This window comes from Narcine bancroftii, chromosome 3, assembly GCF_036971445.1.
Source record: "Narcine bancroftii isolate sNarBan1 chromosome 3, sNarBan1.hap1, whole genome shotgun sequence".
Taxonomy (NCBI): Eukaryota; Metazoa; Chordata; class Chondrichthyes; order Torpediniformes; family Narcinidae; genus Narcine; species Narcine bancroftii.
In genome coordinates, this window is record NC_091471.1 from 190,358,825 (window position 1) to 190,647,182 (window position 288,358).

General features: G+C 40.4%; 2 protein-coding genes and 1 long non-coding RNA gene across 7 annotated transcripts; 2 read left to right on the forward strand and 1 right to left on the reverse strand.

Moving 5' to 3' along the window:
* The first annotated feature begins 28,958 nt into the window (after window positions 1–28,958).
* On the forward strand, window positions 28,959–91,961 carry LOC138757958 (uncharacterized). 2 transcript variants are annotated; one of them, XM_069926146.1, is made up of 11 exons: window positions 28,959–29,536; window positions 32,643–32,729; window positions 34,838–35,071; window positions 44,731–44,753; window positions 47,742–47,896; window positions 61,485–61,588; window positions 62,816–62,899; window positions 74,100–77,646; window positions 79,615–79,755; window positions 86,770–86,852; window positions 88,592–91,961. In XM_069926146.1, the coding sequence occupies exons 1-10, from the start codon at window positions 29,057–29,059 to the stop codon at window positions 86,829–86,831; spliced, it is 4,917 nt and encodes a 1,638-aa protein (XP_069782247.1). In that variant the 5' UTR covers window positions 28,959–29,056; the 3' UTR covers window positions 86,832–86,852; window positions 88,592–91,961. The 2 variants fall into 2 exon arrangements, with proteins under 2 accessions (XP_069782247.1, XP_069782249.1); XM_069926148.1 differs by lacking the exon at window positions 62,816–62,899.
* Window positions 91,962–95,767: 3,806 nt separating this feature from the next.
* LOC138757959 (probable ATP-dependent RNA helicase DDX60) lies at window positions 95,768–167,833 on the reverse strand. Its single transcript, XM_069926149.1, has 37 exons — window positions 167,526–167,833; window positions 167,342–167,411; window positions 164,203–164,392; window positions 157,582–157,935; window positions 156,398–156,508; window positions 156,094–156,228; window positions 147,988–148,143; window positions 147,166–147,307; window positions 146,468–146,626; window positions 145,051–145,153; window positions 144,649–144,764; window positions 144,246–144,439; window positions 141,437–141,692; window positions 139,596–139,765; window positions 137,932–138,090; window positions 136,917–137,066; window positions 136,070–136,189; window positions 132,779–132,874; window positions 131,615–131,730; window positions 129,243–129,373; window positions 127,509–127,618; window positions 122,354–122,458; window positions 122,145–122,273; window positions 120,745–120,872; window positions 118,434–118,592; window positions 114,183–114,321; window positions 111,631–111,783; window positions 110,505–110,609; window positions 110,118–110,318; window positions 108,955–109,059; window positions 105,012–105,165; window positions 101,528–101,652; window positions 99,482–99,629; window positions 98,004–98,158; window positions 96,814–96,965; window positions 96,655–96,717; window positions 95,768–96,030 (listed from the first exon to the last, which is right to left on the reverse strand). Exons 1-37 carry the CDS (start codon window positions 167,740–167,742, stop codon window positions 95,925–95,927), a joined length of 5,382 nt encoding a protein of 1,793 aa, XP_069782250.1. The 5' UTR covers window positions 167,743–167,833; the 3' UTR covers window positions 95,768–95,924.
* Window positions 167,185–199,092, forward strand: LOC138757960 (uncharacterized). 4 transcript variants are annotated; one of them, XR_011354009.1, is made up of 6 exons: window positions 167,185–173,585; window positions 183,883–183,981; window positions 184,956–185,075; window positions 190,017–190,203; window positions 191,984–192,056; window positions 196,386–199,092. It is a non-coding gene; the product is annotated as an uncharacterized lncRNA (long non-coding RNA). The 4 variants fall into 4 exon arrangements; XR_011354010.1 differs by lacking the exon at window positions 190,017–190,203 and adding an exon at window positions 190,277–190,372; XR_011354008.1 differs by lacking the exon at window positions 190,017–190,203.
* The last annotated feature ends 89,266 nt before the right edge of the window (window positions 199,093–288,358 follow it).

Below are 288,358 nucleotides of genomic sequence, written 5' to 3' on the forward strand. Positions count from 1 at the left end.
CAAGCCTGGGAACCGTGAGCCACACCGGTATGGTTGTTCCCAATTCGGATTTACTCGGGAAGGAGCACATCCTTTCATGGGGGGTGGCATTGGTCACAGTGCATAGGAGGGAGCGGATGGAGAATTGGGCACTAGTGAGGATGTCCTGCCAGTGAGAGGTGGGGGAACCTTTGGATCAGAGGGCAAGCATAACCACTTTCCAGATGGTGGCATTCTCTCTTTTGACCTATCCATTACCACGTGCGTTATAGCTGGTGGTCCTGCTTGAAGCAGGTACTCCAGAAGGTACTGCCGCAGCTCCACGCTCATAAATGAGGACCTCCTGTCACTATGGATATAACTGGGGTACCTGAAGATGGCGAAGATACTGTGTAGGGCCTCTATAACTGAGGAGGTGGTCATGTCCGAGCAGGGCACAGCGAATGGGAAGCGGGAGATGTAGGTATTACGGTTGGTCAATGGTAGGGGCCCCTTAAAGTCCACGCTGAGATGGTCAAAGGGGCGGGTGGCCTTGATGACGTAGGTGTCTCCGGACAGAAGAAGTGGGGCTTACACTCAGCGCACACCGGGCAGGCTCGAGTCATGGAGCAAATCTTCTCGACCGTGTAGGGCAGGTTGCGAGCTTTGACAAAGTGAGTGAACCTAGTGACCTCTGGATGACAGAGCTCCTCGTGGAGTCTCTGCAGCCTGTCCAGTTGTATGTTGGTGGAAGTCCCCCTGGAGAGCGCATCTGGCGGGTCGTTGAGTTTACCTGGCCGATACAGGATGTCATAATTAAAGGTGGAGAGTTCAATTCTCCACCTGGCGATTTTGTCATTCTTGATCTTACCTCGCTGGGTATTGCTAAACATGAAGGAGACTCCGCGTTGGCCGGTCAGCAGTGTAAAGTGCCTGCTAGTGAGGTAGTGTCTCCAACGACGTACTACTTCGACTATGGCCTGGGCCTCCTTCTCGACAGAGGAGCGTCGGCTCTCCGGACCCTGGAGGGTTCTGGAGAAGAAGGCTTCAGGCTGGCCAGCCTGGTTCAAAGTGGCTGCCAGTGCAAAGTCGGATGCATCACTCTCGATGGCATGCAGCGTTGCACCGGTGATGTCCGATTTGATGCAGTCAAAAGCCGCTCTGGCTTCGATTGACAGGGGGAAGGAGGTGGTCTTGATGAGTGGCTATGCCCTGTCGGCATAGTGTGGAACCCATTGGACATAGTAGGAGAAAAAGCCCAGGCAGCGTCTGAGTGCCTTCTGGATGTGGGGAGGTGGTGGGGGGGGGGGGGGGTTGGGCAAGTCCATGAGGGCACGCATGCGGTCAGGGTCTGGCATGACCACCCCTTTCTCCACCATGCAACCTAGCATTGTGAGCCGAGTGGTCCAGAAGACACACTTGTCAAAATTGTAGGTCAAGTTCAGCCGAATTGCAGTCTGAAAAAATTTTTCAAGGTTGGCATCATGATCCTCCGTGTCATGGCTGCAGATGGTGACATTGTCCAGGTACGGGAAAGTAGCAGTCAGCCCATTCTGGTCCACCATCCGGTCCATTTCCCGCTGGAAGACCGCGACACCATTTGTGACCCCAAAGGGTACCCTGAGGAATTGATAGAGCTGCCTATTCGCTTTGAAGGCCGTAAAAGGTCGATCTTCTCTGCAGATTTGGAGTTGGTGATTGGCCGTACGTAAGTCAATGGTGGAGAATATTTGGTATTGGGTGATCTGATTCACCACATCCGTGATCCGTGGAAGGGGGTACGCATCCAGAAGCATGAAGTGGTTGATTCTCTGGCTGTCGTCAACCACCATCTGCAGTTTCTCCCTGTTTTTAACAACCAGCACCTGGACCCTCCAGGGACTTGAGCTAGGTTTGATAATGCCCTCATCCAGCAGTCTGCACACCTCGCTTGTGATATATTTCCTGTCTTCACAACTATATTGCTGGCTTTTGGTGGCCACAGGCTTGCAGCCAGGGGTGAGATTTGTAAAGAGCGCAGGCGGAGCAACTCAGAGGGTGGAGAGGCTACAGGTGAGGCCCCGGGTCACGGGAGCAGGTGGCTCGGGCTCCCACTGGCAAGGAGGCTTCTGAGGTGGAGTGGTTACAGACAGAGAGTGGAGTGTGAGGCCCCCCAAAGTGCAGGGAAACGGTTTGGATCTGGCAGTACAGGGTCACACAGTTGGGGAAGGACTAATAGTTTTAAGTCTGTGAACATGATGCCCTGGACTTTCAGGGTTGCTACGCAATACCCTTTTACCCCAATCAAGTGCGACCTGGTTGCCAATTAAATCCTCTGTGCAGTGGGGAGAATAGCCAGTTCGCAACAGTGGGCCAGGTCTGGGCGGATAAAACTGTCAGTTGACCCAGAGTCAAATAAGCATAGGTATAGTGTCCATGCACTTTAATCAGTTCCATTGCTTTTGTGAGGGGATGGGAGCAGTCTTGGTCTAGGGTTACTGATGTAGTGACTTGTAATGGGGACAGTGGAGTCCTGCGTGATGACACCACGCAACGTGTGTGTGATGATGTCACAGAAACAGTCGGGCCTGAACAGTCAACATCAAGGAGTTGGTGTTGCTGCTTGCAGCCTGCTGGGGGTGTCGGCCAGCCAACGGTAAGTGCTGGGGGTTGCTGCTTGCTGTCGGCGGTGGGGCGGTCAGTCGGGCGGTCGTCGGCAGTGGGTACGGGTTGGTAGCATCAGTCACGGTGGCATGTCTCCAGCTGGCAGCATCATTGGGTACTGGGTCGCTAGCATTGGTCGCAGCGGCGGGTACCTGGTCGGCTGTCTCAGTGGTGGGAGATCCCTGGTCAGCAGCGGCAGCGATGAGCTCAGCGGTGATGGTGGCGGCAGGCTCAGTGGTAGCAGCGGCGGCGGGTTCAGCGGTGATGGCAGTGGTGGATCCCTGGTCGGCAGCGACCATTGAGGTTGGGGCTGAGGGCTGGGGCCTGGTCGGACGTTGCTGACTAAGGGAGGGTGAACATCATTGTGACGAGGGTGGGTTGTACCTTACACGCTCGGCATCTGCCCCGTGACGTCAGGCAGTGCTGCGCATTGGAGCTCTCGCTCTCATTGGACGAGAGCTCTGAGGAAGTGTTTGAATGGGAGAGTGGCGGTTGGGCTTCACACGAGGCATTGTGTTTAACGGTGGCCATTTTGGAGTGACAGACTACAGCAAAGTGGCCATTTTGAAGGCACTTCTGGAACCTGGCTTTTCTCGCCGGGCACTGGGACCTGCTGTGCTTGTCCCTCCCGCAGAAATAACACTTCGGGGTCGCATCGAGGTGCGTAGCAGCAGCCGACAGGCCGTCAGTGTGCCAGGGGCTAGTAGGGTAGAGGGAGGTCATCTTACTCACATCAGAATGTGGGGTCCAGCCCCGAGAATACACATCCATACTCCATTGTCTCTGCAATACAGATCACGTCCTCTAGGTTTTCTCCCCCGTCCTCTAGCAGGCGCTGCCTCACCTCATTCAATCGGACCCCGGCCACATAGACATCCTGAATGAGATCGTCTGTGGTCTCCGCAGCAGTTTTGTCTGTGCAGGTACAGTCCCTGCCCGTTGCCCTTAGTGCTTGAAAATAAGCTCTACAGGACTCATCCAGCTGTTGTCTCCTTGTTACAAGTTTGACCGAACATAGACCCTGTTCACTGGTCGCTCGTAGAGCCCTTTCAGCACCTTCATGGCTGCAGCATAAGTGGTCGTGTCCTGGATGCTCTGGTAGACTCTCGGGGACACCATAGTCATCAATATTAGTAGTCAATGGCTGTCCTCTATCGCGGCAGGGTCAGAGAGCTGTAAGTATGTATCAAAGCACCTCACCCAGTGCTTAAAGTCATTTGAGGCTGTAGCTGACTGTGGGTCGATGTCAAGGCATTCCAGCCATAGCATATGCTCCATCCTTCAAAACCTAATAAAATTGTAGAGCGCGTCAAAAGAATCAAAGACTTGTTGAGCCAAACCAATTAACTAGAAGACTGGGGCATATCACATGTAGGTCGACCAGTCCAGAATGACCTGGCCTGGTTAGGAGCAACCCTTTAAGACCTGCCAGTAGGCGTGGCTATGCTCTCAGCCAATCACAGTCATCCTACGCTACAATCTGTACATATACACATTGGTGATAGAATCTGTACTATCACACCATCCCCTTGTCTTGTAACCATATCTGCTTGTTTAAGACTCTGAAGTGAAAACGTCTCACCATCAGATGTTGTATATTTAAATGAAATAACCTCCTCATTCTTCTAAACTCAAGAGAATACTGGCCCAGACTCTTCAGCTTCTCTTGACAGAACAACTCTCTCAACCCACCTGGTGAATCTCCTCGGGACTGCTTCCAATACTAACATGACCTTGCTTTTAGATAAGGAAAACAAAACTGTGCAGAGCAATGATGGGTGATGAGCAAATAAATTTCTCTACCCACAATCATTAAAACACGTAAGACAATAAATTATTTAATGCCCCTTTGTTTGATTTTAAAGCAATATGACATCCTGTGCTTTTTTTTAAATGCCACTGCTGAATCAGAGACATATTGGAGGCCCTTACCTGGAGCCAGCACATTCAGGTAACTGTTTAAAAGGCACATCAACTATATCACTTCCACTTTCTAAGTCTGAGGAGATTTAGAATGTTGTATACCCTACTAAGCTTTTAGGTGTACTGATTAGCTACATCACAGACTAGTGGGAAACTCAAAGGCCCAACAATGCAGTCATCTGCAGAAATTGGCAGACCTAGCTCAGCCCTTCTCGAGCACTGAACTTCCATCCATTGAAAATATCTATGTGAAATGCTGCCACAAGAGGGCAGTCAACATCATAAAGGACACCCAACAACCTGGACACAAACTCTTCTTGCTGCTCCCTTCAGGCACAAGGAACAGAAGTCGATATATTCAAGAACACAACATTTTCCAACAACTATCTGGATCTTCCACCCCCCCTCCCCCCACCCCCTGTACTCCAGGACCATCAAAAGATCTGTCTGAACCATTTTCTTGCACTGGGCATTGTCTTGGATAAACTTATACCTCTCATTTTGTTCGTTTTTAGATTGGTCACAGTGATTGAACTACTGAAAGTAAATAGACACACACACCGAGAGCAGTTCAGATTATACAAATGTTTATTACAAATTCAAAAGCTGATTTCACACTACAATATGCAAGCCCTTCCCAACTATACTTATCAATGCTTGGACTGGTCCCAACTGCCGAAGCGAGGCAACGACTGCACACTTGTAGTAGGTTGTCAGAGCGCCGGTAGCAGCTTCTCCACCTCCCCTGACCGGGACATTGGCTAGACTCCAGAAGTTCTTCTTCTTGCTGAGAGATGTTGCCACCTCTCGGAGTCTCAAACTACAGCAGCGGGACCATGGCTTATATTACCCAAAAACTGCTTACCCAAGCACCTATTCCCAGCACAGCAAGAAAGATAAGCAAGCAAGCTAGCATGCTAGGCTAATTAACGAATAACATAATTTTCAGCTTATCATTTTGAATACAATGGTTTATTTTGCATCAAGGCTAGGCCTCTGACAGTCTGTGACCAAAACAAACAGGAAGATTAAATGTTCTCGGTACACAGATGTCCTTTCTTCAGATAACAGCATCTCTGGCCCCTCGGTGGAATTTTGCTTATATCTGCTGATTCTAAAACACAAGCAGGTTCTCAGCCTTGCAGAATCCAGAGCTGCAAGTTTTAAAAAAAAACAGGTTAGAATCTTCCATTACATTCCACCCCTTGGTCACAGGCTGTCAGACACGAGACTTGACAAACGTAAGAGTGTAAAAAGAGCGTAAAAGAGTACAATAATCACAAAAACAAGTAATAATGTGAGCAACCAATGGAGAATAGTGTGGCCCAACACCCCAAATGTACCAGCTAACCATAAAAAAGGATTCCAACCAAGGCTCAAACTATCCTTGTTGGCCACAATACCCAGACACTGGAGCTCACGAACAGATTTTGAAACATGCTGAACAATAACATATTTATATAAGCTGTATTTATATAAGCTGCACTTGAGGCGGGTGACTGAGGACTTCCTTGATGTAATGCACCAGACCGTGTCTCCCACGGACAACTCCCTTGGAACGTCCTCGTTATTACAAATCCAATTGTTGGCACCAAAGCAGCTGTTAAGCCAGATCACCTGGAGCGTAAAACGGAGAACCTGGAACAAAGAAGCCTGACACGTCACTCACGATTACGTAAGCGTTCAGTGTTTAAACAGACTAAATCATCCTGTCCCTCAATAGCTACCCACCGAGTGTTACCCTGGGCAGGTGTCACTATTTCTTCTTTTACAGGAGGGCCACTACCTGGTGGTGCCACCCATACCTTTTGTCCGGCATTCTCTAGTTCAGGAGTGGGGGGCAATGATTGTTTTTCCTCTGGACTAGGCTGTAGTTCAGAAGCGTGAAGAAGTCGGTGGAAAGGTGTACCTCCTTTTAAAGCACCAGGATTCAAGTTGTCGACTGCCTGCTGCAGCACATGATACCACCCCTTCAGGGTTCCCAGTGGTGTTAACAAACGAATTTGTTCCTTGGATAATACTAGCTTGGTCAGCCGTCTTGGTGGGAAAGGCAAAAATCAGGCCCGAAAAGGTGTCAACCATTACTAGGACGCAACGTTTACCCATACAATCTGGCATAGGGCCTATGTAATCAATTTGCCAAACCGCAGCTGGGTGAGCACCCAGTTTTATTCGGCCATGCGGACCAGGAGGAACGACACGGGACTTCACAAGTTGACATTCTGGGCATGTACGCACGACCATTCGGACATCATCCTGATGGATGGGTAAAGCATGTGTTCGGGCCCACATAGCTGATCCCTTCTCCCCCAAATGACCACTCTGTTCATGTGCCCATCGAGCCAGGGGGACGGTATCAGCACGGCTGATGGTGGCAAGCTGATCTGCTACTGCATTATGTTGTGCCAAGTTAGTCGCCACATTAGTATGGGCATCAACGTGATACACAGTTATCTCACGGTGGTGGGAAGCATCTCACAACAGCTGCCACAGCTCTTTGCCCCACACTGGGCGGTCATGTATCATCCAGTCATTCTTTTGCCAATCAGGCATCCATACTACAAGTCCATTAGCCACAGCCCAGGAATCAGTAAACAGGCGAAGAGAGTGATCATGGGGATCTAGTGGTAAAGTGACTGCCTTCAACTCAGCATACTGACTGGAGCCACCATCCCCCTCCTCTGATAAGTGAGTTCCTGACTTGGGATGGTAAGCCACTGCGTTCCACTTTTGCTTTCCTTGCACCCACTGGCTGCTACCATCAGTAAACCAGGCATCCTCTTGTTTTGCTGGAGTGAGCAAACCATATGGTTTACCCCACTGAACTGGTGAAGGGGGTAAAGGAAGGGGCAAGGCAGGTTCAACATCCTCATGACGAGACGGAAGATCAGCCACCTGTTCATGTATGCGGTCCACCCCTTCAGGCCCTCTGGTCGCACGACTCTGAATATACCACTTCCATTTAACAATAGAAGACTGCTGAGCCTGCCTGATCTTTAGATTAGCATCATTAGCCAGGACCCAATTCATTATTGGAAGTGCAGGTCATAATTGAACATCTGCATTGCCTGTCATTCTTTCAGTCTCCAGCAGGGCCCAGTAACAGGCTAGTAACTGTTGTTCAAAAGAGAATAACGAGTGGCAGCCTCGGGCATGGTACATGACCAGAATCCCAGCGGGACTCGGCGACCCTCTCGTTTCTGCCAGAGGCTCCAGCAGGCCACATCATCAGTAACGGAGACCTGTAGTTCGTAGGGTGTATCTGGGATGCGGGGAGCAATGGGCAGGGCCTGAAGAATAGCCTGCTTGGCGGACTGGAACGCCCTTTCCTGATCGTCACCCCATAAAAAGTCTGTTTTCTTTCGGGTAACCTTATACAGAGGACGTAAAAGCAATGCCAAGTGTAGTATATGGCGTCGCCAGTATCCCAATAACCCCAGGAAACGCTGGGTCTCTTTTTTGTTAGTAGGAGTGGCCAAGTCTGCAATTTTATTGCGAACTTTATCGGGAACCACTTGTTCTCCAGCATGCCACTGAATTCCAAGGAAAATAACTGTCTGGGACGGGCCCTGTACCTTGGCGGGGTTAATGTCCCACCCTCTTTGCATCAGGGTATCTTGGACACTCTCCAAACCTTCCTGTACCATCTCTTCTGTGGCCCCTTGGATCATCACATCATCAATATAATGGTGAATTGAGAGGGAAGGCGATACTGGCACCGTCTCCAGGTCACGGGCAATTAGGCTGTGGCAAATAGTGGGAGAGTGTACATAACCCCGAGGGAGGCGGGTGAAGGTATACTGGCGCCCCTTCCAGGTAAAGGCGAACTGATCCTGTGAGTCCTCACCTATAAGAATACTGAAGAAGGCGTTAGCGAGATCAATGACAGCATACCATGTTCCCGAGTTCCCAGTAGCAATGTTTTCAATAAGGGTGACAATGTCCGGAACTGCCGAAGCAAGTGGTGGGGCATGTTTGTTCAAAAAACGATAATCAACTGTCATTCTCCAGGAGCCGTCCGGCTTCTGGACCGGCCAAACAGGGCTATTAAAGGGCGACGTTGCGGGGCTCACTACCCCTTCTTCTTGCAAAACATCAGTGATGGCACTAATCTCTTCTTGCCCTCCAGGGAAGCGATATTGTGGAATGCACACTGGTTTCATGGCGGGGGTGGCACCATCACAAGATCCCACTTAGCCTGACCCACTATTAGTTTTTTTGTAATAGTCCGAATTCCAAATGCAAATCCCCCTTGGCTAGTATTAAGGGCCGTACTGGCCAACATATTAATACCCAGGATACACTCGTCAGTAGCAGCCACCAGGGCATGTAACCAGATAGGGGAAGGGCTATCACCCACCGTGGCATGGACTTTTATTTCCTTTGCCAGGGTGACTGCCCCTCCCAACCCCTCTATTCGAAAGGTCGGTCCAGTCCAGAGGTCGGGGTTACCCGGAATCATCGAGTGCTCCGCACCGGTATCGACCAAGGCCAAATATTGGCAGTCATTACCCCCACCCCAATGCATTGTTAATGGTATGTAGGGCCGTGGGTCCCCGTGTATCCGTTGTATCTCAATGGTGTAGACACGGGAGCCCTGCCCACACCTTCATGCTTTAGTAGGGTTCGGGGGCTTCCAGGCCCACATGCCACAATTATCCATAAGAGCCTTGTTAACCATTTGTTGTATCTCATCACGGGTAACTGGAGCAGGAGAAGCCAGCTCGATAGAAGCAGCAGGGGGAGCAGAGGGCACAGCTGGGCCAGGAGGACTCAGCAGCTGGGGATCATGTTCCCCTGCTTTTCTCTTATCAAGGGCATAAAGGACTGCAGTAGGTTTCCCATCAATATCACTTTTAGGTACGCCTAACTTTAACAAGGTTGGAAAAAGGTCCTTCCTTGTCGGTCCGTTATTAGCAGCAGACCCTCTCCTTTCATCCTGCTTGTCTGATGTAACCTGGGTTGTACGTGAGTGGATTTTACCTCCCAACTCTAATTCTCTAAGCCCAGATAAGGCCTGCACCGCCTTAGACACAGGGTGCCCAATTAGTGGACTAGTTACGGACAGAACCAGTCCCCGTGTGGTGGGTTGGGCGGAACGAACCAATCGGGTATGCATTCCAGCCGTGAATATCTCTTCATCAGGCTGTGTACCCACAGCCTCAAACGCCCTGCATACAAGGCAGAGGCCAGGGCCTGTTGACGAATTACTGCTATATCCTCCTCTGGGGTTCTCCAATTGTTCTGCAAATGTAAATCCCAATCTACTGGTAATGGGTATACTCGTAGCAGGGCGTCCCCTAGAGTAGTAAGTAAGTAATCCATCCCTCTCCCTCTACCCTGGAGCTCAGCAGTGACCCTGAAATCAGTAGATAATGTTCCTAATCCCAACAATTCCTCAGGGGTTAAAAATACATTACCCTTTCCTTGTTCCCAGACACGCAGGAGCCAGGCTGCCAGAGTTTCTCCCACCTTTTGCCTAAATCGATCTCCAATGGCAGCCAGCTCTTTTACAGAGAAATCACGCATCATTGACTGTTTCCGACCCCTGTTCCCACTTGGGCCCACAGGGACCTCCACCCAGTCTAGGGGAGGAGGTCGAGGCCATCCCGTAGAGGGAGTAGGCCATAGAGCATAAGCAGGGGTTTGGGTATTTTCCCCTGAGTCCACTTGGGAGACCAGGGTATCTATCCCTTCCATCTCTACCCTTACATCATCCCCCCTTCTGTCTGTTTGGGAAGTCTGCTGCCTTATAGGGTGGGCATGAACAGCAGGTGGAGAGGGTAGTATGTTAGACATATGCTGAGGAGTATCTGCATTATTACCATTGTCATAATTCCAGATATTCCCATCCCAATCCTCAATTACATCAGGATCGTCACCATTCATTATCATGGCACAAATATGATATGGATCGGGTTCTACTCCTTGCCTTTTCTTATCTGCACAGAGCTGCTGCCGGAGTTTAATATTACGGCAGATTGTTTGGACATGCTTATCTTCCCATTCTTTGGCTCTGTCCTGACTGGTGCGAACAATCTCACTCATCATGGAACAGCATTGTTGCATGGCTTCCAACTCCTCCTCTAATTGCTTTCTCTTGCGCTGAGATTCTATTTCTCTTTGAAGTGATTCTGCTTCACGCTGAACGGAGTGGCATAAGGCTGTGGCCAGCAACCAAAAACCATTCGTCAGCGTCCCCTTTTTATCAGGAAATTTTCTTTCTTGAAGGAGAGTGGCAAGCCGCTCTCCCAGAGGTGCACTTGATGAATCTAACTTCTCATCCCAACAAATGGGTGGTCCCAACAAAGACAGGGTATTGGCCAACATGCCAAACCCATCGTCTTTGGAAGTCCATCCAGGAATCAAGAACTGCTCAGGGCTCACCTCTTTTTTTCGGCGAAACATCTTGAGACCAACCCTGCTCGCTGCGCCAATTATCTTGGGTAAACTTATACCTCTCATTTTGTTTGTTTTAGATTGGTAGTTTGAGCTACCGAAAGAAAATAGACACACACACCGAGAGCAGTTCAGATTATACAAATGTTTATTACAAATTCAAAAGCTGATTTCACACTACAATATGCAAGCCCTTCCCAACTATACTTATCAACGCTTGGACTGGCCCCAACTGCCGAAGCGAGGCAACGACTGCACACTTGTAGTTGGTTGTCAGGGCGCCGGTAGCAGCTTCTCCACCTCCCCTGACCGGGACGTTGGCTGGACTCCAGAAGTTCTTCTTCTTGCTGTGCTGGGAATAGGTGCTTGGTTAGTAGTTTTTGGGTAATATAAGTCATGGTCCCGCTGCTGAAGTTTGAGATTCTCCAAGAGGTGGCAACATCTCTCAGCAAGAAGAAGAACTTCTGGAGTCCAGCCAATGTCCCGGTCAGGGGAGGTGGAAAAGCTGCTACCGGCGCCCTGACAACCAACTACAAGTGTGCAGTTGTTGCCTCGCTTCGGCAGTTGGGACCAGTCCAAGCGTTGATAAGTATAGTTGGGAAGGGCTTGCATATTGTAGTGTGAAATCAGCTTTTGAATTTGTAATAAACATTTGTATAAACTGAACTGCTCACGGTGTGTGTGTCTATTTTCTTTCGGTAGCTCAAACACAGTGACCAATCTAAAACGAACAAAATGAGAGGTATAAGTTTACCCAAGACAGGGGCACAGTTAGTGTAGTGTTTAAGCAATGCCAGCAACCCGGGTTGGAATCCAGTGCTGTCTGTAAGGAGTGTGTACATTCTCGCTGTGTCTTCATGAGTTTCATCCGGGTGTTCTGGTTTCCTCCAATCACCTCCCCCTCCAAAAATGTACACAGTTTGTGGGTTAATTGGTGTATTTGGGTGGCACAGGCATGGAGCCTCCATGCCAAGGCAGTCATGAAGAAGGCTCACCAGCGGCTGTACTTTGTGAGGAGTTTAAGGAGATTCAGTACGTCATCCAAAAACTCTCGAAAATTTCTACAGGTGTACCACGAAGAGTATTCTGGCTCGTTGCATCACTGTCTGGTGCAGAGTCACCAATGCTCAGGACAAGAGAAGCACCACAATGTTGTTAACGTGGCCTGCAACATCACAGGCACCAATACTCCTCACTCCATCAAGAACATCCACAAGAGGTGGGGTCTTAAGAAAGCAACTGAAGGGGATTCTCTCTTTGTATCGTAGAATCCTGGAGAAATTCAGCAAAGAAGCAGAACCTTCAAACCACCATGACCCTTCCGACATAAGAATTCATCTAACTCTTGTTCTGTAGTCAACTTTTGTCTTGGCTATTCATGCTTGTCTAGATATTTACTGAATATTGTAGAGAATATCTACAAGGCCTTCATCACCTCTTCACCCAATGCATTCCAGATTCCAACCACACTCTCTTTCTCGAATTCCCTCTCAACATTTTCTACCTGACCCTAACTCTATGCTCTTATAGACATCTCTGCAATGGGAAAAAAAAATTTTAACCGTCTACCCTATCATGTGTTTACCTCTACCCCCACCTGACTTCTCTCCTCCAGTGAAAACTATCCTTGCTAACCTGTCTCTCATAACTGAAATTATTTGTCGTAGGAAACCATAAGACCAGAAGGAACAGGATTAGGCCATTCAGCCCTCTGAGTCTGCTCTGCTACTCAAAATATGGGTGATGTGTTTTTCTTTCCAATCCCATTCTCCTGCCTTCTCCTCATAACCTTTGATGCCCTTACGAATTGAGAACCTATTGACCTCTACTTTAAATCTACCTTCGCAGCCCCTCTGTAGCAATGAATTGCACAGATTCACAACCCTCTGGCTAAAAAAAAAGCTAATCTCTGTTCTAAAGGGAAGACCTTTTTATTCTGAGACTGTGCCATCTGGTTTTAAACTCTCTCACTACTGGTAATATTTTCTCCACATCAACTCTATCTAGCCCTTTCAATTTTCAGAATGTTTCAATGAGACCCACCCCTCCCCCCCACCCAGTGAGTATAGGCTCAGAGCCTTCAAATGCTCCTCATATGTTAACCCTCTCATCCTGGGATCATCCTTATAAACCTCTGGACCCTCTGCAATGCCAAAGTATCCCTCCTTAGATAAGAGAACCAAAGCTGCTTGCAATAATCCAAATCACAAATGTGCTGGAGAAACTCAGCAGATCACACAGCATCTATAGGAAGTATATGGGTAACCAACATTTTGGGCCTGAGCACTTCATCAAGATAGGAGCAAAAAACAGACAGGCACCTGAATAGAAAGGTGGGGGGAGGGGGGGGGGAGGAGAGTCAAGTAAGGAATAAGGAATAAGGAATAAGCAAACGCTAAGCCTAAGAGTACACAACTGACGACTTTTCTATTTAAATTCATTCAGCAATAATCCAAATGTCTGACCAACAGCTGGCAAGGTATTAGCATTACAACTTAGCCTTTATAGTCTAGTCCTCTTGAAATAAATGCTCACATTGCATTTATCTTCCTTACTACTTACTCAACCTACAAGTTAACCTGTAGTGAATCCTACGGCAGAACTCTTGAGTTTGTTTGGACTTCCACTTTCTGAATTCTCTCCCCATTTAGAAAATAGTACATATCTTTATTCCTTCTCCCACAATGCATGAATGTAGACTTTGCTATGCTGTATTCCATCTGCCACTTCCTTGTCCATTCTCCAAACCGATCCCTCTGCAGACTCGCTAATTCCTCAACCATACCTGCCCATGGTAGAGTCTTGGGTTATAAAGTGAATTGGGATAAAAGTGAAATAATGCCATTGGCATCTGGTGACTATACTCAATGTCAACAAAATACAAAATTTAAATGGCCTGAAGAAGGAATAAAATATTTAGGTGTCCAGATTGATAGTCAATTAGATACTCTTTAAGAATTAAGAAAATTGAAGCAGATTCAAAAAGGTGAATTGATTTACCAATTACGTTAATAATTGTATTAAGTGAATTGTATTAAATAAATATCTTTCCAAGGGTTCAATATTTGTTTCAATCATTACCTATTGATGTACCTAAGAAATTTTTTAAAGACTTAAATAAAATTGTAAGGAGGTTTTTACAGAAAGCTAAGATGCCAAGGATTTCTATGGAAATATTAACTTGGAGGTATGAATCGGGTAGTCTACAACTTCCTCACTTTGAATATTATCATAAAGCAGCACAATTATGATTTCTCTCTTTTTTTTTGAGGAAGGGGATAAAGTAGCATGGGTTAATGATGAAATGAATAAGATAGGTGAACAACAGTCTGAAGTGATATATAAATGGAATGAGGTGTTATTGACTGGAGAAGTAGATGCACCAATATTGAGACATTTAATAAGAGTGTGGTATACAGTTCATAGACTGATGGGAATGCAGGGATATGGATTAGCAAATATGCCATTGGTACAAAATAGACTGATGCTTTTTATGTTGAATATTAAGAATTTTATTGCTAAAGGAATAAATATCATTAAAGATTGTTATCAAGGTAGATGTTTAATGATGTTTGACCAATTTAAAATTACTTATGGGATACAAAATAAAACAATATTTGGATATTACCAATTAAAGGCTTTTTACAGGAAAATTTGCCTTCATTATATCTATTACCACAAGAAGAAATTGAGACTATCATAACAAATCTTAACTTTAAACAATTTATGTCAGTTATGTATCTTTTACCTTTAAGAGGAGTTAAATAAAAGATTTTTATAAATCTAAACAAAGGGGGGAAGGTGATTTAGGTATGGTTATAACTGATAAAAACTGGGTCCAGATATGTTATGATAGTATGAAAAATATGTTAGATTATAGAATGGTACAATATAATTTTTTGCATCAGTTATATATTATGCCACAAAGGCTTAATAAATTGAAATTAAACTTGTCAGACAAATGTTTCTAATCTAAGTAAGATACCGGTACTTTTATTCATTCTACATGGATATGTAAAAAATTGAATTCCTTCTGGACTAATTTGATTGACTTTTTACAACAGGTAATAGGGACTCCACTTCCACAGGACACTATGCTATTTTTGTTAGGAGGTATATCAAAGAATAATCGGGGGTCCAATTTGGATTGGTCTCAGAAGGAGTTCTTAAAGATTGCATTGGGAGTTATGATAAAATGTATAGCAGTTCCATGGAAAATGGAAACAGATCTACTATTAGAATGCCGGCACAATGAAATTCAGAGTTGTATACCTTTGGAAAAAATTACTTGTAATCCAAGGAATAAATATGAAGATTGTTTGAAAATTTGGTTCCCATATATGCAGAAGATTGGTGTGGTTACTTTGTAATGTTATATAAAGATTATTTGTTAAATTTGAGATAATTTGTCACTCCTGAGCCTCAACCTATGATGACATATGTTTTTATTATATTTGTTTTTATTTTATTTTTATATTTTTTAAAAATTGTATATATTATATTCTTATTGTTAGATTGTTATTAATATATTATATAGTTGTATAATGATCCTCTAACAGCATCACCTAGAGCTCCTAGAACGCTTCCATCAGCGCTGTCTCTGCTCCATCCTCAACATTCATTGGAATGACTTCATCACCAACATCGAAGTACTCGAGCTGGCAGAGTCCTCAATCATCGAATCCATGCTGCTGAAGACCCAACTGCGCTGGCTGAGTCATGTCTCCAGAATGGAGGACCATCGCCTTCCCAAGATTGTGTTATATGGCGAGCTCTCTACTGGCCACCGAGACAGAGGTGCACCAAAGAAGAGGTACAAGGACAGCCTAAAGAAATCTCTTGGTGCCTGCCACATTGACCACCGCCAATGGGCTGATATCGCCTCAAACCATGCATCTTGGCGCCTCACAGTTCGGCGGGCAGCAACCTCATTTGAAGAAGACCGCAGAGCCCACCTCACTGACAAAAGACAAAGGAGGGAAAACCCAACACCCAACCCCAACCCACCAATTTTCCCTTGCAACCGCTGCAACCGTGCCTGCCTGTCCCGCATCGGACTTGTCAGTCACCAATGAGCCTGCAGCAGACTTGGACATACCCCTCCATAAATCTTCATCCGCAAAGCCAAGCCAAAGAAAAGAAAGAATAAAGAGTTGTATAATGATATCCAATATTATTGTTAAGCTAGTCTAGTTCTTCTCCTTTCTTTTCTTTCCTTAGGGGGTTCGTGGGATGGAGTGGGGGCGGGGGGGAGAGAAATGAATAAAGCATGTATCTTTTTTTGATTAGATTAAGTTTTGACAATGTATGTAATTTGAATACATGTCAATAAAATAAAAATTGAGAAATAAAACAACCCCTGCCCTTCCACCTATCTTCAGATCTGGCAACTTGGCTGCAAAGCCATCATTCAGTCATCGAAATCATTTACATAGGAGCATGAACCTTGGGTTTCCAGAGCAGTGGGGACCAAAAGCTCCTGGGTAGGAGCAGGAACCTCAAGCTCCTTGCAAGAGAGGGGCCTCAGTGGGGAGGTGTCAGTGATTGGTGGTGGCCAGCAATTTTTTGGTGAGATTTAAACATTATTTTAACACTTTAAAAGCCTCCCCTTGTTGTTTGTTGAATTTTAAACACTGTTACAGGTGATTTTTGTTCCTACTGCTTTTTTAAAAACAACCAGTTCTCAGAAAAAAATATTTACGTGACATAGGCCCAGTCCCGACCATTTTGGATAATTGGAGTTGGTATGAGAGAAGAACGGAGGAAACCAAAACTTGACTGCTTCACAGGTGTTTGTTACTGCGTGCTGAATAACTAGACGAGTTGGCAGATGAGGTGAACCAAACAACTTTACTGTACATAATCAAAGAGAAAGCCAGCCCCTAGCATGGTGTCTGCTCCCTGCTAGTACTCAATTCAACTAATGCACCCTCGCACATGCACAGTGCTCTATGGGGAGTATGGTGGCTGCAAAGTGATTGCATTGGGTGCAGAGCAACCGATGGCAGCAACTGTCTACATCCCCTTTCTTGAGCAACCCTCCCCCCCACATACCACAGTACAAGCCAATTTTAACATTTTAAATATTGCATAGGTTATAGTCGAATATCATACATCCAACCACATTCAGTCCCAGTATTTCAGATTGGGTTTACAGATATGCTCAGTGCATATCCTGTTACAGCCCTCTGTGGGTGTAGAGGCTTGAGGTGCCTCATCCAGAGGGTGTGTATTGTCCATTGCTTCAAGGATACTGGTCATTGTCTCATTAGTGGTTGCTGGGGGCCCCCACTGATCTCGGAGTCACGTTCCAAGTTCAGGAACACAGTCTCATCTTGGTTGGTTTGAGATGGGAGTGGCTCCCTTACTGGGGGGATGTGTCATCTGTTTCTTCTATACACTCTCCCTTCTGAATGCACCAGAATGCACCAGGTATGATGTGGGTTCCTAGCAGCTCCTTTCAACTATGCCCATGCAGATGTAGCCCTGTGGAGTATGCACTCTTATGACCAATGGCTCGAGCGATCGGCTTGTTCTGTCATAACATTTCTTTTGTGCCAGCCTTCTGTTCAGTAGCTGGCCCTTGAATTCTTGTGGGTTTCTTGATTGATGCCCCAGGAGCCTCCTTGCCACTGGGAGAGTCGTTCTGGTCTGTCTTGACATCAACCGTTGCCCCCGCCATCTGTGCGGCAACCCATGAAACATCGATTAATGCAGGGAAGAAACCCAGTGGCTATTATTACACTCCCCATTCCAAAAAAGAGAAATAGTTATGAATTCCTCAATGAAAGGGAAGGCAGAATTACCCTCGGATTGCCAATTTGGCCGTCGGTGTTCAAAAAAAACAACACCTGCTGAAATATATAAAAGAATCATTTATCAAGATATCAGAATATCTATTTTCGGACTTCAAAAGCAAGAGTGAAATTGTTCAGAAAATCAGAGATATGCCACTCTCTGCAAAGACTGCCAAGGACTGGTCCATAAAAATGGCAGCAAATATCACCAGTCAACTAATTAGGGACATTAATTCAGCTCCAGCGTACCGAATCGCCTGTGATGAATCAAAAGAAGTAAGTGATATTCAGCAAATAGCGCTATTATGCAGATATGTGAACTTGGCTGGGCAACAGGAAGAAATCATTGAGTTGATACCACTTAAAGGCCAAACATGGGGCGAGGACATCTGTGAAGCTGTGTCAGATTGTTTAAAGACCAAAGAAACAAAAACCACCCACTTGGTGTCAGTGGCTACTGATGGGGCTCCAAGTATGACAGGAGCACAGAAGGGGTTTGTGACTTTACTTCAGAAGTCACTAGATAGAAAACTGCTCATGTTTCACTGCATTCTGCATCAAGAGCCATTGTCCGCTCAAACGTTTCTTCTGGAATGCACAGAAGTGATGAATCTTGTTATACAGATAGTGAACAAAATAATGGCAAAAGGTTTAAACCACCGACAGTTCCGTTCATTATTGGAAGAAGTTCATAGCACATACTCTGATCTCCTGCTGCACACAAAGTCCGGTGGCTGTCCAAAGGGGAGGTGCTGAAGCGGTTTGCTGTGTGTCTGGGGCTTATAAAAACTTTCCTGGAAAGCAAAGGTCTCACCTTTCTGGAGCTAAAACAGTCAGAGTGGCTGGAAAAGCTGCACTTCATGGTGGATATGACAGTGCACCTTAACATGCTGAACAAAAGTCTTCAGGGGAAAGGAGGCACAGCCCTGCAGATGCTGGAGGAGGTTTTGGTGTTTGAGCACAAGATGACAGTTTTGCTAGAAATATACAGAGAGGTACGCTGTCTCACTTCCCCTCTTTGAGAGAGTTCAAAGAAGCACACAATCAGATCAATTACGAGCATTTACAGCGTGCAATCATTGCAATGCAAACTGCGTTTGGGGAAAGATTGTGAGTTCAGAGAAGAAAATCACTTTGTCCTTCCCTGTCACTCCCCTAAACATCGATTCATCCCTGTTGAATATGACTGCATTTACAGATGCAAGTCAACCCGATCTTGAGATTGATCTGGCCAATATGGCTTGCTCAGAAGCACAAATGGAGTGAAATTGAAAACCTCCCTAAACCAGACAAATTTGTGTTTGAAACATGGAATTCAATTCCCGACACTTAAGTGAACATGAACAAATATGCATTCGGAGTCCTGTCGATCTTTGGATCCACATACTTATGCGAGCAGGTTTTCTCCAGCGTGAACTACATAAAAAGCAAACATCGCTCGCGAGGACAGTATGCAATCCTGCGTGAAGATCAAAGTGACATCTTACAGCCCTGATATTGATCAGCTGTGCAGTGAGGTTCAGGAGCAGAAGTCACATTAACCAGTGAAAGAAATCATTTAATGAGTTATTATTTTGCAAATATATATTTTTATATTGGACCCTGAACTGATGTAGTTATGTTTTATATTTAGGTTGGCAGTTGACTGCTGTAGCTATGTGACTGAGGAAATCAATGGATGATGGCAACCTTCAGAATAAAATACAAACTGACATTTTTTTGTTGCTATTTTTAATCAAAGGGAATATTTCTTTTTTAAACCATCCATTATTTGTGGATCTATTTGTTTATTTATTTATTTTAAACAGGCCCACGTTGTGTATTTTATTTGAAACTTTTACGTCCCAGTGTCTTTTCTTTTAAAAAGTTCAAAAGAATTTGTTGTTTTCTTTGTTGCAAACAGAAATAAAACATCAATTGTTTTCTGTTTTTAGTTCCTTTATTTCATAAATGTAACAAATTATAGTCCTTATATACATATTATAACTGTAATGAAACTATATATGCGGTGGGGGGCGTGGCAAGATGGCGTAGAAAGAAGATGTGCAGTTCCACCTCTCCCCGGTTAAACTAATTAATGCCCACATTTAAAAGTTGTGAAAGTGGTTAAAAAGTTTTTACAGGTGTCTGAACAGTGGAGAATCAAAATGACTACAAATGTGAAGAAATCCAAGACACAGTTACAGAAGAAATGACCTTATAAAAATGTGGAAGAACTGAGGCCTACTTACCAAGCTGAAGCCATGGAGTCATCTGCAGGAGCCTCCAAAACTCAACGTATTCCAGGCCGGCTGAGTATAACTTCGGCGCCAACCTTGCAATCACAAGATGGCGCTGGCATTGTTTTGGGCTCGGCCGACTCTGATTCACGCGCCTGTGAAGCCGTGCATGCAGGTGGTTCAGCCGAGCGAGGACAATTGTGTGGCCGGCGACGTTCCCAGGCATGCACGGTGCATCATGTGTCCGGGAGCTTTTAGATAAAGTGTGGGCTGCAGGGGGGACCCGGATATCAGCCCGCTGTTGATGGGGATGCAGACCCACAGCCGCATTGGACGAGTGGCAAGCGCAACTGAAGCAGAAGGAAGTCCTGCCTTGGTGGAATCAAGACAGGAGGAATTTACTTTGGAGGCTGTAGTTAAGGAAGGTAGGCCTCAAGAGGGAGTGGATTCTGTATTTACTATTCTGGAAGGAATTGTTCATCAGATGGAAAATATGTCAGTACAGATGTCTACACAGTTAAATCAAAGATTTATGGAAAAGAAAATTAAAATGAATAATATTTGTGATGAAATGTCTTCTGTGAAGAATGATATGAATGTGGTTAAAAGTGATGTTAATAGATGTTTAAAGGCGGTGGATACTGTACAGGATAATTTTTAAAAATTGAAGAGGCTTTTTATGACTGTAAAGATCAAGTGGAATGAAATAGAGAAAAAAATTGAAAAAGTGGAGGACTCTTTCAAAGGTTGGGAGATCCAGAAGAAGGAACTGTTGAAGAAGATTGATTCTTTGGAAAATCAAGGTCGGAGGAATAATGTGAAAAATAGTAGGTCTTCCAGAAGATATTGACAGTTCAGAGCCAGTGAAATTTTTCAAGAAGTGTATTCCTCATGTACTGGGAAGTGAATTTTTTCCGGATGATCTGAAATTGGACCAGGCACATAGAACGTTGAGGAAGAAGCCCTTTCTGGGCCAACCACCACGTGCAGTTTTGATTCACTGCTTGAGATACCAGGATAGAGAAATGAAATTGCGGATTGCAGTTCAAAAGGCTCGATAAAATCAGACTCCAATGATGGTTCAGGGCAATAGAGTGCTTTTTTTAATGCTAATTTGAGTCAAGAAATTATTAAGAGGCTTAGAGAATTTAATTCAGCTAAAGAAGCACTGTGGAGAAAGGGTTATAAATTTGCTTTTCATTATCCTGCTGTATTGAAAGTTTTTTATGGAAATTTTCAGTCTCAATTTTTTGAGAATGATCATGATGCATTAATTTTTGCAAATTCATTGCCAGATTTATGAGGAAGTGGACAATCACCATTATCGTTACCTAAAAGGAGGGTAAATAGGAATGGGAAGAATGTAAAGAAGGTTTATTTGACACAGAGTCTTCTTGACATTGAAGATCCAGAATGTATTTAATTAAGTGCTTTGGAATAGTTTAGACTCAGGGGGTGGGGGGGGGTGGTGGGGGGTGATGGATGGCACTGAAGCTTTTGATAGTCACCTGCCACTAGTGGGTTTTACCGCACCCAGATTTTTGGGGAGTTACTACACTATTGTAGATTGTGAGTGAAAACTTTTTTTAGTTGGGGTTTCCTTTTATATATAAGGGGAGGGGAGGGGGAAAGATTGTTTTATATAAGCAAGGGAAGGAGTATTCTGTAATAGTGTGAAGATTGTATTGTTAGGGTAAAGAAATGTCTAATCTGAATTTTGCAACTTTTAATGTACAGGGATTGAATAATCCAATTAAGCGTAAACATGTATTGGCTTATATTAAAAAAATGAAAATTGATATTGTCCTTTTACAGGAAACATATTTGACTGAAAAAGAACATTTAAAATTGAAGAGAGAATGGGTTGGATATGTGATTGCTTCTTCTTTTAATTCTAAGGCAAGGGGTGTAGCGATTCTGATTCATTAAAAAAACTATCATTTGAGTTGGAATCATTGATGAAGATTGCTGGTTAGGTTTTGATGGTGAATTGTAAAATTTTTGCAGAACCATGGACATTGTTGAATATTTATGCACCTAATGTGGATGATGATCGATTTATATCGGAGGCTTTTTTAACATTAAATCAGGCCCATGAAAATATTTTGATTGGAGGAGATTTTGATTGTGTTTTGGATCCATTACTGGATAGAACTCAGAAAAGTATAAGGAAATCAAAGATGGTAATACAAATGGGATCTTTGATGAAAGATTTGAATTTAGTTGAAATTTGGAGGAGAATAAATCTGACAGAAAAGGACTTTTCTTTTTATTCATCGAGACAGTATTCATTTTCTAGAATAGATTTGTTCTTACTTTCGGCACATTTGCAGGCTTGAGTAGTGTAGGCTGAATATATCCGATTATTCTATGTTGTTTATTTCTTGTGTATATTCTGAAGTTTGCAATCAATTTACCGGTGGAGATTTAATGTAATATTATTGAAGAAACCAGAGTTTATTACTTTTGTTAAGGAACAGATTGCTTTATTTTTGGCTGAAAATGCTAATTCAGTTAGTAGTAATTTTGTAATGTGGGATGATTTAAAAGGATATTTGTGTGGTCAAATTATTAGTTATTCTACGAAAGTAAAAAAAGTATCTGGTGGAAGGTTTGGCATTGGAGAAACAAATTACTGAGATGGAAAAGGAATTTCAGAAGAAGGTTACAGAAGATAAGAAAGCAGCATTAACTAAGTTGAAATTACGTTCTAATACTTTACAAATATCAGTATGAGCGATTAATTCAAAGATCTAAGCAATGCTATTATGAGTTGGGTGAGAGGGCTCATAAGGTATTAGCTTGGCAATTAAAAATGGAACAAGTATCAAGAACTATTAATGCTGTTAAAATTAATTCAATAGTTACCTATAAACTTCAGGAAATCAATGGCCAATTTTATTCATTTTATCAGAAATTGTATACTTCTGAGAGAAAGCAGGATGGTGGTTCTATTGAATTCTTTTTATCTAAGTTACATTTACCAGTTTTGGGAGAGGAAGAAGTAAAAGAATTGGAAGCTCCGTTTACAGATTTTGAGATTAAAGAAGCTATACAGGAGATGCCAAATGGAAGTCGCCAGGTGATGATGGATTTTCAGTGGAATTTTAGAAAGTGTTTTATGAAGATTTATCTTCTATATTTATGGACGTGTTGAAAAAAATAACTGAAGATCAGTCATTACCGGAATCTTGTTCAAGTGCGATAATTACAGTGATTCCAAAGAAAGATAGAGATCCATTGAATGTAGCTTTGTATCGACTAATTTCTTTATTAAATGTGGATTATAAAATAGTGGCTAAAGTATTGGCAAATAGACTTGCTAATTATTTACTTCAGTTGGTACATACAGATCAAACAGGTTTTATTAAGAATAGATGTGTGTCTGATAATATTCTTAGATTGATAACGTTGATCAATGCATCGAGACAGCATCCCAACCAACCAATAATGGTTGCGCTTGATGCAGAAAAAGCATTTGATAGAGTTGAATGGAATTTTTTATTTAAAGTGATGGAGAAGTTTTAATTTTGGCCCTTTTGTTTACTGATTGAGTTAAGGCATTGTATAAAAATTCGATTGCTAGGGTGGTGATGAATGGTCAAACTTCTTGGCCATTTAAATTATCGCGATCAACTCGTCAAGGTTGTCCATTGTCATCAGTCTTGTTTACATTGGTCATTGAACCATTAGCTCAGGCAATTCGACAGAATTACAAGGTTAAAGGGATAAGAATTGCAGATGATGAATATAAGATTAATTTATTTCCTGATGATGTATTGATTTATTTGACTCATCCAGAACATTCTAATGAAATATTTACAAGAATGTTTAGTTCAATTTGGGGAGTTATCTGGGCATAAGGTGAATTGGGATGAGTAAAATATTGCCAATTTTGGAAGGGGATTATAAAGAGTGTAAAAATAATATAAAATTAAGATGGTCTGATAAAATTAAATATTTAGGGGTAACTGTGAATGCAAATTATCAATCTTTGTACAAGTTAAATTATGAACTGTAGGGGGAGCCCCACATGAACAAGAGAATCGCGCGCAGCCACAGCAGTATAGCAAGCACATTACCAGAGCGCATCGCCACCAACGATGTCCCAGTCCTCCAGTTACAAGCCAGGTACCAGCAATTAGGAAAAGTGCTTTTTATGGCACCCGACACCCAAGGCTGGAAAGTGACATCACCACCGCATCCCAGAAGGCTCAGCGTGAAACGTGCAGAGGGAACTATAAAAGCTGTGGTTAAGCACAATAAAGGTACTGATTCCTGACTATACTGTCTCCAGTGACAATTATTGCCACTTGCATAAAGTAGTGCCGTCAGATAGGCCACTACATAATTTGGTGACCCCGACGGGCCTCAGCTATACTGAGTCCCACATGTCTGACATGGAAGAGCAACCGACGACTTCGAAGGTGGAGGTCAACGCAGCCTTGCTGGCTGCAGCACCGGTGGTGATTAATGCAGTAGCAGTTTGCCTGCCTCCATTCTGGTTGGATCAGCCACGTAGCTGGCTGCAGTTGGCCGAAGCGCAATTTGTGCTTCGGATCGTTACATCTGAGGACACAAGATATTGGCACGTTGTGAGTGCATTAGACACTATGACCGCAGCAAGGGTGAATTCATTCATCAATAACCTGCCAGTGGACCAGAAGTTCACTAAATTCCGGAAGTTTTTGCTGGAAACATTTGAGCTTTCTTGTCATGAACGAGCTTTAAGGATTTTGAGTACGTTTATGCTGGGAGACCGTAGTCCATCCTAGACGCAGGCCATACAGATTTCTTTCTTTTTGAGGCACTGTTTTTAAATCAAAATTACCGGTGCATGTGGTGGCGGGAGTGGCGCACATGAGTTTGCAAAGCCTCATTTGGTAGCAAGAGAGACTGAGCAACTTTATGGCCTTCCACAGGCTAACAGAATGCAGATGCAGCCCATCTTTGTGGCTGAGTTGTCAGAGCCCCCCCCCCCCCCCAAAATGCCAAGACCACCGGCATGTTTGGCAGTACATCGACCACATCCTGATCAAGGAAACAAAAGTTCCGGATACTGTCTTTATCATCGCCGATGGGGTAGCTCTGCCTATAGATGTAAAAGTCCTTGCACTTACCCAGGTCCACCCCCATGTCAGGGAAACAGACCTGCCAACCACCGTTAGTGGCCTCAGCGGTTGGCACAGAACATGACATGATTTCAGGGGTGAATTACTTGATAGATACGTGAGCGGAGTTCAGTATTTTACCCCCGACACAGTTTGAGATGCCACAAGGTGCACATACTCCACCGCTTTCAACAGTTAATGGTACCACAATTCCTACTTTTGGAATGAGGAAGGTCACGATACATACGGGTTCAGCGGTATTCTACTGGAAGTGCATGGTGGCCTCAGTAGGTTTTCCCATTACGTGCGGAATTTTTGAGAGCATGGTCTCATGGTTGATATACATGAATAAACACTGCTAACTTCCAAAGTTTGCCATTTAAAATAATGCGTCGTTCTTTCCAATTGGTAAGAGTTCAAGCGATTCAGCAGAATGCATATGCCTCCATACTTAAAGAGTTCCCAGGACTGTTGACAACTAATTTTCAGGATAATAAGCCACAGCATGGTGTATATCATTATTATTGATACAACTGGTCCACCTGTTTATGCTAGGGCTCGTAGGCTTCCAAAAGACAAGCAAGAGCAGAATTCGCAGTAATGGAGGAATTAGGGGTGGTATGCAGGTCCAAAAGTCCATGGGCTTCACCCCAGGCAGTTGAATGATACAACCATCCCCGACCGCTATCCAATCCCTCATATTCAGGATTTCTCAGCACGGCTGGCTAATACTACTATATTTTCCAAAGTAGATTTAGTAAAGGGATACTATCAGATTCCAGTTCACCCTGAGGATGTTCCAAAGACGGCTATAATAAACTCCCTTTGGTCTCTTTGAATTTATTCGAATACCATTTGGATTGAAGAACGCAGCCCAGAAGTTTCAAAGATTGATGGGCGTGGTCATTAGGGACTTAGAAGGAACCTTCATATATTTAGAAGCCCCGATGAGGAATCGCATAAATGACACCTCCGCTCCTGTTCACTAGATTACAGGATTTTGGCCTTTCAGTCAACTGAATACCAATACAGTATAGCTGCAATTGATTTTCTTGGCCACAGGATTTCTTGTACTGGAACTATACCATTGCAGGACAAAGTGATTGCCACACACAATTTTCCTCGGCCTCTTACTCGGAAGGATTTACAACAATTCATAGGAATGGTTACCTTTTACCATTGTTTCATTAGAGGAGGGGCAGCCTTGATGCGCCCACTGTTTGACCTATTAAATAGGAAAAGATCAAATATATTGCATTAGGATGAGAAAGCTGACATGACTTTCGAAAGAACCAAGGATTCTTTGGCATCTGCAGCAAGTCTTGCCCACCCAGATCACGAAGCACCCCTCTCGCTAACTACAGACGTATCCAACCGTGCAATTGGTGCAGTGTTGCAACAACACGTAAAAGGACAATGGGTGCCACTTGCATTTTATAGCAGATATCTTCGACCTACAGAGATGTGATATAGCACATTCGACTGAGAATTACTGTCATTGTATTTGGCAGTGAGCCATTTCAGATACATGCTGGAGGGTTGAGTGCTTATGGCCTTTACTGATCATAAACCCCTCATGCAGGCGATGAGTATGATATCTGACCTGTGGTCTGCGAGGCAGCAATGCCATTTGTCATTCATCTCTGAGTTCACTGCTGACATTTGGTATGTTGCCAGTTTTTTCAATCCAGTGGCAGATGCCCTATCAAGACCAACTGTCTCTGCAGTCCAAGGTGGAATAGACACGGCACAGTTGGAGGAAGACCAGCAGCGAGATGAGGAGGTACAAGCCTACAAAACCGCCGTTACAAGTCTCCGGGTTGAGGAAAACACAACTGAGGCAAGCAGTCCCACACGCCTTTAGAACATTTCCACAGGATATCCTAGACCCATTCTACTGGTTAGCTGGCACAGGAAGATCTTTGATGATATACATAATCTTTTGCATCCTTCCATTAGATCTTCCGTTAAACTAGTGTCAAATCATTATGTGTGGCACGGTCTAAAGAGAGATGTCACCCTGTGGGCCAAAACTTCTACGGACACACCTGAAAGATTCTCCATGGTGGATGCAAAATTTCAGCACGTCCACGTGGATGTATTTGGACCTTTGCTGGTCTGTCAGGGGATGAGATATTTATTTACTGTTGTTGACTGTTTTAGTCGCTGGCCGAAAGCAATCCCTATGCAGGCAGCAGACACAGAGACGTGAGCACGGACCTTTATTTTTAATTGGGTTGCATGATTTGGTGTACCTAGTCACATCACTTCAGATGGAGGTACGCAGTTTACTTCTCACCTGTGGACACAGATTTTAAACTTCCGTGGAAGTAAATTACACCACAGAACCGCCTATCATCTTCAGTCAAATGGACTTGTGGAACGGTTCCATAGGCATTTAAAGTTGGCACTTAAGGCGAGACTGCAGGGGCCGAACTGGATGGACGAATTACCGTGGGTGCTATTGGGAATATGTACAGCACAAAAGAAAGGACTGCCAGTTTCAACTGCTGAGATGATCTATGGAACTCCACTATCCATTCCAGGTGACATACATTTCGGTAGTGACATAAATCAGACAGCTGACTTGGATATTTTACGTCTTGTGAGAGATAGCAATAGGGCAAAACAACCCTATCCCATGTTTTTTCATGGGAGCTCCAAACATCAGGTGCCACTCGACCTACTGACTATGGAATTCGTGATGGTTCGGAAAGGTCAGAAAGGCTCAGCATTTCAATGCCCGTATGAGGGGCCCTTTAGGGTAATCAGGCGAGAAGGTGTAGTATTTACAATGGACGAAGGGGGCCAAGAGTATATGTTCACAATTGAACTGAAACTGGCACACACTGACCTTTCAAGACCGACCTCCTCACCACTGAAACGTCCCAGAAGATGCCCCAGGCTAAACTACCAGCAGGAACCTGCATCTGGCAGCCACAATTCTGGGGGGGGGGGGGGGGTTAAGGGGGGTGTAGCGGGAGCCCCATGCGAACAATAGAATCACACGCAGCCACAGCAGTATAGCAAGCACATTACCAGAGCGCATAGCCTCCAACGATGTCCCAGTCCTCCAGTTACAAGCCAGGTACCAGCAATTAGGAAAAGCGCCCATGCTTTTTATGGCACCCGACACCAGAGGTTAGAAAGTGACACCACCACATCCCAGAAGGCTCAGCGTGAAACCACTCTAAAAGCTGTGGTTAAGCACAATAAAGGTACCGATTCCTGACTCTACTGTCTCCAGTGTCAATTATTGCCACTTGCGTAAGGTCGTGCCATCAGATAGGCCACTACAGTACCTTGATTGAAAAAGGTTGGCGTAGCAGTTAGCGCAATGCCTTTACAGCGCCAGCAATTGGGAACGGGGTTAGAATCCCGCTCCATCTGAAAAGAGTTGGTACCTTCTCCCCTGCCTGCACGTGGATTTTCCCCTGGGACTCCACCTTCCTCCCACCGTTCAAAACATACTGGGGGTGTTGGTGAAATTGGGCGGCATGAGCTCGTGGGCTGAAATGGCCTGTAACCGTGCTGTTTGTCTAAATTTTAAAAAAAAATTAAATCCTTCCAATATTGAGGGCTGAGAGTGAGGGGAAGCCCCCAACCTACCAACAGTGGGGGAGAAAGTGCTACAAGGGTGGTAACGGGGTATGGAGGGAACAAATATAATAATGGACATTGATGAGAGAGTATCGATGTGGCCGACACTATGAATGTAAAAACGGTTGTCACGTTTTGTAACTAATCTACTGTGTATAGATAGAAAAGAGACGTCTCTTTATCTTTGCCATCTAACTGCCTGACCTGCTGAGTTGGTCCAAACGCCTCATGGGCAGACGGTGTGCATTTCAGGCGGACTTTGTGACGTGGTGAGTGACAGGTGGGGCACTTAGGCGGGACTTCCGCCTAGCGGCCGGCGTTTCCGTTTTCCTTTCTTGGAAAGGGCGTTTGTTGGCCGGCGGGGAGGGGCGTAAACCCTGGACCGGTTCTTATTTAACCCTCTGAAATGGAGGCCAGTCTGACCTGCGCCGTGTGTTTGTCGATGTTTGACAACCCGACCACTCTGCCGGTGTGCTCGCACAATTTCTGCAAGAAGTGCATCCTGGAGTGCGTCACCAAAGCCTTCTGCCCGGGCACCGGCGGCGGCAACGTCTGGCGGAACAGCCAGCTCGAGTGCCCCCTGTGCAGAAAGACCAACGTCATCGCCGAGGGCGCCGTCAACCTGCCCGGCAACACCACGCTGGCCGAGGTGGTGAAGCTGTACAGGTCGCAGAGCGCGGCCGGCGGCCAGCGGGAGCCCGCGGAGGGCCTGGGCGCGGGCGAGCCGGGCGGAGGGCGCGCCCTCTGCCTCTGCCACTCGCCCAGGAGCCTGCAGCTCTTCTGCAGGGTCTGCGGGCAGGCGGCGTGCGGCCGCTGCGTGTCCGAGCACCACCGCGGCGTCTTTCACTCCGTCAACCTGGTGGACGCCATGTATCAGGAGGAAAAGGTATCCGCTTCACGGCGGGAACTGAAAGGCACTTGTGTGGTCAGGCCTGCAAACTTTACAGCTTCCCCTGTCCCTTTTGAGTATCCCGATTTTAAATGGGTGCCCATTGCCTTATCTGCTCAGCCGCCTTCCATTTCTACAGGCGCTTTCAGGGGGCCACAATACACCGATGGAAAGCCGCCCATTATCCCCCAGTGCTGCTCTTGGGTGGCCACCTGAAAGTGGAGAACCCGGCCAGGAGGAGCACTGACCTAACCCTCCTCCTGTTGGTATATTCTCCGCCTCTGAGAATGCCCTGCTGCACCTGAAAGCAGCAGTGGGACTACGGCCACAGTCCATAGGAGCCAGCATTCGCTCGGACGCGGCTCTCCTTCATCTGGCACGTTCAGGTGACAGACAGGCGTCTTCTCCATGGCCACCTGAACGTCCCAGCCGCACTCCCCCGGCCGGGTCTGCCGGCGCCTTATCTGAGTCCGAGCACCTGAAAGTGGCTCTTGTATCCATCCCCTTATCTGACTGGGCAGCAATTTTGTCTTGCTTTGTATTGTAGACTCCTGAAGCTTACGGGGACAATGGTCAATTAACGGTGCTTTAAAGGTGGCTTTTCCCTGATAATCGGGAGTTGTGGTTGAACCAATTGAAATGCTTAATATTTTAAGATGTATTTTCACTGTTCATTTCTTTGAAGCAGAAGTCTGGAAAGCAAGGAGAGATATTAAGTCTACACTAGTTTGGGAAAAATATATCCAGTGAAACTCCATCTTCCTGCAGGAATTCAAATACACGCAATTTCTGTCTGAAAGGGACGAGAGAATTTCTTTACCACACTTCTAGGTCTCGACTGATTTCTTGGAAAATATATTTTTGTCATTATTTTACAATTTTAAAAAAATATAGGCTATTTGGAACCCTATTGCCCAATAGTCACAAAAATGCCTATTAATCATTACTCTCTTTTGAATTAATGTGCCCATTTTGCCCCTCATTGGTTGCCTTAGACTTTTTGACCATACTGTATTGTTTGCCTAGTCAGAAAACTTACAGATTGCAACAAAAGCATAGTTCTCTTTATTAATTCAGTTTATTCAGATACAACCTTCCTTAAGCTTATTATGGGTGTTGTCAGGAAACACTTTATTGCCAAAAGGTAGTACATATCTGAGGGGCACAGAGGCATTGAAAATTTCAAAGTCGATCGATTGAAATAAATACCGAAAAAGATGGGAACATCCAGCAGGTCAAGCAGCACGTTTGTGGAATGTTAACTTTTCATGCCAATGTTTTAAGATTTTTCTCTCCAAATTAGCAGAATACTTAGTGAAAGTAATCTTTTTATTTTCAATATCTGCAATTTTAAAAAATATAGTTGATAGATTTTTGTTGTCTAAGGGTGTTAAGGAAAATACAATTCATCAGTCTGCATCAGCCATGATCTTGAAATAAGTTGGTCTGCTTAATCCATATTCAGACCATTAGCTTGTGATTTACTTTGATAGAGATTTGAACAATAGTTGAGATAGTCCAGCAAGTCTGTGGTCCTGATTTGTGTTAGTGAATGAAAGCAAAATGTTGCAGATAAGGCCACACTGTTTAATGCTAATTGCCATATTTCAGGAGGGATGTGGAAGCTATGGGGAGGGTTGAGAGGCGATTAACCAAGATAATGCCTGGTTTGGAGAATGTCTTGCGGTGCAAGGTTAAAAGATGGGGCTTTTCTCTTTGGAGTGAAGAAGGATGAGAGATGACTTATTGCATGCAAACACCAGAGGACATCTGTACAAGGATAAAGGAGGAAAGTTTGGGGGAGACCAGAGTTTTTATATAAAAAAAAAACTCAGTAATGCATTGCCAGGGGTGGTGGTGGAGGCTGGAACAATAGGGACATGAAAAAGATTCGTAGGCACAAGTATTCAAGAAAAATAGAGGGTTATGAGTGTAAGGTAGAGAAGGTTTAGGTTGTTGAGTAGGTTTCTATCCATTGGCACAACATCCTTGGCTGAAGGGTCTGTATAGTATTGTACTATGTTCTGTTTTAACCAACTAATTTATATTAGAAAATCATTAGATATTTAAAAAATTAGGAGTTTTTTTTGGATTCTTTATTGTTGATACTTCCTCAGGATATTGATGTAAATAATTTAGGGATGATTTATACATTTAAACCGAATCCAAAAATTGTCGAGGGGTAATTCCATATAAGATTAAAAAGTTATGGGAGCAAGATCTTCAGCTTTCATTTTCAGATATTATATGGGATTTTATTTTAAAATTAGTAATTTTTTTATGTCCGTCGCTCAATTTTTATTAATTCAGCCTACTTTTATGGGTAAAAGTAATTCATCGAGCCTACTTTTCTAAAGTTCATTTGGCTAAATTTTAATCCAACGTTACGCAAGGTGCATGACTGAAGAAGGTACTTTGTTACACATGTTCTAGTCTTGTACTTTTTTTGAGACGATGTCTTTTGTATCTTTAATCCTTAACATAAATTTAGCCAAATCTCTTAATTGCCCTATTTGGATTAACTAAAATAACTTGAATTTAACAGCCTCTCAACCCCATGCAACCTCCTTTGCTTCCCTTAAAAGATGCAGTTCCTCCTACTCGCACTCAGTGGCTATCTGATATGATAGCATGTCTAACTTTGGAAAAAATCAAATGCTCTTCTAATGTAATGGATTTGAATTGTTTTAATTGAAGGGGTCCTTTTATCAACTATTTTTTAATTTATATTTAGATATTATTTTGTGATTTTTAGTCTTCTCTAAATGGTAGTAAATTATATGCAATGACCAACAACTTTGGAAGGGAAGGGAGTAGATTTTGTAGAATAGTAATTGTTTTTCTTTTTAAATTGGCCATTTATATTTGTTTAAGTGTGTAGTGCCCTTTTTTTGTCTTTTGGTCTTAAAGTATTTGTTTATATATAATGGTTGTTATTTTACATATAATTACTACACCTGTATATTCCTTTTTTTATGCTTATTCTGTTTAATGGCTTTTAGTTTATTATTATTGAAAACTTAATTAATGTATTGAAAAAGAAAATCATTAGATGTGTTAACATATTTTTGGGATGGATGTTTCTGACCATTTTTTTTCTTAGCTTGATTACCTCAACAACTTGAGGGAACTACGACAGCTGAACGAAAGACTGAAGGTTGAAGTTGCCGATGTCCCTTTGGATGTTGAGGTGAGAATTGTTAGACAAATTAAATGTTCTGTCCGTGTTTCTTTGTCAAAGTAGTTAATTTCTGCCACTTAAAAAAAATAAAATAAAATTCTGCATTACTTGTTTCTGTGTAACTGGCACTTTCAGTAATTAAGTTCAGTAACTAGCTCATAAGGAATAAAGTTACATTCTTCCTAATACAAATTACATATATCTGAAAAAAATGTTCTTGTAAGATGATGGGAAATGGTGATAGCCGCCACATACAATTAATATGATGTATCCAAGTTTGTATTTTTTAACTTCTGAATATACATCTACAACCAGATGAAGCAGTGTTTCTCTGGACCATAGTGCACACACAATACACATCACATAATAATCACATCTATACATAAAGATTTCATTTAAAATAAATACATATAAATATTTTAAGATCATTTACTTCTCGCCCTGCAGGAAGAAACTAATTCCCAGTCTGGCGGTTCAGATTTTGAATCTCCTCTGCCCCCTCCTTGATGGCAGTAGTTCAAGGATACTATGTGATGGATAGAAAGCGTCCTCTAATTTTTTTGAGCCCGATTTACCCAATGATATTGTTAATGTTGTCAATAGAGGATAGGGAGACCCAAGTGATTTACTCGAAAGTTTTGATGATCCTCTATTGACCTCTGGTATTATGCTTTGGAGCTACCAAGCCACACAATGTTGCAGCCAGACGGGACACTCTCAATTGTGCTGTAAAATGTTGTCAAGATGACGGCCTTGTTCTCCTCAGCCTCTTTGGGAAGTGTCGGTGTTACTGCACCTTCCTAACTAATGAATAGGTGTTGTGGGTCCAGCATAGGTTGTTGTTCTCACACCATTTTATGAGCCTCCCAACCTCCTCTCTGGTCTTTTAGATACACCATATGTGTATAGCTCATCAAAATGTGAGTTGTTGTCTTCCAATGTTTGTTGGGGATTTAGAGATAGTAAATGGAGAAACTAAATATGGATAAATAGATACCAAGTTTCAGCAAAACTAAACTATTGGAAATTTCTTTTTCTGAATTTTTCTTTTCCTTGTATGTTGTTCAAGTTGATTGCCACATTATACTTTGTACACAGAGAAGGGATCATCGCATGAGCAATCCAGAGGGTTGAGTTTGACATGCGCAGAATAGTACAAAGTAGAAGAGCAAGGGCACATTGGAGTGATAATGTTATAGTGAAAAGATCAATTGACACACAGCGTAGGAACATTGTTGTGATATTCATTCAGAAGCCTGATTGATGGGCTGTAAGGAAGAAAGTCTTTGAGCATTTTGGTGCATAATATGACTCTTGAATCTTCTTCCCAATAGACATGGGGAAAAGAGAATGTGAATGGGGTAAAAATGGTCCTTCAGTATGTTGTATGCCTTTCCAAAGCAACAGGGAGTGCAGATAGGGTTAATGGGAGGAAGGAACGTTTACATTCCCTACCCGCAGCTTCTTCCGAACTTCGGCAGAGCAACTCCCATACCACTGTGAAGCGTCCAGCTGTGATGCTTTTGATAGTGTATCCGTTAACGTTACTTAAAGATGGGTGGGGGGGTGGCAAATATGCCGAATGTACTTTACTTTCTAAGGAAGTAGAGGCATTGTTGTGTTTTCTTAACCATTGAATCAATGTGGTTGGTCCAGGTCAGATCACTAGAAATGTTTACTCCTAATGTCTTGAAGCTATATGTGGGGAGTGAGTTCTGCTCACCAATCCATCCCCATGCCTCCCCCCATCCCCCCCAAAAGTTATTGGATCAGTTTCTTTTTTCTTAAAGACATTGTGGTAGTTATCTTGACACCAAGCCACTAGACTGTCAATCTCCTTGTTGAATTGCATTTCATTATTTCTTCATGTCCTGCCTACAAGTGTGGTATTGTCACCAAACTTAAAGAATTGGCTACGTAGTTGTGGAAGTCAAGAGAGTACAGTGGAAAGGACATGTTAATGATGAATACCTCGTATTTACCAAATCTAACTTGTTTAAAATTTTTGAAGCCTATTTGTTTTTGATGTTCCTCATCAGGCTTCATTACAGTATATTAACATTATGATCCATTGTTGGGAAGAATTGCTGACTTGCTAATTCACATTGTTCATCTAGCTCATTCTGGAGTACGAGAAAGAAGTTGTTAAGAGCAAGTTTGATGAAATTTCAGAGAAATTAGATCTGAAAAGAAAGCAGTTAATAGAAAAGATTGAAAAACAGATAGAGTGCAAGAGAACTGAACGTAACGCTTGCTTGGCAAGAAAACAAACGCAAAAGGATACAGTCAAGAAGTACCTGGAGGAGTGTGAAAAATTGGTGAATGAATGCAATCCTGTAAATTTTCTCAAGGTAAGACTTTTTAAAATTCCAACTTGGAGATTGCTGGCAAGGACAACATTTAATGACTTTTTATCATTATCCTTTCTGGTACAATTGAAATTGTTACTTAGCCATTGAGTTAAAACAAATGATGAGTGTGAAATTTATAATTCCAATTTGCATAAAAGCATCTTTGAATGCATTTGCAGTGTTATGTATGCCAGTTGAAAGACTTTAGAGGGAGAAGGCAATGCACTAAAAAGGAATGTGCTATACACAAATGCAAGGTATCCAAATTTGAAAACTATACGAAAATAGCTGAAGGCTATGTTGTGACCTCCCAGTGGCTAACCATTTTAATTCCACACACCATTCCTGCAGCAAAATGTCTATGCATGACCTCTTGCACTGCCAAACCGAGGCTTCCCGCAAATTGGAGGAACAACACCTTCTATTCTCTGAGCTTTCTCCATGGTATTACATCAATTTTTGTTTAAACCCTTTCACCTATCACTTTCCTATTAAAGCTAACCTCTCCCCATCACTTCTTTGTTTTTTCTCTCTTCTACCCTCCCACCTGTATTGACCTATGATGTCTTACCTGTTGCCCTCTGCTCCTTCCTCCTCTTCTCCCACACACCTTTTTATTCAGACACCTGTCTGTTTTTGCTTATCCCTGATGATTGACCTTGGCATAAAACGGTGGTTAACCTTTGCTTCCAATGAATGGTGTGTGACCTGCTGCGTTTCTCAGCATATTTGTGTATTGCATTCAACCCAGCATCTCCAGACTTTCTTGTTTAACAACAATGTGATAAGAATTTGGGTAAAACTTGGATTTATTTTTGCCACATTTCTGTTGTGAAGGTAGTTAAAGATTGTAATATGCAAGATAGTGGCCATTTGGAATTCTTCCCTCAAAAACTTGAGTTTAGGAATAGAAAAAAAAATTAAAACTTCATTGTTTTTGTGTGTCAAAGTTTGAAGGTTCTAGAATTACAGAATACAGGGCAGCAAGATTAACGTAGCAGTTAGCGTCATGCTATTACAACGCCAGCGACCTGGTTTGAATCAGGCAGTCTGTAAGGAGTTTGTACATTCTCCCAATGTGAGTTTCTTTCCACCTTTCAAAAACGAATGGGTAACTGATGTATTTGTAGCAGCACAGGCTCGGGCTGGATGGACCTGTTACTGTGCTGTATGTCTAAATTTTTAATTTAAGTGGGATAGGCATTTTGAGGCATGATGCAGTTGAGTCATGACCAAAATTTGCATAATGGCCTTTGTTTATACTTTGTTTCTTCACCTTCCTAACTAATGAATAGGTGTTGTGGGTCCAGCATAGGTTGTCCTTGGGTGCAGGACTGTAAAATTGAGTTTGTTTCTCTGAACCAGACATGGGAATCTGAAGGCAAGATTCTTTTAATTATTGATTATTTTCTAAATCAATCAGATTGAATTGGAAGAATCAAGTAATTAAGTTAAAGCCTTTGCTGCTTTTAAATTAACATTATTCCATATAAATATATATTCAAATCATTGCAAATTTTGGTTTCAGCTGCATTTGTCTCATTTACTCCTCTGATTAACTGCTAATCTTGTAATAAGACAGGACAATTTAGAAAATGTAAGGTATATTGTGTTATTTAAGAGAATATCATGTATTCGCCTGTTCAGATCAGAGCTTGTTGTCACCTCTGAATGATTCTATTAATAAGCTATGCAGAATGGATGCCAATTAAATTGTTAACTTTAAAATCAAGAGAAACAAGTTCTGTTGCAAAGCAGTTAGTAAGGCAGAGAGTGCAGACGTTGCTGGGTATCACCAAAGTTAAACCACAACAAATGTTCCTACCTCTCTCAGATTTTCTGGTTAAATGCCTTTCAAAATAGGTTAAGACTTGTGCTCTAAAAGATTGGGCTCTGAAGGCTGTTGTGGAACAGAGAGACCTAGGGCATGTCACCTGAAAGTGAAGACGCAGGTAGACGTGTGGTGAAGAAGGCATTTGCCCTGCTTTTTCCTTGATGGTGCATTAAGTGCAAGAGTTGGATTATTATGTAATAGCTGTACAAGATAGTGAGACCACAGTTAAAAGATTGTGTGGCTCTGGCTGACCACTTGTGGGGAAATGTGTCATTAAGGTGGAAAGATGAACACAGATGTTGGAGGATTCAGTTAGGAGAATCTGAGTAGGCTAGGATTTTTGTCCTGGGAGCCTAGGAGGCTAAGGTGTGACCTTGCAGAAGTCTATAAAATCAAAGCGGCATAGAAAATTATAGTCTTTTCCTCAGGATAGAAGAGCCTAAAACTAAAGTATGAGGTGAGAGGGGGAAAGATATCAAAGGGACCTGAGGAGCACATTTTTCATATGTTGGTAGTATGTGAAATGTGATGCAAAGGAAGTGGTAGAGGTCAGTGCAATTGCAGCATTCAAAAGACATGTAGACAGCTATGTTGATTATGGTTTGGAGGGATAGGAGCCAAACACAAACAGGACTATCTTGGGCAGACAGATCAGTCAGTGTGGACAAATTGGGCTGTAAAAATGACTCAAAAAGTTGGATAATATTCTTTTAAGGTAATTTAAAAAATCATGAGGTTATGGCCAGAGGTTTGTCTGATAGGACTGCTAAGAATGTGTTCCTCTGCTGTTTTGTTCAATTAAGTGTTCAATTTGTTACTGCAGTTTAGAAGCTGACCCATGCGAAGCTTGTTAATAGGAAAACAGAAGGAGAGGTGGGAATAGAATAGGTTGTAGTGAGGTGTGGTGTGATTTTAGGAAGTGGACATGCTCATGTTTGTGCCAAGTATTTTGCTTGAGAAGTTTTCTCACTGTGTTGGCTAAATTTTTACACAGTTCAGTGTTTTGGGCGGCATGGTTAGCGCAACATTGTTACAGCACCAGAGATTGGGACTGGCGTCCAAATCCCACGCTGTCTGTAAGGAGTTTGTATGTTCTCCCGGTGTCTGTGTGGATTTACGCTGAGGGCTCCGGTGTCCTCCTACCCTTCAATACATACTGGGGGTTGTAGGTCAGTTGGGTGTAATTCGATGGCACTGGCTTGTGGACCAAACTAACCTAAATGTCCATATGTCAAAATATAAAATTTAAATTTAACATTAAAAAAAAATTAATTTTAAGATTTAAATGTGTGTTCACTTTTTCAAGTTGAGTTTTAAGCAAATAGTGAAGGGTGAATAGAAAATACTTCAGTTCAGTAAATTGCACACATTGTCCCTGCCCATAACAGAATAATAGGGATGGAATAATAATATTTTGAGAAATCTTTTTGAAGAGAAGCTTTTTTTTAAAAAAAAAAAGTAGAGTATTATTTCAGTGCATATTTTATTGCAAAAAATAACAATCTGCTTGAAAAACTAGAGGATCAAGCACATCACTGGGAGAAAAGGAATTGTCAATACTTTTGATCAGAACCTTTTATCAAGACTAAAAGTGCAGAGGATAGAGAGCCAGTACAATGAAGACAGATTGTGATAGGAAAAGCTCAGAAGGATATGAACCAAATGCAGGTAAATGCGACTAGCTCAGAATGCCAACTTGGTCTGTATGGAAGTGTTGGGCTGAAGGGCTTGTTCTATGCTGTATACCTTTAATTCTATGAAAGGATGATAAGGGTTGGACAGGGTTCAGTAGGAAATGGTGAATTAAGGATAGATAAGAGATGACAGATAGGTGGGGAGAGTAAGTGGTAAATTGGGGCATTGAGGTGGTTGATTGGCAGGTGCAGACAAAGAGGGAGAGGGAAGAGAAACAGTACTAGGCCCTTTCAAATTACCTTGTAAAATAGGGTTAACCAAGCAATTTACTCAGCTGAAGACCCAGGTACAGGGGTATTTGAAAGGACTGAAACAAATCCCAGAGCTATCTCGGAGGTAGTCAGGGAACCCAATAAAATTTACCAGGGTGTCCACCTGTGCTGATTTGAAAGGAAATGTCACACCTGGTTACTCAGTTGATGTCAGCACTTGCCTGACTGGCTTAATGCAGGATACTGTTGTGGTGCTCCCTTGATGTGCTGCTGCCGCCAACTGACGTGAGGTGCTACCACGATTGGGGGTGGGGAAGATGTGCCACAGTCACAAATGGGGGATGGTTTGCTGTGTGGCATGCTGCTCTGGTTCGTGCCTGTCTTCCTTCCCCATAATCCCCCATGCTGCTGGAGGTTCCAGCACTCCCGCATTTTGCTGTTGAAGTGATTCGGAGCAGCACGTCGTGGCAGCAACCACTCCTTCTGATCACAGCAGCACCCACCCCTAGCGACGTGCACATATTTGGGGGAGGGGGGTTTAGGAGAACTTCAAACAGGGGATTCCCTGTGGTGGTGCCTGTGCTGCATGGCACATCACTCACCATATCATTGCAGGGATGGGATTCCCCTTAAATCATGGGTTCGCAGGAGGCACACACTATCCAGTAATCTCACCTAGGTTCTAGGAGGCCTACTTGGATGCTTAGATTTGAAAGTACCTGACGGTGTCAGGAATTGGAAAATTAGTAAGGCTAGAACCAGCTAGATGGAAGGTGATAAGTGGAAACTAGGGCAATCAGTGCTGGAATCTATTGAGCAAGAAAGATAATAATGGTGATTAAACTCAAAACTATTAGGGGAGAAGTGAAGGACAGTTTGGATCAAATCGGTCCTGTTGGTATAATGGCAAGATGGGTAGATAGGGTTGGGATTGGAATGGGAAGGAGAATGAGCAGGATGGCTGAATGGGGGACTGGGAAAGAGGAACAAAGTGGAAGGGGCTGGGTGGAAAGGGGAAGAATAGAAGTAGATTGGAAGAAGAGAGAGGGGACTCACTGAACCTAGAAAGTTCAATGTGTCTCCAGTATAGACAACACTTTCCAAGTTCCAATATTTTCCAATTTCAAAACATATCTTCCAGGAAACATGAGTGTCAATATTCCAAATTACTATCTTTTTAATCCAATAAATCAAAGTTTGTAGTTGCAGATGTAAGTAGCTTTAATTCATTGATAAAATATATAAACATTTTGCATAACTTCGTATTGAGATTTTCGTAATGATGAATAAACAAAGCATACTCTCTAATAACATAACAATATTTCACTTTAAATGGATATATGCCAAAATTAAGATTATTAAAGCAAATAAAGACAAAATTGAGATGAATTCAAAGAAAAGTATCTCAAGCTTGCATTTCTTCCAAAATTCTTCGAAGTATGAGATGCAAACTCTCCGTACTCCTGAATGTTATGTCATGTGGCATAATCACTATGGTAATGCTACAAACAACAATTTATTAAATGGATAGGCATAAAATTAACAAAGATCAAAAATACTAAGTTTTACCCTTTACATCCAGTATACTGTACATATATTTGGTTGTTCAAATTCAGAACTGGCTATGATTGGATATTATATCAATAATTTATATTCAAAATTTGCAGGATTTTTGAGTTGTCAAATTTTGAGTTTCTTTTTCTCCTAAACAAATGCAACATGCGCATATCACAATCTTTTGATTTGTAAATGTAGAAACCATGGAACACTACAGCACAGAAATAAGGCCTTCTGTCAAGTATCAATGATCTGCACTGAATCTTAACCTTCCAAACCCCTCTCTTTCATGTACCAACCAATTTTTTTTCTTAAAATGTGTTCTTTATCATTTCTTTAGGGTATAGTATTCTAATGCTTAGATTTGCATTGTGAAAATGACCACAGCAATGAAATGCTGAACCATTAGATTGCTGTTTCCAGAGAAGATGTTGGGTTCAGTTAGGAAATTGAATTGAATATGATTTCTTTATTCTGTAATAGATTTAAAATCTATTTTGACAACATTGCATTTTAACATTGTAAAGTTCAGTTAAATAGCACTTGCAAAACAACAAATTTTGTGACACATGTTCATGAAAATAAACCTGATTCTGACTTAAATCAAAAATGGAATTAATTTGTATTTATTAATTTTGCTCTGGCTATTATGAGTTGAACATTTTGAATCCTCCCAATGATTCTGAGAATATTTACATAACACAGTTGTAAGAAGTAAAATACAAAAATAGCAAAATTGTTAAGAAAAGTTTTTGTTCCTTGCCCTACCTCTGCTTGAGGAATGGGTGTGTTGGGGTTGATCTTTCAATTCCTGTTCCTCAAAACACAGAATAGTTTGATGATTGTGAGCAGAAGAAGAAATGCGGTTGTATTGTTTATTTTTCTGCCCTTAATAATTTTTTTTTGTTTTGCCTGTGTATCTCTACTCCCTATCTACCAATAGTCAATTCTGCAGATGTTGGATATATGAAATTTTTTTTAAAAACTGAAAATGCTGGGAACTGGCAACAGATCAGGCAGTGTCTGTGGATAAAGAAACGGACTTACCAATTTAGAACAGAAGCTCTGAGTGAGAAAACAAAGTGGATAGTGAATACGGAGAATGGATTTCTTCTTTCTTTGGCTAGGCTTCGCGGACGAAGATTTATGGAGGGGTAATGTCCACGTCAGCTGCAGGCTCGTTTGTGGCTGACAAGTCCGATGCGGGACAGGCAGACACGGTTGCAGCAGTTGCAAGGGAAAATTGGTTGGTTGGGGTTGGGTGTTGGGTTTTTCCTCCTTTGTCTTTTGTCAGTGAGGTGGGCTCTGCGGTCTTCTTCAAAGGAGGTTGCTGCCCGCCGAACTGTGAGGCGCCAAGATGCACGGTTTGAGGCGAGATCAGCCCACTGGCGGTGGTCAATGTGGCAGGCATCAAGAGCTTTCTTTAGGCAGTCCTTGTACCTTTTCTTTGGTGCACCTCTGTCTCGGTGGCCAGTGGAGAGCTCGCCATATAACACGATCTTGGGAAGGCGATGGTCCTCCATTCTGGAGACGTGCCCTACCCAGCGCAGTTTGATCTTCAGCAGTGTGGATTCGATGCTGTCGGCCTCTGCCATCTCGAGTACTTCGATGTTGGAGATGAAGTCGCTCCAATGAATGTTGAGGATGGAGCGGAGACAACGCTGGTGGAAGCGTTCTAGGAGCCATAGGTGATGCCAGTAAAGGACCCATGATTCGGAGCCGAACAGGAGTGTGGGTATGACAACGGCTCTGTATACGCTAATCTTTGTAAGGTTTTTCAGTTGGTTGTTTTTCCAGACTCTTGTGTAGTCTTCCAAAGGCGCTATTTGCCTTGGCGAGTCTGTTGTCTATCTCGTTGTCGATCCTTGCATCCGATGAAATGGTGTAGCCGAGCTAGGTAAACTGGTTGACCGTTTTGAGTTTTGTGTGCCCGATGGAGATGTGGGGGGGCTGGTAGTCATGGTGGGGAGCTGGCTGATGGAGGACCTCAGTTTTCTTCAGGCTGACTTCCTGGCCAAACATTTTGGCAGTTTCCGCAAAACAGGACGTCAACCGCTGAAGAGCTGGCTCTGATTGGGCAACTAAAGCGGCATCGTCTGCAAAGAGTAGTTCATGGACGAGTTGCTCTTGTGTCTTGGTGTGAGATTGCAGGCGCCTCAGATTGAAGAGACTGCCATCCATGCGGTACTGGATGTAAACAGCGTCTTCATTGTTGAGGTCTTTCATGGCTTGCTTCAGCATCATGCTGAAGAAGATTGAAAAGAGGGTTGGTGCGAGAATGCAGCCTTGCTTCACGCCATTGTTAATGGAGAGAGCTCACTGCTGTATCTGACCTGACCTTGTTGGTTTTCGTGCAGTTGAATAACCATGTTGATGAACTTTGGGGGGCATCCGAGGCGCTCGAGTATTTGCCAAAGCCCTTTCCTGCTCACGGTGTCGAAGGCTTTGGTGAGGTCAACAAAGGTGATGTAGAGTCCTTTGTTTTGGTCTATGCACAGAGAATGGATAGTGCCACAGTAATGGCTTGGATGGATAGCAACAATGTCTCTGTGGTGATGATAGCTGATGTGATGATGCACTGTTCATCTGGCTGTCTGGGTGATGAATTAATTAGAAGGGACATTTGGAAAAGTGAAGAAATCCAGGTTGTTGCAATGCATACAACTAAAAACAAAAGGAGAATACTGGAAATGCCCCACAAATAGGCATTGTCTGTGCAGAGAGAACAACTGAGTCAATATTACAGATGAGTAACCTTGCAGCAGAACTGTCCATTTCTGATAGAAAAATAAAATTGCTTGAAACTACTGAATTGCTTATCATCCCAAGTCTGCAACTTCCCCATACAGGAATTGTGCTATTCCTCAAACTTGTATTGGCATCATTGGTACCGTCAAGTCAGAAAGGGAATGGATGGCAAATTGAAGCTCAAGAATGTCTCTGAACTGAACAGGGTTGCAGTATTGTGAAGTGAGACTGCTAGGCTGATTTAATTTTAACCTAATTTAGTGATGCCACGCGGTAAAAGACCCTTCCAGCCCACAAGCCCTCAATGCCAAAATAAATATAATTAATCTATCAACTCTGTCGGTCTTTTGAATGTGGGAAGAGTTCAAAGTTCATGGGGAAAACCTACACAGACTTGAGGAGAACGTACAAACTCCTTGCAGATCCAGGTTGCTAGTGTAATAGTGTTGCACTAACAGCTTATGCCAGTTGTGCTGACTGAGTTCAGTAGTTGCCTTGAAAACAGAAAAGAATACTTTTTTGAGGAGGGTGTTAAAGATATGGGAATGGGCATACTGGATCGTGCTTTGAAAGTGCCAATGCAAACTGAATAGACTGGTCATGTGTTTTGGAGTTCTGTGGTTGGATTCAGTAAGTGTGCCATCGATTAGAAACACTGATGCCAAGGAACACCAGCAAACAAAAATATACAGATAGGTTGTTTTTAAGGCATGTCTTTAAAGAATAAATAGTGGTGGAGAGATTGAAATATTTGAGGAAATGATTTCTCAAGGATAGGATCAACGTGGCTGAAAGCATAGTTTGCTAAATCTGGGTTATGAAGGAATATATGCTTTGGGATCAGAATTACAGGAAGGAGAGGTTTGGCAAGAGTTGTGTTGGAAGATGCTTACCAACCATAAAAGGATAGTTAAAAGGATTCAAACACAATGATAAATTCAAATTTGAAGCATTAGGGTGCCCAGATACTAATTCAGATCAGCAACGAGGATTTAATAATGAATGGAGCAGTACAGAGTGAATCGACTGGCTTGGATGTTAAAACTTAAGGCTGGAGAATGAAAGACTGACCAGAACACCAAATGAATAAAGACATGAACGATGGTGTCATGTGTTGAGCAAATCTGGAGACAAAGATAGGCTTTCTAAGATAAAAAGGTGTAGGCTTAGAATGCATAGTTTGGAGACAATAGAGATATGATGGCTACAAAAAAAGCTTAATATGGTGGCCAGAGAAGGCAATGTAGACACATTTCTGATTAAGGTTGAAGACAACGGCTTATCAATATTTTAATGAGGAAGATGTCTTGTATTTTTAACCACTGATATCTCAAGAATAATTAAAGTTAATGCAATTTATTTAAAAAAAGGTATTTTGTTAATTTCTGTGTCCTGCTCTCCTGACTAATTTTGTACTAGATGACCCAAAATTACAGGTCTTTAGCTGATTGAGGCATGCTCTGTTCCAAACTGGAGTATTCCCTACGCATGTTTGAATAAAATCTAGCTCTTAATATGTGGAAGGTTTTGATTTTTTTTATAACGAGGGTATTAGGTGAATGAGTATTTCACCTGTATATCAATTCCTAATGCAGTGTTTCTTTAAATTTCAGGTGGCTTGTGATTTAAATGAAAGGTAACTTTAAAAAAAAATACACTGGTTTGTTGCAAGATTCTTTCTTGTATTAATTACCATTTTTAGTTCCTTTCAATATTAAGTGCATTCTTATCTGGAAAAAATGCATATTCTGGAAATCTGAAATGGGAACAGGAAATGCTGTCTCACCCATGTTTTTTCCAGCATCTGTTGAAAGAGAAGCAGTCAATATTTCAGGCTTGTAACCTTTTGTCAGCACTCAGGATGTTTCTGACCTAAAATATGGCTGAATTTGCAAAGATGCTTGAGTTTTCCAGCATTTTCTGATTTTGTTCCACTTCATATCAATAATGCTACAGTCATATATACTGGGAAAATGTTCTTTATTAATTCTGGCTTATGTGTTTGCCTTACCACTGGTTGGGGTTTGTTATGGGCCCAGAGTGCCCCAAAATCCAACAGCAGTAGAAATTCACCAAGACAAATGGTTACTGAAACAAAAGTTGCTTTTAATTTATCTTTAAACATTAAAACAGGATCAAACTCAAACTTACCCTATTAACTTACCCTAACTTAACCCCTTCTAATTCTAAGCGCACTTGTATGTAATGTGTGTATAAGTTCAGAAATGTTCTTTGATTCACAGTCCAATCTCACTTCTCACTCCTCCAAGTTCACTGGTTGTAGGCATTTCTTATACTGTGCACAGAATTTAATATTTATGAAGTTCACCAGCCTTTGGTGCGTGAAAGGTAAATGGTTACCGCTCAGGAAGGTTCTTATCGGTTTTCAGAGAGATATTTGTTGCTCATTCGACAGAAACTGATTCCTTCTGATCAGCCACTTCAGTGTCTTGTCAAAGAAACTTGCCCCATCAGGGTTTTCAAGATGATAACCTCTTTCTTTCAGATCACCAAAGAGTTCATTTTCTGTTTCCCTTATTTCAAGTGAAACATTATACAGCCAGCCATCTCCTCTTGTTTGGACTACAAGGGGTTCAAAATGGGGTTTTTCCACAAGTTTGCCAGCTTGTCCTGTTCCAGTCTCAGCTGCTGCTGCTGAACTCTAGAACTAGATTCTCTCTCTCTCTCTCTCTCTCTCTCTCTCTCTCTCTCTCTCTCTCTCTCCCTCTCTACACAAGCCTTGGCCTACTCAACGTAGCCATGCCATGCATGAGGTCTTTCACACTTCAGATGTTATGATGCCAGATCTCATGTTGTATGTCTATATAAAGCCTGACAGCACATCCATAAATACTTATACTCTTCTCTGGCTGACAACTTCGGGTGTGGTTTCATTTTTTCTTCAACATGATGGTGTATGAACATAAATTAGGAGTAGCAGTAGCCCACCTATCTATTTGTGCCTTTTCTTTAGATTGTCAAGATCATAGTGAATTGCTTGCTACCTTATCTCTACTTTCCAAGTCTATAAGCTATTTACCCTAACATTCAGAAATCTCTGTTGATCACTGTTTGGAATGAGCACAATGTTTGACGCATCCCTCTGAGACAGAGGTTTCCAAAGATTCACTATTCTTTTAATAAAGAAATCATAAAATTAGGAGATGAGAACTGGGTTCCAATTGCAGTCTTACCAAGGCTCCACTCAAATCCTTTCATAAGACCTCTTGCCTTCCTAAATGCTTGTTCTATCTGCATGCATGGATTAAGGTCCCTCTAAACTGCAGCAATTCCAAATATCTCACTTTATTAAAAAAAAATTATGTTATATACTGTACTGTCATTTCTCACCCATGCATTTGGCTTGTATATAGATCCCCTTGAAACCTTTCAAGGAGATCTTTATCCTCCTTGCTCATAACCCCATCTAGATTTGCATCCTTATCAATCTTGGAAATGTGGTATTCGGTTTCTATTGCAAAATGATTGTGTGGATTATGAATAGCTGGGACCTAAGTATTGATCTCCATGTTATCCCACTGTTCACAACTTACCAAACTGAGGAGAGATTCTCTCTATCTCTGCCACCTGCCTGTTTAAAACATATTGAACCATGTCAGTATATTACTGTCATTTCTATGTGCTGTATCTTCTTGGACCAACCTACTAAGTGGGATATTGTCAGAACTTTATAACCATGGATGGAGCGGTAACAGGCCATGTTGGCCTTTCGAGTCCACACCGGTTCACTGATTTTGTGCGCCCTCTTCAGGCATTGGTCCCGGTAGATCTTCATTCAATAATGATGGGAAAATTCAATGCAGGTGGAATCTTATTGAAATTGAAAGCAAGATTGTTGTCCTGGCACTACACAACCAGATTCTTGATCTCCATCCTGCTTTCTAACTCATGGTCATCAACTTGGATCTCCGAAAATCTTATCAACTAAAACTTTATAAACATTAAGCAGTCTCAATGGATTCTTTAAAAAAAGTCTAAATGCCATATCCACTGGTTCTCTCTTCTTCATTTTGTTAGTCATTTCCTAAACAAATTACATAGATTAGTGAAATGAAACTTCCCTTTCATGAATTCAAGCTAAATCTGATGTTTCAGAATCATATGATGTCTGATTGTGATTCTTTATGGAGGGTGGGTGCTTTATACATCAAATTATAAACTAACCAATAGTGGACTTGGAAAAAAATGTGAATAGAAAATGTTGACTTGTTACTTCCTATAAAAAAATGTATGTAAATTGTTACTTTTTATAATTAATTCTCTATTAAGTTCTCAATAGAGACAAACCATCTTTTTAAAGGAAAGCATCATCTACCTAATTGATGACCATTGGGCACCACTCAAATTTTTAATATGTTTTTGCACTGGATGCATGAAGGATTACAAACTGCCATATTTTTGTGGGGTTCTCAAACCTTTCATTTTCAGAAATCAGATGAATATTGCAGACTGTGCAAATTTTATAATAACATCTGATTTGTAAAATTCAACTAGGATTGACTAGACTAGAGATCCAAAAGGTGGCAGTTTGTAATCCATTGTATGATTGATTAAAGTTATAGTTTCCCTATTATTAACTGTTCTTGTGTTTTTTCCTTCAAAGAGTGAGGAGCAACCTTGCAATCATCCACCTTGCATTGAAAAGCCATAATGAATCTGGTTGTCTGCAGCCCAGTGAGTTTCACATAAAACCTGTTCTGGATAGCATCTCTGCCCTTCAACTGACCAAAGGTGCAGCAAGACCTCATTGTTCCTTGGGTAAGAAATGTATTTCTTTTGTTTAGATTTTAAAACATCATTTTTTTTAAATCTCTGAAATGTAGCTGCTATTTGTCCAAAGGGGAAAAATAAATTTACCTGGGAGACAGCATTCATCTAAAAAGCCACGCTAAATTATTAGGACTGCCTCTTGGTCATTATTAAACACAATTACAAATTAAAACACATATTTTAATTGTATGCGGCAACTGCAAATAGATAACACTCCATTTTTTTTAAAAACGTAGCAATTAACAAAGTTTCTGTTGGCCACGTGCAGCTTGACAGATGGTGTTGGAAACCACCTAACTCCCACTGCTGATTGTGACTTGTCTCAACTTGCATCCATGTCAATGAACAAGACGGTATGAGGGAAGGGGAGAAATTAGGGTGTGGATTGGAGAGGAGGGGTCAGAGGCAGAAGAGTATGCTAATATTTGTGGTATACTTTCCTTTATTTTCATATCTTTTGGCCTATAACATTGCTTTGTACCTTCTCGTTAATCTTCCTTACCTTTTAATCACTATTGATACTGTGTAAAGTTACAGAAATTTAGCATTGTATTTCAGTTAATTTGATAAGTTCTGACCTATTCATCTGAATTGTTACTTGAGATGGCAATCTATTTTGTAAATCACCCTGGTAGATTCAGAAACAACTGCATGAACATTCTAGCAATGGGCCATACAGAAATGGCATTATGGAACTACAAGGCATTTGTGTCCGAAGACTCAACTCTGCTTCACAATAATGATTTACATTGGTCAGTACGATGCTGAATTACTTACAAAATTAAAGCCAGTCATTCAAAATACCTATATTTATGTCAGATTGTGAGGTCATTAATTCCAGTTGAGAGAATTGCAATGCTTGATTTTGTGCTCGAAGCGATGGATGCACTTTCCAGTAAACAAAAAGAGTATCGGTATTGTTTCCTTTGGATTGACTGATTGATGATACTGTCACCTGGACAGCAATGATGCATACCTCATGATGCGATTTAGAATTCAACACCATTATCTCCTCAAAGCAAACTCCAAAGGAGAGGAGTCACATGATGAAGTAGTGGCCAGTAAGGTAAAACCAGCCTCTCCAGAAAAAAAGTCAAGAAAAGACAAAGTTCAGCAAGTATAAAATATAAGAAATAAAAGATAAAGTTGCAGAGAAGAGAAAGAAGATAGCACCCAAGAAGGAAAAAGAAAAAACAACGGGGGGAAAAAGAAGAAAAGACACCAGTAAAGAAAGAAGGCCTCATCTGCACGAAGGAACAGGGAGCCATGGTGGCGAAGAACGTCTGTTCTCCGAGGTTGGTGTCGGCCCTGCGGAGTCGCGACCAGTGGACTGCAGAAATGGCTCTCAGATTGTGCAGTTGCGCACTTTTGTTTGGCTAAGGTCAAAGAAAACACCAATGGGAGGGGGGCTCAGTCGAGGAGCGGGCAACCACGGCGCGACCAGCTGAGGGATGCCTGACACCAGGGCTCTCAGCTGGAAGATGAGGAAGGCGGCGGGAGAGGGAGTGAAGTACCAGGTGAGAAAGTAAGTTGATGGAGTGAATGGCAAGAGGACCAACAGCAAGAAGTGGCCTGACAAAGTGAGACAAGCAACTCATCAGGAAAATCAGAAGAGACACCGATACAAAGAAGAGAAGAAGACCAAGATTTTCACAGAGAAATAGAAGGTAAAACAGATAGACAGAATATAGATAAAGCTTTTTTTTTGAAGAACAAATGAGAGCATTAAAAGAATGGTTGTCATTAGAATTTCATTCAATTAAAAGAAAAATGAAAAGAACAAGATAAAATGCAAAGATTAGAACTAGTCATGACAGAAATAGGGAAAAGAGTAGAAAATGTGGAAGAATGAGAAATGGCAGTAGAAATGAAAGTAAACTACTTAAGAAGAAAATTGGAAGAAAGTGACAAAAAAAATTAGCGACATAAGAGTTGTTAGCTCAGAAAATTGATATGTTGGTAAATTATAGTAGGCGAAACAACATAAAAATAGTGGGCCTGAAGAAAGATGAAGAAGGCACAGATATGAAGAAATTTATAAAAGAATGGATCCCGAAGATCCTGGGAATGACAGAAATGCAGAAAGAAATGGAAATAGAAAGGGCACACAGAGCACTAGCTCCGAAGCCACAGATACATCAAAAACCAAGATCCATCTTAGTAAAATTTTTGAGATATGCAACAAAAGAAAATATACTGGAGCGGACAAGGAATAAAATTAGAGAAGATAATAAACCATTGGAATACAAGGGTCAAAAAATATTTTTTTTTACCCAAACATAAGTTTTGAACTCTTAAAGAAGAGGAAGGAGTTTAATACAGCAAAATTGATCCTATGAAAAAAAAGTGATAAATTCATGTTAAGACATCCAGCTGTGCTTAAAATATTTATCCCCGGGGAGCAAAATGGACTGTTCTCAGATGCGGAGGAAGCACAAGAATTTGCAGAATGTTTGCAGGACAGAAGAAGAGATGAAGAGATGTAATGAGACTGAAGAATGGTGATAAAGTATTTATAAAGATGTAAAAACAATGTATATATAAAGAACTAAAGAAGGAAAAGAGAAGGGAAGGAAGTAAGGGGAAAAAAGGGAGAGCTTTGTTATGTGTTTTTATTTTTTTAAAAAGTATTTTCTGGGGGGGTTGGGGGGAGAGAATAACCGTCACTGCAAAATCTGTTGACGCTTGCAAACAGGATCGCAATCCAAATGGAAAGGGGAGTTGTGGTTGCCTGGCAAGGGATAAGGGGCAACTCAAAGTGGGGGGGAGGCATTTGGGGTTAAGGTAATATTGGATGTGGGAGTTGTTGGAGTATTATGTTTTAAATGTGTTGTCATACATTGAGTTTAAAAAGGAAAAACCGAGATGAAAATGGGGAAAAGGGGGATGGTGGTGGTGGTGAGGAAGTGGAAATGAGGTGTAAACAAGATATGAGATGGCCACTTTGAACTATATGACTATAAACATTAATGGAATACATAACCAAATTAAAAGGAAGAGGTTATTAAATTTACTGAAAAAAGAAAAAAATAGATATAGCATTTGTGCAGGGAATGCATCTAACTGAAGTGAACATAACAAATTAAAGAGAGACTGGGTAGGACACAGTGGCAGCATCATAAAATTCAAAAGCGAGAGGTGTAGCTATATTAATTAATAAAAATGTACCAATCAAAATAGAGGAGGAAATAATAGATCCAGCAGAGAGGTATGTAATGATAAAGTATCAGATATATTCAGAATTTTGGAATTTGCTCAATATATATGCACCTAATGAGGAGGATCAAAAGTTTATGCAGGATATTTTTTTGAAGATTGTAGACACACAAGGAAATATATTGATAAGAGGGGATTTTAACCTTAATTTGGATCCAATGTTGGATAAAACTGGACAAAAGACAAGCAAAAAGAATAAAGTGGGCAAATTTATGGTTAAATCAGTGCAGGAAATGAAACATGGATATATGGAGGAGGCAGCACCCAAGAGAGAAGGAATATTCATACTATTCGAGTAGGCATAAAACATACTCAAGGATTGATATGTTTTTGTTGTTGGCCCATATTCAAGGGAGAGTTAGGAAAACTGAATATAAAGCTAGATTACAATCTGATCATTCACCCCTGTTATTAGCAATACAACTGGAGGACATCCCACCAAGAACCTATAGATGGAGGTTAAACTCCATGCTACTTAAAAGGCAGGAATTTAGAGAGTTTATTGAATGCCAAATTAAAGCATATTTTGAAATAAACGCTGAATCAGTGAAAGACAAATTTATATTATGGGACACACTTGAAAGCCTTCATTAGAGGGCAGATAATAAGTTATGTAACTAAGATGAAAAAGGACTACAATCGGGAAATAGAACAGTTGAAAAGGGAGATAGTAAGTACAGAAAAGGAAATAGTAAAAAGGGATGATACAACGAAAAGGAGAGAATTTGCGGACAAAAAAATAAAATTCGAAACATTACAAACGTATGAGGTGGAGAAGAACAAAATGAAAATAAACCAAAAGTATTACGAACTAGGTGAAAAAACATAAAATATTAGCCTGGCAACTTAAAACAGAACAAGCTAAAAGAACTGTATTGGCATCAAGGAAAAAGGACAAAAACAAATTACATATAACCCAATTAATGAGAACTGCAAGGAATTTTATGAACAATTATACCAAACTGAGAACAAGGGGAAAGATGATAAAATAGAAGAGTTTTTAGCTAAAATTGAACTGGTGAAATTGCAAGAAGAGAAACAAAACTAACTGAAAAAACCATTTGACATAGAGGAAGTACAGGATATATTAAAAAAGCTGCTAAACAATAAAACGGCAGGAGAGGATGGATTCCCAAAAGAATTCTATAAAACATTTAGAGTTATTAATTTCTCCTCTCCTGGAAGTAATGAACGAGATAGAAGCAACACAAAACTTGCCAGATTCATGTAAGACAGCAATAATTACAGTAATACCAAAGACGGGGAAGGATCCATTAACACCAGCATCATATAGACCAATATCTCTACTTAACTCAGATTATAAGATAAAAGTGAAATTATTAGCATACAGATTGGCCGATTGTGTACCAAAAATAGTAAAACAAGATCAAACTGGATTTAATAAGAAAGACGAACAGCAGATAATGTCTGTAAACTTATTAATCAAATTCATGCAGTTCAAGGAAATAAGAAGCCAACAGTGGCTGTTGCTTTAGATGCAGAAAAAGCCTTTGACAGAGTAGAATGGAACTATTTATTTAAAGTAATAGAGGTTCAATCTACCAGAAAAATATATTAATTGGATTAAAGCATTATATAATGGATAGTTGGTGAAGGTAACAGTAAATGGATATGAATCGAGCCAATTTAAATTAAGTAAGTCAATTAGACAGGGATGTCCATTATCCCCCTTATTGTTCACCTTAGCAATAGAACCATTGACAGAACTGATAAGAACATAAAATAAAATAAAAGGGATAAAAATAAAGGAGGAGGAGTATAAAATCGGCTTATTTGCAGATGACATCATAGTATACCTAACAGAACCAGAAATATCAATAAAAGAATTACATAAGAAATTGAAGGAGTATGGAGAAATATCGGGGTACAAGATCAACGCAAATAACAGTGAAGTGATGCCAATGAATAACGTGGATTATACCGAATTTAAGAGATTCACCATTTAAATGGCAAAAACACAAGCAATCCGATACCTAGGAATCAGGTTAGATAATAATTTAGTTTGTACAGGTGGCTTAAGTTATCAGCCACTCATAAAGAAATTGCAGGAAGACTTAGAACATTGGAAAGAATTACCGCTAACATTGATAGGGAGAGTAAATTGCATTAAAATGAATGTCTTCCCAAGGATACAATACTTATTTCAATCGTTGCCAATTCCCTTAACAGAGAAATTCTTTAATGAACTAAAGAGAATAATAAGGAAATTCTTGTGGAAAGGGGAGGGAAACCGAAGGTAGCGTTAGATAAATTAACAGAGGTATAACTAAGGTGGTTTACAGTTACTAAACTTTAAAAATGATTATAGAGCTGCACAATTAAGGTATTTATCAGATTTTTACCAGACAAGGGAAAAACCAGATTGGACTAAGATAGAATTAGATAAAATAGGGGAGAAGGTACTGGAACTTGTGCTTTATAAGTGGGATGAAAAGCTGGTGCAATATTAAGCTCACCAGTATTGCATCATTTACAATATATGGAAGAAGATCCATTTAGAAAGGAAAAAAAAAACGAATGACCAAATACCAAAATTGTTATTGACACAAAACGCACTAATCCCTTTTACAATAGATAACCAATAACCTTTCCTTTGGAAAATGGGAGAGGAAAGGAATCAAAAGAATAGAAAATTGTTTTTGGGAAATAATTTATTAACATTTGAACAGTTGATGTACAAATATGGAATAACTCATGGTACAATATTTGCATATCATCAACTGAAAGCTTATTTAAAGGATTGAAGACATTGTTTTATGGTTTTATTGTATATGTTGAATTTTTATTGGTTTTGGAGGGGGTGGGAAGGAGGAATAGAGGGTAGGGGGGGAAAAAAGGGAGAAAATGTCACTGTGTATATTTCATGAGAAACATTTGTATATATTAACCAAAATTTTTCACAGTGTGAAAAATAAAAAAAAAATTATTTAAAAAAAAAAGAGCAAACTCTAAAACCTGGGCCTCAGTACCATGCTGCAACTGGATCTGGATTTCCTTACCCTCATACCCCAGTTAGTGCAGGTTGTCAAGAACATCTCTACACACTCTACCAATACTGGAAGACCATATGCTTGAGTTTTTATCCGTTGCCCTTTTACACCTATGACTGTGGCTCAGTACAACAACAGCACCATATACGTATTTGCTGACAATACCCATAGTGGGCTGTATAAAAAGGCTTGATGAATCAGTATACAGGAGGGAAATTTAAAACTTGGCTGAATGATGCACCAGCAACAACCTCACACTCAATGTCACCAAGGAGCTGATTGTAGACGGGAAGGGAAAACCAGTGATGTATGATCCTGTGGTCATTTTGGGATGAGAGGTGGAGAGGGTGAGCAATTTTAAACTTCTGGGGTCACTATCTATGATGGGACCTTTCCTGGACCCATCATATTAATGCCATTGTGGGAAAAAAAATGTTCAGTAGTGCCTCTACTTCCTCAGAGGTTTGTGGAGGTTTGGTATGACATTGGAAATCTTGGCAAACCTCTACAGATGTGTTGTGGAAAGTGTGCTGGGGTGCTTTGGTATTGGGACATCAATATCTCTGAATGGAGGGCTCTGCAAAAGGTAGTGGAAACAGTTTGGTGCATCACAGACAAAACTCTCCCCACCATTGAGAATATCTACATTGGAAGCAGCAATGACCATGGATCCATGCTGACCAGAATATGCTCTGCTAATCAGGAAGGAAGTACAGGTGCCACAGGATTCATAACTCCCAATTCAGGAATAGTTGCTACCCTTCAACATTAGACTCCCAAACTTGCTCAGACTCATTTAAGGATGCTTAATTTTCTCATTTAATATTTCTGTATTTTTACAGTTTACATTTCTTTTGTTATTGCATATTGCATATGTTTCTTTGCTCTTGTGTACAGTTTACAGCAATTAAAGTTCTGTCTGGTCCACAGGAAAAAGAATCTCAGGGTTGTTTGTGATATCATGCATGTAATCAGCCTGCAGGCCTGACTTTGTATCCACTTTCGTTGCTGGTGGAAGTTATGTCACCAGCTAATACAAAGGGTTCTTCCTGCGCGCGGGATTTCTCTCCTCGATGAAGGATGTCCCGCGCCATCTTGCGAGCTGACCTCTGATGTGCGACAGCCATTTTGGGAGCTGGTTTGCATGCATAATGAGTGGGCTGCCATATGACCCCGCCCCCATCCAGAACTAGCAATGTCCCTCCCAAAACCCAAAGTCTGGATCGGACTCTCTTTCAGTAGTCTGCCCCTGCACTGCGGTGCCTGGACTTCTACCAGCTGGGCCAAGTCTACATAGGCTGGTTTAAGTTGGTCTATCATGAAGAACTCCTTCCCCCACCCATGTCCAAAATGAACATGGACCTGTTGTTCTTAACCACCTTAAACGGCCCCTTGTACAGTCTCTGCGAAGGTACCTGATGAGCACCCCCCCACCCCTTCTTACAAAAACAAACGTACATTTTTGCCGGTGTTTGGGCACAGAAGTCCAGGTCCGTTTGTGCTGTGACATCAGCGTAGGGGCAGGATACCGAGCCTCTTGTGTAGTCTGTCCAGGACCACTGCAAGTTCTTCCTCTTGTCCCCGTGGGGCTGGGATGAACTCACTGGTGACAGCTAGGGATGCTCCATAAGCCAACTCTGCTGACGAGGTGTCCAGATCTTCCTTGGGTGCTGTGCAGATTCAGGCGAGCCACAAGCACTGTCTTTTAGGTGCCTGTGAAAACTCTTCAGTCCCGTTTGACTGCAGGTGGTATGCAGTCATGTGATTATAGCTATGTTCCCCAAAGGCTGGCTAGAGCTGACCACAGGCTGGATGTGAATTGAGCACCTCTGTCAGAGGTTTTGTGGCCAGTAGTCTGAAACATGCCACTCGGGTTGTGATCAGTGCTTAGGTGCAGCAGTTGGTGAGTGGGGCTGTCTCCGGCCATTTTGTAACGAGGAGGTACCAAGCTCCTTGCGACACTGGCATGGACCCCAAGTTATCTACATGGATGTGGTTGAACTTTCGGTGAGTGAGTGCAAACTGCGATGGTGGGGTTCTGGTGTGCAGCTGTACCTTGGCTGCTTAGCACTGCATGCACATTTTTGCCCTCCCGCTGACTTGTTTCCTGAGCCTGTGCTGCACGAACCTATTGGCGACCATCTGTACAGTTGTCCTGATAGATGGGTGCGTCATCTGTGTATGGAGTCGAAAACTTGCAGTCTCCATGCTGCCAGGATGATGGGGCAAGCATGACTGGTAGTGATGTTACACAAGAGGGTCTTCCCGCTGGTGTCTACAGGTATGTCTTGAGTTGTAAACCGAGACTGCAGTCCTGTAGCTGGGCATTTCATAGTCTGTCTGCTGCGCTTCTGCCAGTACTGCAAAGTCTACTCCCGGGACATGGCCTGGAAGCAGCTAGCCCTGCCCGACATCAGAGCAAACAAGGGGCACGTGATATGGGCCGCTGAGGGGATGAAGCAGTGATAGAAATTCACCATGCCGATGAACTCTCGCAGGCCCTTGACTGTGTTGGGCCTGACAAATTGTCGGATGGTATCTATTTTAGCAGGCAGTGACGTCATGCCGTCTTTGATAATCATTATTGAGAACAATCTGGCATTTGGCCAGGCTGATCGTGAGGCAGAACTTGCTCAAGCGGGTGTAGAGTCTGTAGAGGTGGGATAAATGTTCCTGGCGACTGCTGCTAGCTATCAGGATATCCAGATAGATGAATGCAAGGTCCAGGTCGTGGCCCACTACATCCATTAGCTGCTGGAATATCTGGGCCATTTTTCAAGCCGAACAAACCAAATGGGGTGATGTTGGCTGTCTTGGGGATGTCAGGTGTGTGTGGCACAGGGTAGCAGCTTGGAGTTGTTGCCTCGTTCAGCCGGCGGTAGTCTCTGCATGGTCTCCAGCCCCCAGCTGCCTTAGGCACCATGTGCAGGAGGGAGGCCCATGGGCTATCGGATCACTGTATGATCCCTAATTCCTCCATCGTCTCGTACTACTCCTTCGCTACTTCGGAGATTGTCCATGGGGAGTCTCCGTGCTCTGGTGGGGAGTGGTGGTCCCTGTGTCATTATGTGATGTGCACTCCATGCTTGACGAGAACTGTGGGGCCAGCACCGATGGGAATTCTGCAAGAATCCTAGTGAATTCATCCTCTGAGAGTGTGATGGAGTCCAGGTGTGGGGCTGGTAACCTGGCTTCACCCGAGGAGAATGTCTGGAACGTCTTGGCATGAATGAGTCTTTTTCCCTGTAGATCGACCAGCAGGCTGTTGTTAAGAGCTCAGAGGACCCCAAAACCCAGCAGCAATAGATATTCACCAAGACAAATGGTTACTTAAATAAAAATTGTTTTTAATTATCTTTAAACATAAAAACAGAATCAAACTTTAACTTATTACTATTAACTAACCTAACTTAACCCTCTAAATGCACGTGTATATAATGTGTATGTGTTCGAATTACAGTCCATTCTCATTTTTTATTCCTCCAAGTTCACTGTTTGGAGGCAATTCTTATACTGTGCACAGAATTTAACATTTATGAAGTTCACCAGGCTTTGGTGCTTGAAAAGTAAATGGTTAGCACTCAGGAAGGTTCTTGTCAGTTTTCAGAGAGAGATTTGTTGTTCCTGGGCACAAGCAGATCCCTTTAATCAGTCATGTCAGTGACTTGCTGAAGAAACTTGCCCCTTTCGTGTTCTCCAGATAATAACCTCAATCTCTTCCTTTCAGTTCACCACAGAATTCATTTTTGTTTCCCTTATTTCAAGTGAAACATTAGGCAGTCAGTCCTCTCCTCTTGTATGACCAGGCTGAACTAATTATATACACACACGCACACCATGCATGCACTACGCACACACCACTCCCCCACCCCCCCCCCCCCCACCCCCGCTGTGGCTCCAAACTTTCATCTGTTGCATTTAAAAATTCTTGGGCGTTTCCCATGGTTTTTGCAATAGCCCCCAGGAGCAGCCCTGTCTGGCTTGAGCAGAGCTCCAATATTTTAAATGAGATGTGTTTTGAAGTTTTTGTATGTGACCCATACTTTAAAAAAAAAGCTGCCCCAATCTATCTCCCAAAAACATATCTATATTAAATATAAATAGAACAAAATATGTCACACTATGCATTCACAGAAAGTCTGCCCCCAGGAGCAATTGGGCCACGGTGGCCAGTGTGAAGTTCTCATGAATTTGCTGTTGCCAAACTGCAGTAGGGCTGTGCAGGTGCCATAGGTCCTTGTTATGCTGCTGTTTTTGGCCCTCAAAGTGGGTCTGGTCTTTCTGCAGTGGATGTCATGCCCCTTCGGGGCCAGGATGTTGATCTCTTCTCTTGTGTCGACCAGAAAGTGGTGTTTATCCCAGACATACAGGACACTGTCCTGGTGGCCAGCTGCCTTAGCCATTAGCAGTAGCTGGCCACAGCGTTTCCCAAGAATTTGCAGGGTAGGTGACAACAGTGGGCTTCTGAGCCCCATCACTGGTGGTACAAACACCACTGTTCGCTTGGCTGTGAGTGCTCTGTTGCTGGGCCCAACTTGGCCTGTTGTTGCATATAGAGCCTCGTAATTTGCCCAGTGGCTGTTGTGCTCTCCTTGGCTCCTCGCAGCACATTTGTCCGAGCTGCCACCTTCCAGGGGTCGCTGAAATCAGCTTTATCCAGTATTGGGTATATGTCCTCGGGTAGCTGTTTCAAGAACGCAGGATGGGACTTGTGTACTTCAGCCAGGGTCACTATCTCGTTCATCAGTGCTGACGGGGGTCTGTTCCCCAACAGTCCAAGTGGAGTAGACATGCACCTCGCTCGTGCTGTGAGAGGCTGAAGGTTCTATGAGCAGCTCTTTAAATGCTGCATATTTGCCCTCTTCCAGAGGTGATTGTATAAAGTCTGCGGCTCGGCTTGTCTCCTGGTCAAGGGAGCTTAACACATAATAGTAGCGTGTCAAGTTTAAGATTATTTGTTAGAATTGAAATTGGCCTTCAGTTTGGTTGAACCACACCTGTGGCTGTGATGTCCAGAAGGTCGGTAGTTTCAATGCGACTGCGTGTATGGATGAGTCAGTCATTGTTGGTCCAAATAATGTCTGGACCGTTGGGTCACCAATTGTAGCAATGTTCTACACAAAGTGCTAAAATAATGATAATGTGTGTTTAGAGTTGTACTCAAGTATACTTTATTTGGGCCTGGAGGCCTGACTTTATGCACACTTTTGTTTCTGCCATTGCCAGCAGAAATAACATCACCGCCAAATATAAAAAGTTCTTCCTGCACGCGGGCTTTCTCTCCACGACTTAGGAACTGGCCTCTTTGCCAATGTGCGACTGCCGTTTTGGGAGCTGGTTCGTGTGTATAGTAAGTGGGCCGCCACAAGAAGTTGATATTGATGCCTGGTTGGAAACTACTACTATGGAATAATAGGTGTTGTTCCTCCAGTTTGAATTGCATCAACGTGTCAGTACACGAGGCCGTGGACAGACGTAACACTATGCCAATGAGATGTAGAACTGAAGTGGCTGGCCACTGGGAGATCTTTGCTGTTACAGTAGAAAGAAGGAAAGTGGTGAATGGTGGAACTTTTCTTTCTTCCCCCTCCCCCATTCCAAAATCTGTGACAAGTTCCCTGAAGAAGAGGAAATCTTATCAGGAGCACTGGATGCATTAAATGACCCCTACAAATTCACAGGTGAAGTGTTGCTTCTCCTGGAAAGACTCTTTGGGACCTGAATGATGGTGAGTGAGGAGGTAAAGGTCCAAATGTAGTACTTCTTGCAATTACAGGGTTAGGCACCAGGTAGGAGATTGGTGGAAATGGATAAGTGAATGAGGGAGTCATGGAAGAAGCAATCTCTGGCAGAGGAGAGGGAGATGTGTCTTGTGGTGGTTGGGATTTGAAAATAGAGGTGAATGGTATACTGGATATGGAAATTGGAGGAACAATACCTCGTGTTCTGTTTCAACAGTCTCCAATCTGAAGGCATAAATATAGACCTCCAATTTCCATTAACTCCTTCCCCACATCTCTTTACCTCATTCTTTCCCTTCCTCCTTCTCCTCGTCCTCTTCACCTCCTTCAGAGAGCTATCTTTCTTAACCCTTTGCCCTCTCCCACTGCATCTCTTGACTCCTGCCTCCTCATAGCCTTCCCACCATTATCCACCTATCACCTGTGAACACGAGCTCTTCTCCACCCCACCACCCTCCTCACCTTGTAATTGAGGTGTCTTCCTGATTTCTGGACCGTTGGGTCACCAATTGTAGCAATGTTCTACACAAAGTGCTAAAATAATGATAATGTGTGTTTAGAGTTGTACTCAAGTATACTTTATTTGGGCCTGATGAAGGGCTCAGATCCAGAAAGCAAAAGGCAGTTCTTTGGATGCTGTGTGACTTACTGAGTTTCTCCAACACTTTTGTGTACTGAACTAGACCCCAGAATCCTTGTATTTAAGTATCTTTGAGTGGATCTGTTGTCTTGCTTTAGAACATGTTAGAAAAGTCAGGTTACTTTTGTGCAGAGCTGAATATTCACTGCATCAAATGATAAGCATATAGTGAATAAGGCTTGCAACATAGATCATTGAGCCCATCCAGTGCATGCCAATGTGGAGCAATCCCATCCATCTGTCACCTGCCAACCTGTACTCCTTTCCACCCACCCTACCCCCCAAACCACCTTTTTTGGGTGTCTGCCATTTCTTGCTATTCTGGGTGGAGGGTTTTGGCCTACAATGTTAACCGTCTATTGTCTTCTCTGGATTATGCGTGACCTGCTAAGATGCTCCAGCAATTTGTGTGTTGCTCTCGTTTTCCAGCATTTGCAGAACCTCTTGTTTACCTCTATTTTGCTGCTTAACTCTCTTGTTGAAATTCATTTTCCTAGATTTTTTTTTCCAGTTAATTGTTCTCTCTCACTTGCCAACTTCATCCCGATTCTTCTGCCTTCTACGCAAACTCGGGATAATTCGCAGTCATCAGTTAACCTACTGAATATTAGATTACATCTGTGGGATGTGGAAGGGAGGTAGATCACAGGGAGCAGACACAAGCAGAGAGAACAGGAAAACAATGAGGATAGAAGGTAGATTGCTAGAGCTGTGAGGCAGTAGCACCATTTACTGTTTCATTCTGCCACCCTTGATCATAAAAACTGTAAAATGAATGCATTATTACATTTCCAAGCAGGGTTTATGGCCTGTGAGCCTTGAGAGTACAGTGTCCAGTAATAATTCTTACAGCAGTGCAATCAGGGTACAGCAACCATGAAAGTAAGCTGTTGTCAAACGGCATGAATTATATGGATTGACTTAGAATTGTGCATGTTACTTTTTTTATATCCAAACCCTGCCCACAGATATTGGCAACACCACAAATAAGATCGTCACAGAGGGTTACCGATTTAAAACTCCTTTGAAAATGTGGAACAAACCAGAGGATTTTAAAGAAGCAAAATTTTCTGTAAGTTAGCTTCAACCATTTCGTACATTCTTAAAAGTGCATAACCAAGAGTGCCTATTTATTTAATTATTTAAATACAGTGAAACCCCTGTTAACTGGAATTTAAGCAACTGGCAGGCTCAAACAACTGGCCAAAAAAAAAATCATGGGATTATATGGTAAAATCCCCATTATACAGAAACTCAAACCACCAGGAAAAATGTCAAGGATATAAGTAAATAAATCTATTTTAAAATAATTGAAGTTTTAAATGTTTAAAATTGTAAATGTTCTCCTAAGCAATGTACAAACCCTTGGTGAAAATGGCAGCAAACATTCAACCAGCGGAACACTTCATTTATGTCCCGCCCCGCCCAGCTGTTTGAAATTCAGTTGCCCAGAATGAAGAGCTACAGCTCACTGTTGGGGAAACTCTGTGTCTCCCTATCCTTCCCTAGTAAGATTATTTATTTTTATTAGTATATTATGAAGTATGTTGGTAAGGCTTTATCTGTAAACTTATGGGAAGGGGGGCAGATTAATTATGGTGGCGGCATGGATAGCGTAACGTCTAGAGCTAGACTGTTAAAACGCTCGTGAATGGGTTTTGAATTTAAAGGAAGGCGCGACAGCCTGACTGACACTTGCGTGAATGTGTGTCGGGTTGCGTCAAGGGCCTGTCTGGGACACCTACGTGGAGGTTAGTCGGGTTATCAATCTGAGGGGAGGGGCTTAATTATGACAGCGGCACAGTTAGCACAGTGCTGTTATAGTGCCAGTGACCAGGGTTAGAACATAAAATTTTTAAATTATGGGAATTAGCTGATTAAAGTGAACTTTACATAATCAAACCCAATGTCAGAATTTTTACAAATTACATTTTGCACTGTCTTTTGTTTTTTTTTCAATGGTGTATTCTTAATGCAGGTGTCTTAGGCACTAGAAGAATGAGTCTCAATTTGCATATCTGACACCTGCGATCCCTGTATGTGCCAGATAATGCCACATGTAGGTAAAAATAATTTAAGTTTAAAATTAGCTCCTCTCGCCATTAGTTCACCAATCATGCAACATGCAATCTTGAGCAACTGGAAAATTCACTCATTCTACATCTACCAATCCCCATAGGAGCTGGATACAGGGATTAGAAATAGTAATTAGAAATAGTTTTCAAATGTGAGAAATAATTTTATAGGTTAACATTGAAATTTTCTTTTAACTTTTTTTTTTAAAAATAACATCTTTCAGCCAGAAATAGACATTGATAATCTTAATGGCCAACAAGACCGCCATTGGTGTATTACTTCGAAAAATCAAGGTGTGAGTCTGGAGGTAAGTTCATATGGTTTGAATCTTATGGAAGCATTTTCTCTGCTAGTCACCTGACAGCAACAGTTCTTGCATGTAACCGTTGACCTATACAATCCGTAGCCTTACATTTTCTACATTTTATCTGGCTCAGAAGTTGAAGTTGCTAATTAAGAGTTTGATAGTAAAAAGAAGGCTTAGTTTTTGTATTATTTCTACTGGCTTAAAATTGTATCTGAATATCTTAGAAATCTTTTGAATTCTTAGTTTGAATTTGTCATCAACTCTGTTGACATTATCATAATTAGTTATATGTAGGTATAATCTAGGTAAGTTCATGTCTAGCAGCTTAAAGATTTTAAGAGTTAGTATGCCTCCAGCCTTGCTTCTTATTTTTGTAGTTTCCTTGACTACAATCTTTTAGGAACTCTACCAATTCTTGTTTATTGGTGTCAAAAATGCTGATGTTATGAGAACATGGTTAACTAAACAGAGAAGGATATGTAAAATTTCAGAAGTGCATAGATAAGTTACCAGATGCACAGTGGTCAACTGATAATTTAACATGTTAAAATTTGAGGAGATGGATTTGGAAAAACAAGGATTTAAAGGTAAAAGTTCCATTATTGTCACATACACAGTACAACTCCACTTATCCAAAATGGTCAAGACTGGACTGATGTGACCTGTTTTTTTTTAGGGAACTGGTCATTTTTAAAAACAGCCCAGTAGCAATAGCAAATCACTTTTAGTAGTGCTCAAACAACAAACAACAGGGAAGGGTTTTTAAGCATTAAAATAATGTTTAATTCTCACCAAAAAAAAATAGTGGGTGCTGCCTATCACCCAAGATGAACCCAACATGGCCACCGATCATTGAGATAAACCCAACTGCCCCCGCCGATCCGTGACAAGAACCCACCGCTGCCTCTGATCCCAGGGATGGCTTTCTGGCCTGGTGGAAGGCTCAATGATGAGACCATGGGCTTCTGTCTCCCTGGACACTAGAGCTCCCGATGCCAGAGTCCCAACTCTGAAACCTACTGCACAAGCACACCAATGAAGTCGGCCGAGGGAAGGAGTCAGCTTCGGTGTTCAGTGTGCCAGGGAGGGAGGGAATGCTACAGAGCCCAAGGTCTTGCTCCTGCCTGGGAGGCCGCTCTCCTTGATTACACCAGGGCAAGGGATTCTTCCGACCACTTGTGGTTGGGAGACAGACAGTGGCATGCAGTTTGAGAGGGAGAGTTGGAAAGAAAAGTCAAGGCAAAGAAGAAATAGAAAAAGAGAGGGGAGGGAGTTAGCTGAAATGAGGACAATCGTTATTCTAATTTCATGTCTTTTTCAATCTTATTATTATTATAATTTATAAACACATACAGTTCAAAGAGATATTAAAAAAATACATAGTAAGTAATGAATTAATACAGAGATATTAAACAATAATATTACAGAATAAAAATATATCATAAAAAAAAATTTTTGATCAGTTTAGGGTGTGAACTATCTCTAAAAAAAGATATAATTAATAACAATATATGAAAAAAGAGAAAAAAAAAACCCCAAAAAAGAAGAAAAAACAAATCTGAATTAAAAAAAACTTTAAAAAAAACAAAAAAAAAACCTACAGATATAGCTAAACCACGCCGATCACTCCGATCTCATCTTACAGCCCTCTAATTTCATGTCGAGTGAATTTATTTTCAACCTTTGAGGTCACTTCAGCTCTAAAAAAAAAATTTGGATAATAGATGTACTGTACGTGAAAGTCTAACTGTTTTCTACTGTGGGGCGTGGCAAGATGGCATAAGACTCAGACGTGCCTTCCAGCCCTCTCCTGACTCTATCTTATTGTTTTGTCTAGAAATGCCCGTTAAAATTCTTTAAAAGTTTAGATAACTTCAGTGCTGTTAATTTAACTTATGATGGTATAATTGGTGGAAAAGAGCAAAAAAAAACGACAACAGATCATCAAACAACTACATTTTCCAAAAGTTCAAGTTTTGGAGCCTACCTACAGGAAAGACACCGAGACTCAGCCTGAAATGGATCCCAGGAGAGAAGTACAGCTTTTGGATGTAGAGATCAATGTTACATCGGTAGAGCCCTCTAAAGAGGGCGCCAAACAGCCTTTAGAACAAAGAGTTACTCAGGTTCGCACATGTGCAGTAGCATCTGACGGCAATGTTATGAATGAACCACTTGTAGTAACATCAGTTGAAGTACCGGCTGGGGAAAGGCATTTGTCAACTGTAGCGGTGGCACTGCAAACTGCACCTCTTGAGATAAAAGAACCTATGCAACTTGATGTACTGGGAGAAATTAATACATTATGGACTGGGGAAAATCCCAGCCAGCATCCTCCACACACAGCTATACTACAAGGAAGGCAAGCAGAATGAAGGAAGCAACAGAAGACCCTTTGTTATGCAGAAGAAGCAGGAATCTGTTGAGCCAGAATCTCTTCCAATTGAAAAGATTCTTGTGAATCTTGAATCTAAATTATCTTATACAATGCAGGGATTATCTAAGATTATGACTGAACTTGGTACTAGGTTCAATACTCTGATGGAAATAAATTCTCAACAGATGGCTGAGTTTGGAGCTTTTAAGCTTGAAGTGAGAGATAAATTTAATTCGTGTGAAGAAGATATAGATGAAATACGAGATCAAGTTTCAGATATGACCAAAATGGTCGAAGATTTACAAACTCAAAATAAAAATTTGGTGGAAAAGATTGATTATTTGGAAAACCAATCCAGACGGAACAATATAAAGATTATTGGTTTGCCAGAAGGAATGGAGGGACCAGACCCAAGAAAATTTTTTACTGAATGGATTCCACAGGTGCTGGGTCAAGAACATTTCCCGGAAGGTATAATACTGGAACGTGCTCACAGAGCCTTGCGTAGAAGATCTATTTCAGGTCAAAGTCCAAGACCTGTTTTGGTTCGTTGCTTGAATTATTACGACAGAGAAATAATTTTACGAGTGGCTATTAGAAATGCACAACAGAGAAAATCACCCTTGATGATTCAAAATAATCGAGTTTTCTTCTATGCGGATTTGAGTCAAGAAGTTATGTTCCAACTACGGGAATTCAACTCTGCTAAAGAGTTGTTGTGGAAGAAAGGTTATAAGGCAACCTTTAGATATCCAGCTGTTTTGAAGGTTTTTCAATATGGTTACCAACCAAAGTTCTTTGATTCTCCAAAGGAAGCTATAGCATTTGCTCAAGAGCCGCCAATTACTCAGTTTCAACAGAGACGTAGTCCGCCGCGATCTCTAAGGAGACAAGAGATGGAAGAAAAGAGCCGTGCTCCAAGAAGGAATGGAGACTCGGCAGTTGGAGTTGATTAAAAGAAGAGTTGTTCTTTTTTTTCTAATGTTTAAAAAATAAAGGAATATTAAATAATGATGATGTTAGTTTAAGATGAAGTGAGAGTTGGGGGAGAGAACTGGATAGGCACTATTTCCTGAAAGTCATCTGCTACGTGTGAGTTATCTCACACCCATTTTTTTTGGGAGTTACCGCATTGCACGGTTTAGACAAGAGGGGGTATTTTTAACCTCTTACCTGTTTTTTTGTATTATTAGATTAAAGAGTGAAGGTTTTTTTGTGTTTATATATAAAAAGCATAAGAAAGTATTTGATTGTTTAAAAAAACTAAAAATTGATGTGGTTTTTTTTTGTAAAGTTTATTCAGTAGATAAGGAATATTTGAAATTTAAATGTGAATGGGATGGATAAGTTTTTTTTAATATTTTTTCTTTAACTTTAAGGTGAAAGGAGTGGTAATTCTGGTGTATATTATTTTGCTATTTTAGTTATAGAACGAAGGGAATAATGGTGAAAGTTATAAATTGAATTGTACAATTCTTAATGAGGCTTGAATTTTGTTTGGGGTTTATGCTCCATTTGTTGAAGATATAGATTTTGTTGTAGATGTGTTTTATTATTTGGATATCTGAATTTTAACGTAATGATTGGGGATATTTAAATGTGGTATTAGAGCTTTTATTGGATAATTATTCAAGAGTAAAAGGGAAAAATGGTGGAAGAGTACTAAAATTGAATTGTACAATGCTTAATGAGGTTTAAATTTTGTTTTAAGATGGTGGTTTATGTGACTAATATGATGATAGATGTGAAGTTAGTTGATATTTGGTGAAGGTTTATCTCTATAGAGTTTTTTTCCTCTTTTTCCTCATGCTACAATTTTTTTTAAAGAATTGATTATTGTTTAAGAATTTTTGATAGACAATGTTACTAACTTTACTAATTTTTATATTAAGTTTGAGTTAAATGTTTCATCTTAACTCTGTTTGTTAAATATATGCATTTAAGTTTGATTTAAATATGTTTTTTAAGTCTGATATCTTAGTATTAATTACTTCTCTTGTTAGTATTTTAATCGGTTATGTTTTTGTTTTTTTTGTAAGTGGGTTTTTTTTCTCACATATTATTAACTTTATTAATTCTTCACTCTTTATTTGGGGGGGAAGGGGGAGTTGGACTAATTTGAGTTGGGTTATTAATGTGTAATAATTATTGGGGAGGGTATAGTTTATTTAGATTACTGATATTGTATTGTAATTTTATTATTTTATTCTTAATTTTTTTTTAATGTAATCCTATATGTTATTCATGTTATAAAATCTTAAATAAAGTTTAAAAAAAAACTTTTTTCTACTGTAAGGAAGACAAAGAGTCACCACTTTGTCCAGTGCCCCTCACAGAAATGAGGCCCCAGTGAGGAATAAACTCGCGATCCCTGGTTTTCAAGACCAGTGCTCTAACCACTGAGCTATCAGAGATACTTTTAAGATAAATATCAATATCAATAATTATTTGAACATTTGCCTGTTAACCAATTTGGAACATGAAATAAAGTACCAATGAACCAGATAAATTTGAATGTATTGTCACGAAGTCATTATGGGTACAGCGAGGTTATAACTCTCGATTGTAGCCCTATGGCTGTATCTCGAATCCGCAGGAGAAGAAAGACACACACACCAATAGAGCATATTCGACACTGAGTTTATTCAGTAGCAGCTTTGCCTTTTATAGTCAGTTTGGCCTCGTCATCACCAGGGTATGGCTTGAGCAGGCCGGCTGCCGATTGTTTACCTCAGATGCCCGGGTCCTGATTAGGCCCCCTGCAATCCACTGGCAGTGATTGGTCAGTTTCACCGCTCTGCCGGCGGCCTATGAAAATAGGCATTTCAGCCCGCACGATATTTTGCCGATCACCGTGTTCGACGGCCATTTCCTGTGTCGGGCTGAGGTGCAGCCCAGAACTGGTGATCACGACACTGTTTTTAGGAGGCCGACCCCCTTCATCGTGGGGATCTGGTGAATGATGGGCTAGTCAAAGTCCAAGTTGGCCGGTTTCAACTGGTCATGTGTGAAAGTCTCTTCCCTGCTGCCAATGTCCAAAACACAGATGGAGCCGTTGTGTCTGAGGACACAGTATGGCCCCTCGTAAGGCCGCTGTAGAGGTGGCCAGTGAGGCCTGCGCTGAACAAACACTTACTTAGGACCTAAGTGCAGGGTTGGCCGTGGGATCTAAGTTTAGCAGGGGCTAGGGTGTATAGGCACATGTGTAGTTGGGACAATGTGGTCGCCAGGGGTTTCCCTAAATCCTCGGGGGTCGTCAAGAATTTGCCCGGTATAACCAGAGGTGCACCATAGATTAACTCCGCAGAGGATTGGGTGTGGATGCCTAACAGAACCCAATGGAGTTTGTCAGACCAGTTAGATCTGGTAAGCCATGCAATTAAGTATGCCTTAAGGTGTCTGTGGAAACTCTTCAACCTGTTGGCCTATGGATGATAGTCTGTGGTGTGGTAGAGCTGTGTCCCCAGGGTGTGAGCCTCCCTGTCCGATGCAAAGTGTTCGGGTACTCTGAAAAGTGCTAGCCAAGCGTTGAGTAAAGTCCGTGCACATACTTTTGTGGAAGACTCTGGCCATCTGGTCGACCATTGTGAGAAGGTAACGTGTTCCTCTGGATATGGGTAGGGGTCCCACAATGTCAATGTGCACATGGCTGAAGTGGCGACGTGCTGGCTTGAATGTCTATGGTGGATCTTTGATAAGAGTCTGGATTTTGGATGAATGGCACTGAATACAAGTCCTGGCCCACAGGGCGACCTCTTTGCAGAGGCCATGCCTGGCATACCTGTTCACCACCATTTTGACTTTAGTCCAGATGGTGGGGTGAGCCAAGTTGTGGACCAAATCAAAAACCCGCCTCTTCCATGCAGAGCAGCGTGCAATTGCTGGGGGCAATCTTGATGTGGTCCAGTTGTAAGCTGGTGAGCACTGTCTGGTACTCCAGAATGTCAGGGTCTGCTTGCTGTGCATCAGCCAAGGCTGCGTAGTCGATGCCAGGGGAGGTGTCATGCACTGCCAAGATAGCTGGACGGGATAGGGCATCAGCCACCACATTGGATTTTCCGGCTATGTGTTCAATGTCAGTTGTAAATTCGGAAACGTTGGACAGGTGCTGCTGTTGCCTGGCTAACCACAGATCTGGCACTTTATTGAAGGTGAAGGTAAGGGGTTTGTGGTCTGTATAAATGTTGAACTTCGAATTGCCAGGTATAAGGCTAACAGTTCTCTATCAAAGGCCCTGTACTTGAGCTCTGGTGGCCTGAGGTATTTATGAAAAAGGCCAGTGGTTGCCATTGTCCATTTACCAGTTGCTCAAATACACCTGAACGCTATGCTGGAGGCGTCTATCGTGAGGGTGATTGGGGTGTCTCTCCATGGGTGCATGAGGGTGGCAATGGCTAGGGCATTTTTGGTGGTCTGTTCCCTCCTGAGTTCATGATATGCTTTTACTAGGTCCTGCCATGCGTGGAAAGGATCTCATGATGTGGGGCCTGCATAAGTAAGTGTTTGTTCGGTGCGGGGCTCACTGGCCACCTCTATAGCGGCCTTACGAGGGGCCATACTGTGTCCTCAGACACAACGGCTCCACCTGTGTTTTGGACATTGGCAGCAGGGAAGGGACTTTCACACATGACCAGTTGAAACCAGCCAACTTGGACTTTGACCAGCCCATCATTCACCCGATCCCCACAACGAAGGGGGTCGGCCTCCTAAAAACAGTGCCCTGATCACCAGTTCTGGGGGAGGGAGGGTTGTGCAGATAAAAGTTGACCATTTCTACAAACTGTCCCTTCACAACCGATGGCATGGGGAAAGAGCATATTGCATCCACCTTAGTGGGTAACGATCTTGCTCCATGTTGGTCGATACAATGGCCCAAGAAGTCAATAGTTTCTTGGTCAAATTGGCACTTGGCCGGGTTGATGGTTAGGCTGAAATCACTCAGCCTGGAGAATAATTGTTTACAGTGGGTGGCATGCTTGTGGGTGTGGCTGGTAATTAAAATGTCGTTAAGGTAGACAAAGGAAAAAGGCAGATACAGGCCCACACTGCATCCATCAGCCTCTGGATAGTCTAAGCTGTGTTTTTTAACCCAAAGGGCATGCGGAGAAATTCAAACAATCCAAAGGGGAATTATGATGGCAGTTTTTGGGATGTCTTTGGGGTGTACCAGGATCTGGTGATAACCCTGATGAGGTCCACCTTTGAGAATATCCATGCCCCTTGCAGGTTAGCAGTGAAGTCTTGGATATGGGGTAAAGGATATCTGTCCAGTATGGTGGCCTTGTTGAGGTGTGGTAGTCTCCGCACGGCCTCTAACCACCTGCCGCCTTGGGACCATGTGGAGAGGGGAGGCCCAAGGACCACCAGAGTGCCACACAGTGCCAAGTTCCTCCATCCTTTTGAATTTGTCCTTGGCTATGTTGAGTTTTTCAGAGGGGAGATGCCGTGCCCTGGCATAGAAGGGAGGGCCATCTGTAACGATTTGGTGTGAGGCGTGGTGATGGAGGGGAATTCTGCTATGACCTGAGCGAATTCATTGTCGGCAGTACTCACCGAGTGCAAGTAGGGGCTGGTGAGTTCATTGCCCTTGAGCGAGAGTGACTGAAGTGTCCAGGAGTCCATCAGCCGGTGCCCCTTGATATCCAACAGCAGTGAATTGGCCTGCAGGAAATCTGCACCCAGTAATGGTTGTTGCACAGCTGTCACCGTAATCTTCCAAATGAATTGTCTGTCCCCAAAGCAAAGGGAAATGGTGTGGGTGCCAAATGTTTGGATGTTGGAGCCATTTGCTGCTCAGAGCTCCTTGCCCACTTTGCTGCAGCAGGCCTCCGGGCTGGTAATGGGAATGTTGCTGTATTGTGCTCCAGTGTCCACCAAGAAATGCTGGCCCAACAGGGAATTTTGAATACGTAATAGGCTATGCAGTTGGCTGGTTGTCACAGCCATTAATGTCAGCAAGCCTGGACGTTTCCTGGAATGAGCAAGGGGAGTAGCATTGACGGGTCTTGGAACCCCACCGTCAGTTATAGAAACAGTACTGCTCACCGGTGGGGCATGACGGTTGGTGGTCGTCCTGGCCAGGTGCTGATGATGTGGTGCTGTCACTTGCTCAAGCGAAGCGTAAGCATCCCTCTGCCGCCCATAGCAGGTCTGCTCGGGCAGCCACCTTCCTGGGGCAATCAAAATCTTCCTCTGCGATAGCAGCCGAATGTTCTCGGGCACCGTCTTTAGGAAGATATGCTGGAACAGCAGACAAAAGGTGTGGGCATAGTTGAGAGCCAACATGTCACTCATGAGGGCGGAAGGGGCCCTGTACCCCAAACCATCGATATGCAGCAATCGGGCAGCATGTGTGCTTTGAGAGCCCGAAAATGCAGGTTAACAGCTCTTTCATGACCACATACCTTGTTCCAGAGGCTGCTGGAGGAAGTTGATGGCATGGAATCCCGATTGAGGGCACTGACCACGTGATAGTAGCACGTGTCATCAGTGGAGATCTGTCGAATGGCGAACTACAACTGCTTGCTGGATCCACACTCGTGGTTGTGACATCCAGAAGCTGGGCAGTTTCAGTGCTACAGTGTTGATTGCAGGTTACTCTTTTATCTTCCAGTCCAAAGCACCGGTTATAACCCTAAGGCTGTAGCTCGAATCCGCAGGAGAAGGAAGACACATGCACCAGTTGAGTGTATTTGACACTTGAGTTTATTCAGTGGCAGCTTTGTTTTTTTATAGACAGCTCAGCTGCGTCACTCTGCGATCCTCCGGCGATGATTGGCCAGTTTCACTGCTCTGCTGGTGTCCTATGGAAACAGGTGTTTCAGTCACTGCGTTTGACGGCCATTAACTGTGTCAGCCCGAGGCGTGGGCCACAGGTTGCTACATTACGATATTTGGAATTGGCTGTAGCAAGAGGACTCTTATTATTTTCCCTAACCAGGAATAAGAATGAAAACTTCAGATTATTGTGGTCCCTGATGATTTGAATATATGGAAAAATATTAGTGAGGTAGAGATGGTTGGTAGTAAATGTGGCTCTTTTCCAGTGTTAACTTATGGCTCAGTGCTATTTTGCAGAACTACTTTCAACATTAGAATGATGTGGGTGGATTTCATGATGAGAATAGATTATGAAAGACATTAAATATAATCAACTCCTGAGTTTCTCTCATTTGTGCTTTTAAGTGGTAAAGTCCAAGCAATTAATAATTAATGTAGGGCAGCCACAAAGCAAAAATAAGCATATCTGCATTACATATCTACCAGACAAACAGACCAAAAATTTTGTGTGTTGCATGGCAGCAAGAGTCAAATGCAGAGTCTTCTGAAAGTGTACTCCAGCTATTTGGACCACGAGTTTCACAGAACTATGAACTATGGTATTTAACTGTGGTTTCAACTCGCTCCAGATGAAGTGAAAATGAAAGTCTGCTCCTTTACTGCAATAACCAACACGTGAGACAAGTGACAGAGCTCTACTCCTCAACCTTAGGCTCTTGCTTGCCTGTTGAGTTCCCTTTCACATCATTTTTGTTGAAAGTAGGATTGGGTGATCACAGTGCATTCTGGATTGGCTAAAAACCTCTGAGATTAGGTGTTAAATTGTGAAAGCGGAGAAGTTTAGGGGGAACATATGGAGATATTTTTCACACAGAATGGTGGGAGCATAGAATGGGCTGCTAGCTGAAATGGTGAATGGAGGTTTAATTTTAACAATTAAGAAAAGTTTGGACAGGTACATAGATTGGGGAGGTGGGGGGGGAGTGGGTGGTGTAATGGAGGAATATGGAATGGGTGCAGGTCAGTGGAACAAGGCAGAATAATAGTTGGACACAGATTGGAAAAACCTGTTTTCTGTGCTGTAATGTTCTATGGTTTAAATTAATTGTGTATTTTCTATTCAGTTTCATTGTAAAAGCTCACTGTGTCCACCTTATCAAATGAACTTTCACGTTCTGACTACCTGCACAAAGTGTGGCATCTGATTCTTTTGCTACTCGCCTTAAAGCTGTGTTTTTCAATTTCAACAATTAAGCTATTAGGAACAATTTATTCTAACAAAATTGCCTTCTAAAAGCTATTTTTGCTTTTTCTGATCTAACAATAAAGTGATTGGATAAAACTTCCTCCATCCCCCAAAAAATTCCATTTAAAAAGTACTCTTTCTCAAAGGACTTTTGGGTGTTCACATCTTTTTCAACCCAGTTTCACAACTGAACCTAACCATTTGAGCATTGCCACACAATTCCAAGACTAGGATCTGATTAGTCAGCAAGCTTTTTAACAGCATCATCTACAAACCAAGAAGAGTCTGACCTGAAGGAAGTCTTAAGCCTCAATTTTGTCCATCTCATTCTGCCCACCTTGTCCAAGCCTTAATCTCTCGCTCTCCATTGGGCTCTGCCTCCTTGTTACTACCTGCCCTAATCTCTCATTCCCTAAATATTGGGAAGTGTCCTCGTGTTGCAGCACAACATTCTGTCCTTGGACAATTTACCTGTTCTTGCTAATATGTTATGGGAGATTATATTTATTGGGATAAAGTGATGTAAATGCTAATCATTTTTTTAATCCTAAAGTTTATCCCAGTAAGCATGAACATAATTATGTAAAACTTCAGCAGCTTTGCTGCTGTAACATCACAAAGAAAGGTAGCCAAATCAGCTATGTCATAAGAAATGTAGGTTCTCATGTACAATAAAACTGTGCAGACTCGGGTATGGGTGGGTGCGAGTGGCAACGTGGCATAAGCATTTGTCCTTGTACATTTCTGAATTATTTTACTCAAGTTGCACATTACTTTTTTTTCTATTTTATTGCTAGGAATTGAGATACAAATACTATCAGTCCTATAGAAAAGATTGGAAGTGCTTTATGAATGAAGAATGTTCTGGAGATGTAAATAGTGCTGACCCTTCAGTATCTTCTGGTACTTCAGCCATATTGGAAAAAGCTGATGGAATAAAGCAGCATCCTATCAAGCTGTTTGATTTTGGCCGTGCCAGTAAATTGAATAAGAAATGGCATGGTAAACATTTGAGCAATTTGAAGCTGCAATTGTCTTATAATTCAAGAACTATTAACAGTAATCCATCAATTTCAAATATTGATATTTTGTCATCCAGTAAGTTTTCAAACTTGCCGAATAGAAAAGATGCATCTCTGCACCCTGATTCAGCAGCTGCTATCACGAAGCCATCTGTTTCAAACTCGGAGAAATTATCTAACATTTCAAATCTGTCTCCTGAACAAAAGAAGCGAGAAGATATTCCTGTTCCATCTGCATTGGTTGAATCTGAAACCATCTCCAGCAGTTTGAGTAAAACTCTGCCACCAACAGGTGAAACAGTATCTTGTCCAGCCACTTCTACCTCTGCAATTGGAAAGGTTGCTGAGAGGAACTTTGCCACCAAAGTAGTAAATGAGCAACCCACGTCAACAGCTTCTATAGCCGTTTTCGAGAAACATCATGGAATAGAGCAGCATCCTATCAGCAGATTTGATTTTGGTCATTTCAGTAAAAAAAAGAAAAAGAAATGCTATTACAAAGGTAATTTGGAGCCAAAGTTGTCTTGTGATTCGGGAATCATTCCCAGGACACCACCAATTTCAAATATAGAAGTTTCATCATCCAGAAATTTTTCAAAGTTGCCTAATATGGAAGATGCATCTCTGACCCACGATTCAGCAGCCACTATCACTAGGCCATCTGTTTCAAACTCTGAGAGATTAATTAACTTTTCAAATCTGTGTCCTGAGGGTGTTTCTGTTCCCTCTGTATTGGTTGAACCTGAAACCATCTCCAGCATTTCAAGTACTGTTAAAATGCTGCCAACAACAAGTGGAACAATGTCTTTTCCAGCCACTTCAACCTCATGTAAAGCAGTACCAGTTTCAGACAAAACAGATGAAGACAAAATGGCTCCCTTCAGTTTTGCTGGTTCCATGCTAACTAAATGTTCTGAATTACCACATGCACCAGGTACTTCTAGGAATTCTAAATTTAATTCAGGACCAGTTCGCACCACAATCACTTCTGATGTTTCAAACTTGTCTGCCTTATTCAGTCGCTCTGCAATTGGAAAGACTGACAAGAGGAACTTGGCCACTAAAGTGGGAAATGAACAAGCTGTGTTAACATCAAGTTTCATGCTTGACAAGCCAACTGAATGTTCTTTCAGAAGTAGTAGTGCAAGTTTGACTGGTGTATTTCACAATAAAGTCATCTGTGATTCATCTGGTAAAAATGTACACCATGACAATGGGCAAACAAGCACCATTTCATCAGCGACTTACAGTGGCAAAGACCAATCATTTGGGACAGAATCTGCTTTTTCCTTTTTAAAAACTACCGAAGAATATTCACTAAAACACTCATCAAAATCATTTATTAGTTTGAATTCTGTGGGACCTTCAGGTGATCAAAGTAAGATGATACCAGTCAGTTCTGCAACTGAAAGATCAGAATCTTTATTCACTAGCTTTCCTAACACACAATTTTCAGCCAAATCTACTGAATCTTCAAGTAACCAAAAAAGTTCATGTAGCAATGGCTTGGTTCTTTCAAATAGTGATACATATAAACTCTTAACACTTGCCCAGTCCAATAGTGATGTTCCAAATTTGAACATTAAACCAGTTTTGCCTCTTGATGAGTCCTCAGTTTTTAAATTGAAAAATCTACATACTGTCACACCTACTTCATCTTTGTTTACTTTCTCCTCCACTCCGTGTGCAGATGTCTTTAAGCAAGCGCGAAGCATAAAGCCGCCAAATCATTCTAATAGCTCATCAGAAGTGTCATGGAGCAAACTGGGGAAAAGCTCAACTAGTTCTATTCCTGAGGCTTTCACAGTCTGTTTTGGTCAACAACTTTCAGCTGGTGGTCAGCAGCAAAGAATTGTTAAACCATTAGGTTTCACCAAAGTGAAGAAAGACCTTGAGGTACCGATAGTTGCTGAACCACCTAAACATAACTATATACATTTGTCTGGCTCTAAGGATGAAAATTTGCTACTAGCAGTTAGAGAACAGCAAAGAATTGATGAAATATCAACCAAACTCATTTTTGAAAAAAATGCTTTACAAACTGAAAAGTGGTTAGATTGTAAATCTGTAGAATTCCATGAAACAAAACCAACTAACTCCTTATGTGTTGACTTCAGCAAAGAACTTTCTTTCCCACCCAGTCAACAGCAAACCAGTGTGGCACCCCTGGGTGTTGTAGTTGAAACCAGGAAATTAAAGGAGACTGCAACATTTGAAGTACCCATAAGTATGCAACAACCTCAAAATGATAATGAATCAGATTCTGTTTTGCAATCCAGTAAGATGAGAACTTCACTTGAAAATTCTTCAGAGAAGAATTCCAAAAATCTTGAAATAAATGGAAAAATACCACCTGTGTTCAGTGATCAAATCAATGATGTACAAGAGATACGCTTTTCTGAAAATCCAGGACACAATCCAGTGCACCAGAACCCTACAAGTTCCAGTGATTTTTGTCCTCCAGAACATGAAAGCAAATCAAGTGATAAAGTAGGCCTGACATTTCAATCAGTGAGAAAGATTATTTTAGAGCCACAAAATCTTTCATCACACAGGAAAGATTTTGCATTGGTTCCACAAAGTATTGCATCGAAAAACAATAGTTTAGGGGAAGCTAACAATGTTACCACCAAGGCAGAAATTGTCCAGATAACTGCAACTGATTGCCCACTTGCCACTGTTTCTGCAGGCTTTTGCCCTATTTTTACTTTTGGTGCTGGTCATTGTTTCCAGTTCAAAATGGGAGTGAATGGCCATGCAGTTGCATCAGGAGAAAATGAAGAAAAAAAGGGTGATTGTAAAATCAGACCCAAACCAATGTACCCATTCCCTCCTCCAGCTGATAGCCCACCCACGGCAATAAATGCAGAAGACACTCTTTTCTCTAACCAAGCCAAGTTTTATTACTTTGAGTGGTCATCCCTGCAGTGGAAGGAACGAGCATTTGGAGAAATTAGAATTTTACAACATAGAGTAACGAAGCTACCACGATTGGTTGTGTGGAACACTGCTAATAAATGTTGTGCCAATCATTGGATCACAAGTGACCTCGAGCTGAAACAAATAAAAAACAACATTCACAACTGGGCTTGGAGTGCACTGGATTATTCAGAAAACAAGCAAACCTATTTACAGTTCGCTGTACACTTTAAGATGAAAGAAACTGCTGAGATGTTCAAGAAGGTCTTTGAAAAAGTACAAAGTACAATTGAGGTGTCTGAATCAACAGAAAACAACTTGTGTTCAGTGGAAAATGTGTGTGATCAAAATGCTTCATTTGATGTGGCATCTGATTTGAAAGAGGAAATAAAGACTTTGCAAGGTAAACAAATCCTGCAGAAAATTTAAATTTAGACATGCAGCAGGGCATCAGCCCTTTCCAACCCACAACCCTGTGCTGCCTTTATTTACACCCAATTGACCTACATCCCTCGTATGTATTAAAGGGTGGGAGGAAACTGGAGTGGACATGGGGAGAATGTACAAAGTCCTTCTAGGCCACGCTGGATTTGAACCCAGCTTGCTGTTGCTGTAAGGGTTTAGCGGTTACCACGATGCTAACTCTCCTAATCGTGCCACGGGAAAAGAGTTTTGCATCAGAATGTTGTTATTGAATAAAGCATATTACTGCCTGAATTGAGGCACTGTAATGACCAACTTGGGTATGTTTAATAGAGGTGCAAACATATTTACATTCTCAATATCTTATCAACCATCTTATTTGAACAAATTACATGGCTCTTGCCTTTCACATGCCTCATGGCATTTTGTGCACACAAATCTACACCTCATTTCTTTGCCAGTCACCTCTCCATTCAAGTTCTGCTTCTCGTTGTTCACAGCTTCAATTCCTTGCCCTTCCCACCCTCTCCTTATCAGGACCTGTTACCTTTCCCCACCTGGTTCCATCTTCCACAAACTTTTCTGGCTTCATAAACCCCTTTCAAATTGCAGCCCCAGGGTAGCCCTTTTGGGTCCCGGATGCAATTACTGGAGCCAAGGTGCTGAAAGCACTTTTCAAATCGCAGGGGACTAGATCCATTAAATTGCCAACCCAGCGATTTAAGGAAGATCCAGCCCCCTTGATGATGTGTTAAATAATGTGTCATGCACTCATGAGAACTATCGGCAGTCAGTCTTCCTCCCCCCCCCCACACACACACACACACACCCCAATGAGCTGTCAGTCGCCATCCCCCCAACCCCGTGGCAGCGACCTCTCTATCCCCCCTGCCCACAGCAGTGACCTCTCTTTCTCTTCCTCTCACCCTGCCGCTCAGCAGCAGCGCCGGATTAGCCATTTTCCCCTTTAAAACCACTGAACCTGGTCGCCTGGGTAAGTTTTTACTGGGTTACCTGACCACCTCTGAGGTAGGTCAGGGACCCAGTTGGTTTCTGACTGGGTTGATCCAGTTGGATCCTTTCAAATCACCATGTAAATTGCCCAGTTAACCCTATTTTACATGGCATTTTGAAGGGCCTATAGTAGTTAGTTTACTTTTCCTAACCCGTCCCACTTTCCTCTAAGGCTTCCATCTGCCTACTTATCTGGCTCCACCTATCAAATACCAGACTGCCTTACCTCTCCCCTTCTTAATACTGGTCATCTTCCCTCGACACTCTCAGTCCTAATGCAGGTTCTCGACCCAAAAAGTCAATCATCACTTTAACTTCACAGTCGTTCCATGACTTGAGTTTTTCCAGCAGATTTTTTTTGCTCTCGATTACATCTTCAATCTATGTCCATCTATTTTTTTTTTAAATAACTATATTTCAAACTTAAAAGGGACATAAGACAACAAACAGGAACTGGAGTATGCTGTCTGACCCATCAAGCCTCCTCCACCATAATGGCTGATCTGGCTGTGGAAGGGTCAACCTACCTGCCTTAATTTTCTTGCTTTGCAAAAGTCAATCTATCTGTTTAAATATATTTAATGAGACACCCTCGACTGTTTCCTTTGGCAGAGAATTCCACAGATTCATGATTCTGGGAAAAGCAGTTCCTCTGCTCTTGGTCAGTTACATTCTCCAAAAATGAAGAATAATCCAAGGTACTTGTTGGATAAACTGCAGTTTGGGAAAACTCCAAATAGATTCATGAGATTGATTTTACAGGAAAATAATTGTTTTAGAATTAATAATTGTCAATTTACAAACAAAAGATAAGCTTGCTATCCCGATGGATCTCTGTTAAGAAAATGTCCAGTTGCAGTTTATTGAAACTATATTAGAAGAAGAATTGAGCTAATGGTTTGGGATTTGTATTTCTTTTAATGCATATGAATAGATGGAGATGAAGATGTGGTCATACTGAGTGAAGTTACACCAACTCCAGAGCAGAGAGCTCTTGCCTTAAAGTTGCTCCTTCCTCCAACTTTCTTCTGTTATAAGAATAAGACAGGTTATCAGAGCAGTGATGACGAAGAAGGTATGTTTCAAATCAAACTTGCAGTGTATCTTCGTTTTAAATCTGGGCTTGCAAAAAGAATGAAGTAAATTGCTTATAGGACGGTTCACTTTTTAATATGTTATCGATTTCGTCACTCTCCTATCACTCGAGGCAAATTTCACAATTTTGAGGAAAAAAATCTGGGATCCATACACTGAATCAGAATTTAAAAAAAACCTTGGCCAACATTAATCCCAGACTCCCGCATAATTCCCTTCATCAATATGGATCATTTCTTTGACAATGCTAACAGCATGAGAATTTCCTCTGGAATGAAGAGGAGGAAAACATAAAATTTCTCTATATTTCGGAGTTATCAGAAGAAAAGGTCGGTTGTCAGTTGAAAAACAGTTACTCAGCCTAATCCTAATTTAGTATAGCTCTGTAATCCTGCTGGTCACACCCCTCTGAGTACTACTTAAATGTGAAGGTTTCTTCCTTCTATTACAATTTCAGACTGAGTTCAAATGGTTCAAAACATTTCCCCCCCCCCCCCCACCACTTAATCCCTCCAGTTATTTTAAATCTTTGGCTCCTAACATTTGATCCTTCCTGAGAGGAAATGTGGCCTAGATCTGGCTATTTAGGCCCCTGCATAACATTATTACATTTCAGTTTAATTACTCTGTTGACTTAATTGTCTGTACTTCCCGCTATCTCGGGAAAGCTGTTATGATGTTTTAAAAATAAACACACATACACCCTCATCATGCTCTCTTCTTCCCCTTTTCTGATGTTCATAAGATGCGCAAAGTTAAACACTAAATTTCCAATTCAAGGATAATTTTTCCTGCTGTTATCAGATCCTTAAATGGATCTCTCACTGACAGGAGACGTTTGTACTTTTATTTTAACTACTTTTTCTCAATGCCCTGCACGATTTGACTTGTTATAACACTACTTACATTATTGTCTTGTTTATTTCTTTTTCAATAAATTCATTTTCAATAAATGTTGAAAAATCATTTTTCAATAAATTCAATAAAGCAGTTATTTTTCCTGTAAAATTGCTTTTGTGAATCTTCTCCACACTCATGCTATGTGAGTTCATTTACCTGGGTAGCAGGCATAATGAAGCTTTTTTGCTGTATGTCAGTAAACATCACAAATATATTATTAATGGATTTTGAGCACACCTCTCTGAGTACTACTTAAATGTGAAGGTTTCTTTCTTCTTTTACAATTTCAGACTGAGTTCAAATGGCTCAAAACATTCCCCCACCCCCCCCTCCCCCAACCACTTAATCCCTCCAGTTATTTTAAATCTTTGGCTCCTAACATTTGATCCTTCCTGAGAGGAAATGTAGCCTAGTACATTAAAATGTTGCATCGCTAAAACAAGCACTAATAGCTCCTTCTCAATGGTTGAATAATTTTGTTGATGGTCATTAAACTTTTTCAAGAAGTACGAAATAGGATGTTCTACTCCATCACCATCCTTCTTCTGTAACAGTACACCACCAACCGCTTCGTCACTGGTGTCCACGGCAAAAGAGAATGGCTTTTCAAAGTTGGGGGACGCAAGTACAGGCTGATGGCATAAAATGACCTTTAACTTCAGAAATGCTTCCTGGCATGCATCTGACCAGATAATTTTTTCTTTCTTTCCAAGTAGTTTTAATGGGAATGCAATTTCTGCAAAGTTTTTGTAAAATCGACAATAGTAGCCACTCATACTTAGAAATCTCTGAAGAGCTTTCTTATTTCTGGGTATAAGGAACGCCAATACTTTAGCTCCAACCAGTGCCACTTGTCCCTGTCCACCACATAACCCAGATAAATTACAGTGGCATGTCCAAACTCACTCTTGTGTAAATTCACTGTGAAGTGTGTTTCCACCAGTCTCTGAAATAACTGCTCTAATTCAAGCATGTGTTCTTCCCATGTATCCGTACTAATTAGAAATCATTGATATAGGCTCCTGTGTGCTTCAAACCCTGAATTACTGCATTAATCATTCTCTGAATTGTGCCAGGTGCATTTTTCATCCTAAAAGGCATAACATTATACTCATACAATCCCAAAGGTGTAACAAATTCAGAAATCTCCCTGCCTTTCTCTGTATCCTTTTAAGAGATCAATCTTTGTAAAAAAAACTTGGCCTTCCCCACCTTATCTATACAATCATCTATTCTGGGAATAGGGAACACATCAGTCTTTGTCACCATGTTTACCTTTAGATAATCTATACAAAACCTAATTGAGCCATCTGGTTTAGGCACCAGAACACAGGGTGAACTCCAATTTGAACTTGATTTTCAAATGTCATTTTTGAGCATATAATCCATCTTTTGATCCAACAATCTGCCCTTTTCCTGATTAACTTGGTAAGGATGCTGCTTAATAGGCTTAGCATCACTGACCTCCACATCATGACAAGCCACAGTAGTTCTTCTTAGAACATCTGGGAATATATCCTTAAATTTCATTAGTAATGTCTTTATTTCTTCCCTTTCTGATTTAGTCAAATGCATTAACTTGGTGTCTAAGTTTTGCAAAACTATGGAATTTTCCAGCCTGGGGCTTATCTCTTTCTGTGCTCCATGACCTTCCACGAAACTTATCTCCTCCTTACATTCCTCTATAACTAGCACCTTGGTTGGAATCCTAGTCTCCTCCTCAGTCATTTTCTCAAAGTAAGGTTTAAGCATGTTCACGTGACAGATCTGTCTCTCTCTCCGAAGATCAAGCGTCTCAATAACATAGGTGACCTAGTTAATTTTTGATTTCACCTTGTATGGTCCTGAAAACAGCTCTCAAAGGGTTTGACTGCATTGGAAACAAAACCAATACTTTGTCGCCAGGTTTAATGTCCCTGATTTTTGCTTTTTGATCATACCGAATTTTCATTTTTCCCTGAGCAGTTTTTAAATTTTTCCTTGCCATCTCGCAACCCTGATGTAATCTGTTTTTAAATTTGAAAACATAATCCAACAGATTTGATTGTATATCATTATGTATCCACAATTCCTTCAACAATAATAATGGACCCCTGACTTCATGACCAAACACCCACTCAAATGGACTAAAGCCAAGAGACTCCTGAGTTTCCTCTCTAACAGCAAACAATAAAAAATGAATTCCTTCATCCCAATCCTTTTTATTTTCCACACAATAAGCCTTCATCATATTTTTCACAGTTAATTTGAACTTTTCCAAGGCCCCTTGACTTTCAGGATGATAGGCAGGTGATACAATTTGATGGGCTCCCAATCCATACACCACCTGTTGAAATATTGCAGACATAAAATTACTCCCTTGGTCAGATTGAATTTCCCTTGGTAGGCCAAAGAGTGTGGAAAAATTTTACCATAGCCTTCACAATAGTCTTTAATGTTTCGCAGGGGTATAGCCTCTGGAAACCTTGAAGCTGTTCACATGAGTTAAAAAATATATATTTCCTACTTTGGTTTTTGGCAATGGGCCAACACAATCCACTATCACTTTCGAGAAGGGCTCCCCGAAAGCAGGGATGGGTTGTAAAGGTGCCACTGGTGGTCCTTGATTAGGCTTGCCCACCAGTTGACAAGTGTGACAGGTTCTACAAAAGTTCACAACATCCTTTCTTAATTTCAGCTAACAAAGCTGTTTCCTTATCTTATCTACAGTCTTCTTCACTCCAAGATGACCTCCCAAAGGTATACTTTGAACCAACTTCAATATTTCATTTCTGTAAGTTTTAGGAATTACAACTGGCCTTATTACCGCCCAGTTTTTCACTGGCAGGTATAACTTGTGGTCTCCACTTTCTCAATATTCCATCTTGAATAAAGTAACCTACTGGCACAGTTTCAATTTCCTGGTTAAACAGAATCTTATCTCTTATCCCAGCAAGATCAGGATCATGCTGTTGTCTTGCTATTAATTCTTCTCTTGACAACAGCAAAGCTGGATCCTTGAGTTTGTCCTCAATGCTTGCCTCCATTACAGGATCATCACAGGCTCTACCTCTATCTTTTTTCTAGACATGGCTCTAGTAACGGCACACGCAGGGTAGATTTCCAAATCCTTTTCGGACTCATAAACCAATGGCTTGCTTGTGAGTTTCACCGCAGGTATGACTTTACCCTCTGCTAAATCATTTTCTAACAAAAGAGAAACTCCATCCACTGGTAATAGTGGCAAATAACACTCAAATTTTTCCTTCACCCATTTCTCTTTCTTTGACCTCACTTATAGATTTTCTTTCTACTCTACTTGGATTATCAGCTGTATTCCTTTGAAAGGTTTTCCCTGGTGTCCACTAAGACTCGTGGGTTAAAGCATATTCCTCTGTGAATTTAGCCAATTCTTGCCAAGTTTTTATATTTTTCTCTGTCAAGTACACTTGAATATCATCAAGAACACAATTTTTAATCACCTCAATCAGAATGACTTCCCTCAATAAATCAAAGTTATTTTCTACTTTCATTGCAGCACAACACCGATCAAAACACACAACCTTCCTATAAGCAAAATCCAAGTAAGATTGGGGTGCTGCTTTTTTTAAACTCATTTTGTCTATAAACCTCTGGGGCTAGTTCATAAGATCGGAGTATACCCTGCTTTACAAATTCGTAATCAGCTACTTGTTGTACTGTGAGACACGAATACACCTGTTGGGCTTTCCCTTTAAGAACAATTTGTAGCAGGATTGACCACTGGTGTGGTGGCCATTTTAAATTTACAGCTACTTTCTCAAAATGCTGAAAATACTGGTCTATTTCAGCTTCCTCAAATGGAGGAACTAACCTCACTTCTCTACTGACCAGAAACTTCTCCACCTGACCAGCACATGGGTTTTGGGCTTCTCCCTCTTGTGTTAGTGTCTGCTTCAATTTAGCTTGTTCTAGCTCATGTTTCCATTGTTTCTTCCTCTCCTCCCTTACAGCTGCATTTTCCTCCATTTCTGCCTGCCTTACTGCTTCCTGTTCGGCTTTCCTTTCTGCCTCTCTTTTTTCCTCTAACTCTAGTTTTCTCAAAGCCAACTTTACTTCCTCTGAAGTTTTCTCCTTTGGAAACTGTTCTAATGCAGCTTCTTCAAATACCCCCTTTCCTACATTGTGTTTAACAAACTTTTGAGCAATTTCCTTATTTTTCATCCCAGTTTTTACTGTAAGTTTTAACTTAACAACTATAACCATCAGTTCTGACTTAGCCATTTATAAATTAACCACTGAAGGGTTAGCTATGAACTAGTCAATATTCATGGTTGCTGGTCTTTTCTGCTGGTGATTTATACACACCGTTTATTTTTAATTTCAAGCTGGAGCTTAAAATACACTTTTAAGAAGACTGATAACTAAGGTCAAATCTATCGCCCCTAAAGCTTCTACATTGGTTTGATCCCGGACAATTTCCCCAAATTATGTTACAAGATCAAACCAGCAACCACAAAGAAGGCATATCACACAGGGGTAAAGATGAATAATTACTTTATTAACAAAAATTCACCTTCAAACTTTAATTCAAAATCTCCCCCCTTTTTATAACAATGCCCACTGGTTTCTATAACAGTGTAAAACTAATAAATTCCCCAGCCTTTATATTTCTAACCAGCCCACAGGAAAAAAAAAAGACACAAAACACAAAAGACAAAACTTCGATTTCAATCAAAGTAAAGATCATAAACAAAATTCAGTTTGTTTGGTAAACTGAAGCCAAAAGATCTTTAAGAGAGTGAGAGAGAGAGTGCACAAAATTCGAAGTGGTCTTCTTGTGTTGCTTGCAGAGAGAGGAACAATGGCTTGGTCCGGATCCTTCCGGCTGCCTTCGGAATGTTCCTCCCTTTTAAAATGCCCAACATTCTAAACTGCCTCCCAGACAGTGACTCATGTTTTGGGCCTCCTTCCACTCCACAGCACCACCCAGTGGTGGTTTGTCATCCAAGTCCAGAAATTTCTAGATCATCTTCTGCACATGCCTAGTCCGTCTCCCACTCTCTCAGCAGTCCACCTTCACTTTGGCTCTTAAAGGCAAACTGCCACTTTCCAACACAAAACCACACAACACATAGGCCAATACATAGCACAGAACTCTGTAACACTCACCTCTGAAGAATATCCTTTGTTATTGCTGAGCAGTGTCCTTTCAGCCACTGGGCAAGACCTAGGAAGAGAGTAGGTAGAAAAAGTTGTTAGACTGCTGACCCATGGAGGGAGGGCAAGCCTATGGAGGTGACTTTTCTCTGCAGCCTCCCTTTTTTTTTAACTACCTTTTTCCTTCTCTGTTTTCCAATTCTCTCCCCTATTTTCATGATGGCGGCACTCTCAACCTCCAAATGTTTTTGTGGAAGAGGTTAAGAAACTGCAAGGCATTAATCGATGGATTTCAGTCCATCAGTGCTCTTCAGGCATATTGATCAATTTATCCTGTGGTTCCATCTTGGTGGGCAATCATACAGACAAATATGAAACACTGCCCCATTGACAATCTTACCTGAACAATTACATCTTTAATGTGCACCTTTCCAAAATAAACCTTATGCTTTCCCTGAGAATGGATTTGACCAGCACTGAAATTAACTAACTTGAAACTACTTGATTTGTCTCTTTTTATAATGTTGTGCTCTGATCCACAAGCTGGTCTGTTGGCTAGGGCCAATTCAAATATGATAATCAGGCCTCTGCAGTTTCTTTGCTTTTAATGGTTGATGTTATAGATCAGCAAGTCTTAACAATTTACTCATTTTGAAAAATGTTTTTGCATCCTGTGCTTCATTCATTTCCTTCTAATCTACAATAAATGCATCATTCCCTCTTGTTGTGAAAGGAAATATTCAGACCCTTGACTGTGTCTTCCAACTCCACACACACAGGTTTGTTATTTGGTCCCTAATATGCCATTTTCTTTCCATTGTTACCCTATTAAAAATAATGCCGGGAGAAAAGCAGGATCTTGATTGCTGTAAATTTGAAATAGCTGCAAAACAAAATCACTTGTAGTTGATGCTACCTTTACTACGGATGAGCATATTTGGCATTCTCACTCGAGTAATGTTGATCTTTTCAACAGATGAGTATTTTGAGACTGCGATAAGGAAGCTTGGTGGACAGCTTTATCCTAATCAGAATTAATATTTTTAATACTGCCTTATGGTAAGTTCTAAGCTTTATTAACTGAAGCTCCTTGTTCCACTAATTCTTAGCATTATCTTTTAATTCTTTAAATGGTAGTATATCTCGGGGTGTGTTTTCTCCTCAACCTCACAATAAGCAGAGATGAGCAGAGGGACCAATCGAAGTTCTACATCATTTTTCACACCATATTTCAAGGTAACTTTGTTTCAATGGAGAATACACTTTTAAGTACTTTATTGATTGCAAAGATAATGAGAGTTAAAGCTGTGATACTCACTGAAGGAAGGATGTGGATTCTGTGGAGAGGGTGCGCAGAAGATTTTCAGGGATTTTTGGATTGATGAGCATGGTCCTTTCTCCTTGGAGTGACAGAGGATGATGGATGACTTGATGGAGGTGTACAAGATGATGATCGACTTTGTTCATGTGGATGACGTGCAGGCTGCCTTCAAGAGAGTGAATCAGGAAGGTATTTGGTCCAGATGCAGTATCCGTCCACGTATTTAAAATCTGTGCTGACCAACTTACCAATGTATTCATGGATATATTCAACATCTCACTTCTGCAGGGCATGATACCCACCTGTTTTAAATAGGCATTAATCGTATCGGTGCCTAGGAAGAGTGTGGTAACCTGCCTAAATGACTCGACCAGTGCCATTCACATCAGCAGTGATGAAGTGTTTTTAAAGGCTGGTGTTGATGCATCTCAGCTCCTGTCTGAGCTGCGACGTGGATCCATTCCGATTCATGGCAGCAGGTCTACAGCAGATGCCATCTCACTAGCTCTACACTAAAGCCCTGGAACATTTGGACAGCAAAGCTGCATACATGAGAAAACAGGAGGAAGATTGAAAACTAGACTGAATGGTACCCCAATAACAACCTCGCACTCAATGTCACCAAAACCAAGGAGCTGATTGTTGACTTCAGGAAGGGAAAACCAGATGTTTAAAATCCAGCAATCATTGGGGGAATTGGATGTGGGGAGGGTTAGTAAGTTTAAGTTCTTGGGAGTAACTCTCTTGGAGGCTCTTTCCTGGACCTAAAACAGTAATGCCATCATAGTGCCTGTACATCCTCTGGAGTTTGCAGAGGTTTAGTATGACACCGGAAACCCTTGCACATTTCTACAGATGGAAAGTGTACTGACCAGCTGCATCATGATCTGGTATGGGGACATTAATACCTCTGAGTGTAAAGCCCTGCAAAAGGTAGTGGACACAGCCCAGGACATCACAGGCAAAACCCTCCCCACCATTGAGAGCATTGGAGAAGAACAGCAATCATCAAGTATCCACACCACCCAGTGCGTGCTCTTATGTTCGCTGCTACCATCATGAAAGACTTCCCCCGCCAGGTTAAGGAACAGCTGCTACCCCTCTCCATCATACTCCTCAGTTACAAATTCAACCAGGGACTCATTTAAGGACTCTTTTGCACCTTATTGTTTATTTTTCCTCTCTATTGCATAGTCAGTTTGTTTACATTTTTTTAATTTGTGTACAGTATTTTTTGCACTAGCATTAAGAGGTAATTCAGTCTTTCCCACAGGAAAAAGAATCTCAGGGTTGTATGTGATATCATGTATGTATTCTTGCAATAAATCTGAATTGGTCCTTTGTGCTACCTGCACTGGGTCAGATAGAGCTTATTCAACCACTTTCAGTAAACAACTCAGTTTAGTCTCCAGCTCCTCCTATGTCATCACCATGCTTTCAAGTTAACTGAAGATGATGCTTATTTCTGTCTCCACAGAGTCTGCCCAAACAGTTTAGAGTTTCCAGGATTTTCAGTTTTCTCCAGTGTTCACTGAAGATGACTTGATTTTGTGTGGTATTTCATGAACGTAAGAGGGACTAGTTATAGAAGATAACAATCATGAAACTGGACGTGTCAAATTCAAGGTGAACTAACTCTGAGTTCAACTGCGGTTTCATATTTACCTTAATTCTGTATCAAAAATATATTGGTCACTGTCTTGAATATACAGTTAATCCTGTTGAATTTGATAAAGTAGATCTATTGAAACCTAATGATCATGTGTATTTGTTTGTTTACATGTCATGTATTAAAATAGAACCTGAAGGGTGCCTGTAAACCTCCAGTACAAACTCAGTTTGCTATTTGTAAATGAGTTTCATTGTTTACTTGAAAGGCAGTGAATTATTATTTTGGAGTTTGTGATGCAATGTTGGTATTCTGCACTTGGATTTATTCACTAATGTGTGCATTGGCAACTCACTTTTTAAAATATTTTTAAAAATTGGTTACACATTTTTGCATCTATGTGCAGCACCAGTTTGTGCTCTTAAATTTTCAAATAGTAAAAGGACTCACTGGCTTCAGATTAAGAACATCAAGTAAAAATAGGCATGTGGGAATGGAAGCAAATGCAAGGCAAAACTGAGTCTTTATGAAAGAGCATGAGGAGGATTTTGTTCCAAACCAGCTATTGGAATGAGATGAGAAAGCTCTGATTCCAACCTGGTCATATGTTTATGTAATTTAAGTTGCCAAATAACATTTGAGATGAGGACAGCTTCAAGGAAGATGAAGTGTATTTATTATATTTCTAGCAGCTTCCCTGATATTTAACACTCCATCCATAAACCCCTCGCCACACCTTCAAATCACTATGGAAATGGTTCTTGATATTTTTCTCAACTAAATGCAAGCCAGGCTTTCCAATCCCACTTCGACATGAAATCTTTTGGGATGAAGGATAGTGGAGTTTAAACCCTGCAACAGATAGAAAAATGAAGACTGATAAGCTCTGGGAATGAATGATGCATGTTGTCAGGCAACTATTTGTGCAATGGGACTCAAAATTGGGTAAGAATCTGCAAGGCTCGGTCAGTTCTCCAGTATTTCTGTATGAAACTAAATTCAGTCCTGTTTGGAGCAAAGAGGGTGAAAAATATTATTGAGTTAATATTCTAGATATATATTAAAAGCTTTTGTATTCAAAAAGAGTGGGATTTTAAGGACATATTAGTTCATTCCTATCAGTTTATTTTTTAATGAGGTAAATCCATTTTGAATTGCTTCTTTCTCTGCACTTTGAACCTAAAGTCTTTAAAGCTGCTTTTTCTTTTAATTAAAATTACTTTTGGTATGCGACAAGTTCAACTTTCTGTGTTACATTTTTCTTATCTAGCCTTATTTGAGGAATGTTTGAAAACAGCTACTGATTCAAGGCTCAGAACTTAAACCTGCAAGGTATAAAAGCATAAGGACCAAATGCTTGAAAATAGAATTGGTATGGATGGGTACTTCTTGTGGGATGAAGAACCTGGTTTTTTTTCTCCTCATGATTCTGACTCAGTTTCTTTTGCATTCCTTGGGTTGAAAATTAGATACTACATAATATAGAGAGAACTTAAGAGCAGAGGACCTTGGGAGAGACAGCGAATGTTATGCCACATGTTTAAAGTGATGCTTGAGAATTCTTGTGGATTTTAAGTTGTATTGTAACTCAAAGCCTTATTGGTCATTGGACCATATTATAAACTTTAAATAGGTATGTTCCTATCAAACAGCTTGTAATTTTAGCTGCAATTGTTGCTGAATTTCATTGTTTTATTTCCCCCCCTCGGGCTATGTGCAACACTCTGGTCAGAAACCTATTATGTCCGCAAATTCCTTAGTGCTGATTAGAATTAGATCAGTCATCCAGTTACTTTCCTTGAAAAACATTATGTGCATTTTTTTTAGTGCAGTTAATACACAAAATGCTGGAGCTTGGTAAATTTCTCAATGTGCCAGCATGAGATTTGTTGTCATAACATATTTATTGGTCATCCTATCTTTGTCAACACCAGCACAATATAATTTTGACTGAAATAGGAAGAAAGATTGCATTGAAATTTAATTTTACCTTTGTCTAGTATCAATGACCTGTTCATAAGAGGAGCATGTACGTCACCCGGCATCACTTTAAATAACTAATAATCTAGCGTCCACCTCTCCGATTGAGAATTCGAGAAAATATCTGTGCACTACTCTCAGAAAATATTTCTATATACTTTTCAGATTCAAAACTACTACCAGCTTTATTGAAATCTCATATATTATCATTGAATTAGGAGATCCAAAATGTTAAGAATTTGTATGAAATATATGAACTAAAAATTAATAATTGAAAATACCAGTGGGATCTGAAAACTATATTTAACAACTTGTATTTTCCACCCAGGAATGTAATCAGCAACTCAGGTTTGGTGGCATCCAAAAGTGTGGTCAGAGCTTTAAGAATGTTAAATGCCATCTTATAGGACGACCCCGGAATTTCCAACAAAAAAAAGATAACCCCAAATCTGGCACTTATCACAAAGCAAATCACAATATTTTAGTTACAAATTGTCATTTAAAGATTTAAATTTTATTTGTATATTTTAAAATAAACCATTGTCTGTTCCTGTACCAGGCCGTTTAAAGCCTGTGTACAGAGCTGACAGCTGTGGTACCAGGTGCATGGAGCCCGCAGAGGAGTGCTAGCAACTAATGGCATGCACGTGACTGCATCAGAGCCAATGGAAAGATGGCAGTGGTGTTCAGACCTTTAGACCCAGCACATAGGAAGGTGACATTTTTAAGTTTTGAGGATCGCCTTAGACAACGGCATATACGGTAGCTAGGAATTCAAGAATTTGGTCCTAATGGTGTGGTCATGGTTTGTAACAAGCCTGAAATGGACAAATTCCAATTTGGAGGGTAATAATATATTATTAATTTTTGGTAATATCAGGCAATAAGTTGTAACAAATGACAATTCCCAAACTATTTGCAATAAACAGTGGATTTTTGGACACCCGAGTAATATGATAGCTAACTTACTGTTCAAGCGATGATTAAAACATTCCAGCACATGTGGGAATCAGTATCAGAAAAGGAAATTTCAAAAATGTATGAAACATTTACATCCTACAACAAAGACCTCGCTGCTATAATCTACAAGATAATTGAGCATACATACTAAATTGCTTGCTTTTGCAGTTTTCTTTAAAATTGATGTTTCATATCTCTTGTGGAATGTAACAAAGGTTGAGGCATATGTTGGGTGTCAGCCATGTATATTTTGTCATATTTGAATTTAATACTTGATGACAATAAATATTAAAAAGAACCTGCACTTGCAATAAGTTTTTTTTTTTAATTTTAACCCTTTAGACTCTGGCCATTTTAAACCTTTCATAATATTGTATATGCTCTGGACTGGGTCCATGGGTAAACCTGAGTTAGTTCATCTGTTCAGTCACTGTTTACACATAATATCTGGCCAGTCACTGTCCTGCTTGATACCCTACATAGTCTGAGATATTCAAACAACAATTTTGAATGTTCTTATCTTCACTTCCATTACTTTTTCTGTGGAACTTGGTGAAGCATCTGTTTTTAACCCCAACCTTTACAAAGATATACTTTACCGTACAAACATTGCTATGAACCAGCTGGTGGTTGGGTATAAAACCAGTCCCAGAAAACTGGGACACGGAGTACATGCGCATGTTAGTAGTCATGCAAAACCAGTACACAGAGTCCAAAGGGTTAACTTGTACTCTGTGGGGTTTGACAAATGAAGTAGTAAGAATTTTTTTCACAATGTAGTGTACAAGAGGGCTTTGATGAAAAGTAGATGGCTTGGATGAGAGTTTATTGGCATCTATAAAAGTACAATATATAAATCCATGAAAATTCTTTCTTGTTGCAGCCAAACAGGTACGTAATTTATACTGTTGTAGTTGATGTATACAAGCATTCTGCATCAGGTAGTCAACAATGAAGACGGATGGCAGTCTCTTCAATATGAGGCACCTGCAAGCTCACACCAAGGCACAAGAGCAACTTGTCCGTGAACTACTCTTTGCAGACGATGCCACTTTAGTTGCCCATTCAGAGCCAGCTCTCCAGCGCATGACGTCCTGTTTTGTGGAAACTGCCAAAATGTTTGGCCTGGAAGTCAGCCTGAAGAAAACTGAGGTCCTCCATCAGCCAGCTCCCCACCATGACCGCCAGCCCCCCCCCCCACTTCTCCATCACCTGATGCAAGGATCGACAAAGAGATAGACAACAGACTTGCCAAGGCAAATAGCACCTTTGGAAGATTACACAAAAGAGTCTGGAAAAACAACCACCTGAAGAAACACACAAAGATCAGTGTATACAGAGCCATTGTCATACCTACGCTCCTGTTTAGCTCCGAATCATGGGTCCTCTACTGGCATCACCTACGGCTCCTAGAACACTTCCATCAGCGCTGTCTCCGCTCCATCCTCAACATTCATTGGAATGACTTCATCACCAACATCGAAGTACTCGAGCCGGCAGAGAACGCAAGCATCGAATCCATGCTACTGAAGACCCAACTGCACTGGGTGGGTCATGTCTCCAGAATGGAGGACCATGCCTTCCCAAGATTGTGTTATATGGCGAGCTCTCCACTGGCCACCGAGTCAGAAGTGCACCAAAGAAGAGGTACAAGGGCTGCTTAAAGAAATCTCTTGGTGCCTGCCACATTGACCACCGCCAGTGAGCTCCCTCTTCTCTACCTATCATCTCATGCCTTTGCCACCCCCTTCCATCTCTCTTCTCCCCCCTCCCTTTTTGTTTGGACACTGTCTTATAAGGGCTCAAGCCTGAAATGTCTATGATGTATCTTTACCTTTGCTACATAAAGGACACTTTCACCTGCTGAGCTTCTCCAGGATTTTTTTTAAACCTCAATAAGAGTGCAGAGATTTACTAGGATGGTGCCTGGACTTCAGGAACTGAGTTACAGGGAAAGGTTAAACAGGTTAGGATTTAATTCCCTGGAGCGTAGAAGAATGAGGGGGATTGACAATAAATGCAGTTAGGCTTTTTCCACTGATGGGTAGGTGAAATACAAACCAGAGGCCATTTGTTCAGAGCGAATGGAAAAGCTTAAGAGGAACTTCTTCAGTGGTGGGAATGTGGAATAAGATGCCAGATGAGGTGAATGCAGGCTCAATGTTAACATTCTAGTTCAGCACAGACTAGAAGGGCTGTTTTACTGTGCACTGGATTCCAACCTGATTCACTGAAGCTGTAATGTGCTAACTGTGCCATTCTTTAATAATAGGATTGCATTTCTGTTTCATTCAAACCATTCTTCAACTCTCTAACCCCTTCTATATATTCTTGTCCAACCTCCCCTTAAATATATACATTTTTTTTGGTCCCACCTTCTTAGCCCTTCAGGTAATAAAACTTGAACTTTTCAGTGGATTTGTTGATGATTGGTATGGTAATAGCTAAAAGAAATATTTTGTACACCATGTAGTAGAGAATTACTGTCAAAGACTCTTAAATATTAGATCATACTCAACAGAAAAGAAATTGTTCATTTCATCCCGGTCTTCATTCAAAAGAACAATTCACTTAGATGTTCCAACCAACATTTGTATCTCAACATGATTTTTGTTTGTGAACATTGAAAATAAATCACTAGGACATAATGGTCATGAGGGTTGCTGCAAAGGGGAAAATCTTCACACCCTATTTAAAATGCTTACTCAGGTAACACTGTTTAACCTGGTACTTCAACACTGCAATCTTTTTGTTTATTGGCTACAACTGCAGAGTTATTGTACTTCCTTTGCTTTATTTGCTGATCTTGAATGAACAATGGAGAAAACATTTTGGATATCTATCGAGCAGCTTTTTTATGACCAAAATGAAATCAGACCCTCAAATCATATTTAGTTTTACTCTATACTTCACACTGACAAAGCAGTATTTTAAAATGAGCGACAAAAAGGGTGCTACAATTAAGTAAAATTTTTAAAACATCTTTATTTGAGCAAAATGTTGTTTAAAAAAAGATGCTTTATTTTATTAGACTGAAGATTGTCATTGCCAGGATTCCTTGCCATTGGAATCAACTTTGACGTAACAAAATGAAACAGATGCAAAATACTTTTATGGCTTTGACCTCTTTCTCTGATAGAAATTGCTGTCAAGATTGCTTACATTTGTTCATTTAAAAAAATTGTGGAAAAAGATCTGAGCTATCTCTTGCATTTGTGCCAGTTACTGAACATAGAACAATTAAAATCCGTGTGGCTTTGAGCTGTTGTTTTAAATGAGGAAGAAAACATTAAATTGGTCAGCAAGAAGTGGGGTTCTTGCCTAATTAGATGCATGTTTGATTCTAGTTTGAGGCTGTGAACAAACGCAGCATGTGTGTTATCACTGGTGAAAACTATCCTCTTAACGAAGCTTTATGCAGTAGTGCTGTTGTCACTGTAAAACTCACTTGTAAATGTTTCAGTCGATGTACAGTATGTTTCCAGTTATCCAAACTTTTTGGCAGAAACATGATGTAACAAGTTGAAAAAAAAAAATCACCCAATGTGCTCATGTGGGGTTCTGATGCGCTGTTAGTGCCAGTTTGGTAACAACAGAGCTCAGACGCTGAATGGCTAGAATCTTGAGCCATCAGTGATGGAAGGAAGTCAGCAGGTCAGGCAGTGCCTGGCGAGATTGTCCTGGTCTCAGGCAACTCCCTCCCCTCTCTTTCCATTTACTTTTTACCCTCCAGCGTACTTGGTTCTCCGCTGTCATCAAGGAAAGCAGTCTCCAAGGCAGGAGTTGGGGATCAGCGACAGCTGATCTTCTGTTTACTGATACAAGTATTTTGTTGATGCTATTGTACTGTACTGAAAAATCCAGTTAACTAGAAAACAAATTTTTGGATCTGGGGAAACGTACTGTAATAGGTTTGTAAATGGGAATTATAATGAACATGATTGGTGCCTCTTGCCAAGTATTGTTTTAACCAGACCGTAATTGTGCCTAAATTTCAGTGCAGAGGCCACGAGTAAAGTTTTGCAGTAGAAGTTAATTTCAAACAATGTTGACCAATTTCAAATTTGTACAAAGTGCAATTAAATTTCAACGCCATACACTAAATTATATACTTTTCAGTTTTATTGTCATCACTGGGCTATAAGGTTTTTAAAATTTGCAGATATCCTACACAACTTAGTTTTGTCATGTATTTACTCCCCTATATTCAGCAGAAAGAATCCAGAGTAGGTGAACAAAGCAATTTTCAGTTCAATTGCTATTAACTCTTTATCTTCTCAAACTTTTGGAAAAATGTATCTCTTAGTTGTTCGAAAGCCAAAAGAACGATGTCATTTTTGTCATCACACATTTCCTTGAAAGATGTGCTGGAAAATATAAAAGTTTTTTTGAAAACAGTGGCATATTTTAACCCAGTATATAATGATCATCAAGAATGTGCAAGAATTGAGAACAGACTACTGGACTGACAACTATTCAGTTATCCAAAACTAGTTTTAGATTTTTTAAAAATCCGGCCTTTTTAATATGAACAAAAATGAACTGAAGCAAGGAAAATGAGAGCAATGGTGGGCCTGAATATACATGACAAAACACTGCAGATATATTTTTATTCTTAAGATATATACTTTAATTCCAAGAAATGGGGATGGTAAATATATCACAATTTAGTTGAAGCAGACTTCAATCTATTCTATAAATACAAAAATAAAATTCTAAGCATGCAAGCCTTAAAATGGCTGAAGAGGTAGAAAGTCAGGCCAACCAATTGCTATTTTAGATTTTTACAGAAAACTTTCATGGTCAGAGCACCACTGATCTGGAGTATGTCTTGGTATCATATCTACTTTCAATTTTCAATGAGTTTATAACCAAAACTTTTACAAATCATGGATTATTAGATAACATGTTAAATTTGTTAGAAAATAAATGTGATGCAACTAATAAACCACTGGCAATATATTATACAATAAAACAAAATTCTTTCATACCTGATGGAGGCAAGAGTTAGTTGGAAGTCATTGAGGACATTATAGGCTTCACCTAAATGCAACCTGAAAAGAAAAGATAATTAGTTACCGAATCAAACAATTCAGCAGACAGCTCTACTCTCATTAACATGGTAGAATTTTTACAGCAGTTTAACTTACATGTTGTCATTTAACAAAGCTTTTAAGGAACCATGTCTGTAGAAGTCCAGGACATAAGCATTCAGTGGCATTCTCCTGCCATGTTGATCATACTTTTTCAAGTTTAGCACAGGGATGTTACTTGCGCAGACTTCAATAGTACGTAAAGTGATCTGTAATAATATTGCAAGAGAATATGGTTGATCTTTATTAGACATTTGGAATCACATTAATTTGTAGGCATGAAACAAACAGCATACAAGAATCAATATTTTCTATCAATATCCAACTTGAAATAATGTCGCTACACATTACCCATGTTCAAGGCTCCCCAATATTTAATCTCCACTCAATCTCTAATTTCCTCCAGCTCTCCAAGTCTCTGAACCCATTCCCTTATTTGTCTTTCACTGTTGCCAGCTGGATTCACAATAATGTGAGCAAATTATTCAGCCCTTATCTGCTATTCATTGAGACATATCTGAACCCTAACACCCTCCACGTCATAACTCCACATCTGTTATTGGACTTGGGTTAGCAAAAAGTTAACCACAGATTTAAAATATTATTTGCAGGAGAAAGTTTTGTATTTCTATTTATGAATGAATTGTACTGCCAAAATCTTTTATTCTCCAGCTTAGAATTCATAGCAGTTCATTTTACCACCATCATTCTGATCACACCCAAAACCACACATTTTAATTCATTTGCTGACCAACAAAAATTTGATTTTAGCATTGAATTGGCTCAATGCCCAAGCACCAACACCACCATAATCCTTAAAAAAAAACTATACCAATAACCCCTCACATACATACAAGCATTTTACCTTCTCTCAATAGAACACTATAGCACAGTACAGGCCCTTGATATTGTGTTGATATTCCTACCAAAAAAAAACCCTTCTGACCTCAACTTTTAAATTAACCTTTTGTTCTAACCTCCACCGCTGACAAGGCATTCCAGGCACCCACAACTCTGGAAAAAGAACGTACCCTTGATGTCTTCCCTAAACTTTCATCCCTTCATTTGGTACAGATGACCTCTGGTGTTTGCTACTCCTGGCTTGGGAGAAAGATGCTGGCTGTCTACCTTATCTATGTCTCTCAGAAACTTGTCAATTTCTATTTCGTCAACTCTCATCCTTCAGAAATCTAGTATGATTGAGCATATGCCTATATTGTTGTAAATGTAAATAAGGTACAACTTACACTGTCCAGATCATTAATCTTGAACAGATCCAAATTGGTAATCCCAGATAAACATGCGAACGGCGACACAGCTGTTGTGGGATGATTTCCAGGCGCGGTCACCTGAGCTATGAATTTAGTGTCAGATCCCTGGGGAATCTGAACATCACCATAAGCTGGGGAGGCAAGACAACAATGCAAGACAGTGCCACTTTAGCAGATAAAATTCATGAAATAGTCAATTTTAAAAGTTGATGGTTTTGAGGTACTGATTTAAATAATGCTAGGAGAGTTAGTACATGTTTACAACACTTCCACAAACAGGACTGGAAAGCAACCAATGGACAAGTTTATGCAAATTAGAAGCCATGTCATGATCACTGACTGAAAGTGCATGAGAAAGATATTCAATTCTGCAAAGGAAATAAAGCTGCATAGTGGAAAAGCAGGACATCAAGGTGGCCCTTTCTAACAGCAGAAACGATCCTGCAAAGCACTGCAGGATAGATCCCAAATTTAAAAAAAAATACCTTAGCAACTACCAAATGTACATCTATCTCCATTTTACAAAACGAGTGATAGAGTAACAAGCTAATGCTTTTTAAAAAAAAATTGTCACCAAAATCAGTTTAACCTCCAATTAAGATTCATTCTGAACCAGACTCTCACTGATTCTGAAAGGACTCTTGCTTCTCTCTCTCCCTTTCTGTAAGGGGCATTGGGCAACACTAATGGCGAGTCTGCCTTGCAGAAGGCAATTTCATGCAATATTACATGAAATAAAATAATCTCAAATCTTGATGTTTAACAGCCATATTTCAGTGAAAAAGCTAAACACAAAATCATCCTCTGATCTCTCATTTGGTGTTTAGATACATTTTCTTTGACTATAGGTAGCTACAGTCGAGAGCTATTTGGCAACTAAATTTTCCACTAATTTTACAACTGTCCCAAGGACATAACATTGGCATTTATTAGTGTCTAGCATCTAATGTGCAAAATAAGTCAACCACATGCAAACCAGAGTAAAGGGGGTTCAAATTCCAGCAAATGTATGATTATGGTTAATATTTATAAAACCATTCTACATCATCATGTTTAAGATATTTGAATTCTTTTCCTCTGGAATACAAGTACTGTACATGACACTTCTTCAGGATACAATTAAAGGTCTAGAATTATAAATTTAAATTTAGACATCATGGTAACAGGCCCTTTCGGCTAACGAGCCTGTGCCACCCAATTAACCTACAAACCCTGGTACATTTTGAACGGTGAGAGGAAACCAGAGCCTGGTGGAAAAATTCACGCAGACACAGGGAGAAGGTAGACTCCTTACAAACAGCGTGGGATTTGAACCCTGGTGCCGATCACTGGTGCTGTCACAACAAGGCACTAGCTGCTATGCTAACCTTGCCGTCTTCACGGTACAGTAATTATACCAAATTAAATTATAGTCTTAAATACCAAAAGATTAATTGTTCAAAATGCATAGTTACATATTCTTGATAGAGGAAGATGAAATTCTTCCACCATATCAGCTTGCTTTGATGCAGAAAGAAAGAAGCATCCAAAGATATCCTGGATATTTCTGTTGTATTTCTCGACTGCTTCTGCAAATTCTTCTGGAAGATCATCCAGGAATACCTGGAACAAAAAACTGAATTTATTTCAGATACAATCCAAATCAGTGGTTTTCAAACAGCCCCCCTAAACTCATCTTTAGCAATCCCTATGCCATAGGTTGTTCTGAAATTAGTAAGGGATTGCTTAAGTTGGTATGTGAGTGGGGAAAAAAAGTTTGAAAAAAATCACTGTTTTAATCATACCTAATTGACTCATTATGTGCACAGGTTCATAACTCCAATTTTTCTCAAGCAAAATATTTCAGTAACAATTGGTCTAGAGCAGTGTTTCTCAATCTTTCCACTCACATACCACCTTAAGCAATCCCTTACTAATCACAGAGCACTTATAGCATAGGGATTGCTTAAGGTGGAATGCAAGTTTGGGGGCAATTTGAAAACCACTGAAAATGTTATATTTGCAGGTGGTAACGAAGTTTCATCTTGAGACTTCTGTACTTCAACTTAAATATCGAGTGCCATTTTGATACCAATTTTAGTAAATAGAAAATTGGAACAAAGACAGCACTTTCCTGAAAGCCAAATGACAAACACAATACTGGTATCTATTGGAGACAAGTTTACTTCAGCATTGTTTATTAGGAAATATATTGCAAGTATTTTTTTTAAAATCCCTTTAACCTTTTAAATTTTACATTTATATTTAGATATACAGCCCTCGAGCCCATGCCCCTCAATTTCACTCAATTGTCTTACTCCTCCAATAAGTTTTGAATGAATGGGGTGGGGGGGGGGGGGTGGCAAACTGGAGTACCCAGAGGAAACCCACGCACACACAGGGAGAATCCACAAACTCCTTACAGACAGCACTGGTTTCAAACCCCAGTTGCTGGTGCTGTAACAGTATTGTGCTAACTGCTACACTAACCTAGGGTTCCAACAACAGATTACTGGTTCCCTTGTGCAGCATCAACGCAGTGGCTTCCCGTGTGCTAATGGTTTTAAACCGGAAAGAGATTTTTTTTTTTCCACTGTTATTCTTGGCTTTTACACAATACTCAAATACAAAATGAAAATTTATGCTGAGAGAGAATTTTAAATATTCAGAAACAGTTACACAAATCAAACCAATATATTAAGATTGTTATGTTTTCTCAGCAGTCTCTTGCTCTGTCATGAACTACAACATTGATAGCGGTTTGTGCATCAGATTAAATGCACAAGAAACTTTTTTTAAAACCACCAAACACCTGTCCTGAATTGTAAAGCTGGCTAATGCTGACATTAGAACACCAAGTTTTGGGTAAGCCAAACTTTGTGAAATATACAGTTAAAAAAAGACTCCCCAGTCCTTCTTCAAATCTTGTACGAGCCAAAGATTTTCCTCTTTCCAAATAGTTGTACATTATCATATTGACCACATTAGACTTCTCTGGTTTATGACAGAAAAGTTTAATGATGGCTAGATTCAAAGTCTAGAGAAAGAAGTTATAAGTGCAATATATAAAGTAACAAATATTTATTTAAAAATAAAAGTAAACTTTTTGCTCAAGATAAGATTACTCGAGTCATGTTTACTACAGCAATAATAGAACAACAGGAAATGCTCTCAAAGAATCACATAGGGTGGACAGATGTGGGCTCAATTTTAACATTTAAGAAGAATTTGGACAGGTACATGAAGGGAGAGGTATGGAGGGCTATGGACTGGGTGCAGGTCAGTGAGAAAAAAATGGTTCCACACAGACTAAAAGGGCCAAAGGGGTCTGTTTCTGTGCTCTGGTGTTCCATGGTTCTAGATCACTTTCGAAGTCAGGGCAGTCAGAAACGTTGGATTCGACAGAGTCTGGAATACCACACAAAGATAATTGCTTCATGCATAGATAACACTGCATTAAAATTTAATTGTGATTAAGTAGTGAAAATATTAATTCCCCCTCAAGTCCCAAAATGTTTCACCTTTGATTGATGGAATGTGGCCCAGCCCTTTTCAGTTGAACACGAAGGAAGATATTTCCTTCCAAAGATGTTTGCTAATATCAGAAGTAAATACTCCATCACTTCATCAGAAAAGCGTGTAGCACCTGTTAAAATATGCCAGAATCAATGACAAATTAGTGCAAATTATTATTTTCACTCTCATTGCAATGCAGTACTAACCCCACCAAATTAACCACAAATTTTGGTAATAGTTTTATGAAATCATTGAACAAGTTGACACTATTCCCTTCAGATGACATGCATCAATCATTTTCAGGTACGCTTGAACTATTTACATTAATGACCCTGGTAGATGGTGGAGGGCATTTTCATCGTTTTTAAATGGGAAGCTATTCTGCAGAGTGACAACTCAAAAGTGCCAAGTTTGATCTTGCACTCCCTTAACAAGTGAAAAGTTGATCTTACAATCACATATCCTAGATGGTGTTGGTACTGAGATCCTATTATCCAGTGCAGGCATGCTCTTATGCTTTGGTTTGCAAGTTCTCCATCCAGTTGCCTTTGTGCTGTGACACAGAGCTCCCAATCCAAAGTTGTTACACTTTTTTGGACTACATTTATCCAATGTGCAAATCTAGCTTATGGGTTAGTAAAAGTAGAAAGCTTGAACCGAAAAGTTTTCTATCTATGATGCACAACTGAGAGCTTATCTGGCTCACATCTGTACTAATATCATCTGGCAAATTGCCTTGTGAATAACCCTCCCATAAGCTTAATATCCCTGAAAATATCACAGAAGCCCAAGAACACCAGAGAGAACATTCTGGCTACTGTAGGAGAAGATACAGTTGGACTGAACACATTCCTTTTCCCTTCCACAGTTTGATGGTACTCAAAAGATCTATGGGAAGTAGAATCAGAGACCACAGCTGTTCTCATGCAATCTTTTGGTTCCCAAGTCCAGATCAAGTTCCTCTTCCACCCATGGTATACTGTGTACTGTCCTAGTAGGGAATGATATGGCAAAGGGCAAGTCCCTGATGACTGCAGCGTTCATGTTTTTATCCACGTCTAAAAAATACCAATATCTAATTATTAATGATTAGAATAAAACTAATTTTCACGAGTGGCTCTAGGAAGTCTTGGATTGTCACTCTAATTCAGCCTATGAAATAATTTACTCATTGATTTGTAGTAAAAGAAAACATTCCAATATTCTTTCTGTTAAAATTACCTTTTAAACATTAGTTTCTAGTCCGATATACAAAAAACGTTTGAGAGTGGCAGAAATCTATCAGACCACAATATCGAGGTTACATTCTTGAAATGAGATGATCATTGTATATCGTTCAATTAACAATTGTTAATTTTAACTGTTAATTGTAGCACTGTTAAAAGACAGGTTGAGAGGGCCAGGTAGCATCTGGGGAGTGAGAAATTTTTCTGTCCCATGTCATGAAGGATGCTCAGCGGAAGTCGAATCATATTTGAACATAGAATTAAATTAGCTTTATTTTGGGGCACAATCATTGAACTATATACACTTATGATCACTTATACACCACTTCGCTCTCTGGTGCTTATAAAGGTAACAGAATAAATAATGATCTATATCTTATCCATTTTGTCAGTTGAATAATGTTTCAATTCAAATCAATACACCGTAGAACAATTCTACAATTTTCCACTATTTGATACTTCCAGCATTTATTGCTTTACTGTCTTCTTCACAACTATAAACCAAGCTCTTTGCGCAGAAAGCAGAATCACACAAAAATGAAAAATTTGAACACCAGCATGCTTAGGGTATAGCTCTGTCACAACCCAAGCTATCTTGAATTAGCATTCCAACACTCGAAAAAAAACTCGAAAGCTTTAATTCTGATTGCCTTTTAAAAAAAAAGTGCAGTTGGCATTACATTGCATGCATTCACATTTTAATCCACATTCCCTAATATACTCCCCCAGTTCAATATTTTTAAATTAGAGATCATAACAGATCACAGTGGGCGATTGTTTAACATCAGTTACAGATTTTGGGTAGAAGAGCAACATTAAATATTAGCTTTAGCCCAAATGTTCAGTTCAGCCAACCATCTAATTTGCATTCTTTGATATGGCTCACTACTAGCATTGGGTCTCCAATTTGAAGCACCAGCCTTTCAACAAGTGTGATTAAGACTAGCATGGCCAAAGGGAAGGTTAACCAAGGCTTATTGGTCATAAGCACATAAACAGGAGGTGAGCCCTTGCTCCATCATGTGGCATTCATTAAGATCATGGCTGTTCCAACTTTGGCTTCAATTCCCTTTTTTTTTCCCTTATTCTTCTAAACTTCTAACTGTTCTTTTGCCCAAAAATCCTCAATAGCGCAGAAGTAGCTGAACTATCAAGGAAGCATTCATCAGAGGATTTTGAACTCCAACACTGCAGATGAGGAATTTAAATTCAAGTAATCAACATTTAAAAATGTCAGTGATAAAAAATACTGGATCATCATTAAAAATTAATCGAGCTAACAACAATCTTTAAGAAAGAAAATCTACTATTCTTATCTAGTGGACTCCAGGCCCACGATGGTAGTTGACTAATAATTGCTTCCTTGGTTAGAGGAAATTAGGAATGAAGGCATTGCTAACATCCATTTCCTGTGAATACAAATAATTCCTCTCTCCAACTCTTTGCAATTGACAATGTCACAGATTCACAATCCTCAGACGAAATTTCTCGTCAGCTGCCTGAGTGACGCATGGTTATTCAGTAACTGTGCCCCATATGAAGTGGATAACCTTCATATTATAATTCATCTGTCAATTTTTGAACATTCACAACCTATCCATATCCTTTTTCAGTTTCTGGGTCCTCATCATAATTTGCTCTCTCTTTGGTCATCATATAAATTTTAATAACATGGGTTCCATAGTCCGTCAAATTGAAAATAACTAATTTTTCCAGAATGTTTTTTTTTTATTAGTTAGCCAATCAATCCTATAAATGTACCCTAATGATATGATTTCTTGTGCAGTAAATTCACGTGGCACCACACTAAGTACCCTTCAGAAAGTAAAGTTTGATTGCAAACCCTTGTATCCAGACTCATCACTCTCAATTCTGACACTTTCTCAACACAATAATGACCAGTGCGGGGACCGACAGCAGGTCGCCAGGAAAGTCTCCTGATAGCCCTCCACCAGCCAGTTTTTGGGGAGAAAAGTGAGTCTAACATGCCATCCAGTATGTTATATGAGATACTGGATACTGACACTGTTGTGTTTATACACCCCACCTCCTTTGCTCCCAGAATGCTGTCTTGCTGTGTAAAAACACACTGACCCGGCATTATGTCACTTTATTTAGTTCAATGTAAATGACTAAAGCCAGCTTCTTGCTGGGTCTTCCTTGCAGCAATATCGCAGAATTTCAGTCTAAAAAAAACATAACCGTATTACCGTCCTTTTGAGTGGGCTAGTGATGTATCATTTTGGTTATGTGACAATCTTACCTCTTCGTGCTGATGTGTCTGGCTGAGAACAAATTTTGTGAAACAGACCTTTGACAAGGAAGCTAACAAAGATAAAATTGGCTGGCTCGTGCTGATGCAAGTGGGTCACCAGACCTGCAAATCCTTGTGGCATTCCATTTAAATCCAAAAAGCCCTGGAATAACCAAAATGCTACTGTTACTTTCAATGGAATTTTGAATTAACAAGTCAGAGTCAAATCTTGCCATGGATGCCCACAAGTTTACATTCAATTAGAGAGCTTCAAATTAGAAAATCATCCAGTTTAGCCAACAAAGCCAAAAGAGGAAATATACTACTTTTCGGTTGACTGGCCTAGAAAATATGAAACTGAAGTTTCTAAGCACGGGAGGGAGGGAGCAGGCAGGCAAGCGACAGACCTACTGATGGCCGTGAAGGAGGGAGTAGGCGGGCAACGGTTTGGGGGGGGGGGGGGGGGGAGAGTGTATAATGTGTCATCGGTTGGGAGAGGGACTCCCCTTAAATTGCCAGGGAGGGTAAATTCCTAGGAATTTGGATGCGGTGTGAAAAGCTGGGAGGTCCTGAATTTCCTGGGAATTTCTCTGGGACAAAGTAGGGTTACCGCTGCCTGTGCTATGAAAAGACCTAATGAAATCTCTAGCCATTTTGATGACACTTTCACAATCGCAGGAGTTTCACAAGGCAGACACATTGGATACAATGTTACAGGTTTATACCAGGACAGACTATGATCACAATCCTGAAGTCTCATGGTATCAGGACAAAAATGGGTTAGGAAACTTATTCCCAGAGGCAACTCTCTTTAGATAACCATTCATTACTTCTCCATTCTTAGCAATATTCTGAAACACAGAAAAAGACAAAATATACTTTGTGTTGGGGACAAGAGTGCTCATCGTTGTATACTTATGAATTCTTTTTGGGTGTCGATATTAAGCAATTCAAAACAAAAGCCAAAGGTAGGAAACAGATCACCCATTTTTCTTCAAATTGTCACAGATCAAGCTGACCATGTCTAGTCTGATGTAATGAATAATTCAGCATAACTATTCCACTACCTTTCAAAATCTAATGCACACAAGTCCAGCACCGTCTGTGGGCTAAAACTAATTTAATGCAACAAAAAGGCTGCCCAGCATCACCAGGTGAACATAACAGCACTGACCTGTGTCAGTGCAAAATAAAGTTTAGCTGTCCTGCAACAGAAGGATCAGATCAAAGCTCAGCAGTTCTGCCACATCCAATTATTATTAACAAACTCCCAACAGGAGTGGCAGCTCCAACAACATCCACGTTCATAATGGTGAAGAGCCCAGCATGCAAATACCAAAAACAAAGGCTGAACCACATGCAAGTACATTACTACAGCAGAACAGATAATCCACCTCAGCTTCTTCCCATGAGCACCATCAACACTGAAGCATTTAATTAATTCTGTGTTATCGCTAAATAGTTGACATCAATGGATACAGCAAAGGTTTGGGGGGGTGGGGGGCAGTGATCATTCACATCTCAGAACCAATTTAGCCATTTATTTCTATTACAGTTATAACAGAAGCACTTGCACAACAGTTAGGAAAAAGCAAATCATAGTCTCGCTAATTACTATAAATCAGTATACTCTAGATCAGGGGTGTCAAACTCAAATTCACAGAGGGCCAAAATTAAAAACTTGGACTAAGTCGTGGGACAAACTAAATATTTTTTGAAAATTTTCAACAACATCTGCATGTTTTCTCTTCTTTCAACATATGTAATGTTAAACTTTTTCTTATTAAAATAAATGTTTAATAATAGTTTTGGTTAAACTCTTTCCAGAAGAAGCATTAACAAATGAGAAATAAAATATTCAATAAATAATATTTCTCTATAGCCTTTAAGCTCCTTTTAAATGTATTTTTTTTCACAAGCCAACAAGTCAAAAAAATAACAACTTGCTTCAATGAAAATCCAATCTTTCAACTATGAACAGTCCAAAGTTAACCAAAGAAAATATGAATCCAAGCTTAGCTTGCTACACTGTGATTTACTCTGATGCACCTGGGTCTAAACCAGATACTTGGCATCTCTTCTTAGATGCAAGTTCATCAAACTCTGGGGTAAGAGTTTGACTCCCACCTGTCTTGAAAGGTCCTGTTTTCTGTCTTTGGTTTGGCCATTTTCCGTAAGGGGTTTATTACATGCGAGTTGGGCGACAGGTCACAGATACTAATGAAAGTAAAGAGAGGAGGTGGGGGCGATTAGCGGGCTGACGGGCCGGCGCCAACGCATTTGCAAAGCATTCTGGGATTTGTAGTATGAGCTGTGCATGCGCTATACTGGCGCGGCGGCCAGCGGACCAGCTCTAATACATATTTGATATGATCTTGCGGGCTAAATATAATTATATCACGGGCCAAATTTGGCCCGTGGGCCTGAGTTTGACATGTGTGCTCTAGATCAACAGTAAGGCAATGAAGGTGTCATGAGTGATTGCTACCAAGTACCCTTTACAAATAATTGGCTGACTTATTCTTCATTTTAGATTTGCAAGCATCATTTGCCTATAAATCTCAATTAGGTCTTCGGTCCAAATGCGGACCTATGAACAGAGCGTGAGAGATGAAGCAAGAATGACAGTCCTCAATGTCAAAGCAGCATTTCTCATTAGCATTGAGTGTGACATCCAGAGACCTGGATAACATTAGTCAATGGATTAGTCAATGGATACTTTAGAGATGCTTCTAGTTACTGATGATCAATCATTCCATTGCAGAGTTCATCAGGACAGTCACATTATCCTGCTTTACGAATGACCTTCAAGAGAACTTGGAACATTTATCAATGATTGCGCAAAGTTCAATTCCATTCATAACTCTTCAGTCGTAGGAAGAAGTAGGATTTTGCTATGTTCAAACATGGGTTGAGTAGCATAATGGAGGCAGACTGTTTCCAACAAGAACATGTTTAAATACCTTCCTTGTCAGTCAACAGGTTACTACCTAAATCTAACCTTGGGAATGATTAAAACCTCAACTGTGACTACAAGAGCATCTTAAAAGGTTGAGTACTTTGCAATGATCAACTCAACTTGCCTGGCTGAGAGCAGCTCCAACAAAACAGCCCACTTAACTGGCACAGTATACATTCATCACTACTTGCTTACTTTACTTACAAATCAACTTCAGTAATGCAGCTACTGCATCCCAAACTCAAAGAAGGAAAAGCCATGGGAACACTACCTCTTGGTGGGTTCGGCGCCAAACTTGACATGGAAATATAGAGTTATCCTTTATCATGAGCAACTCTAAATTCTGGCACTCAACTCAGCACCTCCAAGATCTTGGCCAACTACCACCCCTGAAAGGCATTTAGAAATGTGTAATATAGCCTACTTTTACCAATTATATCCACCCACTGTGCAATTCTGTTCGTGTTGACTGGGTGAATCCCAGCTATGGGTCGAGGGGTGCCCTTGCCAAGAGCTGAGGATTCTAATTGTTCATGTTAATAGTTCAGTGATTCCTGCTGAAAACATGGACATCAAGAAAGAGTGATTACAATAATCTTTGTTCTCAAATTATATAAAACTGGATGTGGATGTTGTCGGCAATACTGCAATGGTAACAAATGTTGCAACAGGGAGATGAGTCAATGTAGCAACTTTTGCTTTGAAACCAGTATTATGAATTGTTTCTAAAAAAGACTCATTTGTCAATAGCACGCATAATACAGTAGCAGACCAACTTCAATACCTGGTAGCACCAAATGTATACCTTCATGCTCTTCCATATCAAATTGGCTCCACTATTTCAGAAATTTAATTCCGAGTTTTGCCGTCATTTAAATGCCGCACTTATTTTTAGGGCTTCAGTCTCTAGTTGCAGACGCTTACAGTTCTGGCAAGTGTGAAAGTTAATCAACTTTGATTATACTTTTAAAAACAGGTAACTTTAAATCCTACCTCTTTGAGAAGAAACTGTAAAGAGAACAGGAAGTATAATTTCAATGCCAACTGTTTCTTCTGATCATCGTGGCAAAACAAAGGATGATGCAGCAGGGACAAAGTCTAAGGGAAAATGTAGGTTTTTCAGTGATTGTACATAACATCAAAGTATGAAACAATATTAGCTGAGTTCTGCACAACTCAGACACAAGCCCATGCAACCATTAGAATCTTTATTGCTTCAATTAAGTACATTAAACCAGAAGAGTGAGTGAAAAAAACGGATGTTCTTGGGCAACTCCACAAATGATGCAACCAAATGCTTTCATCCATTTAGTTAAAAAAATACTTCAATGGAGACACATATTCCAGCAGTGCCAACCTTTGCTCTCTAATCACCCTCGACACCGTGTCGGACTCATCTTCACAACCCGACCCATTTGATTGTCTTGCCCCTTGAGGGCATCTGTTAATCCTCTGCCTCTGTCTATGTTTCTCTTTTACCTGGCTCACCAATCCCACATGGGGCCTGGTCCTATCTCTCTCACCTTGTCTTGTCTTCTTGACAACTTTGAAGAAGTCACGATAAAGAGTTTCTGCTTAAAATAGCAAACATTCTTTTTATGATGCTGCAAGACCTGGTGAATACCTCTAGCTAGCAGATTGTTTTGCTTCAATGCTCATTTCTGGAGATACCAAGAGAGTGGCAAAATGCCATTTTTTCCCCCCATAATTTAGTCTTTTTAAAATTACCCTTTTAATAATTCTAATGAACAAAATGACACATATAACTTCAATTTATAAAACTATAAAGAAAATTAGCACCAAATATCCAACTTTACTTTTGCCAAAAAAATGATTACAGGACACAAACAAAATAATGAGCATCTCCCCTTATGTGAAAATATGTGGATTAAAATGTATACTTACAATAAATTATGACTTTAGCAAGTCAAGAATTTTATTTTAAGCATGAAACTATATGCATGTTAAAATATTATCATTCGATTGATAAGCATCTGGGTCCAATCAAGATCAATGACCCTGAATCTTTTTTCTAATTACTTTAATCAAACTCAGCAATTTTACAATTGGATTTTAGCAATAAGATTTGTTTACAAAATGATAATGCTGAAAGTTTACAAATATTTCTGTGACAAAGCTTGCCAGATAATTAATACCTTGGCTTCTGCATCCATTCGGTCATCAGATTTAGCAGCAAGCACCATAAGGCGAAGCACAAGGGAGACAGATAAAGGAAACTGGCCCTTAAGAAGAGGAACACCTGCTTTCAGAAGTCTTTGGACTTTGGGCAATGGGACACAATAAAAGATCACATTGCCAATCACGTCAAAACCTCTCCTTCCAGCTCGGCCAGACATCTGGAAAAAGAACACCAAAAAGTTCAGCTTTTCTAAATTTGGATTTGAGAACTACCCCATTATATTGAGCACCAGAATTAAGAATTTATTAGATAATAAAAATACAAAAGTGTTTTTATTTCCAAATGGATTATTTAAAATACTATACTAAAAGTGGAATTCAATATAAAGATTGGAATGTGATACCTGTCTATACTGCAAGGCATCCAGTAAAACAGAGTCATCAAGAAAGACCACAGTTTTGCATGGCATATTGATTCCCAAGGCAAGAGTTCCAGTCGCAGTCACAACCTAAAAATGAATTAATCCACAAACTGAATCTACATACACTGCTAGAATTCCCCCTTCCCCACTCTCCCCCAGCCCCATCCAAACAAGTGGAATGATTATGGAATTGTTACATCTTAATACCATCTTAATACCATTTTTAGATCAGTTTTTCATGCCAAATCTGAAAGCATACAACAACAACAACAAAAACACCTCAATTTATCCATTACAAAGATTTTTCAATAATACACACTTCCCATTTTAACCTCCAAATCAACTAGTCAACATAAAAGTACAATTATACAAATCGAATTTCATTGTCAAGCATTCACAACCTTTTGTTTGGTTTATGGCCTCTTTGGGACTCTGCTCAAAATTTATGGGTCCCTGCTCTGAGAAACAATTAATTTCTGATTTGTTCAGTACTTCTCTATTGACTATAGAAAAAAAAACAAGGCTTTTACTTAAATGTGCTGATGACCCTGACCGGTGGGGGGGGGTGGCGGGAAATGGGGTGTTAAAGCCCTCATTGAGAATGGCTGTTCTTGGCAGACAAAACCCAAGGGCCTACCCTTGGGCTGTACAGTTTCATCCACCAAGGTCCAAGATGCTGGCTCCAGCAAAGCATCTCAGTGCCAATGGTCAACAGCACACAGACAAACAGCCAGCAAGACTATCCCCTTGCCTTCAGCAGCTAAAGATGGTACTGCAGATGAACATGTGTGCACTGAAAAACTCTATGGAAACATTTAAAAACATGAATATTCTCCCTACCCTCTACTACTCTAAAACCATGCACTTTAGTCTTAAATCTATTCAACAATTTGTTTGTTGATGGTGCCCAGTTGGAAGATTTGCCCTATCACTTACATTTGGCAAGTAACAAGCTTTATATTAACACATAAACTGTTCAATCGCAAAGCAGCATCAGAAAGTGAAATTATTGTATGTCACTACATTAAATTTAAAAGAACAGCAAAGGGCATTAAAAGATCCAGTGAGCTGTGGCTGAGTCAATCACAATCCACATTAAAATACAGACCCTGGCAAATCCAAGTCGGAAGAGCATCTCCACAGCTTGTCTTCCTTTACTGTTCAGTGAAGGGTGATGAAATCCAATGCCTCTTTCCAAATAAAATCGTAATTGATTGGCTGTTTTTGCTTGTTGCAGTCGCTGGAAGATTATATCTAGAATCTACAAAATTCAAAAATATTGGCTCAGGCATTATGTTGGAGAAAAATGTAACATCATGCAACAATGTTTTTTTTAAAGTTAATACAGTTAGGTAATTAAATACCAGGCCACCAAGCTTTATATTTAGTAATGTAAACATTCCTAATAACCACCTTACAAAAGTAAATTAAAAATACTGCACAAAAAGTCAAAGTAAGGCCATCTCTTTGGTTCATTGATCATTCAGGAATCCGATGACGGCAGGGAGGAAGCTGTCCGTGCCGCTGAGTGCTCACCTTTTGGATCTTGTACCGTTTCCCCCCCCGGTAGCTGAGTGAAAAGGGTATGGCCTGGGTGATGGGGGTCCTCAAGGACAGAGGCTGTTTTCTTAAGGCACCATATCTTGTAGGGGTCCTCAACAGAATAAAGTCTGGTGCCCGTGATGTCGTAGGCAGAGTTAACAACCTTCCGGAATTTCTTTTTCTCCCGTCTAGAATGTTGGCACTTCTGTACAGACTGTGATGCAACCACACAGAATGCTCTCCAGTGTGCACCAGTATAAATTTGAGAGTCTTTGGTGACATACCAAATCCCTTCAAACACCTCTGGTGAGCCTTTTTTTATGATTGCATCAATGCAGAGAGATGTTGACACCCAGGAACTTAAAGTTCTTGACCCTCTCCATTACTAAGCCCTTGATGAGGACTGAATAGTGTTCTCCTGATTTCCTCCTCAAGTCCACAATCATCTCCTTGCTTTTGCTAACATTGAGTTCAAGGTTGTACCACTTAAGGAGCAGATCCAGCTCCCTCCTGTACACTTTCTCATTGCCGTTTGTGATTCTGCCGACAACCATGGTGCCATCGGCATATTTATAGATAGCATTGGAATTGTGTCTGCCACACAGTCATGGGTGTATAGTGTGTAGAGCAGTAGGTGAAGCACGTTCTTGAGGTATGCTTGTGTTGATAGTCAGTGAGGAGAAGTCGTTTCCAATTTATACTGACTGTAGTCTTCCGATCCAGTTGCAGAGGGAGTTTGGAGCTTGTTGACCAGCAGTGAGGGAATAATGGTGTTGAAAGCTGAGCTGTAGTCAATGAAGAGCAGCCCTATGTATACATTGCTGTTTTTGAGGTGATCCAGAGCTGAGTGGTGAACCAGTGATATTGTGTCTGCTGTGAAGCGATTGTGACAACAGGAAAATTGCAGTGGGTTCAGTTCTTTTGCTTAGGAACTTGTTAATTCCGGCCATGACCAACCTCTCAAAACATTTCATCACAGTAGAAGTTAGTGCTCCTGGGCGATAGTCGTGGCAGCTCACTCTGCTCCTCTTGGACACTGAGTTGATTGATGCCCCTTTGAAGCAGATGGGAACCTTTGACTGCAGCAGAGGTTGAAAGTGTTTGTAAACACTCCAGCTAGATGGTTTGACACAGATTTCCTTTACCTTGCCAGGTACATTGTCAGGGCCTGACGCCCTGAGGGTGCTTGCCCCTCTTTAATGATGTTCTGACGTCGGCCTGAGAAACAGATATCACAGGGTCCTCAGCCTTTGCAGGGATTCTCATAGGCACTGCTGGGTTCTCCTTCTCAAAGGGGGAATAGATGGTGTTCAGCTCATCAGGCAGTGAAACATCACAGCTATCTATGGTGTTCTCCCTCGCTTTGTTGGCTGTAATGACCTGCACTCTCTGCCATAGCTGGTGTGTACGTCTCTGTCTCTAGCTTCCTCCGGAATTGCCACTTTATTTCAGAGGTAGCCTTCTGCAGGTCATACCTGAACTTCTTGTAGAGGTCCAATTCCCCAGCCCTAAATGCCCTTGATCTCACCCTCAGTTGGTTGCGAATCCTCTGATTCATCCAAGGCTTCTGGTTGGGGAACACCCAATATGTGTGCGTGGGTACACACTTTAGGCATGTTTCTTTTTCATTTAAAAAATCTTTTCCTTAAATGTTAATTTAAAAAATCTATTTTAAGCTTCCAATATCTATACTTTTTTTTCCTTCAGATAATTCTAAAGAATCAAAAATAAATCTGCACTTTAACTTATCAAATTGCTAACAGAACACAGATGCCATTAATACACATTTATGGCAATTGCATTACCTTGCATTGTTTTCCTTTATAATTTTCATCTAAAATTTGACCTTTGAGTCCATAACCTTGATCATTTATCCTGCTTTTTTTTTTAAACTATATTTTTCATCTCAAGGCAAACAATTTGCATCAAGCTAGAATCCATGTTTTTGCATTGTCATATTCCAGAGGTGTAATCAAATGCAACAACCATTTTTAAGATACCATCAGATGATAGAAATAGAAGTAAATGAACAAAGAAACACAAAATAACCACAGTAGGTTGTGAGCAGTTAGAGCACACCTAATATTTGCATTAAAAACGATGGAAAGCACACTCTACCTTGCGGTCTGCTGCACTTTCCACTGCATAGGTACAATCTGGTGGTATCTTCCTCAATTCTTGAAGTTTCTGGTGCAACATTTCTTGTTCAGTTTCTTTCATCACCATGTTGTCAGACACATTGGACTCCTTTGGATCACTGCAAATAGAACAAAATATTTATGGGAACACAATACAATAATTAAATAGAAAGCCAATGAAGTAAAATGCACTTTGTATTGCATGATCTCCAAGAGACAAATCCTGAAATAATTCACTAAAGAAATAAAAGTAAAAGGATTTTTTTTAAAATGACCATGTGGCAACTCACTTACCAGCAAGCGAACCCACCTCCCAAAATGGCAGATGTGCTGTGGAAAACACGGGAAATTGACCTGCATCCAACAAGGGTTTTTATCTGGGTTGATGACATCACTTTCAGTCCATGTGACAGAAGCGATGACATATAGAAGCTCAGCACGCAAACCTGGAGGTGTCAGTCTTGCACTGGACTCCACAGCATATACATCAACTTGACAACATGCACAGCGATTCCACAATAGGTACACCAATGTCTTCAGTAGCTTAGTATAGGATACTTCACTACAATTACATCACATTGGAAGACAATGGGATTAAGCATCAGGGTTTGTGCATTGTCATCAAAATCAGTTCTCATTTTGCACTGCCATTCTGAAATGGAAAATAGCTGTATCTAATCCAGTTAGTTGATACACACTTCAGGGCTGTGTGCTTAGCCCTCCGGTTCATGCTACTGACCCATGATTGCATTGCCAGATCCAGCTCCAACAGTATCATCAAGTTGCAGATGACACAACAGTCGTTGGCCTCATCAGCAACAACGATCTCGCACTACAGAGAAGAGGTGGAAAAATCTCATCATCTGGTGTAAGAGTAACAACCCAAGTCTCAATGTTGGCAAAAAAGGAGGTGATCGTGAACTTCAGGAGGACCAGGAATGACCATCCTCCACTAAACATCAACAACTCTGTAGTAGAGACAGGAGAGAGCATCAACTTCCTTGAATTTAACTTAACTATTGACCTATTGCGGACACTCAACATCTCCTCACTTGTCAGGAAGTGCAACTGCACTTCCTGAGAAGACTGAAGCAGTTAAGGCTACCAGCCAACATTACATAACCTTCTTTAGGAATTCTATGAAGACCATCTTGGCTGTCTGTGGTATGGTTGCTGCAGAGAAATGGATGAGGTGTCAATCCACAAGACCATAGGAGTGTCAGAGGGGATCACTGATCTACCAGGATCGTTATCTGAAGAGAGCATCCAAAATCATTGAGGACCCCTTCCACTCTGCACACAGCAGCTCTCAGCTGCTCTCATCGGGGAAAGGATACAGAAGTATCAGAACCAAACACCAGGCTTCTTCCCATGGGCAGTGAGAATGCTCAACAACCAAAGAAACTGTTGACACTAAACATCCAAGACTCTCATTTGCACAAAACTATTTATTTACCTTTATAGATCATAATGCTTGCCTACATATGTATTATTTGTCTGCATGTGTGTTATGTCTGCATGTTCTGCACCAAGGTCCAGAGAATGTTGCTTCGCTGGGTTGTACTTATACAATCAGATAACAATAAACATGACTAAAATGCTTTAAGGTTTATGTAGCATATATTTCAGTGTACAAGTCGACAGGCAGAAAAAATTACTCCCCCCACCCCCCTCGCCAGTCTCATTTTAAGGATTTTCTCATGCATCGGGCGTACAAGTCTACCCCCAAAAATCGCAATGACTGGGCATTGGCTGGAGGTGATTGTTATCATGGAGGCTCTATCAAAGCAATGAAAGTATGAAGCAACTCTTAAAGTAAAAGTGATAGAAACCAACAGCTGTGCTTCTAAAAGAAAATTTAATATGTATAAGAAGTTGTTAAGGGATTGATGGAATAGAGACTTGAATAAAAATACCAAAAAGGCTATGTTCTATGAGAAGAGGAATCACTCGTTAGCCAGAGTTGGAAAATCATGTTGCAGAATAGATATGCGAACAGAGGCAAGATTGCGATGTAAAAAGAACATTTGCACTGAAGCGGGCAAAGTCGCACTCAGACCTCAGAAAAGATTTTGAAGCTAGTCAGCTGGTGCAATGATTTCATGAACAGGAAAAATCTGGTATTAGGCTAAAAAACAAAAATTGCACAGAAACTACCAAAAGATCTTGATCATAAAGTTGGGTTTACACTAGTTTATTTATATGTAACCAGCAGAAATAAAAGTTTGCATTGGCAAATAATTGTAAACATGGACAAAATTGCCATGAATTTCGACATGATAAGTAAAAGAACAGTGGAATGTAAAGGTGTGAAAACTGTGTAAACCAGAAGTACAAGCCATGAAAGGATCAGGTTTACCGTGGGATTATCGTGTATGGCCAACAGGCCAACAGGTAATCTTCAAACAAAAAATTAAACTGAAAGTAAAATTCCCAGCAGGTATTTTTGTACATTTTCATGAAAAAGGATGGATGGATAAAAATGGTGTAAAACTATGGATAGACAATGCGTGGAACAGGCAGCTAGGTGGTTTACACAAGCAACCTCTTGATGTCTGCTTGAGCAATCCATTCAAAGACTGGGTGAGGAATGGAATACATGGATGACGAGTACAGAAAAGCCATTTACAAAAGGCAGGTCAATCGGCGCTGCATCATTGGATGTGCTCTGTGACTTCATGCTCAAAGCATAGGACAAAGTGAAAGTAGAGACTGATAAAATAGTTTAAAAAGTACAGTATCTCTTGTGCAATTGATGACACAGAGATTATTTATTATGGGTCACTAACAACGAAACTGAAGGCGCCTCATCAGATACAGATTGGGACCTGTATGATAACTGTTCAAACAGTGAGAACGATGCGCTTGCCTGCTCTTTGCCTCAGACAATGATAATGATTTTGAAGGGTTCTAAATGTGATTTTCTTCAACAAAAATTTTGTTCAATATGATTTTCAATGAAAATTTGTTATAGTCGGCGTTTTTTGGTTTTTCAAGAGTCAACCCACATGCTGAATCAGTTTTCAAGGCTCAACTTATACGCTGAACTGGAGACAGTGATTTATTTTGAGCTGAATTTAAGATCTCAAATTATATCTGGCGTAAAGGTTCCCTTATTGTCACATTTAGAATACAACATACATGAAATTCTAACTTTTGTCTACCTTAAGGCAGAGAGGCACCACTTTGTCCAACACCCCTCACAGAAACCTGGTGTTCCTAGGCAGTCTCCCCTCCAAGTACTGACCAGTCTTGAGCCTGCTTAGCTTATGAGATATGACAATCTCAGGCATATTCAGGCTATTAAGCTTCTATAAGATGACCCCCCATTTTTTAAAAGAGATTTTTGAGGGTTTCAACTCGGGATACACCAAAGTCCCGTGCCGGCCACCCCAGCCTTGTAGCCCTGCACCGGCCGCCCGTCGGCAGCAGGGAGGGGGGCTGTTGGCAGCGGGGAGGGGAGCTGTCAGGCGCGGGGAGGGGGATCACCGGCTGACTGACATCAGCCCGTCCCCTGCTAGGCACCTGAAAGCTGCTAACCGCTTTCAGGTGCCTAGGGGGAGCGCTCGGAAGCGGAGAATATACCTCCTCAAGGTGGGTTGAGAAAGTGCTCCTCGGGGACGGGTTTTCTGCTTTCAGGTGGCCTCCCGACAGCCCCATTTGGGTACCTTAGGCAGCTTTACATTCAGGTATTTTGGCCACCTGAAAGCAGCTACAGACTGCTGGCTCCGGACCTAATCTTCTGAGTTCATTCATCTGTTGCTTTCCAAAACAATAATCCATTACTCCACAGCATGTCCAATTAACATCTACTTGTGAAGTCCTTCTGGACTGTCTGGCTTGAGCATTTGGCATTTTAAATGAGATCTGTTTTGAAGTGTTTGTATGTGACCTACACTAAAAAACATGCCATAATTTATCTCCTATAAAACATATCTACATACAGTATAAAATACAACATAATCTGTCACACTGCAGATGACAGAAATACCAAAGAAATTTACATTTGTTCATTTTCATCCATGGATACTACCTAACCTGCTGAGATTCATCAGGAGTTTTTATTTTTATTCTAGATTCCAGCATCTGTACTCTGTGGCATCTCTAAATTACCCCTCAGCATATTCTAAACTAAACTGGCCCCTTTATTAGGCAGTGCACATCTCACATGTGAGAAACGAAGCCTTAAAGTATGAAGTAGTGCAAAGAACAACACAAAGAAGATACTCACGTGGGTTGTTTTTTTCCAGCACGCTTTGATAATTTTCGAAGTTTGTTTTCAACTTCAATTCTTTTTTTTGCATCATCTGGTCCTCTTTTTACTTGTTCCTTATTAGTGATGTGTGCAAATATTTCTTTAGCTAGTCTTTCTACTAATGAAACACTAAATCTGGAATAAAAAGATAAAATATGCATCTTATTTTCATCACTTTAAACATGAAAATAATGCAGTAATTAGTCCCATGAAGGTTGTGTGCACTCAGTTTTTATTACATGGTCCAGAACCACAAGTTCCATCTCATCCAGCATATCAAGGGCAACAAATAGAAAGACAGTATTTCAGTCTTCATTTCAAAATGATAAGAGCATGGGAGCTCAGGTATCTTGGTCCAGATGTACAAAGTCTTGGTGAGATATCTTATGAAGTACAGTTGAGTTCAGCTTTGATTTCCTTTTCAACTATGTCACAAAACATCCTTCCTTTAAGTACAGCAAACTACATTGATTCCTGGGATGGTGGGACTGATTGGGTTAGTGAATCTAATAAGTCTAGTTATAACATAGATGAGATATGATCATTTTTAAAAAAAACTAAAATTCTAACACATGAATGATAATCCATTTCAGAATGAGGGAAACAGCTTCAATAAATCACAGAACAGAAATATCCTAACCGAATGGGTATAAATCTGGAATCTTTGGCTTGGTTTCGCGGACGAAGATTTATGGAGGGGGTAAAAGTCCACGTCAGCTGCAGGCTCATTTGTGGCTGACAAGTCCGATGCAGGAATTCTTTACAATAAAAGGCAGGGAGCCAAGTCATTGAATATATTCAAGAGAGAGGCAGTCTTAAATGAGGAGCATTCAGAAGAGGGTAGTGAAGTGAATGATCAACTGTGAAGGGTCCCTTGCTCTGATTTTTCATGTTTATTTGACACTTCTATACTGCAATGTTTAAAAGTCAGTTCTCCTTTTGAAGCCAGGCACGGACACCTGTCATGCCCATTTCAGACATAAAAGTGAGCTTAACTATTTTAAACTAAGGTATTCCTTAGGATTCCCAGTGTGATGAACAATAAAAGTTCTTCACAAAATGTAAACTCAATTCAGCCATTCATTGCTTGTCCATACTCTAACAATAACCCAGCTACTTCTCACTCCAATATAACAAATTTAATCACTTCCCTCTTGAATAAAATTTCTACATTTTCTGCTGTGTAAACTGGAAAAAATGCCCAAAGCTCCCTTGTATCGCTTTAAGACCGGTGCTTAATTTACTGATTGACTAACGTCTCCATCTCTCACATGATGCAAGCCATCTGTATTACATTGCAGGTCTACAATTGAGAAATCTTATGTCGTTTTACATCATAAGACTATCACTTTTCCTCTGAATTAATACTACAGTTCATTCTTTATATATCTGCAGTCACAGTACAAACCTTCAACCATTACATCTTGCTTAATGGATCAGAGCCTTAAATACACCCAGTATGACAAAGTTGACCAAGTTTTGATGCAAATTTATATAGCATTCACAAATAGGGCCATATGAAAACAAATTGAGCATCATTTGTGCTATTAAGGTCAAGTAGTATATTGCAAATTTGATGCTGTACACAATGGACAAGTATTTGCACAAATCTTCTTTATACATTGGCCCCATGACTGATGCTCTAATGAGCATGCAAAACTCAACTGTAATCAAAGGAAAGATGAGAGCTTGGATGTGAAAAATCCAAATAAATATGGTGGCTTTCATTTATGTGTACACAAAATACAAGTTTCAAGAATTTTATTAACAATCAACTCACCTGTAGAAAAAGGTTATCAACAACAGAAGTATTTGGCCATTTCCACCCAATAAAATCTGTTTGGCCAGAATTAATTAAATGAAAAAATTCAACATTTAAGCCCAATGACTGAACCCAAAGCCACTTTATATTGGTTCAAAACTCCCTGAAGCGATTATTGCCTTTAAAAATTGCCAATCTCCCCGAAGGAATAAATTCCCACCTAGATATCATTTTAGTTTATTACACTTGAGAAGACACTCAAGATCCCATCAACTTAACTGTAATAACCTGCCAAGCACTGGCCAAAAGTTTACCCAACTCCATTTCTAACTTCAATTAAATTCAGATAACTGATCCATTAAACCAAGCCTACAGCCAGCATTCAACTGAAGACTTGTATTTAGATTTGCTATAATAATAATTAAAAGAGCTATATGTATTTAGTGGAAATTCTTGATATTTATAATAAACAGGATAGATAACATTTTTATTTCAATACAAATATTAAATTGAAGAGAAACTTACGAGAAAAACAAAGCTGGTAGCTGATTTTCTTTCTGTAGAGCTTCTACGAGCAGAGGAAACTGCCTAACCATGTTTGTTGAAGCATTCACAACATTTCTTGGTCTCAGTTTGTCCAATACTTCCATAGCCTTAAAATATAGGATTATGCAAGATATTTCAATAAACATAAAAAAAAACATCAAAAAGAACTTACAACATTACAGCACAGTACAGGCCGTTCAGCCTATGATGTGCAGACCTATATAAAAGTACCCCCAAAAAAACAAAACCCTCCTTTACCTTGTAACCCTCTATTTTTCTTTCATCCATGTGCCAGTCGAAAAGTCTCTTGAATGTCTCTGTTGTTCCAGCCTCAAACACCATCTCTGGCAATACATTCCAGACACCCTCAATTCTTTAAAAAAAACTTGCCTCTGATGCCTCTCCTAAACTTTCCTCCCTTCACTTTGTAGATATGCCCCCTGGTGTTGCTTCTCATTATCTTGTAAATTTATAACAAGTCACCTCCTTCTTTGCTCCAAAAAGTCCAGCTCTGCTAACCTTGCCTCAAAACAAAGCTTCCACATCCTTCCCATAATGAAGTGACAAGAACTGAAAACAATATTCTAAACATGGTCTCACCAGAGATTCAAGGAGCTGCAACATCATCTCACGACTCCTGAACTCAATCCCCCGACTAATGAAGCCCAGCATACCATAGGACTTCTCAACTATCCTATCAACTTGCACAGCAACCTTGAGAGATCTATGAATTTGGACTGCACAGACCCTCTGTTCTTCCACACTGTTTAGTATCCTCCCATTAACCATGTATTCTGCTTCAAGTTTGACCTTCCAAAATGCATCACTTCACATTTATCTGGATTGAATGCCACCTGCTACTTTTCTATCCAATGTTGCATCCTGTCTAATATTCTACTTCAATCTAAAACACCTTCAATGTCTGCAACTTACTGACCTATCCCTCCACTTCTTTGACAAGATCATTTATAAAAATCACAAAGAGCAAGGATCCCAGAACAGATCCCTGCAGAACTACACTAATCACTCAAAATGTAATAGTGTCAGTTTACATACAGATATTCTGTAACTGAAATCCCTGGGGTCAACTGTGGAAATATTTGGATTACTGGAAGCTAGATCGAAAAATCCAGTCATCTGTACAAATATAGGAGTCCAAGGAAGTGGATTGGAAAGGGGCTGGTCATTCTAAAATTCCTCTGCATCTCTTGACCTCTGAGGATATCCTCCACAAATGCTGGATGAATACCTCAAAATATTCTGGCATTGTTGATATGAATCACACATGACTGGAAGGGTGTCTGACACAGGAGGTCTCAGGAAGACTATTGGAAGTCAGGACACTTCTTATTTTGCTACTGCCAATTTAATGGAGGTACCTGATCTCGGTGTCCTGATGTAATCCACTTCACCAACTCTTCTTTTAACTCAGCTTCATATTTCCTCACATCACTCTTCTTAATAACAATTTTATCCTTGAAGTGTTTATATTCTTCAGGATTTAACTCCTTTTCAAGAAAAAAAGGCATCAGATGTGAAATTTAAATATCACAATCACTTGAAACACAAATAATTTTACTAAAAGTACCTGCACCCGAGTCCATGATGTCCATGTTTCAGCCATTGTATCATACAATCTCAGACTCTCTGGTGGAGAGAGACTCAAGTCTGCAGGAAAACCATACTTCTCAATCTAATAACCAGAAACAAAGTCATTAGATTTCTAGTTAGGTAACAGGTAAAATAATATCACTGTGGTAACTCTGAATAAGTGGCATGCTGATTGATGCTGTAGATGCAAAGTGTCTGTATAAAACACAAGGCAGCAAACTAGGGAATCTTTCTCAGAGATGCATTAGAGAATCTCTTCAAACTCAAAGTGGATGATACCCACACTTGGCTTCTCAGACCTGAGATTTGAAGTGTGAAAACTCTTTCCCATTATTCTGGGGTTGTTCCTGGATACCATAGAGACCAATGTGATTTCATCTTTCAAAAGGAAAGAAGGAACCATGGTCCATGATCTGATATTTGTAATGGAACAAAACTTAAGGGAATTGTAAGAATCCACCTCATGAAAATGTGGACAGTTACATTATGGACAGCTAACATGACCTCTATGAAATAAAAGTTACATTTCACAAATTTGATCAATTTTTCAAAAATTAGAAGGGTAAAATAGATTTGTGTAGATTGTTGTGGTTTACAAATATATTGGAGAAATCAGCAAATTCAGTCTTTCTCCAGCCCTTTACTGCATAAACATTGGCATCTGCATATTTTCTACCTTTCCACAAGTACCTACCCCTACAAAGGCTGAAGTACCCATTTCTGTGCCATATGATTCTATAATAAGGGATGGCCAGTATATCATCAGGTTAGACAACCAAAAAGCTTTCCACATGTTACAGTGTGAAAACCCTCCAGGTTTTATACACATATAATGAGCTGGACTTGAGTGACTGGAAAGTCTCAAGCAAGATACAGTGATAGACAGAGATGGACTTATTGAGAGAATTATCAAGTGTCTTCTCCAACAGGAAAGCCCTTGTTCTTATCAATTTCATGAACAATCTAAATGTGTTTTTTTTTAAATAGGGTCTGCAAATTTACAAAGAATTGTTCATGACAATAAAACACCGAAACAGATCTTGAAGTTTCAGGCACGAGCCCATCATGGAACATGTTTAATTGAGAAGTTCAGAATCATCCATGTGACAAGTTGAATGTCAAACATGAACACTCTTCATTATCTGATTTAAGGAGTCCAAGAAACAAGTATTTCAGAGGATAGATGTGCTAAGAATTAGAATACAGTGCCCAATCTACTGTTAAGATGAACATACAAACGAGACTATGTTCAAGTTACAAAATGAAATTAGAGGTTTCGAATGGCCATGGTCACAATTTCAAGTTGTATAAAGCCAGTTAAGGGTGGATGCCAAGTGGTGGTATCTTTCTCAGAGAATAGTTCATTTGGACAGACTGTTGGCCATGCCATGGTTGTGATTAACTAAATTCCTCAAAATAAAAGTTTAATGTTTTGGCCAGAGTTGTTTTGACTGTTTAGAATTTAAGCAAAAAGGAGACACAAGTTGAGATGGGTGTCAGAAAAATTAGTTGGGATTCCCACCATTCCAAATTAGTCAATACTTTCATCCAGTTTGCATTTTTCCTGTAGTACATCAAATTCTCATTCAGAAGCATGGCAATCATGTGGGATCCATTAAAATTTCAGGATGAATTAAATTTATTAGGATGTTGCCAGTTCTTGCCAGGGCAAGGTGAAACAGGTTAGGACTTTATTCACTGGAGCTTAGAAGAATATGGAGATTTGATAGATGGGTGGAGCTGAGAAATGTGAAAGGTGTGACCACACTGATAAGGTTATGTTACAGACTGCTCAAAGGTCAGAAAGGATTGGAGGAGCAAATCTGCAGGGAGATAGCAGACCAATGTAAGAAATAAAAAGTTGTGATGGTATATTTTAACTTTCCACATATTGATGGGATTCCCATAGTATAAAAGCATTGGATGGCTTGGAGTTTGTCAAATGTGTTCAGGAAAGTTTTCTAAACCAATATATAGATATAAGATGCAATAGTTGATCTCAGGTGGTCACACGAACATTTTGGATCCAGTGACCACAATGTCATTAGTTTCAAGTTAATTATGGATAAGGATAGGCCTGGTCCTTGAGATGAGGTTCTAATTTGGAGAAAGGCTTATTTTGTGGTAAGAGAAAGGATCTAGGAAGAGTGGGTTGGGACAAGTTGTTTTCTGACAAGGATGTGTCCAGTATGTGGAAGCCCTTCAAAGGCAAAATTTTGAATGCAGAGTTTGCATGCTCCTACCAGGATTAAAGACAAAGAATATACAAAGGGAACCTTGGTTTTCAAGAGATATTGATGACCTGGTTAAGGAGAGGTGTATAACAGATATAGGCAACAAGGAGCAAATGAGGTATGAAATACTGGAGCTCTGGTAATGCTAGACATATCAGTGCCGAGAGTTTTGGCAAAAGCATTGGAGAGAGTCCAAGAGACTTCATTAATGGATTGTTGTTTACAAAAAAGCAACAGAAGAAAGAACTTGTCAGAGCCGCCTTCTGTCTAGAGTGAAATTTGCTGTTCTAGGAGGGTCATGAGGTTTTGCAAGCAGAGAGAGTAAAACAGGTTTGTTCGCAGAGAGAGAGAGAGAGAGAGTTTTACAGTCAGCAGCAGCAGCTGGGACTGGAACAGGACAAGCTGCCAAGCTTGTGCAAAACCCCATTTCGAAGACGGGTTATGAGTTCTTAGTTCAGTCTGGTCAAAGCCCTTCTTGTTCATGCAAGAGGAGAAGTCTGCCTGTCTAATGTTTCACTTGAAATAAGAGAAACAAAAAGGAACTCTGGTGACTTGAAAGAAGAGGTTATCATCTGTCTGAAGAACCCTGAGGGGGCAAGTTTCTTTGGCAAGACACTGAAGTGGCTGATTATAAAAGGATTCAGTTTTTGGTGTCCAGTGAACAACAAATGTCTCTCTGAAAACCGAGAAGAACCTTCCTGAACTGTAATCATTTACCTTTCAAGCACTAAAGCCTGGTGAAATTCATAAATGTTAAATTCTGTGCACAATATAAGAATTGCCTGATACCAGTGAACTTGGAGGAATGAGAAGCGAGATTCAACTGTGAATCAAAGAACATTTCTGAACTTATACACACACACTACATACGCATGCACTTAGAATTAGAAGGGGGTTAAGTTAGGTTAGTTAAGTCAATAGTGTTAAGTTAATGTGTGATTCTGTTTTCATGTTTAAAGATAATTAAAAGCATTTGTCTTGGTGAATATCTATTGCTGCAGCAAATAAAGATAGACAAATCCCCGGGGCCAGATATGATATTTCCTCAGACCTTGAAGGAAGACTAGTGTAGAAATTGCAGGGGCCCTGGCAGATATATTCAAAATGTCCTTAGCTACGGGTGAGGTGCCAGAGGATCAAAGAGTAGCTCATGTTGCCCTGTGCTTTGAAAAAGGCTCCAAAAGTAAACCAGGTAATTATAGGCCAATGAGTCTGACATCAGTAGTAGGTAAATTACTGGAAGGCATTCTGAGAAATAGGATATATAAGTATTTGGATAGGCATGCGCTGATTAAGGACGTGTTTAACAAATCTTGTAGATTTTTGAGAAAGTTACCAAGAGGGTAGATGAAGGAAAGGCTGTGGATGTTGTCTATTTGGACCTTAATAAGGCCTTTGACAAGGTCACATATGGGAGGTTAGTTCAGAAGGTTAAGACACTATGCATCCATGAAGTTGTAAACTGGAATTGAACTTGGCTGTGTAGGAGAAAAAAGTGAGTGGTTGTGGATGGTTGCTTCTCAAACTGGAGGCCTGTGACTAGTCATGTGCCTCAGGGATCTGTATTGGACTATTGTTGTTTGCTCTTCTATATCAATGATCTGGATGATAATGTGGTAAAATGGATCAGCAAGTTTACTGATCTCACAAAGAAAGGAGGTGTAATGGACAGTGAGTAAGATTTTCAAAGGAATCTGGACCAAATGGGAGAATGGGCCAATAAATGGCAGATGGAGTTTCATGCAGACAAGTTTGAGGTATTGGATTTTGAAAGAGCAAACCAAGGTAGGACTTGCACAGTAAATGGCCAGGCACGGACAAGTGTGGAGGAGCAAAGAGATCTGAGAATACATTCTTCCCTTAAGGTGGTATCACAGGTGGACAAAGTTTTTGGCATCTTAGCCTTTATAAATCGACGTATTGAGTATAGGAGTAGGGATATTATGTTGAAGTTCTTTAAGACACTGGTAAGGCCAAATTTGGAATATTGTGTGCCGTTCTGGTCGCCTGACTACAGGAAGGATAGCAATAAGATTAAAAGAGTGCAGAGAAGATTTACTAGGATATTGTCGGAGTTGTGTTGCAGGGAAACATAAGACAGGTTTGGACTTTATTCCTTGAAATGAAGAAGAATGAGGGGAGATTTGATAAAGGTTTACAAGATTATGAGAGATATAGACAGAGTAATGAGGATAGGCTTTTTCCACTTAGATTGGGTGAGAGGGCATGACTTTAGGGTGAAAATGGCAAAGTATAGGGGAATATGAGGGGGAACTTCACTCAGAGTGGTGTGAGTGTGAAAAGAACTGCCATCTGACACGGTGAATACAGGCTCAATCTTAAGTTTTAAGAATAAATTGGATACATACATGGATGGGAAAAATCTAGAGGGTTATAGAATAGAATGGGAGTAGTTCATTGGGGCTAGTGGAATAATGATCAGCAGAGACTAGAAGGGCCAAATGACCAGTTTTCTGTGCTGCATAGCATTCTATGGTTCCATGATAGAAGTATACAAAATTATGGGTATAGATAGAATAAATGAAAGTAGGCTCCTCCCCCCGCCACCCCCCACTGAGGTTAGAGATATGAACCAGAGGACGTGTAATGGTGAAAGATAGTGGTGGGAGTGTGGAATGAACTGCCAGCTGAAGTAGTAAATGCCAGCTGAATTTTAACATTCACAACAAATATTTGGACAAGTACATGATGGAAAGAATATTGAGGGATATGGACTGAGTGCGGGTCAGTAGGAACTGGCAGAATATTTTGGCAGAGTAGAAGGGCTGAATGGTCAGTTTCTTGCTGTATTATTTTATTGTATGATTTTTCATAATCAAGGCATAAAATCATCTATATGCAAGTTCTTCCCACTAAACAAGTACCTAATTTACTTACATGACTTGCAGTCAAAGCTGCACAGGGATGATAAGAAACAAACTCAAAAGCTGAACCATTTGAACTGCACATGTATTTTTCAAGGTCATTGTATCGTTCTCCATACATCACTGAAAAGGGATGTGGGAAAGCAAGATTAAAATAAACTCAAAATTATGCTCATTCAAATGGAATTAACATTTTCCCAATCATTTGATTAATTTTAAAATCTGAATGCTACTTTTTAAACCAGAAAATAACCAGTATGGAATCAGAACACACTGAAGAATATACCCATTGCCAATATTAAAGGTCCATCTTTATGATTTAACCAATTAAATTACGATATCACAAAATTCCTCGATCCAGAAACACTAAATGGAAATCATTCAGCATTGGTCATTGATTCCAAGTCTGATATTATGTGTGTAAAATGTATAGTTTTGAATTATTGTGACTTATTAAATAAATTTTTTTTTAAAAATTAATGGAAAGTAATATTCCCATCAATTCTAGGTGTAAATTAAATCTCTAACTGCATTAGAATGCATTAAATATGCATGCAGAGGTCTTAATTTAACAAATTGGGATATTCTTGCACAATATTCAATTATGTATATGATGTGCAAAACATTTGGATAATCTGAAATGCATTCTATGGATTACATCTTGAAAGATTTCAGAATGTATGACTGGTTTGATTCAAAGTTGAAGTTAACCTTGGAGCCATGAAGTCACTGCACTTTCACCTCACAAATATGCATTACCTTATCTGGCTGCAAAATGCTGTCAGAGCAGATTTATATATAAAATTCTTATGATTCCTATGTCATTTTGAGGATACCCTACAAAGTAGAATGCTGCTTTCTTTATTCTCTACAAAATGGCAATGATGGTTAGAGTTACACTATCAATAACAATGTTTTCCTTGCCAACCTAAGTAACCAGTAACAAAATTAGTTATCAGCTAGTCAATGGATGGAGTGCATAAATCCCTGACTCTGCCCCAAAAATCAATTAATTCTTCCAAAAGAGGAAATCACATTCTCGATACAAAAGAGGAAATATATCATCAAGCAACTCAAAAAAAGAGACCGAGCCATGGCAAATCTTTGTCAATTGTTTTAACTATAGCATGCACCGAGTTATCCAAAAAAAAGCTTGAAGAATTAAGTGTAGAGAACTTTTCTGGTAACAATTCAAGTCTATCATTGTCAATCATTTCCAACTTTTACCTTATTTCCACTAAATTATGTCAATCATAGGGATTTATGTGAAACACGATTTCAAATTCTATGTTGTCTATATCTAAAATGACACATTTAAGTTTCTTCACTCATACTCATTTCAATCTCTAACTGAATGAGTCTTTAATCACATCCAAGTAGCCAATCAAGTTAATTCTAAAATGTTAGAGAAACTCGAATGATAACAATATTTAAAAACTGTTCCATGTGTTAAATAACTTTTTACATTTCCTAACTTTATCAACAATATTCCTTTTGAAAGCCCTGTAGTTACATCAGACAATAAATAACGTGCCTACAGCAAATAAACTATGTATATTGACTTATACAGTTGGTATTGCCTTACAGATTTGTATCTCAAACCAGAACACCCATGTAATCCAACAAACCAAAAATTAAAATATTCTGTATGTTAGAAAATGGATTAAAAAATATCTATAACTTATTAAAAAAAAATTTTCCAGCCATATGTGGAATTATAAAGGACAAATCGAAGGATGGGCCTTACCAAGTTTAACTCTGTAAGATTTCTGATCCCTTGAGATTTTCATTTGCTGCTTCTTTTTGCCACTAACTTTTACCGGATTTTCCATTGTCTTCTCTGTTCGTTGCCAGTAGTTTTTCACAGTTTGAAGCCAGCTATTGGAAAAACATTGAAGTGTTGTCACTAACATGATGGCAAAAAAAATAAATCAATAAATGTAATGTAAATGCTCCTGAAAAGTAGCCATTTATCTTATTAACTCCCCTCCTGCTTCTATTTTGTGTTCTCATGTTCCTATTGTTCCCTATGCTTTTTCATTCACAGTTCAAAGGTTCAATGTGCCATGATATATTTATCAAAATAGTGCCTAGTATTATTTTGATGCAGAGAGCATGAATACTATATGAGGATTCTATATCAGTCTTCATGAGGAATGACACCTACTAGAGTCTCAAAATAAAAGCAAGCATAATTGATAAATAAGGGAAGTACTAGGCAACAGCCACATTTATGATTAAATCACATGGATAGGAGGTAACCTCTGAATATTGAGGGGAATAATGGAGGAAAGTGAAGCCGTTTTGCCATAATCTTTCAGCGGTGCAGAACTAAAAATAGCAAATGTTACACATTTTGTCAAAAACAGCATAAACTAAGCAATTACAAACCAATTGGGTTGAACCTTGAGGTAAATAAACTTTTTTTTAATCAATTAGGTCAAAATTAGTAATAATTATGTGTGGTTTGACTGGGGAAAGCCAATATGGACTTAAAAGGCAAATTATTTAAGTATAGAGGAAGAGAAAGGAGCTGGATAAATATCCAAAAGAATTAAATGGCTGTGTCAAGGGGAAGGAGAATATCTACTGTTCCTACATAGTGACAATATGAATGTCAATATGAACATTCTGTGTCCTACAACTATTCTGCGATTCCTATAAGAGTACTTCCTTCTTGTCACCTACAATGTTCCTATCAAAAGAGTTTTCAATTTTTTTTCTTATTGCAAGAGACTAATAGACTCAATATTCCAGATACTGGAAAATCAACAAGATTAATCAAGACCTGTCAAAAGAGGCAAGGCTGTAAACATTTCTTATCATTGAACAAATGGCTCAAGTACTCAGTACTCATAAGAATACGTGCTGCAGTGCACAGATTGGGAGTTATTCACTATACAGTGTTTGCCTGATTGTTAGAAATAAGGCTATGTTAAATGTTGAAATATACAGTACCACAGATTCAAGTTTGTCAGTTGTTCCCTAAATCGCCAATAAACAGATAATGCCTATTTAAATCTAATGATACTGAATAAGACCAAGAAGCTGATGAATGGAAGCACAAGAACACTTATCAAACCAGCCATTGGCATTCCAAGTGTAGTACAGTAAAGGTCTGATAAACATCACCTATTTGGAAATCTTAATGAGAGGTGTCTCCTTTAACTGATTTAATAGAAAATGATAATACTGTTTAACATCTTAAGAGTTAACCAAAAGTGTTGGGTAGCCATAGAAACAACATTAATAGTGTAGAAAATAAACTGGTCAAGCATAAAATAACAGAATTATTGCAAAACAGAAATATTCAGCTCTTACCTGTCAGCAAAAACTAGCATCATGGCAGTGCACCATCAGTGCCAAGGGATATACTATACAGAATTAAAAGCTATTAAAAGTTCTAATCAACACACAAGAAGCCAAATTGGTCCATCGTATTTGGCCTAGCTTTTAAAGGAGCTTTCCCTTGCTTTTTCTGTCAAAGCTCCACCATTTACAACTGTCCTCCAATTCCTTTCCCAGTTCCAAATGATTCTGGTTCTCTTTGATTATCCCTTCACACATAGCATTCAGAGAGAGACACAAAAAATCCCCTCTTGTATTCCTCTGCAAACTTTGCCAAATGTTATACTCTCTGCTTATTAAACTTGGAGGAAACAGCTAAATTTCAAAGTTTTTTTGATCTCTGATTATTAAAGCCCAACTTTCTCAATCCTCCAGAGAAACATCTCAAATGTTGAGCACAAGGTGAAATATCACTGTTTTGTCAACCTATTCTTCTGAATACCATCCAGTAATTTAATCACACATTTCTTTTCAAATCAATTGCAAAAAATATATTGAAAACAGCAAAATTTTGATTTTAAGGAACATGAGACACAATATTAACCAACTGTATGTGTCAGGAGCAAGAAAACCCAATATAAATGAAAAGAGTACACCATCTCACAAACTACACACACGTTAAACCCATCAGTGACTTCCTGTCCTATCTGTGGAAGAGTCTGTCATTTCCACTTTCACCCCATCTGACTGAAAGCTTTCTCAAGGGACTAATTCAACAGCTCCATCTAAAAAGAACAATACAGTAAAAGGCAAAAAAATTTGAAAAGTTACTTAGCAAGAACTTCTGGTTTGCTGATTGTTGCAGAGAGAGCCAGGAATGGACATCGAATCATCACAAGTAGATGCTCCCAGACTTCTGCTCCAACCTCTTGGCCAATACAGTGAACCTAAAAAAAATACTAAGATTGTTATAATTTGAAATAACCATCAAACATGCAGTTTAAACAAGAACAACCATGCAGTTTCAGTAAACAGTTTGCCAATTAGACTCAGATGGACAAAATAAAGTATTTCAATAAAACATTTGGGGAAAACAATTACTCTTTAACATTTGTTAAACAGAAAGTAATGATGTCTTTAGAGAGCAGTAAACTGTTTTGCTCTGGACGTGGCCTCTGCATTTGTCAATCAGGGAGTGAAATTAGCCCTATGGAATTCACAAATCACTACCCCAAAAATCTGAAACAAGGAACAAAATTCACTCTTACCGAATTTATAAGAAAATGAATAAACAACATAAAATGCAAAAAAAATTCTCAATTTTAATTTAAAAAAAAATTACAATACTCTAAGGGCCAAAAAATTTGGATATATACACTCCTTCAGCTGGGATGCAGTCATGAAAGTTCTCTGCCACATCTTCTCTCGACTGAGGACACATGAATAAACAACTCAAAGTATGGCACTACCTTGCCCTGTATCCCAGAATAATTGTGAAATAAATTCAGCAATTGTCAAAGTGAATCATTCCCTGATTCTAATATTGAAGTTAATTTTGATCTCACAAATAAGCATTACTGGCTGCAAAATGTTGTGAGAGCAGATTCATTTTTACAAATTGGAATCTTTTATTGTTGGATTTAGGCTACCATATGAAATAGAATGCTGTGTTTTTTTACTCTTGTCAAAATGGCAACTAATGCCATCACAGTGTTACATGATCAATGAATCTTTTCCTTGTCAACCTAAGTAACCAGTTAACAAGGTTAATTATCAGCTAGCTAACAGATGGAGTGCATCGATCTCCAATTCCACACCAGACAACATGAAACAAATTCCTCCAGTGGGGGAAAACACAGACCAGATGCAAAGATGAAAAACAAAATCAATGAAAAGCCAAAATCATCGATAGGAAAATAATCAAGTTTAAAGAGCATCTTTGTCCCCAACATTATTGTCATATCTTAAAATGTGTCAAATTCTGTGCTGCCTTACCTCATCAAAAATTACATACTTAAGTCTCTTCACCCATGCTTGCCGCTGAGCCGTAAGCATGAGCATCTCCAAACACTGAGGAATTGTGATGAGAATCTGTAACAGATATTGCAATTGGGTACATTCAAATTTGAGCCAAAGGTTTCTGATCTGACCACACAGTCATAGATCAAGTCAGAGAGATACAGTAGCTAAACAGACCTTTCAGCCCATAAAGTTACACATTTACACTAGTCTTACACAAACCATAATTTTTTTCTCTCCGTGATCTATACATGTTAAAAAAAAATCAAACTTTTTATCCTCCCCATATTCTTATACACTATTCATTTACCTGCAAAGAGCAACTTACAATCTCTAAATAAGACCCTAATACATACAGTACATCCTTCATATGGAAAGGAAATTTGAAGTGCCCAGAAGAAATCCATATAGCCACAGAAAGAACGTGCAAATTTCATACAGCGAATTCCCAGTCCCCAAAATGGTCACATCAAGACTGATGAGCTGAAATGTGTATTTTAATGCAACTACTGTAGGTAAGGCAGATGAATTTAGAGCCTAGATTGATTCTTGGAATTAGATGTTGTTGCTGCAAAAGGGACAGGACTAGCAGCTCAATGTTGCTGTGTTTCAGTATTTTACATGGGATAGAGAATAAGGTTGAGGTAGAGTGAAGCATTAAAAATCAGGGAGCATAGAGGGAGGAGGGTGCTAGTGGGGTGGATGAGGGAGGCTGAGGGGGGGGGGTTATTCAATTATATGATATTTGTATCAATATGTTATAATTAATGTTAAATGATTTAAAATTATAAATAAAATATTTTTAAAAATCAGGGAAAGTATCATAGTTGCACTCGGATGACATATTAGTGGACTCAACTACCAAGGCAGTAAAGGTAAAGATCATAAATAACATAGATGCAATCATTCTGATAGGGCTATATTACAGGGTTTCCAATAGCCACCAGGTAGATGAACAGGTATGTCAACAGATTACAGAAAGTTTTAAAAGTCACAGGGTTGTCATAATAGATGACTTTAACTTCTCCAATATTGACGGGACGTCATTAGTGCCCAAGGCTTAGATGGGACAGAATTTGTTAAGTCCTTTCAAAAGATTCTTGCAGCACTATGCAGAAAGCCAAACTAGAAAGGAGTTCGATGCTGGGCCTTGTATTGGCCTAACCAGGTGATTGGAGGTTTTTTTTTTAAATTTTTTATTTTTCACACCATAAATCACATTAGCCATGATATACACTTTTTCTTTTTCACACATATACAGTGACTTTTTCTCCCCCCCCCCCCCCTCCTCCCAAGCCACCCCCCCACCCCCCCTCTCATCCATTTTAGGTATACAATCTAGGTTGCATTAACCCAGTCAGACAATGTTGTCATTCAACAAAAATACACCAGAAATTCTACTGAGTCCATTCTTTCCTTTCCTTCTCCTTCCATCAACTTAGGTAATGTTTGTCCCCGGTAGGTTTTCGCTATTGTATTTAATGTAAGGCTCCCATACTTGTTTGAATATTTCAATATTATTTCTTAAACTATATGTTATTTTTTCTAATGGAATACATTTATTCATTTCTATATACCATTGTTGTATTTTCAAATTATCTTCCAATTTCCAGGTTGACATAATACATTTTTTTGCTACGGCTAGGGCTATCTTAACAAATCTTTTTTGTGCATCCTCCAAATCAATTCCAAATTCTTTGTTTGTTATGTTACTTAGGAGAAAGATCTCTGGATTCTTTGGTATATTGTTTTCTGTTATTTTATTTAATATCTGATTGAGATCGTCCCAAAATTTTTCTACTCTCTCACATGTCCAGATTGCATGAATTGTTGTTCCCATTTCTTTTTTACATCGAAAACATCTATCAGATACTGTTGGGTCCCATTTATTTAACTTTTGCGGTGTAATGTATAGTCTGTGTAACCAATTATATTGTATCATACGTAGCCTCGTATTTATTGTATTTCTCATCGTTCCAGAACATAATTTCTCCCATGTTTCCTTTTTTATCTTTATATTTAAATCTTGTTCCCATTTTTGTTTAGTTTTACAATTTGTTTCCTCATTCTCCTTTTCTTGCAGTTTAATATACATATTTGTTATATAGGTGATTGGAGGTTCAGTGGGGGAAGGTTATGGACTAATGATCACTCTTCCTTAACTTACAAGCTAGTTCTGGACAAGGATAGACTTGGCCTTGGGGAAAGGAACCAAATTGGGGAAGGGCAAATTATGACATGGTTACACTGGAGGTAGGGGGAGTGTACAGAAGAGTCTCCAAACCAGGCAACATCCAACTATGAGTTATGGAGGTAGATTGGTCAAACCTGGGTTGCTTTTTCTAGAAAGGCCAGAGAGACCTGTTAGGTGATTATAAAATCACAAGAGGTATTGATAGGGTTGTCAGTCAATATCTTTTCACCAAAGGAAAAACATCACACAAGAGGATATGTGCTGAAGGTGAGGGGGAGGAAGTTTAAGAGAATTATGTTGGGCATTTTTTTTTGATACATCGAGTGGTGGGTACATGGAACAGGCTGCAGGGAGTAGTGGTGGAGACAGATTAAAATCAAGACAGGCGTATGAATATGAAGAGTATTGAAGGATATCTATCAGGTGGAAGTAGAGTTTTAGTTTTGTTTGTACATCATATTCAGCACAGGCAAGTGATACAATTTATCAGTGCTATTGACTACAATTTTTCTTAATTATTTTGTATTTGTAAAATAATGTTCCTCATCCATAAATATTTGAGCAAAGCAACTGTTTTTTTTTTAAAACAGATATGGATGAGAAAGCATACTGCAGTACTGTAGAACACTGAGGCATTCTGCTATAGATTTTATTCTTCATGAGATCAAGAGGCTTTTCATCAAGTTGATGCCAATGGAAGGGATAGTAAAAGAGATGTATGAAGCCAAAAAAAGGTCAATTAAAACATATAGCAAAGTAGGAAACAGCATGGTGAAGAGGTCAAAATGGCTCATTAGATCAGGCATCATGTAAAAATAAAGTAAATACATACAAAAGTATCAGTGTAGAAATGAAGCAGGATGACCAGCTGGACCATTCAATATGCCCCTTGACATGCATAATATACATTTGTTACATTTCCAAGGGGTGATACAATAAGCATTTTCCCTAGCAACTGGCAAAGATGCATGATAATTTATATAGAACAAAAAACTTGAGAATTTGGTACACAAATTAGAAATAAATTATAAAATCTTAATATAGAATCATAGCTTATGTACGAAATGACCTACTTGGCAGTTTAAAGCATCTTGACGATAGTCACGTGTGAGAACACCACACACAACCATTCCATCTGGCAGAGTCTTGGTGAATCGGTTATAAACAGTTGCTACCACTTGGTTCACAAGAGCCTATTAATTAAAAAAAAAATTGTTGGACGAAATTCACCAATATCCTTAAAAATCGGGGAATAAAAAAGTTAAGCTGACAATGAGAGAAGAATGACAGAATACATTTGAAAATTGAACATTGCACCAAAGTAAAAGCATAACCCTTACATTCTGTGTGTCCAAAAACAACCTTTGCTTTTCAAATAAGATAATAATTGCTGAACAAAATTTATCAATGCTATTATCTACATCAAGCGCCACAGGTTGGAATGGTTCAAGTACAGTCTTTCAAATTCAAACCTGACATCATCCAACCAACACTTATTCCTCATGAGTAATTATAGCTTACAAGTGAAGATCGGCTTTTCTAGAGAACAGTAGTCATCAAGAGCTCCAGTCCATCTGTGACCCTAAGAATCCACAATCACAGAATTACCTTCAAAATTAACAGAGTGAGCACAAAGGGCGGCATGGTTGGTGCAGCGGTTAGCACAATGCCTTTATAGTGCCAGCAATGGGGACTGGGGTTAAAACCTGCACAGTAAGGAGTTTGTACCTTCTCCCCATGGATTTTCCCCAGGGGCTCCAGTTTCCTCCCACTGTTCAAAATATACTGGAGGTGTAGGTTAATTGAGTGTAAATTGGATGGCATGGACTCATGGGCTGAAATGACCTGTATGTCTAATGTATTTTTGGAAAATGTCCATAAAGTAGGTAAATCCATTAAAAAGATTTTTACAAGTTGTACCTTTGTGGGTGCAACATACACCAATACACCATCGTCACTGTCACGAAGAACTTTCTCCATGCAATAATAAGAGGCATACGTTTTTCCCGAGGAGGTTGGAGCAACTATCACCGCAGATTCATTATTGTCTACTGCATCTAGAAGCTCTCGCTGCAATCAATCAAATAAAATTTTAATGAATCAGCTTGTATGAACCAATGTAAATCAGGCACAAAAGGGATCAATCATGCTAATTTGTAGTCTGTAAGGGTGGATATCTCCCACCGGAAAATTCAAGGACACGTTAACGCACAACTGTTAGAGCATACAGCTAGTTGAACAAGGGGAAGAATAGTTCTGGCAATTTTTTTCTTTCCCAAGATAACATGAGAAAAAGCCTCACAGGAAGCAAATGTTGAGACAATTACAAGGCATCCAACATTCCAGACATAGAAACAAAAAGACACTGACCATCTTGTGCTCGTATTTAAATACCTTGTATATTTTGGTTCAACCAAAGCCACTTTAAAAGCCCCCTTCAAGAAGCATTATTCCTCCATTCACAATGCTGCATAATGATCTGAGCACATAAATTTTGTTGCCCAAACCATTCTCCCTTTGTGTCACAGAATATTGCAGAAGTTTGTTTCTTATCCCAATCCATCCCTGAGAAAATAATCAAGTGCCAAAGACATGCTTCCTCAATCCTTAGTGAATCCATCCCAAAAACCTAAGCCACCTCCCCAGATGCTGAAGGGAAACACAGAACGTTGCAAACACTACATTACGTCCTGCAGTGTAACAGAAGGTGTACTAGTCTGACAAAAGTCTTCAATGTTCCACAAAATTGCACATTTGATAAACAAGCACAAAGCTAAAAGATACACATTTAAACTTAACCACTGCTGCAAAACTACAACCCCCTTGCATGATTTGTGCCAAAGCTTATAAATGTAAAAGCCAGATTACAGATTTTTTTATTTTATTATTATCATTATTATTATTTTTTTACACTTTTACAGTCTTTTACACTTACTTGCCACGTGTCTGGAATGAAGTGAGTAACCCTGGGATCTGGATCATTCCTCTCATCTCGCAACAAGTAAGCCCCCATAAATTGCAGCTGGAAGCGAACTGGATCAACACCAACTACAAACTTATCTTCCCTCTTTGAACTTTTGGAACGTGCTGGTTTCTGTTTCATTTTATAAAAAAAACTTTTAATTATGATTGCTTCAAATCTTCAATTCTCAAATTTTCAGAATTACGATGGCAAATTGATCTTTCATCATTCTCACTGCTGTTTCACACCACCAGTGCTACAAGCAAAGTAAAACCTAGGCATTCTGCTAGCTGAATAATTGCTCCCATCTTTAAAAATTTGTGTTACTTCAGAGATCATTAATTTTTACTATTTTAAACTTGCGTATATTTCTTCAGCGCTTGACGTCCTGCTTTGCGGAAACTGCCAAAATGTTTGGCCTGGAAGTCAGCCTGAAGAAAACTGAGGTCCTCCATCAGCCAGCTCCCCACCATGACTACCAGCCCCCCCACATCTCCATCGGGCACACAAAACTCAAAACGGTCAACCAGTTTACCTATCTCGGCTGCACCATTTCATCAGATGCAAGGATCGACAAAGAGATAGACAACAGACTCGCCAAGGCAAATAGCGCCTTTGGAAGACTACACAAAAGAGTCTGGAAAAACAACCAACTGAAAAACCTCACAAAGATAAGCGTATACAGAGCCGTTGTCATACCCACACGCCTGTTCGGCTCCGAATCATGGGTCCTCTACCGGCACCACCTACGGCTCCTAGAACGCTTCCACCAGCGTTGTCTCCGCTCCATCCTCAACATCCATTGGAGCGCTTACACCCCTAACGTCGAAGTACTCGAGATGGCAGAGGTCGACAGCATCGAGTCCACGCTGCTGAAGATCCAGCTGCGCTGGATGGGTCACGTCTCCAGAATGGAGGACCATCGCCTTCCCAAGATCGTGTTATATGGCGAGCTCTCCACTGGCCACCGTGACAGAGGTGCACCAAAGAAAAGGTACAAGGACTGCCTAAAGAAATCTCTTGGTGCCTGCCACATTGACCACCGCCAGTGGGCTGATAACGCCTCAAACCGTGCATCTTGGCGCCTCACAGTTTGGCGGGCAGCAACCTCCTTTGAAGAAGACCGCAGAGCCCACCTCACTGACAAAAGGCAAAGGAGGAAAAACCCAACACCCAACCCCAACCAACCAATTTTCCCTTGCAACCGCTGCAATCGTGTCTGCCTGTCCCGCATCGGACTTGTCAGCCACAAACGAGCCTGCAGCTGACGTGGACTTTTTACCCCCTCCATAAATCTTCGTCCGCGAAGCCAAGCCAAAGAAAGATATTTTACCTATTATTTTATTCTTATTTAATTGAATTCCAGGTACTTGGGGTTTTACTATACTTCCAGAAATGATTTGCCATTAACTCTGATAATCTTTATATCTCCATACAGAATAAAAAAGTGTAGTACATACAGAAGGCTAAAAACAGAAAATTCATCTAAGTTCATGACAAAGGCTGCAGATTACCTATAAACTATTAAAATTGGTATGGGCTTAAGGGTCCATCTGTAGTCACAAAGACCCAGCATGACATCGTGAGTAACTGTTGGTAAATTATGAAGAGAACAAAGTTTTAAAAATCCATTTCACCTGTTCAATGTCTGGGATTGTTTGTGCTAATTTGTTAAATCCAAGTTCTTTGAGGTAAGAAGCTATTTGTTTCAGTTGGCTTTTATCCATCTGCTTTTCGTACTTATCCAATATATTGTGAATTCTTTTCATCACACGACCTGCGATAATGTTGTTTTTCTTTGTGCTTTCTAGAGAAACAAAGATAATTTAGTGATTGAAATGCCATTCGATCTCTATTCAGGTCTTGGATTTAAAACTAAAAACAAATGTTACCATTTTCCATCTCTGGTACAGCTTCAAATAATAAACAAATTTGGAACATTTAGTGGAAAAATTCCTCATACTACTCACTTTCTTTCCTACAATTAAAGCCAATCGAACACATTTTGCAGAGTTATTAAACCAAATAACTTTTACTTTACTCCTGTTGTCTCAAATCAGGGAAAAAGCATATTTGGCCACTCATTGGCTATTCCGCATACTCATATTTCAATTACAGTGAAATTCCAATCAATATTTGTGCACGTCTCTCAAAAATCACTTACAATTGCTTTTACAAACTCAAAATTGCCTGACTACAACTGATCTGTCATTGAAAATATTAACAATTTCCAGTTCATTGTGGATTTACTATCCTTAACCAACTGAATCCTCAATTCATCCAACAAAGCACCTTCATCTGGTTTGGACCCCATTATATCCCAACAAGAAGTGAAAGTTTATGGTACACATCTGACACCCATTTTATGCAGAGTTCCTTGGACCAGTGAGGCTTTAATCATCACAACACGTTCCCTATTCCAGATTCAACTTGGATTGCAAAGATAAATCTCAAAGTTTTCTTGCTTTTAAGGGCTCAAATCAAATATTCAAGCATTTGAATTTATCTGTTACGCCTTCTTACAAGAAAAACTACTTCCCACAAATGAACCATCCTGACGGAGTCTCAAAGGCATAATCATATTTAACTTCTTTCCCATATCCCTTCAAGGTCAACAACCTTTGTTGCATGGAAAGCCTGTTTACTGGTCTCTGGGCTCTCATCAAAATAACTATCCTACTACTCACTGGATTACTTCAAATCTGACTTTTTGAATAGTCACCATGGATCACAAAGCCAGCATTATCAATCATCTAAAATCTAGTGATCCTCCAATCCATGGAAATCACTACTTCATTTCTAAGTTTGCTAATATTCTTGAATAGGTACTACTTCACTAGCTCATATGATTGAATGTTGAACTCTACAATCAAAATCAACCCTGCAACCATAAGATTCAAACAAAGCTCGGGTTGCATAAATACTGAATTTTCTAATTTTAAATAACCTACTCCCAGAGTTCTATTGCCACCAGTCTACCCAAGGTCTCACACTTGATCACCTTTTTGATCCTTCTCCAACCCTTTGCAAAATCTCATCACCTCCCCCTACCAGGTTCATCAATGACCATATATCCTTGGTTCATCTTTCCAACCTCCGCCACACCTGGCTCTATTTGCTCTTCATTTCTCTTAGATGATTCCACTCATATCTGACCCACCAAACTTTCTTCCTCCTATTTTCTTCCTCCTTTTATTTCCACCTATCACCCCTAGCTCATACAGAGACAGTATACCCAGTGGGTTACACCTATCGTTTACCAGCCTATCTCACTCCCCACCACCCCCCCCCCCCCCCCATTACTGGTCATCTCACCTCAACACACTCAATCCTAATACAGGATCTCCACCTGAATCATTAAGTAACCTTTGCCAATCCCCTGGCCCACTGAGTTCTCTTAGCAGTTTAGTTTTTGCTATTTTTGAAATTATTCATTTATCCATAAACATTATTCAATGACACTCAGATTTGTTCACACCTGTAATTTGGCAATGTTCAACCCAAATTTTAAAGCAATTTTCCAGCACATCCATTTCTGCAATTAACTTTACAGAATCACCAGAGCATTTCTTCAGAAACTCTTCAAGCTTTTTAATTCCATGGTCAAAGTTCTCCTGAATCATTTTCATAATGCTTTTGGATATTAAAGTCCATTGTTCCCTTTGTTTCTGATCTTCCTTCTCTTTCTTTTTTCTAATGTTTTCTTCAGCAATTATATCAGCTTTCTTCTTTGGCTGTAGAAAGTAGTAGTTAAGCATACTTTTAGTTTAACCTACTCCAAAAATGTTTCTTGCTCTCCCCCCCCCACCCCCCAAAATGGTATTCAACTAAAAAAAAGCTTCCTTAACTAGAGTGCAAGTCTTCCAAGATTAAACAAAGCAGGAACCTTTCTGAATCAGGCACAAGTCAATAATTATCAAGATGTGGAGACTTTGAGAGTAGCCGACCTGAAAGCTCATCATTTTCAGGGGTCTTGGTGTGAATGTGGTGAAAAGAAGAAAATTTAATCCTTCAAAGCCTGTACTTGGGAAGAAGGGTTATAATTTCTCTTTTTGCCATCCTGCCATACTAATTTTTTTTCCTGGGGAATAATCAGGCAAAATTCTTCGACAATGAGATGAAAGCTGAACTCACTGTCATCTCCTCTCAACACAGCCTTCCTCTTCCCACCCTCCATTCTCATCTTGACCACAAGGCCAGGCTTTATTCCAGAGACCTGACAGCCATGGCTTGTCCCTGACAGTTAGTCCTCCAACATCACAAACATTTCTACGACTGATTCCACCTGCATTGAATTCGCCCATCGTTATTGAATGAAGATCTACCGGGACCAATGCCTGAAGAGGGCGCACAAAATCAGTGAAATGGTGCGGACTCGAAAGGCCAACATGGCCTGTTTCTGCTCTGTAAATGGTTATATGGTTATGGTTAAATCACAAGTTGATCAATTTTGCAAAAAAACAAATGGCAGGATTGTTCTAACTTCAGAAACTGCTGCTATTATTTCCGAAGTTGAAATAATAATTGCATTTCAAAAGTAATTGGTTTTCAGACGATCTTAAGCATGCAAATGTTCCACTGGCAGTTTACTCTGTTAAAGGTGTTTCATCTTGCAGCTTAACATCATATGGAAATAAATGTACTAATCCAGCATTCTCAAAACTCCTGCACCAGATAGCTCATGTCAAATAACAGAGTTTAATCTGCCAAATTCTTCATCCATATGATATTCCCGCTAAAATAGCCACACAACCATACACCAAACAGCAAGGCCATTAACTACATGCCAGTAACTTTATGCCTCGCAGTAAAATCAAGATCTTAAAAGATCACAAAAGCTGCAGAAGCTGGAATCTTTAGCAGACGAAGAATTAATCAGTAGGTCAGACAGCACAAGGTGAAAGGGGGAGAGAAGTGAAACAGTGGAATTATTTGGGGGAAGGGATTACCTAAAATTGGAAATATCAATAGTTATGGCATTAGATTTAAGTTTGTCCAGGAGAAATAGGATGTGAAAGCAGTGTTAGTTCCCTGGAACTACTGTATTGTTAAATTTACTTTCTACAGTAGAAAGTTTGACAATCAAAACATTTCTAATCACATACCAGTAACTATGTTTGTGGGATCACGAACCTAATGTTGCAACTATTATGAATTAACAACCCTTTTAATTATTTTTAGGACTAAAGGGAGTTTCTTAGCACTAACACAAGAACAGCAATGGAAAATTCACCAGACAAATTAAAAATAAGTGTTTTTTTTAAATTAAACTATTAATATAACATTTATCACTATACTCAAACCCACAATGCACAAATGTAAATGTATGCGTGTGTGTATAATTAAAGTCCCACTCTGAAAAGTCAATCTTTAAAATTCAGCATCATTTTAGTCTTGTTTGAAGGTCTTAAATTCTCAATTCAGAAAAAATTATAAAGCAGTATATCTTCAGGTCTCTTTACTCATAATGTGGCTATTTTCTTCCACTATGAATTCACAAAGGTGGTTATCTTCTTCCATAATGAAGTCACAAAGCACATAAGGGTTAAATGAAGTGGCCAAACACAAAAATAGACCCAGTAGAAATCGGTTCCTCTTTTCTAAAGAGACAGCAAAGTAGTCTGATTCTGTGTTCCCCTTTTCCCAGGAGTAACACACAACACCAATTCTAGTTACTGTAATTCAACCCTGTCTTTCACAAGGTTTCAACCCCTTTGTCACAGGGGTTTTTGACTTCTGTATTCTCCAAAATGAACTCTTCCAAAAGTGAACTTAAAATGTCTGAATTCAATAACAGATTTCTCCAAATCATGTGATCATTACATCACCGAGGTGAGTCCCAATTCTTGGAAACCACATATTCATGACAATCTCTGACCTCATCTCTGTTCAAGAGACTTAAGTGGCTTTGATTAAAACAGATGGCTTCCTTCAGCATTTCTTGAATAATTATGACCCACTTGAAATTCATTAGCTCTGTCTGTCCAAGATGCTGCCACTCAAAGAATGAGCACTCTTCTGAGTACAAAAGTGTGTCTGTAAATGGGCTGTCACCAGTCTGTGGCGCTGTATCGACACACAGGTGACTTACTAAGAATACGGACACAATATTTTAACTCTATAATTTATGAAGACATTTTTACAAAATAAATATAGTTTAATATTAAATTAAAGGTTAACATAAATCAGTTACAGAAAAAATAATGGATTTCCGAGAACCCTTCTATTCACTATCACACAAGAATGCACAACATTAAAAAACATTAATAACCACAGGTGTTACTCACAGGTAACTTTTTGCCTTTCCCACTTATTACATTAGTTGATTTTGGTGCCACAGCTGTAACTCCTTGAACATTAGTGATAATGTTCTTTGTGATATTGCCCTCAAGGGTTGAACCATAAAATCTGTGAAATCGGACAAGCTTCTGATAATTTTTCAGCATCCGTTTTCTTACCCAGGGATCATTCGTCTTTTCACCTAGGTAGTGCAGAGACAAAAATTATAAAAAATAGATCCCTTTTTTTTTTTGCATTTAATTAATTAGACTAAAATTGACAAGAAAAAACAGTAAGATCACATTCTGAGGAAACAAAAATTATTGCATTTAAGATTTGCATTTCAGTGAAGATTTTGCTTTGATAGATTTAAAAGAACGCTTTGCACGAACACATTCCTGAAAGTCTTACCAAATGCTGATGATCGGGTCCGTTCATAATCATCACTGAGTGGTCTATCAGGATACCAGTCAACAAGATTAGCAAATTCTTTGTTTTCAGTAAGAGCTGTAACCACTGAACTGTCACTGAATTGACAAAAAACATTGCAAAATTGAGTCACATCAAAATATCGGGACAAAATGTGAAGGATAAATATCTATCGAAGTACCTTTGTGGACAAATATACAGGTTTTGCTTGGACATGATATGTTTCTAATTAAATGGTGTCTTGCACCACTGAACTCAAAAACTTGACTTCTCATTCAATTTGCATTTCGAGAAGCCTATTTAAATTTGACAATTACATTTAACATCAAAGCAAATCTCAAACATTGCACTGATAGAATCAGAATATTTCAAAAAAGCTCTTGCCTGCTTAATATGGGAAAGTCCTTTAAAATACGTCCAGCATATTCGTCAACTAAAGTAATGTTAACAGGAATCAAGCCAACTTCAGGGATAACCTCCGAAGGACCTTTAAAAGATAACAGAAATAGTACACAAGAAATAGGGGCGGGGGGGGGGGTGGGCCATCGAGACTGCTCCACAATTCAATAAAAATCATGGCTGGTCTGGCCATGGACTCACCTTTACCCATCTTCCATTTCTCCGTAACCCTCAATTTCCCCCTTCTTTGCAACAAGGCAGCTTCCACTGCTTCTCGGCAGAGAATTCCATAGATTCACAGCACTCTGGGAATAGCAGTTCCTCTTCATCCCAGTCCTAAACCTATTCCCCTGAATCTTGAGGCCATGTCCCTTAGCTTTAGTCTCACATAATCCATTGTACAAAAATATAAAAATCATGGAAGGGATAGATAAGGTTCCTTATCGTTCTTCTGAATTCCAGCAAGTCCCACACAACTCAATCTCTCCTCATAGGCTAACTTATCATCTCTGGAATCAACCTGTTGAACCTCATCAACACTGCTTCCAAAGTGAGCACATCTTTTCTCAAAGGAAAAGATCAGATTTGCACACGTTATCCAGGTGCAGCCTGACGTGTACAGATGCAACAGAAACTCCCGGCTCTTAAATTTAATCCAAGATACAATTGCAAACCAACCTTTTGCAATTCATGCATTATCACTCCCAAGTTCCTCTGTATGACAACATACCAATCTTTTATAGTACACATGGTTAAGATCAAATTGTCAATTGTTCATCTGTTTACTCATGGAACATGGGTGTTGCTATCTAGGTTTTCACAGTCCCAAATCAATGCTCACATTCAGCAGTTTTTTTCGATTTGCCCTTTAACCATGAGGCATGCCGGATCAATAACATGAATACTTTTGGAACTGACCAACTACTGTATGACTGGTCCAGTTAAATTCCCCTACAATTGGATCACAAACAACATTGATATTAGCAGCACAAAAAGGCTTTTAAAAAAACTTCTGACTGAATACTCATCACCTGACATGATGCTAATATTTATACTCTTTCTTCCAGGCTCAACAACAGATTAATCCATCTTCTATTTTGTTTGTTGTGTTCACTGCAACCCCCATTTTTTACTAAAGCCACCTTGTTCTCTTTCTTGAACCTCACTCACTCAGCATGTACACTTTAAAATGTTTTTGCAGCTCAATCCTCATATGTAGCTTTCAATATTATGATTGTTCCTGCTTCAAAGTTCCTTCTGACCATTTTTATCTGCATCAGGGGCTTCACAAATGTGCATTCTTACAAGGTTGATATATTTTCCAGCAACAAATAAATACTGGGATTAAATCTGTTTACACATTATAAAAAGAAAAGCTGTTTTAACATCAAGCTTGAATTACCTTCAGCCAGTGAATTTTCACTTTCTTGCACCATAATTTTTGAAGTAGTTTGCAAAGGAAACGCCTTGCCAACATCATAATCAGAGATTGAACTGGACATAATTTTCCACAGTTTCTTGTATTCTTCTTCAATTACTTCTCCCAACTGAAAACTGGATTCTATTTAATACAACAAATGTTTTTTTCCAAATATTTAAGTTAAAGATACAGCACATTAACAGGCCAAACTGATCCACAAGCCCATGCCATCAAATACAATCAATTAACCAACCAACCCTTTATGTCTGGAATGTGGGAAGAAATTACAAAAGAAAGTACAGACAGTGCCAGATTCTAACCCAGTCACTTATAACACGCACACACATATAACACGCAGGTGTAGTATTGTAAATTCTGCTGGCAAAAGCAATTTGCATTTAAATGGGTTATGAGGCAAATCAAATCGTGATGACACTAAGCAATAGCAGCATATGAATGTAGGCAATAGGATCAGATCATCGCTCAACAACATGAGTAGGAACATCTCCACCTCCCCATTTTAAAGTTCTCTTCGGTGGAAAATATGCTTAAAGAATGGGAATACACAGAAAAGGGGGATATCTTATGAAATTCCATTCCAGGTGTAGAAACAAATTATACAGTCTTCCATAATCAAAGAGAGGAAGAACAACTTTAATTTTCCTTCAGAAAAATGTTACCTGTGTCATCTGTCATTCTACTGCAAAGAGCCACTCTTGTTAAAAGTAATGTATCATTCAGGTCACACAAATGCATCATATCACCTCTCCTATTCTGTGTCGTGTCAAGGGTTTTCAGAATAAAATGTTGACATAAATGTAGCTGCAAATTAAATTTCAGAAAAACAGATTAAATATTTAAATCATCCTCAATTTTAACAAAACTAGTTGATATGTGCGAATATTTTCTTAAACTGTTCTGCTTAGATTCACACTCAGCTCATTTCACTATCCAACACTAGTTTTAAGAGTTATTCTTATTGCATCAACATATCACTTTTCCAATGCTCAGACGTCTAATGGGATCTAAGGCAGATTGCTTGATTGGGGTAGAAAGATGACTTTCCTAATACCCTGACAGCTGGCAGATACAAATTTCAACCATTAATATAGGTGGGATTGAAATTTAAGGTCATTCGATAAAATACCAGAGCTAATACACTAGAAATATTCATTTAAAATTATTTTATTTGTGCTTTAAACCAATAATAGAATTGAAATACCCATTGAAAAATTCCATAGGTAAACCTACAAATGTGTAGGTTTCAGAATAAAAGTTTTATCTAACATACAATTGTCAAAGTGTCAGATAAAGTCAAAGTAGATTTTTGAACAGCTTTCTGCCAGCAGATTATTGCTTGGTTATTCCATATAGTCGAGAAAAAAATATTAGTTCTTTCATTTTGTTTCGACTTTCAAAAGGAAAACATCAAATCAACATCTATGATACTTCTACAATAATATTCTGGTTTTGAAACCTATTAAAAGCATCCTTGGCCTTACCAACTGTAGAAAATCTGAAGCTGGTTTCATCCACTTAAAGTTGATTTTCTTTTGGGCTCGTTTAGTCAATGGCAAGTGAATTAGTAATGCCACATGTGCACAATACATTCGGCACAAGTCTACCACCTCTTGAAATGTTAAGGTTTCCTCCATCGCCTGAAATATTCAAAGCACATTGTTATTAATATACAGTAGATTTAACTAGAATTTGAAATATAACTAGAACTTGCTTCCTGCAGCTGGCTGGGTCACTCAAAGTTTACATTGAACCTCATTCTCCAGAAGCAGTCACCATTCCAGCGAAGGAGCAACCACAGCCAGCAGTGACACGAAATATTATCAGCAACTCACACCCACAGCTACGTGAGAAAATGGAATTCTAATGCGATGTTTCCGAGTGGAAGATTAGCCATGTTGTTTATTGGTGTGATCACTTCAACATTCATTTTGACAAAGACACTGGCGAGGTCTCTGCAAAGTCAAGCAAACCCAAAACAAGGTGAAAATAAAACTAGACTCAATCCTTACATGAATTATGGAAGGCTAAACAATTTTGAATATCTTGAATCAAACCAAATTACCTGAAAGGCAATTCTTTCTCTATTAAATATATTTATTGAGTTTAAACATCTCAACTTACATACAAAACTTAAGTACATAGCAAATCATCTTGCATAAATGCAAGCAGAAAAGGAAAAAAAATGATAAAATTACATCAATTCCTTGATCAATATGAGAAACAAGTGATTGAATTAACCTATAATAACCATGTCTAAAGAAAATTCATAGTTTCTTCACAGTTATCTTGTTTGAGCACTGACATGACAGTAAGTATGAGATTCAAACTTGCAACACATTCTATCGAAATTCTAAGAGCCTTGAGTGCAAAGCCAAGAAAATTATGGATGACGAAAGGCAGCGGCTCCCATTCAAAGTACAATCCCCTCTGAATGCATTAAGCAAATTGGCTTTCATCTTTTTTAAAAGAATAAATAAAAAATGAAGGTGCGTTAATACTCAAAACCACACTAGGTGATATTAAAACGATCATCTGCACATTGACTGGCATTTGTTCTATGAACTGTCTTTAGGAAACAGCAGTACAACTTTACCATGGCAACTAATCAAAACAGCACAACTTTTGCACAACAGCAGTTTATTAATAACTCAATAGGAGTGTTTCCAGTTAAAATTCATGCAATTCCCACTGATCACCTTTAGGGTCCCACAATCTATTAGCAGCTTAATTAAGCACATTTCTCTCTTTGTTTAGGAGTGTCATCAACGCCTGCTATAAACCACTCTATTATACCACAGATGTTCAGCCACAAAAGCCCCTACCACTGTCACCAGGCACCACAATTTATTATTCTACGGTCCTTCTATCCTTCATGAACTCCAATTCAGACAAACATTACTTTTCTTAACCTCAGTCTCACTATCCAGATGCAGGGTACTACATTTGCAAGTAGTAGAAAGAAGAAAAGCTTAGGAGTCCACTTCCACAGATCCTCAAGGTCAGGGAAACACTGCAAGAATCACAGATATCACACGTCTGGTTACCAAGTTAAAGGAAAAAATGTGGTTCCACCCATGGATAATTTAAAGATTGGAAAATTTTAATCAACAAGGCTGAAGTTGTTTTCTTTCATGGAGTTTGATGAAAGGTATAAAATTATGGGAGGTTGAGTTAGAGATAACAGGCATGAAACATATCCCTCTACAGAAAGGTCAAAAACTAGAGACAATTTTATATTACTTATTCAAAAGAATTAGAGGAAATTTGTTCACCCCAACAATGGATTGAGGTTTGGAATTCACTACCTGGAAGAGTGAGAAGTAGAAACCCATTAGGTTTCAAAAGGCATTTGAGAGGTTGAGACATCCAGGGTAACAGACTAAATAGTGGAGGTCAGGATTATTCCAACCCTTGGACATAATAAGTTCAATGCCCACCTACTAAGCCATAACATTTCTACCACTGAATTCCATCCACTGCTCTATTCACCTGCACTGACTTCAATTAGGAAAAAAGATATTAGTTGTAGCTTAAAACTTCTTCCTTGATTACCATCTTCTTGACCTTCACAATACTCTGATCTCCTCCCCCCCCCCCCACCCCACCCCCCAATTCAATCCCATTTCACTGCTGCACACCAATTCCCACCAATTTTGTATTCATCACTGGCAACTCTCCCTTCAGCCAATTATCCATTTCACAGTTTATAAATTCTTCCATTTTCACAAACCACCTTTTCCATCAAGATTTAACCTGTGCTACAATTTATTTTGAACTTGAAATCAATTTTCATCAAGCTTCGAGCCAACCTGCAAAATTGTCATTAAAAATACAAGATTTGTGGACATATTTCTTTGATGCTTGAGTGGCAGCACTCAAGCCATGGTAAGCAACCCTCATACATGTTGCTCTTTCTTCAGTGCTCAAAGGGGTTTCATGCCTCAGAATTGGGCAATATAAATTTCACTCTGTGATTTGTGACTCAAGATTGTAAATTCTCTCAAAAAAGATTGCTTGACCAATCAGAATTTTTCGAAGAGTTACCAGGAAAGTTGACAAAGGAAAGGCTGTGGACATTGTCTACATGGACTTTAGTTAAGGTCTTTGACAAGGCCCCCACATGAGAGGTCAGTCAGGAAGGTTCAGATGCTGGATTTGACAATGGCTGGATGGGAGAAGCCAGAGAGTAGGCATGGATGATTGCTTCTCAGACTGAACTAGCGGAGAGCCTCAGGGATTGGAACTGGGATCATTATTTGTCATCTAGATCAACGATCTGGATGAATTTGTGGTCAATTAAATTAACAAATTTGAAGATGACTCTAAGATTGGAGGTGTTGTGGACAGCAAAGGCTTACAAAGCTTGCAGAGGGATCTGGACCACATGGTAAAATGGTCTGGAAAAAAGTTTAATGCAGACAAGTGCAAGGTGTTACATTTTGGAAAGACAAACCAAATGCTTACACAGTAAATGGTACAGCACTGAAGAGGGCAGTAGGACAGAGGGATTTGGAAATACAGATACACAATTCCCTGAAAGTGGCTTCACAGGGAAGGAGTCACGTGATGGAGTAGTGGCCGGTTGGGGAACTCCAGCCCTCTCCGGAAAAGTTAAAAAAAGACAGTGAAAAAACAAAGGCACAAACACAAAAATAAAATAAAGTGAAAGTAAAGATGTGGAGAAAATGGCAGTGAAGAAAGAAAAGCCAAAAACAATGGGAAGAAAAGGAAAGACGTCGGAAGAAGAAGGTGAAGGCCTTACCTATCTGAGGAGGCCCGCCGTGGACAGAGAAGCCCGCTCCCTAAGGTCAGTTGAAGCCCCGAACTCGGGACTACAAAAATGGCTCACGGAGCCAAACAAAAGTGCGCAACCGCGCATGCGCGAGGAGTCGCGCAAGACAAAAATAACACTGACGGGAGGGGGGACCAGCTGAGGAGTCGATCTCCACAGCTGAAATTGACAACCACAACAAAGCAGCAAGAGGAAAACATAGAAAATAACGAGAACAAGAAAGAGAGTAAAAAGAAATCAAAGAAACAACAGATGACCAACCCAGAGGAAGAAGACCAGCATCAAGACACTTCTAATAAAAATAAGAAGACCAAAAATACCCAACAAAATAAAACAAACAAACCAACAGGAAAACCAGAAGAGACAGAGGTAAAGGACACAGATCCTGGAGTGGACTCAGAAGAAGAAGAGGAAGAACACAGAGAAATGGAAGATGAAAGGAAGGGCAAGTACATGGATATTTTTTTTTAAAGAATATATGGAATCAGTAAAAGAATGGCAATCACAAGAATTCAGTGAAATAAAAAGAGTAAAAAGTACAGAAGAAAAAATGAATAGATTAGAGATGATCATGTCAGATATAGGAAAAAGAGTGGACAAGGTGGAAGAACGAGAAACAGCCATAGAAATGAAAGTAGTTGACTTAAAAAAGAAATTAGAAGAATCTGATAAAAAAGTTAAAGAGACACAAGAGCTGTTAGCTCAGAAGATAGATATAATGGAAAATTATAATAGAAGAAACAATATAAAGATATCTAGACCAAACTGGATTTATTAAAAAAAGACGAACAACAGACAATATCTGTAAATTTATTAATTTAATTCATGTAGTAGAAGGAAATAAAGCTCCAACAGTAGCGGTTGCTTTAGACGCAGAGAAGGCCTTTGACAGAGTAGAATGGAATTATTTATTCAAAGTATTACAAAAATTCAGCTTACCAGAGAAATATATTAATTGGATTAAAGCATTATATAAGGGGCCATTGGCAAAAGTGATAGTAAATGGATATATATCAAAACAATTTAACTTAAGCGGATCAACAAGGCAGGGATGCCCACTATCTCCCTTATTGTTCGCGTTAGCCATAAAACCACTAGCAGAACTGATAAGAACAGAAAATAAAAGGGATAAAAATAAAAGACAAGGAATATAAAATCAGTCTATTTGCAGATGACGTTATAGTATACTTAGCAGAACCAGAAATATCAATAAAAGAATTACATAGGAAACTGAAGGAATATGGAGAAGTGTTGGGGTACAAGATTAACGCAAATAAAAGTGAAGCAATGCCAATGAATAATGGGGATTTCTCAAAATTTAAGAAAGAATCACCATTCTGATGGCAAACGCAAGCAATGCGATATCTAGGTATACAAATAAAAAAAACCTCGGTCATCTATATAAACTCAATTATTATCCACTAATGAAAAAATTACAAGACGACTTAGAACATTGGAAAGACTTACCACTAACACTGATAGGAAGGATAAACTGTATTAAAGTGAATATTTTCCCAAGGATACGATACCTATTTCAGACATTACCAATACGCTTAACAGAGAAATTCTTCAAGGAGTTAAAGAAAATAAAAAGGAAATTTTTATGGAAAGGGGGGAAACCGAGGATAGCACTAGATAAATTAACAGAATGGTATAAACAAGGAGGCTTACAACTACCAAACTTTAAAAATTATTAGAGCCGCACAATTAAGATACCCATCAGATTTTTATCAAACAAGGGAAAAGCCAGATTGGACTAGATTAGAACTAGATAAAATAGGGGAGAAGATACCTAAACATATATTATATAAATGGGATGAAAAATTTGTACAATGAAGGAATTCTCCAGTATTGCTTCATCTGCTCAACATTTGGAAGAAGATTCATGTAGAAAGGAATAAAACAAATTACCAACTACCAAAACTAATACTGACGCAAAATCAGCTAATCCCTTTTACAATAGATAAGCTTTCCTTTAGAGAATGGGAGAAAAAAGGGATCAAAAGAATAAAAAATTGTTTTTCGGGAAATAAATTATTATCCTTTGAAAAATGAAGGATAAATATAACTCACGATACAGTGTTGGCATACTACCAACTGAAATCCTACATGAAGGACAAATTGGGAGGCAGTCTGAGGTTACCAGAGGGAAGTAATTTTGAATATGTGATTACAGACACAATGATAATCAAAAAATTTGTAACAAACATGTATATTAAACTACAAGAAAAGGAGAATGAGGAAACAAATGCTGAAACTAAACAAAAATGGGAACAAGATCTAAACATAAAGATAAAGAATGAAACATGGGAGAAGTTATGCTCCGGAACTATGAGAAATACAATAAACACAAGGTTACGTATGATACAATATAACTGGATACACAGGCTATACATTACACCTCAAAAGTTAAATAAATGGGACCCAACAGTATCTGACAGATGTTTTCGCTGTAAAAAGGAAATGGGAACAACAATTCATGCAATTTGGACATGTGAGAAAATGAAAAAATTTTGGGAAGATCTAAACCAGATATTAAATAAAATCACAAAAAGCAATATACCAAAAAACCCAGAGATCTTCCTCCTAAGTAACATAAAAAACAAAGAATTTGGACTCGATTTGGATGGAGCACGAAAAAGATTTGTTATGATAGCCCTACCTGTAGCAAAAAAATGTATTATGTCAACCTGGAAATTAGAAGATAACTTGAGAATACAACAATGGTATATAGAAATGAATAAATGTATTCCATTAGAAAAAAATAACCTATAATTTAAGAAATAACATTACAATATTTGAACAAATATGGGAGCCATACATAAAATACAATAGAGAAAACCTACCGTGGACATCTACCACCTAAAATGACAGAAGGAGAAGAGAATGAAAAGAACTGACTCAGTGGAATTTCTTGTTTATTTTTATTGAGTGACATCATTGTTTGATGGGTTTAATATATCTTATATTCTGAACTTCAAATAAATGGGAGGGGAGGTGAGGGAGGGGAGGGGGGAGAGAAAATGACACTGTATATATCGACAATGAGATAGACAACAGACTCGCCAAGGCAAATAGCGCCTTTGGAAGACTACACAAGAGTCTGGAAAAACAACCAACTGAAAAACCTCACAAAGATAAACGTATACAGAGCCGCTGTCATACCCACACTCCTGTTCGGCTTCGAATCATGGGTCCTCTACCGGCATCACCTACAGCTCCTAGAACGCTTCCACCAGCATTGTCTCCGCTCCATCCTCAACATCCATTGGAGCGCTTTCATCCCTAACGTCGAAGTACTCGAGATGGCAAGGTCGACAGCATCGAGTCCACGCTGCTGAAGATCCAGCTGCGCTGGGTGGGTCACGTCTCCAGAATGGAGGACCATCGCCTTCCCAAGATCGTGTTATATGGCGAGCTCTCCACTGGCCACCGAAACAGAGGTGCACCAAAGAAAAGGTACAAGGACTGCCTAAAGAAATCTCTTGGTGCCTGCCACATTGACCACCGTCAGTGGGCTGATATCGCCTCAAACCGTGCATCTTGGCGCCTCACAGTTTGGCGGGCAGCAACCTCCTTTGAAGAAGACCGCAAAGCCCACCTCACTGACAAAAGGCAAAGGAGGAAAAACCCAACACCCAACCCCAACCAACCAATTTTCCCTTGCAACCGCTGCAATCGTGTCTGCCTGTCCCGCATCGGACTTGTCAGCCACAAACGAGCCTGCAGCTGACGTGGACTTTTACCCCCTCCATAAATCTTCGTCCGCGAAGCCAAGCCAAAGAAGAAAGAAAGAAAGAAGAAGAAAGATATTTAAGAAGGAAAATGTATGTATCTAGATCAATATGGTTTATAGTGTGAAAAATAAAAATTTTTTTAAAAAAGTGGCTTCACAGGTGGATAGGGTTATAAAGAGAGCTTTTGGCATATTTGTCTTCGTAAATCAAAGTATTGAGTAGAGGAGTTGGAAAGTTATGTTAAAGTGGTACAAGACATTGGTGAGGCCAAATTTGGAGTATTATATGCAGTTTTGGTTACCCAACTACAGGAACAATATCAATAAGATGGAAAGAGTGAGGAAAATGTTTACAAGGATGTTGCCCGGATTTCAGCAATTGAGTTCAAGGTAAAGGTTAAACAGGTAAGGACTTTATTCCCTGGAGCGTAAAAGAATGAGGGGAGATTTGATAAAGGTATCAGTATTTAAAATTCTGAGGGGGATAGACAAAGAGTAGATGAGATACAAACCAAAGGACATGGGTTAAGGGTGAAAGGAAAAAAGATTTAGGGGGAACATGAGGGGGAAATTCTTCACAGAGTGTGGTTGGAGTGTGGAACAGGCTTCCAGTCCAAGTGATAAATATGGGCTCAATTTTAACATTTAAGAAGAATTTGGACAGCTACATGGATAGCCTATGGGAAGGTCGGTGGAACTAGGAAAAAAAATGGTTCAGCACAGACTATAAAGGGGACGAGGTGGCCTGTAATTGTTCTATGTTTCTACTACTTTTAAACAGAAGACAGGGAGGCTCAGCAATCATTCTCCAACAAATTTGACCAATATATTTAGTACTGAAAAATAAAATCAATTGTTTGTTCTATTTAAGGAACTCTTTTGCTAAACCCTTTATCTGCATACATACACTCCCACACTACAGAAGTCCAAGAATGAGTGCAACAGAATAATTCTGTCACAACTGGAGAACAAAGCTAATATTAACCAACAATCTAAACTGCAATGACTAAGGGAAACAAAATATTACTCAAAATACACCAGTAGCACAAAATCATTTACCTGAATGTTAGGAGTTTCAGCTCTTTCACGCATGTAGCACTTGAGAGCCACTGAACAAGAAACCACACAAATGTAACTTCTTATATCGAATCCATCTGGCCACAAGTGCTGCAGCTGAGCAACGTCTTGTTGCACCTGACAATGTAGAATCCTTAGTCAGAAACTTAAGTATGTGAACACAGTTGGAAAAACATTCATTTTTACATTTCACATCCGAAACAAATTTTCACTTTAGGATGTACCATTAATTTATTATCAACTACAATAGTTATATAATTGGTAAACTTTAGAAAAGGGTCATTACCTCTTTTAAAACACTCTTGCTGTTTTGATAATCTCCAAGAAAGAACACGGTGTGATTTCGAGTCAAAAATGATACAATAGCCTGATGAGCAGATTCCATATCTTTATGAATCTAAAAATGATTAAGCAATGTCAAATAATGAAATGTTACATGCAAAAGTTATAATTTTCATTGTAAATATGTGATATTTTTCACCTGGAATTTTGCAGCCAAAGACGACATTTGGAAAACCCCACAGAAATTGTTAAGATATCTAAACAGAAATCTCACAGCAATCCACTAATTCCCTAGTCATTGCTGACGCAAAATAAATAAACTGCTAACCTGAAAATATCAACTATTTTATAAACTGATCCAAAGTATATTGGATTTTTAGAACTTGGACAAGAAAGCAAGGCAAAAAGGATACAAGTAACTTGCTGAGAAATAAAACAGATATTGAGAAAAATCTGCATAGATACAGATCAATTGATGGAATAATCTACCAGTTTAATGAATGAATGACTAATTTCAAAGCAAGATTCAAAGGAGTTTTGGTTGAAATTAGATGGCACTATATGATTAAAAAGATTTCAATATTAAATTAAGATTTTTAGATAAACACTACTTGTAGAAAATTACAGAGTAATATTACTTTAGCAAAGATGCACCACTTGAAATAAAAACCCACTGGATTTATTAAAAAGCATTTCTAGCACATCATAAAGGTTACAGAGTGCCAAAGAGATGTACATGACTTTTAAGTTACTTCTAGTAACAAAAGCAACTTACCTGGTTCTACCACATTGCTGGCCACACTAATCCACATTGTGACACAAAAGTACAAAAGATGCCAAGTCATGCACAAACCATGCAGCCTGCATCACAGTATCTACAAATCTGCTGGCCTTGTATAGCCAAAAAAACCTTTAGGACTGAACTAAGCAATCCAATTTAAAATCCATCAAATTGGTCTTTTTTCAGGCAGTCACCTTTCAACATCTGTTGACTGAGAAGAGCAGGAAATTGGGCTCGAAATTAGAGGCCATGTTTCCTCATACTGGACGGCGAATGAGTAGAACTGGCAGAGGCTTGGAAAAGTGAGTGGCATAAGGAGAAAGAGGAAAATGAATTAAACAAAAAAAACCTAAAATCTAAATAAAACTGATGAAATATAGCAAAGAGTAATGAAGACATTTTATCACCTTTCTGCATCTTGTTAAAACAACTTTACTGTTAACGTAGTATCCATAAAGTCTGCGAATATTCGAATGCATGCCAGAAGTCAATGCAACATTTATTTTATTTCCTAATGTGTGAAAAATGAAGATCTTCAACAGGTAGCTGGACATGCTTTTATTTCCAGGGAACTTGATTGCTTCATCATTGATCAATATGAAATAGGGATAATGTTCCTGCACAAAAGCTTGCCACTTAAATGAAAAGCAATTGGAGAATTCAGTGTACACTGGGACATCTGTGTTGTTCTTTAGATGAAGAATTAATGCACTTCTCAATGAAAGATAGTAGGAGCTCCCAAGCCACATACTCTCAGCATCCTAAAAACAGAAAAAAGCTAGCTTTATTAACATATATCCAAGCAATACAAGTTTTAGATTTTAAAAAATGGTTGATAACTTCCAAAATTTAGATAATGTTCCTTATTGATTAAATTTTGTTTCCATTTTATGGACACTTTATTGACGATTTCTCCTTTATCCCATTTACTGTAAAAAAGATATTGCAAAGGCAAAATAATCCTCATATTTAGCATATTTCTCAACACGAGCTCTAACATCTAATTTAAATCAGACAAACATGGCAGTTAATTTTACAAAACAATTCCCCATAATTTACAAGAAATACGGTTAAAAAACCCTGTTATCTGGAATTCATGCAACTGCCAGCCTTATAACAGGCAAAAAAAAGAAAACAGTTAAAAAATTCAGGTTTAAAATTAGCACACCTTGCCGTTAGTTCACTAAACAATGCAACACGCAACCTCAAGCAATCGGAAAATTTACTTATCTGAAATCTACCAATCCCCATAGCTACCTAACACCTGGGGTTTTACTGCAATAGTTTTTTCAGAAGATCAACTGCAACAATTCTTATTAGCAGTGATTCTACACATGGCTAATCCTTTGCTTCTCCAAAGCCTACAATTTGAAACACCTGAAGTAGCATTGGACAAAATTCTCCAAACAATTGATGAATCCAAAAGAACTTGACAGATTTATTTGTTGTTTGGATCAAGATTGCCATATAATTATATCTCCATTGTGTCATAATTCTCTAAAGCTAGGAATAGATAAAAGGCAAATGATACATTGTCAGTCACTTTTGATAGTGAAATTATTTTGGATCAGTTTATGGGTTACTGTGACAGATAAATTGGGCAGGCTTTTTTTTAAAGAGTAGGTTGCATACAAACTCTTCAAACAGATCTCATTTAAAATATTGGAGCTTTGCTCAAGCCAGACAGGGTGGCTCCTGGGGGCCTTTGCAAAAACTATGGGGATTGCCCAAAAGACTTCACTAATGGATTGTTGTTTAGAAAAGCAACAGATGAAAGAGATCGGAGGAGTCGTTCAGAGCTCCAAGCAGTAGCAGCAGAGACTGGAACAGGACAAGCTGGCAAGCTTGTGAAAAAAATATCATTTTGAAGACAGGTTGTGAATGCTTAGTTCAGCCTGGTCAAAGGTTCATATAAGAGGAGAGGACTGACTGCCTTATGTTTCACTTGAAATAAGGGAAACAAAAAGGAACTTGAAAAAAAGAGGTTATCATCTGGAAAACCCTGAAAGGGCAAGTTACTTCAGCAAGACACTGAGGTGGTTAATTAAAAGAAATCAGTTGAAATCTCTGAAAACCAACAAGAACTTTCCTGAATGGCAACCATTTATCTTTCAAGCACCAAAGCCTGGTGAAATTCATAAATGTTGAATTCAGTGCACAGTGTAAGAATTGCCTACAACCAGTAAACTTGGAGGAATGAAAAGTGAAATTGGACTATGAATCAAAGAACTTTTCTAAACTTACACACACATTACATACATGTGCACTTAGAATTAGAAGGGGGCTGTTAAGTTAAAGTGTGATTCTGTTTTTATGTCTAAAGATAATTAAAAGCAACTTTTGTTTAAGTAACCATTTGTCTTGGTGAATATCTACTGCTGCTGTGTTTTGGGGTCCTCTGGGCTCGTAACATTACAGCCTCTCAAACTTGGGAAAAATTCCAGACCAACAATTATGTTGCATGGTATTCAACAGAGGCTCAAAATAGGATAAAAGATCCAGTAACAAACAGGCAACAAGGTTAACGTAGCAATTAATGCAACGTTGTTACAGCACCGGTGACCAAGGTTCGAATCCAGCAATGTCTGTAAAGAGTTTGTACGTTCTCCCCATGTCTGTGTGGGTTTCCTCCAGATGCTTTGGTTTCCTCCCACCATTCAAAATGTACTGGGGTTGTTGCACAGGCTCTTGGGCCAAAAAGGTCTGTCCCATGCTATACGTCAAAATTTAAAATTGAGGACATTGGTTTAAGATGAGAGGGAGGAAATTTAAAAAGGATTTAAGGAGGATTTGTTTCCCCACAGAATGTTTGATATCTGGATTGAGCAAGGCTGTGGTGGAGGCAGGAATAGAAAAAAACATTTAAGCAGCACCTGGGCAGGTATTTGATTTAATATGGAATATACATGAGATTAATAATAGATTTGCATGATAATCCACACAAATCCGTGGACAGAAGGGTCCATTTCTATGCTGTACAACTCCCATGTCAGTAAATAAGCATGAAGTTTACTGGGCTTCTGCACAAAACACTTTTGAATTTCACATTATGCAGTCAATCTTGAATTTACAAATGTAGCACAGGTGCCTAATATTTTATCTAGGAACATCAGGGCCAGACACCTGACATTTGTTCAAAATCTTCCAGATTTTGAAATTATTTTAAAATGGTGGTCCCTTTAAATCTGCCCAAATTGCTCTGCCACCTCTCTCTTGCCACCCCACCCACCACTGTACCAGAGCCAGCGGAATGGCCCCATTCTCGATTCCCTTGTGCTAGCACAGCAGCTTCAGCTGCGTAGGGGATTATAGGTAGCAGCGACGGTCATTGGTCACACATTGAGCTGTCACCGGGGCAACTGAAAGTGCCGTGATGCTGGACGGGCATCAGTGTACGCAATTTGGAGGCATTGTATAAAGAAGCAGAGCAACACTGGATATTCCAACTTGAGCATGGGTCATGCTCGACACGTAGGGTACTTATAAAGTAATGATACGGTGGTGGATCGTGCCACTTAGTTCTTGAAACATTGTTCGGAGTTTTGAGCTCTCGCGAGAGCCCGGCTCATGATGGTTAAGTGGCTGTGGACTAGAAGCGTGAGGCTGGGTGGTTTTCTTTTCTTCTGAGTCAGCAAGTCGGCTTGCATTTTCAGCTGTGGATAACGACATTTGAACTGTTGAATTGTTAAACTTAGTGTTGAGTTATTATTAAATTATTAAATTTAGTGTCTGTACAACTCACAAATGACTACAGTGGTGACCCCGACGATCCAAAACAGCCTCTTTTAGATAGCAAAATGCTGGAAGGAGACAATTCAGATCGACAGAAAGCAGTTTCACTCAAACTGCCCACCTTCTGGGCATCCCAACCGCAACAATAGTTTAAACAAGCCGAAGCCCAATTCCACATACGCTAGATAACTGCCAATGTCACAAAGTACTACTACATGGTCAGTATGCTGGGCCTGGAAGCTGCCAGTTGCGTCATCGATTACCTTCACCGACCACCAGCTGACAAGTATGAAGGAATAAAAATGCTCCTCAAACATACATTCAGTCTCTCCTGCTGTGACAGGGCAGCAAAACTGCTGCACGTGGAAACCCTCCATGCTCATGAACAAAATGTGTGCCCTGATGGATGGACACAGGACCTGCCTCTTTTTCGAAGAAGTTTTCCTCGAGCAAATGTCTGAGGACATCCGTCTGCTCCTCTCGAATGAGGATTTCACTGACCCCTGACAGCTTATGCAGACATACTAATGGCAAGCCAAACAGCAGGGGGAAACAACCATCAACTGGGTGGCGACTGCGCCTCACCAAGTGTTACGGACAGTCCCAGCCTCCAAGGAAAGGGCGACAGTGAAGTCAGCCTCAAACAGCGCCAGTAAGGACAACTGGTGCTACTACCACCAAAGATGGGGCTCCATGGCCCACCAATGCTGACCACCTTGCACGCATCCAGGAAATGCCTTAGCCAGCAGTCGGTAGTGGCAACACCGGCTGGCCAAAAAGATAGACTACTCTACATCTGAGATTGTCATACAGGCGCTATTTTCTCATTTACACAGGAAGAGGTCAGTGTGTTGTCTCCCCACCCCCCACCCCCAAGCATCGTCACTCATTCTGGAAAGAAGGGGGCTCCCCTGACTACCGCCAATAGCAGCAGCATCAGAACATTCAGCATCTGCACGATCCTGCTCAACTTCAACTCCTACCATTTTATGTGGACCTTTACCATCAACAACGTCTCACAACTACTCTGGACGCCGACTTCCTCCGGGTGCACTCACTGCTGGTCAATTTGAAAGGACGTTTTGTCAATTCCAAGATGTTCAAATCGATCATCTTGCACCATGCTGAATTGACTGCACCCTACCACAGCTTGGTGACCTTCTCCGACAACGAGTATGCCAGGATCCTAGCCAATTTCCCGGACATAACTTCCCAGTTCACAACAGCCAGCACCAAGCATGGTGTGCAGCACCATATCCCCACCGCTGGACCACCACTCCATGAAGGGACATGCAGGCTGCACCCCCCCCCCCCCAACCAACAACAACAAACTCCAATTGGCCAAAGACACGTTTTGCAGGACGGAGGAAATGAGCATTGTGCACCACTAAGACAGCCTGTAGGCAACCCCACTTCACATGGTCCCCAAGACTGTGGGGACTACTGCCATCTTAACGAGGTCACAATAGTTGATCTGTACCGTGTCCCTCACATCCAAGACTTCAAGGCAAACATGGACAGTGCTAATGTATTTTCCAAGATCGATCTGGTAGGCGGCAGAGTGCTGGAGCAACTGATCAATGGTAGCTGGCAGCCCCTTGCCTTTTTCAGTCATCAACTCGAGCAGAAATACAGCGCTTTCAACCAGGAGTTCCTCACTCTCTACCTCGCCATCCTGCATTTCTGATACTTTCTCGAGGGCAGGTATTTGACGGACCACATACCACTCACATTAGTCTTTGCCAAAGTGAGTGATCCTTGGTCAGCCTGACAGCAGCCCCAACTGACCTACATCTCAGAATACATGACTTCTGTCCAGCACATTGCAGGCAAGAGCAACCAGGTTGCAAATGTGTTATCCCATACGGCCATCAATGATGACCCCAGGTGTCGACTATACAGAAGAGATGCCTCCCTACCACACTGCCATCTCAAACCTAAAGTTAAAGGATATGAGGCACCACATTCCTCTGCCATGTGTCTAAGGGACAGCTAAGAACCATCATCCCTGCTGCCTGGCAACATCAGATCTTCAAAGTGGTTCATGGCCTAGCTCACACTTCCATTTGGGCAACAAATTATTGCAGCCAAGTTCATGTGGCATGGATTGCGCAAACAGGTCGGCAGCTGGGCCAGAGCCCTGTCAAACCTCCATGGTTCAGCAACACATCAAGGTGCCGCTGCAGACTTCGCCCCAACACACAGATGTTTCGACCACATCCACATTGTGGGACTGCTGCCCCCAACCATAGGTGTCACCCACATTTTCACTATCGTGGACAGATTCACAAGATGACCAGTGGTCGTCCCACTCTCGGACACCTCCACTATGACCTGTGCATGTGCTCTCACCGACCACTGGATAGCCCATTTTGGCTTGCCGGCACACATCTCCTCTGTCAGAAGTGTGCAGTTCACCTCTGGGCTGTGGACAGTATTGGTCTGGCTGCTTGGCACTAAGCTGCACCACACAACGGCCTAGCAAACACAAGGAAATGGCATAGTGGAACATTTTCATCAGCACATTAAGGTATCCCTCAAGGCATGACTCACAGGCCCAGACTGGATGGACAAATTGCTGTGGGTCTTGCTAGACATACTGCCCCAAAAGAGGACCTGGCAACTTGCTCAAACTATTTGGTGTACAGCACCCCGCTTACTGTCCCAAGGGACTTCATCACAGCAGTGAGTGGACATCAATAAATGCCCACGACCATGTTGACACACCTCCATGAGAAGGTGAGCACACTTTCTCCAGTTCCAACTTCCTGACATGGTCTCACAACCACATACGTCCCATCCAACGCCCAGGACTGCCAGTATGCGTGATGGGGTACTAGCAGAGGACTGGCAGCGTGAGACTGGGCATTTTCCTTTCCTCTCTCTAAGTCGGCAGGTCAGCTTGCGTTTTGACCGTGGATAACGACATTTGAACGGAATTGTTAAACAATTTATAAACGACAATACCACTAATTAGCGACATGATACACCGGGGTTGAGCAAGGGTCGCGCTGGGTCATGCTTGGTGCCAAACTCCACCTTTAATGAGCAGATGTCATCCATCGAAAAAAAAATTACTGGTTTTTTAGAGTTTGCTGTTTTTTGGAATCCCGGATAAAACCTTAGGCACCTGTAGTAAAAATCATGTGTTCTTTCCCAAAATAGTATTATACTTTGAGAACATTTTTTCTCCTGGGATTATAAACAGATGGAACAACAATTAAATATTATGAAAATATCTTTTGCATATTATCAGACACAAAGTAACTGGAAGCATAAGCATTACAACCACATACCTTGAAGAATACAATGACATATTTTGCTCCTTTTTGGATGATGTCAAATAAAAATTGTTCCACCAAATAGAAAAAGTGCAAATTCTGCCCCTCACACAAGGTGTTATTTAGTGCATGGTGAATCATTAATGAATCCCCATCGATTAAAAAGAATTCAGACTCTACTGAATCATGCAGCAAGCTGGTACACCTGCAAAAAATATCACGAATAGCATTACAAAATGTTAATTCCAGGGACAATATGACCGAGCACTAGAACAAAGACAAGCTGATCAGAAAGACCTTCACATCTAACCAACCCTGTTACAATTTGAATAGTAGAGAGCCAAGTGAACTAAGATGTTATGTGGAGTCATAGGAAGAATTCAATAAGGTTCCAGAAGAGACCATAAACAGAAGGATCATCTGAGATGTCCTCCTTCAAAAAAAACACGTGTTCCCCTCTACTACCATCAACCAGGCCCTCACCTGCACATACTCCATATCTTTACATCTGTCCTGGTCCCCTCCACCCATCAGCCTTCGCATCATGCATCATTGCCTGTCATTTCCACCATCAGGCACAATTTCCTTTCTTCTCCCCTCTCCGCCTTCTGCAGGGACCATTCCCTCTGTGACTTCCTTGTCCACACCTGCTCCCACCAATTGTCCTCTTGGTACCTAACCCTATGACCAAAGGTACGGCACTGCACCCACAACTTCTCCCTTACCACCATTCATGGCCCCATATAGTTCTTTCAAGTAAAGCAGCCCTTCACTTGCGAAACTGCAGTTGGTGCTCTCATTGTGGTGTCCTTTACATTGGAGTGACTGGATGCAGACTGGGAGATTTCTTTGTTGACCACCTCTGCTCTATGTCGCAATAGCAATAATCTCAGTGGCAACCCTTTTCAATTCCCTGCCCAACATGTATGCCCATGGTCTCGACCACTGCCAGATTGAGACCACCCATAAACTGGAGAAACACCTCATATTCTGTCTTGGCCCTGTTTCCATTAGCCCACCCCTATGCACCTATCCCTTTGTCTCCTAGCTCTGTCTTTCTTTCCCCTTTGTCTTCTTTCCCCCCCAGCCCTCCCCAATCAATTCTCACCCTTCCTCTCTCCTCCATGGAAAAAAAAACTTACCCCTGACATCTCCCCAAATTTTTCTCCCCTCACCTTATATAGAGGTCCTCCTGTTGCCCTTGAGAAAAAATGTCCACCCTATATATGCCTACTCATGAAAAAGTCAATCATTTGGAGACAACCTACAGAATTAGTAAGTATCTGTGAAAATGCAAATAAAACACTGGCGGAAAGTGGAGTGGGCAAAATTGACTGAAGTTTATAACATAGAAGAGTGAGATCATCCACTTTTGCCTCATAACACAGATCTAATTGTTAATTGGCAAACTTGACCATGGAGAAGTATCTACACAGAGCTCTCATTAAGACACAGCTTGGGAAAACTTTGCTCAGATTTTGATATCTCATCTTTGTGAGCATGTCATCTCTGTAATAAAATACGAAAGCTACAAGATAAATTAAAAGCACAAGCGACAGACCTGACATGCAAGTCTCCAATGTACAATAATATAGAAGGAACCAAGGTATTCAAAATGATTGCACAACTTGACGGGGCAATGGAACAATAATTTCTTGTAGGAGATTCTGTAAATTTCACTACAAACCTCCAAAAAAAAGAGGAGGGCCAGAGGTTTCATCAGAAACACTTATGTAAAATCCACAGTTCTCTTTTGAAAACCTGTTATGGCTAGATCAAATTTTAAAATTATCATTCAAATGTACAAGATCAAGAGGCACAAAATGAATCAAAAACAGATCAGAATACTTCAGATAGAAATTCAAATAATTTACCTTTAATTCTGAATGCAAATAACTAGACAATTTGACATCTATTTTCATTTTTTTTTGATAAATACTTTGTGCCTTTTTTGAAATGGAAAGTTGAGATTCATGGCCACTATTTTCCAGAGAAAATAAAATCTGTGCTAGCCAAGATAGTTATAGCAACAAATTTTTTTTCTGGTTGGCAAAATATAATGAATGGTGGGGCACAAGGACTGTATCTGAGAAGTCAACCTATTATACATGTTACTTCAAAGGCATCAAGGGTATGGTTCCTAAATGTGCTGATATCAAAAGTACAGAAGTTAATTATGAACAGGCAATAGAAGGGCATTGGTTAAGTGAGTGGGCCAAAATCATTATAGTATTGCAAAACAAAGAACATTCAATTTTGGCAGTAAAAATAAAATTATTATCTGAAGAGTAAAGCTGCAATACTTTGGGACAGAGTGACCTGAAAAATGTTGCCTTATTTAAGGGAGATCCAAACATATTGGATGTAGTTCAGAGGTTTACAAAATTGAGGATGAAACAAGTGGATTGTTTATGATGACTACGATTTTTTCTGCTACAGTTTAGAAAAATAATTCGATTGGAAACCAAAAGTAACTGGAAGCATAAGCATAAAATAAAGATAAAGGAGGCACCCTTTCTTCTCAGAGGGTCACATACATTTGGAACTATATGGTGCACGCAAAACCTTTGATTTTAAAAAAAATTAAAAAGGCAGTTGGGCAGAATCTTGGAAAGCAAGGGAATAAAAAGTTATTGGTGGTTGGAATGCAAACAGCATTGGTTACAATTCTCCGTGATCATACAGAAGCCCAAAGGCCTCCTTCGGCTTCTAACTGGTGCGTTCGTCTTCAAGTTCCTTAACAATAGGCGCGTATAACATTGGAATCGTGGCACCGAAGAATGGAAGAGCCAATGTAACGAGATTAAAATATATTAAATCGTGTTGCTGGAAAATGGCAACCGGCTTTGCAGTTGTTTAAAACTCTTACTTTGGGTTCCCTAAATTTCTATTTTCGACAGAATGAATAAAGTGGAAAAGCGGCCCATGTGGTATTTGCAACTGGATGCATGCAGATTTTAATGAAAGAACAAGCTGTCAGTGCCGGAGAAGACACAAAGGTGCTTGCAAGAGACGAGGCAGCGTTCTTCATGGTCAGGAGCCAGAAGCAATGCCATTCGACAAGCCATTCAATGCCGGATGTGGGTGCGTTTGAAGGACTTGATCGGGACAACATCTCATCGTGATCCACTGTTAAATTCGGTGGTTTACTCACTCGGCCTTGGAAAGCTTGTTCAGTAAAACGTCGGACATCCTTTCGAGAAAGCTCTGATGCTTTTGTAGATCTAGAGAGAAAGACATGGTATAAAAAGGTACTCAAGGCCCAGGCTTCGCCCAACCCCTCCAGTCCCCGAGCGCGGGTCCTCCGGAGCCGTTCCCAGCACTCCGTCCACGCTTACCCGGCGGCAGCTTGGCCTCGGCCTCGGCCTCCTCCCCCAGGCCCGGGTTTGGGCCCGACTCCGACAGCTCGGCCTCATCCAGCAGCTCCTCGTCGGACAGATCAGAGAAAACCTCCTCGGGGTCGTCCTCCCCCAACAACGAGCTCTCGCCTTCCGACTCCGAGACGCTGCTGAAGCCGCTGCTGCCTTCCAAAGCCTCGGCGTCCCCTGAAGCCATCGCCGCCACTCAGTCCAATCGACCTTTCGTGAATGACGGGGAGACGAAGCCCGCCGCGTCGCACCGAGGAGTAAGAGACAACTGCGGCTGCGCAAAGACTTCCCGGCCAACCGGGAACTGCAGTGACTCAGCTGCCCAGGTTCCCTGAACCACCTCTTCTTGCAGGACAATATTGATTCAGTGAAATGAACACAGATGACACGGAACTATTTTTTCAAATAGATAACTTCAAGATGAACACAAAGATAATTTCAGATTTGCTGTATCATGTATGAAGTTGGAGAAACATAAAATTAACTTTTATTGAATTTAACATTGCATAATGATGCTGGCACGTTGCATGAGTTCTCCTGACCTAAAAGTGTTTCATTTCTACTCAGCATTTGATGCCTTGCGCGTCAGTGTCCAACAATAGTCGACCAGCATTCATGGATTCCAGTTGCCTTGATACTGCTTCTCCATGGTTGCAATGTCCTGGTGAAACCATGACTGCACCAAAAAAGCTAGTACAAATGCAGAAAATGAATTTTCAATGACATGTTACCCTTCGTGGTTTTGTATGCTTGAAGTGGGCTTAAAATATGACTGAAGGTCACAAAAATGGGTGAAATCTTTTTTTTTAAAGTGATTGGAAATTTTTAAGGTGATTTTCGAGATCAGCAGCCCAAAATCCATAAAATACACTCCAAAAGCTCAGAAACTTTAGTTGTCCAGTGTTATTTGTGTTTGGTTAAATCCAACTATGCATTTCACTTTCAAGCTGCAAACTATGAACTGGGTTCTGCTGTTTTCTTTCTCTTTGTATAAATCTAGCCATGCTGTAGGCAGGGACCTACAGACCAGCTCGCACTACGTGCACAGCGTGTGCGGGACACCGTACAAGACAGACGCTGTGAGCATGTGCGAGGGGGCAACTGAAAAACCCCAGAGGAGCTCGGGAGAAGCGGCTGTTTCCCTCATCGGAAGTCATGCTTTACTGCGTTTACTTTTATTTAATAAAGGGTTTGATTATCCAGCAGCTCTGGCCTCCAGTGTCTTCACTGAGCGTCAAACACACACGTGGTGTCAGAAGTGAGACCAGCAGAGCTTGACGGCAGAGACCTGGTTTATTTGGTGACCACTAGGCTTGGCGGACCCATTGTCGTTCGAGGGCAACGTGGCCAAGAATTGGAGGAGTTATGAACAGGAATATGACATTTTTTTTAAAATCACGGCCACACATTTGGACAAGCCGCCATACATAAAAGCCAATATTCTGCTCAAATTGACCAGCCCAGAGACCATTGAGAGGGAGCGAGCGTTCGTAGGTTAGAGACGGGAATCCAATCGTTCAGGCGGCAGTGTCCAAGGAGTCCAGAATGTCTGAAACAAAAGTTCTGGGAAATATGCAGCCCACAGTTTAACATCACCATGGAACGCCTGAAGTCTTACCAGGAGGTAGGAGAATCTATACAGTCCTTCATGAGCGCATTAAGACTGAAAGCCAAGATGTGTAGATTTGCTGCACTGACCGATGACTTGATAAAGGACCACATAGTGTGCAGCTTGCTCGACAATGGAATGAGAAAAACCCTGCTACAAGTGTCAGACTCTGGCTTTACCCTCCCCTCAATTTGGTCTATGTGTCCTCTGAGTCCAGCGTGCTCGTTGAATGAAGCGATAGGAGAAGGTATTCGGTTTCACAATCAGTTTATTACAAAGCACAAGAATTAAGCTTAACGAGCTCTGGTTTAGTCTTAGTTCATAGGTCACCTGCTCGGTGAGCTATTCCTCAAGACTGACTCCTACTGTCCAGTCTCTTCTGTTGATATAGATAAACATTGTTACACTGAACAAGAGTTGGCTTTCTTTGATAGAATCCTTGCATAAGATTTATCTCAAGCAATTTTCTGCTCTGCAATTACCTATGGTGTAGCCCTTCCAACTTAATCTCCCAGGCCAGAACATTCTATTGTTTTAGTGTAACCTTGGGGATGAAAGTATTTTCTCTCTTTGTATTTGGAGTCAGCAAATTCTACACATACTATACTCAGCCAACTTTTCTACATACTGTGGCTGTTACTTAATTGCATTAATATTTCCCCATAACAGTAAAATTGAAGTACTTCATAATGGATTAATGAATACTTAATGAATAGCACATAGGCATATTTTCCATGATTACTTAACCCCTTGGTTTCAACACAAGACAGCTAATTAACACTACATAAAGCCATAAACAAGTGCATAACCTATGAAGTGGCTGAGGCCAACATTAGATGCCTGGTGGCATCCTCAGAGAAGGCAGCAAATGTAGACATGGTCCAAGCCACACCCAACGGCGGTCACTACAGAGACGTGGCACTAAGCTTCTCCCAGTGGCGGGAAATGGGCCAAAGCAGCAGCCGCTGGATGGCACCTCTCAGCAACAGCCGGTGGCAGGATAGTAGTGCACAGACCCACCAATGAAGATCCCCCCACAGAGACAGTCACCTGCAGGAACTGCGGTTCTGAACACACCCACAAGAAGGAGGAGTGCCCAGTCTGGGGAAGGTAATGCAGGAACTGCCTGCTATGGAACCACTTTGCATGAGTGTGCAGGAGCACTCAAAGAACAAGGAGATCAGAGACTGGTGGACCAAGTGACTAAGGAAGACGAGTCACCCAAAAAGAAGTTCAATATCAACATCACACTGGGCAGCCTTGAACATCTGAAAAAGAGAAATGGTGAAGCCTTCGTCACCATCACAGTGAAAGGCACAACGGCAGAAATGAAAATAGACACCAGTATCAGATGCAATGTTTTACCGTTGAAGGAGTTCAACAGGATCAAATATAAAGAAACAATCCAATCCAAGGGCAGAGCTTCAAACCTGGTGGCATACGGAGGCAGCAGAATACACCCATTAGGCATGGTGCAACTGCTCTGCACCGCACAGGGACATACACACCCACTCACCTTCTATGTAGTCTTAAAGGACCTACTTCCGCTACTGGGGATAAGAGCATGCATAGAGCTGGGTTTACTAACCTTCGGTGTGGATGTACACCAGGTGACTATTTCGTCTGATAATTTCACAGAAGTAATCTTTTCAGAATACAAGGAGCTATTTGGCAGGGAGTTAGGCAAACTGCCAGTCACCTATAATATGTGCATAGACCTGGAAATACACCCAGTTGTGCAACTCGCTCATAGGATTCCAGTTGCCATGAAGGAATAAGTCAAATCGGAACTAGACAGAATGCAACAATTAGGGATCATTGCCTCTGTGTCTGAACCCACGGAATGGGTGAGAGCAAAAAAAAAAAGCCAAGAAAATAAGAATTTATATAAACCCTAAAGACTTAAACACAGCACTGAAAAGGTTGCACTATCCAATGTGGACAGTGGAGGAAGTGGCCACCCAGATGGCATGGTCTTTTCCGTTCTAGACGCAGAGTTCATTCTGGAGATAACACTAGACCACCAATCCTCCCTACTAACAACTTTTAGCACCGCTTTCAGACAGTACAGACTTCTAAGGATGCCATTCGGCATCAATTCAGCCAGCAAGGTGTTCCAAAGATCCACAGAACAGATATTCACTGGGTATCCATGCGCAATCATCGTTAATGACATCCTTGTAGGAGGCAAGACCATAGAGGAACACGACACCAACATAAAAAGGGTACTGGACAGAGCAAAAAAATGTACAACTATGTCTGAACACTAATAAGTGCAGATACAGAGTGGACAAAGTGGCATGTATGGGCCATGTATTCACAAAAGACTGTCTAAAAGCGGACCCATCCAAGACCAGTGCTATTAATGAAGTGCCTATACCCAATGATGTCACAACGCTTCAAAGGTTTCTAGGCATAGCAAACTACTTGGGCAAATTCATACCAAATGGCAGTGAGCTGACCATGACGCTACAACAGCTCACCCATAAAGACACCCAATGGTACTGGGACAGTGCCCACCAAAAAGCGTTTGAAGGACTCAACAAGCAGATGGCAAGTCCACCAGTCTTAGCATACTACGACGTCAAACGACCAGTACCATTGACATGTGATGCATCCCAATATGGTCTAGGAGTGCTTGCCTACAAAGCAACAAGCCCATTGCCTATGCATCAAGGTCACTAACAGAGACAGAATTTCATTACGCACAGAGTGAAAAGGAACTACAAGCGGTAGTCTTCGCCTGCACGAAATTTAACGACTACGTTTATGGGAGACTGATAACTATTGAGACAGCTAATATATATTATCAATAAATCCAGAGAATGTTGCTACAACTGCAAAAATACAACTTTACATGATCCACAAGGCAGAGAAGGAAATGCATCTAACTGAGGACACATTATCCAGGGCACCCATCAGTAGTACAGCACGTCTTCCGGGTGAACTCGACACATATGATGTCATGGAAATATGCCCCATTTCAGCCTCTAGACAAGGAGAGCTAATAAAACATGCTGCAGATGACTAGGTGTTGACAACAATATGGGCTGGATGGCCTGCAAAGAAAAGGAACCTGCCATGTGAAGTACAACCTTCCTTCATGTTCAAAGACGAACTGATCTACGACGAAGGCTTAATAATGAAAGGCCTAAGACCGATCATCCCAGCGTTGCTCCATGCCATGTACAGAGCAATCCTCCATGGGGATCTGGTATTCTGGCCTAGTATGGATGCAGTCATAACAGAACATGTTCAGGGCTGTGCAGTCTGCAACAGTACCTAAACTAACCAGGTCAAAGAACCCCGCCAGCCGCACCTGGTGCGGGACCTGCCGTGGTCCACTGTGGCAACGGATATCTTCGAGTGGAATAAACAACAATACGTGGTGCTAGTAAACTCCAACTGGTTTGAGATATCGGCATCGGCGGTGATCACAAAGCTGAAATGCCACTTCTCTGTTCAAGGATCGCCACAAGCGGTGCATAGTTTACCAGCCAGAAATTCAAAGACTTCACAAGTGCCTGGGACTTCCAACACATCACAAGCAGCCTGGAAATTCCCCAATCAAACGGGCTAGTGGAGAGAGCAGTCCGCAGCTTAAAGAATGTTATGGAAATATCCCTTAGGGACAGGTAATATGTATTCCTGTACTTATTGAATCTTAGAAACGTGGCCAGAGACCATATCCTTGGCTCACGTCTCGGCAAGCCAGAACAACACTGCCAGTCCCAAAGGAAATGTTGAAGCCTGCCCCCACCAACTCTGAACGTAATCCATTCCTAGTTATCACATAAACGCGCCATACAAAAGAAACACTATGACAAGACAAGCAAATCCCTTTCCCCACTTAGTGAGGGCAAGGCTGTCTGGTTATAAATCCCCAGAGGGTACAACCATTTGGCGGTAGTAAAGAAAGCTTGCAACGAGCCCCAGTCATACCTGCTTTCATCAGAGGGGAAAGAATACCGGCGAAATCGGCGCCACATTCTCTCGGTACAAGAGCTGGCCCCATCTAATGGGATAAACCCAGTGCCACCGGAGACCCAAGAGAAGAACAAAATGGGGCAACCACAAGACAAATGAGCCACACCATCAGATATAAACTATGCCAAGAACCTAATGAGGAATCCATGGGAAGCAGAACAATTTGCAGAAGAGGCCAGTTGCCCTGAGAGTGACATCCCGAGTTGCCAGTGAGCATGTCCGGGACACCTTAACAAGACAGACACTGTGAGCATGCACAAGGGGACAACTGAAAAACCCCAGTTGAGAGTGGAGCTCGGGAGGAGCGGCTATTCTCCTCCCCCCCCCCCCAGGACTCGTGGTTTACTGCGTTTACTTTAATAAAGTGTTTGGTTATTCAGCAGCTCTGGCACTCCAATGACCTCATTGAACACCAAACACATACACATGCCCAGGTAAAAATTGGAAGCAAATGTTTGTCTTTTTTGTTCCAAATATGCTAAGATGATTTAGGAATCAACAATGATAGAATTAGCTTTATTTTCACTAGCAACAAGATAAAAGTGAAAATTTTTTTGTGTTTGAGGCACATTTCCAGTGCCATCACCTGATCCTGTAAATTAATTCATTTCTGTTTCAGCAGGTGCAGGACCCCTTTTTTTTTGTTGTGAATGGCATCAAAACATACACAAAGACTATTAAGGGAGCCACTGCTGATAGAAAAATCATTTCCTTTGTCAGGGGCATAACATTTCTGTGTAATAATCATCCTGGTGTTTGTGCAAAAAATCAGTTGCTGCAGTTCTGGGGAATATCAGTCAACGCGATCAATTTATGTTTTTTGGTTATCAATGTGCAAAGCAAGTACCTAAAAATGGGAATGTTATTAGAGAGTTGCTTCTGCATAACATGGGCAACAGCATTTATATTAAAGCCTTTCATCTGTTCAATGTTCCAAGGCATGTTACAGAGTTGTAAACAAAATTTGTGACATGCTGATGGCTTATTCAAATTGATTCATTTTTTTTTCTTGAAGCAAGGAAGGCAGATATATTTCCAAATTAATTCTGTAATTTAGGGTCTTATGAATTCAATCGATGATGTGAACTTTGGGAACAATGAAAATAAGAAATAGGTAGAAAGCTAAAATTTAAGGAAAGCAGGGTTCCAGCAGTTTTAAAAGTCAAATGGATGACTGAGGTTTGAGATGTGGCAGAATTTTAAACCTCGAGGTGATACTTCAGGAGCAAACATATACAGGTGCTTAACCTTTTATCCGGAATCGTCAGGACGGACACCTGCTGTTGTTGGGAATCTTCCAGATTTCAGGATCATTTTAAAATGGCGGTCCCTTTAACCAAAAGCAATGTTTAAAAATTGCACAAGTGTTCAGTGAATTTAGATAAAGACCATAATATCACCAGCATGTTTTTTTTTAAATTTTAAAGTATTACTTCAGAATAAAACTGGCTCAGGCGCCCATCCCCACCACCCCTGTCATCTCCATCCTCTTTGGTGGAAAGGTGACTCTCGGCCCCGAGCACCCAGTGGGAGAGAAGCAGGCGCTGGCTGGCTCAATGCTGGCACTGGCAGAGTGGTTTCAGCTGTGTGGGGGATTATGGGTAAGGAAGACCGCATTGCTCCCACATTGTGCCATCGCCAGCCCCCGGAGTGAGTGAACTCCGGGCTCGGCAGCACTGCACCCCTGCTGCCGCATCGGGATGCAGACGGACAGCTGGGGGCAGGGGGCAATGAATGGAGGGGCAGGGGCGACTGACAGACGGATGGCCAGGGTTGGAGGCGACCAACAGATGCTGGGGGTAGGAGAGGGTGACAGTCGAGCGACCGACGGGCAGCCAGGGGAGGGGAAAGGGGGAAATGGCCGGGGGCAGAGGGGAGCAGGGTGACATACGGCAATGGCTAGGAGGGGGGGGGCGTGGCAAGATGGCGTAGAGTCAAGACGTGTGATCTCGACCTCTCTGGCCGGACTTTTAAGTAACCGTTTTTAACCCCTTGTTTTCAAGTTTAAACTTTTAAAATTTTAGTTTAAAGTATTAAGGAACTGTTATGGCCATTAATGGTAAAAAGATTAAATCTCAAGTGCAGAAGAAGTTACATTTTTGAAGTGTTGAAGATTGGGGCCTAAATAACTTGCTACAGCTTCAGGTTTAACTTCCTTAGTGCCTAAACCACAAAGACTGCCTGTGGGAGCTCGAAAAAAAAATGTCTACTACTCACCAAGTGAAGGATGGCGCTGGAATTACCCATTCTCTGGAGGAAGGTGTGTGTTCCCAAGAAGTGGATCCCGATTCTGGAAGACTTTCGATTTTAACGGAGGGAGCATTCAGGAAGACGACTCCATTGTCTGAAATGCTTCAGGAAGCACTCCAATCAGAAGATACCGATCTCCGTGATTTTGTGAAAAAACAACGAGCTGCGGTGGGAGACCAGCGTCGACCTCCTCAGGAAGTCGGGGTGCCATCTCTGGGAGTCCAGACCGGCAGTAAAACCGTTAAAATGCCTTTTGTTGAGTTGCAGCAAGAGCTGCAGTTACCTGGTTTTGCCACTACGTCAGAGAAAGCAGGGCTGAGCTTTTCTGAGCTACAATGTAAGCAGTTAAATGCTGTCATCCAGCCTATAATGAATGAGCTGGCTCAAATGAATGTTAGTATAAGTTCAGAATTGAATACAGTTAAAGCACATGTGGAAGCATCTTGTGAAGATTTTTTAAAAATTTCAGTCTGCTTTTTTGGAATGTAAACAGCAAGTGGCTTTTAATACAGAAAAAGTGTTGAAGGTTGAAAAATCCGTTATAGAATTGCGAGAACGTGAGAAGGAGTTAGAGAGGAAAGTAGACTACTTGGAGAACCAAAGCAGAAGGAATAATGTGAAAATTGTTGGTTTGCCAGAAGGTATGGAAGGACAAGATCCTCTTCGTTTTTTTAAAGACTGGATCCCACAAGTACTAGGGCAAGAATTTTTTTCTGGAGGCTTGGTATTGTAAAGAGCTCATAGATCTTTAAGAAGAACACCTTTACCTGGTCAACCACCGAGACTTGTAATAATTCGATGTTTGAATTATTTGGACAGAGAAGCAATACTTCGACTAGCAGTGCAAAATGCGAGACAACGACAAACTCTTATTGATTCAGAATAGAAGAGTTTTTTTAAATCCTGATTTGAGTCAAGAAGTCATTCAACGTCGACGTTGATTTAATCCAGTTAAAGAAGTTTTGTGGTGTAAAGGTTATAAGTCTACTTTTCGCTATCCGGCAGTGTTGAAGGTGTTTTATGGAGACTATCAATCTTGGTTTTTTGAGAATGATCGTGAAGCAATGATGTTTGCTGATTCATTGCCAGATATAAGAGGACAAAGACGTAGTCCACCATTGTCTCCTAAAGAAAAATCTGGTTGTTCTGGAAACGGAAGAAATGGCAGAAATGGGAAAAACGGGAATGGAAAGAGTTCAACTTCTTTTGAAATGGGATCTCCGAGTTTGGAATCTCTTGGATGAATAGAAGAATTTTCTTATTCTTATTTTACTTTTTCTTTCTTTTCTAATCTTTTTATTATTATTATAATTTATAAACACATACAGTTCAAAGAGATATGAAAAATACATAGTAAATAACGAATTAATACAGAGATATTAAACAATAATATTGCAGAATAAAAATATATCATAAAAAATTTTTTAGATCAGTTTAGAGTATGAACTATCTCTAAAAAAGATATAATTAATAAAAATATATTAAAAAAAGAGAGAAAAAAAACCCCAAAAAGGAAGAAAAAACAAATCTGAATTAAAAACTTAAAAAATAAAAAAATTAAAATACCTACCGATATAGCTAAACCACGCCGATCACTCCAATCTCATCTAGCAGCCCAATTATCATACATAATCATAAAAAGAAAACAGAGCCAGATCAACTCACCACAAATGAAAATATTGAATAAATGGTCGCCAGGTTAACTCAAACTTAGAAGGGGATTCATAAACAGAGTTTCTAATTTTCTCTAAATTTAAACATAGTATAGTTTGGGTAAACCATTGGAAAACAGTGGGAGGATTAATCTCTTTCCAATTCAATAGTATAGATCTTCTAGCCATTAGTGTAAGAAAAGCAATCATACGATCCGCAGGAAGAGATAAATAAGTCAAATCTATCATAGGTAATCCAAAAATTGCAGTAATGGGATGTGGTTGTAAATCAATATTCAAAACGGTAGATATAATGGAAAAAATTTCCTTCCAATAATTCTGTAAAGAGGAACAGGACCAAAACGTATGTGTAAGGGAAGCTATTTCCAATTGACATTTATCACATATAGGATCGATATGAAAATAAAAGCGATGGAGTTTATCTTTAGACATATGAGCCTCAACCTTCATATTTCCAATGAAAATTGGAATAAAATTCTGCGACTGGTAAACTCCTCTTCTCTATGTGCAAAACATTCACTGATACAATTTAAAGTTGTTCATAGAGCTTATTTTACTTTTTATGTTATGATATTTTGATGTTATTCTTTGTTCGGCTGGGGAGGGAGGGATTTGCTCTAAGTTCTATTAGTCATCAGCCACTGGTGGGTGATCCACACCCAAACTTTTTTTAGGGATTACTACCTTTTGGTAGTTTGTTTTTTTTTGGGGGGGGGGGTTTAATTAAAAAAAAATTATTTTAATTTTATCTAGCCTTTATGATTTTTTTCTCCTATTGGAGGGCCTATTTACGTTGATTTGAGCTTTCTTATCAAGCTATTATTAGTCTTTAGTAATATTAGTAGATATGTCAAAGTTGAGATTTGCTACTTTTAATGTTCGAGGTTTAAACAGTCCGATTAAGCGTAAGCGAATTTTGGCGTATATTAAGAAAATGAAAATTGATGTTGCTTTTTTACAAGAAACACATTTGAATGTCAAAGAAAGTATGAAATTGAAGAGGGACTGGGTAGGGCATGTATATTCTTCTTCATTTTATCTTTTGAATTACAATCAATGGAGGAAAAGGCAGGATGTATTCTTAAATTGAATTGTAAGATTTTTAGTGAATTTTGGACTTTACTTAATATTTATGCCCCAAATGTAGATGATGAAATATTTATTTCAGATGCATTTTTATATCTGGGTCAGGCTAATGATAATATTTTAGTTGGTGGTGATTTTAATTGTGTTTTGGAACCTTTATTAGATAAATCTCCGAAGAAAGTTAAGAAATCTAAAATGGCAGTTCAGGTTCAAGAGTTGATGAAAGATCTTAATTTAGTAGATATTTGGAGATGTCTTAATCCGACAGAGAAAGATTTCTCCTTTTACTCATCTAGACATGAATCGTTTTCAAGGATTGACTTTTTTTTTTTAAGTATCGGCACATTTACAAGGGAAAATACAACAAACGGAATACAAAAGTAGGGTGATTTCAGATCATTCTTTGTTATACTTTACATATGCAACCTCTGAGAAAATTCAAGTGTCCTATCGTTGGAGGTTTAATACAATGTTATTAAAAAATATGGAATTTATTGATTTTTTGAAAAAACAAATTAATTTTTTTTGAAAGAAAATTCTAATTCTGTTCAAAGCAGGTTTGTATTATAGGATGCTATGAAAGCTTATTTGAGAGGACAAATAATTAGTTATACTTCTAAAATAAAAAAGAATCAATTAAATCAGAGTCTTGAATTAGAGAAAGAGATTGATGAGTTAGAAAAGGAATTTCAGAAAGATGGTACAGAAGATCAGAAAATACAATTATTTAGGTTGAAACTGGAATATAATATTTTGCAATCTTATCAATTTGAATGTATGATTAAGAGGACTAAACAACAGTATTATGAATGGGGAGAGAAAGCACATAAGGTATTGGCATGGAAATTAAAGAAAGAACAGGTTTCGAGGACTATTAATGCTGTTAGACGGAATTCTCTTATCACTGATAAACCTCGTGAGATTAATGATGAATTTTGTTCATTTTATTATACTGAAGTTATTATATAACTGAAGGAAAACAAGAAAATGGATCGATTGATCTTTTTTAAATCATAGTTGAATTTACCGACATTAGAGGATGCAGATATACAGGAGTTGGAAGCACCATTTACTGATTCTGAAATTAAAATGGCTATGATGGAAATGCCGAATGGTAAATCGCCTGGTGATGATGGATTTTCGGTTGAATTTTATACATTTTTTTATGGCAACGGCTAGGAGCGAGGCGCTCAGCCATTTTAATTACCAAAAAAAGTGCCTGTTTTTGGAGGCTGCTGGTGTTTGGAATCCTGGATATAAAGATATGAACCTGTATCTGAAATGTAAACATTTTGGCATACTGACTCTGGGAAGAGGTGAGTGCAACACAAAAGTCTGCAGACAATGTGATTGTAGTAAAAACACACCAAAATGCTGGAGGAAATCAGACGGTCTTTCAGCGTCAAAGGAGATAAAGATATATTGTCGACGTTTCGGGCCTGAGCCCTTCAAGGAATAAACAAAGAATAAGCAACAAAAAAAAAACAGTAAATTGCAGAATAGAGACAGTGCTGGCAGGGGGATGAGTCCAGACCAACAAAAGTTGTTAATTGAATATGATAAATGGAGAAGTGAGAATTAGTTACGTCTGTGAAAGGAGACAGTGAAAAAAGAGAGCAGGACTGGTGGAAGACAGCAGGGGAAGAAGTGAGGAGGTGGAGTTAGCCAGAGAAGGTGATATTAAAACCATCCAGTTGGAGGTTGATATAAATGGAAGAAGAGGTGGTGTTCCTCCAATTTATGGGTGGACTCAGACTGACAGTGCATGTCAACAAGGGAATGGAATGGGAAATTTCAATGGTGGCCACGGTATTGCTTCGGGCAGAACCGAGGTGCTCAACAAAATGATCTCCAGACTGCACCCAGTCTTTTCAATGTAGAGGAGATCACAACGGGAGCACCAGATGCAGTAGATAACCCCTGCAGATTTACAAGTGAAATGTTGCTTCACTTGGAACGACAGTGTAGGGTCCCAAATGGTCATGAGGGAGGAGATGTGCATGCAAGTGGAGAATTGCTTACGGTCACAGGGGTAGGTACCAAGGGGACAATTGGTGCAGAGGGAGGAGTGGGCAAGGGAGTCACAGAGAAAATTTTTCTTTCCACCCACATACCGCCTTAAGCAAACCCTTACTGATCACAGAGCACCTATGGTATAGGAAATACTTAAAGTGTTATGTGAGTGGAAAGAAAAAGGTTAAGAATCACTGCCCTAAACAGTCTTTCCAAGTGAAGCAACATGTGAATCTGCAGGAGTTATCTACTGCATCTGATGCTCCCATTGTGGTCTCCTCTGTATAGGTTAAAACCTTGTGTTTTTGCTTCTTAGTAATTTTGTGCCTATCCCTTTAAGGATAAGTATTGTTTGTAGTGTTACCATAGTTACTATGACATTATAGGTTGTAATATCCAAGGGGACCAAGAGTTTGTATCTCAATCTTCAAAGAATCTTGCCAGAGATGTATGCTCAAAATACTTCTTTGAATTCATCTTAATCATTTGTTATCGTCTTATTCATCTCTTATCATTTTATATCTTTTTTTAATATAACGGAATGCTTTGTTTATTCATTGTTATAAAAATCTTGATGCGAAGTTATGCAAAATGTTCATCCATTTATATCAACCAATTCTTCTTTCTTTGGCTTGGCTTCGCGGACGAAGATTTATGGAGGAGTAATGTCCACGTCAGATGCAGGCTCGTTTGTGGCTGACAAGTCCGATGCGGGACAGGCCGACACGGTTGCAGCGGTTGCAGGGGAAAATTGGTGGGTTGGGGTTGGGTTTTTCCTCCTTTGTCTTTTGTCAGTGAGGTGGGCTCTGCGGTCTTCTTCAAAGGAGGTTGCTGCCCGCCGAACTGTGAGGCGCCAAGGTGCACAGTTTGAGGCGATATCAGCCCACTAGCGGTGGTCAATGTGGCAGGCACCAAGAGATTTCTTTAGGCAGTCCTTGTACCTCTTCTTTGGTGCACCTCTGTCATGGTGGCCAGTGGAGAGCTCGCCATATAACACGATCTTGAGAAGGCGATGGTCCTCCATTCTGGAGATGTGACCTACCCAGCGCAGTTTGATCTTCAGCAGCATGGATTCGATGCTTGCGGAGTCTGCCATCTTGAGTACTTCGACTTTGGAGATGAAGTCGCTCCAATGATTGTTGAGGATGGAGCGGAGACAACGCTGGTGGAAGTGTTCTAGGAGCCGTAGGTGATGCCGGTAGAGGACCCATGATTCGGAGCCAAACAGGAGTGTGGGTATGACAACAGCTCTGTATACGCTAATCTTTGTGAGGTTTTTCAGTTGGTTGTTTTTCCAGACTCTTTTGTGCAGTCTTCCAAAGGCGCTATTTGCCTTGGCGAGTCTGTTGTCTATCTCGTTGTCGATGCTTGCATCCGATGAAATGGGTCAACCAATTAAAGCTACATAAATCTGCATCTACTCTGTTTGGTTTGTTGAATTGTTAAGTTTGTAATTCAGAATATCATCCTTGCTTCTCTTTGAAGATGACACATTTTGAAATTGGGAAATACTAGAAAATGGAAAGCGTCATCTATATCCTCTACATCGGAGAGACTGGACGCAGACTGGAAGATCGCTTTATTAGGTGCCTCGGCTCTGCCCACCGCAATAGTGCGGTTTTCCCAGTGGCCACACATTTCAATTCCCTATCACATTCCTTTGCTGGCATTGCTTGTCCATGGTCTCATGCTCAGCCAGACTGAGACCACCCACAAATTGGAGGAACAACACTTCGTCTTCCTATTGAGCATCCTCCAACCGGATGGCATGAATATCGACCTCTAGGTTTTGTTAAACCTCCCCCTTCTTCCCCCAGTTCTGTCTTTCTCCCTTTTCCCTGTTTCACACAATTCTCACCTCTCCCCTTATCATATCTAATCAACACCTTTTGTTGGACTAAGCTCCTCCACCTTTCAGCACTGCCTCTATTCGGAGACTTCCTGTTTGTTTTTTGCTTAGTCTGCTTATTCCTTAAAGAAGGCCTCAGGCTCAAAACATTAGCAATATATCCTTGATTCTAATAGAATGCTGAAAGACTGGCTGAGTTCCTTCAGCATTTTGCTGTTCTTTACCCATTTTTGTTTCCATTGTCTGCTTCCTGGGGTTCAGTTATCTTAAATTGTTCTAGTTGTTGATCATCACATGACATTTGAAGGTCATTACATCAACCACATCACCTTCATTAATCCAATTTTAACTCATGAAAGAATTAAATTTACAAGTTCTCAAATGTGATTTGGCTTTAACAAATGTGTGCCAAATTTCATTTATTAACCAGTTAGTTTTATTCCAAATGTATGTCTCGAAAGGTTTCCTAACATTAATATTATCCAGCATTAGAATAACATTTTCAGTCATCCATTCTCATTTCTGTAAAGAAATGGAAAATGTTTGTCTCAGCAACCTACCAGGACCTAGTGTCATTTCTACTGTGTGTAGTAAATGTTGTTAAGCAGATGTTTTCTATCATAATTTCCCTTTTCTAATTTACATCCTTCAGCATTGCTCTGAGTCTGATTGCATTCTCTTCTTTAGTGAATAGGAGTGCACTGTTTAAGCCATTACTCACTACCTTTGCAAAATTTGACTGGAGAAGGATGGTATTTTAAAATGTTAATAAGATTATCTTTTCATGAAGTTTGATATCTTGTGTGTCCATAATATTTTGAACCTTTCATGTTATTTATTAATTTAATCTAATTCATTCTCTTTTTCACTTGTCTGTGCCTTCAGTATTTACCTTGATTTCTCATCATTAGCTTCCTTTTTTATATTTTAAATTCTATATTTCATTATTCAGGAATAATTACTGTACTACACTCAACTGATTGTTTAACTCTCCTCTCCTAAATTAGACATTTTACTTAGATTTACTTACAATGGTTGTATAATGATTATAATTTCCAAGTGATATCCCCATTTACATCGGTTTCATTAGGAGAATCTTATTGCCCAGAATCAAAAGAAACAATGCCACTTTCTCATTAAGTCAATCAAGAAGTACCTGTACCCTCAAATACATTTCAGAAGTTCTTTATCTCTTTGAACTCAACCCTAACCTAACCATTTGCAAATTCACATTATCACCATTCTACTCTCCATTTATATAATTTCCCTGTGGATTTTCTTTCTTGCAATTGTAAGTTTGAGATGTATATCAGACACCTCGTGTGGTGTAGCACTCCTTTTATCTTAAATTTAACAAAATTACTTGCATCCATGACCTCAAGTTTGTCAGAGCCATTTATTTTGTCTCCAACACTATAGATTTCAGATTTATTGTCAGAGTACATAAATGACATCACATACAACCCTGAGATTCTTTTACATGTGGGTGAGGCAGAATTACCATTGGCAGTGCAAAAAAAAACTGTACACAATGTACACATGCAAACGAACACAGGCGCTCCCCTGCTTACAACAGTCCGACTTACAATTTTTCAAAGTTACAATGGTTTGAATCGTACTTTCAATTTCGAATTCCGATCTGTTCCCGCACTTGCAATATGCGGTACGCTACTCTCTTGTGATGCTGGGTGATGGCATCAGACAGCACTCTCTCGCAATGCTGACTCAATCATGCCCAGTGTGCTTTCAGCTGTGTACATTAATGGCTTTTTTCTGTGAGGAAGGTATTCAACGTTTAATTATTTAAAAATGTTATGTGCAGTTTTCTTTACTGACTTATGATTTTTCAACACATGATAGGTTTGCCAGAATGTAACCTGGCAAGTTGAGGAGCACCTGTAAACAAATATAAACAATTGACTGCAATACCAAAAGGAAAAAAAGCTACAAAGTGCTAAAGTAAGAGTCCTTAAATGAGTCCTTGATTGAGTTCATTGTTGAGGAGTCTAATAATTATGGTGTAGCAGCTGTCCTGAACCTGGTGGTGTGAGTGTTGTGGTATCTATACCTCTTTCCTGATGGTAGCAGAGAACACAGCACATGCTGGGTGATGTAGATACTTGATTGCTGCTGCTCTCCAACGACTGCATTCCTTGTAGATGTGGGGACAGTTTTGCCTGTGATGTCCTGGGCTGTGTTCACTACCTTTAGCAGGGCTTTACACTCGGCAACCTTGGTGTCTCCATACCAGACCATGATACAGCCAGTCACCACACTTTTCACCACAAATCTATAGAAATTAGTCAGGGTTTCTGATGATACCAAACCTCCGCAAATTTCTGAGGAAGTAGAGTTGCTGACGTGCTTTCATCAAGATGCCATTAGTGTGTTGGGTCCAGGAAAGATCCTCCAAGATAATAACTCCCAAGAACTTAAATTTTCTCCCCCTCTGATCCCACAATGATCACTGGATTGTACACATCTCGTCTTCCCTTCCTCAAGTCAACAATCTGTTTCTTAGTTTTGGTGACAGTAAGTGCGAGGCTGTTTTTGGTGTACCATTCAGCCAAGTTTTCAATCTCCCTTCCGTATGCTGAGATATTCCCCCTTTTTTTTACAACCAACTATCATAGTATCATCAGTGAATTTCTAGATGGTGTTGTAGTCATTCCAAGCCACACTGTCACAGGTGTAAAACAAGTAGAGCAGGTGGCTAAGAACACAGCCCTGTGGTGTTCTGGTACTGATGGAGATTGTGGAGGAAGTGTTCTTACCAATCTTCACAGATTGTCATCTGGAGGGGAGGAAATCCATGATCCAATTACACAGTGGAGTTTGCTGATCAGTTTTGAGGGGATAATGGTGTTAAATGTTGAACTGTAGTCAATAAAGAACATCTTGATGTATTCATCTTTGCTTTCGATGTATTCCAGAACTTTGTGTGGAGCCAGTGAGATGGTATGGTAGGCAAATTGAAACAGATCCAAGTTGCCACTCACACAAGAGCGGATATTCTTCAACATTAGCCTTTAAAACACTTCTTCATTGCTGATGTAAGTGCTACTGGTCAATAGTCATTAAGGCAGGTTACTACGCTCATCTTGGGCACCGGTATGATGGTGCCTGTTTGAAACAGGTGGGTGCCACACCTTGCCGGAGATGTTGAAGATATCCGTGAATGCATTGGTAAGTTGGTCAGAACTGATTTTTAATGCTTGGCTGGGTACTCCACCTGGACTGGATGCTTTCCTCAGATTCACTCTCCTGAAGGTACCCCACATGTCATCTTTGGATATGGACAGAAGAGGATCATCAGGGACATGGGTGTGCAATGAAGATGCTTTGTTGTTATTATGGTAAAAAAAAAAATCAGACTTAGAAGGCATTGGGTTCATCTGGGAGTGAAGCTTTGCCATCTCCTGCACCAGGTTTTGTTTTATAATAGTTTATGTCATTTAGGCTCTGCAACAGCTGTTAGATATGCCTCATGATTTCCATTTCCATCCAGAAACTCCACTTCCTTAATAAATAGTGTCATGTTACCTCCTTCCCTATATATTTTTTAAAAATCTTGTATCCAAGAATACTAAAATCCATGTTTCAGTTGTGTATTGACACACAACTGATACACACAATGTTGAAGATCAATTCCTGGAATGCAGACAAGACTGATTTCTGGATAATTTTGTTGAGAAACTGATTGGGATATTGGCTATTTTAGATCTAGTCTTATGCAAGGTGAAAGAGATAATTAATGACCTTATTGTAAAAGAGTCAGTATAGTCTAAAGAATTTTTCAGAACCATTAAAACATGGCATAACTCTTTATTGATTTACTGTTTATCTTTTTTTTATAAAAAGTATTGCACGATTGTGCAATACTTTATGATTAAATGGTGACCTTAACATCCTCTTCCTGTTCTTCAGGTTGCATTCTGACCACAGTCATATTTTGGCTGTAAGGTACATTTTGATGGTTGAGTTAGCCACAAGCACTGACTTCTTTTGTGGATTCTGCGACAGGCCTTTCACAGCAATGCTAACAATAATTATGACCTATATGTTCTACATTTTGATCATAAAAGAATTACCTAGTGCACAGGTCTTGTGCTAAAGTCAAGCAGGACAGTTTGGAGATCCAATAGAAATATGCTCTGCACACACAAAACACTATCGCCAAGTTCTGCCAAGTCGTATTTATCTCAGAAGCACGCCTGAGACTGTTTAACTGCAGCGCCCTGTTCCAATTAGTCCACAGTGTCAGTCACAACAGAACCGGTGATGATCTCAAATCCAAGAGAATTCAACACTAGAATGCTCACTCTTTTATACGTTGGTCACTTCTCTGGATAAACATGGATCAATCCTTTGTGCAGCTCAATCCATCATGTGGCCATTACATCAGGCACTGCAGATTTAGGACTTCAAAGACAATAGCTTGGGTACCTAGCAGGCAGATAACTCTTTTGTGCACACATATTTGTCCTCAATTGTTTCTTGCACTCTTTGACTGACATTTTAGGATTTTTGCTACATTTTTCCCATTGCCAGAGGACGTTATCCAAGACATTCCCACATTAGACATTATGTCATTGCAGAAGTCAATCCTACCCCTCAGCAGAGTAATGAAAAAGTCATTATTACTACCCCTATTGTCAGACCCCAATGTATCATAGTGGACCACCAATGCCCTATTTGTTCCAAAAGACCTCCCATTACCAGGATTATAATATTGTTCCCCGACTTTGTAAACATTTTCCATTGTCCCTTGAATGTGGTTAGCTAGGTCCATGATGTTATCAAAGCTGTCGGGAATTTAGGTACAGCAGTCTTGGCCAATTAATGCACATGTATCTCCTTTCTCAGCCAGGGTGGCCATTTGGTTCTGCAGGGGTACTGTCTCGACAGCTAATAATTATGTCAAAAGCTCAGTGAGCAGTTAGTTAACCTCACTAAAGGCAGTGAAAGCCCCATTTGTGCAACTTCTATGACCAAGATATTAACTCTCTATCTGCTCAATCCATAGGCAGGAAGGCAATCATCCAACTCCTTTTGGCCTTGGTGATTGCCTTTCAGCTCAGGTCTGGTGGGGGTGCTCCCTTAGGTCTTTTGGGTGCTGACTGTTGGGTACTACATATCAGATAACAGTACCCTCACCAGGGTTTAGGATTTGCCCATGATGCCCATAGATCAGTTGGCATTCTAGGAAACCAGGAGTATGCTTAACCTTTGCATACCCAGTAGATACCATTGACTGGGTCAGGGGTCCACAGTGATGTAATGAACACACAAGCTATTACCATTGAGCTCCCCTTCTCTTCAGTATCACGATAGCAGGAGGCCTCAATTTACTGCTCTCTGTGTACTGCCAGGGCTATTTTATTTAATTCACTCTTGGCATTGGGGTGTAGGGGCTGTCATTGTCAGTACGATGGCCCATGCAGGCAACTGTTCACTCTCATTCATGTGTATGGCCGAGAGTGGAATCCATCAAAAATAACTCAGGATTCAACTTTTGAATAAGACCATGTAGAATGAATAAAAGTTCCAATATCTTCACCACATCTAAAACATGATCCAATATATTAAATTTCCATCTAATCAATTTCTGAGGTGCAATATATAACTAATGTAAAAAAATTATAATGAATCTATATCTTACATTAATTGAATTAGATACAATCTCTATATAAATTTTGCTAAATTTGTTGATCTTTTGATATATTTAAATCTTGTTCCCATCTTTCTCTTGATTTAAATAAATCAAATTTAGGTACTTTCTCTTATAATTTCATATATGCCATTCAGATAAATTTCTTCACAGTTCCATCAACATCAACTGTTCTAAATCTGCACAATATTTTAATACCACATCTGGTCCCAATTTCTCTCTTAAATAAGTTCTCATTTAAAATAACAAAATTGGAGAATTATACCTGAGGAATTTATTTATAAATGGGAACCAAGGTTAATGGTTGTTGACAGAGATGTTCCATTATTGAAACATTAGATTAATATTTGTAACAGGATTAAGTTAGAAAATTATGGAAGTCTTTTGTCACCAAAAATAACAAAAAACAGTATTACGTCAGATATCACATTTAATTCTTAACTGATCAAGTGACATCAATCTACAATTTTCATAATCTCCTACTTTAAAAACTCCTTTAGCATACAATATATCTAAAAAAGGGTTATCTTTTGAAAACGTTATGAGGATTAATTAATGGCAAATATCCAATTCAGATCACTGCCATCTTAATTTTTCTAATGATATTCTTGCCATCTTACCTTTCCAAATAAATTTCCTAACTTGTTTATTTAATTCCTGAAAAACATTTTTGCAGTACAGAAATTGGTAACGTCTGAAACAAATATTGAATTCTCAGAAAAATGTTAATTTTAATGCAATTGATGCTTCTAATTAAGGTTATAGGTAAATGTATCCATTTTTTTCAATTTTTCATTTATTTTCTTAAGTGACAGAATATAAATTTATTTAATTTTTTTTCAAATTATTATCTGTACATATTCCTAAATACTTAATCCCAACATCAGTCCACTTAAATTGAATATCTTGTTTACATTGTGAATAATCACCTTGTATTAATTCAATTACCTCACTTTTATCCCAATTTATTTTATAACCAGAAACTCTTCCATAATGCATAAATTGTTTATAAAGCCTAGGGAATAATTGTGGTTGAGTGAAATATACCAACACATCATCTGCAAATAAACTAATCTTATGCTCAGTTTTATTTACCATAAAACATTTTAACTGCAGATCTATATGGATCATTTGTGCAAGAGGTTCAATAGCCAAAGCAAACAAAGCTGGAGATAAGGGATATCCTTGTCTTCTTGATCTAGTCAAATTAAGTGATTGTGATATCAGCCCATTAGTTATTATTTTAGCTTTAGGACTTTTATAGAGTGATTTAATCCAATTTACAAAATGAAGTCTAAAGCCAAATTTATCTAAAGTTTAAATAAAAAATCTCATTCTATCAAAAGTTTTTTTTGCATCCAATGCAACTACAACACTTAAATACTTTATTTGTGCTAAATGAATTATATTTAATAATCTTACTATGTAGCCCAAAAGACTTTTCTATTACCTGCATAAATAAAGGAATTATTAAATCTTTAAATGCTTTATAAAATTCCAAAGGGAATCCACCCTCTCCAGGAGACAATTCAGTGCTCCTCTTTATTCTCATTTTTATTCTGAGGCTATGCCCTGTGATCCAAGACTCTCCACTACTGGAAACATCTTCTCCATGTTCACACTATCCAGCCATTGCAATATTCAGTAGGTGTCAATGAGATCCCCCTCATCCTTCCAGCAAGTACAGGCCCAGACCCATCACACCCTCTCATCCCCAGAATAATTCCCATAAACATTTTCTAGACCATCACCAATGTCAGCACATCCTTCCTTAGATATGGGACTTTAAACTGCTCAGAATCCTCCAAATGTGGTCCCTAGTCTCTTTGAACCTCTGCTTTCTGAATTCTCTCCCTGTTTAGAAAATAGTCTATGCCTTTATTCTTTCGACCAAAGTGCATGACCTTACACTTTCACTCTACAGTATTCCATCTCCTACTTCTTTACCCATTCTCCCAAGCCCCTCTGCAGACTCAATGCTTCCTCAACACTATTTATCCCTTCCCCCCACCTATCATTTGATCATCTAGGAACTTTATCCATACCATTAACACATTACATTAAAAATAGTAAACTCAACAGTGACCCTTGTAGAGCATCATGAGTCACTGGTAATGAGCCAGAAAAGGCCCCCTTTATTCCCATTGTCATTCCCAGTCAGCCCACCTTATGTCCATGCTGGTACCATTCCCATTGTACCATGGGCTCCTATTTTCTTCAGCAGCCTCATGTGCAGCCACTGATCAAAGACCTTCTGAAAATCTAAGCAAATATTATCCAGTGATTCCCATTCCACCTGTAATTTCCTGTTGCCTGTCATCAGGACACTCAACTACCACAGCCCAAGCTGAAATAAAGTTTGCAGCTGGACCTTCAAGGCTTGGATCTGCAGATATCCTGGAACCTGAATGTCAGTTCATTTCAGTGGCTTTCTCCAAAGCCATATTGAAGAAGCACCTCAGTGTAAATCTAGGTGGCACACCAAAGAAAGCACTGAGAAAAACAAAAAGGTAGAGTTTGATTCACAATTTCTGACTAAGATGTACTTCATATGTTGGCTTTTATTTTCATTTTATTTTCCAGACCATCACTAACAAAGGAGATTATACAGTAGATGATAGGGAAGTGCATTGGAACAGAAGTATCTGGGAATACAGATGCATGAAAGGGACTTCACAGGTAGATAGGGTCATAGAGATTTTTTTTGTCATGTTAACTTTTATAAATTAAAGTTGTAGTTGGGATGGGGTGGTGAAATTGTTTAGAACATTGGTGAGGCTAAATTTGGAGTATTGTGCACAGTTTTAGTCACCCATTTACGGAAAAGGCACCAGTAAGATTCAGAGTGCTGAGATGATTTTACAAGGATTTTGCTGGGACTTGAACTGAGTTACAGGGAAAGACTTTATTCCTTGGTATGTAGAAGAATGAGGAAAGATTTGGAGGTGTACAAGATTATGGGAGGTATAAAAACAGTAAATGCAAGCAGTTTTTTCGCCCCACTGAGGTTAGGGGAGACAAGAATGAGAGTGCATAGGTTAAGGGTGAAAGGTGAGATGTTAAGGGGAACACAAGGACAACTTCTTCATGCAGAGGGCGGTGAGAGTGTAGAACAAGCTGCCAGTTGAAATGGTGAATGGACTCAATTTTGATATTTAAGATAAGTTTTGGATGGTACATGGATGGGAGGGGTTTAGAGGATTATGGTCTGTGTACAGGTCAATGAGACTAGGCAAAATAGTTCAGCATGGGCCAGATGAACCAAAAGGCCTGTTTTTGTTTGTGCTGTGGAATTTTATGGTTCTACCAAGGAATTGCATGTGAATGAGAGGAATTTTGAAGTATCAGTAGTATTACAAGAATAAGTGAGCAGAAAGGAATTACCTGGGTTGCCTCTTTCTTGTCTCATTTTCCTTCATCAGCTTCTCATGTTAATCTTTTATGTGTTTTACCCACTTCCCTCAATTCCTTTTCAAATAATTTCCTTGAAAATTGTTCCGAGATTTAGAGTTGGTAAAGCTGGGGTTGTGTTTCTCCAGTTGTTAAAACTCTGATACATTTTGGAGGTGGAACTAGTTCAGTGAATGGTTGGAAGACTTGCTGACACTTGGGTCATGCTGTTTGTTTCTGTTATCATTCTGACCAACAAAAATTTGACACATTTCCTTTCAGGACCTGATCACAACCTTCTGACAGAAAGAAGAGAGTTCTCATGGGGGCAAACATAGCTAAGTCCATGCCAGGCTTCAAACTCAAGAAGGCAGCTATTATAAAGGAGCCCCACCACACAGTTCACAATCCCTTTCACTGCTAGCTTTGGTAGAACACACAAGACCAGCATCTCTAGGTTAAAGAACAGTTTCTTTCCAATGATAATCAGGCTTTAAACTTCCCCTTCATACACCAATCATGGACTAATCTGATACCAGAAATACAACTTTTTGAACTATTGTAACACCACTTTTCTTCTTGCACTATGATAACTGAGAATATTTATTATCTATCTTGTGCATTTATTATCTCATTTTTAATTTAATGTATATTATTGCAGTTGTTTTCTTCATGAAGTACATGATCAGCTGCAGCAAGTAAGATTTTGGTGCACAAGTTCATGAAGGTTAACTCATTATTGTTACCATTGTGCCACAGCCAGTGTTAATTTTCAATGCTGGGGACTAGTAAAGCACACTGGTAAGAGATTAGCCATTGCAAGCAGCATAAATAGATTAAATTGGAAATGCTAGTGATGCAAGCATATCAATAAGAAATTGATGTTATCTTTGTTCGCAGACTCAGAGGATATTAAAAGTTAATATTAGTCAGCATAATTCATCCTCAAGAGGACCTTTGATTCCATTGTCTGGTAAGATCTGGTTACTGACAATACTAATAAGATAATTCAAGATTGAGAAAAAAAATCCTCAAAAATCTTTTTACAGGTCATAGATCTAAATTAAGTAACCTAAATTTGTTGCTCTGTAATTTCTAATCCATACCACTAGAGGGAACTGCAGCAAATATTTAATTCACAAGCATTCTGTCCAGCTTGGAGCCTACTATCATGCATTAGACAATAGACAGTAGGTGCTGGAGTAGGCCAATTGGCCCTTTGAGCCAGCACCGCCATTTATCAGATCATGGCTGATCTTTCCCTTTCAATAACCAATCCCAGCCTTATCCCCATAACCCTCAACTCCCCTACCCACAAGAGCCTTATCCAACTCTCTTAAATCTATCCAATGAATCCACCCCCACTACCCTCTGTGGCAAAGCATTCCACAGACCCACAACTCTCTGGGTTAAAAAATTCTCATTTTGTTCTTAAACTATGCCCTCTAGTCCTAGTCTCACCCATCATTAGGGACATGTGCTCTGATTTCACCTTGTCAAGCCCTTTGATAATCCTAAATACCTCAGTCCAAGTCTTTTTAACCTATCCACATATGACTATCCTGCCATCCCGGGAACTAACCTTGTAAACCTACGCTGCACTCCCTCTATAGCAAGTATGTCCTTTCTTAAATATGGGGACCAGAACAGGACAATACTCCAAGTGAGGTCTCACCAGGATCCTGCATAACTGCAGGAGGGCTTCTCTACTCCTATGCTTCAATCCCCTCTTTATGAAAGCCAACGTACCGTTCGCCTTCTTCACCGCTTGCTGAACCTGCATGCTAGTTTTCAATGACTGGTGAACAAGTAGGCCCAGATCTTTGTGTTACCCCACTCTCTTGCTCAACACCATTTAGATAATATTCTGCTCTGTTTCTGCTTCCAAAATGGACAACCTCACATTTATTCCCATTAAACTTCATCTGCCATTTTCTGCCCACTTCCCTAAACTATTCAAGTCCCCTTGCAATTTCCTGACATCCTCCTCTCTTTACATTCCCACCCAGTTTAGTGTCATCTGCGTATTTGCATATGTTGTTATTTATCCCCTCATCCAAATCATTTACATAAATGATAAACAACTGAAGGCCCAACACCAACCCCTGCAGGACCCCACTCGTCACATCCTGCCATCCAGAAAATGACCGTTTATCCTAACCCTTGGTTTCTTATTTCTCAACCAATTATCTATCCACGAGAACATCCTACCCCTAATACCATGCTCCTTGATTTTGCAAACTAGCCTCCTGTGTGAGACTTTATCAAAGGCTTTCTGAAACTACACCACATCCTGAGTGGTGTACAAATACAGAGTGCTCTCCTGAGTTCACCCTCCTGGTTACGTCCTCAAAAAATTCCAAGAAAAAACAAGATGTTCCTTTAAGGAACCCATGCTGACTAGCTCTGACACTATTACTCCTTCCTAAGTGTTCTGCTATTTCACCTTTAATAATGGATTCCAATATCTTCCCCACCACCAATGTCAGGGTGACTGGTCTATAATTTCCCGTATTCTCTCTCTCTCCCTTCTTAAAAAGTGGTACAACATCGGCCACTCTCCAGTCTGCAGGCATTTCCCCAGAATCTAAAGAACTTTGGAAAATGTCAACTAGTGTCTCCACAATTTCCAGAGCAACCTCTCCAAGCACCTTGGGATGCAGCCCATTAGGCCCAGGGGACTTATCAGGCCTCAGTTCTAACAATTTGCTCACAACCACCTGCTTCTGGATCTGAAAATCCATCAAATTACCTAATGGCACCCCTACCTCAAGGTCCCTTATTACCTCCATGTCGTTGCACAGTATCAAGTCCAGAATTGACTTCCCCAGGTAGGTTTGGTCACAAATCGCTCTAGGAATGTATCTCAGAGACATTCAATAAACTCATTCTCTAGCTTTCCCACACCTTCTTGATTTTCCAAGTCCACTTGCAAGTTGAGTTCACCCATAACTATTATATCACTACCACTCTGACATGCCATTTTAAATTCTTTATTTATACTGATTCCCACATCAAAGCCATTGTTTGGAGGTCTGTATATGACCCCCATTATGGTTCTTTTGCCTTTGCAATTTCTTAACTCTGTCCAAACAGACTCTACTCCACCTGATTCCATGTCTTTCCTTTCCATCCCCTGAATTTCATTCTTCACCAACAGAACCACTCCACCTCCTCTATCTAACTTTCTGTCTTTTCGATAGGACGTATATTAATTTCCCAATCCAGTCCCTCCTGCAACCATGTCTCCATTATTTCGATAACATCATAACCTCCAATGTCCATTTGCGCCTCAAGCTCATCCATTTTATTCCTTATTCTCCGTGCATTCATATACAATACCTTGAAACTGTACCACCCTGCTCTCTCCAATTTGCTGCCTGACACCCTCTCCAAAACTCTATCCCTCTTTGCTCCCTCCAGCTTTGAGACATCACCGACTATTGGAACTACCTCCATGTTCTCCTTCCTATCCATTTCCTTATCAGTCTGGTTCCCCTCCCCCTGCCAATTCAGTTTAAAACATATCCAACAACATTATTAAACCTTGTTGCAAGTATATTTTCCCCCTTTGGATTTAGGTGCAACCCATCCTTCCTGTAGAGGTCACGTCTCCCCCAGAAGAGATCCCAATGATTCATAAACCCAAAACCTTGCACCAATCCTCCAGCTATACATTTAACTTTCTGATTTTTTCATTTTTGCCCCTTCCTGCATGCAGCACAGGTAGCAACCCTGAGATTATGATCTTGGAGGTCCTGCATTTTAATCTCCATCCTAGCTCACGGTACTCCCTCTTCAGGATCTCCTCTCTTAATGTCAATGTCATTGGTACCCACGTGTACCAGGACATCCGGTTGCTCACACATTCCTCTCAGAATACCATGAACCCTGTCTGAGATATCCCACACTTTGGCTCCTGGAAGGCAACATACCATGCAGGAATACTTGTCAGGTGCACAGAACCTTCTGTCTGTTCCCCTGATGATGGAGTCCCCAATGACCACCTTGTCCCTCTTCCCTCCATTCGGCTCCTTTGATCCAACCTCAGACTACCCATCTTCCCCAACATCATCCAATACAATATATTTGTTGTTAAGAGGAGTAACCACTGGAGTGCTCTCCACTGATTGAGCAACCTTCCTCCCACCCTTGACAGTAGTCCTCTTACCTGACTCCCCCAGTCTGGGGCTAGCCACCTGCTTGAAAGTCATGTCAATAACTTCCTCACTTACCCTAATAAGCCTCAGATCATCAAGTTGCAGCTCCAGTTCCTTAATTTTATCCTTTAATAGTTACGTCCCAGGACACCCCTTGAACACATGCACTCTGGGGAGGGAAAAGGTCCTCTCACTTGCCTCCTCACTTTCCCTGATCACAAACCTGGTTTCTAAGGAACTTCACCTCATTGCACTTGGCACAGACATGGCCATTTGGGAGGGAGGAACTCTCCCATGGTTCCCACATCTGGCAACTTGAGCAGAGTATTAACCCCATAGGTATGTCTCAGCCCTTTAATGGAAAACTGGCCTATGAAGGGTAAATAAGAAAGCCTACCTTGCTCCTCACCTGCTTTTACTGAAGCCTGATGAGCCAAAGCCTGGAAATCCCACTCCTTCACCGGCCTGCTCACTCACCTGGGCTGGTCCCTAATTCTTACCCTCCTTTTATTGGCCCTTGACCAATTGACCTATTAATCAATTAATTAAATAAACCTGGCCCAGTAAAACCCCTTAGAATAACACCTCTGACCTGCTCACCTCTTCCTTCCTCTATAATGAAGTGAGTAAATTATTTCAAAATATATATTGGTGTATGTTAATGCACTGTGGTCCAGAGAAACACTGTTTTGTCTGGTTGTAAATATACAGTCAGATAATAATAAACTTTAATTTGAACTTGGATTGAACTGTGCTTGGTACAGGCATTGTGGTTTGCAGTATGCTCCATTGCACATAGAAATCTGTTAATATTCGTAAACTACCAGACTGAATCAAATCTGGACAGTTACCAGGTATACTACTCGCCAAACCATGTTATCACTGCGATCTCTCAAGGTGGCTGCAAACTCCACCACGAGTATTCCTGGCAACGAGTTTCTTTGACTAAATTGACACTTCTAATTCTTGGCCCAAAATAATCGATCTGCCTGAAAGCTGGGCAGTACTTTGAGAGCCTTGATATTATTATGTCCCATTTTAAAATCACAACTAATATTTCAAGTATGGACATGTCTTCTGTTCTGTCTCATGGTGCTGCTGACCTGATGAATATTTCTTGCTTTTTCATTTTACATTTCTAGCATCTGTCGTACCTTCTTTGCCAAGTCATGTGCAAGTCTGCAAGAGACCAGCAATTAGACAGAAAATAACTATTGTTGCCAAACTGCCAAGATTAGATCCAACAAAAGGTTCAGCAATAGGTGGAAGGAACTGTACGAATAACTGATAAAAGAACGTTAAAGGATTATGCCTCATGCATGTTTGAACTCAACCTATGATCTGATTCTTGGAATCCAAATGTGAAATATACACTTCAGAGTTTTGATTATGCTGTTGCAATCAATTGTGCAGCTGTTTTATTCAATTTCAAATTATCAAGAATCACTCTAATGCCAGATTTGCTTTTGAGTGTAACCTGGCTTTCCAAAAATACAATAATTTTTAAAATATTCATGGTCACCAGACAGAAGACAAAGTACATCTCTGTCTATTGCTAGCAATAGACAGTCTGCTGAAGGAACAAAGGACATCAAACAGGATCAGTAGGAGAAAAATAATGGTTGATGTTTCAGATCTTCGTCAAGATCTTGATCCTCACCCTCCCAAAAGAAGAGCTGCTCCCTGAATCACAATGTGGATAATACCAAGAGGAATGCTTTAACCATACAGAAGCCTTTTGTTTTGGCATTTGAGAGGAAGTATGAGCACCCCACTCAAACTTGACTGTCTGAAGGTCCCATATTATCCTTGTCAGTCTCTGTAGTCAGTGGTAAGGTGTTAACTTTAAAGGAATAATAAGAGATGGTACATGCACATGATGGTTCTACTCAGTAATCATTTAAACAGCCTCACCTGGTGAGGCAAAGACTTGCGTGCACCACTTCCAACCTCATCTATTGCATTTAATTTGGTGATACGACCTTCTCTACGCCAGTAAGACCAAGAACAGACTAAGTGAACAATTTGCAGAGCACTTGCGGTCTCTCTGAAGTTGCCGTCTGAGTTATCGGTTGCACACCTTTTCAACTCACGTTCACATACCCACTCCAACCTGTCCATCCTCATCCTTCTCCATGTCAGAGTGAATTATAGAATTGTAGAAAACATTTAGTGAGGCCCAATGCAAACCAGAGGATAAGCGCCTCATATTTCCACCTGGTTAAAGTGCAACCATGAATTTTCCAAGTTCAGATAACCCTTAACCTCTCTGCTTCCTTCTCTCTCTCCTTTTCCATAACTTCTCTCCCTCCCCTCCCCCCCCCACACACCCATTTTCATCCTCCTGCCACACCAACCAGACTTCTTGCTCCAATTATTCCAGCTGCCCTTCATCTCTCCCCGAATGGTTACCATTATAATAAGACCGTAAGATGAAGTAACATAGAACATTACAGCACAATACAGGCCATTCAGTCCACAATGTTGTGCCAACCTCTAGAAACCTACTCCACAACAATCTAATATTTTTCCCTCCCTTACAGAATTAGACCTCCTGGCCTATTGAGTCTGCTCTGCCATTTGAATCAAGGCTGATGCATTTTTCCTCTCAATCTTTAATGATTTCTGCAGCAGAGCTCCTGAGTTTGTTAGGACCTCTGATTTTTTTAATTCTTCCCCCATTTTGCAAATAGTCTACTTTTTTATTCTTTCTGCACTTCCCTACACTCTCAACAATCTGCCACTTCTTTGCCCTCAATGTGTCCAAGTCCCTCTGCAGATTCTCTGCTTCCTCAATACTACTCACTCCTCAACCTAACTTTGTATGATTCACAAATTCAGCTACAAATAGTGACAACACTCACCCTGCCCTCTGACTCTCAAATTTCTGGCTGCCACTGGTGTCTTCCACAATGAAGGCGGATGCAAACTACCTGTTCATTTCATTCGCCATTTTTTTGTTCCTCATTAATATTTCTCTAGTATTATTTTCCAAGAGTCCAACACCCACTTTTTCCTCTTCTTTACTCTTTATATATCTGAAAATTATTTTTGGTATCTATCCTTATCATTAGCCTTATTTCTTAGATTTTGGTTGTCTTCATATTTCCACCTTCCAGCAGCTCTCAGCATCCTCACTATCCCATCCTTGCTTCCCCCCCCCCCCCTGACTCTATTGGCCCATCATTCTTCATCCCTCCTCAGTCCACCACTCAATTACTACCTCCTTTCTCACCACTCCCCCTCTCCCCTTTACACCAGCAAACTTCCTTCTCCACTCTCAGTCCTGATTCAGGGTCTTGATCTGAAATGTCACCAATTCTATTCCCAACACTGAAGCTCCTCAACCCACTGGATTCCTCCAACTATTTAATTTTTGATCCAGATTCTAGCATCAGCGATCTCTTGTGTCTCTGTGTCTCTCCTAAACCATTTAAACCTTCAAGCTTCAAGCTTAAGTTCAAAGTTATTGTCACATGCAACTCTAAGATTTTTTTTTCCTGCATGCCTGGCAGAATTTAAACTTATTGGTAGTGTAAACTGTACTCAAGAATATTATTTTTTCAGAATTTAGACATTCATCATGGAAAAGGCCATTTTGACCCATATGTCCATGCCGCCCAGGTACATTTTGAAAGGTGGGAGGAAACTGCAGATACGGGGAGAATGTACAAACTCCTTGTAGTCAGCGCGGGATTCAAACCCCAGTCCTGATCACTGGTGCTGTAAAGATGTTGCGCTAACTGCTATACCAACCGTACAGCTCCAAAAAGATATGTAGAAATGTAAACAAAGAAATAAATGTAAACAAACTGCAAAAAAAGTAATAAATAATGTGCAAAATAAGAATCCTTAAATGAGTCTTCGATTGAGTCTGTTGTTTAGGAGTCTAATGGTAGAAGGGTAACCACTGTTCCTGATCCTGGTGGTATGAGTCTCATAGCACCTATACTTCTTTCTTGATGGCAGAAGCAAGAACAGAGCGTACCCTGGTTGGTGTGGATCCTTGATGATTGCTGCTGCTCTCTGATGGAAGAGATTCACATACATATTCTTGATGGTTGGGAGAGTTTTGCCTGTATCCCCTACCTTTTATTGGGCTTTCTGCTCAGAGGTATTGGCACCCCCATCCCCCCATACCAAGCTGTGATGCAGCTAGTTTGCAAACTTTCCATTACACATCTGTAGCAGCTTGCCAAGATTTCCAATGCCATAGCAAAGCTCTGCAAACTCCTGAGGAAGTAAATCTGCTGATGTGCTGTCTTCACAATGACGGTATGTTGGGTCCAGGAAAGGTCCTCTGAAACCATGACTCCCAGGAATACATTTGTTCATCCTCTCCACCTCTGATCCCCCAATGATGACTGGATCATACACCCTGGTTTTCCCTTCCTGAAGACTACAATCAACTCCTTGGTTTTGGTGAAATTTAATGAGGTTGTTGTTAGTACACCGTTCAGCCAAGTTTTCAATCTCCCTCCTGTGCGCTGACCCATCACCCTTTTTATGCAGCCCACTACAACATCAGCAAATTTGTAGATGGTGTTGTTTTCATACCAAGCCACATAGTTATGGGTGTTTAATGAGTAGAGTAAGGGGCTAAGAATGTATCCTTGTGATGCTCCAGTGCTGATGGAGATTCTGGAATAGATTTCTTACCCATCTGCACTGATTTGAGGTCTGGAGGTGAGAAAATTCAGGATCCATTTACACAGGGGGTATTGTCTTTGGAGCTTGCTGATCAGTTTTGAGGGGATTAAAGTGTTGAATGCCATACTATAGTCAATAAAGTACATCCTGATGTAGGCATCTTTGCTATCCAGGTGTTCCCATGGCTTTGTGTAGAGACAGTGAGATGACATCTGCCATAGACCTGTTGCTGTTGGCAAATAGGTAGGCAAAATATTGCTGCTCAGACAGGAGCTGATATGCTTCAACACCAGCCTTTTAAAATATAGTACTTCATTACTGTGGATGTGAGTGTCATTGGTAGGTAGTCAATTAGACAGGTTACTACATTTTTCTTGGGCACTGGTTATATTGAGGCCTGTTTGAAATAGATAGGTACCATGCCCTGCTGGAGTGAGATATTGAAAATATTAATGAATATACAGATGCTCCTCAACTTACGATGGCTCGACTCATGATTTTTCAAAACTACGTTGATTTGACTGTCATTACTGGTTATCGTGTAACTGCTTTGGCTCGCAATATATTATGATTAAAATTGTTTTTTTTCAGTGTCAAATAAAAGGTATTTCAACATTTAATTATAAAATAGCCTTTGTTTTAGATAAATTTGCCCAGGTGTGAGCACATTTAAGGCGGCTAGGCTATGATATTTGGTAGGTGCGATATTCTTTTTTGACTTACTATTTTTCGACTTATGATGGGCTTCTCAGAATGTAACCCCATTATAAGTAGTGGAATACCTGTATTGGCAAGTTGACCAGCATAGATTTTCAGTACTCTGTACTGAACCAATCTGGACCAAATCATTTCCTTGGATTCACTTTCCTTAAGGCAGCCCCAATATCATCTTTGGATACTGACAGTAGAAGATCATTAGGGGACATGGGGATGTTCAGTAGTTCTTCCTTGTTCTGCAGGTCAAATCTGGTGTGCAAGGCACTGAGTTTGTTATCTCTTACTGCATCAGATTTGATTTTATAACAGTTTATGTCATTTAGGTCATTTAAACCTTGTGTTTTTGATTCTTAGTTAATTTTGTGCCTGTCTCTTTAAGAGAACTATTGTTTGTAGTGTTACCATAGTAATTATAGTGTAATATGTTATAATATCTGCCCAGGCTAACCACTTGGTCCTTTTCTACAAGATGTGAAGGAAGCGTGAGCACGAGAAATTTTTCTTTAAACCTGCCTCTCTATATATTTTTGTATATAACAAAGAAAATGCTTTGTTATTCACTGTTATGAAAGTCTTGTGGCAAAGCTATGCAAAATGGTTATCCATTTTATCAACGAATTAGAACTATATAAACTACATAAAGTTTGTTAGAGTTTGATTTATTGGGTTAAAGAGATCTAAATTTGGGATATCACAGCTCATGCTTTGGAAGGTGATACTTTGAAATTAGATATATTAGAATAAGAAAAGTGTTGACTACAACCACTGTCAGGTATACTTTATTTTTCCATTCGCAGCCGGAATCTCCTCTCCACCCAGGAGATGCCTTTTTGTAGGCTACATCTGTTCCTCATGTAGTGTCCTGGATCTCTGGATTTAAATGCCTGTGATCTGGCTTCAAGCAGAATTTCGGTAATCAAATGAGATAACTGTCTCGAGATTTTCAACTGCGAATCTTAGAATGGATTTTGTTGCTTAATGTCTATGATGTTTTTCTGAAGATAGCTTGGGAATTGTTTTCCGAGGAACCTGCAGGAATCCCAAAGATTTGACAGGACTCTTGAAAACTGTTCATAACCTGCATTGCTTGTAAGTCAGAAATGAGTTCAAAAAAAGTAAGCGGAAGAGGATCACAAAAACAGCTGTGAAGGAGAATGAGCAAGATCAGGAAGAGGGGCACCGATTCTGTAAGTGAGTGAATGTGTTCCAATATATCCATCCCTATCTATCTTTCCAGTTTCCCAAAATGTCAGAGTGGCCATAAATCTAGCATCCTAACCCAGCAAAGAACTGTAGAATAAATTTGGCAATGGTAAATCAATCATCTGCTACTTGCATCTGACCATTTTTAAGTTCCAAAAGATGAAGGTGTGCAGCAGATGGCTAATTTTCCGATATAATTGGCAAAGCTGGCACTTACCGCCCATCCCTAAGCATCCTTGAAAATGAATGCTATGCTTGGCCACCTTTGAGTTCAGATATGAGAATCACATTGGTAGATTTAGAGTCACGTAAGGGTGGGACCAGGTAAAGCAGGTCATTTTCTTCCCCAAGCATAATACCAAGTATTATGGTATTATACCATAACCATGAACCAAGTCAAGGTTTCCACTAGAGTTTTTTTTTAATTATTTGCCTCTGAAATCAGTTGATTTTATATGAGCACACTTTTGTCACCTATCACCTATCCAGGTCCAATTTTATAAATTCTCTCCCTCCATTTCTCTGATTCTCACTTATCATTGATTAAAAATTTAGTCATCTCTTCATGTCTCAACACCAGACCCTGGGAACACACCCCAGTAAAGGAATTTATGGCATTTTCCATAGTAAAGGTGCTGCATTTTGCAATTACACAGCACCTACTGTATTCAACAATGCTCAGGCTACAAAATATATTAAATATCACTTTATCATACTTTTAACACTCAGATAAAGGACACGCAGTATTGCCTAAACTTTTCTCCATCTTCGTTATATACATTAATGATCTAGATGATGGGGTGGTGAATTGGATTAGTAAATATGCATTTGACACTAAGATAGGTGGAATAGTGGATAATGAAGAAGGTTTTCAAGGATTGCAGAGGGATTTGGGCTGCTTAGAAAAGTGGGCTGAAAAATGGCAGATGGAATTTAATGCAGATAAGTGTGAGGTGCTTCATTTTGGTAAGAAGAATCAACAGGACATACGTAGTAAATGGGAGAGCATTGATGAATACAGAAGAGCAGAAGGATTTAGGAGTAACGGTACATCGTTCCCTGAAGGTAGAAACTCATGTGAATAGGGTGGTGAAGAAGGCTTTTAGTATGCTGGCCTTTATCAATCATTGCATGGAATATAGGAGTTGGGAAGTGATGTTGAGATTGTATAAGGCGTTGGTGCGGCCTAATTTAGAGTTCTGTACATAAATCTTCGTCCGCGAAGCCAAGCCAAAGAAAAAAAGAATAAACAGAGTGGAGAGAGTGCAGAGATTTACCAGAATGTTACCTGGGTTTAAGCATCTAGAGTACAGGGAGAGATTGGGCAGATTAGGTCTTTATTCTTTGGAGCGTAGAAGGTTGAGAGGGGATTTGATAGAGGTATTTAAGATTATGAAAGGGATAGACAGAGTGGATGTGGATAGACTATTTCCGTTAAGAGTAGGAGAGATTGAAACAAGAGGACATGAGTTAAGAGTTAAGGGGCAGAGGTTTAGAGGTAACATGAGGGGGAACTTCTTTACTCAGAGAGTGGTAGCGGTGTGGAATGAGCTTCCGGGAGAAATAGTGGCGGCAGAGTCAATTTTATTATTTAAGAAAAAGTTGGACAGATATATGGATGAGAAGAAGGTGGCGGGTTATGGTCATTGTGCAGGTAGGTGGGACTAGAGAGGAGTGTTTGGTTCGGTGCAGACTAGAAGGGCCTAATGGCCTGTTTTCGTGCTGTAATTGTTATATATGTTATTCTCAGAATGTAGCATTTTATACCAGTAGCTTAAAGAAGTACTAAAACTATACCCTTTCCCCTAATTATCTCAATTCAGAATATTAGTCACAGGAATTGAGTAATTTTCTTTTCTTTCACATGTTTGAAACTGATTGATTCCTTCTCAAATTTTCAGACAAATTCATGGGACAGAAATTTCCTTGGAAATGCAGCAAGGGAAAATCTAACCTTGTATCTAAAGACCAGACTGATAGATTTCCTGGGTGTTCTGTACCATGAGAAGAACTGTTGTAACCTACAACAGAGTCTTTCTGCAAGAAAGCCCATACACAGTTGGGTACAAGCACTTTTATATGGTCTAACTTCCCACTCTATAGCCTGTTCGTGACGATTCACATGAGCTGTAATCTGCAGACTTCAGCAAAACTTCTAGCATGAGTTTCAAAAACAGCATGGCCTTGGCTCTCAGATCTTGCAGCTGCTCTACTAACAGAAAACAATTTCTTTAACAGACTCTAGTATTTTTTCATTAAAAATATTATTTTTAAACCTTTTCTTGCTGCTGAAATGTATAGAAAGAAAAGAAGCAAATAAAACAAATCTATACAATCTACGTTATAAACTATCATTCTCTCCTTTGATCATTCCATGATAATAACTTATTTGGTCATGAGTATAGTTTGGTCTTTAAACATAATCAGATTATACAAAAGAGTCACAAGATCAACACAACTAATGAAATAATAACCAGGACACAGACCCTGAATAAATGTCGTCCACCATCCTTTGAAAAGCCACCAAGATGGTCCCAGGGGGTTGTAATTATGGGTCTTTTTCCCTATTTTCTTGACATTGCATATTTGTTCCCTTATGTGGTTCACCTTAAGAGGCATCAGGGATGTAGGTGCAGCATTCCTGCCCTATTACTGCACATAAGAACATAAGAAATAGGAGCAGGCCCACCGAGACTGCTTCGCCATTCAGTAAGGTCATGGCTGATCTGATCATTGACTCAACTCCACCTACCTGCTTTTTCCCCATATCTCTTAATTCCTTTTTTATGTAAAAATCTATCTAACTGAACCTTAAATATGTTTAATGAAGTAGGCTCAACAGCTTCCCTGGGTAAAGAATTCCACAGATTCACTACTTTCTGGGAACAACAATTTTTCCTCATCTCCATCTTAAATCTATTCCATTGAATCTTGAGGCTTTGTCTCCTAGTTCTGAGACTATAAGCCAACATGTACCACCTTTTTCTGCCAACAGTAGATCAAAGGCCATCTTATTCTGAAAAGCCATCGTTTGTATAGCAACTAACTCCACAGTGAGTTCATGAATCTGGGTCTGTGTATTCCATTCTTGCAGTTGTGTTGGCCAGCTTCTCTAGGGCACTGGCCATATTGATCGGTTCCCGAGCAGCTTTAACCATACCATAATTGTGAAAAAGAATCATTAAAGGGTTTCAGAGAATGCTCTTTTTACTTTATCCCATACCAAAGTATGGTTGGTAATATCCACAAAATGCTGTATTGCTGGGGCAAGGTAAGTTAAATAATAACACCCCAATAGTATGGCAGCTATGGATATGCTTTTTGTCCATCACAAAGATAGGTACCATATAAGATTGTTTTCACCATAAAATAGCCAAATTGATCACTTATTTTGGTGCAATGGTCCGTTCCTGTTCTATTTTCATTTCCCCTGCACAAACAGGTTCCCGAGCGTACCTGTTCAGATTAAAATAGGTTGGGGAGGGGGGGGGGGCAGTGGCATCTTGGACAGATCATAGTCGGGCTGGTATTAATTGTTAAATGAATGTTTAACAAGTTGACTTTCACACATTTTTATAATGGTCAAATTAGAGTGGCATTTCCAGGCCTGATGTTCTGTCTGATTAAATGGTATTGCTATCATGGGGACTCCCAGACTACAGTTGGTTGGCTGTTGGGTGCAGATCCAACAATGAGACACATTCATACTTTCAACATACATCAGGGACATACGTAGGTAAGTATTGCCATGCCATTCTTGTTTAGACCTTAAGGATCATGACTCTGCCTGGAGATTTAATTCCACACATTCTTTTACTTTATGTACACTAACAGGACAGTCAGAAAAATGACAAGAGAACCCAATATGATAATGAGCCTTTGCTTCAGGCATTCATTTGTATTGTCATTTAATCCCTTTGCTCTTGTCAGAGTCATGTTATTCTTCTATGGAACCAATCCTTTTGCAACCCGTGTGATGAATCGAATGAGGCTGTCCTTCTACCTTGATTGCGGTCTGAGTTATTAGTAGCACTTGGAAGGGGCCCTTCCACTGTGGTTCCAGCTTCTTCTGACCCCAGTTCCTGATCAGGACATAGTGTCCTGGCTCAAGCTCAACCAGAGTTGACCCTCTTTCTTCTCTTTTCATTCTTCCGATGCATGGTGTACCTGCAAATGTAAAAACTGAAGTATTTTAATTAATTCTTTGACATACTGAATGAATTCTTCTCCCAGAGACAGCAAATCACATGTTCTGATTTTCCAGGACTGTGCTTCCTGTAGGGGTTTAAATCACTTGTATAGCCAGGGCTCCCAGTAATGGAGAAGTCCACCGTTTGTTTTTTTGCATTCCTTTGAATGTAGCCATTTGTGAGACCAAGGTCTTTCTGTGTGGTTTCAAAATAAGATAGCTAGTTTCTGAAGAAATCTAGAGTCTAGAATTTAGATCTGGAAACTCGATTGACTGCATCATATGTTTTAAGTCATGTATTAATCATCATGTTCAGCATGTATCAAAGTTGATCGTAATAACCCTCATAAGGTATAATAAACAGTTGAAAAAACTCTAGTCAAATTTGTCATCGATCATTTAAGAAGAGCAAGGCATAAATAAAGGGAATTCTAGACTCTATAGATGACTACAATGGAAGATCATCACTACAACTTAGTCAATAGAAAAGATTGATCTCCAAGCAAGACTTGCAAGTTAAAGAAAATCTAGACTATTGCCTCGTTAGCCAAAATTAGGGTGAATTGGAAAATAACAAAAAGTTGAAAATTGAATTTGGAATCAGACTGAAGCGATCGGGCTCTATTTAGAACAACTCGGAAAAAGAAACACAACAATCAAAAACATTGTATGAAGCGGTAAGCATTCTGTGTTTATTACAGCTTATAACATGGTTTGAAGCATCAGAGCCACTTGTCCAACGAACTGTTTTGGCTTTTGGAAAAAATTTTGTGAACGTTGATATTGGGGTGCGGCAAACAACACAATGAAAAAAATAGCAGCTGCTAAGAAATTATGTGTCGAGAAAATGAAAGTAACAGGGCTTTTAATAGAATTGCAAAAGTGGCAGTTTCACATCTTCAAGCAAGACTGAAGTAAGACATAGATAAGGGAAAGAAAGCAGTTGTGTGGGATACACCACTCCTAGAATTACTGCAAAAACCTAAATAGAATTGGAAACAGAATTCTCAAGAGTGGCTGCAGCGATGCCACAGGATAAAAAATCTAAAATTGAGTCATTGTCAGAGATTGAAGTATTGTCTGAAGTTCAGGACCTAATAAGTCCTAATGATAATAACTCAAATGCTGGTAGCATGAGCAGTAAGAAGAGTTTCTAGAGCAGGCTCCAGAGTTTCAAGTGTTGAATTGATGCATTTAAAGATTCAAACTGAGGCACCAACTCTTAAAGTGAAAAGGAAAATGTTTCAGTTTGAATTGAATTTAGAAAATAAAGAGGAGCAGATAAGATAGACATGGGAGTGGCGATGACAAAAGGAGATGCTGCAAGAGGAGTAGCTAAAAATAGAGCTAAATAAAACAGAATCAACTGGAACTGGACATAGAAATTGCTCCTAATGAGGCCAGGTCACAAGTACTGAAAAATTCCATAGTATGTGGTGTTCAGAGTAAATTATGGAAAACATCAAGTTTTGATGAAGAACTCCAAGAAAGGAAACTATTAGATATCAAAGCCACAGTGTTTGAACCACAGCCAGGGCCTAGTCTTGAAAGAGACAGGTCTACATACAAAACTGAACTGGTGCTACAGCCGCAATTAGGGCTTGGTCCTGAAATAGACAGGTCTAGGCATGGGGCTGAGCCGGACATAGAACCACAAGAAGCGCTTGGCAAAGGACTAAGCAAATTAAGACTTGATGCGGAGCCAGTGCTACAGACACAATTCAGACTTGGTCTTGAATGTGGCAGAGGAGGGGCTGAGCCATTGCTGTGGATTTGAGATGAACAAGATCCTGAATTAATGAGGTGGATCCAAGGATCAAACTCCGATGATGCCCACATTGGACAAAGATAGGAGCCAAATGTCATCTCTTATGGGGTCATACCAGGCACTCACAGCAAGAGGCAGAAATCCGAGTGGACAAAGTAATGTAAACCAAGCCATGACAAGTCAGGATGAAATGACTGCATTGTTAATTCAGTTACAGACACTCTCTTCTCTACCCAAGATAAAAATTGCAATTTTCGATGGTGACCCACTTCAATTTCAAGGATTTTTTGAAAAGTTTTGAACATGGCGTTGAAATTAAAAGTCACAGTTCGGAGGATAGTTTGGAGTATTTGCTTCAGTTTACTAGTGGACGACCATGAGAGCTTGTAAAGAGTTGCCAGCATATGGCTCCAGATCGAAGATTCACCACAGCTAAGTGGTTCTTAGAGAAACATTTTGGTGACAAGTATAGAATTTCTAGAGCTTATATATAAATAAGGTTCTTCCATGGTTGTCATTAAGACCAGAGGACATAAATGGTTTACAGCTTACGGTTTCTCTCTAAGAAGATGCTGCAATGTCATAACAGAGATTGGCCATCTTGGAGAGATTAACATACCTCAGAATATGGTAAACATTGTAGATAAGTTACCCAATTGGATAAAATAATTATGGAGAAGACAAGTTGTTGAATATCAAGGGAAACATAAGGTGGCAGATTCTTTTAAGTATTTAGTGGATTTCATTGAAAGACAAATGGATTTTGTTCAAGATCCAAGGTATGAAATTCAGAGTACTGAAACCATGAGTAAAGAAGTTGAAAGGTCCAAATTGTTTCTTCAACCAAAATTGAAGTGGTGGATAAAGAAATGAAGGAAAATGAAAGTTCGCCTTATGTTTGTTGTGTAATGATAAACACAATTTGGAAAAATGCGCATAGATGGAAAAGAAGACACATAGTGAGCGAATCGCTTTTCTAAAGGAAAATAAAGTGTGTGTTGGGTGTCTGTGTAAAGGATCATTGCAAAGTCTCAATAGTATCTGTCCAAGGATGGGAATTTTATGTCTAATGCAACATATGCATTTCTTGACCCAGAAAGCACTGCATCATTTTGTACTGAGGGGCCTTATGGAAAGGCTTAATGTTGAAGGAGAAAAGACAAAGATTCTATTAGAAACTATGGGACAAAGAAAGTTTGTTAAAACTAACATGGCTTCATGATTAGAGGTTGTTGGACAACACAGTGATGATTTTTGTAATCTTCCTGGTGTATATACACAGAACTCCATGACTATGAATAAAAGGAAACATCCCACATCAAAGTGATGTGGATCAGTGGAAATATCTGAAAAAGGTTTATATATTGGGAGCAGATAACTCTGAGATAGGGATGCAGAAAGGATTTGGGTTCACAGTGACATGCCCTGGGCTACTGGGTCTATTTTGATGGAGTAATGTGCAACTGCCTGTTTGTAAGAGCTATGTTGCTGTGGCAAGACTGCTGTGGCATACGTTTCTAAAACTGTCGTACAATGGTCGACCAAGGGCTGGAAATGACTGAAGTGCTGCTCGCACATTGGTGAAAGCCTCCATTTCTTTTGAGGTTAACATAAAGTTAAAGAGGAACTACTGACATGGTCTTTGCCCTCAGACAGCTCCAAGAAAAATGCAGAGAACAAAACAAAGGACTCTACATCACCTTTGTTGACCTCACCAAAGCCTTCGACACCGTGAGCAGGAAAGGGCTTTGGCAAATACTAGAGCGCATCGGATGTCCCCCAAAGTTCCTCAACATGATTATCCAACTGCACGAAAACCAACAAGGTCGGGTCAGATACAGCAATGAGCTCTCTGAACCCTTCTCCATTAACAATGGCGTGAAGCAAGGCTGTGTTCTGGCACCAACCCTCTTTTCAATCTTCTTCAGCATGATGCTGAACCAAGCCATGAAAGACCCCAACGATGAAGACGCTGTTTACATCCGGTACCGCACGGATGGCAGTCTCTTCAATCTGAGGCGCCTGCAAGCTCACACCAAGACACAAGAGAAACTTGTGCGTGAACTACTCTTTGCAGACGATGCCGCTTTAGTTGCACATTCAGAGCCAGCTCTTCAGCGCTTGTCGTCCTGCTTTGCGGAAACTGCCAAAATGTTTGGCCTGGAAGTCAGCCTGAAGAAAACTGAGGTCCTCCATCAGCCAGCTCCCCACCATGATTACCAGCCCCCCCACATCTCCATCGGGCACACAAAACTCAAAACGGTCAACCAGTTTACCTATCTCGGCTGCACCATTTCATCAGATGCAAGGATCGACAATGAGATAGACAACAGACTCGCCAAGGCAAATAGCGCCTTTGGAAGACTACACAAAAGAGTCTGGAAAAACAACCAACTGAAAAACCTCACAAAGATAAGCGTATACAGAGCCGTTGTCATACCCACACTCCTGTTCGGCTCCGAATCATGGGTCCTCTACCGGCACCACCTACGGCTCCTAGAACGCTTCCACCAGCGTTGTCTCCGCTCCATCCTCAACATCCATTGGAGCGCTTACATCCCTAACGTCGAAGTACTCGAGATGGCAGAGGTCGACAGCATCGAGTCCACGCTGCTGAAGATCCAGCTGCGCTGGATGGGTCACGTCTCCAGAATGGAGGACCATCGCCTTCCCAAGATCGTGTTATATGGCGAGCTCTCCACTGGCCACCGTGACAGAGGTGCACCAAAGAAAAGGTACAAGGACTGCCTAAAGAAATCTCTTGGTGCCTGCCACATTGACCACCGCCAGTGGGCTGATATCGCCTCAAACCGTGTATCTTGGCGCCTCACAGTTTGGCGGGCAGCAACCTCCTTTGAAGAAGACCGCAGAGCCTACCTCACTGACAAAAGGCAAAGGAGGAAAAACCCAACACCCAACCCCAACCCACCAATTTTCCCCTGCAACCGCTGCAATCGTGTCTGCCTGTCCCGCATCGGACTTGTCAGCCACAAACGAGCCTGCAGCTGACGTGGACTTTTTTACCCCCTCCATAAATCTTCGTCCGCGAAGCCAAGCCAACGAAGAAAGAACATAAAGTTTGGGGAGTATTTAATGAGGCGTATGGAGATAATAGACGAGTGCAGGTTATTATGTTTGGAATCCATTGGCGGCAATAATTAACTAGTCCCAAAAATAAGTGCATTTGTTTCGGCATGGTTCAATGAGGAAAGGTGATGAACAGTTGTGTTTGTTCCAGGATGATGGCATGTTTTATGACAATGAGAAGAGTTCTCTTTACCTGTTTCTGACCAGCCTTAACTTTATGGGATGGAATAACATAATCAAAGGAGTGCAGTGCATTGAGGAGGAAAGGCATATCCTGTGCGTTTGCCTCAGTGGTAGACAGCTCCTACACGTGGGTTGGCTATGGTTCAAAAAGGGAAATTATGTTCAACTGAACCCTGTGGATCCTCTGAGACCTCTCCCTCTTGGGTATTCTCAGTCCCTCCCACTGGCATGGCCTGTCTCCTTACCCGGGGCTGCAATGCTATGGATTGGGCCGGACCTGGGAGTGGGCTCAGTAATTCCCACTGCCTGGGAAATGGGGGCCAAAACAGCTGGAATATCCTATTAGTGTGGTAGGTTTAATGGTGTTATAGGTTGGGGGCACCAATCTTCCTCATTGTCATCGGGGATAAACAGAGTGGCTATTCCAGACATATCATATGGGCTCAAAATCTTTTTATAATGAACATTCACTTATTTAACCACAGTTTTCTCCTGCTACTTCTTCACTTGTTTCTAACATCGACCCATTCACATTCAGCCCTAAGGGTTTCCCATGATTTGGGTTTCCCATTAGCTCTTTCTTATATGCATTGTCCCTCCAACACACCAGCATTTTATCATTCCACCTTCTTTTTGCTTGTTGGTCCCACAACTTTATTAATTTCATCCATTTTGACCCTACATCTTTTCTCCACAACAATTGCGCTGCCCTTTCACATTGTTCAACATCCCATGTTCCCCATTGGTCACGTTCTTCACTCAAGCGATTGGTTAATACATAACACAATTTTCATAGTTTTATACTCCCCAACCACAATTGAGAGACACATAAATTAATGTGTGAAGTTTAAAACAAAATTTATTAACAAACCAACAATAATAGAATTATCTCAATAAACTTAACACCAGCCTTAATGGCAACTCAATACAAACAACATATGGTGTATGTGGACAAAACCCAAGCTCAAACTGCCCTGAAAAGTCAATAAAATTCCCAAAACAAAACCCCAAGTCAGTCACGTCAAGTCTGTCAGTCAAAAGAATAGAAAATTGTTTTTTGGGAAATAAATTATTATCTTTTGAACAAATGAAGTGCAAATATGGTATAACTCACAGTACAATGTTTGCATACCACCAAATGAAAACCTACTTGAAGGACAAATTGGGAAGCAGGCTGAGGTTACCAGAAGGAAGCAATTTTGAATATGTGATTACATACACAATGATAATTAAAAGATTTATAACAAACATGTACATCAAACTGCAAGAGAAAGAGAATGAGGAAATAAGTTGTAAACCCAAACAAAAGTGGGAACAAGATCTAAACATAAAGATAAAGAATGAAACATGGGAAAAGCTATGCTCTGGAACTATGAGAAATACAATAAACATGAGGTTACGCATGATACAATATAATTGGTTACACAGGCTATACATCACGCCCCAAAAGTTAAATAAATGGGACCAACAGTATCAGATAGATGTTTTCACTGTAAGAAGGAAACGGGAAGAACAGTACATGCAATTTGGGCATGTGAGAAAGTGGAAAAGTTTTGGGAAGATCTAAATCAGGTATTAAATAAAATCATAAAAAGCAACATAGCAAAAAATCCAGAGATCTTTCTTTTAAGTAATATAACAAGTAAAGAACTTGGACTCAATTTGGATGGAGCACAAAAAAGATTTATTCTGATAGCCTTAGCTGTAGCAAAAAAATGTATTATGTCAACCTGGAAATTAGAAGATAGCCTGAGAATACAGCAATGGTACATAGAAATGAATAAATTTATTCCATTGGAAAAAATAACATATAATTTAAGAAATAACATCACAGTATTCGAACAAATATGGGAACCATACATGGAACACAACAGAGAAGTCCTACCATGGATCTCCACCACCTAAAATGACAGAATGAGAAGACAAAATGAACTGACCCAGTATGTAAAAGTAGATGACACAATTATCTTGTTTATTTTCATTGTGTGATGACATTGTTTAATGGGTTTAATGTATCATATATGTTGAATGTTGAGTGGGTGGGGGGTGAAGGAGGGAGGGAAGGGAGGGGGAAAAAGGGGAAAAAAATGACACTATATTCAAGAGGGAAATGTTTATGTGTATTTTGGTCAATATGGTTCATAATGTGAAAAATTTAAAAAATTCTGTCAGTCAAGGAGGAATGGCTCAAGGATCTGATCTCCATTCTTGGGATTATTTGTTTCCTTTCCCACTGGTCTTTTAGTTTGAGGCTGTATCCAGATGACCATGGTCTCTATAGACTTTCAACCCTGTCAGGAGAACATGAGACTTGCTTGAGTTTCAAATGTGGCAATAACCACCTTTACTTCCTTCAGCCAGGAATTTTCACAGTGACCTCCTAGTCAACACATGAGGTTCACTCCTCTGAAGCTCTCTTTAGGTTTAACAAGTGACCTTCTGTCACACAAATCCTCTCATTTGGACACCCTGACTTAAGTGGTCCTGTGACTCTTATCATACGCAGTCGTCTTCTTGAAAGGGACAGGAGAGGCACTGTTCCATCCCACACACACTCTGGGTATCAGAGTTTTCCAAACTGTTGTCAAAACAACAGTGCTGACACCCATGGACAAAGTAACTCAGTCTTCCTTTTCCTACTGAAACTACTTGGTGAGCACACTGACAAACAGCTCCAGTCAGCAGTGCTAGCACCTGTGAACAAAACTCCTCAGCGTGTGGCTTGCTGAAGCTGTTGGGTGAGCACGAACAGTCAGACCGACTGCAGTCCAATCCATTGACTAACCTCTTCAAAACCAGCGTGCTGGGCTTTTTAAACTGCCTAGTGCATGCTTCCATCTCTCCCCATTGGAGTAGGGGTTAACATCTGCAGGCTTGCTCTCTTGCATGCCCACAGACTTCCATCATGTGGTTCCCATCCTTTGACTGCTCTCAAAGTTCCCTAGTGGTAGCCCAGCAAGCACTACCACAGAACCTAGCAGCTGTCAAATCGCCTACAGTACGTTCAGTCATGTCCTCAGTAAAAAATAATATTGTCCAAGGTCCATAATACCTCCCATCAACAAAGAAACTTTTCGTCTGCGGGAACAATAGTTAGCAAAAATGCACAGTTATAATACAATGCGAGTACAATTTTCCATTATAAACACACACAAGTATTTTATTAAGAGAGACAATCAGCAATTACATTATCCCTCCCATTAATGTGGTCATTAGGTCATATTCCTGTAAAATCAAACTCCAATTCAATAACTGTCTATTCTTATTCTTCATTCTACATATAAAAACTAAAGGATTGTGATCCATATATACAATAATTGGTCGTTGTGCTGTACAAATGCAGACATTGAAATGTTGTAAAGCCAACACAAGAGCCAAAAGGTTTTTTCAAACTGTCAAGTGGTTCTTCTGGTGTTCTTTGAACTTCTTTGAGAGGTATGCCTCTGGGTGGTCAACCTTGGGTGGTCAACCTTATCACCTTCCTTCTTCTTCATCAGCACTTCTTCCACAGCTTCGTCACTGATGTCCAAAGCTAAAGAAAAAGGTTTTCCCCAGTCCGGGGACTTAAGTACAGTTTGGTGGCATAAGTTAGGTTTTAATTTTATGAATGCCTTTTGGCAATTCTTGACCAAATAAATTTCAATCCCTTCCTTGATTTTTACAAAATTTTTGATAATAGCCAATCATTCCTAAAAATCTTTGAAGGCTTTTTCTATTAATTGGGCCAAGGAACTTAAAAATGGTTGCCATCTTTGCCTCAACCTGTGATAATTGTCCCTGTCCTACAATATAGCCCAGGTAATGATAGTCGCATGTCCAAACTCACTCTTACTCAAATTAACAATGAGATTAGCTTTTGACAAATGAGTATATAATTCTTTCAATTCCATCATATGCTCCTTCCAAGTGTGAGTTCCTATAATCAAATCATCCAGGTAAGCACCCATGTACCTCAATCCTGAATTACCAAATTCATCATTCTCTGGAAAGTCCTTGGAGCACTTTTATACTAAAGGGCATCACATTATACTTATACAGCTTGGATGGGGTTACAAATGCTGAAACTTCTCTGCCTCTTTCTGTTAATGGCACACTCCAATACCCCTTTAGCAAATCTATCTTAGTCACAAATTTAGCTCCTCCCACGTTGTCAATGCAATAATCGATTCTAGGAATTGAATAGGTATCTGTTTTTGTCAGTGTTAACCTTTCTGTAATTGGTACAAAATCTCACCTTGGGTACCAACATGCACAGTGAACTCCAATCTGAAGTTGATTTACAGATGATTTCATTCTTTAGCATATAATCAAGTATATGATTCATTAACTTACTCTTTTCCAGGTTCATCCAGTAAGGATTTTGCTTACCATAAATATTTGTGTATAATGCATTTTGTGTATAATGCGACATCCACCCACCCCCCCCCCCCCCCCACCCTCTACTTTGAGCTCAAATTTTGGTACAAAACTTTTCACATTATACACAAAAATTTATGGTAATTGGCTTAGCATCACCTATATCCACATCATGGCATGCTATGGAAGTTCATTGGGATACATCTGGAAACAAATTCTTGAATTCTAGAAGCAATTATTTCATTTCCTCCCTTCCACAATTTCAAGATGAGCCAATTTGTTTTCAGGTCCATAAAACCAGTGAATTGTCCAATCTCAGACTTATCCCATGATCTTAGTTTATCTGCTCCCTCCGAGTTCATCACTAACACCTCTAGTGAGGAACTTGTCTCATTAAGAGACAGCTGTTTGAAATATGGCTTGATCATATTTTCATTCAGTCTTGACTCTCCCATCTGTGGTCAAGAGTTTTAATTACATATGTAACCTCATTAATTTTAGACTGAAACTCATATGGTCCAGAAAACCTAGACATAATGGGGATTCGATTGGGTAGGGAACAATACTAACACCCTGTCACCAGGCTTGAAACTCCTTACCTTTGTCCTCTGATCATACCAGACTTTCATTCTATGTTGAGTGGCTCTCAGATTTTCTTTTGCCATTTCACATGCTTCTGTAATCATTCTTCAAATTTAGAGACATAATCCAATAACTGTATATCCTGATTAGTCCATAGTTCTTTTAGTAACATTAGAAGACCTCTCACCCCATCTCTGAAAACTAGCTCAAATGGACTAAAACCAAGTGATCCCTGGACTGATTCTCTTACGGCAAATAAAAGCATGTTAACTCCTTCATCCCAATCTTTATCATGTTTGAAGCAAAGTACTCAGCATATTCGTTAAGGTTGAATTGAACCTTCTAATGCTGCCTGCCTCTGGGGAGTAAGCAGATGACATAATCTGTTTAACCCACAACTCATAAATTACTTGTTGAAATAGGCCTGACATGAAATTGCTTCCCTGGTCTTACTGTATCTCCCAGGGCAGGCCCACTAGAGTGAAAACCTTAGCAAAGCCTTTGCCACTGTCTTGACTTTAATATTCCTCAGGGAATGGCCTCTGGAAAGCTCATAGAGGCACACATAATTGTCAGTAAGAATTAATTTCCAGCCTTTGTTCTAGGTAATGGGCCCACACAATCCACAATTACCTTGGAAAGTAGTTCACTAAAAGCTGGGATTGGCTGTAAGTGCGCCACTGAGGGACCTGATTGGGTTAATCAACCATATGACAGATGTGACAAACCCTACAAAAATGCGCAACATCTTTACTTACACTTAGCCAATAAAATTGTTTGGTGATTTTATTAACAGTTTTATTTACCCCAAGGTGGCCTCCAAAAGGGGTGCCATGAGCTAGTGATTTTGTTTCTGTAAGCTCTAGGTACCACAACCTGCTGCACCATTGCCCAGTCTTCGCTGGCAGGAATATCAGATGACCTCCATTTTCTCATGAGCATGCCATCCTTAACATAATATCCTACCGGCACCATTTTCAGTTCTTCCTCGGAGAGGGCCTTCTCCCTTACCTCCACAAGTTCTGGATCCTCCTTTTGTTGTATGATCAATTCTTATCTAGACAAAGACAGTTCAGAACCCTTCACACTACTATCAGGACTGGGATTGGCTAATGACCATTTCTCAGTTTGAACCAGGTCAGTTTTACTGGAAACTGGTTCTAAACCACTACCAATTTTGTTTCAATCCACTTTCTGTTCCACCACCTTATCTAGGTTCACTATCTTCTTAGACATCGCCCTAGTTATCACACAGGCGGGGTAAATATCCAAGTCTTTATCTGACACCTCATTTACTGGCTAAGCTAGCATTTGTACTGCAGGAACTACCTTTCCTTCCGCCAAGTCATTCCCCAGTAATAGTGAAACTCTGTCCACTGATATTCAATGTAAAGGAATAGGTTCCATATCGCTCCAGGTACCTTGAATTAAGTTGATCTCCCCCGTGTCAGTTTCCTTACTGAAATATGAAATGCTATCTAGTACATGTGACTGAGCTGCCACCATATCCCTTAAAATCTTTATGGGCACTGATTTTGACCCTTCCTGGATTGACACCGAACCTTCAGTCACAAATTTTTTTTAAAATTCCTTAACCCCATCAATTAGTCTGGATTTTCCCCAGGCATTAGATCTCCTTTCACTGTGAATGCAAGCATTTGGGGCTACCTCCTTTTCCTTCTTTCTCTTCAATACAGGGCAACTGGCGAACATATGACTAGTCTTTTTGCAATAGTAACACAGATGGCCTGAAAGCTTATCTTTGATCACCTTCCCTTCATCTTTGGGTCTATTATTATTCCTATGTTTACTTGTTGCCTTGTCTTCATCATCCCTCCAGTTTTTGTTAAAAGTTCTACTGGATGTCTACTTAAACCTATGAGTTAAGTCATATTCATATGCCTTCTTAACAGTGTCCTGCCAAGTTGTGGTCTCTTCTTCATCAAGGTAGGCTTTGATGTCATCGAGGGCACATCTCTTTATTTCTTCCATTATTATTAATTCCCTTAAACAATCATAGTAATTATTTATGTTTTTAGAAGTAGACCACTGGTCAAAGCACACAACCCTCTTGTATGAAAAGTCAGTATATGATTGGATTGGGGTCTTCCTTAAGTTCTTAAACTTTTGGCAGTAGGCCTCTGAAACTAATTCATAGGCCTTAGGGATGGTCTCTTTCACTACCTGCAGCTTGTGCAATCGTGAGGGCAGAGTAAGCCTGTAGAGCTTTCCCCTAATCACACTCTGCAACACAAGGGACCACTAACTTCTTGGCCAGTTCAAATTTACAGCTACCTTTTCAAAATGTTGGAAATATTTGTGTATTCTGGCTTCATCAAATGATGGACTAACCTAATCTCTTGACTAGTTATAAACCCTCCACCAAAACCTGGAGATGGTATCTTTGGCATTCTTTATCTTCTTTCCTTTTCCATTCTCAGCTTCTCTAACTCATGTAACCCAGCTCTCTCCTCTGCTTCCATCTCTAATTTCTTAAGTTCTATTTCCACACATTACCTTTGGGAGCAGTCAGATGTGTGGAGCCAAGAGTGTACTGAGACTTGGTGAGTACAAATTTAAGCTAATTAAAGTCTGTTGTACAGTCTGTGGACTTTGCGTCAGAATTATTCACACAGCAGCGCTCACAATTTAAATAGCTTAAAATTAAAGGACCATGGAGAAGTTCCTCACATTCGAGAGGCTGAATATCGACTTTCAACACCCGGACGCTCCAGCATGCTTCAAGATCTGGAAGCATGAGGTGATCATCCACACACAAGCTGAGTTCATCAACATTAACCAGAAAAAAATCATGGTACTATGCACCAAGCTGGACCCACGTGCTTTCCAGGATATCCGAGACTGCACGGATTTTGAACCAGTGATGGCCATCCTGGAAGGCATGTACTGGCCCCCAACGAACATACTCCACACCTGGTACCTGCTCAGCATCAGGGTACAGCACCCAGGTGAGACAGCAGATGATTACCTGAGGCATTGCAAGAACTAGCACGCCCATGCATGATCAAAGCTGGGGTGATCGCTGTGGAAGTGGAGTGACTCGTCCGCAACAAGGTCCGCCCACTGGCCCAAGCCACCACATTCTGCTCCTGCTGAGGTGCAAGTGGCCTTCATCCACATTGCCAATTACACGAGGCATGTTGTGGACGAGACCACCCCATTCCAGATGGAGTGTGATGCCTCTGTTGCCCTCGCTGCCACCCTCAACCAAGGGTGAAGATCCATGACCTTTTTCTCCAGGACCCTCCTCATACACTCTGCCATCAAAAAGGAGGCCCAGGCAATCGTGGAAGCAGTCTGCCACTGGCACCACTACCTGATTGGCAGGAGGTTCACCCTTCTCACAGATCAGTGTGCAGTGGCATTCATGTTCAGCACCACCCACAGAGGCAAGATCAAAAATGACAAGATCTTGCACTGGAGAGTCGATCTGGCCACAGTATAAGCTGGGGAAGCTCAACAACACCTCTGATGCCCTTTCCTGGACCTGTGCTAGTGCGCAGTCCAAACAGCTTCAGGCACCACACGACACCCTTTGCCACCCAGGCATCATGCGCTTGAACCACTTCATTAAGTCTCAGGACCTTCCCTTCACCATCCAAGAAGTCCAGACCATGAATGAGTCCTGCAGGATCTGTGCAGAGTGCAAACTGTGCTTCTTCCGCCCACCGCAGGCCCATGTAGTGTCGACTTCAAGGGACCACTACCTTCCATGAATAAGAATGTCTATTTCTTCTCGGTCAAAGAAAAATACTCCCATTTTACCTTCACCGTCCCTTGCCCTGACACCTCCACTGCCTCCGTTATCAGGGCACTGACACAGATCTTCATCATGTTTGGATGCCCATCATTAATCCACAGTGACTAGGGGTCCAGCTTCATGAGTGAGGACCTGCACCAGTACCTGATGGTACAAAGCATCGCGGCTAGTCACACAACTAGCTACAACCCCAGGGGCAACACACAAGTGGAACGTGAAAACAGGGTCATCTGGAAGGCAGTCCTCATGGCCCTGAGGTCAAAAGGCTGGTCCATCAACTATTGACAAGAGGCCCTCCCCAAGGCGCTTCACACCATACGGTCGCTCTTGTGCATGGCTACCAATCAGACCCTTCAAGAACGCCTTTTCTTCTTTCCTAGGAAATCAGTGACTGGTGTCTCCCTGCCAGCATGGCTGATGTCTCTGGGACCAGTACTCCTCCATAAACACACAAGGACCCACAAATCCAACACCCTGGTATAGCAACTCCACGCCAACGCAAATGACACCTATGTCAGATACCCCAATGAACATGAGGACTCTGTCTTGATCAGGGACCTGGCACCAGCAGGGGCCCAGCCTCCCCACTCCAGGAACCCCTGGCCTATCTAGGATACCCCAGGAGCAGACACCCTCTCTCCACCTCTCCAAATGGGCCCCATTCCCCACGGATCTGTCCCACACCTACACCCTCATACTGGTAGATTCCCCACTCTGCCAGACACCATCCTGCCCACACCGCCAGTTGCCCTGGCCACCCCAGACCAAGCCCCTACCAACCATTGACCAAGAACCTGTCCTGCGACAGTCCCAGAAGCACAGATGACTGCCGGACCACCTAAACTTGGTATCGAGAACACTGCTGCCCTCCCAACCCAGGACTAATTTTATTAAGAAGGGGGTGAATGTGGTGATACCACCTCTACACTGGATGCACCTACCAGCCTACTACAGGGAGCAACCACTGTACCTGCAGGCAACCTGGGTGGCTGGCCCCACCTGCCTGCTGTCAAAAGACTCGAGCCAGCCCCTTTGGGTGCAGTCAGACATGTGGAGCCAGGAGTGTACTGAGACTTGGTGTGTGCAAGTTTAAGCTAATTAAAGCCCATTGTACAGACAGTGGACTTTGAATCAGAATTATTCACACAGCTGCACTCAGTTTTCTTGCCCACTGGTCTTTTAGTTTGAGGCTGTATCTGAATGACCATGGTCCCTATAGGCTTTAAACCCTGTCAGGACTTGCTTGAGTTTTGAATGTGGCAACAACCATATTTACTTCCTTCACATAAGAATTTTCACAGTGATCTCCTTGTCACCACAAATGGTTCACTCCCCTAAAGCTCTCTTTAGGGTTAATAAGTGACCATCTATCACACAATCTTTCAAAGCCCTTTTTTGGGTTAACAAGTGACCATCTGTCACACAAACCCTCTACTTTGGGACACCCTTATCCTAGGACTCCTGTCACATGCAGTCATCTTCTTGAAAGGGGTCAGGAGAGGCACTGGTTCGTCGCACACACACTCTGGGTATCAGAGTTTCCCAAACTACTGTCAGGACAGCAGTGCTGACATCCATGTACAAAGTAGCTCAGTCTTCCTTTTTCCACTGAAGCTACTGGGTGACCACACTGACATACAGCTCCAGATGCCAGTGCTACCACCCGTGAACAGTTTTTCCATGGGGGGATGGGGTTGGATGTTCTTCCTTGCTTGCCTGAACCAATATGTTCCATAACATGGCAGGAGCCATGACCTGTATGGTTGTAGGAAATATTGCTGTTATATTTTTATTCAGCACTTTTCAGCACTATTTCATTTTTGAAGAACTAACAATTTTTTTCTGTTTTAATTCTTTTTCTTTTTTTTCTTAAGGGACAGAGATGTACATAGGAACCAGTTAGAGTTGATAAAGTGACCTGGGAGAACAGGATTGGAAAATATTTTGATCTGCAATAATGGATGATAAAAAATATTTTTTTTTTATTTTTAATGTTAATGGGATAACCATTCCAATTAACAGGAAAATAATATTAAAGATGAAGGTTGATATTGTATTTTTACTAGAAATTCATTTGACAGAAAAAGAACATTCTAAAATAAAAGGTGGGCCAAGTTATAGCTTCAACTTTTAATACTAAAGTAACAGGAGTAGCAATATTAATTTTAAAATGCATTACCAGTAAGTTTTGATACTATAATTGATCCTGTGGAGAGTTATGTTTTGATTAATTGCCAAACTTATTCTGAAATGTGGATACTTATGAGCATTTATGCACAAAATGTAGATGATAAAGATTTTATAAAGAATAATTTTCTACTTTTGGTAGGTGAAGAAAAAGGTTTTAATAGGAATTGATTTTAATTGTTGTCTTCATCCATTATTAGATAAATCAACTAAAACAGTAATAAGAGCTAAAGTGGCGAAGGCTATATTAAGTTTTATGAAGCAATTAAACAGTTGATATTTGGCGAAAGTTGAATCCTAGAGAAAGATTATTATTTTTATTCTCATAGGCATGATTATTATTCTAGAATAGATTTTTTTTTGTATTATCGACACAGTTACAAGGAAGAATTAGGAAAGTTGAGTATAAAATAAGAATACTTTCTGATCATTTATCACTTTATTGACATGTTCAACCTTAGAGGAAAAAATATACCATAAAGATGGAAGTTTAATACTGCATTATTAAAAAGAGTAGATTTTCAAATAATTTTTATAAGAAAACAAATGCAATTATTTTTAGAAGTGAATTTTAATTCAATAGATAATATATGTATTATTTTGGATATGTTAAAAGCATATATGAGGTTAAATAGTAAGTTATGCAGCTAAAATTTAAAAAGGAATATATAAAAGAGACAAATCATTTAGAACAGGACATAAATAAATTAAAAAAGATTTACAAAATAATCCTTCTGAAGAAAAGAAAAAGCAATTAATTAATTTTTAAAAACTTTTATATAATACTATTCAGACATATAGAACAGAAAAATTATTCAAAGAACCAAACAGAGATATTATGAATTAGGGGAAAGAGCTCATTGAGTTTTAGCATGCCAATTGAAAGCAGAACAGATATCTAGAGTGAATAATGCAGTTAAAAATTCTTCAGGGACCATAACATATAAACCACAAGAAATAAATAATGTATTTAAGGAATTTTATTCTGAATTATATAATTTGGAATCAATATATGATGAAAATAAGATTGATAAATTTTTATCTCAAATTATTTTTTCTAGTTTGAATGATAAGGAACAGAATGGTTTAAATGTAATATTTATAACAAGGGAAATTAGTGAGGTAATGAGTTCATTGCAAAATAATAAATCACGAGGAGAAGATGGATTTCCAGTAGAATATCATAAGAAATTTAAAGATCTTTTAATACCTCCATTTATGGAGGTGATAAATTATGCTATATTGGTATATTTTCTGCTGGAATCCTTTTTAATTGCAATTATTACAATAATTCTGAAAAAAAGATAGAGACTCAATGAAACCAGTATCTTATAGACCAAAGTCATTATTAAATGTTGATTATAAAATATTAGCTAAAATATCAAATAGATTGGCAAAGTATTTACCTAAATTAATACATATGGAACAAACTGGATTTGTTAAGGGTCAGAAATCTTCAGATAATGTATTGGAGCTTATTAGTTGGATATGTTTGTTCCAAAAAAAAGGAAACCTGAGTGTGGCAGTTTTTGAATGCTGAAAAGGCATTTGATAGATTAGAGTGGGATTTCATTTTTAAAGTTCCAGAGAAATGTAGATTGGGTTCAATATTTATAGATTGGATTAAAATGTTGTACAAAAACCTATTGCAAAAGCAGTGACTAATGGACAGATTTCAATATCTTTAGAATTAATGAGATCAAGATGACATGGTTGCATATTGTCATCAGCTTTACTTGTTTTAGCAATAGAACCATTAGTTGAATTAATAAGACAAGATTCAAAGATTGTGGATATTAAAATGAAGCAAAAAGAATATAAAATAAAATTATTTGCAGGTGTTGTTTTGATCTATTCAACAGATCCTTTAAATTCTTTGCAACAATTTAAAATTAGAATAAAAAATATGGAGACATATTAGGTCATAAAATTATTGGGAGAAAAGTGAAATTACTCTTTAGTTAATGGGTATTATAAGAAATGTAAGGAAGTAATTGATTCTAGATGCCAGATTTTGGAATAAAATATTTGTGTGCAATCAGACTTGACAAAATTATTTAAATTAAATTATTTATCTTTATTAAAGAGGATTTGAAAAGATGAAATATCTTACCTATTACCTTGATGGATAGAGTAAATTGTGTTATGATTAAAGTTTTTTCCTTGAATAGCAATTAATATTTTTCCTTGAATACAATATTTATTTCAATCGATTCCAATTTCAATTCCCCAAATTTTTTATTAAAGAATTAAATGTCTGCATTAGAAAGGAAAAATGGCTAGGGTTTCTTTGGAGAAATTGATATATAAATATGATTTAGGAAGTTTACAGCTCCCCAATTTTATGAATTATTATAAAGATTTATTAATATATGATGTATATAATGTTCCAGCATGGGTAAATATAGAACTTGATAAAATAGGAGAAACAGATCCACAATATTTTATTTATAAATGAGATGCAAGATTATTAACAGCAAATAGAAAAAAAAACACCCATACTGAAACATTTAATTGAACATTGGAATAAAGTTGATAAAGAGATTGGAGAAAGAGTTTTAATGTCTGGAAGAACACCTTTATTTCAGAATAGACATTCCATTTTCTATGGAAAATATATTTTTTTTAATTGGTAAAATTGTGGTATTAAGAAAATTAAAGATTATTTCAAAGCCAGGTAATTTATTACTTTTTGTAGAATGAAGAAAAAGTTTAAGATATTGGAAAATAGAAAATGTTGCTATTATTAAATCGAGATTTTTTTCTGAAATTTTTGGTCAAGGTTTAGCATTACCAGTGAAGACTGAAGTATAATTATTATTATGTACTACAGTGTAAATAAATTTATTTCAGGGATGTATAAATTATTACAAAAGAAAGCCTGAAAAGAAGGGAGTTCATATATCAAGACATAAATGGGAGGTAAATTTAAATAAGAAAATTGATGAATGTAGATGGATTCAGATACGTAAACATATGAAAAGTACAATAAATAAGAGATATTGGTTAGTTTAATATAATTTTATTCATCAGTTATATTGAACACCACAAAAGTTACATAGTATTATCTATATTTATTCAGATTTATGTTTTAGATGAGGGCAAGAAGTTGGTACTTTTTTTTTTGCATTCGGCAATGTTCCACAATTAAACCTTTTGGCTTAAAATGGGTAATTTATTAAAAGTATTTTTACTGGGAGATGTTAGAAGGATTAAACCTAAATTGAAACTGAATATGGATCAAGTAAAATTTGTTCCAATGGCCTTGGCAATAACTAGAAATTATACTGCTGTAACTTGGAAGTCTGACACTAATCTGGGAATGGATAGATGGCATGCAAAAGTTTGGAGGGTTATTCCACTTGAGAAAATTACTTATAATTTTAGGGATAAATATCTTACATTTTGGAAAATATGGAGCACATATTTACAAACTGTTGGTATTAAAATTTAAATGAATCTCAAACATTCCCTATCTCTTATAGGTCTCTATAAACATTTATATATTTAAAGGTATCAGAAAGTGAAGTGCTTCTGTTGTAGTTTTCTTTCCCCTCTTTTTCTTTTTCTTTATTTGCAATAAAGGTTGTGGGAGGGGTGGGGGATTAATAGGATGTTTTTCTTCTCTTTCAATTTCTTTTTACTCTCTTTCTTCTTCATATAAATACCAAATGTATTTGGATTGAGTTTGAAATATTGTAATATGTTTGCTTAGTAGTTTTATTTTAAATAAAATTTTTTTTTTAAAAAGCATAGAAGGATGAGAGGAGACTTAATAGAGGTCAACAAGATTTTGAAAGGCATAAATTTGGTAGACAGCCAACACCGTTTTCCCAGGTAAGGAATAGCAAACACCAGAGGACATCTGTACAAAGTGAAGGGCAGGAAGTTAAGGGGTGAATTTTTTTTACACAAAGAGTTGTGGGTGCCTGCAATGCTTTACCAGGGATGGTGGTGGAGGCTGAAACATCAGGAGCATTTAAGAAACTCTTAGACAAGCACATGGATGGAAGTAAAATGGAGGATTATAAAGTAGGGAGAGTTTAGTGCTTTTTTTAAGGAATATATGGGTCAGCCAACATCGAAGGCCAAAGGGCCTGCACTGAGCTATAGTGTTCTATGTTCACTCATGTGACCAATTAACCCACTAACACTGTATGTCTGTGGAATGCGAGAGGAAACCAGAGTACCTGGAGGAAACCCACATGGATGCAGGAAGAACATATACACTCTTTGGTTCCAGTTACTAACATATTTTTCAGTGCAGCATCTACATTATATAAAAATATTTATTAACATGCATATGCTTCAGGGTAGATATATTTCCCTCTTTTCATTTGGTTATGATAGATTAACTGAGCAGTAAATTAAGAGAACAATGGATGCCAATAGAAATATCTATAACTGAGTCTGATCCTTTTTTACTTATTAATTTAAATGGATTGGAAGTAGAGTCATTTTTGTAAAGTGCAAAGAAATATTTTGCACTTGATGGTTCCAGTGGATTTTTCTAATAAATCTTTTAATCGAAAGAACAATAGAGCAGGTTCTGTTATTTCCTCTATACTGTAGTTCAAGTGCAAGTTTATTTATCATTACAAATATATTCCAATGAAACAGCCTCTCTGGTCCTCAGTGCAAAGCATGCAAATACACATCCAGATATAACACACATACAAACAAGTGATACATATGCAAATCAAATATACATTTATAAAATTGAATAAATATTATTTAATAAATAGTGGAGTCTCAGATGGTTTGTGTGAGCAATATATAAATATATTTAACATGCAATTTAATGCCCACATTTTCATTCACTTTCACCTCTACACTTTGTTTGCAATAGCATGTTAATATTCAAAACAACTTGACTAACTGTGCACAGTTTTTCTTTTGCAATTCCAGATTTATTTTCACAATGAACAACATATCAGATAACTATCATCTTGTTAACCTTTCATTTCTTCTGTGATTTTAGCTGTTGAATGTATGCCAGTATTGTGATGACCAAGTCCTGTACCAAATCCTATTTTTCTCATGCCTCTTAATGCTGAATCATTCTTCTGAATTATGCAGTTTGGTTTTATGTTTGTGCAGCAGAGAGCAAATTTTGGCACCATGGTTGTATAAATACGCACAGCAATCCTCTCCCAACAAAGAAATATCCAATGAATCTTTGTACAAATTGATCACAATTTGCAGCAGGTCAAATGGACATTTTTAAAATTTATAGTGATTTCTTACTAAAGCTAGTTAAACTCAGCATTCAAACTGTAGCCAATATGCTATTTCAAATTCAGGTCTTGTAACAGTCCCTTTTCCAGAATGGTTCAGATTGCTTTACCTTAACATTAGGCTTGTCTCAGAGTATTGATTTATTGTGTAGTTAGTAGTATTTTTGTGAATGGAAAATCATATCACAGGGTCTGAGTTACAGGGAAAGGTTGTGCAGACTGGGGCTTTTTTCTCTGGAGCGTAGAAGATTGAGAGGGGACTTGATAGAGGTGTTTAAGATTTTAAAAGGGACAGACAGTAAATGTGGATAGGCTTTTTCAATTAAGAGTGGGGGAGATTCAAACTAGAGGACATGGTTTAAGATTGAAGGGGGAAAATTATAAGGGGAACATGAGGGGAAATTTCTTTACGCAGAGGGTGGTGGGGATGTGGAATGAGCTTCCGGCAGACGTGGTCAAGATTGGTTCAGATTGCTTTACCCTAACATTAGGCTTGTCTCAGAGTATTGATTTATTGTGTAGTTAGTAGTATTTTTGTGAATGGAAAATCATATCACAGGGTCTGAGTTACAGGGAAAGGTTGTGCAGACTGGGGCTTTTTTCTCTGGAGCGTAGAAGATTGAGAGGGGACTTGATAGAGGTGTTTAAGATTTTAAAAGGGACAGACAGAGTAAGTGTAGATAGGCTTTTTCAATTAAGAAAGGGGGAGATTCAAACTAGACATGGTTTAAGATTGAAGGGGTAAAATTATAAGGGGAACATGAGTGGAAATTTCTTTACACAGAGGGTGGTGGGGATGTGGTCGAGGCAGGATCATTGGTTACATTTAAGGAAAGACTGGATTGTTACATGGATAGGAGGGGACTAGAGGGGTAGGACTAGGAGGGTGGGGATTTGCTACGGCATGGACTAGTAGGGCCGAACTGGCCTGTTCTGTGCTGTAAGTGGTTATATGATTACATGGTTATATAGCTGATGTTGATGAAAATGAACACTGCAAGCAGACCTTCTGCCCTGACTCTGGTTGATAATTATTTACCTGAGGGTAAAGGATATAGGTGGAGAGATGGCTTGGGTATGGGGAAGCCCATCTGACTTTCTGTTGATAATTGAACAATCAGGTAAATTATTTCATTAGTATGTCACCTGTTCCATACAATATAATTACTTCATCAAGATTGTTCGAGCAAGATGCAATGTAAAAAAAGTCAATTTTGAGAATTACACAAGAAAAGTTGCAATGAAAGTCCTACAATCTGTTTTAATGTGTTTTATCAAAATGAATTAATGTCAATGTCTCCATTTAAAATTAATTATCTACAATGGAGGCATGTACTCCCCCTTTCTGTAAAATATATATTTTTTAATGCAATATTTGACTTTAGTGGACAGTCTCCAATCTTTAACAACAAACATTTTGATGCAACTGAACTTTACTCAATGAATAAGTGAGCCTGAGTTTATGCAAGATGACAGTTCTAATAGTTACAGTCTTCAAGGTCAAAGGTGGCAAGATCAAAGGTTTCAAGATCAAATCTTATGGACCAGAGTCAAGGGTTACTAAGCGCTGAAGAGAGTTTTATCCTTAACAACCTGAACTGATTGGCATTGGTTAATTTTCTTAGAGATTGTTCTCTGAGCCATGATAGACTCAGTCTTGCTCACCATTAACAACAGAGTTAAGTAACTTTCTCATTATATAGCAAATATCGTGAAGCCTTTGCCAATGTGGGCATATAAATTGTTCTGCAATAAAATGCCCATATAAAGTAAGCTTTTTATTCTCTTTTGGCTGAACTGCTTTATAAAATGATTAACATGTGTGCTCCTGCAATTTAAGTAATGTGTATATAACTATAAATCAATACAGAGAACATAATTGCTTATTCTAATACTTTAATGAGATTTGCGTGATATGTGCACCACTGCTGAAATCTGGCTGAATTGATTCTGGTTTCCAGCCAGAAAATATTTGTGGAACTGAATTCAGTCCATTGAGAACCATGAAGGTTTAAGATCTATATAATCACATCATGTTAGGTAGTTTTAAACGGGCTCCTATAATGCTGGATAATGCATTTTAGTCCTGTAATCCTGAAAACTCTATTGTGTATCTTGTCCTGAGTCTTATTCAGCACAAACAGCACCTAATACCCTGAATATGCCTGAGATTGTTTGATTTCAGAAGCTGAGCAGGCTCAGGAGGGGAGACCGCCTAGGAACACTAGGTCTGTAGGTTCCTGTGAGGGGCACTGGACAGGATGGTGACTCTCTGTCTGCCTTATGGTAGAATTTCATGTATGTTACATTCAAAATGTAGTATTACGTTCCAATGATGGATCCTTTAAATTTACTCTGAGGATTCTTCACTCCCAACACTGTGATAGAAAACCAATGGAAATTTGACTGTGGATGAGGAAATGGAGTGGGGTAAGGATGGGGAGTGATGGAGGTGGAAAAGAATGAACCAAATCTGCATCCATTTCCTTCCTGAATGCTACTAGGAACAGGTTCCCCGATATATCGTGCCAGTATGTTCTCTTTCAAAAAGGACCAAGACATTGAAATTTATGGTAGTTTCTGTTTCAGTTATCTGCCATTCTTTGTAATTTATATTCTCCTAACTTTATTCAACACAAAATAAACTAATAGCATTTCAGACAATCTCACATGCCTAGTTTCTACTCCTTGTGGATAATTTTACAAATTATTATTTTTGGATTATAAGAAACAACAATTTATGAAACACCTCATAAAGGTACCTTTTCTATCATCTGCTCCAATAGTTGAGTCTGGTGCTTCTTTCATAACACCTAATGGCCCATGCTGTTGGGCTAAAGACAGAAAGAGTACACCAAGGCTCCCAGACATTACTGCATAATCCAATCTTCAACATAGATGCTTTTTTTTAAAAGAGTTGGAGAGCAATTTATCTAACAACTAGCCATTTTACCGATTTATATATAAATGCGTTTCACTGTCAAATAAATGAACCCTGTTCACATGGTCGGAGTTTGACCAGCTACCGTTTCATCAGATTGATACATATGACAAAGTTAAGTCAAATCTCCTATAGTTATAGTTCGTACCATACTGCCTTAAAGCTTTTAAACTTTTTTTTTAGCGGTTATGCTATTACAGCGCCAGCGGGTTCTCCTCTTGTCTGCGTGGGTTTTCCCGGGTGCTCCCGTTTAACTCCCACGTTCCAAAGACTCGGCGGGTTGTAGGTTAATTGGATGTATTTGGAGGCTCGTGGGCGGAAGGGCCTGCAACCGTGCTGTATCTCAAAAAAAATCATTTAAAATAGGACATATTTTCTTCTGTTGGAACAAGACCTGTAAAAGAGATACTTTCATTGCGGAGGTAAGAAGAACTCCAGCAACAATGACGTTAATTCGAGCCAGAGACAAGTCAGCGAAACACAATCTCTTTGGAGTCGAGGCTGAGCAACCTGGGATTTTCAGATCCTGCAATCCTCTAAACTCCCTTGATTGCATTATTCCATCTCATGCACACTGCTTTCCTGATAATATTTGTTACATTTAAATATTGATTTGTCGCAATTTAACTGAAGCATGTTAAATATCGATATTTACTTTGATAAACGGGGCAGCTAAGTTAAGTACAAGTTCAGCAGTTTATTTTACCAGACACGTCGATAACATTTTAACTAATCGCTCATGGTGGCGCCAATAAAAAAAATGCCAATCTCCTGAAAATAAGTGCACGACAAAACGTATTTAACGAAGCAGCGAGTTTAACCTTTACCCTGGACTTCTTTTAAAAGAAGAAAAGCGAAAATATTTCGTATGCTTTTATTTTGCGATGTTGTGGAAGCGTTCAATGGGAGCAGAGCATGTTCATGAAACAGTAGCAACAAATCAAGTGCACGTTAAAATGACTTAAAATCCAGAGTTGTTTTTATTTCTACACCCTAACTTAGCAATAAAACAAAATCACTTTCACCTTGTCATAAGGAATAGATTCAGGTCACATGAACAGACGGAGCACTCACTATTCTCCCCACAAGATAGATAAATTGCGTGACAAAAACTAGCAAACCGGGTCGCCCGGGATAGCCGACTATCCTCAAGGCACGCATTAAGACCCTTTCATCTTTTATGCCGCTTTTGGTCAGCCTGCATATCCTCACTTTTGCAATGTAAGTTTAATCACATTAGGTCAAATTCAGTCAAATGTAAACGTTACGGTATGACGAATGGCCAGACATAGTGTGGTGTATACGACCCAGAAATAAATTAATAAGAACACGAGATCTAGCGTTAATTAGAACATATAAGTAGAACATGCATGAAACAAAAATACAAGACGTATAGAATATTTGTGTGCATCTACGTTTACAATATAATACATAGACAATGAATCAGTATCTACCAAGTTAACAACAGAGATGTACAAAAAGTACAGGATGTTTCAACTGGATGTGAAATCGTGCTAATTGTGGGCACCAAAGCATTAAGCCTGTGTCCCGCACTAATACTCCGGTATTTTTTAATACAATTATCACAGTTTTGCTTATTGCAGTAATCCCATCGATATCTGAAATTTGAGGATTGTCCCGTATCCTCGGCTCTTAGATGCAAACTGTGGGAAAAAAACATGTTTAAAATTTGAACAAATTTATAAAATGCGTTTACAAAAAGTTTTCGATTTAACTTCTACTGAACGCAAATCTTGTCAAAGTCATTCGGGCAGATCATGATCACTGAAGTGGTAAATAATCTATTTTCTCCTACGTTAAGAACAGTTCATTAAAGTGCATCAATGCTGATAAACTCTCGCATCAAATGTCTCAATTCAAAACCGTTATTTTAATTATTAGATAAATCATTTAAAGTCATGACGAACAAAACCACGTGATTAAATGAAACTATTATTCCAGAAATGTTCATAGCACTATTTGCACACTGGCAGCGTGATAAACCATCTGAAACTTATTAGGTTAAACATATTTTTGGCAGTCCTTAAGAATTAATATTTGTTTTGCATTAGATTGACTCCCGAATCTGTTATAATAACTCATTTCAAAGTAACAACCTTGAGAAACACAGCATTCTTAAATGATGCAGTTACCTTCATTTTTGATAATAAAGGTTCGAATACTGTACATCGTTTAAACATTCTGATTGAAATCTGGTGTGATTAATGTATCGAGTTCTCCCTTGCTATTCCATCACCTGAGAACGTTGGAATGTTATAATTGCGTTCTATTCATGAAAATTTCGCATGGAAAATTGCAAACATCACATCTTGTAATTCGAATAGCCAACCAATTAGTAAGTCCACATTACACAGCAAACTCCGTAGACCATTCATCTTGGAAAATAATTATAACCCGCAAGAACATCTCAGAGCATTCTTAATCGTAATTGTTGCATTATTCCTGATTTAGTTTTTTATTCAAACTTATTGAATTATGTGCCATCGTACCCTTAAATTGGTGGTCAGTTCAGAGATTATCTCAACATGTAACTTTCGCATAAACGCTGTATTTAAAAAAAACAGATCCATTCTGGAATGAATGGAATGTGTGACACTAAATTGCGATTTTATCATTGCGATTGCTTGCCTTAAGTTAAGGAGGGGCAAAAAAGATCACTGGTAAATTCCTCGCCAAAGCCTCATCCAGACTACTTTGGCCAACCTGATGCTCCCAGGGAAAAGAATTGCAAATAAACTTGGGACAGCGTTTCTCTAAATATCCATGTATTTGTAAATCGATTGAATGAAAAGTATTTATCAATCCATTACAATTCTAGCATTTACAATAAGCGAATTACAAAAAAAAAAGCAATCAGGCAACAGCTTTCATAGACAGAAGTTTTGTTCGGGCTGGAGATCAGGGGGGAGGATCCCAGTGTTGAGATCCCAAGGTCAATTTCTAAATCACCATTAAAAATCAACACAGTTAAATTTTTTTCTTTGGCTTGGCTTCGCCGACGAAGATTTATGGAGGGGGTAAAAAGTCCACGTCAGCTGCAGGCTCGTTTGTGGCTGACAAGTCCGATGTGGGACAGGCAGACACGGTTGCAGCGGTTTCAGGGGAAAATTGGTTGGTTGGGGTTGGGTGTTGGGTTTTTCCTCCTTTGCCTTTTGTCAGTGAGGTGGGCTCTGCGGTCTTCTTCAAAGGAGGTTGCTGCCCGCCAAACTGTGAGGCGCCAAGATGCACACTGGCGGTGGTCAATGTGGCAGGCACCAAGAGATTTCTTTAGGCAGTCCTTGTACCTTTTCTTTGGTGCACCTCTGTCACGGTGGACAATTGTAAACCACACACCTGTGCAATAATGTAAATCAAATGTATTGAATCAGTAAAGTCTCTTCGTGCATTCCCCCCCCCCCCCTCCCCACTCTGGATGTTACTCGTTAAAATTGGTGTGAGGCATGTCTCATTTCTCCCCTGAAGAAATTGCTTTTAGTTTGAGCGCATTTGCACGATGGACACCTTTTTTTAAATTGTCTTTTGTTTCCACGTCACTTGTCAGTCGGTAATTGATCTTTACATGCAAGCCAATACCTTCTGTCGAAATAAATAAAATATCTACAATGCTAATGTTGAATATTAACCAGCAACTTCACACTCGGAAATCGATGGTTTGAGCAAATATCCTTTTTTTGGCGCATTGTGTCCCTGAGCTCCAGTTTGGGCCACGCAGGGCTTTGTGCATATTTTATGAAGTTCGTTGAATCTATATACAGGGGGAAGACGCGAATTGTGCCGCTTGAAATGAGATTTGCCTTGGAATGGAGCATTCGCGGGCTGCTGGGGTCCCTTTCTCTGTGCCCTTTTCGATAAACAGCATTTTGGGAGAACGTGACCGGGTCGATTCTCCCTCAAAGGAGAGCGCAGAAAATGCATTACGATATCCAGAGAAAGTCTTGAAAAATAGCACCATACCAAAAGACCTTTTGCAGTCGGGTAAGAGAGAATACTGTCACTGAGAACACTATTGACGGTTTATCGTCATTATTTTCATGGATTTATTCGCTTTGTTGTTCCTCAGCATTCTTTCCCACTGCCGGAGTAACATACACGATAGACGGTCTATCCGGCAGCTTTCCGTGTCTCCCCTCCCTCGCCAAACTCCCTTATCGTATAGTAACGGGTCCCCTCCCCCCCAGCCCGTCCCCACCCGCCACGCGCTTTGTGAATGGGTTCAAGCGGCGTGTTGGAAAGGACTAGATTTGAAATGATATTTCGACGAATACCTGTATTGAGTCGTAGCGATCTTTAATGTTGTTTGATAATCACAATTCCGTTCCACAGTAATAAGGAGCACCCGCTTTGTGAATATTTTAACAGTCAGGGAGGAGGGGACTGAAAGTGGAAGGAGTGAGCCGACCTGCGAATCTCAAACACCGAACAAAGAGGAGAGCGCGCAAGGGAGGAGGAAGAAAGCGAGGACGGTATTCTCTCGGGATCAGGTGTTTCACCTGCAGTCCACATTTGACCTGAAGCGATACCTGAGTAGCGCCGAAAGGGCCGGCTTAGCCGCGGCCCTGCAGCTCTCAGAGACCCAAGTTAAGATCTGGTTTCAGAACCGACGGAACAAATGGAAGCGGGAGCTTGCTACTGAAATCGAAATTGCACAGCTCGACACCGAGACGCAGGTCCTGGAGCCCTTCGCGGTGTCTTTACACGAGCACGATGGCTTTCTGCCTATTTGGGGCGATTTAGTCCATCCCTCCGCTACATTATATGCAAGTATGCTTGCACCTCATTACAACGCACTTCTCCCACAAAACGGCCCCTTTCTATGTTTCGTTCGACAATTATAACAAATGTTGCTTTTTTTTAAAATTAAGCTGAACACAAATCTCATCTTTGCAGAAATGCACATCGTAGGCTGTTTCTTAGCGGTGATTGTAAACATCCGTCTGGTCCAACTTATTGTCATCGGCTTTACTTTATCAATCGAGTTGAGGTTGTCCTGTTTAGAGTGCATATTTCTGAGAAACAAGGGTGGAGTTATATTTGCATGGAATGCTTCTGGGGATAGACAGGCATCAGCACCAGTCACAATGCAAAGTAGATCTGGGCAACCATTTCTAGCAGTTCTGACAGGATGACCAGTTACATACTTGAGCGCTTCCAAACGGTTTCTTGGCGTGATCAACACAAAAGACGAATTCAGATGTCCATCCCCTTAAAATCGGAAATAATTAGAAAGTCACTAAACAGAGAGAGAGGGGAGGCCGCAATTGTCAATTAAATCTCATTTTATTTGGCTAAATATTCCGGGAGAAAGGAAACAAAGGATTCTGATGAGGAGGAGAAAACCAAAACACAAGGCGACTGGAAATTTGAAATGAAAACATAAAAGAACACACACACAGCAAGTCGGGAGGGTTATTTGAGAGAAATGCAAATTCTGCCCTACCTTTCTTGTCAAATATTTGGGGAAACGTATGCAATCTGTAACCATTTCATTGATATAAAGTCAGGCCGAGTGCTTTAAGTGCTGTACTTCGCCTTTAAAAATATATGCCTGCAATGTAATCAATGCAACGTTTAAACTGAGGTCCCCTAAATAAAATAGTTCACAGTATTGGTACGTCTTATTAAATGCTTACTACATAAGAGAAACGCAGCGCAATTACATTATTTAACTCATGCCAGTGTGGGGTTTAAATAAACTCTGGCATTTCATTATCTTTTTACTCATGTAAAATCACGTCCGAAATTCAAGACATTTCATTATTTACCTGCAGATGAGTTTCGTTTATTCGTCAGTTCTCCATTGAAACATGTTTATTTCGCTATTTAAAAAAAAACCCTTCAACAAATTAATTACATTGATCTGAGATCTCCAAGCAGCAGAACATCCAATGTTGACCCGTATTTGAAGGTCAAATGCCAGACGTTATTTTAAATATTATAATTTTAATTCTAACTTCAATGATTGTGCCAGGTTGGCGAAATGTTCATGTCTGAAGGCCAGTTAGTGACAAATATTGGTCTTGTAAATCCGTGTATTTATAAAATGCAGAAGTAATCCTTTATCACATTTTGCACAGAAAGCTTCTACTTTGTGATTTTTAAATATATATATATTTGCGACGCCTTTCAAATATTGTACTGTTATTATTCAGCGAAATTGGCACAAGGGCAATTTAAGGTAATCCTTTGGCCACAGTGGTATGCACTACTGGGCTAATATTTGCCACTTGCTGGCCTAAAAACGTGAACATTTCGCTAACGGGCTGCAACCACTTATGTTAGAATAAACCGGTGTCTCCTAGCTCCATTGGTCAGTAAGAATATTAAATTGCTCCTAACTAAAGACAATTATCATGTTTAATCGCGCTTGTTGATAATTGATCACTCAGTAATTTACTAATTGAAAGGCGATTGAGGAATGGATAGAAAGAACAATAGTGAATGCCATAGATTAGATAAAATACCAGCATTTTCCTTTCGGAATCTGATCGAATTCTTTGGATGAGATGAACAGTTATAAATCAGTTTCTATAAGATTATTAAACATTTTAACACGCATTTAATGTTTTAAATGTGCGATTTATACACAGGTTTGGAGTTTGCATTTCATTTTGACATTGTCAAAAAATATACTACCCAGACTTTCAAAATCTGTAGCACTCAGCTATTGTTTAAAAACTCTATCAATATATTACGAATTAAAATCTAACTATTTTAGCAACAAAAAAATCATTTCGAAAGATAATGAAATACACACTGGAAATGAGTCAAATGTCATTAATATTTGTATTTTATTTTAAAAAGTCACAACATCTGATAATAATATGCAAGTATAAACCACGCCGTTTTAATCAAGCCTGGAATTATAAAGGATACCCGAAGCTGCTTCAATAAAATGAACAAGTCTGGTGTAATAACGAACACCAGAGATTGCATTAACCTCGGGGCAGTGCAGCTCCAAGTCATTTTCCATTCACGTGCACCTTACTTACCCTCTCATGCAATTTGTTTTTTCATACTCACACATGCAACCGAGAGCAGTCCACACAAATTCCGGTTAATTGTCACTTCCAATAAACCGGAGGTCAACATGACCATATTTCAGAAATAGCTGCACAATATGCAAAACACAAATGTAAGTCTGTATCAATTTTAGACGAATATAAATCTGGGGACAACTGTAAATATATATGTCAAAAATTAATTGTAAATGTTATAATCGTAAATCTGGTTATTATTTTAGCGGCATTTGATTCTAACTTGATTAAACGAAAGAGAGAATTCAACATGACCAAGAAGAATTTCGTCCCGAAATATTGACCACTGTCTGCCCGCTGAATTCCTCCAATATTCTGGGTGTTGCTGCAGGAAGTTAAATGTATCGTTTTAATTTATCGCGTGTTTGTTCTTTTTAAAACATCATGTTAATCATTTCATAATACCAATTCCGTTTTCTAATCAATTTCGTGTTTCACTTCTAAACAATTGGACGCAGATTTTTTTTAAATGCTGTTTTAAATTTTGATTTTTTCCCTCCTGCTCAAAATGGATCTTTTACTTTAATTCATATATATTTTTACATTTAAACACTGCATAAATCCTCTTATTATTCTCTGATAGGCCAATAGGTTTAATTATTGTGAAAATGATGCAGGTTTTATAAGATTCACCCTTCAAGATGCAAATTGTTTTCCAGTGTTTGTATGTACATTTTAAATGACGGACGTTCTCTGTAAGAGGTGACTTGGTATCATACTACAAGGAAATTTGGTTAAACTAGACATCAAAGTACTTTAGTCTCCATTCTTATTGAATTTTCAATCAAGATGTTTTAGTTTTGAGCCGCGACGGAAGCAAAATATTGATCGTTGATAAGTATGCATACAGCTCAACATCACAACAATAATTCTGCGACTCTGTTATATACACTTTGCTACGCAATAAAAAGCGAAACACACTAAGAGCTGTAAAATATATAGACAGGACAATCTGGTCTATTAACTATTGAGCGAGTTCTTCCAGGAAGTTAATAGTGGCGAACAACAGTACTCAGATGTACTTCAAAATGAATAATCTTAAACAACTTTGCGCTTTATTCATTTTTCAAAGTAATTTAAATAACTTCAATTTCAGATTCACTTTCTTTTAATCTCATTTTACGTGAAAGGCCGAGACGGGAAACACCAGAAGCTCATACAATGCGTCAGCATTTAATAACCCAGTATTTTCAACTCCCGGATTTCAGTTTGTCATGTTGTTTTAATTTGTGGGTCAGTTGAGACATTGTGCTAATATAATTAAAATAACGCGAGCAATCTTGGGCGTGTTGCATGGTTTCAAATGATAAGAACAAGAAAGGTGGATCGGTAAATATAAACTCTTTTCACAGTCGCTATATTTCCTGTGACAATTTGCCTGTTCATTCCGTGAGGCAAAGCTGCCCGAGCATCAAACAACGATGCCATATCTGAATATAGTTGAAAGAGTTGCGTTTCCAAATCAAGTCAACTTCTGGGATAGAAAAATCTACAGATCTCTAAAGGCACAAAAAAAATCAATTATGGCAATGGACTCTTTCATTCTTTTGTCCACCTTGCATTCAAATACTTCGGAAATCACTGGGCTCACTTTAGTTACACCCTATGTTTAATATTTTATACAATCAGAAGTTAAAACAATATACCTTCATTGTATGAATCAAATATCCGGCCTACCGTTTTTTTTTCTTTACCACAATTATTTTTTTCTGCGAAGCATGAACTTTTGCAGAGGTACTTGCCCAAAATATCGAAAGGTGATGAATAATTTGCAACTTTCTCGAGTCTCAAAAGTTACAGAAGGGACAGAAAATCTACTGTGAGGGACTGTGAAAATAGACAAGTTAGTCAAACTTAATATTCTCTCAGGTTCTTCCTGGAAGGTCAGAGCACACGTTTGGACAGTGGTTATTTTAGTGGGCATTTAGATCTACGAATTCAAATCGCACAACAGGCCGGCACGGTGAGCACAGCGGTGAGCGTAACGCCCTAAAAGCGGGGCGGAATCTGACGCTATCCCGAAGGAGTTTGTACGTTCTCTCCGTGTCTGCGTCAGTTTCCTCCCATCCTTCAAAAACGTACGAGGGTTGTTGTCCGAATGGGGACATGGGCTCGTGGAGGGCCTCTCACCGTGCTGTACGTCTAAATTTAAAAATAACGCAGCTGAAGAAATGCGTCTGGAGTATCGGTATGAGCAGCAACTCCATTGTTATTAGAAAGCTGTTCCTTGGGGAAAGAAATCTGGTGTTACCTGGCCTGATTTGGCCACAACAACCTGATCGACTCTTGACCTTCCTCTCACATGTGGCTTTAGAAGCCCATCAATTGCACAGATAGACATAATAAGAGATGCTCCACAACACAACTTTGACTGGAAGACCACGTCAGAGATCAGGGAATCCACACTGGGTGACTCATCTCAACTCCCCAAAGTCTTTTCAAGGCAGAATTAAAATATTCACTGGTAGGACCAACACTAAAGAAGGAGACACCCCAAAGCGAAAAGCATGTCAAATGTCTACTTCGCTCCTTCATCCATGGAAGCACAACAGCTCACCGAGGCTTCACAGAAAACGCAGTCTAAGCCTGTGATTTTGGAACAAAAAGAACATGGGGAGATCAACTCCAAATTCCTCTCTGAGTCACACGAATACTCTGATCGAGAGATGCCATGTCACTGGGTCTTGGGAATACCCTCACCACAATGTCCAAATTAAATTAAATTAAACTTAAGGCACCACCATCTCTTTCAGCGAAACATGGGGCGGTTAAGTAATTTGTCCAGCGACACCCAAACCCTATGAATGAATGCGGACATTCAACAACCCTCAAAATTGTATGAGTTGTAAGTATGTTATCAGTGAATTCTATCTATCTATGGACGTAGTTCTGTCACTGCTTTTTCCATTAAGTGATCCTAGTTGGCATTGGGGGAAAAAAAAGTAAAATGTCATCTAAATTGCAACCAATTTTATACACATAGGGGTTGGACAAGGCGAATATCTGTTACAATTATCATTATCTAAGAGAGCAAACATCCATCCATAACGCAGGAAATCGTTTTGGGTCCCGAGAAACCAGTTCAGAGCCAGAAAGCGCAATGAGAAATGCTAACCTGAAATCCGATCGTTCATCATTGGGTCATACCATTCAACAGACTATTCGTATAGTTTAAATGATATGTTGTTGCTCCCTCGGCCCGAGGTTGTTACAATTCGGTATTTTCTTGTTAGTGGTTTCCACGTGACAGAATGAGTCGGCGAGCAGGCTGTTTCTGAGATCTTCAACACCTCCTCCCCCCACCCAATTTTATACACTAACATAAACTAGTTTTTTTGAATAATTTATTTGTAATAAACAAATGCAAAATGCAGTTTAATATTTCACAACGTTACAAACAATTAATTAGATACGTGTTAATTTTATATAAAGAGAAAAAGAAGAAAAAGAAAAAAAATCAAACACTCTCCCAACCCCCATTCCCCCCAAACCGCTCACCATCTACCCACAAATCTAAACTAAAACTACAAAAAGAATATGTGAAAAAAATACTAAAATAAATAAAATATATGTATATTATTGGATTCTCTTGGATATTGAAGATCCCAGGTAAAAACAGTTTCACAAAATCATAATTTCTGAAGACATCACGCAGCCGAGGGATTGAAAGGAATTATTCAATATTTCAATCCTAATGTTTGACCGTATGGGCTCCAAATCTGCAAAAAAAAAGATAAGATATTTGCCTCTCAAATTATATGCATTTTTTTCTAATGAAATACAGCTTTGTATTTCTGTTCGCCACCTTTTCAATGTTAAAGAAACATCTAACTTCCAAGTAAAGGACATATCAGAGCAATGTTTTAGGTGTGGTGAAAAATATTGGAACTTTCCTTCAATCTATTTGGTCTTGTTTGAAAGTCAAACCTTTTTGGATTTTTATTAGTACATTTTTGCAACAAGTTACAGGTGTTGTTTTTCCGTTGAATCCTGAGCTATTTTTGATGGGGAACTTTGAGAATATAATTCCTAAATTAGATTGATCAGATTCCTAATTGAAATTTGTTAAACTAACGAGTGTAAATCACTTCTGAAGATAGAAGTGGGGATTACAGATGTTTATGTATCCAAGAAAAGGTAAACAGCTTTCTCCAACTTTTGATCCTCAGTTAAAATATCCAGAATGGCATGAAACTGCATTTTCCTTCCAGACTACCTATCCACCTATGGTCCATTTCCATAACAATTTTCAGGGCTTTGATATTTTGATTACGGTTCCAGATGTGGATTGGGCATACAGAGAGCAAACGTTAAATGTTCGCACACATTTATAAATAACTAAATCGGGGCAACCATCAAACATCAATATTTTATACATGCGTAATATCGAATGGGTTATGGTTTTTTATTTACGGATTTCACATTAATTGTTTTTCTTGTCATAATTTCTGAGGACGTTTACATTTTCCCTGAAATGCCTTGACATGTTTTCTGATGTGTTTCAGTAAGGATGTGTCTTTTGCACGTTGGCACTTTACGAAACTTGGTGTGATCTCTTCTAGGGGAAATAATCTTAAATTTTGCTGCATACAACTGTTGTTGGTGAAACAGTTCAATGGAGTAAAGATGGACCTATTTTGTATCTGCCCTCGCACTTCCATTTTCGGCCCATTTCCATTTCAGTGTAATTCACATGACATCTCACCAAACCATTGGTGGAAGGTGGCAGAACCCCGTCATCAGATCAACTCAACCACGCTTGTTCAAAGAGATCGCTCGTTTAACTTGCATTGTGCATTTTAAATCTGCCCAACATCATCGAACCTGTCGAGAGTTTTTAAGAGAACCGGGGTTTAATAAAACATCTGCTGGATACGCGTCTTCTTTCACCAGTTGAGTGTGGTGTTTGCAGGTTGCCAGTTGTACAAATTGAACCACTGTTTGGCTCATTGAAATCACTTGACCTCAGTGGACAACGCCGTTGAAGTGAATTGTTCCAAAATTCGCAGTGATGGCAAAAGTACAGGTGGGATGAGAAAATAACGTATCGAAATCATGAACTTAAGGACTCCTATCAGATCACAATCAAAAACATATCTATTGCTGGTTTTCATTGACCAATATGCAGGTTAAATGAACATTAAGTATCAGAAAGTAGACCGAGATTCCCTGACAAGACAATGAGATTCCAGTGTTATGGGTCATTCAGACCCCTGGGTGGAAACAGGAAATTCAATCCACTCGGGGTCGATAGGAGAGGAAGGTGCTGGCTTACAGAAATGCAGAGAGTGAAAACCGCAAGTTTGGCTGCTTGACAGTTCAGACAAAATATATCACAGAAAGGCGACAGGAATATGGTGGAAGACAGCTGGTGGATTTTCATTAAACATGTAATATATCTGTATTGGGTTTCCTACTTGTAAGGATGTTTTCTGTGACTCTGGTCAATCAGAGACGCAAGATAGAATCACAAATCCAACGGTTGTCAAATGTAGGTGATTTGTTCGCTGTGACAGAGGTTAAGCAGCAGGGAAGAGGTTAAGTAAACGAACATCGTGAAGTCCCATTAGGACAATCTGGTCAGATGTCCGTGTGCTACCTGTCGACTTTGGTTTATGCTGGGAAGAAATGTTTCCTTAAAAGAAATCCGAAATATTATGTCGTATTTCAGCAGTAATTTGAACAGGTCTGGAAGATTGTACTGGTTCCTCGGAGTTACAGGGATTTTTTTTTGTAATATACATCTCCGTTGCTTGTTTTTTTTCCCCCCACACAAAGTAATAACAAGTTCAGATCTGTCTGTGCGATTTATGTCAAAAGGGGTAGTGAACTGAAAGTTATACAGCAAATAGTGAGAGATTAACGTGGAAGCAAAGGAGATTGAAATTTTAAATTCATATTTGATTGCATCAATGAGTGATTGAATTGCCAAACGCTTTGCTTTATTTATGGAATGCTAGCATAATAGGAAAACAGATCATGTGCAAGCAGCAAGTGTCAAATGAAGGAGGAAAATCAAATCGTAAGTCTGGACTTCAGCTGCTCGTCAGTCTGTCTGGTTTAACATTGCGCAGAATGTAGATCTTCTTTCTGTCATTGAGATGTTGTCTCCAGGCGTTGAATTACGATCCCTGAATGAAGACGGGCACAATGAACAATAGGACGATCTGAAAATTCGAATGCCGTTCTGTGACCGACCAAGTAATAACAATTTTGTGTAAAAACAACGGAGTTGTAAGATTCAAACTGGGAAAACATCCTAGCAGAGATAATCTTTCTCTGCCCTCGCCCTCTATCACCTCTTCGCTCCTTTCTTCAGGCTCCCACTGGCATTCACCTATCCCCTGTCAGCCCGTGCCCCTTCCCCCAAATTCTCTTATTCGTGCAGTTGCCCAATCTTTGTCATCCACGATGAGGGCCTCAGGCCGAAAAATGGACAGTTGTTTTCTGTGACCCGATGAGTTCCTCTAGCACTTTGTGTATTGTTCCAATTCTCCAACATTTGCAGATTTCTTGGTTAACCTCTAAAATATATCTAATGTTGTACTGTGGACAGTTACATTCTAACTGGGTAAATCAATTTTAAGAATGTTCCTGGGTGTCTTAATACTCATCTCTAACATTTAATTTTTTTGGAAGAGTTCAGTAGCATTTTTTTTCCAGTGTGAAATTCACCAAAAGAACCCAATTGTAGATCAATGGCAAAAAAATCATCATTAACTTATCCAATCACATTTTGGTATGAAACAGACCAACTCACAGATCAACCATTGCTTATAAATAATCAAAATTATTTGAAGGACTGATCACAATATATCTGCATTCTGACCCCAAAACCCAGCAGCTATAGATATTCACCAAGATAAATGGTTACTTAAACAAAAGTTGCTTTTAATTATCTTTAAACATGAAAACAGGATCAAACTTCAACTTATTACTATTAACTTAACTTAACCTAACCTAACAACCCCCTTCTAATTCTAAGCCCACATGTATGTAATGTGTATGTAAGTTCAGAAAAGTTCTTTGGTTCACTGTCCAATCTCACTTCTCACTCCTCTAAGTTCACTGGTTGCAGGCAATTCTTATACTGTGCACAGAATTGAACATTTATGAATTTCACCAGGCGTTGGTGCTTGAAAGGTGAATGCATACCACTCAGGAAGGTTCTTGTAGGTCTTCAGAGAGAGATTTGTTGTACACTGGACACAAACTGACTCCTTCTAATCAGCCACATCAGTGACTTGCTGAAGAAACTTGGCCCATCAGGGTTTTCCAGATGATAACCTCTTTCTTTCAGGTCACCACAGAATTCCTTTTTGTTTCCCTTATTTCAAGTGAAATATTAGGCAGCCAGACATCTCCTCATGTATGGATCACAAGGGCTTTAACCAGGCTGAACTAAGCATTCACAGCCCATCTTCAAAATGGGGGTTTACCACAAACTTTCCAGCTTGTCCTTTTCCAGTCTCAGCTGCTGCTGCTGAACTGTAGAACTGAATTCTCTCTCTCTCACTCAGAGAAAGGCCTGTTTTACTCTCTCTGTTTGCAAAACCACATGGCCTTCTTAGAACAGCAACCTGAACTCAGACAGACTGTGGATCTGGACCTATCCTCCAAATTCTTTCACCTGTTGCTTTTCAAACAACAATCCATTAGTGAAGTCTCTATAGGCACTCCCCAAAGCTTTTGCAAAGGCAATTGGAGCCAGCCTGTCTGGTTTGAACATACCTGCAGCATATGTCTTAAAGTGTTTATATGTGACCTACACTTAAAAAAAAAACCTGCCACAATTTATCTCCTTTAAAACATATCTATAAACAATATAAGATACAACATAATCTGTCACAATTCATAGCCATATCATGTGCAAAGTTTAATTCTCACACTGCCATTAGATCTTTCTCAAGCCACTTCTTGTGATCAAAATTGTTTTTTAGAGTTCAAATTTCAAAGTTAAAAGTTTAAATTAATTGTAAGAGTACATACATGACATAACATACAACCTGAAGATTCTTTATCATATGGGCCGGGCATGATTTCTACTCCTCGATAACTGTAAACTGTTCTCAAGAAGAAAGATGTGTATACAAAAGACAGAAATTAAATGAAAAAAAAACCTGACAGCAATTCAGAAAAAATATAAGTAATAAATAATGTGCAAAGTTAAAAGTACTTAAATGAGTATTTGATTGAATTTGTTGTTGAGGAGTCAAATGAGGGAGGGTCAGCAATATTCCTGAACCTGGTGGTGTGAGTCTTGTGGCACTTATACCTCTTTCCTCATGGAAGTTTTGAGAACAGAGTATATCCTGGGTGGTATGAATCCTTGATGATTGCTGCTGCTCTTTGACAGCAGTGTTCCCTGTAGATGTTCTCGATGGTGGGGAGAGTTTTGCCTGTGATGAAATGGGCTGTTTCCATAACCTTTTGCTGAACTTTCCTTTCAGAAGTAGTGGTACCCCCATACCAGGTTATAATACATCCAGTCAGCACACTTTCCACAACATGTATGTCGAAGTTTTCCAAGTTTGCCAAGGTTTCAGATGTCATACCTAACATCTACAAACTCGGGAGGAAGTAGAGGTGATGACATATTTCCTTCATGTCAACATTAATATGTTAGGTCTAAAAAGAGTCCTCCAAGATAGTGACCCCAGGAATTTAAATTTTCTCACCCTCTCCACCTCTAAACCCCCAATGATCACTGGAGCATATAAATCTGGCTTTCTCTTCCTAAAGTCAACAATCAGCTCCTTGGTTTTGATGACATTGAGTGTGAGGTTGTTAATACACCATTCAGCAAATTTTCATTCTCCTTCCTACATGCTGATTCATCACCCCTTTTAATGCAGTCCACTACTGTGGTATTGACAGCAAATTTTTTTAATGGTGTTGTTGTCATACTAGTGAGTAGAAGAGGGTTAAGTATGTAGCCTTTGGTGCTCCGGTGCTGATGGAAATTTTTAGTGGGCATTCTTGCTCCCATTTAATAGATTGCAACAATTACCCCACAGACATCTATATCAGTTTTTTTTTTAAACACAACTACTGCATTCTGCAAAATTATTTCCAAATTTCCAGAACAGTCAGTGTAAAAAGATCAGAAGGGAAATGAGGGATTCATTCCCATTCCAAAATGTTATCTCCTGGACCCCTAGAAATTTTTTATGGAATGCCTGCAGTCTAAATTGAACTGCAGGCAATCCACAACAATGGGCTAATGAATAGGACTTATTGATGATGCAGCAGCATTGACTGTAGACCCAATGGTCCTAGGCATCAATACGGGTCCTGAAAGCTCGCAGTCTGTCTGGAGACCCTGGTAATCCCAAAAAAAAAACACTGGACTTAAATTGGTTCCATTGTTGGGGACATTTTTACTTATAATCATGAGATATTTATTTCCATGTATTTTGAGTGCTCGTCCAATCTCCCTATAAACATGGATCTTGCACAATATCCCTTAGAAATGGAAAGATTTTTTTCTTCAAAACAAATCTGGTAGTTTCAACAATGAATATCATTTTACTTCGTTCCAGGATCAGATAGGTAACTGTAGATGCTGAAGGGGAATTTGAACACTTGACACGAAAGCCCTGGGAATTACCGGGGCATTTTCTGGCTGGCCGAGCAGTGTGGATGGTGGAGACTCATTCCATGAAACAGACATTCATCTACAACAATAGTTGTGCAGCAAGGTTCAATGCGTGCCCAAATGGCTGGGGTAGAAATCAGGCAAATGTTTAAAAGGATAGTCTGTAAGAAATTTTAAGGATAATTAGAGCCTTCTGCCATGCAGGATTGAGAAAGGCGGTCATTTCCTGCACCGACATGTTGTCATATGAATGCAGAAAAGTGTAAAAGGCAGAATATGCCTGAACATTGTCCTGAAAAATGGATAGAGGAAACTAAAAGGCGGGAAATTTATATCTATTGAATAAAACATCGACGCAGTGTCACTGTACGTCGAAGTTAGGTTATACATCAAGGTTAACGTTGACACAGTGGCATCTTACCTCCAGCCTACGTAAATACCACATTTCAGGTATTCAGTCTAAACTCGCAATGATATCTGGATATTTGGAGGTATGGTCATTCCTGTGTGAATGGCCACTCTGGAAATGGGTGAGACAATTCCGAATGGAAAGAAAAACACATAAGTTATATGAAAAAAAACATAAATGTGGATCATGATGAAGGAAGCATACAATTATTTAACATCCAAGAATTGTATCCCCTTAGGCTTCACTGGGAGCTTTGCCATGTAAACTTCTCAGAGAAGTAGTGTATATGCAAGTTGTGTTTCCATGATGAAGCCTGGTAGACCTCAATAACATCGGTGCCGCCCCAAGTATTCTTGTAGCAGAATTCAAGGTCACCCTCAACCTCAGATTCATACTAACCTGCAGCTGCTCGTACTGTTTATGGCACACCTCACATTTTGTCCCTCACTAATCTACTAGTTCAAAGTTTGTTCACTTTTGTCTCTGGCCAGGGATGGGGAATGGCTGTCCAAAGTCAAAAGCTCATTTGATGCCCCAAATGCAGTGCTAAGCAGTAGGACAGATCAGCAAGATTATTGTAAGCTTCCCCAAAGTGTAGACACTCATGCGGTTCTCAGCAGTCCCACTTAATTAACCACTCCATGGTTCCCAGAACAGTCCCAGCTGCCTGGGGGATTATGGATAGGGAAGACAGCCATTGCTCTGCCACATTTTGAGCCGCAGAGAGAGGCCCCAAAGGCCGAAGTGGCCCAGTGTGGCTGTTCCACTCCTCACTGGCCAGCGAGGACCCCCCCACTCTCAGCTCCCGCTCCCTCAATGGTCCCTGCTGTCCCAGTGGTCTCCGCTGCCCCAACAGCTGCCGCTGCCACAATGGTCCCAACAATGGTCTGACTGCCCCCGTTGACAGCTCTCACCAGCCCCCGCTGACAGCTCCTGCTGCCCTGATGGCTCCCGCTACCCCACCACCCCTGACTTGGAGGGACAGGGGTGAGTGGGGAGATGGGTCATGGACTGATAGCACGGCTGTACATTCAGATCGATCTGCAGAGGGCTGCGCTGCAGAGATGATCCCTCTGGGATCGGGGTTGGAATGTACGGCTTGGATTCTGCCTCCGCACATTCAGAAAGGTAGGTGATTATGCATTTTCGCGGTGTTTCTCTGCCTTTACATCTCAACTTTTGGGCTATCTGAAATGGCCTTATGTTGAAAAATTGTTGAAGCATTGAGACTTAATTAAATGGATGGGGTTGGCATTTATGAGTATGTTGGGCAGAGAAACAGAGGAGCTGGAAACAGAGTACTTCAAGTCATTGAGTGTCCACAGATTGAGGGGCAAGATATAGAGTCATGGAGCATGGAAACAGGCCCATTGACCCATCTTTACCCCTCCATCTAAAAACTCCCAACCACTCTAATCCTGCCTGCATGCATTAGGCCCATATCCCTCTAAACCTATTTTGTCCATGTATCTGCCCAATGTTTTCTTAAACAATGCAATAGTGCCTGTCTCAACCATCTCCTCTTGTAGCCCATTCCATACTCACCACCCTCTGTATGAAAAAGTTACTCCAAAGGTTCTCCTTTTAAACTATTAAAAAAAACAAATTGCTTTAGGAATTCAGTGAGTCAGACACCATTTGTCTTGTATAGATAGAGGATTGCTCTTCTGTTGCTAAATTAATTGGAGATGCTTCTGTTGATCTGATAAGTATTGACCTAAAATGTCAAATTTCTATTTCCATCCATAGACGCTCTCTGATCTGCTGGGTTCCCCCAGCAACTTATGTTTTTGCTCCAGACTTTTGCATCTGTGGTGTTTTATGTCTCCTAAGGTAAACTGTATGTGATTTTGGACAAGAAACAAGACAGAGCTGTGTGGGTTGTGGAATTTACTACTTCCACAGCAAATGTTTGAGGTGAAGATCATGTCAACATGTAGCAATTGATCAAATCATTGTGAATGAAAGGCAAAATAATGATATTTGGGAATGGATGGGCACATGGCATGAACTCTAGAGGAGAATAAATACAAGCATGAGAGGTTACTTTTGCAATTGCATTTATCATGCACAAGTAATGCACAATTTGTTTGTGACATTAAGCATACACTGGAGAGAGGATGTATGTCAGGACATGGATTTAAAAAGTCAGCAGTAAAGCAACGACTAAAACTCAACTCAATATCCATCAGGTAAGAGAGGACCAGAGTCGGCGCCATATGACGTCATAGTGGGGGGCATTAGAGTCACTAGCATCACTTCCTCATTCCTCCGAAGGAAGAGATGCTGGTGCCCCCGGTACTCCAATCCATAGCGCATGCGCACAAGAAGAAATATAGCCACGCATGGCCTACGGACTCCAGGATGCAGCATTTAATATAGTAAGTGACCAAATGGAGGACAAATTAAAGTATGTCTCGAGGTGGCGCTGGACAGAGGACCGATTACTCAAAAGCCGGACTGTCCGGCCTAAAACCGGATGTCTGGCCTCCCTAGCGTAGGTGGTGGGGGGGGGGGTTCACAATACCTGTTGGGGGGGGACAACGCCTGCAAATTCCCCCCACTTGGTGCCAACACTGAAGAGGACATTTATTTAAATAAAGTATGCCATAGCTAGGGTCTTCCAAAAGTATCTAAATTCAGGAACCGTCTCTTTATTTAGGAAACCACTCTGCTCTAAAAAAGGGAAAACAGCAAATGATAGACCTGTTAAGCCTAAGATCTGGTGTCAGGAAATTTAGTTCTTAAGATTAGCAAATTCATGATCATATTATATGCTCTGTCCTCCTTTCATTTGAAGCTTTTTGTTGTGAATAATTATTCTGCATTTATTCCATCAGAGGACCAAAGTCTTTCAACTGAAATAATTTACTGGAACTCCAGCTTCAATGTGAAAGCATTGACTACTACTGTGACATCAACACAGAGAGAAGACTCCTTTGATTTGGCATAAAAGTTGTAGAAAACGAGGAATTCTAAATTGATGAAAGGCGCATATTCTGCACTATTTATTCAACACATACACTGAAAATTGATACTTTTCAAACACATTGTCTGAGAATGATTAATCCTTACCAAAATTCTTTGTAGCTTTTTTTTTAAAGAGAACTTTTGAACAGGTTTTAAACATAATTGAACTCTACCTAATGCTGAACCATGTTCTAAGATCAAAGTTTACTAAAGGTCAATATTGATGAATTCTGAAATGAAAAATCAAAAATTAAATGACAAAACATTTTCCACATAAAACCTCAACATCAGAAAGTATGCCAACTAAGTACTTTTGAAATGTGTCACTGTAACATACATAGTAGCCAGTTTGCATACAGATGTTCTCTAAAGACTGATCTTATTTGGCAGAATATTCACCAGTAGCTCCATAAGAATTATCCTGTGTCTCTTCGTAAAGAGCCCTGGGATCTTTTAGATTCCAATGTGCACAGTCCCAGTTGTCGTATTTTAAATAATTAAACTTTGTTTTGTTAACACTGCTACTTGATCGATCGTTTTATCTTTCATTATAAAGCAGCCATTCTTAATGAGGGCCATACAGCCTCCCAGGGGTGGGGTGGGTGTCACACCACATTTAAGGGGGGTCACGGACAACAGCATAAAATATTTTTTTATTTTTTATGTAGTCAGTAGGAGAGAAGTACAGAAGAAACAAAATAAACTTGACTGCTTCACAGGGAAGGGGGCCCATAAACTTTGAGAAGATTCCTAATCAAACCATATCCAAAAAAAAAGAGTTATGAATGGCTACTTTAAAGTATCAGACAAAATTACAGACAGGCTTTTTTTTTCAGTCCAAATACCCCAATTAACTAACAACCCTGTTACATTTTTGTAAGGTGGGAGGAAACTGGAGCACCCAGAGGAAACCCACACAGAGACAGGAGAAGGTACAAAGTCCCTACAGACAGTGCTGGATTCTAGGTCACCAGTTGAATCCACAACCCTCTGACACAGACATGAAAATGGTACTAACTGAGCCATGAGTGATATCAAACATATTAATTTAATAGGCAGGTTTACTTATTCTGCCATAGAACAACATTTACTCAATGGACTTCATTGCAGAAAGGTTTAATTGTTTGTAAAGTTACTGCTCTATTATGATCCTTTAATGTTTTGGTTCATTTTTCCTTTCCATTCTTTTGTCCATATTCTCTTTTGGGTTTGCTCAGTAGGTGCCTAAGTCTTGCTTTTTATCTTTTTGTTTGTGTGACCATTCAAATGCCATCTACAAATTTGTCAATGACCCCACGGTCATCGGTAGAATCACAGATGGCAATGAGGTTGCATATACGAATGAGATAGATCACCTTGTTGAGTGATGTCACAACAATAACCTTGCACTCAACATTAGCAAAACTAAAAAACTGATTGTGAACTTCAGGAAGGAGAAATCAGGAGAACACAAACCAGTCCTCATTGAGGGGCCAGAAGTGGAAAGGGTTAAGAACTTCAAATTCCTGGGTGTCATCATCTCTGAAGATCAACATTTGTCGATGCAATCACAAAGAAGGAGTGCCAGCAGCTATATTTTGGGAGGAGTTTGAGGAGATTTGGTATATCACCAAAGACTCTTGTAAATTTCTATAGGTGTACCGCAGAGATCATTCTGACTGGTTGCATTGCTGTCTGGTGTGGAGGTACCAATGCACAGGACAGGGAAAGACTACAGAAAGTTGTGAACTTGGTCAGTGCGATCATGGGCACCAGTCTTCACTCCAGCAAGGATATCTACAAAATGTGATGTTTCAAGAAAGCAACCTCTATCCTCAAGGACCCTTACCTCCCAGTCCATGCCACCAACAGGAAGGAGGTAGAGGAGCCAGAACATGAACAAGGAGAGTTTCTACCCCTCTGCTGTCAGATTTATGAAAGGACAATGAACCACAAATATCACCTCTCTTTCTCTTCTTTTCCACTAATTTATTTATTAAAATAATGTAATTAATAGCAATTTTGCACCTGTGCTGCTGTCACAAAACAACAACTTTTGTGATGTTAATGACAATAAATTCTGACACTAATTCAATTTTATTTCATCATTGTAATTGTCTTCACCTCTTCAACCCTCTTTATTATTGTGCTTTCTTCTTGTTTTGTTTTTTCTTGCTTTGGTCTGGATATTTTCAGTTTAATGGGCCTGCCCCATCCTTCTAGGAAGATACGTCAATGAAGATGCATTGTAGAATATTTCTTTCTGAGTACACTTTATAGTTTTGTCACAGCAATCTGATGCTTTCACTGAACTCTGCACAATCTCACCCTTTGCAGTCATGAAGAGCAGCAATCATATTAGCACTTTTCCATCCACAAACTGAACTCCATTTACTCATCTAAGCTGTGCTAATGGCAGCTCCCAAACTCATGGTGCTCAAAGGTTCCTTTTATTGTCACATTATAAATGTAATATACATGATATACTTCAACCTAAATCTTTCATAAAACAAGGAGTCACCATGAGCATTGGTTGGTTCTCCGAACAACAGAAGAAAGAGAATCCCTTCAGAAACACTGAGTGTCCGTGGATTCACCTTTAGTGCTCCCGCAGTTTTTGCAAGCGCACAGATTCCTATGATACGATCAGGCCTTCAGGGCCCAAGGCCCTTCAGGAGCCCTTCTTGTCCTCAGCACCCTCTCAGATCTAGGATCCGAATCCTAGTGCCCACAAGCCAGTCTCCAGCAATCTGCAGCCTGTGTTGGACATTTGACTGCAAATCGCTGATATCCCATGGCCTGTGTGGGTTCTGCTGCTGCTGAGCCCCTCATTGTGATCACCTCCCATGCTTCTCTTTATCAATGGTGCGGGAAGGGGGGTGTTGTTTTCCTTTCTTCTGGTGCCTGCCCCATCTGCTGCACCTCTCGTGTTACGCTGCCCAGCCCAGGCACTGCCATCTTGGGCAGAGACCCAGTAGTTGCAGGATTTTTTAAAAAAAACACCAATGGCTCCTTTTAACAGGCCATTTAAAGCCAGCATAGAGCTGATGGCATTAGGGCTGAGTGCTCGGACATTGCGGAACAGTTTTTTGTCTCTGTTCTCTGGTCTCCTGGGTCTGCCCCAGTGGCAGCGCTACCATTTTTTGGCTCAGCTTCCAAGAAAGACAAAAGCAGCAACTAAACAGTCCCCTTAACATCACAAATGATCCTAACTTGAAAAGCACTGTCTCTTCATTGGCATTTGGTAAAATCCTAGTAATGCCTGCTCAGTCGCAATCAAGGGGATACCTTTATTAAAATTTTGTTGCAGCTCAAAAAAGTGATTCATGAGCACATTCTTAAGGGCAAAGAGTGTTGGGCAGTAAATCCTGGTCTTGCCAATGAGAGCCCATATCCTGAAAATTTAATACATTTCTGTGAACTGTGGATTTATAGGAAAACCTTCATGCACATCCAAGACACTTAGCCTCCATGAGTGACTAATTTCCATTAACTGAAACAACAAAATGGAGTAATCAGTCCTGTTCAATTGATAAAAAAAAACTACAGGTGTGTTACAGCTGAAAAGTTTGGTCATGGGTTTCATGACAACAAACAAATAAAGAATGGCCTTCTTTTGAAGTGACCTTGCTCACTCCATCACCAAACTTACTGGCAGCTTCCTGCTAAACTATTGAGGTACTTGTTTCTATGATACAGTGTTCCATGGTTCTATCTCAAGGAGGTTATCAGGAAAGTTGAAAAAGGGCAAGGAAATGAATGCCATCTACATGGACTTTGACAAGGTCCCATATGGAAGGTTGATCAAGACGTTCGGTCACTCAGTTATCAGAATAATATGGTGTTCGTTATTGTGTGCTTAATAATGAGTCAAGTTGGTGGGTGAGGTAAATCAAATAAAAGACTTTACTGAATGCAGCCAAACTTGATAAACAGGGTAGAGATAGGGAGAGCCCACAGTGTGGTGTCTACTCCATGCTATTTCTCGATTCAACTAACGTGCTCTCACGGTGCTTGCACATGAGCATTGCACTGTTGCAAGTACGGTGGCTGCAATACGATTGCATCAGGTGCAGAGCAGCTGATGGCAGCGGCTGTCTACAGGTGGTAAATTGGATGAGACATTAGCTTTGTGGAAGAAGCCAGAGAGTGGCAGTAGATAATTGCCTCTCTAATTGGAGGCCTGTGACTAGTGGTGTGCCTCAGGGATCGGTGCTGGATCCATTGTTGTTTGTTATCTACATCAATGATCTGGATGATAAATTGGATTGGCAAATTTGCAGATGGCACAAGATTAAGCTGTAGTGGAGAGTGAGGAAGGATTTGAAAGTTTGCGGTGAGATCTGAACCTGCTTGAAAAAGGGGCTGCAAAATGGCAAATGGAATGTAATACAGGCAAGTATGAGATGTTGCATTTTGGGAGGACGAACCAGAATAGAACTTACACTGTAAACAGAAGGGCACTGGAGAGTGCAGTAGAACAAAGAGATCTGGGAATACAGATACATAATTCCTTGAAAGTGGTATCACAGGTAGAAAGGATTGTAAAGAGAGCTTTATCTACATCATCACAACTTTAGTGTCATGAATTACAATGCATAAAGGGAATAGTTGCCTTCTGCTCAAGACTATTCCACTTCATTGTGCAGAATACTTGGCAGCAATAGTTCACTCCCATATCAGTGTCTCAAGATTAATTTTGTCATATTGTTTTTCACATAATTTTAACATTTATGTGAGAACATGGAGATGTGGGAGAGTCCATAACTGTCTCAGAAGTGGAAAGGTCCAATTGTGAAGACTGTGAGGAACTGTGAAGACTAACATTGATCCATATTATGAGTAGAGTCATCGAGTTCAAAACCAAAGACAAATTTTGGGTGACTTTTAACAATTTCAATGCAACCAAAATATTGGACTAACAATGGGTAACTGCTGGGTGCATGTAAGTGAGTTCTGGACTTCTGTGCTTGAGCACTGAAAAGTAGAAGTACAAGATAGCTGCTTTGTATATATAAATGTAAGTGAAATTCTGAAACTTTTAAAATATTATTTTAATTAATTTAAATGTTTGCAATTAGATGAATCATTTTAAAAATGAACATGTTAGTTTTTAAAAAATTTCATTCTCCTCCTTACTGACTATTAACCCAGTCACACCTCAAGGATGCGTGCTTAACCCACTGCTCTACTCGCTATACACCAGTGGTGCTTAACCTTTTTCATTCCACTCACCTATCACTTTAAGTAATCCCTATGCCATCAATGCTCTGTGATTAGTAAGGGATTACTTAAGGTGGGATGTGAGTGGGAAGGGAAGGTTAAGAATCACTGCTCTCGACCCAATTGTTACTGAAATATTTTGCTTGAGAAAAATTGTCATTGGCCCATTTCCTTTGGAGTTATGAAACCGCGCACATAACAAGTCAATTAGGCATGATTAATACAGTAGTTTTCAAACTCTTTCTTTCTACTCACATACCACCTTAAGCAATCTCTTACTAATCACAGAGCACCTTTGGCACAGAGAATACTTAAAGTGGTATGTGAGTGGAAAGAAAAAGTTTGAGAACCACTGCTATATACACATGATTGGTGTGGCCAGGCACCAGCGTCGGCACCGAGAGGAAGCACCCATGGGCATTGCCTCCCACAACGAGGTGCTGTTCCCCACCCATACAGTCACAGCCATCCCTGGCTGTCAGACCCGCCCCCACTTCCTCCTGTGTCAGTAGCATCTAGGTGGACAATTGCTAGCAACTCTCCACCTGCCCCACCAGGTTACTAGCATGTGTCAAGTATTGGTAACATCTAATGATGCTTGACACAATAAAAAGAGTGTGTGTCCTCGTGTCCCATGGTGGAGGGGTGGATGGTACCTGGCAGCATCACCCCTTTAGTGACAGGTTGATCCCTGCTAGGACCCCCTGCTATCCCCCCTACTGAACATGCCCACCCAAAACTTGCTAATGCTCCCCTCTAACATATGTTCTGGTGCCAACCCTGCCAGGCACAATTCCAATGCTATCTATAAATTTGCCGATGACACCACATTTGACAGCAGAGTCACAAACAGAAATTAGGAAGCGTCCAGGAGGGAGATAGATCAGCTCATTGAGTGATATCATGCCATCAACCTTGCTCTCATCATTAGAAAAAAAACAATGAGGAAGTCAGGCTCAGTGGTGGAGAGGGTCAAGAACTTAAAATGCCTGGGTATCAACATCTCTGAGGATCTGTCCTGGAGCCTTCATGCCAAGGCAATCACAAAGAAGGATCACCAGTGGCTATACGTTGTGAAGTGTTTCAGAAGATCTGGCATGCCACTGAACACTCTTGCCAACCTCTACAGGTGTACCATGGAGAGCATTCTGGCTGGTTTCATCACTGACTGATGCGGAGGTGCCAACTCTCAGAACAAGAAAAAACTCCAGAGGGTTGTTAACATGGCCTGCAACATCATAGGCACCAGACTTCACTGCATCGAGGACATTTACATAAGGCATTGTCTTGAAAAGTCAGCCTCTATTCTCAAAGACCCCACCATCCAGGCCATGCCCTCTTCACCTTGCTACCATTGGGAAAAAGGTTCATAAGCCTAAAGATGAGCATTCAGCGGCACAAGGACAGCTTCTTCCCCACTGCCATCAGATTCCTGAATGATCAATGAACCAAGGACACTGCCTTACTTTGACTTTTCATGGACTATTCTTATTTATTGTTGTAAGGTGGATAATATGAATGTTTACCCCATGATGCTGCAGAAAAAACACTGAATGTCATGACTTATTCATGACAATAAATTCTAATTCCGATTTTATAAAGTGATTTATATTTTTTAAATTGTTTAAATATACCTTCTGAGTCTATGACGTTGATTGCCAAAGAAATTTAGAAACAATCACACAGAAGTGTGACTGGAACCTAATCATAGCTCACAACTCCACCAATGATGCCTGGAGCATGTTGGGAGCGATGTGGCTCCAAAGGTTAACTGTAACCAGAGGAATTTAGCAGAAGGTGAACTGGTTTAGGACGATCCACCTCACTTTAGCTAATTTTAAACTCTACATCACAATCAGGATTTCAAGCTTCGAAGAGGGTTTAGTAGAATGGCATAAAGAAAACACTTCTACGACACAGAAAGACAAGATTTTTCTTTTATTATTCCCCTCAAATAATTGGAAATTTAAGCGAGTTTTGTTAGGTGTTCAATGTAACTGCAAATTCTGACACCGTAAATTTGGAGAAACAGTTCTGAATGACAGAAAAGTAAGTAGCCAGGGGACACAGATGCAAGGTATTGGACAAGGGACCAGAAGCATGTGGAAGTAAGCTGCAAGCCACTGTTGTCTAGAAAGCACTATATGAAAGGATAGCAGGAATAGATTTAATAATAACATTGAACAGGCAAATGCAAAAAATAATTGAAAGGGAAAAATGTTCCAGATGAAGAGTAGGCAGGGGAATAGTGCTTACAGAAGCACCATCAACCTGATGGACTCCTGGATTTTATTTGATTAGTGTATGATAAATACATGAAAAGATGTGCTCAAATCTTCCTTGAAGAAGTGCAGCATCCCCACTGATTCCAAGGATCCTTGCACTCGTATGTGGGATTCGGGATGGTATTGAGAATCTAAGGGAGCACACGGAAGCCCCGAGTAAGTAAGTGCAACCCATCACAAACTCCCCACCTCCTGGGCCATTTATAGAAGAATCTGCTATTTCTACACTGACCTCATAAGCCACCAACAAACCCAGAGAACCAGAATGGAAGAGTCTTCCACAATCTCGAGGAACTACCAATTGAGAAGAATACATAACTCTGGCATTTATTTGTTTAATTTCAGAAGTAAATAAATTCTTTAGATCAGCTCCAAAGGGAAAGGGAGACTGAGGCACCATGCACCTATATTCATTAATGCCTTAGCGGTGTGAGATGGTTAGTTCTTTCAAGTTCACGGGAGCCCACATTTTGGAGAACTTCTCCTAGACCTAGCACTTTTTTTTTTTAATTTTTTTTATTTTTCACACCATAAATCACATTAGCCATGATATACACTATTTCTTTTTCACACATATACAGTGACTTTTTCTCCCCCCCACCTTTCCTCCCAAACCACGCCCCCCACCCCCCCCCCTCTCATCCATTTTAGGTATACAATCTAGGTTGCATTAAGCCAATCAGACAATGTTGTCATTCAACAAAATTACACCAGAAATTCTACTGAGTCCATTCTTTTCTTTCCTTCTCCTTCCATCAACTTAGGTAATGTTTGTCCCCGGTAGGTTTTCGCTATTGTATTTAATGTAAGGCTCCTATACTTGTTCGAATATTTCAATATTATTTCTTAACCAATATGTTATTTTTTCTAATGGAATACATTTATTCATTTAAATTTGGTAGTTTCTTCCTTTTAATTTGGTTATGTATTCCATTAATATTTAAAGACATATAGTTCAGCGTAGCCCTTTTATATTTTGTTTATCTTCTCTTTCCGTTTTTCCATCATTACCTTTCCTCCTTTTCCATTTCTGTTTTCTTATTTTCAACTCTTTATAAGACAACATTCCTACAACATCCAACATTTTCCTTATTCTCCTATTTCTATCTTATTTATCCCCAATCTCCCCTTCACCTCCTGAGTTGTCCTTTATCCCTTGTCGGACAACCACATCTCCCCTCTCCATTTGGATTTGCGAATCCACTCGCAAGCGTCAACTGATTTTGCAGTGACCGCTATTTCCCCCCACCCCGCCTCCCCCAGAAAAGATTTCACTTTTCATATGTCACAAAGGTCACTCTTTTAATTCCCTCCTTATTCTCTCTATTCCATTACCTTCCCTTATTAATTCTTGTCTATGCTATCTATATTTTCCTCTAAGTACAGATACATTCATGTATGCTCATTGTCTCTATTCACTCTTATACCTCTTTACCCGCATACATATCATTCGTGATCATTTTTACTCTCATTACCCGTCTTCATCCCTCAGTCTATTTTTGTCTTTACCCACATACATATCAATCGTGATCATTTTAACTCTCATTACCCGTCTTCCTCCCTCAGTCTATTTTTGTAATTGTTCTGCAAATTTTCGTGCTTCTTCTGGATCCGAGAATAGTCTGTTTTGTTGTCCTGGAATAAATATTTTCAATACCGCTGGATGCTTTAGTATAAATTTATACCCTTTCTTCCATAAAATCGCCTTTGCTGTATTGAACTCTTTTCTCTTCTTTAGGAGTTCAAAACTTATATCTGGATAAATGAAGATTTTTTGCCCTTTATACTCCAGTGGTTTGTTGCCCTCTCTTACTTTTTCCATTGTCTTCTCCAGTACCTTTTCTCTTGTAGTATATCTTAGGAATTTTACTACAATAGATCTTGGTTTTTGTTGTGGTTGTGGTTTAGAGGCCAATACTCTATGTGCCCTTTCTATTTCCAATTCTTGCTGTAGTTCTGGACATCCTAGGGTCTTAGGGATCCACTCTTTTATAAACTCCCTCATATTCTTGCCTTCTTCATCTTCCTTAAGGCCCACTATCTTTATGTTATTTCTTCTGTTATGGTTTTCCATTGTATCTATTTTTTGAGCTAGTAGTTCTTGTGTCTCTTTAGTTTTTTTATTAGATTTCTCCAATTTCTTTTTTAAGTCTTCTACCTCCATTTCTGCTGCTACTGACCGCTCTTCCATCTTGTCCATTTTTTTTCCCATTTCTGTTAAGGTCATCTCCATTTTATTTATTTTCTCTTCTGAGTTGTTTATTCTTTTTCTTAAATCCTTAAATTCCTGTGTTTGCCATTCTTTAAATGACTCCATGTATCCTTTAATAAGAGCAAGTATATCCTTTACCTTGCCTTTCTTTTCTTCTTCTATTTCACCATACTCTTCCTCTTCTTCTTCCTCTGGGTTGACCATCTGTTGTTTCTTTGTTGCCCTTTCCTCCTCTTCTTTCTTGTTTCTATTGTCTTCTGTGGTCTCTTCTTGCTGCAGGTGTTCTGCAGCTGTCGTTGCCGGCTGTGGAGATCGACTCCCCAGCTGGTCCCCCCTCCCGTCGGTGTGTTTTTTTTCATTCGCATCGCGCATGCGCGGTTGCGCACTTTTACTCGGCTCTGCGAGCCATTTTTGTAGTCCATTATTTACCGACCTGAGGGAGCGGGTTTCTCTCTCCGCAGCGGGCCTCTTCCGACAGGTAAGGCCTTCACCTTTTTCCTCCTTTGTCTTCTCTTCCTCTCTTCTTACCGTTGCTTTCGATTTTTCTTTTTTTGTCGCCATCTTCTTTCTACCTTTATACTCACTTTTCTGTAACTTTTATTTCTGTGCCTTTGTGTTTTCTCTTGTTTTTCCCGACTTTTCTGGAGAGGGCTGGAGTTCACCGTCCGGCCACTACTCCATCACGTGACTCCTCACCCTAGACCTAGCACATTGATGCAACCATGAAGAAGGCTCACCAATGTCTCTACTTTCTAAGAGGTCTTAGGAGATTTGCCATGTTGATGAATCCTCTATCAAACTCCACAGGTTTACTGTGGAAAGTATACTGATGTGGTGCATCACTGGTTTGTAAACTCTAGAGACCAAGAATGCAGATAGTGCAGAAAGTGATAAACATAGTCAAGTCCATCAAGTGCGTCAATCTTTCACCAACTGAAGGAATCTATGTGCGATGCTTCCTCAAGAAGGTAGCCAACATTATAAAGGACCTCCATCACCTTGGTCACAACCTCTTCTTGCTGTTACCTTCAGGAAGAAGGTACAGAAATCTAAATTCCAGCACCTCTAGATTCAAGAATTTTTTTTTAACCTGACAACTATCAGGCTCTTGAATCTCTCTGTAAAACATACACTTAATTGTAAACCAATGCAGGACCACCAACAGACCTGTTTGCACAATTGAAATTACATTCTTTTTTAATGTATACTTTATGTTTGTCTGCAGCAAGTAAGACTTTCAGTGAATATGCCCATTTTACTTACATGTATGACAATAAATTCACATTGCTCATGACTCAAAGTTATTTTACTTGGGCCTGAAATACCATTTCCTTCCCAAGACCCAATGCTATATAATCGCTTATGGATCTCTATCAAGATCAATGGACATTTCCCTATTGACATAAATTAGCAGCAACAATATAAAAATAAAGTGTTTGTTCAGGAATATTTCACATACAATTTTAACACTACCAGGCTTCACATTCAGCACATCATCCATTTCCACCAGCTGAAACTAGACACCACTATCAGACGCATTTAATCCTCCCCAACCCTTTCTGCCATCCACAGGGATTGTTCTCTCTGTCATTCCCCTGCTTGCTCATCCCTCCCCATCCACCTCTTTATGACCCCTGGTATTTACCACTGCAACTGAAGGAAATGAAACACTTGCTTTTACACCTCCTCCCTCACCACCATCCAGGGTCTCAAACAGCCATTCCACGAGAAGGAAAGATTCACGTTCACCTCCTCTAATCTCATCTACTGTATTTAGTTCTTCCAATGTAGCCTCCTCAATATCAGTGTGATCAAATGTAAATTTGGGGATCATTTCATAGAGGATCTACACTCTGTCCACAATGGCCATCCTGATTTCAGCTCCCTTTCCCATTTGCACACTAACCTGTCTGTCCTGGGCCTTCTTCATTTCCAGAGTGAGGCCCAATGTAAAATAGAGGACTAACACCTCATATTCTGCCTGGGCAATGGTATGAACATTGAATTTTCTAATTTTAGGTAATGAGTCCATTCTCCCTTTTTCTGTAATCAGATTTCAGATTTATTGTCACAGTACATACATGACATCACATACAACCCTGAGATTCTTTTTCCTGTGGGCAAGACAGAATTACCACTTACATGTAAACAATTAAAGAAATGTTAACAATTGTAATACAGAGAAAGTGAAAAATATCAATAAAGTGCAAGAGTCCTTAAATAAGTCCTTAATTGAGTTTATTGTTGAGGAATTTGATGGAGGTGCAGTAGCAGCTGTTCCTGAACCTGGTGGTGTAAGAATTGTGGCACCTGTACCTCTTTCCTGATGGTAGCAGTGAGAACAGAGTGTGTGTTAGTTGGTGTGGATTCTTGATGATTGCTGCTGCTCTCTGATGGCAGCGTTCCTTGTAGATCTTCTCGATAGTGGTGGAAGGTTTTGCCTGTGATGTCTTGGGCTGTTCCACTACATTTTGCAGAGCTTTATGCTCAGAGGTTTTGGTGTCTCCACACCAGACCATGATGCAGCCGGTCAACACACTTCTGCGACACATCTGTAGAAATTTGCCAGGATATCTGGTGTCATACCAAACCTCCGTAAACTCCTGAGGAACTCATGATGCTATATCTGTGTTGGCTCCAGGAAAGATCCTCCATGATAGTGACTCCCAATAACTTAAAATTTGCTCACTTTCTCCACCTCTGATCCCCCAATGATCACTGGATCATTCACATCTGGTTTTCCCTTCCTGAAGTCAACAATCAACTCCTTGGTTTTGGTGACATTGAGTGTGAGGTTGTTGTTAGAACATCATTCAACAAAGTTTTCAATCTCCCCGCTATATCCTGACTCATCCCCTTGCTTTATACAACCCACTACCATGGTATCATCAGTGAATTTGTAGATGGTGTTGTTGTCGTACTGAGCCATATAGTCCTAGATGAATAGCAAGTAGAGCAGGGGGCTATGAACCCAGCCTGGTGGTGCTCCAGTACTGATGGAGGAGATGTTCTTACCAATCCTTACTGATGGTAGTCTAGAGGTAAGGAAAGCCTTGATCCAATTACCCAGTGGGGTGTTAAGTTCCAGGTCTTGGAGTTTGTTCATCAATTTTGAAGGGATGGTAGTGTTAAATGCTGAATTTTAGTCAATAAAGAACTTCCTGTTGTATGCATTATTGCTGTTCAGCAGTTCCAAAAAATTGTGTTGAGCCATTGAGATGGCATATGCCATAGACCCGTGGCTACAATCGGCGAATTGGAATGGATCCATGTTGCGGCTCAGATAGGAACTGATATGCTTCAACACCACACTTTCAAAACACTTCACCACTGTTGATGTGAGTGCCAATGGTCAATGGTCATTTAGACAGATTACTGCACTCTTCTTGGGCACTGATATAATTGGTGCCTGTTTGAAATAGGTGGGTACCATGCCCTGAGGGAATGAGATAAGGCCAGGTGCTCCATCCAGACCAGATGCTTTCCTTGGATTCACTCACCTGAAGTCAATCTGCACCCACGTCACCCTAGCATACGAAAGGAGAGGAACATCAGAAGACATGGCACATCCTTCTGCTCTTCCTCTTTGTTTTTGTCCTCTTTCCTACTCACCCCCACCCAGCCCCTCACCCCCTCATCCCCCCTCTTCTTTGGTTCCATTCTTCTTCACCCCCATCTCTCCACTGGATTAAAATGTATTTTAATTTAATTAATTTAGACATACAGCACTGTTACAGGCCCTTCTGGCACACAAACTGATGCCATCCAAATACCCCAATTAACCTACAATCCCAGTATATTTTTTGAAGGGTGGGAGGAATCTGGAGCACCCAGAGGAAATCTAAACGGTCACGTGCGAGAATGTACAAACTCCTTATGAACAGTGCCGGATTCGAACCTGAGCCACTGGTGACGTAATTACGTTGCACTAATAGCTACAGAAACCATGCTGATTCTTCCATTCATCTCTTTCTCTCTCTCTCTCTCTCTCTCTCTCTCTCTCTCTCTCTCTCTTTCTCTCTCCAATCCCTCCTCCCCCACCCACACCCCTCTCAAGCCTCTGGTTCCATTTGCTCTCCCTTCGTATCTCCATTGTCACCTTCTCCTGCTAATTACCAACTCCACCTTGTATGTTACATCTTCTTCCACCTGACCCCTTGCCTTCTTGCTCTCTGACTGACTTCTGCCAATCTGCGACCTCTCTCCATCTGGTTCACATTTACCTGGTTCATCAATCCCATCCAGAACCCTTGTCCCACCCTTTCCGCACTGTCGCCTTTACAAGAGCTTGTCTACTACATTGAACCTTATACTGCTTGACCCATTGAGTTCCTCCAGTAAATTGTGTTTAGTTTCACATGCATATATTCTATTTTGATCTGCATATGAAATACTCCTTCCCAATAAATTGCCTAAATGTAATTACATACAGAAGCAATCAAAATGATGAAAATATTACTAATAATTCTCCAAGCACGATCTATCCTTGAACATATGAGGAACATTTGTGGAGCAGACTTGATGGGCCAATTGGCCTACTATATCTTGTGATCTTGTGAACGTTCACACTATGTCCAGTAATAGTGATTGCATTCTGACATATCCAATAAAACTTTATTTGCAACATTTCAAGTGCAGAGAAATGCAACTGAAGACATCTAATTAACGTGTTCTCACAGTTCTTTTAAACATCTAAATTCAGTATAATTTCCGACAGGTTTTTGATGATAAAAACAATTACAGGTCTCTGGAGAATTTGCAACTATATCATTCCGGAAAATAAAATCTTCCTCCTGTGTGATGCACCATCGGCCTACTGCAGGGGGCAACCTCTGTACCTGCAGGAGTGTAAGGGGACTGGACAACATCTGGCTGGCTGTCAATCAGTCGGTCTGAATGGATCAAGCCCCACCCGGTCAGGTGTCAATCACCCTCCGGTATATAAGCCTGTGCCAGCCTCCCAAGGCCTCACACAGAGTTGCTGCAGCCACAGCCAGCCTGGCTCTGTGGAAGTCTTTGTGGTTTAAAGCCTGTTGTACAGTCTTTCCCTTGTGTGTGTCTGATTCTGTCTAACAGCGCACCACAATTTAATCCACAAAATTTTTCCACGACTGCCATGGAAAAACTCCTGAGTGCAGGGAGCCTCGAAGTTGACCCTCGCCACCCAGAAGCCCAGACACGCTTTGAGATCTGGCAGCATGCGGTTGAGGCAATCATCGAGGCACACGAGGGCAACATCCTGGACTCTGATCGGAAGAGGTTGGTCCTACTCCGATCAAAGCTGGGTCCCTGCGCCTTCCAGGTAACCAAAGGCTGCTCCACGTACAAGAGTGCAATGGACACTCTCGAGAACTTGTACAAGCCCCCCATGAATGTGGTCTGAGCAAGGTACCTCCTCAACACCCGAGCCCAGCAACCTGGGGAGATGGCTGAGTCTTACCTGGGACACTTGTGAGAGTTGGTCCGACTGTGTCTGGCTGAACCCGGGGTAGGTGCAGAGGAGGTAGAGAGGCTGATCCGGGACGCCTTCGTCCGAAGGCTACGCTTGAGGGCCATCCAGCAGAAGCTGCTGGAAGACAACATCTATGCCCTAACCAGGACTGTGGAAGTGATCCAAACCCTGGAAGCAGCAGGCCTACACGTCAAAACCTTCGATTCCAGGTTCCCCCAGGCTCCATCATGGCCCTCTCACATTGCAGCTGCAGCCCCAGGCCGAGCTGGGGAGGAGAACATTACTGCAGCAGGCACCCAGTGCCCCTGTAAGTACTGTGGGTCCTGGTGTGGGTCAGATCGACAATCACGCCAAAACTGCCCAGCTAGGAACCAGTATTGTTTCTGATGGGGGAAGAAAGGCCACTTTGCAAAAGTGTGCCACTCTAAACCTGCCATCAGCTCAGCGGCCATCAATGACTCCGCACATCCCCCGCGAAGACCCCCACGTGCATGTGCCAACTGGCACCATTGTCCCCATGATGACTTCCCCCTTCCCCGACTTTGACTGCGCAACATCCGGCCCCGCCAGCGACTATCACAGCGTGTGCCCTGAGCATCTGCACCAGCCCCTGCTCTCACCGGCGCCGCTCACTGAGAACTACAGTGATGTCACTTCCGGCTGACGGAGTGACTTCACTGCCGGCTGACGTAACGACATCACTGCCACTGGCCATGATGACTTCACTTCTCCCGACGCAGCGGACATGGTTGGAGAAGGAGGACAGCCACGCAGCAGCCCCCCATGTGCCGCAGCCATCTTGGGCCAGACAGTGCCTGACACGGAGGGATCCCGACAACGTTGAGAATGACGTGGTCTACATGGGCGATGAGCAGGCCGTCCTACCAATGCTCTCCACAACTCTGGGTGCCATCAGCTGCCGCACGCCACACCCAGTGACCGACAGCAATGTGGTCAACATGGACAATGAGCAGGCTGCCCTACTGACGCTCCTCACGCCTCCGAAGGTCATGGGCTACCGCATGCTGCACCTCACGACCGATGTCGACATGGTCAACACGGGCGATGACCAGGCCAGCCTATCGACGCTCCCCATCCCTCTGCATAGTCATAACTCTGACTCCGAGATGGCCCTGGCCGTCACCAAGCTGACCAGGGACTTCCCCCATGAACTCGGGCACTCGATGATGGATGTGCGAGTCAATGGCAGCTAACAAAATGCCTGTTGGACAGTGGCAGCACCGAGAGCTTCATTCACCCGAGCGTGGCTCACTCCCTAAGGTTAAAGGTTCACCCCACCACCTGCTCGATCGCCCTCGCTGTCAAGGATAAGACTGTTGGTATCCTCGGTCGCTGCTCGGTCGATATAACGGTGGGAGGGGAGACTTACACAAGATTGAGGATCCTGGTCATAACCAAATTCTGTGCACCACTCCTCCTGGGCCTGGATTTCCAGTGCCACCTGCAGAGTGTCACCCTTGCCTTCGGGGGGTCCCAACCTCCACTCATGTTGCACAGCACACCAACCTACCAGCCCCGGCCTCTCCACACTGCGCATCACCCCACCGGCGCTCTTTCCACATCTTGCGCTAGGCTGCCAGCTGATCACCGCCAGTAGGTGCTATTGCGCTGCAGACAGGGACTTCATCAAGGTGGAGGTGTGGCGACTCCTGGCGGAAGGCATTATAGAGCCCAGTAACAGCCCTTGGAGAGCCCAAGTCCTGGTGGTCAAAGGGGGAAGTAAGCCGAGGATGGTCGTGGATTACAGTCAGACCATTAATTGGTACACCCAGCTGGATGCCTACCCCCTGCTGAGGATCGCCGACATGGTCAATGAGATAGCCCGCTAATGGGTTTTCTTCACGATCGACCTGAAGTTGGCATATCACCAAATGTAGGACAAGCCCTACATTGCCTTTGAGGTGGACAGGCGCCTCTACCAGTTCCGCTGAGTTCCTTTTGGGGTCACGAATGGGGTCTTCATCTTCCAGCAGGAGATGGATCGCATGGTAGACCAGGACAAGCTGAAGGCGACATTCCCATATCCGGATAACGTCACTATCTGCGGCTATGACTAGCAGGACCACAATGCTAATCTGGAAAAATTCTTCCAGATGGCCGTGGAGCTGAACCTCACTTATAACAAGGAGAAGTGTATGTTCAGCACCACCAGCCCCGCCATCCTGGGGTACATTGTGGCCCATGGAGTCATCAGCCCAGATCCGAAAAGGATGCGCCCATTAATGGAGTTACCCCTCCCCCCCCCATGCTAAAGGCCCTCGTCAGGTGCCTGGGCCTGTTCTCTTATTACTCACAGTGGGTCCCTCGCTTCTCGGACAAGGTCCAATCTCTGGCCAAAGCCACAACTTTTCCCCTCCCTCCTGAGGTGCAGGCAGCCTTCACCCGCATCAGGCAAGACATCACGGATGCCACGATGTAGGCTGTGGATGAGGACTCCCCCTTCCAGGTGGAGAGCGATGCCTCTGAGGTGGTCCTTGCTGCTACCCTCAACCAACAAGTGTGCCCCGTCGTCTTTTTCTCCAGGACCCTCCACGGCTCTGAGCTAGGACACTCCGCCATTGAAAAGGAGACCCAGGCAATTGTGGAAGCGGTCCACCACTGGCGCCACTACCTGGCCAGCAGGAGATTCACGCTCCTCATGGACTTGTGAGCCATGGCATTCATGCTTAACACTAACCACAAGAGCAAGCTCAAGAACGACAAGATCCTGCGCTGGAGAGTCGAGCTGGCAACCTACAGGAAGTTTAACGACTCCCCTGATGCCTTCTCTCACACCTACACGTCTATGTATGACGATAGGTTGCAGGCATTGCATGAGTCCCTCTGCCATCCGGGTGTCACCCGGTTGTACCATTTCGTTAAGTCCTGAAATCTGCCATACACCATCAGGGACATCAGGGACATGACTGAGGCCGGTTGGGTCTGTGCGGAGTGTAAACCCCACTTCTTCCGCCGCACCCCAGGCCCACTTTGTAAAGGCTACTTGGCCTTTTGAGTGTCTTGGCATAGACTTCAAAGGGCCCCTGTCTTCCACGAACTGAAAAGTTTACTTCCTCACGGTAGTGGATAAGTACTCACGCTTCCCTTTCGCCATCCTTTGTCCGGTCACCTCCACAGACACCGTCATCAGGGCCTTGGGCAGATTTTCACCATGTTTGGCTACTCCGCCTTCATCCACAGCGACAGGGGGGGGTCTAGTTTCATAAGCAATAAGCTGCGCCAGTACCTGACGCCGAGGGGCATCGCGATCAGTCGCATGACAAGCTATAACCCAAGAGGCAATGGGCAAGTGGAACATGAGAATGCGGTGGTCTGGAAGGCAGTCCTCCTGGCTCTCAGGTCAAAAGGGTGGGCCGTTGAGTACTGGCAGGATGCCCTGTCTGAGGTGCTCCATGCCATTCGGTCACTGCTGTGCACAGCTACCAACAAGACCCCTCACGAACGCCTGTTCTCATTCCCCAGGAGGTCGGAGACTGGAATGTCACTCCCAGCATGGGTCACATCCCCGGGACTGGTGCTTCTGCATAAGCACATACGGACACACAAGACCGAAGCCCTGGAAGAGCAGGTTTTCCTCCTTCATGCAAATCATAAATACGCTTACATTAGGTTTGGCAGTGGCAGGGAGGACACTGTCTCAACCAGGGACCTGGCACCAGCAGGAGCACCCACCACACCACGCCACCCTCCAACCCAGGACAACACTGACCGGGCCCGCTTCAGCCTTAGGAGATGAACCCGCCCCCCCCACCCATCCAATATGACCCGCATACGTTGACCCCAGCCTCACTAGCCACCCCTCCGCATGGCACCACACCAGCCACACACACCCCTGCCGCCAGTTCCCCGACTTCCCCTCTGACCAGTGACATGGAGCCAGTCCTACGACAGTCACAGAGACCCTGGTGGCCGCTGAATCATCTCAACTTGTAAATATTGTATGTACATAGTGGGTGCGATTTCTTTTTACTGACCCCACCCCCCCCCCCCAACCGGACAATTTTAAAGAAGGAGGTGAATGTGATGGTACACCATCAGCCTACTGCAGGGGGCAACCGCTGTACCTGCAGGAATGTAACAGGACAGGACAACATCTGGCCGGCTGTCAATCAGTCGGCCTGAATGGATCAAGCCCCACCTGGTCGGGTGTCAATCACCCTCCAGGATTATAAGCCTGAGCCGGCCTCCCTAGGCCTCACACAGAGTTGCTGCAGCCACAGCCAGCCTGGTTCTGTGGAAGTCTTTGTGGATTAAAGCCTGTTGTACAGTCTTTACCTTGTGTGTGTCTGATTCTGGCTAACAGCGCACCACATCTTGGGGCTGCTTTATTCCCCAATAAAATGTCTAATACTCTTCAGGCATCCCTTTTGAACATCTCTGCAAGGCTCCGCTGATATGTTTTCCTTGCAGGCTATATTATTGAGAGAGATCGAGATTCCAGGAGCCATCTTGCAGTGTGACAAATCTGACACGCAGGAGGTCAATACGCAATTACGACGTGCTTTCTGGCACACCCAATGCCGTGCTCTGGCATCATCCTGTCTGTCCACCACCTAATCCGCTTGTCAATGTCAGCCAATGGAACCCTGCGCAAGGTGTTGTTCTGTGTGGGATGTTAAAGAGGGAGTTACCGGAAAATGATTTATGTCTTCATTGTGACACCACAGCTGACCTTCAATTGCAAAATAAACTCTATTGTATCTTCTGTGATTTATATCCTTAATTCCAAACGTTTTCAAACCATACTGAAGTTCCTACATTCAATGCAGCTCTGCTATTACACTCTTAGCATTGATATAATAGAAAGAATCCCATTGTTCTGCAGAAATAGTAATTTGATCATTTTTTCAACCTCACTTCTGTGAAACTTTAGTATCACAGGTTTGTCTGCTATGCAGATGCATTGAATCATAGTATAGCTCAGAAAGAGGTCATTCAGCCCATTGAGCCTGCATTGATCAAGGAAGAGCTACTCAAACTAATACCAAGTCCAGCATTTGATCTCAGTTTCTGCAGCTTTTCAGAAACATAACACAAAGATGTGGCCTGTAACTATCAATTTGTTTTAAGATAGTGTAATGGTTAGTAGACACAAAAATGACTAGATTCTGGAAAGACAATGAGCGGAAGGGCACTTCATTTGAATGCCGTAGTATTTGAAACAAAGTTAGTGAACCTGTGGCACAAAGCAATACAAATCAGACCTCATCAATGGGACAGAATGGTACTTCAAATTCCTGGGTGTCAACATCTCTGAAGATATATCCTGGGGCAATCATATCGATGTAATCATGAAGAAGGCTCTATTTCGTGAGGAGATTTGGTCTGTCACCAAAGATGCTTGCAAATTTCTGCAGGTGTACTGTGGAGAGCATTCTGACTGGTTGCATCATCGTCTTGTATGGAGGTGCCAGTGTACAGGACAGGAAAAGGCAACAGAGGGTTGAAAACTCAGCAAGCACCATCATGGGCATTAGTCTCCACTCCATTAAGGACATCTTTATGAGGCGATGTCTCAAGAAAGCAGCCTTCATCATCAAGGACCCTCACTTCCCAGGTCTTGCCCTCTTCTCACTGCTATCACCAGGAAGGAAATACAGGAGCCCAAAGACTAACACCCAACAGCACAAAAGCAACTTCTTCCCCTCTGCCATCAGACTTCATTCCAACCTTTGATGGATGATGCATCATGACACCCAGGTCATAATTTTTCCACTATTCAGGCAATAATCTGCCTTCCTGTATTGCCACTGAAGTGAATAACCTCTCATTTATCTACGTTAAACTACATTTGCCCCATATTTTCCCACTCTCTTAATCTGCCAAGTCATCCTGTAGTCTCCTGGAATCTTCCTCAGAGTTTGCAGTGGCACCCGGTTTAGTGTCATCTGCAAATTTAGAGATATCACATTCAATTGCTTCATTTAGCTTATTAATTTATATATCTATAGGTAAATAGCTAAAGGCCCAGTACTGAACCTTGTGGTATTCCACAAGTAAATAAATGCCTGACTATTTGAAAAGGACCATTTATCATTACTCTGTGTTTTCTGCTTGCCAACCAGTTTTCTATGCACACTAGTGCATTACCTCCAAGATCATGTATTCTTATTTTGTATACTAATCTCTCATGCACATGACTGATGACACTTTCTATCACTTCCTAGTCCCTTAGACCACATGCTGTCCTGAAATGTTATGCCTGTCTTCCTCAGTGAAGACAGAACCAAATAATCTATTCAATTGGCCTGCATTTTCCCTTGTTCCTCATTATGAACTCCCCTGATTTTTAACTTCAAGGGACCTACATTTGATTTAACAGGTCTCTTTATCTTTGCATACTGAAGGAAGCTTTTGGAGTTTTTATGTTCCCTATGTTTCTTCTCACACTTTATTCCCACTTTTTAATTATATTCTTTGTTTTCTTGTGCTGAATTATAAATTTCTCCCAATCCTCAGGTTTTCTGATTTTGCATGCCAATTTATGCTTTTTCTTTGATTTTAAATCCAGTTTTAATTTCCCTTGTTAGCAACTGATAACCCACATTTCCAATTTTATTTTTACTGTAAACAGGGATGATGAGCTTTTGAAGTACCTCCAGATGATCTTTAAATATCAGCCATTGTTTATCTACCCACAAGCCATCAAATGCAGCTTACCAATTTTTTTCTAAACAATTCGCGCCTTCTATCATAATAGTTATTTATCCTTGCTTGACCCACAGTAAGGTTTCCAGTTGAACCAAAGCCACATATCACAGTGGCCAACCATTTTAGTTTCATACATTGACATGTCAGTCCACAGCCTCACACACTGTCAAATTGATGCCACTTGCAACCAGGAGGAACAGCACCTTATTTTGTATCTAGGCATTTTCTAACCATGCAGCATTAATTTCAACATCTCTAGTTTCTCTTAACCCTGTTCCTGGTCTCTCTCTTTCTCTGCCTGTCTGTCTTCTTTCCATCAGCTTCCCTTCCTTCGCCTTCTTAGTTCTATGCCCTCCCTGTTACTTCTCAGCTTTTTTCTCTTTTATTTTCCCACTTACATCCACCTATTACCTGCTACATGTTAACCTGTGTTCCTTCCCCTTTCCCTTCCTTCCTCCTCTCCTCTTGCCCCCTTTCTCCACATTTTTATTTGTGTGTGAATCTATTTTCCCACATTCCTGATGAAGGGCTCAAGCCTGAAACATTAGCCCTTTTTTCATTTGCATCCCAGTTACTTGGGCCATTCAGTGTCCCAGTTAAAGAAGCTGTTTTTGTGGTTCCCACTGGGCCACATTGACCATGTCATCCCCAGTGATAGGAGAGTCTTCCTTTAACATTTTTGTCCCCGGATGCAGTGTCCTTTTGTCACTGGGTTAATTGGCATGCTAATGCTGGAGATGTTTGTAAGGGGTCAAAGCCATCAATCCCCAGTATGATTTTGCATGATTAGATGCTGGCATGCCGATTGATTTGCTTTCCCACTTGACCCTTAACCAATAAATTGGGGGCCAATTCCTGGGACAAAATGCCAGTAGAAAAAGGGTCTGTTGATTGTCTTTTACCTCTCATGGGTGCTGCATGACCTGCTGAATTTCTCTTTTGTCTACTTCATTGCCGCTGGCTTGCAGGACATGTTTCCTACTCAAAAGACATCAGGTATTTGTTCTGGATCTATTCCTAGCTGGTCTCATAGACTTGATTCATGGGGGCTTCACTCACCAATTCTGTCAGGGCTTTTTCCAAAATTCTGCCCCTCAAGGGATTTAATTAATTCATTTTGCAGGTTTCATTTTTGTTCATTGGAATGGGTCTTAAAAGTCAACGTGGGACAAGGCTGGCTTGTTGATCTGTCAGTTGGTAGTATGAGAATAATCCCTGGGATATCTCAGGAATGCTATGGAGTTGCATCCAAACTACTGTCAGGAGCTTTGCTGGGTCAGGCTGACATTTCATGCATAGCAAAGGAAACCCCACTGCTCCTACTTACATCTCAAATTTCTCTTCAACCCTTTTCATGAAGGGCCCCAGATCTGAACAGATGCTGGCTTACCTGTGGATTGTTTGAGTGTTTTCTATTTTGATTTCAGATGTTCACATCGGCAGTTATTTTTAAATTTCTCTTCCACTATCTTCAACAACCTGGTCCATCCCCTCCACACAAACACACTACCTAAGGCAAAGACACTAAGTCTGAGCCTCTCCTATCTCAGACTGGATTTAGAGCCTGAGGGGGACATTTGGGAAAAGTGGATGTGAACATTTCCTTTTTAAAATGTGAAAGCTAAACTTCCAGAGATTTCAGGGCAATACAATGAGTTCTTCAAATAAAAAAAAATTGACAAGGCACTAGTTTTATACTCCAGCTGCAGTTCAGATTTCAGATTTATCACATTTCAGATTTATTGTCAGAGTGCAAACATGACATCACATGCAACCCTGAAATTCTTTTTTCCTGTGGGTGCGGCAGAATTACCACTAATTGGTGGGGGGGGGGGGGGGAAATGAACTACACAAGGTAAACTTGTAAACAAATAAAGAACTGCAAACAGATAATGAACGTAAACAAATTGTGCAAGACAGAGAGAACAAAAGAAAATCAATAAAGTGCACAAGTAAGTGTCCTTAAATGAGTCTCTGATTAAGTTTGTCATTGAGGAGTCGGATGGTGGAGGGGTAGTTATTCCCAAGGCATGATGCTAATTCTTTGAATAGATACTTACCGAATTCAACATCAAGATCAAGATCAAGATTCAATTTATTGCCATGTACAGAAGAATACACAAAAAAAGTTTTCTTTTGTTTGCCCTGTAAACACACTCAATGAGGGGCCACCATAAAGTCAAGAGAAGCAAAAGAGAGTTCCTTCAGAGACACCAAATATTTATGAATCTCACTGCCTCCTCTGATGCTGCCACCTCCTGCACCACCTCCCCCCTCCCCTCCGTAACCTTCACAGCTCCACGGCCTCCTGTCCTGCTTAGTGGTGAACCTGAGCTCAAGGCATCCAAATCATCTCCTCGACCTCTGGTTCCAAACACCCAAAGCATTTAGGAAGGTATCTGGACCCTTTGAGTCCCTTTGCTCAACATCAGCACATTCATAAATCCTGGACTCGATGCCTGGTTCCCAGAAACCGCTCACCAGCAGCCCACGGCCTGCAGTGAGGCCTTCATCCACCAAGCCCCGCGATTCTCCGCAGCAGTGGTTTTCTGAAGGGCCCTCCCCTAGACTTCTAGGTTGGGGAGGGATGTTCTCCTGCTCTGGTGCTCTATGTCAGTCCAGTGCACCCCAAGATCCTTCTGGGATCACATTGTGCATTCACTGGATTTACACCTTATCATTATTGTCAAGTCTCCTGTGAACATTTATGCTGTACATTTTCTCAAGGCTTCAGTTCACAAAGTGCAGCAGAAATCCCACACACTCATGCAAGTGGAATTTCTGCTGTAGTGATGGCAGCCAATTAAAATTCCCCATAAAACTGATGATTTTATATATGACTGTTGTGATAGAGATGTTGAAATGAAATGACGGAGTTTCTCCTGGGCAAAATATATTGAAATTTTAAATAAGCCGTTTACCTTTAGCAATAGTGTGGAATTAGGCTACCTTTGACTCCAAAGATAGTACAAACCCTGATTTTACAGCCTTGAAATAGCCTTCTTTCCTTTGTGGTATGATCCCAAGAATTTTTTTCTTCTGAATTTAATTTAAACATTAGGACATCCAGCAGTTTCCAAGAATATGTAACTTTTTATACCATAGTATTATCTCATGAAAGGATGAGAGTGTTAGAGAGATAGCAGCCAATTGTAATGTTAACATTAATGCCAGGTAGATCTCAATTGTCATTGGAGTTGTACTAGCATTATTCTTGGTAAGGTGGTGGTGTGCATAGACACAGTGGCTTGAAGCTCTTCCTTTCGGTGCATTCTATGTGTGTTTTTGTGTTTATGTTTGCTTGTTAGTGTCTGGTTTGGACGTGTGAACCCCATGTACACTCGACAGGATCTTATGAATTTAAGTTTTCACTGTAGCAGGGCCATCACGGGAGTGTTTCTGTACTCATGTGATGTGTCGGAGGAGATTGTCCGAACACCTGGCCCTTTGTGGTTTGTTGTCGGGTCCGGCAGGAATCGGAGGAAGAGGAGACATAGGAAGTAGAAGTCTGGATGCCGGTTCAGTGTACTAGACAGGCTTAGGAGGCAACTATACAAACCAGCGCTACCCAGTATTTTTCTTATCAATGCTAGATCCATTATCAACAAAATGGATGAATTAAATTGCAGATCTTAGCAAACACACTCATTGAGGACTGTTGTATTGTGTTAATAATAGAAACGTGGCTACATCCACTTGTCCCAATTGAGCTAGCAGGTTGAATGACGATTTTCTGGGATAGAAATAAAGACTCCGGTAAAAACAAGGGTGGTGGAGGCGGGGGGGGGGGGGGGGGAAGGGATGCATATATGTATTTAACAATTGATGCACTAAAGCAAAAATCATAGACGATCATTGCTCTCCTGAGCAGGAGTATCTGACAGTTAAATGCAGGCCTATTACCTTCCACAGAAGCTTACTATTTTCATAGTTACAGCTGTTTACATTCAACTGGATGCTAATGCCCATATAGTGCACCAAAGAAGAGGTACAAGGACTGCCTAAAGAAATCTCTTGGTGCCTGCCACATTGACCACCGCCAGTGGGCTGATATCGCCTCCAACCGTGCATCTTGGTGCCTCACAGTTCGGCGGGCAGTAACCTCCTTTGAAGAAGACCGCAGAGCCCACCTCACTGACAAAAGACAAAGGAGGAAAAACCCAACATCCAACCCCAACCAACCAATTTTCCCCTGCAACCGCTGCAACTGTGTCTGCCTGTCCCGCATCGGACTTGTCAGCCACAAACGAGCCTGCAGCTGACGTGAACATTTACCCCTCCATAAATCTTCGTCCGCGAAGCCAAGCCAAAGAGAAGATCTTCTCAACGCTATAAATTTACAACAGAGGTCCTACCCCGAAGCAGCCCACATTATAGCTGGAGACTTTAATCATGTAGATTTAAAGGCAGTCCTCCCAAAATTTGAACAGCATATTAAATGTGCTACCAGGGGAAAAATACACTAGATAAAGTCAATTAAGAATGGCTTTAGGACAATACTGCTACCACACCTGGGTCAGTTGGATTACTTATCCATATTCTTAATCCCAGCATACACTCTCTTTAGAAAGAAAGCTCAATCCAATGTAAAGACTGTTAAGCTTTGGCCGCAAGGAGCTTCCTTGCAGCTACAAGATTGCTATGAAAGGACTAAATGGGACATTTTTGGAGATCAGGATTTGGAGGTGTATATACATCAGCTGTACTCCATTATATACAGAATTGTGTTGATGATGTCACCATCGTCAAACATATTCAGGTGTAGTGCTGCCAGGTTTGACCTGAAGGGAGGCATCAGGGATGCCATTGTGGCCCATAAAAGGAGAATTGAGGAGTACTTTACCAATAATGCCCTGCAAGTGTGGCAGGGCATCCAACATCTCACCAATTACAAAACCAGCAATGGTATGACTGTCGGCGATGATGCCAAGCTAGCTGAGGATCTTAATAGTATTTTTGCTCGATTTGAGGTGAAGGCAGTGATGTGTGATGTGAGACAGGTGCTCAGGGTGGTGAATCCAAGGAAAGCCATTGGTCCTGATGGCGTGACAGGAAGCGTGTTGAAGGAGTATGCATACAAAATCTCCGAGGTCTTTACAAAGATCTTCAATCTGTCCCTGTCTAAATCCATCATTCCACCTTGCCTGAAATCTGCCACTATCATCCCACTGCCAAAGAACAATGTTATCAGTGGCCTCAATGACTACCGTCCAGTAACACTTACATGAAGTGCTTCGAGAGTCTGGTCTTGCAACATATAAAAGCCAGCCTCTCACCCACCTTTGATCCATATCAGTTGGTCTACAGGGCCAACTGGTCTACAGTGGATGCCATTGCCACTGCTCTTCACACTGCACTAACCCACCTTGAACACCAGGGGAGTTATGTGAAGATGCTTTTTATAGTCTTCGGTTCTGCCTTTAACACCATCATCCCAAGCAGACTGGTTAAAAATTTGCGAAATTAGGATTTTCCAAATCTATTTGTCTCTGAATTAAGGATTTTCTTACAAACTGCCCCCAGATTGTTAAAACTGGCACTCCTACTCAGTACCGGCCCCCCACAAGGGTTTGTATTGAGTCCCATTCTCTACTCTTTTTATACCCATGATTGTGCCTACACATATTTTACCCCAGAACTATACATGACCTGAATACCACCAAACATTGAATATTGTATTGTATTATTGGATGTGTGTGTCCACTATCAGGATGTGCGCTCAATTTTGTTGTATTTGTGCAATGACAATAAAGGTGATTTGATCTTCATACATTCTTAATGAACTCTGATTCCAAATATACACCCTTTGGATTTCATATCATATAAATGATGCACTAATATATTGTTTGAAAGCTTACTTTCGCTGACACAGAAGGAAGCCATTTGATTCATTGGGTCCATTCTAGTTCTCAACTGAATATCTTAGAATTTCCAGAGGAATTTCCTTTCTCTTCATTTCCCCTGTTGACCTGTAGGTTTTTCTCTTTCATATGCCTATATTATTTCTTTTCCCACCCAAAAACACCATGGGAATGTATAAAAGCCAGTGAACCAACAGAAAAGCTTTGGACTATGGAGCAATCCTAAGCAATGGCTCTAACCCACCTGGCCTTTAAATCTACATGATTAAAATATGCAAACTCCACACAAACCACCCAAGGACTGGACCATACCCGGGTCTCTGAAGCTGTGAGGCCACAACACTAATGGCTGTACCTGTGTGCCACCATGGAAGCTACCAGAGTAAACATTGCTGATAATAAAATTCAAGATTCAAGATTCTTTTATTGTCATGAAAAAAAACCAGATGTAAAATTACACAAAACTATAATCTGCCATAAGGCAGACAAAAATGTGGCATCAGCAGAAATTGCCTGGCACCCCTTACCATCAGAGAAAAAGAGGCAAAAGAGAGTCCCATAGAATCATTGAGTCTCCAGTGCTCACGTAGCCTCTCAGTTACACTGACCATCCAAACCATCGGTAACCCAAGTTCCAGACCCAAACCTCTGACAAGATCAGGAAGTCTTCAGTGCCCAAGGCCCCTTGGCAATCCCTTCTGCATCCCAGATCTGATACCTAGTACCTCCTTCATCAGTCTTGAGCCAGTTTCCAGTAGTCAACAGCCTGGTGTGAGTTCTTTGACCACAAGTCAACAGCAGCTCACAGCCTGCATGTTCCTTGCCTTGAGTTGTCAACAGCCCAATGCTTGTGTGTTATTCACTGGTCCGCCATTGTGGTCACCATCTCATAGGCTTATCCCCTTCTTCTCACATGGGTGGTGTTCTCCCCATTTTCTGGTGCCCTGTGCCAGTCTGCTGCTCACCCAGAATGTGCAACCCCTCAAAACCGCTGCCAGCACAGGCACCACCAAAGTGGGTCCAGGCTCTGCAGTCACAGGATTTAAAAATAAAACACTGTTGACCCCTTTAACATGCTGTTTAACACCCGTACAGAATCGTCAGTAGTTGGACTGGGTGGTAGAACCCTGTAGAGTAGTGATGGGTCTCCACTCCCCACTCTCCCTGGGTCCACATCAGCATCAGTCCTGTCATTACAGCACCTCTGGCAGCACTGCTACTTTTTTTTAAGCATAAAATTGCTTAGCATTATAAAGCAAAGAAACACCAGAGAGAATCTTCAGTTATAAAATAGCAAGACTTTGTGTAGTGTGTGTAGTTCTGGTCATTTAGTTGTAGGAATGATGTCACCAACCTGGAAATGGTGCAGAAAAAGTTCACAGGGATGTTATGGGACTGGAGGGCTTATAAGCAGAGACTGGATAGCCCCAGATTTCTTTCCCTGAAGCATTGAAGGCTGAGGGGTGATCTTCTGGATGGTGGTAAATCTGTGGAATTTGTTGCAACAGTGTAGGCCAGGTTATTGGGCGTATTAAGATTGATAGGTTCTTGATTAGCCAGGGCATCAAATGTATGGGGTGAAGGCTGGGCAGTGGTCTGAGAGGGAAAATGGCACAGCTCATGGATTGAATGGTGGGGCAGACTCGATGAGCTGAATTGTCTATTTCTACTCCTATGTCTTGATAACCATGATAGTGTTGATCAGGTGAATGGCCACAGACCTTTTTCCAGGTGAGGGGATTAAAAAACTAGAGTGCTAAGTGAGGGGGGAAAGTTTTAAAGAGGACCTGAGGGGCACCTTATTCACACAGAGGATGTGGAACAAGCTCCCAGAGGAAATCATAGTGGTGGGTATAATCACAATGGTTGAAAGATATTTGGACAGGTACACAGGTTGGAATGGTTCAAAGGGAAATGGGCCAAACACAGATAAATGGGACTAGATCATTAGGAAGCTTGGTTGGTATAGATAGTTTGGGCAAGAGTCTGTTTCCATTCTGTGCAATTCTATTAATCTCTTTGACTCCTTCATCCCCTGACTTAGGAACATTTAGTCTTGACATTATACAGAATCTACAAGTGTAAAGAATAAAAGTAAGTGGGCAATAGAGTGAACATAAGGAGTAGTGAGTTTGTTTTAAAATCAAATTTAAGAGGCCAGGTGTAATAAGTTTATATACTTGAGTCTTGTGGACTGAAAGATGCATCTACTGCAAGTTGGAGATCTGAAGTAAGAGTAAAGACACTGAAATTGATCTCAATGCATTCTCCAGGCTGAGGCCAAGAGCTTTGGAAAGGCACCACTGTGAGCCTAAATTCACTAGAAACCTTATGATCATCAAATCAAAAATATTTGATTTGAGTTTGTTTTTTAAAATTCTCCAGCATTCTCCAAAAGTTTTTAATACCTGTACGGTTTTTAAGAATGTCTGCATTACTTCACATGACCTGGATCAAGGCTAAAAAATGTACCTCATTGTAGTTCAGAAAGTAATGATATAGTGGCCACATTAGCAAGTGAATTTACTAAAAACAGGTGAATGCATCTGCGCTCTGTTCCACTCTGACTTGTTTTTCTCATTTGTTCAGCTTTTGTCATTCACTTTCATTTTCCAAGAATCCTGTATTTTGCACCTGGATCCATTAATCATGGGTAGTGTAGCATAGATTAGGAAGCATCTGCAACACTGGAGCAAACAAAAAATACAAGCATCCAGATGCTTGTGGACTGCTTATGTGTACCATTATGTCTCATCAAATCTAGGAATTTACAGAGGCCAGTTCAAAAGAATGTCAATAGAAATTTTACAGAAAAGGCATCAGTAGTCCTAGATGCTAAATCAAGAATTTCCAATCAACAGACACTTGGGAAAATCTGATTTTCCCTGTAACATTTAAGTTCACTTACTGCAGAGCATTATGAACTTGGCTCAGGCCATCACACCACCCCCCCCCCACACCCCCCCACCCCCTATCAACTCCATTTTCAACTCTTGCTGCTTTGGGGAAAAACAACTAACATATTCGAAGGCTATCCTATTCAGTCAGGAAGAAGATTCACAAATGTGAGATCAGGAACCACCAGATTCAGGGACAGTTTCTTTCTTGCCATTATCAGACAAATGAATGACCACCAAAATAGTAAAATTATGTTGCCTTTGCTCCACTCCAACTGATCTGCCTCTGTAACTCTGCTCTTTCATATGTGCCTTATTTTTTGTGCTGCAAAACAGTCTCTATTTTTGCATCTTGATACATGTGACACTAAACGAACTCAATAGGTGGGATTATCCTGCACAAACTCTCCTCCTGCAGCCCCTGCCACCTGCATTCATTTTTTTTTGGATGTGAATGTCCAGAAAAATGGGACTTCAATAATCAAAAAAGGGTAGGCTGTGCATCCTGCAGCCCTGCTCCTGGAAGGTTCTGATTGTCTTTGTCCGAGATACCTAAAAGTTGTTCAAGTAGATTTATATAATTAAAAATGAAGATATTTTAAAGCTTAAAAATAATATTTAATTAGAAATGCATGAAACATATAATAAATAAAGGAATTAGCTGTTGTTAACTTTTTGTAACAAGATTGGTGACCTCTATCAAATGAATAGGGGATTTGTTATTTGTTCATGAGGCCCTCTTTGGTGTAAAGCTGAGAGCATGATGGAAAGTGTATTCTGATAATTTCTTCAAAAAGTCACTCCACTCTAACTGCAGCCTATGACATGTCAAGTCAAAGTCACCTTTATTTATCGTTTATATCATGCTTGCATGGTAAAGACAAGATAGCGTTTCCCCAGGACCATCAAGCAAGTTTACATAAATATAAGTTAGAATAGAAGTTAAACATGTTAAAATATTAAAATATTAAGACGTATACAGTAAAAGTCCATGTACACTATCCACATAAATTCTGGGAATTCAGAAGCCTGATGGCTTGGGGGAAAAAAACTTGCCCCATCTGGACATAAGGGCCCAAGTGCTACGGTACCTCCTCCCAGATGGCATAACAGATTATGTGAGAGGTGTGTGGAGTCCTTCACAATGTTTATTGCCATTTGCCTGCATCAAGTGTTGTAGTGGGTCTTCATGGTAGGAAGAGAATCCCCAATGATCTTTTCTGCTGATTTCACTATCCTCTGTAAGGTCATTAGGTCCAAGAAGATACAGCCTCCAAACCAGGCATTGATGCAATTGCACAGAATGCTCTCAATACATCCTCTGTAGAATGTAGTGAGTGAAGATGGGGGGGGGGTTTGGGTGGGAGATGAACTTTCCTCACCCTTCGCAGGAAGTAGAGGTGCTGTTGGGTTTTCTTGGCTATGGGGCTGGTGTTAAGGGACCAGGTGAGATTCTCCGCCAAGTGTACTGCAAGGAACTTGATATTCTTGATGACCTCAACAGTCAAGCTGTAAATGATTAGCAGAGTGCAGTGATGGAGTGGCCAGTCAGGCTTATGGCATGATTCAACGTATCAAACTGAATTCATTTCAACACTCTTATTATAAAGGATCTTGATATTATTTGTAACTTGGGAATTAACTGTTCTTTAGAGTTTAAACCAATGCTTGTGAAACTTCTAGCCTTACAAAATCAGAACATGAAATTGCCAATTAAAAATCTCACTGGAAGTTGAACAACTGATGGAGCCTTTGAGGGCTAAATTGTTGGACTTGCTGAATGGGAACACAGATTGAGATCCCTTACCAAAACACACATTGGCTAACTGGTTGTGACTGGTGTTGGAGACATGGACCATAAGAAGTTGCAAAAGTGAGGAACCAATTGATGATTTTGCACTAGGCTCAGTCTATGCATAAGGAAAGTGGAACAAATATGCTTAATTAAAGCAAAAAGCAAAATATTGCAGGATCTAGAAATCAAAATATATAAATAGAAGATTGCACACATTAAGTCAATACATATCTATGGAGACACAAACTGAGCTGGCATTTTGTGTCAAGAAGTTTTCACTGGAAGTTGCTCTTCTGTCATCAGCTAACAGATGCCTGGATATGGGGCTCCAATGAATATAACCAGGGTGGATAAATGTTTTGGGCATTGGGAATTTCACAACAAAACCCTGACACAGTTCCATCTCATCCAAAAATGTTCATCATGAGTGAAAGATGATGTGTGCAATGAAAACATTAAAATATTTATAGAATATAGAATAGCACATCACAGGATAAGCCCTTCACCCATGATGTCCGTTGAACATGATGTCCAATTAAACTTATCCTATCTGCCTTCACATGATCCATATCTCTCCATTCCCTCCATGCTCATGTCCCTGTCTAAGTGTCACTTAAATGTCACTATTACTTCCATTAGCAACTCTCCCTCCTCCCATTCACCTCCAGAGAAGGTTTCAAGGTCCTGCCACTCCCTGAGTTAAAAGGCTGCCTTACACACCTCTTTTAAACTTCCCTTTCCCTTTTATTAAATCTTTTCCTTCCCCCCCCCCCCCCCCCCCCCCAGGATTACACATTTCCATCCTTGGAAATGGAGTCTGAATATCCACCCTCTGACTCTCATAATTTTATAAATTTCTATCAGGCCTCATTCCTTAGTCTCCAACACTCCAGGAAAAGCAATCCAAGTTTTATCCAACCTCTCCAAATAGTTAATAATCTCTAATCTCAGCAACATCACTGATAAACCTCTTTATCACGCTCTGCAAAGTCTTCACATCCTTCCTGTAATTCAGTGTCTCATAATTCATGCAGATATGTAGATCCCTATGGCCTGATCCGAGTATATTGGGGGAAGCTAAAGAATAAATTGTTAAAGCCCTGGAAGAGATATTTGTATCATCATTAGTCATGTGTGAGGTGACAGAAGACTGATGGATGGCTAAAGTTGTGCCTTCATTTAAGAAAGGTGTGACAGATATATTTTATATTGTATATAGATATGTTTTTAAAGGAGATGGATTGTGGGAGTGTAGGTCACCTCACACAAACACTTCACAAAACAGATCTCATTTAAAGTGCAAGAGCTTTCCTGAAAGTGTATCATGCATGCACCAAGAGCCTTGGCAAAGTCAATGAAACAATGAGACTGCTTTGCTAAGGAAATGGATTATTGTTTTGAAAACAATAGTCGAACAGGCTCAGAGGTTCGGTCCGGTGCCGCAATCTGTCTGGTTGAAGTTTACTGTTTTAAGAAGTTCATGTGCTTTTGCAAGCAGAGAGAGATCAAAGACAAACAGGTTTTCTCTAAAAGAGTGGGAGAGAACTGGTTTCTGCAGTGGCTTTTGGCTGGCAGCTTGTTTAAACCCCATTTTGAAGACAGGTTGTAAGTTCTGAGTTCAGCCTGTTGAAAACCCTTGTGGTCCATATTAGAGGAAATGGCTGACTAGAGTGTTTCACTTGAAATAAGGGAAACAAAAGGAACTCTGTGGTTACCTGTAGAAGAAGAGATGATCATTTGGGAAACCCTGATGGGGCAAGTTTCTTCGGCAAGACACTGAAGTGGCTGATTGGAGGGAATCAGTTTGTGTGTGTCCAGCGAGCAACAAATCTCTCTGAAACCAACAAGAACCTTCCTGAGTGGTAACCAATTATTTTGAAGCACCAGAGCTTAGTGAAAATTCATAAATGCTAAATTCGGTGCACAGAATTGCCTGATACCGGTGAACTTGGAGAAGTGAGATTAGACTGTGAAACAAAGAACTTTTCTGAACTTATACACATTACATACACACATGCTGAGAATGATAAGGGGGTTAAGTTAATAGTAATAAGTTAAAGTTTGATCCTGTTTTTAAGAAAATTAAAAGTAACTTTTGTTTAAATAACCATTTGTCTTTGTGAATTTCTATTGCTGCTGGGTTTTGGGGTCCTCTGGGCCCAGAACAAAGGCAACAAGGAAAAACCTGGGAACTACAGACCAGTGGTTGGTTAGTTACTGGGGAATATTCTGAGAGTCAAAATCTATCAGCATTTAGAAAGGTAAGGATTGACTTGGTTGAGTCAGTCTGGGTATCTGCAAGGGAAGTCATGCTTTATGAATTTGAATGCATTTTTTGTTGAAGAAGATTAATGAGGGTAGGGTAACTCCCTCTCCCCTGTTCTTCTTTTCTCCCCCTCCTCACTCTACCTCATCTCTCTTACTCCTTTCCTTTAATTCTATTGCCCTTGCCCATAACACACACTTCCTTTCCTCCAGCTCTCCATCCCTTCCCCTTTTTACTCCTATCATAAAGCACCATTTCTCACCTCTCAGCTCCTTCATCTGTCCTCCTTTATCTCCCTATCACCTGCAAACCTGTGCTCCTCCCCCTTGCCTCCTCTTCCATCAGCCTTCTTATGTAGGCTGATGCTTGATTTTTGGCACTCCTGATGAAGGGCTGAAACTCCAAACAGGCTGCCTCTTGCTTTAACTGGATATTGAATGATCTGCTTAATTCCTCCAGCATTTTTATGTATTGTTCTATCTCTCCAGCATCTGGAGGCTCCTTGTTCACCTCTATTTGGTAGCTCTGCAAGATGTTGGCAAAGCCACATTTGAAATACTGTGTGTAATTCTAGTCACCTTGGTATAGGAAAGATGCCATTAAACTGGAAAGGGTGCAAAAAAGATTCAGGAATGTGTTATGAGTTCAGGAAGGCTTGAACTATATTGAGAGGCTGGAGACACTAGAAAAAAAATGGCAGTACTGTTTGAGCTGCTAAAATAGCAGGGCCGCCACTATAGACACACAGAGAGCAAGGAATGGAGATACAGCATTCCTCTGCAGAGTTCTACAGCCTGGTCAAACAACTGGCAGCTCTGTACAGCTTTAAATGTCCAATTAAAGGAGCCAATGGTGGTTCATTTTAAAATCCTGCGACATTGGGGTCTGGTCCCTAGATGGTGATATCTATGATCGGCAGCAGCCACAAGGGGATGCAGACTCCGGGAGAAGCAGAGAACTAGCATAGGGCACCAGAAGACAGAGAGACCATCCCTTGTTTGAGAAGGTAAAACAGAGGGGATAACTCATGGGATGGTGACAATGGCAACAAACCAGTGAGGGGCTCGGAGGCTGAAGAATACATAGGCTGTTAGCGATTTGAGGTGAGGAACTCACGTAGGCTGCGGGCTGCTGGCGACTGCAGTCAAGGGACTCACACCAGGCTGCAGACTGCTGGAGACTGGATGGAAACTGGCTAAGAGGTACCATGTATCAGAACCAGAATGCTAGAGGGTGCTGAGGATTCTGAAGGTTTCATGATCGTATCAGATCATGTTCAGATCGGGAGCTTGGGTGACCAATGATATGGACAGGAGTTTGTGTGGTTGTGGAGGCTATGGGAGTGCTGGAGGCAGATCCACAGATACTCAGTGACTCTGCTTCTGTTTCTCTGACTGTAAGAGGTGCCTGGCAATTTTTGCTGATGGTGAATCTGTCTTCCTTATAGTAGACAAAGCAAATTTTGTGTAATACAGTATTACGCCTGTTTTATTACAGGACAATAAAGGAATCTTGAATCTTCCCTGGAGAGTAGGAGACAGAAGAATAACATAGAGATATACAAAATCACGAGGGGCATAGATGAGGTGAATAATTAAAATCTTTTCCCCCCCAGAGAAAAGCAGATTAAAACTAGAGGGTGCAGATTCAAGGGGAAAGGGCAATGATTTAAAAGGGACCTGAGTGGCAAGTTTTTCACACAAAGGGTGGTGTGTATATGGGAATGAGCTGCTGAAGGAAGTGGTAGAGGCAGGGATAATTATGAGATTTGGACAGGAAAAGTTTAGAGAAGCATCAGTCAAATACAGGCAAGTGGGATTAACTCAGATGGGCAACTTGGTCAATATGGAATAGTTGTTTCCATGCTGTAAAGCACTATTATGGTGTGACTCAGTAACTGCATTCAATGGTCCAAATGTAGCCTAATTAAAGTTTTACATAGCATGACCTCCTGGCTTTTATATGTCAGTGACCTGATTGATGCAGGGTAGCATGCTGTGTACCTTCCTTTCTATCCTAGCAATTGGTATTGCACTTGAGGGAGCTCTGGAACGGCATCCCAAGATCCCTCTGCACATTAAGACTCCTGAGGATCCCTTCATTTACTGTTTACCTTTGACCTCCTGAAGTCCTTTTATGTCAAAAGCACCAGTTTGTATCTTTAATTTTCCGCACAAATTTCATTCATTTTGCGAAATCAATAACAGGATCATGATGTCTCCCCTGCAAAGCGGCCTAGTCTCTGTTGCAGCTGCAGTCACCCAGCACATGCCTACCATTCACCAGCATTAATACCCTCTCTTCACTGCTAAGACAGTTAGGTTTACACATCACAAGGGAGAAAATGTTGATTGCTAGGGCACAAACAACACCAGAAGTTCTACAATGAGGGGCACATGATCCAAGTTCTGCTCTGCTTGACAGAAATGCTGCACATTGAGGGCCATCACTGAACAAAATACTTTTGAAGCAACAGCAAAGAATGAATAATGGGGCTGTCAGTGCTGTGGAGAGAACATAAGGATAAAAATTGAAAATTCTGGAAATAATCAGTGGTCAAACAATATTTGTGGGAAAAAAAGAAGAGCTAACATTTCAGGTTGAAGAATCTTCACCAGAACTGGGAAACTGAGGTTGTGTCACATTGCAGAACAATTATTTTTCCCATTTATTTAGTTCTCACAAAGGGTCCCAAACCTAAAATGTTAACTGCTTTTCTTCCCACAGATGTGCCTGCCTGACTCTGTGTACACAGAATTTTCTGTTTTATTTCATATTTCCATCATCTCAGTTTAAAGCAGTTGGAAGAGTCTCAAATGGAAATGGCGTGGCGCGTTAGGCTTTTGTGATGACCCCATTATCAAAGGGAAGTATTAGCAGCAGCAGGTAAAATCAAACATGACAATCTAAGAATTGCATATAGTTCTCACTGATAGTTTCTATCCAATGAATGCTGCCTTCAGCACTCCTATTGGCTTGCAGCTCATTGGTAGATGGAGACCAGGGAGGAATTACTGTTAGAGACAAGAAAGAAGTTAGCATATCCTCATTTAACCACTTTGTAAACACCAACCAAAATTAGCACCCCACTTGCTGTCTTGTATCTTGCAAAGTGAATCTCAATGGTACAGGTAGAGCTGGAGAATTTTATTGATTGGATCTCATTGGCTCCAAAGCCCAGAGAATATTGGCAATGTCATTTGTGCCATCATCATTTACATCTGAACAGTCAATTGAATTCTGGAGCTTGAAAAATGAAGGAATTGTAGGAAAAGGAGCAGATATTTTAAGTTACACAGTTGTATGTTCGGTGAACCACTATAATGCCTATTGGCTGGTTGTACCTGTGGCCCCTCCCCACAGACTTCTGTATAAAAGTGGCTGTTCCACAGCTCCCTGCAACTCAGTGCAGGACAAACAAACAGCAGGTGCTTTCAAACTGCCCTATAAAATGGGGTTAACAGGGCAATTTTCTGGTTAGCACCCCATTCACAGGGCAGTTTGAAAGGGTCAGACATGGTTATTAACATGAGAAATCAACCGGGTCCCTGCCCTACCTC

What these genes read in the sequence shown, in the direction of transcription:
- LOC138757958 (XM_069926146.1), top strand. Translation starts at nt 29,057, where the DNA reads ATGGAGGCCAGTCTGACCTGCGCCGTGTGTTTGTCGATGTTTGACAAC. An exon ending in CCATGTATCAGGAGGAAAAG is followed by an intron (nt 29,537 to 32,642) that starts GTATCCGCTTCA and finishes TTTTTTTCTTAG; the next exon opens with CTTGATTACCTCAACAACTT. An exon ending in ATCCTGTAAATTTTCTCAAG is followed by an intron (nt 35,072 to 44,730) that starts GTAAGACTTTTT and finishes TTTAAATTTCAG; the next exon opens with GTGGCTTGTGATTTAAATGA.
- LOC138757959 (XM_069926149.1), bottom strand. Translation starts at nt 167,742, where the DNA reads ATGGCTTCAGGGGACGCCGAGGCTTTGGAAGGCAGCAGCGGCTTCAGC. An exon ending in CTACCAGCTTTGTTTTTCTC is followed by an intron (nt 118,593 to 120,744) that starts GTAAGTTTCTCT and finishes TTTTTATTCCAG; the next exon opens with ATTTAGTGTTTCATTAGTAG. An exon ending in AGACACATCAGCACGAAGAG is followed by an intron (nt 101,653 to 105,011) that starts GTAAGATTGTCA and finishes ATATTTTAACAG; the next exon opens with GTGCTACACGCTTTTCTGAT.